General features: G+C 48.4%; 4 protein-coding genes and 1 pseudogene across 18 annotated transcripts in view; 1 reads left to right on the top strand and 4 right to left on the bottom strand.

Annotated features, from left to right (window-relative positions):
* The window catches only part of LOC146010092 (uncharacterized), a 20,774-nt gene extending 3,601 nt beyond the window's left edge, over nt 1-17,173 (top strand). For 2 of the 7 annotated variants that reach the window (XM_083150995.1, XM_083150996.1), the window contains exons 2-3: nt 6,448-6,563; nt 14,692-17,173. In XM_083150995.1, coding sequence (XP_083007121.1) covers nt 14,836-16,338 — 1,503 coding nt within the window. In that variant the 5' untranslated portion in view covers nt 6,448-6,563; nt 14,692-14,835 and the 3' untranslated portion in view covers nt 16,339-17,173. Of the gene's footprint in view, nt 1-6,447; nt 6,702-11,175; nt 11,501-14,242; nt 14,403-14,691 lie in introns of those variants that run through there. The other 5 variants (XM_083151000.1, XM_083150999.1, XM_083151001.1 and 2 more) reach the window with 5 other exon arrangements.
* Nucleotides 17,174-35,209: 18,036 nt separating this feature from the next.
* Nucleotides 35,210-56,223, bottom strand: LOC146010082 (uncharacterized). The gene is made up of 7 exons (XM_083150980.1): nt 56,161-56,223; nt 52,831-52,896; nt 52,628-52,725; nt 52,371-52,485; nt 47,330-47,424; nt 46,716-46,824; nt 35,210-38,662 (listed from the first exon to the last, which is right to left on the bottom strand). The coding sequence occupies exons 2-7, from the start codon at nt 52,862-52,864 to the stop codon at nt 37,434-37,436; spliced, it is 1,680 nt and encodes a 559-aa protein (XP_083007106.1). The 5' UTR covers nt 52,865-52,896; nt 56,161-56,223; the 3' UTR covers nt 35,210-37,433.
* Nucleotides 56,224-101,353: 45,130 nt separating this feature from the next.
* LOC146010010 (uncharacterized) lies at nt 101,354-203,136 on the bottom strand. Of its 5 annotated transcripts, none has more exons than XM_083150770.1 (11): nt 202,946-203,136; nt 199,911-200,067; nt 199,406-199,591; nt 197,924-198,002; nt 197,724-197,821; nt 197,107-197,212; nt 196,112-196,209; nt 195,849-195,957; nt 105,654-105,751; nt 105,420-105,531; nt 101,354-103,722 (listed from the first exon to the last, which is right to left on the bottom strand). In XM_083150770.1, the coding sequence occupies exons 2-11, from the start codon at nt 199,986-199,988 to the stop codon at nt 101,798-101,800; spliced, it is 2,889 nt and encodes a 962-aa protein (XP_083006896.1). In that variant the 5' UTR covers nt 199,989-200,067; nt 202,946-203,136; the 3' UTR covers nt 101,354-101,797. The 5 variants fall into 5 exon arrangements, with proteins under 5 accessions (XP_083006896.1, XP_083006897.1, XP_083006898.1 ...); XM_083150771.1 differs by having other exon boundaries at nt 197,924-197,999; XM_083150772.1 differs by lacking the exon at nt 199,406-199,591.
* Nucleotides 203,137-212,615: 9,479 nt separating this feature from the next.
* On the bottom strand, nt 212,616-212,726 carry LOC146012789 (U2 spliceosomal RNA; annotated as a pseudogene).
* A 12,159-nt stretch (nt 212,727-224,885) lies between these two features.
* On the bottom strand, nt 224,886-248,425 carry LOC146010019 (uncharacterized). 5 transcript variants are annotated; one of them, XM_083150804.1, is made up of 9 exons: nt 248,337-248,425; nt 246,660-246,779; nt 243,901-244,092; nt 240,713-240,791; nt 240,524-240,624; nt 240,056-240,257; nt 232,188-232,285; nt 231,974-232,085; nt 224,886-227,846 (listed from the first exon to the last, which is right to left on the bottom strand). In XM_083150804.1, exons 2-9 carry the CDS (start codon nt 246,735-246,737, stop codon nt 226,087-226,089), a joined length of 2,622 nt encoding a protein of 873 aa, XP_083006930.1. In that variant the 5' UTR covers nt 246,738-246,779; nt 248,337-248,425; the 3' UTR covers nt 224,886-226,086. The 5 variants fall into 5 exon arrangements, with proteins under 5 accessions (XP_083006930.1, XP_083006932.1, XP_083006931.1 ...); XM_083150806.1 differs by having other exon boundaries at nt 240,056-240,233; XM_083150805.1 differs by having other exon boundaries at nt 240,524-240,606.
* Between the last annotated feature and the right edge of the window lie 39,933 nt (nt 248,426-288,358).

Below are 288,358 nucleotides of genomic sequence, written 5' to 3'. Positions count from 1 at the left end.
TTATTATATAGGGGAGAGGGGACGGTACAGCGATATATGATGGGGGATAACACAGCTCCCGGCACACGCTGATATGTGGTATTATTATATAGGGGAGAGGGGACGGTACAGCGATATATGATGGGGGATAACACAGCTCCCGGCACACGCTGATATGTGGTATTATTTTATAGGGGAGAGGGGACGGTACAGCGATATATGATGGGGGATAACACAGCTCCCGGCACACGCTGATATGTGGTATTATTATATAGGGGAGAGGGGACGGTACAGCGATATATGATGGGGGATAACACAGCTCCCGGCACACGCTGATATGTGGTATTATTATATAGGGGAGAGGGGACGGTACAGCGATATATGATGGGGGATAACACAGCTCCCGGCACACGCTGATATGTGGTATTATTATATAGGGGAGAGGGGACGGTACAGCGATATATGATGGGGATAACACAGCTCCCGGCACACGCTGATATGTGGTGTTATTATATAGGGGAGAGGGGACGGTACAGCGATATATGATGGGATAACACAGCTCCCGGCACACGCTGATATGTGGTATTATTATATAGGGGAGAGGGGACGGTACAGTGATATATGATGGGGATAACGCAGCTCCCGGCACACGCTGATATGTGGTATTATTATATAGGGGAGAGGGGACGGTACAGTGATATATGATGGGGATAACGCAGCTCCCGGCACACGCTGATATGTGGTATTATTATATAGGGGAGAGGGGACGGTACAGTGATATATGATGGGATAACACAGCTCCCGGCACATGCTGATATGTGGTGTTATTATATAGGGGAGAGGGGATGGTACAGCGATATATGATGGGGATAACACAGCTCCCGGCACACGCTGATATGTGGTATTATTATATAGGGGAGAGGGGACGGTACAGTGATATATGATGGGATAACACAGCTCCCGGCACACGCTGATATGTGGTAATATTATATAGGGGAGAGGGGACGGTACAGCGATATAGGATGGGGATAACGCAGCTCCCGGCACACGCTGATATGTGGTAATATTATATAGGGGAGAGGGGACGGTACAGCGATATAGGATGGGGATAACGCAGCTCCCGGCACACGCTGATATGTGGTATTATTATATAGGGGAGAGGGGACGGTACAGCGATATAGGATGGGGGATAACACAGCTCCCGGCACACGCTGATATGTGGTATTATTATATAGGGGAGAGGGGACGGTACAGCGATATATGATGGGGAAAACACAGCTCCCGGCACACGCTGATATGTGGTATTATTATATAGGGGAGAGGGGACGGTACAGCGATATATGATGGGGATAACACCGCTCCCGGCACACGCTGATATGTGGTGTTATTATATAGGGGAGAGGGGACGGTACAGCGATATATGATGGGGATAACACAGCTCCCGGCACACGCTGATATGTGGTGTTATTATATAGGGGAGAGGGGACGGTACAGTGATATATGATGGGATAACACAGCTCCCGGCACACGCTGATATGTGGTGTTATTATATAGGGGAGAGGGGATGGTACAGCGATATATGATGGGGATAACACAGCTCCCGGCACACGCTGATATGTGGTATTATTATATAGGGGACGGTGCAGTGATATATGATGGGGATAACACAGCTCCCGGCACACGCTGATATGTGGTATTATTATATAGGGGAGAGGGGACGGTACAGTGATATATGATGGGATAACACAGCTCCCTGCACAGGCTGATATGTGGTGTTATTATATAGGGGAGAGGGGACGGTACAGTGATATATGATGGGGGATAACACAGCTCCCGGCACACGCTGATATGTGGTATTATTATATAGGGGAGAGGGGACGGTACAGTGATATATGATGGGGATAACACAGCTCCCGGCACACGCTGATATGTGGTATTATTATATAGGGGAGAGGGGACGGTACAGCGATATATGATGGGGATAACACAGCTCCCGGCACACGCTGATATGTGGTGTTATTATATAGGGGAGAGGGGACGGTACAGCGATATATGATGGGGATAACACAGCTCCCGGCACACGCTGATATGTGGTGTTATTATATAGGGGAGAGGGGACGGTACAGCGATATATGATGGGGATAACACAGATCCCGGCACACGCTGATATGTGGTATTATTATATAGGGGAGAGGGGACGGTACAGCGATATATGATGGGGATAACACAGCTCCCGGCACACGCTGATATGTGGTATTATTATATAGGGGAGAGGGGACGGTACAGCGATATATGATGGGGATAACACAGCTCCCGGCACACGCTGATATGTGGTATTATTATATAGGGGAGAGGGGACGGTACAGCGATATATGATGGGGATAACACAGCTCCCGGCACACGCTGATATGTGGTATTATTATATAGGGGAGAGGGGACGGTACAGTGATATATGATGGGGATAACGCAGCTCCCGGCACACGCTGATATGTGGTATTATTATATAGGGGAGAGGGGACGGTACAGTGATATATGATGGGGATAACGCAGCTCCCGGCACACGCTGATATGTGGTATTATTATATAGGGGAGAGGGGACGGTACAGCGATATATGATGGGGATAACACAGCTCCCGGCACACGCTGATATGTGGTGTTATTATATAGGGGAGAGGGGACGGTACAGCGATATATGATGGGATAACACAGCTCCCGGCACACGCTGATATGTGGTATTATTATATAGGGGAGAGGGGACGGTACAGCGATATATGATGGGGGATAACACAGCTCCCGGCACACGCTGATATGTGGTATTATTATATAGGGGAGAGGGGACGGTACAGCGATATATGATGGGGGATAACACAGCTCCCGGCACACGCTGATATGTGGTGTTATTATATAGGGGAGAGGGGACGGTACAGCGATATATGATGGGGATAACACAGCTCCCGGCACACGCTGATATGTGGTATTATTATATAGGGGAGAGGGGACGGTACAGCGATATATGATGGGGATAACACAGCTCCCGGCACACGCTGATATGTGGTGTTATTATATAGGGGAGAGGGGACGGTACAGCGATATATGATGGGGATAACACAGCTCCCGGCACACGCTGATATGTGGTATTATTATATAGGGGAGAGGGGACGGTACAGCGATATATGATGGGGATAACACAGCTCCCGGCACACGCTGATATGTGGTGTTATTATATAGGGGAGAGGGGACGGTACAGCGATATATGATGGGGATAACACAGCTCCCGGCACACGCTGATATGTGGTATTATTATATAGGGGAGAGGGGACGGTACAGCGATATATGATGGGGATAACACCGCTCCCGGCACACGCTGATATGTGGTGTTATTATATAGGGGAGAGGGGACGGTACAGCGATATATGATGGGGATAACACAGCTCCCGGCACACGCTGATATGTGGTGTTATTATATAGGGGAGAGGGGACGGTACAGTGATATATGATGGGGATAACACAGCTCCCGGCACACGCTGATATGTGGTGTTATTATATAGGGGAGAGGGGATGGTACAGCGATATATGATGGGGATAACACAGCTCCCGGCACACGCTGATATGTGGTATTATTATATAGGGGAGAGGGGACGGTACAGTGATATATGATGGGATAACACAGCTCCCTGCACAGGCTGATATGTGGTGTTATTATATAGGGGAGAGGGGACGGTACAGCGATATATGATGGGGGATAACACAGCTCCCGGCACACGCTGATATGTGGTATTATTATATAGGGGAGAGGGGACGGTACAGTGATATATGATGGGGATAACACAGCTCCCGGCACACGCTGATATGTGGTGTTATTATATAGGGGAGAGGGGACGGTACAGCGATATATGATGGGATAACGCAGCTCCCGGCACACGCTGATATGTGGTGTTATTATATAGGGGAGAGGGGACGGTACAGCGATATATGATGGGATAACGCAGCTCCCGGCACACGCTGATATGTGGTAATATTATATAGGGGAGAGGGGACGGTACAGCGATATAGGATGGGGATAACACAGCTCCCGGCACACGCTGATATGTGGTATTATTATATAGGGGAGAGGGGACGGTACAGCGATATATGATGGGGAAAACACAGCTCCCGGCACACGCTGATATGTGGTATTATTATATAGGGGACGGTACAGTGATATATGATGGGGATAACACAGCTCCCGGCACACGCTGATATGTGGTATTATTATATAGGGGAGAGGGGACGGTACAGTGATATATGATGGGATAACACAGCTCCCTGCACAGGCTGATATGTGGTGTTATTATATAGGGGAGAGGGGACGGTACAGTGATATATGATGGGGGATAACACAGCTCCCGGCACACGCTGATATGTGGTATTATTATATAGGGGAGAGGGGACGGTACAGCGATATATGATGGGATAACACAGCTCCCGGCACATGCTGATATGTGGTGTTATTATATAGGGGAGAGGGGACGGTACAGCGATATATGATGGGATAACGCAGCTCCCGGCACACGCTGATATGTGGTAATATTATATAGGGGAGAGGGGACGGTACAGTGATATAGGATGGGGATAACACAGCTCCCGGCACACGCTGATATGTGGTATTATTATATAGGGGAGAGGGGACGGTACAGCGATATATGATGGGGGATAACACAGCTCCCCGGCACACGCTGATATGTGGTATTATTATATAGGGGAGAGGGGACGGTACAGTGATATATGATGGGGATAACGCAGCTCCCGGCACACGCTGATATGTGGTGTTATTATATAGGGGAGAGGGGACGGTACAGCGATATATGATGGGGATAACACAGCTCCCGGCACACGCTGATATGTGGTATTATTATATAGGGGAGAGGGGACGGTACAGTGACATATGATGGGGATAACACAGCTCCCGGCACACGCTGATATGTGGTATTATTATATAGGGGAGAGGGGACGGTACAGTGATATATGATGGGGATAACATGGCTCCCGGCACACGCTGATATGTGGTATTATTATATAGGGGAGAGGGGACGGTACAGCGATATATGATGGGGATAACACAGCTCCCGGCACACGCTGATATGTGGTGTTATTATATAGGGGAGAGGGGACGGTACAGCGATATATGATGGGATAACACAGCTCCCTGCACAGGCTGATATGTGGTGTTATTATATAGGGGAGAGGGGACGGTACAGCGATATATGATGGGGGATAACACAGCTCCCGGCACACGCTGATATGTGGTATTATTATATAGGGGAGAGGGGACGGTACAGTGATATATGATGGGGATAACACAGCTCCCGGCACACGCTGATATGTGGTGTTATTATATAGGGGAGAGGGGACGGTACAGCGATATATGATGGGATAACGCAGCTCCCGGCACACGCTGATATGTGGTGTTATTATATAGGGGAGAGGGGACGGTACAGCGATATATGATGGGATAACGCAGCTCCCGGCACACGCTGATATGTGGTAATATTATATAGGGGAGAGGGGACGGTACAGCGATATAGGATGGGGATAACACAGCTCCCGGCACACGCTGATATGTGGTATTATTATATAGGGGAGAGGGGACGGTACAGCGATATATGATGGGGAAAACACAGCTCCCGGCACACGCTGATATGTGGTATTATTATATAGGGGACGGTACAGTGATATATGATGGGGATAACACAGCTCCCGGCACACGCTGATATGTGGTATTATTATATAGGGGAGAGGGGACGGTACAGTGATATATGATGGGATAACACAGCTCCCTGCACAGGCTGATATGTGGTGTTATTATATAGGGGAGAGGGGACGGTACAGTGATATATGATGGGGGATAACACAGCTCCCGGCACACGCTGATATGTGGTATTATTATATAGGGGAGAGGGGACGGTACAGCGATATATAATGGGATAACACAGCTCCCGGCACACACTGATATGTGGTATTATTATATAGGGGAGAGGGGACGGTACAGTGATATATGATGGGGATAACGCAGCTCCCGGCACACGCTGATATGTGGTATTATTATATAGGGGAGAGGGGACGGTACAGTGATATATGATGGGGATAACACAGCTCCCGGCACACGCTGATATGTGGTGTTATTATATAGGGGAGAGGGGACGGTACAGCGATATATGATGGGGGATAAGACAGCTCCCTGCACACGCTGATATGTGGTATTATTATATAGGGGAGAGGGGACGGTACAGTGATATATGATGGGGGATAACACAGCTCCCGGCACACGCTGATATGTGGTATTATTATATAGGGAGAGGGGGCGGTACAGCGATATATGATGGGGATAACACAGCTCCCGGCACACGCTGATTTGTGGTATTATTATATAGGGGAGAGGGGACAGTACAGTGATACTAGATTTATTTTCTTTCACCTTTTCATTGACAGTTTTGTCGACACACGGGGAAGAAGGCATCTACAAAGCAGACAAATGTGTGTTTAACAGGAGCAAGGGACTGAAGATCCTGGTAGTCACCAATGAGATCATCCTGCTTTGTGAAGAGGTGACTTCTGGGAATGGGACATTATACAGTAGCACCGGGGTCTGTGAATGGAGAGGTGACTGCTGGGAATGGGACATTATACAGTAACACCGGGGGATGTGACCAGAGAGGAGACTGATAGAAATGGGTCTTTATACAGTAAGTTTGGGGGATGTGACCGGAAAGGTGCCTGCTAGGAATAGGACGTTATACAGTAACACCGGGGGATGTGTCTGGGTTATGACTGTATAATCATTGTGTTTGTCAGGTTCCTATAAGGTGTCAGGATGTCGCTGTCTATCTCTCATGTAGGAGCCCCTAATCTACTCTTGCTTTCTACCTCACATTATGTCACTATTTGATACCAGCCCAGAGTTTTGGCCAGTCTCCTCCCTACACTCACTGGTATATCTCATACTCTAGTTACTAGCTACAGGAGTAATTTCAAATGACTGGAAAAGCGCAAATGTAGTACCACTGCACAAAAGTGGCGGCAAGGATCTACCGACCAGTGAGCCTTAAATAAGAAGTAGGGAAATTGATGGAAACATTATTAAAATAAAGAGTTTTAGGTTATTTCAGACCCAGCAATTTACAGGATCCTAAACAACATGGATTTACTCAGCGGAGATCATGTCAAATAAACTTTATTGCATTTTCTTGACTTGATGATTAAAGTAATAGATAAATGGGGTGCCCTATATATAGCTTTTGACACCAGGATAGAAAACAGAGTTGCAGTAAATGGAGTGCATTCTGTGGAAGAAAAGGTTACAAGTGAAGTACCCCAGGGATCTATACTTCGACCAGTGCTTTTGATATCTTTATTGGTGACATTGCAAATGGTACTAAAGGCATAGTATGCCTTTTTGCATGGGTAAAACAAATGATAGATAAATTATGTAGGCAATGTAACAAAGCAATGAAGAAGGAAAGTCAGATGCTTGGTTTCGTAGGGAGAGGAATCAGCAGTAGAAAGAAAGAAGTAATAATGCCATTGTATAGGTCATTTGGTGCAACCTCATCTAGAGTACTGTGTCCAGTTCTGTATAGGTCACTGGTGCGGCCTCATCTAGATACTGTGCCCGGTTCTGTATAGGTCACTGGTGCGGCCTCATCTACATACTGTGCCCAGTTCTGTATAGGTCATTGATACGACCTCATCTACATACTGTGCCCAGTTCTGTATAGGTCATTGATACGACCTCATCTAGATACTGTGCCCAGTTCTGTATAGGTCACTGGTGTGGCCTCATCTACATACTGTGCCCAGTTCTGTATAGGTCATTGATACGACCTCATCTACATACTGTGCCCAGTTCTGTATAGGTCATTGATACGACCTCATCTAGATACTGTGCCCAGTTCTGTATGGGTCACTAGTGCAGCCTCATCTACATACTGTGTCTAGTTCTGTATAGGTCACTGGTGCGGCCTCATCTAGATACTGTGTCCAGTTCTGTATAGGTCACTGGTGTGGCCTCATCTACATACTGTGCCCAGTTCTGTATAGGTCACTGGTGTGGCCTCATCTACATACTGTGCCCAGTTCTGTATAGGTCATTGATACGACCTCATCTAGATACTGTGCCCAGTTCTGTATAGGTCACTGGTATGGCCTCATCTAGATACTGTGTCCAGTTCTGTATAGGTCACTGGTGCGGCCTCATCTAGATACTGTGCCCAGTTCTGTATAGGTCATTGGTACGACCTCATCTAGATACTGTGTCCAGTTCTGTATAGGTCATTGATACGACCTCATCTAGAGTACTGTGTCCAGTTCTGTATAGGTCACTGGTGTGGCCTCATCTAGAGTACTGTGCCCAGTTCTGTATAGGTCACTGGTGTGGCCTCATCTAGATACTGTGCCCAATTCTGTATAGGTCATTGGTACGACCTCATCTAGATACTGAGCCCAGTTCTGTATAGGTCATTGGTGCGGCCTCATCTAGAATACTGTGCCCAGTTCTGTATAGGTCATTGGTACAACCTCATCTAGGTACTGTGCCCAGTTCTGTATAGGTCACTGGCACGGCCTCATCTAGATACTGTGCCCAGTTCTGTATAGGTCACTGGTGTGGCCTCATCTAGATACTGTGCCCAGTTCTGTATAGGTCATTGGTACGACCTCATCTAGATACTGAGCCCAGTTCTGTATAGGTCATTGGTGCGGCCTCATCTAGAATACTGTGCCCAGTTCTGTATAGGTCATTGGTACGACCTCATCTAGGTACTGTGCCCAGTTCTGTATAGGTCACTGGTGCAGCCTCATCTAGATACTGTGCCCAGTTCTGTATAGGTCATTGGTACGACCTCATCTAGATACTGTGCCCGGTTCTGTATAGGTCACTGGTACGACCTCATCTAGATACTGAGCCCAGTTCTGTATATGTCACTGGTGCGGCCTCATCTAGAATACTGTGTCCAGTTCTGTATAGGTCATTGGTAAGGCCTCATCTAGAAACTGTGTCCAGTTCTGTATAGGTCATTGGTAAGGCCTCATCTAGAAACTGTGTCCAGTTCTGTATAGGTCACTGGTACGACCTCATCTAGATACTGTGCCCGGTTCTGTATAGGTCATTGGTACGACCTCATCTAGAATACTGTGCCCGGTTCTGTATAGATCATTGGTACGGCCTCATCTAGAATACTGTGCCCGGTTCTGTATAGGCCATTGGTACGGCCTTATCTAGAATACTGTGCCCAGTTCTGTATAGGTCATTGGTACGACCTCATCTAGAATACTGTGCCCAGTTCTGTATAGATCATTGATACGGCCTCATCTAGAATACTGTGCCCAGTTCTGTATGGGTCATTGGTAAGGCCTCATCTAGAAACTGTGTCCAGTTCTGTATAGGTCATTGGTACGACCTCATCTAGATACTGTGCCCGGTTCTGTATAGGTCATTGGTACGACCTCATCTAGATACTGTGCCCGGTTCTGTATAGGTCACTGGTACAACCTCATCTAGATACTGAGCCCAGTTCTGTATATGTCACTGGTGCGGCCTCATCTAGAATACTGTGCCCAGTTCTGTATAGGTCATTGGTACGGCCTCATCTAGAATACTGTGCCCGGTTCTATATAGGTCATTGGTACGGCCTCATCTAGAATACTGTGTCCAGTTCTGTATAGGTCCCTGGTACGGCCTTATCTAGAATACTGTGCCCAGTTCTGTAAAGGTCATTGGTACGACCTCATCTAGATAATGTGCCCGGTTCTGTATAGGTCACTGGTGCAGCCTCATCTAGATACTGTGCCCAGTTCTGTATAGGTCATTGGTACGGCCTCATTTAGATACTGTGTTCAGTTCTGGACTGTGCTATCATCAAGGATCCTCACCATTGTTGTCTGTCGTCAACATGACTTACCCTGAACGGTTCTCCCCCGCTCCCAGATCATATGTGCAGACACTGGATTAAACATTTTATTAGGGTGTTTCCAAGCTTATGGACCACCTTGTATTAGGGCTGATCTCTACCATGGGATGTGGTAATAACACCTGATTGGCTTCCCACCTAACTCACTATCAGACAATCATAATGTAAGAAAAACCAAACTATGGCATAATCTGGTCAGGCACACCCACATTGGGGTTACGATGGGTGTGGGGTGCGGTGCCCCTGGATTGGTGTGGCGGGATGGTTCTGAGGTAGCACAGTATTACGTTCTATTAACACTTATCTTTTACTCCTAATTTCTTCATATATTTTTTTATTCCCTTCATCATTTTTATAGCACTATCTGTCATAGCTTCGGCTTGTTAACATTAACACTATAATTTTCACTGGTGTGCTGCTTTGCTGTTTTTAAGGCTTATGCTGACTTTTGGGGTGTCACACCCTGAACCTAGATATAGCAATAGGGACCCCCAATACTCAGAGAAGCCTTGACGATTGGCTTGGGGGCTTCCCATATATTTGCAAATATACGTTACCAAGATCTCTGAACGTTTCTGTGTGTTGCTGGGGAAACTAAGGCGGTCTTTGAACGACGCTACCGCCTAGCCGCCACCTTGCAAATATCCCCGCCGCACTGCAAATGGAGGTTTTGCACAAACATCCATTGGCAGGGTAGTGTGCGGGGCCGAAATCATTGGATGGCCGCCAACCATACAATGATTTCTACCTTGCTCGCAAATCTGTCAGTCTGAGCTGACTTAGACTAGCAGCGTCCAGGTCCGAGTACTGCGTCGGCGAACACGCCGGGGACCGACTCAACCAGAATGAAGGCCCAAATGTGGCGTGCGCCGGCGATAGGGACTGGGACGCGTGTGCGTGTCACACGCATCCCAGTTACACGGCGGCTGAGCAGCGTCTCCCTGCCCGTCTTCGTTTCAGGGAGACGCTGCCCAGAGTCTCTTACCAGTGCACATCTCCAGAAGGTGAGAATTGCATCCTGAATAATTCCAGATTCTGTAATGAATATGTCCATTTTTTAACTCGGCATAGACAGCGACAATCTGAAACACCTTTGATAAAGCTGCAGTTGGCAGTGAAACGCGTTAGGTGGATTGCTTGCTCTTCACCCACAGGACCCCATTTGTGGACCCTTACACCTGAATTGGTTCCATTGGTTTCATTTGCCCCAAGAATACCACCCACGGACTCAAATCACTTCTTCCTCCCCCAGGAACCCTCTGCCTTTGGTCTGGTGGACACTGCACCTCCCAGAAACATCTATTGGCAATATTCCATCTTGCTAAACAGGAGGACACTGTTTAGTGAGCAGACACCACCACTCCACGTGGCCCTGGTCTAATCGGCGGACACCGCTTTTGGGATCTTCTGGGGATAATCCATCTCTCCCCTACCCCCTCCATCCAACAGACGAGGGGTACCAAACAAAGCGGAAGCTGTTCCTTCTCCAAAGGGTGCCAAAAACTGCACACCACTGTGAGGACCTTGCCACCACCATCTAAGTGGAACCTTTGGACATCCAGACCTCCGATCAATCGGTAAAGTGCACTTACCTGTGATTCCACTTTCCAACCAATCTCCCCATCCCCGCATCTTGCTTCCAGTGCTCCCCCCTGTGGTCCCTACATACTCAACCTATTCATTTCCTGTGTTGTAAAGAGCAGTTTATATACCATTGTTTTTATTGTGAATTTCATTGTGATTTATTATTTGTTGTTTTTATACAGTAAAATTATATATTGTACCAAACTACTGTGTGCCCAACATTTACTTAGCGCTGCTCACACGCCTTGAGCGTGATTGGTGTCGTTGTCTATCTTTTTGGTGGGGACTGACTATCCCCCCTTTTTGAGCAGCTGCTAACTCCTAGAGGGACAACTCTTGTCAAGCGCCTTATCTTTTTCCCTGGAGTTTCTCCTTGGATTACTTCCTTCAAGATCCAGGACAGGAAGTATCTGAGATTCTTTGTACTGAAGGAACATTTCCAATTTACATGCCTGCCCTTCGGGCTAGCCACGTCTCCTCGAGTATTTACGAAAGTACTAGTCACGATCATTGCTGTTCTAAGAAGGAAGAAGATTCATATTTGGCCTTATCTAGACGACTTGCTGATAGCGGCTTTATCAAGGGACAAGGTCCTGAAGGATCTAGAGATAGTGATGAACATGCTTCAGAATCTCGGATGGGTAATAAACTTTCAAAAAAGTCAACTAATTTCAACCAGATCAATCCAGTTCCTAGGGGTCTTGATAGACTCAAGAAAATTCGAGATCCGTCTGTCAGGAGAAAGATGTCAGAAAATCAGGGCTCTGGCAGAGGATATTATGGAGATGGAATCCACACAGTTAAGAATGTGTCTTCAACTTCTGGGTATGATGATGTCTGCCATCGGTACCATTCCGTGGGCCCATTGGAGACTGAGAAAATTTCAGTGGGCGTTGCTTGCCTTTATAAAAAGAAAATGGCCAAAAGTTTCCAGACTGGAAGTATCGGTGAAGAATTCGCTGCTATGGTGGACAGATCAAGAGATGGAGGACAAGGCAGTATCCTTAAATCTCCCTCAGTTTCTTGTAGTTACAACGGACGCAAGTGCTCTAGGATGGGGAGCCCATATGGAAGACCAAACTATCCAGGGGTCATGGACAGAAGTGGAAAGTCGAAGGTCCTCAAACTGGAGAGAGGCGGAGGCAGTTTGGAGAACTATGATGGGTCTGAAACACAGAATCAGAAAGAAACACCTAAGAATCTTCTCAGACAACATGATGGTGGTATCACACTAAGGCGGCACAAGGAGCAGGGCATTGATTTCAGTAATGTCAAACATACTGACGTGGGCAGAAGAGAATATTCAATCTCTCACAGCAGTCCATGTGCCAGGGAAAGAAAATGAAAATAATACAGGAAGAGGTAACGGTCATAATGATACTTCCTTTCTGGCCGAGAATTTCCTGGTTTGCAACAGTTCTGAAACTGGCAATACAAGAGCCATTAACTCTTCCAGTCATTCCAAACCTCCTTTTTTCAAGGGCCGGTGAATCATCCAAATCCAGAGATATTATCTCTAAAGGCTTGGAAATTGAGAGGAAGCTGTTAAAAGAGGAAGGTCATTCAGAGCAAGTTACATCTTTGCTACTACAGGCCAGGAAAGAGGTGTCATCATTGGCATGTGTGTGTGTGTGTATATATATCATATACGGAGAAATTAATTGTGTCTGCTTCAGCCGACTCAATTTCTCCATTTAAAACATCTTTAGCAACACATTATTTCATTTGAGCTGTAGACGTTTAATTATAAATGGACAGCATAAATAAACCCTGCTATACTTACCAATGGACAGGCCTCCTGACGAAGTCCTAGATGACAAAACGCGTTGGGGTGTGGCTTCTCTGATGTGCTGTGTCCGAGTCCCTTCGCCTGGATCGTGGAGACGCTGCTGCCGTGGTTTCATCCGGTTGATACGCCTGTGTTTCCGCCTGTACCCCGTGAGCTGTCCCACGCTGTTAAGTTTTAAACTGTATGTGAGCTTTATCTCTTGAGTAAAAAGAATTGATATATTATCTGCTCATTGTGCGCTCATTCTTCTTTTTGTTTCTACATGTTACTGGTGGGGGTTGGGCATACCCTGTTTGGAGTCGAGCAGCACCAGACTAATCCCAGAAATTCTGGATGAAAAGGGATGGACTTTTAAATTACTAAGGACTTTTGCGCATCAATTTATTATTGAATGTGTATATGTGTATATATATATATATATATATATTTGCCACAAATAAGACCGCACACTCCTCCTTAACTTCACCTGCCGGGGTGTCTCAGTCCAGAAGGCAAACCCAAATGGGAATTCCCACAGATCCAATGTATTCAGAAAATAGACGCACTCACCGGACTTCTTTTTTCATGCTTTGTGGATTTTAATATACATACCACAGCAACAGTTCACATAACAGTGGGTAGGATGGTCAACGTTTCGGCCTTATGCAAGGCCTTTTTCAAGACCCCCTCTCCTGTCTCCACCAGTGTACATGTTACTGGTGGGGGTTGGGCATACCCTGTTTGGAGTCGAGCAGCACCAGACTAATCCCAGAAATTCTGGATGAAAAGGGATGGACTTTTAAATTACTAAGGACTTTTGCGCATCAATTTATTATTGAATGTGTATATGTGTATATGTATATGTATATATATATATATATATATATATATATATATATATATATATACACACACACACACATACAAAGGATAGAGTTGCGCTATAACACCGGTACTTATACTTTTGAACTCAAATGAATCGAAAATTTGTAAAAACAAATTGACATTTATTACATTTTTTCCAAATTCATCAGCGTTTTCACAGGTGTCATGCGAAAGATCAATCCGCAGCCCAACGCGTTTCGTCCCTCAGGACTTCATCAGGGGCAATCAACAAATCTCTAGAGGTACTAAATCCTCTGGTAGAAGTGGAAATGATGATGTCAAAACAAGTTTTTGATACTGTAGTTTTTAAATGCGACAGGTATTTTCTGGGCCGCCGATTTTTACAAATAGTGCACACAAAACTCCAAAAAGATGGTGAAAGGTCATGAATCACTTTTGACACCAGTATATTGGCTGTAAACTTCTGTCTCCAATATAACTCAATTGGGAAATCGCTGTGTAGCACAGGTCCTCAGAGAGCCAGTGTCTTTTTTTCTAATTTTTTGTTTCTTTTATTTTTTGTATTTCCAGCAGATGGATGTAAAAGAAGATTTCTACTGTATCAGAAGAATAGAACAGAAGATCAATTTATTTCCAGAATAAACAGAAGATATCACAAGAGATTCTCCAGGAGAAAAATCCTTTTACCCTAATTTAGTACGTCGCCTTGCAGATATGTCTTCTGGTCGCTCAAAGGTTATTCGCCGCAAGCCAAAGAAACGTGAGAAGCGACTCTCGTGTTCTCAGTGTGAGAAATGTTTTGAACACAAATCAGCTCTGGTTCTACATGAGAGAACTCACACGGGTGAGAAACCATTTCGGTGTCCTAAATGCGGGAAATGTTTTGCACTCAAAGCAAATCTTGTTAAACATGAAACAACTCACTCTGATGTGAAGCCATTTTCATGTGCCGAGTGTGAGAAATGTTTCAAAAGAAAAACAAGTCTTCTTCTGCATGAGAGAATTCACACAGGTGAGAAACCATTTACATGTGCTGAGTGTGGGAAATGTTTTACACAGAAAGCACATCTCGTTCTACATAAGCAACATCACACAGGTGAGAAGCCATTTCCATGTTCGGAGTGTGAAAAATGTTTCCGAGTAAAATCACATCTTTCTGTACATCAGAGAACTCACACAGGCGAGAACAGATATTCATGTTCAGAGTGTGGGAAAAGTTTTATACATAAAACTTCTTTCGTCCAACATGAGCGAATTCACACAGGTGAGAAACCATTTGCATGTTCTGAGTGTAGGAAAAGTTTTTCAAGCAAATCACATCTTGTTAGACACGAGAGAATTCACACAGGTGACAAGACCTTTTCATGTTCTGAGTGTGGCAAATGTCTAAGTGACAAGTCTGCTCTGGCTATTCATCAGAGATCTCACACAGGTGTGAAGCCTTTTTCATGTTCTGAGTGTGGGAAATGTTTTACACAGAAAGCAAGACTTGTTGTACATCAGAGAAGTCACACAGGTGAGAAGCCATTTTCATGTTCTGAGTGTGTAAAATGTTTTACAAATAAGTCAGCACTTGTTGAACATCAGAGTAGTCACACAGGCGAGAAGAAATATATATGTTCTGAGTGTGGGAAATGTTTAACTTCAAAAGCATCTCTCATATTGCATGAGCGAATTCACACTGGTGAGAAACCATTCCCATGCTCAGAGTGTGGGAAATGTTTTTCAGACAAGTCTATTCTTGTTACACATCGGAGAACTCACACAGGGGAGAAGCCATATTCATGCGCCGAGTGCGGGAAATGTTTTTCAGACAAGTCCATTCTTGTCGTACACAAGAGAAGCCACACAGGGGAGAAGCCATTTTCATGTGTTGAGTGTGGGAAATGTTTTATGAATAAATCAGCCCTTATTGAGCACGAGAGAACTCACACAGGGGAGAAACAATTTTCGTGTACTCAGTGTGGGAATTGTTATAGACGGAAATCGGAACTTGCTTTCCACGAGAGATCTCACACAGGTGAGAAACTGTTTTCATGTACTACGTGTGGGAAATGTTTTGCACAGAAACGGTATCTTGTCTCACACGAGAGATCTCACACAGGTGAGAAACCGTTTTCGTGTACCGGGTGTGGGAAAGGTTTTACACGGAAATCATACCTTGTTTCGCACGAGAGATCTCACACATGTGAGAAGCCAATTGCAGGATCTAATTGAGGAAAATGACCATAATAAGATCTTGTGGGACATTGCATTATTAACACCAAGTGGATATTTGTGTCCAGAATAAGAGAATGCTGTCTATTTCTATAGGGTAAGCAAATATGGAGCTATGAAGTTCTTTTTAAAAGTGTAACATGTACTGCATATGTTACTGTCATAAATATTACCTTCCTATATCTAGCGTTCGCATTATATATATATTTTTTGTAACATTGGGGTTCTTCAGATCTGATCGTCCAGCCTGATTTAGTGTAATCCCACCCTCAAGTCTGCGAACCATCACAGCCCGGGGGATAGGTGCAAACCTCACTATGAAATGATTTCCCCCAGTGTGTGCGGTCTGAGCGTTGCCCAAGACGTACTTGGCGGCAACTGAAAATCAGTCCCGGTCCCCTAAATGCTCTGCCCACAAACGCCAGTGATCAGGAACCCACATTGTTGGGGTAAAATTGTTCACGGATTAATGTGTAAGCAGTGATAAAGAATTGGAATATTGCTAGTTGGGATGTATATGACATCACTTGTATATGACATCACTGGAGGAGGTATCTTCACCATAATTGTGCAACGTCTGTTCCATCTTCAACATGCATGCAGAGGGGGGGGAGCCTTGGCAGACCGTAGCAGAGGTTACCTGAGTAACATATACAGTATCGGCCACTGTGTGCGTGACTCTACATGAAAAACATTGCGTATCTTGTGTAATGTGTATTGTATCTGTAATGTGTAAAGTAGTTGTATCTCTTCATGAATATTCATGTGTTGGGGGGGAAAATAGTCTCTTGAAATGAAATATGTAAAAAAAATTTTTGTCTTTAAACCGTTTCATTAAAGTTTTATTGAAATAAAAAAGATTGAATTCCACAAGGTCCCCATGAGTTTGTTTATGGTCTGTCAACTTTTTACTTTTGACCCCCTGTTTAGCACAGATTACCATTACCGTTCGTAGCGGGGTGAATTTGGTCCCGTCCCCAATACCTTCAATGTAGGTGATATACGGAGTGGCTGTCTGCCTGGAATATGAACCTTCTCTAGCCCTCTCAGGAGTTGGGTCCCTAATAGATTTTGGATAATTAAGAAGAACAATCCTAGCTTTCTGTCTTCAGTTACCCAAATCTCCTGTATGAGTGAATATATACCATGCCTTTATATTGTCTTCTGTCCTCTTCTGCTTCCTGTTGGGCTTTGTTAATAAACTGACTCAACCTAGCATGGAGGTGGAGTTATAGGGGAGAGGAGCCAAGCATGATGGGAAGCCTGAAGGTTTCGGAGAGTTGGTGCCCGGTCCTCTGGATCCACCTACAACCCTGATCCCTGTGGGACACAGGAACCCTGAAGAAAAAGAGGTAACCGAAGGTAGGTTTTACCATAACTCCCCTTTTCTTAGTCCATTAAAAAGGCTACAATCCTGAAGAAAGAGCATGGATTCCTGAGAGATTTCTTCATGCACCAGATCTTCCTGTCTACAGCTCTGCTGAGTTACCACATACCAGACCCTGGCTTATTCCTGACTACAGCTCTGCTGAGTTACCACGTACCAGACCCTGGCTTATTCCTGACTACAGCTCTGCTGTGATACCACATACCATACCCTGGCTTATTCCTGACTACAGCTCTTCTGAGTTACCACGTACCATACCCTGGCTTATTCCTGACTACAGCTCTTCTGAGTTACTCCATACCAGACCCTGTCTTATTCCTGACTACAGCTCTGCTGTGATACCATGTACCATACCCTGGCTTATTCCTGACTACAGCTCTTCTGAGTTACTCCATACCAGACCCTGTCTTATTCCTGACTACAGCTCTGCTGTGACACCATATACCATACCCTGGCTTATTCCTGACTACAGCTCTTCTGAGTTACTCCATACCATGCCCTGGCTGATTACAGCTCTGCTGAGTTACCAAATACCATACCCTGGCTTATTCCTGACTACAGCTCTGCTGTACCGGACCCTGGCTTATTCTGTACTACAGCTCTGCTGATTTACCGCATACCAGGCCCTGCCTTATTCCTGACTACAGTTCTGCTGAGTTACCACATAGCAGACCCTGGTTTATTCCTGACTACAACTTTGCCGAGTTGCTGTGTACCAGTCAGATCTCTGGGCTGGCAAAACACAGTGACACGATGTGAGGGGAGAGCAGTATAATAGGGGCTGATGGATCCTGATGTATGAGATACACCAGAGTGTGTGGAGGAGACTGGTCAGATCTCTGGGCTGGTAACACACAGTGACATGATGTGGTGGGGGAGAGCAGGAGTATAATAGGCGCTGATGTATGAGATACACCAGAGAGTGCGGGGAGGAGACTGGTCAGATCTCTGGGTTGGTAACACACAGTGACATGATGTGAGGGGGGAGAGCAGGAGTATAATAGGGGCTGATGGCTCCTGATGTATGAGATACACCAGAGTGTGTGGAGGAGACTGGTCAGATCTCTGGGCTGGTAACACACAGTGACATGATGTGGTGGGGAGGGCAGGAGTATAATAGGCGCTGATGTATGAGATACACCAGAGAGTGCGGGGAGGAGACTGGTCAGATCTCTGGGCTGGTAACACACAGTGACATGATGTGAGGGGGGAGAGCAGGAGTATAATAGGGGCTGATGGCTCCTGATGTATGAGATACACCAGAGAGTGTGGGGAGGAGACTGGTCAGATCTCTGGGCTGGTAACACACAGTGACATGATGTGAGGGGAAGAGCAGGAGTATAATAGGGGCTGATGGCTCCTGATGTATGAGATACACCAGAGAGTGTGGGGAGGAGACTGGTCAGATCTCTGGGCTGGTAACACACAGTGACATGATGTGAGGGGGAGGGCAGGAGTATAATAGGGGCTGATGGCTCCTGATGTATGAGATACACCAGAGAGTGTGGGGAGGAGACTGGTCAGATGTCTGGGCTGGTAACACACAGTGACATGATGCGAGGGGGAGAGCAGGAGTATAATAGGGGCTGATGTATGAGATACACCAGAGAGTGCGGGGAGGAGACTGGTCAGATCTCTGGGCTGGTAACACAGTGACATGATGTGAGGGGGAGAGCAGGAGTATAATAGAGGTTGATGGCTCCTGATGTATGAGATACACCAGTGAGTGTGGGGAGGAGACTGGTCAGATCTCTGGGCTGGTAACACACAGTGACATGATGTGAGGGGAGAGCAGGAGTATAATAGGGGCTGATGGCTCCTGATGTATGAGATACACCAGAGAGTGTGGGGAGGAGACTGGTCAGATCTCTGGGCTGGTAACACACAGTGACATGATGCGAGGGGGAGAGCAGGAGTATAATAGGGGCTGGTGGCTCCTGATGTATGAGATACACTAGAGAGTGCGGGGAGGAGACTGGTCAGATCTCTGAGCTGGTAACACACAGTGACATGATGTGAGGGGAGAGCAGGACTATAATAGGGGCTGATGGCTGCTGATGTATGAGATACACCAGAGAGTGCGGGGAGGAGACTGATCAGATCTATGGGCTGCCAACACACAGTGACATGATGTGAGGGGAGAGCAGAAGTATAATATGGGCTGATGTCTCCTGATGTATGAGATACACCAGAGAGTGTGGGGAGGGGACTGGTCAGATGTCTGGGCTGGTAACACAGTGACATGATGCGAGGGGGAGAGCAGGAGTATAATAGGGGCTGATGGCTCCTGATGTATGAGATACACCAGAGAGTGCGGGGAGGAGACTGGTCAGATCTCTGGGCTGGTAACACACAGTGACATGATGTGAGGGGGAGAGCAGGAGTATAATAGAGGTTGATGGCTCCTGATGTATGAGATACACCAGTGAGTGTGGGGAGGAGACTGGTCAGATCTCTGGGCTGGTAACACACAGTGACATGATGTGAGGGGAGGGCAGAAGTATAATAGCGGCTGATGGCTCCTGATGTATGAGATACACCAGAGAGTGCGGGGAGGAGACTGGTCAGATCTCTGGGCTGGTAACACACAGTGACATGATGTGAGGGGGAGGGCAGGAGTATAATAGGGGCTGATGGCTCCTGATGTATGAGATACACCAGAGAGTGTGGGGAGGATACTGGTCAGATGTCTGGGCTGGTAACACACAGTGACATGATGCGAGGGGGAGAGCAGGAGTATAATAGGGGCTGGTGGCTCCTGATGTATGAGATACACTAGAGAGTGCGGGGAGGAGACTGGTCAGATCTCTGGGCTGGTAACACACAGTGACATGATATGAGGGGGAGACCAGGAGTATAATAGGGGCTGATGGCTCCTGATGTATAAGATACACCAGAGAGTGTGGGGAGGAGACTGGTCAGATCTCTGGGCTGGTAACACACAGTGACATGATGTGAGGGGAGAGCAGAAGTATAATAGGGGCTGATGTATGAGATACACCAGAGAGTGTGGGGAGGGGACTGGTCAGATCTCTGGGCTGGTAACACACAGTGACATGATGCGAGGGGGAGAGCAGGAGTATAATAGGGGCTGATGGCTCCTGATGTATGAGATACACCAGAGAGTGTGGGGAGGAGACTGGTCAGATCTCTGGGCTGGTAACACACAGTGACATGATGTGAGGGGAGAGTAGAAGTATAATAGCGGCTGATGGCTCCTGATGTATGAGATACACCAGAGAGTGCGGGGAGGAACTGGTCAGATCTCTGGGATGGTAACACACAGTGACATGATGTGAGGGGGAGAGCAGGAGTATAATAGGGGCTGATGGCTCCTCATGTATAAGATAAACTAGAGAGTGCGGGGAGGAGACTGGTCAGATCTCTGGGCTGGTAACACACAGTGACATGATGTGAGGGGGAGAGCAGGAGTATAATAGGGGCAGATGGCTACTGATGTATGAGATACACCAGAGAGTGTGGGGAGGAGACTGGTCAGATCTCTGGGCTGGTAACACACAGTGACATGATGTGAGGGGGAGAGCAGGAGTATAATAGGGGCTGATGGCTACTGATGTATGAGATACACCAGAGAGTGTGGGGAGGAGACTGGTCAGATCTCTGGGCTGGTAACACACAGTGACATGATGTGATGAGGAGAGCAGGAGTATAATTGGGGCTGATGGCTACTGATGTATGAGATACACCAGAGAGTGTGGGGAGGAGACTGGTCAGATCTCTGGGCTGGTAACACACAGTGACATGATGTGAGGGGGAGAGCAGGAGTATAATAGGGGTGATGGCTCCTGATGTATGAGATACAACAGAGAGTGCGGGGAGGAGACTGGTCAGATCTCTGAGCTGGTAACACACAGTGACATGATGTGAGGGGAGAGCAGGACTATAATTGGGGCTGATGGCTGCTGATGTATGAGATACACCAGAGAGTGCGGGGAGGAGACTGATCAGATCTCTGGGCTGGTAACACACAGTGACATGATGTGATGGGAAAGCAGGAGTATAGTAGGGGCTGATGTATGAGATACACCAGAGAGTGTGGGGAGGGGACTGGTCAGATCTCTGGGCTGGTAACACACAGTGACATGATGCGAGGGGGAGAGCAGGAGTATAATAGGGGCTGATGGCTCCTGATGTATGAGATACACCAGAGAGTGCGGGGAGGAGACTGGTCAGATCTCTGGGCTGGTAACACACAGTGACATGATGTGAGGGGGAGAGCAGGAGTATAATAGGGGCTGATGGCTACTGATGTATGAGATACACCAGAGAGTGTGGGGAGGAGACTGGTCAGATCTCTGGGCTGGTAACACACAGTGACATGATGTGAGGGGGAGAGCAGGAGTATAATTGGGGCTGATGGCTACTGATGTATGAGATACACCAGAGAGTGTGGGGAGGAGACTGGTCAGATCTCTGGGCTGGTAACACACAGTGACATGATGTGAGGGGGAGAGCAGGAGTATAATAGAGGTTGATGGCTACTGATGTATGAGATACACCAGAGAGTGCGGGGAGGAGACTGGTCAGATCTCTGGGCTGGTACCACACAGTGACATGATGTGAGGGGGAGAGCAGGAGTATAATAGGGGCTGATGGCTCCTGATGTATGAGATACACCAGAGAGTGCGGGGAGGAGACTGGTCAGATCCCTTTGCTTTTAACACACAGTGACATGATGTGAGGGGAGAGCAGGAGTATAATAGGGGTGTCAGCGCAGGCGGGTTCTGTGTTCCCGGCTGTGACCGTGGTGGACCAGTGGAGGGCGCTGGAGAGCCAAAGGCAGAAGGTTTGATGTAGGACATACACGGGGAGATCAGGGCACAGCGAACCAGAGAGTTGACGGAGACCAGGAACAGGGGCGCGGAGTCTAACCTGCCAGCGGTATTCACCAGGGAGCCCCGCAAGGAACTTTGGACTTAGCTGCGTCTGACAGGCAGGTCGCGGCCCCCTGCCGTGGTCCTCTGGACGCAGGCAAGGGAGATGGTACTGGAGGTAATAATGGAGGAGAGGCAATCTGGAGACTGCGGAGGATTGCACAGGATGTCGACAACTGAGGTAGACCGTGGTGCCGACAATGGTGCCGACGGCTGGTAGACGGCTTAGGTATATGCTGGAGCAATAGGACGTAGATGGTAAAGTCTCTATAGAGCACAGCAGAGAAATGTCGACGCTGGAGTCGACGGAGCCTGTCGGTAGTTCAGGACAAGATGGATAATGTCGCTGAAAGGCTTGGAAGCCGAAGGTGGTAATGGCGAGGCACCTGTACTCGACTGCAGAGGTGGAAAGGGCAGGAGTCTTCTGGAGATGGACAGAACCAGGTAAGTATCGCAGGTGCTGGTAACGCTGGAGTGAGACACAGGGGAGCCTGGAGATCTCGGAGTCTTGGGAACTTCTCTGTCACAGGAGAATACTGAGAGCAGGTAAGCAATTGTTCAAGACAAGGAAGGAAGGCCGCAGGCCGGCTTTATCCCCCTTGCTTGTCTGTGATTGGCTGCCGGCTGCAGCACCAATCAATACTGGGAAAAGGAGCACACACCTTGATCCAGGTACAGGTGTGTGGGTCAGAGGTGACGAGAATGGACAGCGGGGATTGGTCTGGGGAATCAGCTGACTGAGAGTGTCATGGCGGCACCCATGCTGCCCGGGAACGGCGTGCACTTGGCAGGGAACTATGGCAACGGACCGCGGGGACACTGGGGACATCACGCCACACATCAGAAGCCATGCGGATGACAGACCTCTCACGCAGCACAGACCATCGAGATGGCAATGACCGATGTTTCCGATGGTGAGATCTGTGGTTTGTGACAAGGGGCTGATGGCACCTGATGTATGAGATACACCAGAGAGTGTGGGGAGGAGACTGGTCAGATCTCTGGGCTGGTAAAACACAGTGACATGATGTGAGGGGGAGAGCAGGAGTATAATAGGGGCTGATGTCTCCTGATGTATGAGATACACCAGAGAGTGTGGGGAGGAGGCTGGTCAGATCTCTGGGCTGGTAACACACAGTGACAGGATGTGAGGGGGAGAGCAGGAGTATAATAGGGGCTGATGTCTCCTGATGTATGAGATACACCAGAGAGTGTGGGGAGGAGGCTGGTCAGATCTCTGGGCTGGTAACACACAGTGACATGATGTGAGGGGAGAGCAGGAGTATAAAAGGGGCTGATGGCTCCTGATGTATGAGACACACCAGAAAGTGTAGGGAGGAGACTGGTCAGATCTCTGGGCTGGTAACACAGTGACATGATGTGAGGGGAGAGCAGGAGTACAATATGGGCTGATGGCTCCTGATGTATGAGATACACCAGAGAGTGTGGGGAGGAGACTGGTCAGATCTCTGGGCTGGTAACACACAGTGACATGATGTGAGGGGGAGAGCAGGAGTATAATAGGGACTGATGGCTCCTGATGTATGATATACACCTGAGAGTGCGGGGAGGAGACTGGTCAGATCTCTGGGCTGGTAACACACAGTGACATGATGTGAGGGGGAGAGCAGGAGTATAATAGGGGCTGATAGCTCCTGATGTATGAGATACACCAGAGAGTGTGGGGAGGAGGCTGGTCAGATCTCTGGGCTGGTAACACACAGTGACATGATGTGAGGGGAGAGCAGGAGTATAAAAGGGGCTGATGGCTCCTGATGTATGAGACACACCAGAAAGTGTAGGGAGGAGACTGGTCAGATCTCTGGGCTGGTAACACAGTGACATGATGTGAGGGGAGAGCAGGAGTACAATATGGGCTGATGGCTCCTGATGTATGAGATACACCAGAGAGTGTGGGGAGGAGACTGGTCAGATCTCTGGGCTGGTAACACACAGTGACATGATGTGAGGGGGTGAGCAGCAGTATAATAGGGGCTGATGGCTCCTGATGTATGAGATACACCAGAGAGTGTGAGGAGGAGACTGGTCAGATCTCTGGGCTGGTAACACAGTGACATGATGTGAGGGGGAGAGCAGGAGTATAATAGGGGCTGATGGCTCCTGATGTATGAGATACACCAGAGAGTGCAGGGAGGACACTGGTCAGATCTCTGGGCTGGTAACACAGTGACATGATGTGAGGGGGAGAGCAGGAGTAGAATAGGGGCTGATGGCTCCTGGTGTATGAGATACACCAGAGAGTGTGGGGAGGAGACTGGTCAAATCTCTGGGCTGGTAACACACAGTGACATGATGTGAGGGGGAGAGCAGGAGTATAATAGGGGCTGATGGCTCCTGATGTATGAGATACACCAGAGAGTGTGGGGAGGAGACTGGTCAGATCTCTGGGCTGGTAACACACAGTGACATGATGTGAGGGGGTGAGCAGCAGTATAATAGGGGCTGATGGCTCCTGATGTATGAGATACACCAGAGAGTGTGAGGAGGAGACTGGTCAGATCTCTGGGCTGGTAACACAGTGACATGATGTGAGGGGGAGAGCAGGAGTATAATAAGGGCTGATGGTTTGTTTTCTTCATCGGTATCACAAAAGACTGCCCGCCCACTTTCCTCAGTAGAGCTCCTAGCCTTTCATAAAGCTTCCACTTAAGACTTATATCGACTTTATATACAATGCTATCATCATCATCATCCCACCGTATTGGAATTAAAGCTTCTCATGACAGGGCGTGGGAATCTGACCTGGGAGAAACACTAGCTACGGAGGACTGCCCTGGAATGTACTGTATGCCAATGTAAACTATGCTATAGATGGTACTATGGGGATAATTCTGGTCCGTTCGCACGGGGGCCGATGTTTGGTGTATGTGCATGTGCACACCCCTAGTGCACGCACCCAACTTTGTGGGCGTGGGGCAGATAGTCGCTCCCATGAGAACGCCCAACATTTCATGGGCGGTCCCATGGTGATTGGGCCGTGACATGGGCAGGCAGCTGACATCACCAGATGGCAGCTTCCCTCCGTATACTCATGCACATCTAAGGTTGCCTCAGAGTAACTTTAGATGTGCGTGTGACTTCCACATCATTCAGTTGTCGTTGATGTGAATATATGTTTATGTAAAACATCCATTCACATCCCCTGCTAACGTGACATGAAAGGGGGGTTGTGCATGTTGGCATTTGCAGGGCGGCATCCAGTGGATTTGCAAGGCTGCGAATACGCAGCCTTGTGAATCAACCAGAATAAGGTCCAATGTTTCCCCTTTATGTTGGCATTATAAAAATGCAGACGGAATGTTTCTCCATATATGATGGAGCTGCCCACTTCTGATTCCCTTATTGAAAGAGGGTATGATGGAACTGCCCACTTCTGATTCCCTTATGGAAAGAGGGTATGATGGAACTGCCCACTTCGGATTCCCTTATGGAAAGAGGGTATGATGGAACTGCCCACTTCTGATTCCCTTATTGAAAGAGGGTATGATGGAACTGCCCACTTCTGATTCCCTTATGGAAAGAGGGTATGATGGAACTGCCCACTTCGGATTCCCTTATGGAAAGAGGGTATGATGGAACTGCCCACTTCTGATTCCCTTATGGAAAGAGGGTATGATGGAACTGCCCACTTCTGATTCCCTTATGGAAAGAGGGTATGATGGAACTGCCCACTTCGGATTCCCTTATGGAAAGAGGGTATGATGGAACTGCCCACTTCTGATTCCCTTATGGAAAGAGGGTATGATGGAACTGCCCACTTCTGATTCCCATATGGAAAGAGGGTATGATGGATCTGCCCACTTCTGATTCCCTTATGGATAGAGGGTATGATGGGACTGCCCACTTCTGATTCCCTTATGGAAAGCGGGTATGATGGGACTGCCCACTTCTGATTCCCTTATGGATAGAGGATATGATGGAACTGCCCACTTCTGATTCCCTTATGGATAGAGGGTATGATGGGACTGCCCACTTCTGATTCCCTTATGGATAGAGGGTATGATGGGACTGCCCACTTCTGATTCCCTTATGGAAAGAGGGTATGATGGGACTGCCCACTTCTGATTCCCTTATGGATAGAGGATATGATGGAACTGCCCACTTCTGATTCCCTTATGGATAGAGGGTATGATGGGACTGCCCACTTCTGATTCCCTTATGGATAGAGGGTATGATGGGACTGCCCACTTCTGATTCCCTTATGGAAAGAGGGTATGATGGAACTGCCCACTTCTGATTCCCTTATGGAAAGCGGGTATGATGGGACTGCCCACTTCTGATTCCCTTATGGAAAGCGGGTATGATGGGACTGCCCACTTCTGATTCCCTTATGGAAAGCGCGTATGATGGAACTGCCCACTGCTGATTTCCTTATGGAAAGCGGGTATGATGGAACTGCCCACTTCTGATTCCCTTATGGAAAGAGGGTATGATGGGACTGCCCACTTCTGATTCCCTTATGGATAGAGGGTATGATGGGACTGCCCACTTCTGATTCCCTTATGGAAAGAGGTTGTGGTCCTAGCTAATCACTGAACATCCCCTTTAAAGCCAACTTCTTCCTATTATCAATAAACACCCCTGAAGCGTCCGTCCACCAGGACAAGCTGTTCACTCACATGGTCCTCGCAACCATCCAATGGAGGTCCCCCGGTGATAGATGAGATTATTGCTAAAATCTTGCACATCCATTCGATGGAATATGGGATTATTCTGATTCACTCGAAAAGGCACAATCACTCTCTAATGGACAAAACCATGTGCACTGCAGGTGGGGCTGATGTGACATGTGCAGAGAGAGTTAGATTTGGTTGTTTTATTGTTTCTGTGCAGGGTAAGTACTGGCTGCTTTATTTTTACACTGCAACACTGCAATATAGATATCAGTTTGAAGTACACCCCCCACCCAAATCTAACTCTCTCTCTCTGCACATGGTTTTGTCCATTAGAGAGTGATTGTGCAAATCCAGAGTGAACCAGAATAACCCCCTATATCTTAAGCACTCCTCCACTACATTTATTGAAGGCGGGGACCCTGGATAGCCGATACCCCTCTATGCTATATATATATATATATATATATATATATATATATTGTTCTGATTTATGAGCAGATCACTTGTCCTGTTTTCTCTATGAATCTGTCATCTCACAAATAAACTTTATTAAAAAAAAAAGAAAAAGAAATTGTGTTAAAAAAATAATAATTATATATATATATATATATATATATATATATATAGGGCAAGGGGGTCCTGGCACTCGTTTCAAAGGTTCAGCTACTTGTGGTGCCTCTCCATTTCTCCAAGGAAAGAATGTAGCAACAAATTTGCAGATGGCACTCACAAGGTTAAACAAAATCTGCACGGCGGCAGCAATAGTAAGAACAAACAGAATCAACACAGGCTTTAGACACAAGCCTGTGTTGATTCTGTTTGTTCTTACTATTGCTGCCGCCGTGCAGATTTTGTTTAACCTTGTGAGTGCCATCTGCAAATTTGTTGCTATATATATATATATATATATATATATATATATATATATATATATATACCTCTAAGGATGTACAAAACATTATTAGTATTTTTTGTAACGCTGTAATACATAATCTAACATGTTAAATAAGCATCAGGTCGCACGTCCCGACTGAGCAGAGACACTGGATCCAGGCTGCAGGTGGTGGTTACACCAGGCAGGGGGAGGTCCCAGAGCCGGTACAGGTGAGTGAATCTCCCACAAGATCCGGGGAGTATACTGTATATGTCGACAAGTAATGAACAGGATACTAAAGACAGCAAGAAATGCCTTTGTGTTGTGCACCTCAGAGGATAAAAATAAACCTTTATTAGTCAAGTTAAAATTTGCACAGTATCAACAGAAAAAAGTGTAGAGAAATAACAGTAAAGTATCTGTGCACCACACTACTGTAATATTGATGTCCTGATCATTACGCCTCTCACCTACCCGATCGGAGGACTGTGTATATGTCCCGAAACGTTGCAGGTCACCACGGATATGCTAAACAATCTTTTGTATGTCTCCCCTTATAACCCTGTGCATGATCTCTATGTAATATTTGGCCTCATGGACCAAACCATGTGCACTGCAGGTGGGGCAGATGTAACATCTGCAGAGAGAATTCGATTTGTGTGGGGTGTGTTCAAACTGAAATCTAAATTGCAGTGTAAGAATAAAGCCGCCAGTATTTCTTCTGCACAGAAACAAAATAACCCACCCAAATCTTGTGTTCATCAGCAAAAATTGCAGCCTTGCCAACAGGCCTGAATGAGGCGATAAGTGTATTGTAGCTGATCAGAGCTAGGGAATAGCATTATGTGGGTAATTCTACTTGGATCGGACAGAGCCGAATTCGGCCTCCATTCTGATGGTTGGGGAGGTCTGCAGGCCAGGGAAGTGTTACATTGCTGCCTTGTAATCAAATGCCCCCCCCCCCCCCCCGTAATAAATGTCAGTCTAAACGGAATTTCATTTCAACCGCAGATCGCCAAAAAGTGGGCGGGGACTGACGTCATGTGACGTCAGCAGCCCGCACGCGTTCCCAGCATTTCATTGGGGCACCCGTATTCTGCCCCTCCTTGAGTGAACGGCTCGGGGATTGTGTAACTCACTGAGGCCATTCGCTCCTGGGGTTTGTGTATGTGCATATTCGCACATGCGCAAACCACCCCACCAGCAGTCATGGGGCTGAATCGGCCCCATAGTGTCAAGGTGTTTAAAAAAGATCATACAGAATCTCCAGCCTGAGGAAGGAGAGCATCATCTCCGAAACGCGTTGCTGTTATCACGCCGGTGCACTTCCCTAACCCTGCACCTTTTTGGCACTTGGACACTTTGAAAGGACGCACTTGCACTTTCCCACCGGGATCCTGACCCTTAAGCCTTTTGCGGTCGTGCCGCAGATCTTATCAATAACTTAAGCCCACCGTAGCCATCATTTTGGGTGAGGTATTTATTTATATCTTACAAAAGAATATAACCCGGTGTTGGATAGAAGTGTCCAAATGTATTTTGTTTGTATACATTTTATGTTTTCTGCAATAAAAGTTGTTTTTACATTTTAAACCACTCACATTTTGTTTTATGAATCTGCGCCAGGCTGTTCCATAACTTTATACCATTCAGATTTCAGTTTGAGGGGGACGGTAAACCCTCCTATGGTAATAAGCAGGCTGCATTTACATAATTTATGCGCATTGATCCCAAGTAACCCCACACAAAATTGTACTCCTAGGTACTAACCATGGCACTTGGTCCATGAATTGGGTTACCATTTCAACTTGGAACGATTGTTGCCAAGACCTGTATTGGTTGAACGGAAGGCATGGGTCTTGGCTGTAGGATCCTAGAGGAACGAAGGGTTCCAACATACCATAATTCAGACTAGAGGTATTTCAGAAACGTTCTGGAATGTCTTCAGACAATTAGTCTGGAAGCGTTATATTGCGTGATGTTATAAGAAATATATGGGGCATACCGTCTTAGGATAGGCAAATGTAGATGTGTGTTTCTTCAGTCGCCAACCTCCGATCCTTACGGGAGGTGGACTTGAAGTGGATCACATGTATACAAGTGTCAGAACTAGAAGATTATCTAGGAAAGTTCTATTCCTTGGGTACGCAGATAGAGGTTTACGTTACCTGTTGTCTATCCTTAATTAGTGTCCTTCTTTTATAGTCAAGAAACTATTAATAACTTGCTCAATCAGTAAAACATCGGATTAGAATCAGTGTTCTTGTTAGTTATGTAACACAGGTATGTACCTGGGAGGTCAAACCATTAAGAGATCTACGTAATATTGCATAGTATGACACAGTAGACATTGTCCCGGCTTCCAGGAGAAAAAAAAAAGACTTGTTCGTTATAGTAATAGAAATACAGTCCGGTCACCAGTATACACTTGGTCACATTCTTATTACTGCAGGAATTATATAGATGTAGACGTACTCAATGCGGTTCTGGTGTAGTGGATCGAGGGGATCTAGTTGGACAATGACGTGGTTGGCCACTCTTGGTGGAATGTGTCTAGTTGTCGATCCATCGACCAGATACGGCTCAACGCACCCACGGCAGGGGAACACATGGCATACCGTGTTGTGGGTGAGACCTAATGCACTGATTTGCGACTAGCCGTAGCCCCATAAATTGTCATCCCAAGGGTCGGATAAAAATATGGACAGGGTAAATGTATTTGTTTCTGAAAGGAGTTGCGTACCCATACTTACACTAGGAAAGATAAGGATAGATTGTTCTTTGTGTGGGTACGCCCTTTAGTTCAATATCCCCACACATTCCCATTGGTGTTTTTAATTATTTTCTCCCACATGTGAGACCTTTTACCGTTGGATAGAGAATCTGCGGCACATGATTATGTGGACCCGCTGGATTGTAAAGAAACCTCTACGTGATTGCTTCTGTGTATGGCCATGTGAGTACGGTACAAATTTCTGCCTGACCCTCACACCACATGGTATTGCCCATTGAATTCCTTTTTTCACACATGATGCCACCAGTTAAAGATGCCTTTATACACGCGCCCATATCTATCGTAGTGCAAGTGTGGGTACTCACCTCCTTTCGGAAATATATACTTACCCTGTCCATATTTTTGATCCGACCCTTGGGATCATTGATTTTTTTTCTCTCACATGTGAGATCTACTATGGTAATTAGAGGTTGTGACGTTGGATCATCTGTAAGGATAAGTTAGTGAAGTCTCCTGGAGCCTCTAGTTCCAACTCTGCTGCCCTCTCTGAAGTTCAGTAAGTATAACACCAATAAATATGTGATGGTCAGTGGCGTAACTAAAGGGCCGCAGCCCCCGCGGTGGCAGGGAGGCGCCGGGGGTCTGTGGGCGCTGTTGTTTCTTCGCCAGCTCCCCACTGCTTGTGGGTGCAGCGGGGAGCTGGCAGGGGGGTCCGTGCGGCGCGGGGGTACCTGTGGTCAGGGACTCGGGAGAGCCTGGAGGTCCCTGCGGCGCTGATTATGAGTTGCCGGGGTCCCTGCAGCGAAGTGGAAATACTGCGCTACCACCGTTGTGGCGCGGGAAACACTTCTAACTTTGAAAACACTGGCCGCAGCCGCACACTGATTGGCTGAGATTCAGCCAATCAGCATGCGCCCAGTGTTTTCAGAGTCAGAAGTGCTTCCTGCGCCGCCGCACGGCGGTAGCGCAGTATTTCCACTTCGCTGCAGGGACCCCGGCAACTCATAATCAGCGCTGCAGGGACCTCCAGGCTCTCCCGAGTCCCTGACCACAGGTACCCCCACGCCGCATGGACCCCCCTGCCAGCTCCCCGGGGGGGGGGGGGTGTCTTGTCTTTTAACGGAGGGGGGGGCAAAATTTTCTGTTACGCCGCTGGTGACGGTGGAAGCCCCGTATCACATGGGAATATAACTCTCAGTACATGAGCTCTTTTGATTTTATAACATTGTGGAACCAGTCTGTAATGGACTCCAAGGTGTAAATGTAATAAAGGTACTAGTTGCCGGAGGTCCAGGATTTTGTCCGAGAATGGTGACATTTTTAATGCGGCCAGCGATTACATGGTTGGTTTTGCTTTGTAAATGATTGCCTCTTTAAATATCCATCCACTCAAAATTCTGGACCGCTGGCAACTGGCACCTTATTACACGTACCCAGTAATCATCTTTAATCCTCTTCTTTGCTGTTTCAGGAGTAAAGGTGCCCATACACGTTAGAAATATTGTATACAATATCGCATCTCATCGCATCTCGGTTTTGCGATGAGATGAGATCTAGTACAAAAAGTGTGTGCAGCACATACTTTGTGTACTAGATCTCATCTCATCGCAAAACCGAGACGCGATGAGATGCGATATTGTATACAATAATTGTAACGTGTATGGGCACCTTATGAAAATCAGGTAATTGTTGTTTTTCTCCTACATGACACCCGCACAATTGGATAGCACATACACTAAGGGGGGCTAAGCTTGATCCTGGTGAACCAATAAGAGTCCATGCTTTCAGAATCTCCAGTGTATACTTTACTAATTGACATCATTTAAGAAGGGGTGGCCAAACCGGTCCTCAAGATCTACCAATAGGCCATGATCTCCAGATCACCTAGAAGGTGCACAGGTGTAGTCATTAATGTCACATTTCCCAGGCCCCCTAGCTGGTGCACAGGTCCAGTCATTACTAACTGTCACATTTCCCAGGCCCCCTAGCTGGTGCACAAGTGCAGTCATTACTAACTGTCACATTTCCCAGACCACCTAGCTGGTGCACAGGTGCAGTCATTACTAACTGTCACATTTCCCAGATCACCAAGCTGGTGCACAGGTGCAGTCATTACTGTTACATTTCCCAGACCACCTAGCTGGTGCACAGCTGTAGTCATTACTAACTGTCACACTTCCCCAGATCACCTAGCTGGTGCACAGGTGCAGTCATTAATGTCATGTTTCCTAGATCACCTAGCTGGTGAACAGGTGCAGTCATTGCAAACTGTCACATTTCCCAAACCACCTAGTAATGACTGCACCTGCGAACCAGCTAGGTGGTCTGGGAAATGTGACATTAATGACTACACCTGTGCACCAGCTAGGGGGTCTGGGAAATGTCAGTTAGTAATAACTACACCTGTGCACCAGCTAGGTGGTCTGGGAAATGTCACAGTTAGTAATAACTACACCTGTGCACCAGCTAGGTGGTCTGGGAAATGCGATAGTTTGTAATGACTTCACCTGTGCATCAGCTAACGCTCACATTTCCCAGACCGCCTAGCTGGTGCACAGGTGAAGTCATTAATGTCACATTTCCCAGACTGCCTAGCTGGTGCACAGGTACATTCATTACTGTCAGGTGTTCAAGCTTGCTGCATTTATTAACCTGACTGACACATTCTGCAGATCCTCAGAGGTGGTCTCGGAAAAAGAACCATTGGTCGCTCTCGAGGACCGCTTTGACCACCCCTAATTCAAGACATCCACAGGTGGGCTGGAGAACATGAACAGTTAAGGTTCTAAGAGGACTGAGTTTTGTGGCCATAAAGCATCGGTGAATATGTCTGAATCATACAGGATCACTCAGCGTCTCAGAATCACACAGCGCATTAGATCCACACTCGTGAGACTCCCATAAGTCACGGTGGTTCTGTGTGATCACATTGTAGCCGCCCAGTTCCCGACCAAAGGTAGCCACCTTGTAGCGTATGTAGAAGGTATTTAAGGATGAAAAACTCACCTCTTCAGGCAGCTTATCATATTCCGGACCCCCACGCCATGGGCCCCAGGTCAACCACCAGAGTAAAGATCAGCTGATTCCAACAGGAAGCCCAAGTAATGGACATAGACAGAAAAAAGTATCTAGGCAAAAGATGCTACTTTTTTTTTTGTCTCTAAGGGATTACTCTTTCCCTGCTAGTAGCTGCTCTGCGATCCATCCCATATTAGCGCCCGGTCAGTTGTCTAGGCAACACCCACCACTTGGTCCAAGTAATGGACCTTCTGAGTTCTGTTGAGCTACAATTGCAAGTGAACCACATGCCTTCCTGGTTGACATCAGAACTGCTCTTGGTCATCCTGAAATACTTCCAATATATGCTAGAATATGACTGCCTATACAATGATAGTCTTTCAGTCAGTTCAGGACATCCCTCTATTTGTGACTCCGTCACACCATCTCTTGGATGCTTTAGGAAGGTGGACAATCAGGAAATCTTGGTGGCATACAGAAAAGGGTCCAAGTCTGCTGTAGGTGCATGATTTCGGCCAATCTCTGGTTGGGTTTGCCTTGTTGAAGATGGACGGTTTATAGAAAATATAAACACCTTTCATTGGAAGGAATGTTGGTGTGTAGAAATTGACTCATCCTCGGGACAAACAAGATACAGAGACTGGTGAGGAAAAAACCACCAGCTTAGCCAGCTACAATAGAACCAGCCTAATTCTGTAACGAGACATGATTGGAGGTGTCCAGTGCTGCTCACACCTCTTCTACAGGCGTCCAATGAAGGCAGCGGGGCTCCTTGGCATGTAAGCATTGATTGGCTGCTTTGAACCATGGCCTAAGCTGAACACATTGTAATCATTTGCATGCATACGTATCCTAAGCTATGGGAGATGGAATTGCAAGGATCTACATTGCATGGTGTATTGGGGCTACATGTATGTATGAGGACACATCTGTATGTTCTAAATGTAACCCACATGGACGGCGGCAGCACACTTGGTCAGGACGATACACCTGGAACAGGCGTATTTCCACCAACTCCGCATGTCCTAAGATGCAGCATCGGATCACTCTGGGAAAACATCTCCCATCTGATTAAGCCTGAGGCTACTCTGATTGGCTGACATGGATCCACAGCTGTGCCTGATGAGGATGATGCAGCCCCGCCCCCAAGCAGCTGCAACCAGTCTGTGGCTTTGGGGAACCGCAAGGCCGTCCCATGCGTAGCACAGATCCTGCGCGTGCTCCAATCAGAGCAGGATACAATCATACCATAGATCACATGGGACCTAATGACCACACATACACACACTTCTTTCCTCTTACTTTATACACACTGTCGCCTTATTGGTTGACTCCTTCCTTTATTTATTTATTTCCCCTCACAAAATAACAACATGGTTGGAAAGGACTGCAGATTTTATTACCCCAGCTGTGTACAGACCATAAGATGCATGCTATCTTCCTATGTGTTTTTTTTATACATATTATAAAAGATGAAAAAAATTAGAGATACAATAACAAAAATAAATAAAAAGAAATCAAACTGCATCTAAAACAACATATACCATTATGCACTGTGCAAGCTACAAAGCACAATATACAAGTCATTATAAAACATAGGACAGGTACTTTCACCCTCATCGAGAGAGCAAGAACTATAGGAAATATAGTAATGTGTAATGTTACGTAGAATTCCAGAAAGTCACATGATCTAAAGCACAACTGTCACTGAGATGCACTGTAGGCAGCCATCTTGGGGTTCTATATGGTACCTCGGTGAGGTCATGCTCATGAGTGGTGTTTCCACCCACAAGAGGGCTGCATCCACTGTGTGTTATGCTGTAACTCTATAAGAACGGTCATATATAGTATTATCAGGTTATATTTATAAAGCAATAATATACTACTCAGCTGTGTGTATTGGGAACATGAAGATACAAATAGCATATAATGATATGAAAAAAGAAGTGTAGAGGACGATATAGCAATTCTTATTGTTGGTGAGGATCCATGTACATGGCTACAACCACTGTGCTTGTTCCTGGCTCCGGGCAGTTGGTGGATAGCTAGTTCCTGGCTCTGGACAGTTGCTGGTGCTAGTTCCTGGCTCTGGACAGTTGGTGGATACAGTTACCGTGCTAGTTCCTGGCCCCGTGCAGTTGGTGGATACAGTTACCGTGCTAGTTCCTGGTTCCGGGCAATTGGTGGATACAGTTACCGTGCTAGTTCCTGGCTCCGGGCAGTTGGCAGATAGTATTACTTTGCTAGATCCTTGTTCTGGGCAGTTGGTGGATACAATTACTGTGCTAGTTCCTGGTTCTGGGCAGTTGGTGGATGCAGTGACTCTGCTGGTTCCGGGCAGTTGGCAGGAAGTATTACTTTGCTAGTTCCTAGTTCTGGGCAGGTGGTGGATACAATAACTGTGCTAGTTCCTGGCTCCGGGCAGTTGGCAGGTAGTATTACTTTGCTAGTTCCTTGTTCTGGGCAGTTGGTGGATACAGTTACTGTGCTAGTTCCTGGTACTGGGCAGTTGGTGGATGCAGTTACTCTGCTGGTTCCGGGCAGTTGGCAGGTAGTATTACTTTGCTAGTTACTGGTTCTGGGCAGTTGGTGGATAGTTACTGTGCTAGTTCCTGGTTCCGAGCAGTTGGTGGATACAGCTACTCTGCTAGTTCCTGGTACCAGGCAGTTGGCAGGTAGTGTTACCTTGCTAGTTCCTTGTCCTGGGCAGTTGATGGATACAGTTACTGTGCTAGTTCCTGGCTCCAGGCAGTTTGCAGGTAGTATTACTTTGCTAGTTCCTTGTTCTGGGCAGTTGGCAGGTAGTATTACTTTGCTAGTTCCTTGTTCTGGGCAGTTGGTGGATACAGTTACTGTGCTAGTTCCTGGTTCCGAGCAGTTGGTGGATACAGTTACTCTGCTAGTTCCTGGTTCTGGGCAGTTGGTGGATACAGTTACTGTGCTAGTTCCTGGTTCCGAGCAGTTGGTGGATACAGTTACTGTGCTAGTTCCTGGTTCCGAGCAGTTGGTGGATACAGTTACTCTGCTAGTTCCTGGTTCTGGGCAGTTGGTGGATACAGTTACTGTGCTAGTTCCTGGTTCCGAGCAGTTGGTGGATACAGTTACTCTGCTAGTTCCTGGTACCAGGCAGTTGGCAGGTAGTGTTACTGTGCTAGTTCCTGCATTTGCACTGTGGTCCCACACTTTTGCCTCTATTTACATAATGTCCACTATCTGTTTAACGAACTAATTAGGTGATTCATATATATTTACAGTGTACAGCACAACATAACATATTAGTGTCCAATATTATTATGTCTCTTACATCTTGCCGGAATCATTTATTACGCAGGACCCTGATCTGTAATAATCACTGAAATATATATATATATATATATATATATATATATATATATATCATTTTCATAAGGGTCATTAATATAAAACAGCTTTTACTATACGTTATGTTGCAATGCTGTTTCGTGTATATACTTAGCATATAGGAATTTCCTTTCCCCGATGGTTTTTTTTTTGTCTTGTAAAACTTTATCAACAAAATATTTTTTTTTTTTCACGTGTGACGTTTCCGGTGTTCAAGGAGATGTGATTTCCGTGTAAAACATTCTCCACACTCGGCGCACGGAAACGACTTTGTGCAAGTGTGCGTTTTCTGATGCGACACAAGATGAGATTTCCGTGTAAAACTTTTCCCACACTCAGCACACAGAAAGGGCCTCTCGCCTTTGTGAGTCCTCTGATGTTCTACAAGATGGGATTTGTATGCAAAACATTTCCCACACTCTTCACATGGAAATGGCTTCTCACCCGTATGAGTCCTCTGATGTGTAACCAGGTGCGAGTTATAGGCAAAACATTTCCCGCACTCGGTGCATGGAAATGATTTCGCACCTCTGTGGTGCCTCTGATGTTCTATAAGATGTGCTTTATAGGTAAACAACAAACCGCACTCAGAGCACGGAAAGGGCTTCTCGCCGCTGTGGGTTTTCCGATGTTCCACCAGATGCGTTTTCCGCGTAAAACATTTCCCGCACACCGCACATGAAAATGGCTTTTCCCCGGAGTGACTTCTTTGGTGTTCCACAAGATGCGATTTATACGTGAACCATTTACCGCATTGAGGGCACTGAAAGGGCTTCTCCCCGGTGTGCGTCCGCTGGTGTGCCACAAGGTGCGACTTCCTGGTAAAATATTTCCCGCACTCCGAGCAGGAAAACATCTTCGCCCCGGTGTGAGTCCGCTGATGCGCCACTAGGTAAGATTTCCTTGTAAAATATTTCCCACACTCGGAACACGGAAACGGCTTATCCCCTGTGTGAGTTCTCTCGTGTTCCACCAGGTGCGATTTCCTAGTACAGTATTTCCCGCACTCGGAGCAGTTAAATGTTTTCTCACCTGTGTGGAGCCTCTGATGCTCGACGAGGCCTGCTTTCCGCGTAAAACATTTCCCACACTCGGAGCATGGAAACGGTTTCTCACCAGTTTGACTAATCTGGTTTGTAGCTAGATGGGAATTATACGCAAAGCATTTACCATAATCAGAATAGGAAAAGGCTGTGTCTCCACTCTGGGCAGCACTATGCGTACCCATATCTGAATTATCAGGAGAATATTCCTCATGGTTAGAAGTATCTGATGACATATCTGCACTGTGAAGTACTGGATGTGTATTTAGGCTCATGGCGTTTTCTCCGCGAGAAACTCTAGTGATGGTATCTTCTACTTCAAAATCTGGAGACCAAATGGGATGTCCCTCCGAGGGATTCGTGCGTTTGCGTCTACCTACTGGAAATAAATGTATGGAGTTACTGAGGACCAAAATGTCATATTAGATTGAGGTCAAGAGGTTCAGTTGTTTCATTTTCAATTTGCTAATTGTGTCCACTCTTTTTACAATGATAAGTGTACGACTGGTAAACGGCATTAGCTTAAGGAGATAAATATATAAATGCTAAATTATTTATAGGGTGCAATCCCAGACAAAAGAACGATAATTCATTACATACAAACAAAGAAAGGGTCTATAAAAAGTGTGCTATTAAAATAGGACTTTTATTAAAAATTAAAAACTGTAATATTCTAGTTTGACCATTAGTATTATCACAGGCATATTACTGCTTCGATGTTAGATTCAATTAGTGAAAGAGGTATCTGTTTAAGCATGTTGTGCTGATTGGTCACTATTGATCATGGGACACTTGCCCCCAGAGCCGTAAAAGGTGGTGCTGCTGGTGCCATGGCAACAGGTGGGTGGGACTATCCATGCATTGCAGGAATGCTTCATGGCACAGTCTCCAGCTCAGATGCAGCAAATGGCAATTATATAAACATTATAACACACACACAAACACACACACACACACACAAACATATATATAAACAATCATATTCACATGTAGAGGTAATGACACACAGTTTAAACACCGACATATAAGGCAACATATAATTAATCCACAAACCTGTGCACTGATGTGTGTGTTAAGGTGGTTTGTGCAAAGTGTTATGATGGTGTGTATGATCTTATGGTATAAATATTCACCTGCAAATCTGCTTAATTAATGCAGTGTATCAAGCCTGCACCACATTACACAATGCAGATAATAGGAGCTGATGGCACCTGATGTATGAGATACACCAGAGAGTGTGGGGAGGAGACTGGTCAGATCTCTGGGCTGGTAACACACATGATGTGAGGGGGAGAGCAGGAGTATAATAGGGGCTGATGGCACCTGATGTATGAGATACACCAGAGTGTGGGGAGGAGACTGGTCAGATCTCTGGGCTGGTAACACACAGTGACATGATGTGAGGGGAGAGCAGGAGTATAATAGGGGCTGATGGCTCCTGATGTATGAGATACACCAGAGAGTGCAGGGAGGAGACTGGTCAGATCTCTGGGCTGGTAACACACAGTGACATGATGTGAGGGGGAGAGCAGGAGTATAATAGGAGCTGATGGCTCCTGATGTATGAGATACACCAGAGAGTGTGGGGAGGAGACTGGTCAGATCTCTGGGCTGGTAACACACAGTGACATGATGTGAGGAGAGAACAGGAGTATAATAGGGGCTGATGGCTCCTGATGTATGAGATACACCAGAGAGTGTGGGGAGGAGACTGGTCAGATCTCTGGACTGATAACACAGTGACATGATGTGAGGGGAGAGCAGGAGTATAATAGGGGCTGATGGCTCCTGATGTATGAGATACACCAGAGAGTGTGGGGAGGAGACTGGTCAGATCTCTGGGCTGGTAACACACAGTGACATGATGTGAGGGGGAGAGCAGGAGTATAATAGGGGCTGATGGCTCCTGATGTATGAGATACACCAGAGAGTGTGGGGAGTAGACTGGTCAGATCTCTGGGCTGGTAACACACAGTGACATGATGTGAGGGGGAGAGCAGGAGTATAATAAGGGCTGATGGCTCCTGATGTATGAGATACACCAGAGAGTGCAGGGAGGAGACTGGTCAGATCTCTGGGCTGGTAACACACAGTGACATGATGTGAGGGGGAGAGCAGGAGTTTAATAGGGGCTGATGGCTCCTGATGTATGAGACACACCAGAGAGTGTGGGGAGGAGACTGGTCAGATCTCTGGGCTGGTAACACACAGTGACATGATGTGAGGGGAGAGAGAGCAGGAGTATAATAGGGGCTGATGGATCCTGATGTATAAGATAAACCAGAGAGTGTATGGAGGAGACTGGTCAGATCTCTGGGCTGGTAACACACAGTGACATGATGTGAGGGGGAGAGCAGGAGTATAATTGGGGCTGATGGCTCCTGATGTATGAGATACACCAGAGAGTGTGGGGAGGAGACTGGTAAACGGCATTAGCTTAAGGAGATAAATATATAAATGCTAAATTATTTATAGGGTGCAATCCCAGACAAAAGAACGATAATTCATTACATACAAACAAAGAAAGGGTCTATAAAAAGTGTGCTATTAAAATAGGACTTTTATTAAAAATTAAAAACTGTAATATTCTAGTTTGACCATTAGTATTATCACAGGCATATTACTGCTTCGATGTTAGATTCAATTAGTGAAAGAGGTATCTGTTTAAGCATGTTGTGCTGATTGGTCACTATTGATCATGGGACACTTGCCCCCAGAGCCGTAAAAGGTGGTGCTGCTGGTGCCATGGCAACAGGTGGGTGGGACTATCCATGCATTGCAGGAATGCTTCATGGCACAGTCTCCAGCTCAGATGCAGCAAATGGCAATTATATAAACATTATAACACACACACAAACACACACACACACACACACACACACAAACATATATATATATAAACAATCATATTCACATGTAGAGGTAATGACACACAGTTTAAACACCGACATATAAGGCAACATATAATTAATCCACAAACCTGTGCACTGATGTGTGTGTTAAGGTGGTTTGTGCAAAGTGTTATGATGGTGTGTATGATCTTATGGTATACATATTCACCTGCAAATCTACTTAATTAATGCAGTGCATCAAGCCTGCACCACATTACACAATGCAGATAATAGGAGCTGATGGCACCTGATGTATGAGATACACCAGAGAGTGCGGGGAGGAGACTGGTCAGATCTCTGGGCTGGTAACACACATGATGTGAGGGGGAGAGCAGGAGTATAATAGGGGCTGATGGCTCCTGATGTATGAGATACACCAGAGAGTGTGGGGAGGAGACTGGTCAGATCTCTGGGCTGGTAACACACAGTGACATGATGTGAGGGGGAGAGCAGGAGTATAATAGGGGCTGATGGCTCCTGATGTATGAGATACACCAGAGAGTACGGGGAGGAGACTGGTCAGATCTCTGGGCTGGTAACACACAGTGACATGATGTGAGGGGGAGAGCAGGAGTATAATAGGGGCTGATGGCTCCTGATGTATGAGATACACCAGAGAGTGTGGGGAGTAGACTGGTCAGATCTCTGGGCTGGTAACACACAGTGACATGATGTGAGGGGGAGAGCAGGAGTATAATAAGGGCTGATGGCTCCTGATGTATGAGATACACCAGATAGTGCAGGGAGGAGACTGGTCAGATCTCTGGGCTGGTAACACACAGTGACATGATGTGAGGGGGAGAGCAGGAGTATAATAGGGGCTGATGGCTCCTGATGTATGAGACACACCAGAGAGTGTGGGGAGGAGACTGGTCAGATCTCTGGGCTGGTAACACACAGTGACATGATGTGAGGGGAGAGAGAGCAGGAGTATAATAGGGGCTGATGGATCCTGATGTATAAGATAAACCAGAGAGTGTATGGAGGAGACTGGTCAGATCTCTGGGCTGGTAACACACAGTGACGTGATGTGAGGAGGAGAGCAGGAGTATAATAGGGGCTGATGGCTCCTGATGTATGAGATACAACAGAGAGTGCGGGGAGGAGACTGGTCAGATCTCTGGGCTGGTAACACACAGTGACGTGATGTGAGGGGGAGAGCAGGAGTATAATAGGGGCTGATGGCTCCTGATGTATGAGATACACCCGAGAGTGTGGGGATTAGACTGGTCAGATATCTGGGCTGGTAACACACAGTGACATGATGTGAGGGGGAGAGCAGGAGTATAATAGGGGCTGATGGCTCCTGATGTATGAGATACACCAGGGAGTGTAGGGAGGAGACTGGTCAGATCTCTGGGCTGGTAACAGACAGTGACGTGATGTGAGGGGGAGAGCAGGAGTATAATAGGGGCTGATGGCACCTGATGTATGAGATAAACCAGAGAGTGCGGGGAGGAGACTGGTCAGATTTCTGGGCTGTAACACACAGTGACGTGATGTGAGGAGGAGAGCAGGAGTATAATAGGGGCTGATGGCTCCTGATGTATGAGATACAACAGAGAGTGCGGGGAGGAGACTGGTCAGATCTCTGGGCTGGTAACACACAGTGACGTGATGTGAGGGGGAGAGCAGGAGTATAATAGGGGCTGATGGCTCCTGATGTATGAGATACACCAGAGAGTGCGGGGAGGAGACTGGTCAGATCTCTGGGCTGGTAACACACAGTGACGTGATGTGAGGGGGAGAGCAGGAGTATAATAGGGGCTGATGGCACCTGATGTATGAGATATACCAGAGAGTGCGGGGAGGAGACTGGTCAGATTTCTGGGCTGGTACCACACAGTGACGTGATGTGAGGAGGAGAGCAGGAGTATAATAGGGGCTGATGGCTCCTGATGTATGAGATACACCAGAGAGTGCGGGGAGGAGACTGGTCAGATCTCTGGGCTGGTAACACACAGTGACATGATGTGAGGGGAGAGCAGGAGTATAATAGGGGCTGATGGCTCCTGATGTATGAGATAAACCAGAGAGTGCAGGGGGGAGACTGGTCAGATCTCTGGGCTGGTAACACACAGTGACATGATGTGAGGGGAGAGTGCAGAAGTATAATAGGAGCTGATGGCTCCTGATGTAGGAGATACACCAGAGAGTGTGGGGAGGAGACTGGTCAGATCTCTGGGCTGGTAACACACAGTGACATGATGTGAGGGGAAGAGCAGGAGTATAATAGGGGCTGATGGCTCCTGATGTATGAGATACACCAGAGAGTGCGGGGAGGAGACTGGACAGATCTCTGGGCTGGTAACACACAGTGACATGATGTGAGGGAAGAGAGCAGGAGTATAATAGGGGCTGATGGCTCCTGATGTAGGAGATACACCAGAGAGTGTGGGGAGGAGACTGGTCAGATCTCTGGGCTAGTAACACACAGTGACATGATGTGAGGGGAGAGCAGGAGTATAATAGGGGCTGATGGCTCCTGATGTAGGAGATACACCCGAGAGTGTGGGGAGGAGACTGGTCAGATCTCTGGGCTGGTAACACACAGTGACATGATGTGAGGTGAGAGCAGGAGTATAATAGGGACTGATGGCTCCTGATGCAGGAGATACACCATAGTGTGTGGGGAGGAGACTGGTCAGATCTCTGGGCTGGTAACACACAGTGACATGATGTGAGGGGGAGAGCAGGAGTATAATAGGGGCTGATGGTTACTGATGTATGAGATACACCAGAGAGTGTGGGGAGGAGACTGGTCAGATCTCTGGGCTGGTAACACACAGTGACATGATGTGAGGGGGAGAGCAGGAGTATAATAGGGGCTGATGGCTCCTGATGTATGAGATACACCAGAGAGTGCGGGGAGGAGACTGGACAGATCTCTGGGCTGGTAACACACAGTGACATGATGTGAGGGAAGAGAGCAGGAGTATAATAGGGGCTGATGGCTCCTGATGTAGGAGATACACCAGAGAGTGTGGGGAGGAGACTGGTCAGATCTCTGGGCTAGTAACACACAGTGACATGATGTGAGGGGAGAGCAGGAGTATAATAGGGGCTGATGGCTCCTGATGTAGGAGATACACCCGAGAGTGTGGGGAGGAGACTGGTCAGATCTCTGGGCTGGTAACACACAGTGACATGATGTGAGGTGAGAGCAGGAGTATAATAGGGACTGATGGCTCCTGATGCAGGAGATACACCATAGTGTGTGGGGAGGAGACTGGTCAGATCTCTGGGCTGGTAACACACAGTGACATGATGTGAGGGGGAGAGCAGGAGTATAATAGGGGCTGATGGTTACTGATGTATGAGATACACCAGAGAGTGTGGGGAGGAGACTGGTCAGATCTCTGGGCTGGTAACACACAGTGACATGATGTGAGGGGGAGAGCAGGAGCATAAGAGGGGCTGGTGGCTCCTGACTCCCCCACTGGGCAGATACATTCCCCTCATTAGTCTGTAGTGACGGGGGAGGGTGCAGAATAAGAGGCCGCTGTAGTGACAGAGGAGGGTATAGGATAAGAGGCCGCTGTAGTGACAGAGGAGGGTGCAGGATAAGAGGCCGCTGTAGTGACAGAGGAGGGTGCAGGATAAGAGGCCGCTGTAGTGACAGAGGAGGGTGCAGGATAAGAGGCTGCTGTAGTGACAGAGGAGGGTGGGGGATAAGAGGCGGCTGTAGTGACAGAGGAGGGTGCAGGATAAGAGGCCGCTGTAGTGACAGAGGAGGGTGCGGGATAAGAGGCCGCTGTAGTGACAGAGGAGGGTGTAGGATAAGAGGCCGCTGTAGTGACAGAGGAGGGTGCAGGATAAGAGGCGGCTGTAGTGACAGAGGAGGGTGCAGGATAAGAGGCCGCTGTAGTGACAGAGGAGGGTGCAGGATAAGAGGCCGCTTTACTGACAGAGGAGGGTGCAGGATAAGAGGCCGCTGTAGTGACAGAGGAGGGTGCAGGATAAGAGGCCACTGTAGTGACAGAGGAGGGTGCGGGATAAGAGGCCGCTGTAGTGACAGAGGAGGGTGCGGGATAAGAGGCCGCTGTAGTGACAGAGGAGGGTGGGGAATAAGAGGCCGCTGTAGTGACAGAGGAGGGTGCGGGATAAGAGGCCGCTGTAGTGACAGAGGAGGGTGCGGGATAAGAGGCCGCTGTAGTGACAGAGGAGGGTGCGGGATATGAGGCCGCTGTAGTGACAGAGGAGGGTGGGGAATAAGAGGCCGCTGTAGTGACAGAGGAGGGTGCGGGATAAGAGGCCGCTGTAGTGACAGAGGAGGGTGCGGGATAAGAGGCCGCTGTAGTGACAGAGGAGGGTGCGGGATAAGAGGCCGCTGTAGTGACAGAGGAGGGTGCGGGATAAGAGGCCGCTGTAGTGACAGAGGAGGGTGCAGGATAAGAGGCCGCTGTAGTGACAGAGGAGGGTGCAGGATAAGAGGTTGCTGTAGTGACAGAGGAGGGTGCAGGATAAGAGGCCGCTGTAGTGACAGAGGAGGGTGCAGGATAAGAGGCCGCTGTAGTGACAGAGGAGGGTGCGGGATAAGAGGCCGCTGTAGTGACAGAGGATGGTGCAGGATAAGAGGCCGCTGTAGTGACAGAGGAGGGTGCAGGATAAGAGGCGGCTGTAGTGACAGAGGAGGGTGCGGGATAAGAGGCCGCTGTAGTGACAGAGGAGGGTGCGGGATAAGAGGCCGCTGTAGTGACAGAGGAGGGTGCGGGATAAGAGGCCGCTGTAGTGACAGAGGAGGGTGCGGGATAAGAGGCCGCTGTAGTGACAGAGGAGGGTGCGGGATAAGAGGCCGCTGTAGTGACAGAGGAGGGTGCGGGATAAGAGGCTGCTGTAGTGACAGAGGAGGGTGCGGGATAAGAGGCTGCTGTAGTGACAGAGGAGGGTGCGGGATAAGAGGCCGCTGTAGTGACAGAGGAGGGTGCGGGATAAGAGGCCGCTGTAGTGACAGAGGAGGGTGCAGGATAAGAGGCCACTGTAGTGACAGAGGAGGGTGCAGGATAAGAGGTTGCTGTAGTGACAGAGGAGGGTGCAGGATAAGAGGCTGCTGTAGTGACAGAGGAGGGTGCGGGATAAGAGGCTGCTGTAGTGACAGAGGAGGGTGCGGGATAAGAGGCTGCTGTAGTGACAGAGGAGGGTGCGGGATAAGAGGTTGCTGTAGTGACAGAGGAGGGTGCGGGATAAGAGGCCGCTGTAGTGACAGAGGAGGGTGCGGGATAAGAGGCCGCTGTACTGACAGAGGAGGGTGCAGGATAAAAGGCTGCTGTAGTGACAGAGGAGGGTGCAGGATAAGAGGCCGCTGTAGAGACAGAGGAGGGTGCAGGATAAGAGGCCGCTGTAGTGACAGAGGAGGGTGCAGGATAAGAGGCCGCTGTAGTGACAGAGGAGGGTGCGGGATAAGAGGCTGCTGTAGTGACAGAGGAGGGTGCCGGATAAGAGGCTGCTGTAGTGACAGAGGAGGGTGCGGGATAAGAGGCTGCTGTAGTGACAGAACAAGGAGAATATGTGACTCTGTAATCAGTGATTGTTACTCACCTGTGCTGGTATCTGTAGTGGTTTCCTCCTCCTTACACTGCTGGTCACTTCTCACATCCGTCTCTTCTTCCTCTATATATTCTACCTTAATTACAGTCAAATCTTCAGCCTACGGAAACCACATAATAACAACATTTTATAAATGTTAGAATTTACTGAGATTTAACTTTGGAATAATGGTATATAATACTGTATCCGGATGATAATCGGCAATCTATAGGTTGGCCCAATATGGTGGACATATATTAGGCAATAGGTCCAAAGGTCACCATGGTCATTAGATCTATATGTAAAAGGTTTTACTGAGCTTATGATTTGGTCAAAACTATTTTCTTTCAACCTTATTGTACTTTATCATCCACGTGGACTATAACCGGAAATAGTAACCGTAACCATAAGTGAGCCCGAGAGCGTACACATTTCCACTAATTTAGCGTTTACAGTTTCAACCGGCAAAGAGACCAAAAATGTGTTTACCTTTTCACTGTGGCAGTTTTTTTAGGGATCTACATTTTAGCAGTCGACCAACAGAACCTGTCAATCAATTGGGTTTGACACAGAGACTATCTGGGTAATTCTGGTCGAAATAATGATCCACAAGACATCCCACCTACCTGGTACTCCTGTGGGGACCTGTAGTTGTCCTCTGTATACTGTGAACACAGAGGACGGGGGCATCTCTCTGGGGTATCTCTGTTACTGGACCCATCTGTAGGAGACACGCAGTGACTGAGTATATTGTGTATATGTGATTATTTAAAACGAGGTCTTTAAATAAGAGGGCTCAATGTCTTCCAATATTGTTTGAGTTTTGGACATTTCTAAAACAATTCTGGAACAACAAGTTAAAAGACTGTCAAAATGTGGGCTTAGTCCCTATCTGCTCCTACCTCCAATTTCTGTCTTCACGGCTCCCATATCCAGGTGTTTCAAGTGTGAAACAGATCATTTTGGTTTCACTTTCTGTTCAGGAGTAATTTGGTGCGTTGAGTGGCCTCTAGTGGTGACTGGCAGTACATCACCTCAAAAAGGTGCGGCAGATTTAGCCTTAAATATATAGTTCTATAGTAAAAACATCTCCTGCAGTGTGGCCAGACAGTATATTACAATTATGGAACCATCTTGGAAAGAAGCATGCGCTGAGCTTCCACAACTTACTACTAATGGAGGCATTATATATTAATAAAGACATATTAGGTCATCATGTATCTGAAAAGGGATGCGGTTAATATCCCGGCGGTCGGGATCCCGGCGGTCAGAATCCCGACACTGGAATCCCGACCGCCGAAATCCCGAAACTTTCTCCCTCCGTGGGTGTCCACGACACCCATAGAGGGAGAATAAAATAGCGTGCCGAGCGTAGCGAGGCACCGGGCCCGCTGCGTGGCGAGCGCAGCGAGCCCGCAAGGGGGGGCGATCCATGTCCCCCCCTTGTCGGGATTTCGGCGGTCGGGATTCCAGTGTCGGGATTCCGACCGCCGGGATCCCGACCGCCGGGAAATCATATCGGATCCTCTGAAAAAAGTCATTACAAAACACATAATCCCATTGACGAACACTATCTGACAATGCAACAACCCCGTACCATAGATAAGGGCAGGAACCCATACATAATACTACACAATGAGTCTGTAGGAGGAGAACATTGTATTGCTCAGGGGAAGACAGAAAACGCTTCAGTTGGTTATATAAAAGGAGAGCCAGTAAAACGCACGTTTCACCCAAATGTGACCTTGTGCGCTGACAGTGAACAAGACTATATCAGGGCGAAACGAACGTCTGACTGTTCCCTCAATAGCCGCTTATGATGCGCATTGGAGACCCGACCTCTGGTATACCGCACAGTTCCACAGTCCCCCCTTATTCTCCAAACATTTCTAATGCCTCTCATCACAAACAATTGCACTCTCTGTCCTGCAATTTCATGGGGCTACCAGCGCTGTGCTTTGGCAGCAGAACTGTCTCTCTTTTCTTGCCCGGCCAGAACAAATCCCCTAGCCTCTCACCCTCCATTTGCGTACGTATCACATGGAAGGGAAGTACAAGTGGGGGGACTATTTGTTTAAGCATCTGTCCTATCAGTTACTCCTCCTAGACAATTAATAAGCTGGGGGATGCATTTAGAAGCATACCGTAACATTATATACGCCTTATAAGGAATTCACACTGACCCCCTAATGCAATCTATTTGTGATGTTACCAGACTGGGAGGAATTCAATTGTTTATCTTTTTATTATTGTATTGAAGCAAAAACATAAACATACAATATAGTTGGCAAATACAGTACACAAATAATATAGTAATGCAGAATAAAGGCAGACATTACAAGGTGCCGATTTGTTTTACATAGTTACCTGAAAATAGATGGAATCGTTGATGAGGAAGAGTTAATTAAATTGAAGGTATAAAATAGAACAATTAACCATCCTATTTTCTCATTTTCCCAATCCAACAAAATCAGACTAGGATTGCGGTCACAGTCCGCATCCAAGGAATAATCTATCTGAATTATATTTTCACATAACGAGCTTTCGACTTTTACAAAGAAGTTGGCTGCAGAGTCCAGTATTTCAAATGGTTTGTATTAACCCTTTCAGGTCCAACAGCCCTAGCGCTAGTAGCAGATCCAGTGGTGAGCCACTTTAAAATAAAGATCATTACCATCGTTCAAGATTCAATGTGGACCATTTTTTTTATAAAAAAAAAATGAAAAAAATTTACAATCAATAAAAAAATTGAAACCAGACTGTTGGAATGTCAAAAAACTATTTGGACTGCAAAGGGTTGAGGGGGAACCCAGAATTGTTCACAGAGAATCAAAACTAGGGAGACTTGTACCTTCAGTCACATCAATGTCATTGATAACATACGGCTTATGGGGACTGGTATCGTAAGGTGAATGACCCCCATTAAGGGAACAAGTCAGACCCAAATAAGTAAAGTAGGCCGATCAACAAAAGTATCACAAAAGCAAACAAACGGGTCTATGTAAATCCTAAACTAACATAACTATTAAGATGACAGCTATAATATTATATGTATTACAGATATGCCTTTCCTAAATAAGTATCTTTTCCTCCTTGTGTATTATACCCCTATAATATCCGTTCAGGAAGACAAAATCTATGATGCAAATGGGACCGCTGAGCCCAACAGGTTTACATAGGAGTTATAAGGGTGTAATTAGCAAGTCAGTTCGTCAAGGAACATTGTGTGACTGTTATAAATAATTATACAGAAGAGCGTAATATAACTGTACCTCCACTAGGTGGCGATATAGTAATGCAGAGTGTACAAAATAAACTGCATTAGTAAATACAGATTGTAAAATGAAGCAGGATTTAATTTATTTCTGCTAGATGTGGAGAAGTAAATTGTCCCAGTGATAATATATAGTTACTGAATCCACATTAAAATACAAAACACAGGAAAAAAAAAAAAAGGGTAGGAAACTTTCCTTTTGGGCTATTTGAGCAAATGGCGATCGTACTGTGGTACCGCGTTCACCACTGAGGAGTAACCCAAGGGCAATAGTAAAGTCCATTCACGGTTGGTAACAGTATATATCAGAGTATAATGCAATGGGTCCCAAACTGGGTGCCTCGGGACACATGCGGGGGTGCCTTGGATTGGCGGTCTAGGACAAATTCATAATAGTTATGGGCAAAGCAATAGGTAAAACCAGAGTTGGTGGCTTCCAATCATGAAATACGTGGGCAAACAAAAGCAACTCCCTACCATACCTGATCCTAAGGATGACCAATAAACACAATTTACTTCATTCAATATTTTTTTTTAAACTTATCAACAAGAAACTTTTGACCTAGGGCTGCCGTAAAAAATATTCTGATTCTCTAGGGCGCCGTGGTTCAAAAAGGTTTGGGAACCATTGGTCTTATGTGAAAAGGGGGGTCTTACCCTCCCGCGATACCTAGAGGCTGGTGTAAAGGCTTCAATAAGCGACCAAGAAATGCGGTTTCATTGGGAGATTTCTATCCCAGTCAGCCCAAACCCGTTGAGGTCTCTGGTGGAGACAGGCCAAAAACAAGGCAGGCCGTCAATGGTGCAATTATCTGGTGCGAGTCCTGCAAGGTAATGGTCTGGAGATGGGGGTGGAAGAAAGAATGAGGGTCTCCACCGTCCGTCTTAACACTTCAGGTGTCCGGCTTCTCCTATCGCTCACGGTACGCTTCCCGCTGCACTGTCCGTCTCCGGCTGTCTTTCCCACCAGATACAGACAGCCTCCGTGCTCCTCTCCGTCTCAGCAGCGTTGTGCGGGCAGTGGCAGCGGTTATATTACCTTTGACAATAACACAGGGACACTCTGTCTCCACCCAGCAGTATGCAAGGCGTCCCAACGTCAGCGGACCCACAAATATCAGGATCTTCCCGTAGCGGGCTCAGTGAATCAGCTGCTTTGTCTCCTCCAACCTGCGCCTTTTCTGTAGCAGCACTAAAAGAACATTTACTATCTCCAACCTTAACACCACCTGCCCCGTGGCTACCCCGCAGGGCCGCGGCCAGTGCACAACGGGACACCAATAGGGGTTTTCCCAAAAGGGTAAGTGCAGCTCGTGCTGCAGTCTTCTCTGCCTCTCTAGTCCCAAAGACAGTCGGACAAGGGGTTGGGGAAGGGTCCGTTTCTGGCACCAGCAGGCATAGGGGAAGAGAGGGGGGTGTCCGAAATACCTACACACAAGTGTCTCCATTCACCACAGGGCTTACCTTGTGATGCTGGCAGTGGTGTTATGTCCCCAGTAAGGCCCTGCCACACCCACTACAGGATGCCCGCCAAAAGCTAAGCGGTCATAAACATAGTTAGCAGCTAGACACCGGTAGAAATTAGAGGTACAAACTTGATTATTCCGCACCTGATGCTTTGACACTTCTCTTAAGCCGGACACATCTGGCACCAGGAGGAGTTATGCTACGAGGGGGAGGAGCTATGCTGTGAGGGGGAGGAGTTATGCTGAAGGAGGGTTGGGTTAGGCTGTGGAGTAGAGTTAGGCTGCGGGAACAAGTTAGGTTGTGGGAGGTTTAGGTGGTAAGGGGTAGGAGTTAATGCGTAGGAGGCAGGCTGGGGGAGGTTGAAGTTTCGGCAGGGTGGGGTTGGAAGGTATGCTGAGGGGATGCCGCTTTATATGGCACCGATAATCCAGCAAGTGTGCCAGATTATCGGTGGTGTACCTGTATAATATCGTAGATTTACTGTGCAATTGGTGAGTGATTCTAACCATCTGGCTGGTGCAGGATCATCTTTCCTGATATGTGTACCATTATGGCTGAGCCTGGCCCACAATGGCGAGGGGAGGCTTTGATCAGATTGCATCTGTTTGAGAAGGATATGAAATATATCCCACTTGTTTTATCAGCCTTCAAGTCTACGCTCAGAGAATGATTCCTCCATGACTACACAGCAATGTTGTAGGAAGATCCCTGAATGTAGATTAAGCCAAGTACCTAACCACCATCATCCTGTAGAAGGAACGCAGCTCAACTGACCAATGAACATGGGGGAAGGGCAGCCCTCGGTGTGAGGGGCGGGGTTTCAGAAGGACATACACCTGCTCTTCAGTCACTCCCAGTCTCTGTAGTGGCCGGCAAGTTCTACAAGGAGAATATGTGACTCTCTGTAATAAGTGATTATTCCTCACCTGTGCTGGTATCTGTAGGGATCTCCTCCTCCTTACACTGCTGGTCATCTTGTCCATACGTCTCCTCCTCTTCTTCCTCTATATATTCTACCTTGATAACAGTCAGATCTTCAGCCTAAGTAACCCACAAAACAATAATACTTTACTAATGTCTGATTTGATTAATGAATTGGGCTTATTAGTAGACGATCCCTATACAAAGCTGCTGTACAGATCATAAAGTGATAAGTCACAATGATAACCTAAAACCCAACTACCTGCTCCTCCTGTGGGGTCCTGCGAGTCTCCTCTGTATGATCCTGGGAATAAAAGGGACGAGGACATCTCCCTGGGGTAACTCTGTTTCTTGAACCATCTGTAGCAGACATACAGTGACTGAATATTTTATTTATATGCAATTAGAGAATATATGAATTTAAGTATCTCTCTCCTTTAACAATAAACAAAAGATTCCTCTTACCCAGTGATGTGAGGGGCCGGTGATTCTCCATCATCAGGTCCTCGTACAGATCTCTATATACTTCTACTGCACGGAGAGATAGACAGTGACATCCTCACATCTTATAGGAACCTGACACACACAATGATACAGTCATCACCCAGACACATCCCCCGGTGTTACTGTATAACGTCCCATTCAAAGCAGTCACCTCTCCTGTCACATCCCCCGGTGTTACTGTATAATGTCCTATTCCCAGCAGTCACCTCTCCGGTCACATCCCCGGTGTTACTGTATAATGCCCCATTCCCAGCAGTCACCTCTCCGGTCACATCCCCCGGTGTTACTGTATAATGTCCCATTCCCAGCAGTCACCTCTCCGGTCACATCCCCGGTGTTACTGTATAATGTCCCATTCCCAGCAGTCACCTCTCCGGTCACATCCCCGGTGTTACTGTATAATGTCCCATTCCCAGCAGCCACCTCTCCGGTCACATCCCCCGGTGTTACTGTATAATGTCCCATTCCCAGCTGTCACCTCTCCGGTCACATCTCCAGGTGTTACTGTATAACGTTCCATTCCAAGCAGTCACCTCTCCGGTCACATCCCCCGGTGTTACTGTATAACGTCCCATTCCCAGCAGTCACCTCTCCGGTCACATCCCCCGGTGTTACTGTATAACGTCCCATTCCCAGCAGCCACCTCTCCGGTCACATCCCCCGGTGTTACTGTATAACGTCCCATTCCCAGCAGTCACCTCTCCGGTCACATCCCCCGGTGTTACTGTATAACGTCCCATTCCCAGCAGTCACCTCTCCGGTCACATCCCCCGGTGTTACTGTATAATGTCCCATTCCCAGCAGCCACCTCTCCGGTCACATCCCCCGGTGTTACTGTATAATGTCCCATTCCCAGCAGTCACCTCTCCGGTCACATCCCCCGGTGTTACTGTATAATGTCCCATTCCCTGCAGTCACCTCTCCGGTCACATCCCCCGGTGTTACTGTATAATGTCCCATTCCCAGCAGTCACCTCTCCGGTCACATCCCCGATGTTACTGTATAACGTCCCATTCCCAGCAGTCACCTCTCCGGTCACATCCCCCGGTGTTACTGTATAACGTACCATTCCCAGCAGTCACCTCTCCGGTCACATCCCCCGGTGTTACTGTATAACGTCCCATTCCCAGCAGTCACCTCTCCGGTCACATCCCCCGGTGTTACTGTATAACGTACCATTCCCAGCAGTCACCTCTCCGGTCACATCCCCGGTGTTACTGTATAACGTCCCATTCCCAGCAGTCACCTCTCCTGTCACATCCCCCGGTGTTACTGTATAACGTCCCATTCCCAGCAGTCACCTCTCCGGTCACATCCCCCGGTGTTACTGTATAATGTCCCATTCCCAGCAGTCACCTCTCCAGTCACATCCCCCGGTGTTACTGTATAATGTACCATTCCCAGCAGTCACCTCTCCGGTCACATCCCCGATGTTACTGTATAATGTCCCATTCCCAGCAGTCACCTCTCCGGTCACATCCCCCGGTGTTACTGTATAATGTCCCATTCCCAGCAGTCACCTCTCCTGTCTATCACCTCTTTTCATTGTTAGAAGCTTTAGAACATGGACCCCTTCAAGTGGGTACATTTACAAAGATGGGAGTTCTGTTGAAGTTAGGATGTTGCTACGGGCAACCAAGCAAATTCTACTTCTTATGTATTTAGCACTTAGAAGATAATAGATAGCATCTGATTGGTTGCCTATAGCAACCATCCCATCTCAGTAAATTTACCCCTGTGTGTCTATTATCTGCGGATCATCAGCGAGTTACTCCCTACACTACAGAATGTGTCCAGAGACTTCAAAGGAATTAATTATGTATGTATCGTACAGGTGGTGGGGCTCTACAAAAAGGAAGTGGTCAGGGGCGTGGAGACACGTCCAATCCCCCTTATGCAATACCCAATTGCAAATATGGGGTGGGGCTACAATATGATGCAAATTGCTTCACACCCCCCCCCCCCCCCCCCCCCCCCCCCCCGGCGGCTGCGATGGTAAGCAGGGGGGACAGGGGTGGTCAAAGGAGCACAAAGAGAAAACTTGCTTAACAGTTAATGCTACATATGACTGAGAGGTCGGGCTGAATGTGCATCCCCAATACATCAGCCTTCAGTAACTGTTCCATATTTCCCACAGGCATCCTATATGGCATTGCAGGAACTCAGATTGCCATCAGTGCCCTACTTTTATTACTTGAAAGGATGCTACACACACATGCCTTCCCCGTGGTCCATCCACATTTCATCATTTCAATTAAAGCATTACGATCATCTGTTTCCCTGACCACTCATCATAAAGTCAGTATCTATTTCACTGGTCAGGGAACTCAGTCCTCATTACCCCACGCAGTGCATGTTTTGCAGGTCTCCTCACAGAATCACAAGTAAAGTAATTAGCTCCACCTGCGGACCTTATAACATGTGTCTGTGAGTAATTAGTACAACTGTGCACCTGCTGGGTTACCAGCAAAACATGCACTGTGTGGGGTAATGAGGACCGAGTTCCCTGACCACTGCTCTATTTGTAGCAGCTGCTAGAGTAGCAAGATACAACAGCCTGCTCAACCAGAATAATGATAGGACACCAGAGTCTGCTCCATCTGCATTATGGCAGCACTACGGAGTCTGGATCATTGAATTATAATAAAGCACTCCACAGCCTGATTTGTGTGTATTGTAATAACACAACAGTAGGGTCTCCTGCATATGTTTCATAGTGACATTGCACCAGAGTCTGCTCCACCTGAGTTAGCGCCCCCATGTTATAATCACAGGACACCCAAGTAAGCAGAGACTGCTCCCCCTGTAGGGTTTTCGGATGGCTGACAGACAATGTATATGGGGGTGGGGTCACGGATTTAAACAACTGCTTAATCTACCTCACTTTTATTATTACAGGACACCAAAGCCCGCTTCACCTGCATTATAACACAACCCTAGAGTCGGCTCCAATTGTGCAATATTAATGCTCCATCTGTATACATGCCTGTATTGTAATAGGACACCACAGTCTGCCCCTCCCCTGTACTTCAACAATACACCACATTCTGCTCCAACTGTATAAAACAGGATATCACAATCTACCCCCCCCCCCCCTTTTTAGTATATCAATGTTACACCAAAGTCTTTTGCATCTGTATAGTAAGTAACCGCAAGCCCCCCCTGTGGTACAGCAGCTTTACACCAGTCTGCTCCAACTGTATAATAACAAGACACCGCATCCTTCCCCCCCGCCTAAAACACTGTACCTGCATTATAAAATCACTATTAATAACACATATGACTACCTACTGCCGCCAGACACCGCACCCCGTCTCCTCTCTGCCTCTCCCCGCAGGACCAGAACACCCCGGAAGTTGATATCGGGAAAATAAATAATATAATAATAACATCTGGTCCGTGGAACGCAGAGGGCGGGGCGTCGGCGAGACGCACGAACAGGAAGTCGTCTGGAACGCACATACTTGAACAAGAATGGATCGCACAAGCAGGAAGTGATGGAACGCACAAGTCGGAAGTGAGGGATGGGACGCACACGCTGGAAATAACTTGGAACGCACACGCGGAAGTGGGAGGAAAATGTGTGTTTTAAACCAATGACTTAAAATTTTAGTGTTTTTCAATCACAACTAGAGGGCTATGCAATGTTTGGGAGCTCAGGCCCATATCCTCCTCTGCCCCAATACTGTATTTTCATTAGCCAACATGGTCACTGGATAGGGGTGTACCGTGTGAGAGGCTTCCTGCTCATTTCAAAGCTACTGCCCTTTGGCTTTGAACTTGAGGGGAAGCCACCTGCCAGAAGGCTCCGCTCCTTTCAAATCCAAACTCCAGATCTATTTGTGGTCAAAAGCTTTGGTGGAAGGGGAGAGAGGGATACATGCAGGGGCTGGCTGGCAACTTTTAGCCCGGGGGGCAAGTCCAGAGCACTGGCCCATAAGTAACAGCGCATTATTAAAATGGAGGTTTTTCGTTAAAAATATAACGACACCACAGGCTTCTCCCCCTGTATAAAAAAACAGGACACCACAGGCTGCGCTCGCCACACTATATAAAGTCAACTCCATGCGTAGTGGATAGTGGAGTTATGATCAGATATACAAATCGGATCGGCCGATATCGCATTTGATATATCGGCCACCGTGAAACTAAACCAGTACCCAATATTTTAATGAAACATTCCTAATTAAATATATAGATGGCTAAGTTCCTAAGTGCCCCTTGTAGGCATACTTAGGAATACTTTTTTTATCCTTAACAGGATCAGTATGCAGGCAGACAGATAGTAAATTATTATGCAAGCCACATGTTCAGGTGACAGTCATAGGGTGACAGTCGGGGCACGGGGGGTGATGGGAGGGAGGAATTCAAGAAAGCAGCCCAGGCATAGTGGGTGGGGGAGAGGTGTTGGTTACACTTACAGTCACTGCCGCACTCGTCCTCCTGCTGCCTGGCTCTCCTGGTCCCGCTGACTGACACTGCTGCTGCTGCTGCACGGCGCCCTCTCTGCTGCCTCTCTCTGCTGCCTCTCTCTGCCTTCAACTCTGGGGCCGGACACTTCCCACTGCCCGGCTCTCCTGGTCCAGGTCCTGCTCACTGACACTGCCGCTCCGCACTTCTGCCTCTCTGCTGCGGCTGCCTCTTCAACTCTGGGCACTCCTGCTCAGGCTGCCGCAGCCAGAGATACTCGTCTCCGCTGCCCCCATGGCCCGGCTGCTTCCCACACAACCCCGCGGTGGCCGGCATTTAGATATCATGACGCCGGACATAAATACGTCATGACGTCGCGCCTGCAACTCTGGGGAACAGGCGGCTGGCCTGGGCTCTCCTCCACGTAGCTGTGGAGGCCGGCGGCCATGTTCCTGTAGCCGCAGCCCACAGATATGTTTAAAAGACTACAGGAACATGGCCGCCGGCAGTGTAAGCATAGGTAAGGCGGCCGCGGCCCGCAGCAGACCAGCCAGAGCGGCCTGGGGGGCACATGGCACTCTGCCCCCCGGCCCAGCCCGCCCCTGGATACATGAGAGCTCCTGAGAGTGGCAGGTGGAGCACGCGGACAAGAAGGGTGGGCGACGGCACAGCACATGTCGGGGTGACAGTGCCACACAGACTTTCCATTCCAGGGATTTTACTATCTGTCTGTCAGCGGAACTGGTACTTGTGTATTATCACGGCGCCCGCTACGCTGTTAGCGTGGCTGACATGACAGGTGTGAATGTGTTCCTGACACACCCCCACTATCCACTCCAGCCCAAAGTGTGGCGAGCGTAGCAAGCCCCGTGAGGGGGCACGTTACGCGTCCTCCCGACCTTTTCATACCCCCACTATCCACGTCGGCATGGAGTTGATTTTATAAAGTGTGGCGAGCGCAGCGAGCCACCGAACCCGAAGCGTGGCAAGCGCAGCGAGCCCCGTGAGGGGACGCGGAATACATGTGAAGTAACCCATGTCCCCGCGCTGGGCCGGCTACGCTCGCCACGCTTTGGGCTCAATGGCTCGCTGTGCTTGCCACAGTTTATAAAGCCAATTCCACGCCGACGTGGATAGTGGGGGTATGAAAAGGTCGGGAGGACGCATAACGCGTCCCCTTGCGGGGCTCGCTGCGCTCACCATGCTGGCATGGATAGTGGAGTTTCAAATGGAGGCATTTGCCAGTATGTAACAATGGCCCTTATTCTGATCGGTGCGGATATTCCCGCATGCGGACGGACCGCCGATGTTGATCGTCTGCGCATGTGCAGAGGTCACTCTGCGCATGTGCAGGCGATTTCGCCGCAAGGATTCTCTATACGCCGCACAGGGGGCGTAGAGGGGCGTGAGGGGCTACTTAGCCTCATTACCCTATGCATACGCCCCCCGTTTCATGGGCGTTCCCATGCAAACGCGGGGCGTATGCATGGTAATGAGGCCGTGACGCGTGGGTACAGGGCGGGCATCTGACATCGCCGGATGTCAGCTGCCCGCCCCCATACATGTTTTCACACGGACAAGTGTCCGTGTGGTCTTGTGTTGCGGGACCTGGTGGAGCGTGCGGCCCTGCATTCGATGTTCGGCGACCATCGAATGCAGGGGCTGCTCCCACCATGGAGGAGGCGTATCCCCGTCCAATTTCATGCGGATCGCCACATATCCGCGTACGGACGGCCGTGGCGATCCGTATGGAAAGCGGGGATTCGCCTGCACGGTCGGAGCCGCATATGCGGCTCCGGCCGCACCAACCAGAATAAGGGCCATGGAGCACTGGCAAATGCCTCCTTTATTGAGCATGAGACGCACTTGTGGCCACACCCCCCCCCCTTTGTGCAGGAGACGCACGCACTATCAAATCCCTAACCCTGACGCACGCGCTACCCAACCCCCACTATCCACGTGAGCCCGAAGTGTGGCGAGCGCAGCAAGTCCCATGAGGGGATGCATTGTGCATCCTCCCGACCTTTTTATACCACCACTATCCACCCCGTACCCTGCCGCAATACTTACTGAGACTCAGACAGATGGAGCGCCTTCCCGCCGGCGTCCGTATGATCCCCTCTCCGCCAGCGGAGAAGGGATCATGTGGGCGCAGGTGCTGTGTGAGAGGCGCTCACTAGGCTTGCCAGGGACGCAGGGGACAGAGCTGCAGCTCCCGGGGACAGTACGGTGACTAGCTGCCTGATGGGGACACTACGCTGACTACGCAGGGCTGCTGCTGAGTCACTACGCTGACTATGATAGGCAGCTGTTGGGCTACGCTGACGACATAGCTTAGCCTACGCTGAAAACGTAGCGTAGCCGGGCGCCATAGTAATACACAAGTACCGCAGAACTCTATGGCTACATATAGCATACCTCCCAACTTTCCTGATTTTAAGCGGGACAGTCCCGTTTCCCATCTAGGGCCAGCAGTGTCCCACGGTGAGCGAGGGCAGTTGGGAGCCCCCCTGCTCATCCCTACTCCAGAAATACACTTATAACGGACACTTGACCTTCCAGTATGCGACATGCTTGGGCTTTCTGCAGACATTCTTGGAGAAAATCTTAGATCTGAGAAATTCGGGCAGAAGGAACCTCTATCTTTTCTGATTCACACCAGCAGGTGAAAGTTCTCCAGATTTATATAATAATCTTCATAATTAATATTACATTCTGGATCCTGTTAGAACTTTAACCACTCTATGTGGTAAGATTTTGTCTTCAATAGTTGCCTTTGAACTTCAATGCTATCAAAGTTCTTCTGGACCCTGATGTCACAGATTAGGACAGGGAGTTGGATATAAACCTGTGGCGAGCGTAGCGAGCCACCGAGCCCGAAGCGCGGCAAACGTAGCGAGCCCCGCGAGGGGACACAGAATACTTTTTAAGAAATCTGCATCCCCTCGCGGGGCTCGCTTCACTCGCCACGCTTCGAGCTCAGGTTTATATCCAACTCCATGCCCACTTGGATAGTAGGGAAAGGAAAAGGACCCCTTTTTCCCATTGAATTCTATGTTAAAATGGACTCAGACCATTTTAACATTGAATCCTATGGAAAAATCGGGTCCATCGCATTGCATCGCATACGATTTGGTCGCATGCAATGCGATAATCGGGCGTCCAGATACTACATAAGTACCGGTAATTGTTTTTCTTGAGTAAAAGAAAAAGCCAGATCCATATTTTAAAAAAAATAAAAAATAAAAAACAGAACCAAATAAAAATAAATATTGGAAGCACAAAATCAACATAACCAAAGTGAAAATGCAACCTCCACATAAGATATTGTAGCAAAGTCGCAGTAAAGACAGGACATAGCAGGCAGTTTTCAGTGTTTGTTTAAAGTATTTAATGTCATACATGCAACAAACCAACGTTACAGCAAACAAAACTTTATATGGAAAAACCAAAGAAACTTTCTTCCACCCAGCGCTCCGTGCGTGCGGTGTCTCAGTGCTTCCGGGCACTGTCAGTCCAAGGCCCTGACGCTACAATACTTGGGCCAACTAACTGGCCACTTTATGGCATCAGCGCAATGAGCAGCAAACTGAACAAGGTTTAAATACCTTCAACTGCAATCGGCCCACATTCCAGCTGTGGCTGTGAAGGTCTGAAAACCCGGACCGGAGCTGTGTGCTTAAGAGCCCACTCTTCTCTCCCTCAAGCACACCGCAGAGACCCATCCCTGGCTTTGCAGTGAACCAGGTTCTCCAACCTGGCTGCAAAGCACTATCTCTTAGGCTGGATGGCTCCTCCTTAACCCTTTACAGGGCAGCTGTGAACAGAGATAGACATCACCCTCTTGTGCAACTAACCCTGCTTCACCACAATACATAACAAATGTCATATCCGCAGACAGTGTGCATTCCAGCCCACCTCATGCATCAGTCCAGTGCCCCCACCCATGTATTGGTCCAGTCCTCCATAATGTGCCACTCCAGCCTCTCCTCATGCGTAATTCCAGATTCCCTCTCATGTAGGTGACTCTTCAACGAAGTTCATGTTCTGCTTGGGGGCTTCTCTGGCATCTAGAACTGTAACCCCCTTGTGGCTGCTGAATGAGTTACAAGTTCCTTGAACTCCTCCTCCCATGTTTGCGATGTGTTGACATCATGTCACCCATATATTTCTCCGGAGTGGAGCAATCTAGGTCAAGCCTCCTGCAAATAGCTACATGCCTGCAGGGCAGCCGAGAGGGGGGGGGGGGGGAGTGGGTACTAATTACCCGGGCCCAGGCGTGCTTGAGGGGCCCCATAGGGGCCCTGGTCCGACCCCTCTCTTCTCTATCCGTCACTCCCGGGTAGCAACAGCAGCACACACTTCTACAGCATGTGCTGTGCTGACAGCAGGCTCAGCATGAGTGTCTCACTGACAGCGTGAGCCTGCTGTCAGCATAACACATGCTGTAGGTGTGTGCTGCTGCTGAGATTACAGTTTTTAGAGTTTTCTTTCACCCTCCTCTAAAGATTTTGGGGGCGTGGCCTAAGTGCGGGAGGTGCCCACACCCCCCCACTTCACGCCTCCAAAAATTTAACGGGGCCCGGCATTCCTCTCGGCTGCCCTGCATGCCTGTCAAGGAAAGGCACTCAGTGTTGGGCAGGGTGTCACATGGCCGCAGGTTGGCCAATGCTGGTCGAGACCTTTAATTGTAGTTATATCTCTGTTTAGAATCACAAATATATATATTTTTTTAATTATGTAATCCTTTTATTACGTTTTTGAGAATACAATACAAAAAAACATACATAAGAAAAGAAAATAAACAACATTTGTCTCTGTAAAATACATTCGGAAGTGCAGTATTAATAAAGATTTGTTACAAATACAGGTGCTTGTTTCCTAGCACGGCCACCACGAGGAAAAAATCGCGTCGGTCGCGTCGGGTGCATACCAAAATGCACACGACGCGACCGATGCGATGTACCCGATTTCTGCATAGGCTTCAATGTTAAAATAATTTAACATTGAAGCCTATGGAGAAATCGGGTCCGCGATGGACCCGATTTGTCCATAGGCTTCAATGTTAAAATATTTTAACATTGAAACTGAGTCCATTTAACATAGTAAAAATTGGGAAATGGCCCAATATGGGCCATTTCTCATTGGGTATGGCCCCGGCATGTGTGTAAAAAATAATGGCCCCCCATTGTGACCGCCACCCCACGATTGACGCGAACCTGAAGCGTGGCGAGCGCAGCGAGCCCGCCAGGGGCGGCTGTTGCGCGTCCTCCGACCTTTTCATTTCCCTACTATCCACGTCGGTGTGGAGTTGAGAATATAAAGTGTGGCGAGCGCAGCGAGCCACCGAGCCCGAAGCGCGGCGAGCGCAGCGAGCACCGCGAGGGGCCGCGGATACCTTCACAGGTATCCGCGTCCCCTCGCGGGCTTCACAGGTGTCCGCGTCCCCTCGCGGGCTTCACAGGTATCAGCGTCCCCTCACGGGCTTCACAGGTGTCCGCGTCCCCTCGCGGGGCTCGCCACGCTTCGGGCTCGGTGTCTCGCTGCGCTCGCCACACTTTATATTCTCAACTCCACGCCGATGTGGATAGTAGGGGAATGAAAAGGTCGGAGGAGGCGCACCGCCGCCCCTCACGGGCTCGCTGCGCTCGCCACGCTTCGGGTTCGCGTCAATCGTGGGGTGGTGGTCACAATGGTGGCCCATTATTTTTTACACACATGCCGGGGCCATACCCAATGAGAAATGGCCCATATTGGGCCATTTCCCATTTTTTCCTATGTAAAATGGACTCAGTTTCAATGTTAAAATATTTTAACATTGCAGCCTATACAGAAATCGGGTCCATCGCATAGGCTTCAATGTTAAAATATTTTAACATTGAAGCCTATGGAGAAATCGCGGGCATCGCGTCGGTCGCGTCGTGTGCCTTATTAAGGCACGCGACCGACGCGATGTACCTGATTTCTCCTTTTTCAAAGGAAATCGCGGGCATCGCGGGCATCGTGTGCCTTAAAGTTAAGGCACACGATGCCCGCGATTGTGGCCGTGCTAGGAAACAAGTACCCAAATACATTTGCAGTGCATAGTTTTCAAAAAGAGGGGTACACATGTTTAACATGACAAGCTTATTTCAGTAATTTGATATCGTACCAAATATAAAAATGAGGTGCATCTGGAGCTACATTCCAGCATTGATACCAAAGGGGGTGAACAACCCAGTGCATTAAGCATATTAAGCAAGCCCCCGAGACCCCTAAGGGGGCAAAATGTCAGCCATAGCAGAGTCATTCCATCTGTCCCATTTTGCATGATACTGGGTCAGGGAAACAACGTGTCTGGTAAACAAAGTTCTCCTGCCCCGAAGTCTTATTAACCAGTGCCTTCCAATGATGGATGTTGGGGGCCGTGGCAGCGAACCAGTTACATGCAATCAGCACTTTAGAGTAGTGAGACACATAACGTATTTATATATCCTGAGGGAGTGAGTCTCCTCAAGGTCGAGGCAAACATACACAGAGCGGGCACCAAGGGTGGGAGAGCAGGCTCCGTGGCAACTATATCCGCCCAAACCGCTTCCCAGAAAATAAGCGCTGTGGGGCACTCCCACAGCATATGCCAGAAACCCGCATCCCCCGCACCACATCTGGGACAGCTTGTGTCTGGTCTCAGTCCTGCCCGATGTAAATACACAGGTGTGCGATATGATCGATGAAAAATATAAAAGAATACTTGTTGGTATTTTATACAAGGGGTAGTGGATCTTATTGATCCTAGTATCTGCAACCACTGATCCCCGTCCAAGGACCCAACATCGACCTCCCACCTGGCTCGCACCTCATCCAAATTACGACCTGGGACATTCAAATTAAGTGTACCGTATATAATGGATATCTGCTTGGTTTGACCCAAGCTTAGGACCAACTGTTTAATCGGGGACGATGATATAGTTGTAGTGGTCCCACTAAATTGTGATTGCACAGCGTGGCACAATTGAAAATACCTGAAAACGGCCTTATTAGAAAAACATGGAACTCTTCACATAGATGTTGAAAGGATTTAAGAGTATTATCCCCGTATAACTGTGCAATTGAGTTAAGCCCGGCTTTTAACCAAATATTCTCCTCTGACAGGGGTAATAATTCCCAAAAATGTGTTGATATTCCATAACGTATGTCTTTCCAAGTGGAATACGAATGAGACTATTTCCACACCAATTTAATCTGTTTAAGCATGAGTGGGAGACCCCCTCCCGCAGCGCCAGCCAGAAGAAAATGAAGAGGTGACACTGAAGGGCCGACATAGAGAAGGTAGGGCTATCCCGTCCCTGCATCCAGTTTGATATATGCATCAGCTGGGAAGCTAAATAGTACAGACGCATGTCTGGGACACCAAGTCCACCATCACTCTTGGCATGCATCAGAGTTCCCAGGGCCACCCTGGGGGTCCTTCCTCCCCAAATAAATGACGAAAATATACTATGTACTGTATATTAGTAAAGACCGATTTCGGGATATAGATAGGGGAATGCTGCAGAAGGTAGAGATACTTGGGCTGTATCACCATTTTAAGGAGATTAATTCTCCCAGTCGCGGTGAGGGGAAGTTTCTTCCAAATATGAATTTTCTTCTGAAGGTTTTTAGTGACCGGTGCAGGTTCTGAGTAACATAATTTTTTTACACTGGTGTAACCCATACTCCCAAATATTTAAAGCGAAGTGTCCACTGAAGTGGGGAAGCAGTGGGCAGATCAGCAGGGATAACACCCCCCAGTGGGAAAACATTAGACTTATCCCAGTTAATAAGTGGACCTGAAAATAGGTTGCCAAATAGGTTGACTGTATCTAGCATGGCTACCATAGAGGGGCCCGCATCCTCCAGGAAGAGCAGCATATCGTCAGCGTATAATGCAATGACACCAGTACAGCCGCCCACAGATATACCCCTGAAATCTGAATTATTTCTAATTATATAGGCCAGAGGTTCGACCGCTAGGGCAAAAAGGGCCGGTGATAGAGGGCACCCCTGTCTAGTACCACGGGCCCAGCGGGAAGTGGGAGGTCACAAATCCATTTACAGATACCCTGGCCCCAGGGGAAGTATACAGCAGCTGGACCCACTTTATAAAATTAGTGCCAAAGGCAAACTTATGCATAACTCCCCAAAGATACAACCACTACACGAGTCGAAGGCCTTAGCGGCGTCTAGGGACACCACCACTGCCCCGACCCGTCTCCATCCCCCCGCTGCAGGTGACAAAACAGTCTACGTAGGTTCTGAACTGTAGATTTGCCCGGCATAAAGCCTGTCTGATCCCCGTGCACCTAGGCAGTTATTCACAATGTGAACAGTGTCACAACCACCATGGCTGTCACCCAAGTCCCCTGTGCTGTGCCCAGCCCTGGGTCCTGCATCAGTGTGTCTCCCGCCCTGGTGCTCACCTCCGCTCTTGTTCCTTGTCCTGGTGGGGTACATGATTCCGCACTGTCACCGCGTGGTGACAGTGGCGCTGTGTGCTCCGGTGCCATGCAAGGCATGAGTGGCGTGAGACATGAACCGCTATGTGTGTTTGTGCCTGGTTAGGCCTCTGTCTTGATTCTGTCGCCTCTGCTGGCGGCCGCCATCTTTCTGGATTCTACAGCCTGTACTGTGCGGCTCCGCCTCTCCCTGTCAAACGGTCATCCAATAGCCGCACAGCTCACTCCTTAAGTACTGACTGGCCGGGCAGACCGGCAGTCAGTACAATGATGTCCATGCCTTAGCATCATTGCTCTCCCCTGGCTCTGTAGTACTCGCTACAATCCCTGTGCCTCCGGTGAAGTGTTCTACTCAGAGCCGGCCCTAGCATAAATGATGCCCTAGGCAAGATTTTGGCTGGTGCCCCCTAGCACCGCCACTAGTTCCGCCTCTGACCCTGCTCCCCTTTCCCAGCACCATCAACCCTCATCATAGCAGTCATCATTTTGGTGCTCCTACCCACAATATTTTAAATAGAAACAGTGCACACATTCGGTGCGCAGCCCAAACAGGGGTGTGTTCTTGCTGGGAAGGGGCATGACCACCCAATAGTAACCCGTATTCAAATTATGCCACACAGTAGTGCAACTTTATTCACATTATATCATGCGATGGTGTCCCTTATTCACGTTACATCACACAGTAGTACCACTTTACCTTATGTACATTATTCACATTATACCCTTAGAAAAAAATCCTGAGCAAATATTGTATTTTAAGCACCTCCATGGCCACACTGCAACCCAGCACAAAGCAGTGTATGCTGGGCAGAGGAGAAGAGCTGCAGCTGCTGCTGTCACTTAAGGGGAGGGGGCCCGGGGCCCCCACTGGGCCCTTCCATCAGACTTTAGCCTGGATAATTTGTACCCCTACCCCTTTCTCTCTGCACCCCTGATAATACCACACAGTAATGCCCCTTACACATAACACACATTATTAATGTCCTTATAACCATAATGCCCCTTACACATTATGCCAACCTTTATTAATGCCCTTCATACACATAATGACACACATAATGCCCCTTACACATATGTTGCACATTATTAACCCCTGGTTTTGCTGGGGCAGGACAAACCTACCAGGGCAGGTTTGTCCTGCCCCAGCAAAACCCACCACAGTAATTTGTAAGCCTTCCCCCCCCTCACCTCTGCTCTGGCGTTAGTACGCCGGAGCTTCCCTGCCGCCGCTGCGCTGTCCGACTCCTGGGCGCCTGTCACTTTCAGCAGTGACGTCGGCGGCAGGCTGGGGGATGATCGTGGCGGCTCGGAAGGACTCGGTGCCTGAGCGCTCCCGAGTCCCCCCGAGCCACGCCGACCATACCCGGGCCTGCCGCCGATGTCACTGTAAAATGAGTGACGGGCGGCGGGCGGCTAGCAGGTGGGCGGCGGGCATCTAGCGGGCGGGCGGAAGGGGATCGCTGCCGCTGGACAAACTCACAAAAGGTGATGGTGGGGACGGGGGGGGGGGGGGGGGACAAGGTTTGTGTATGTTAGTGGTTTGCCCGGAGATTTTCCGGGACAGCCCGCTGCGGCAGCGCAGCTGAGCCCGGAAAATCTCCGGGCATACCACTCTGGTGCACAGTTATTATTCAGGTAGAGCGGACTCTGGTGCACAGTTATTATTCAGGTAGAGCAGACTCTGGTGCACAGTTATTATTCAGGTAGAGCGGACTCTGGTGCACAGTTATTATTCAGGTATAGCAGACTCTGGTGCACAGTTATTATTCAGGTAGAGCAGACTCTGGTGCACAGTTATTATTCAGCTAGAGCAGACTCTAGTGCACAGTTATTATTCAGCTAGAGCAGACTCTAGTGCACAGTTATTATTCAGGTAGAGCAGACTCTGGTGCACAGTTTTTATTATACAGGTAGAGAAGACTCAGGTTGATTTTTATTAATGGTCAGGTAGATCAGACTCAGAGATTTGTGACAGGACAAAGACATAGAGTTGTGAAAAGAAAGATGTGGTCCTGAGTAATACATCATAAGTGAGCTATAATAGGGTGCGATGTTCAGTAATGAGCACTTTTTTGGTCAAAATCAGCCAAAAATGCACGTTTCCTGCAAATCGCACATAAAATACAGTCACACATGAAATACAGTCACACATGAAATACAGTCACACATGAAATACAGTCGCACATGGAATACAGTCGCACATGGAATACAGTCGCACATGAAATACAGTCGCACATGGAATACAGTCGCACATGGAATACAGTCACACATGGAATACAGTCACACATGAAATACAGTCACACATGGAATACAGTCGCACATGGAATACAGTCACACATGAAATACAGTCGCACATGGAATACAGTCGCACATGGAATACAGATGGTTATAAAAGTATAAATTTTACTGTTTAAAATAGCATGGAAATACAATATACATTTACAGGTAAAAAACAATGAATAACATAACTCAATAAAAAATTTTTTGAAGGTGGGGAAGTAAAAGTAAATTGGAATTAATTGCAATAATAAAAAAATGGATATCCCGCCTCAGTGGACATGCATATACTGGGACAAATATATTTGATCACTGGATTGTGGCAATCAGGTAAGTGCACTTTACCGACTTGGGGTTCTGGATCCTTTGTGGAGAAGGAAATTGTGGCTGGAGTATCCTCACAATTTTTTGCAGCCGTGGAATTTGCCGCTGGAGGATTTTGAAGACACAGGAAAAATCAGTCCTCTAATTGAGGTGTGAGACTGATGGTTGATGTCTCAAACACCGGAGGGATGTTTATTGCAACGATAGCCTGTAGTTACCAGCAGTAAATGGAATGTGGCTTCCGTGTCCAAGTAGGAGACCTCGCTCAGTATAGATGTTGTTAACCAGCGATATCCTGGAACACGGTGTCCGCCTTTGCATAGGATCCGGTATTGGGGTATAAATAAATGTCCACAAACAAGTGAAAGTCCACAGCAGCGTCCTGAATATGTCCTGAGGTGGGGATGACCAGGGGGTTCACCTAACGCGTTTCACTGCGTCCTGCAGCTTTATCAAAGGTGTGGGGAACTGTGTACCTGGTTCAGGTATATATACCTTCCCTAATGAGCAATCTATTACACCTGTACGGTGTAACATGGCAGTATTCAAACAATTTAAATTAAATGAAAAAACAGGTAAAGAATAGGTAGGCAGACATATAGTATAATGACATTATAAAACACCAAAGTTACCTTCAGAAATATGTTTTAATTAAGTTTTTATTATTAGCATTATTATACTTAGTTCCGATCACGTGATTTGCGGGGGTCACGTGATCGGAATACTATCACAATTAGAGAACGGGGGTATAAAACCCATAAACCCATATTCAGAGTGATCATTAAACCTATAAGAATCATAATCCGTGATTCAAACATTTGGAGAAAACTTTCATGCAGAATTTGAGATGTTAAACTCGTTTATATATGTAGTTAAAAAACCTGTTAGCCCCAAGTAATTTAAAATGTCCCAAGATTTCTGCCCCAATTCCTTCATTAGACTGGCTCCCAACAAAACCTTCAGGATGCTATAAATGTGGCGGTAACCCTTGCATTACATGCAACTTTATCACCAACAAAATGACCGAGGTTACCACAGCCTCCGATAAAATGAAGATAAAGGGATTCATTAATTGCAATACTTCTTTTGTTATTTATTTACTTACCTGTACGTGCAATTTGAAATATGTGGGGAGAACCACACGATGTTTGAGATCCAGATTTCTCGAACATCGTCGGAACATCATAAAAGGATCTCTCCTCCATAGTGTCTCCAGACATTTTTCTGAATGTCACAAGAACGATCCAAAGGATTTGAAATTAATAGGATTGGAACATGTACCGCCCACCAAGAGGGGCGGAGACAGGTTCCGAATCCTATGCAAACAGGAGATTTTTTGGACATTTAAAATGGACTCACTTTTCCCTAGAGGTTTGAATGAGGCAATGGAGCTGAATATAGTTCTTTAAATTCACATTTATTCATTAGCCTCACAAATAGATTATATATATTTTTATAATTAAAAAACCCATCCCCCCTTCCTCCCCCATTCCCCCCCCCCCCCTCCCCCCCTTTCAAATAGTTAAAACTGAATGGATTTTCCATATATATATAAATATACTAAATAGAGTTCCTATTTGTTATGTAGCACCTTAACATACTAACATTTAATAAAGACACAACACATTCAAATGGATACTTTTTTCTTTTATTCTTCTTTATTGAATATTGTACATGAATAGGAGAATAATAATAATAATTACTGTACTCCGAAGAATTATGCCTAAAAAAGATATTTAGCATGTATAAAATTCTATGTCTGATGCTCACTGCGATTACTATGAACAAATTTTATAATCTATACACTCTCCCCTCTCTTTTCTTTCCTTAATAGTATGTTTTACGATGAATAATTTGTATATACCTTGGCTCTTTCCGGGCCTTCTTGCTTATTTTCAGATGTTTAATATAAGATACATATACACTTCTTTGATCAATCACGTAGTACTATTCTTGTCTGGTTGAATTAAAACTATATCTATTGCTTATTGGTTAGCCCGATCATGTGCCCCTCTTTGGAACGCATGTGCGCTCCACAGACGGGCGGAGGAATCTCCAGAGAATCAACGCCCCCTCCCAAACGTCATGGGATGATGCTGAAATGACGAGCACACTGGGCGTCAACATTGACGCGTATTGCATCCCTCTGTGCCGTCCAAATGAACACCCACTTCTCAGAATATCCCTTCGCTTCCGTGATGGAGGCGGAAGTGATTGGCTACCATGGGATATGGAACGCAATATGCGTTCCATAAAGCGAACTACATATATAAACGAGTTTAACATCTCAAATTCTGCATGAAAGTTTTCTCCAAATGTTTGAATCACGGATTATGATTCTTATAGGTTTAATGATCACTCTGAATATGGGTTTATGGGTTTTATACCCCCGTTCTCTAATTGTGATAGTATTCCGATCACGTGACCCCCGCAAATCACGTGATCGGAACTAAGTATAATAATGCTAATAATAAAAACTTAATTAAAACATATTTCTGAAGGTAACTTTGGTGTTTTATAATGTCATTATACTATATGTCTGCCTACCTATTCTTTACCTGTTTTTTCATTTAATTTAAATTGTTTGAATACTGCCATGTTACACCGTACAGGTGTAATAGATTGCTCATTAGGGAAGGTATATATACCTGAACCAGGTACACAGTTCCCCACACCTTTGATAAAGCTGCAGGACGCAGTGAAACGCGTTAGGTGAACCCCCTGGTCATCCCCACCTCAGGACATATTCAGGACGCTGCTGTGGACTTTCACTTGTTTGTGGACATTTATTTATACCCCAATACCGGATCCTATGCAAAGGCGGACACCGTGTTCCAGGATATCGCTGGTTAACAACATCTATACTGAGCGAGGTCTCCTACTTGGACACGGAAGCCACATTCCATTTACTGCTGGTAACTACAGGCTATCGTTGCAATAAACATCCCTCCGGTGTTTGAGACATCAACCATCAGTCTCACACCTCAATTAGAGGACTGATTTTTCCTGTGTCTTCAAAATCCTCCAGCGGCAAATTCCACGGCTGCAAAAAATTGTGAGGATACTCCAGCCACAATTTCCTTCTCCACAAAGGATCCAGAACCCCAAGTCGGTAAAGTGCACTTACCTGATTGCCACAATCCAGTGATCAAATATATTTGTCCCAGTATATGCATGTCCACTGAGGCGGGATATCCATTTTTTTATTATTGCAATTAATTCCAATTTACTTTTACTTCCCCACCTTCAAAAAATTTTTTATTGAGTTATGTTATTCATTGTTTTTTACCTGTAAATGTATATTGTATTTCCATGCTATTTTAAACAGTAAAATTTATACTTTTATAACCATTTGGTTTATTCATTGAAATAAGCGCTGCCTAAGTTGTTTTATACAAGTATTTTCTTCTTCTCTACCAGTGGGGAGTGACTACCCCCACACCCTGGCAGCAGCTTACATTATAGAACCAGCTCATTTTCATAGCGCTTGATTATTCCTAGTGAATATCTCCTGCACATGGAATACAGTCGCACATGGAATACAGTCGCACATGAAATACAGTCGCACATGGAATACAGTCGCACATGAAATACAGTCGCACATGGAATACAGTCACACATGAAATACAGTCGCACATGAAATACAGTCGCACATGAAATACAGTCACACATGAAATACAGTCGCACATGAAATACAGTCACACATGAAATACAGTCACACATGAAATACAGTCACACATGTAATACAGTCGCACATGGAATACAGTCGCACATGAAATACAGTCGCACATGAAATACAGTCACACATGAAATACAGTCGCACATGAAATACAGTCACACATGAAATACAGTCACACATGAAATACAGTCACACATGAAATACAGTCACACATAAAATACAGTCGCACATGGAATACAGTCGCACATGAAATACAGTCGCACATGGAATACAGTCGCACATGAAATACAGTCGCACATGAAATACAGTCACACATGAAATACAGTCGCACATGAAATACAGTCGCACATGGAATACAGTCGCACATGAAATACAGTCGCACATGGAATACAGTCGCACATGAAATACAGTCGCACATGGAATACAGTCGCACATGAAATACAGTCGCACATGAAATACAGTCGCACATGGAATACAGTCGCACATGAAATACAGTCGCACATGGAATACAGTCACACATGAAATACAGTCGCACATGAAATACAGTCGCACATGAAATACAGTCGCACATGGAATACAGTCGCACATGAAATACAGTCGCACATGAAATACAGTCACACATGAATAACAGTCGCACATGGAATACAGTCGCACATGAAATACAGTCGCACATGGAATACAGTCGCACATGAAATACAGTCGCACATGAAATACAGTCGCACATGGAATACAGTCGCACATGGAATACAGTCACACATGGAATACAGTCGCACATGAAATACAGTCGCACATGAAATACAGTCGCACATGGAATACAGTCGCACATGGAATACAGTCACACATGGAATACAGTCGCACATGAAATACAGTCGCACATGGAATACAGTCGCACATGAAATACAGTCACACATGAAATACAGTCACACATGAAATACAGTCGCACATGAAATACAGTCGCACATGGAATACAGTCGCACATGAAATACAGTCACACATGGAATACAGTCGCACATGAAATACAGTCGCACATGAAATACAGTCGCACATGAAATACAGTCGCACATGGAATACAGTCACACATGGAATACAGTCGCACATGAAATACAGTCGCACATGAAATACAGTCGCACATGAAATACAGTCGCACATGGAATACAGTCGCACATGAAATACAGTCACACATGAAATACAGTCGCACATGAAATACAGTCACACATGAAATACAGTCGCACATGAAATACAGTCGCACATGGAATACAGTCGCACATGAAATACAGTCGCACATGAAATACAGTCGCACATGGAATACAGTCGCACATGAAATACAGTCGCACATGAAATACAGTCACACATGAATAACAGTCGCACATGGAATACAGTCGCACATGAAATACAGTCGCACATGGAATACAGTCGCACATGAAATACAGTCGCACATGAAATACAGTCGCACATGGAATACAGTCGCACATGAAATACAGTCGCACATGAAATACAGTCGCACATGGAATACAGTCGCACATGAAATACAGTCGCACATGGAATACAGTCGCACATGAAATACAGTCGCACATGAAATACAGTCGCACATGAAATACAGTCACACATGAAATACAGTCACACATGAAATACAGTCGCACATGGAATACAGTCGCACATGGAATACAGTCACACATGGAATACAGTCGCACATGAAATACAGTCGCACATGAAATACAGTCGCACATGAAATACAGTCGCACATGGAATACAGTCGCACATGAAATACAGTCACACATGAAATACAGTCGCACATGAAATACAGTCACACATGAAATACAGTCGCACATGAAATACAGTCGCACATGGAATACAGTCGCACATGAAATACAGTCACACATGGAATACAGTCGCACATGAAATACAGTCGCACATGAAATACAGTCGCACATGAAATACAGTCACACATGAAATACAGTCACACATGAAATACAGTCGCACATGAAATACAATCGCACATGGAATACAGTCGCACATGAAATACAGTCGCACATGGAATACAGTCGCACATGAAATACAGTCGCACATGAAATACAGTCGCACATGGAATACAGTCGCACATGAAATACAGTCGCACATGGAATACAGTCGCACATGAAATACAGTCGCACATGAAATACAGTCGCACATGGAATACAGTCGCACATGAAATACAGTCGCACATGAAATACAGTCGCACATGGAATACAGTCGCACATGAAATACAGTCGCACATGGAATACAGTCGCACATGAAATACAGTCGCACATGAAATACAGTCGCACATGAAATACAGTCGCACATGAAATACAGTCACACATGAAATACAGTCGCACATGGAATACAGTCGCACATGAAATACAGTCGCACATGGAATACAGTCGCACATGAAATACAGTCGCACATGAAATACAGTCGCACATGAAATACAGTCACACATGAAATACAGTCACACATGAAATACAGTCACACATGAAATACAGTCGCACATGAAATACAGTCGCACATGAAATACAGTCGCACATGGAATACAGTCGCACATGAAATACAGTCACACATGGAATACAGTCGCACATGAAATACAGTCGCACATGAAATACAGTCGCACATGAAATACAGTCACACATGAAATACAGTCGCACATGGAATACAGTCGCACATGAAATACAGTCGCACATGAAATACAGTCGCACATGGAATACAGTCGCACATGAAATACAGTCGCACATGCAATACAGTCACACATGGAATACAGTCGCACATGAAATACAGTCGCACATGAAATACAGTCGCACATGAAATACAGTCGCACATGAAATACAGTCGCACATGGAATACAGTCGCACATGAAATACAGTCACACATGAAATACAGTCGCACATGAAATACAGTCACACATGAAATACAGTCGCACATGAAATACAGTCGCACATGGAATACAGTCGCACATGAAATACAGTCGCACATGGAATACAGTCGCACATGAAATACAGTCGCACATGAAATACAGTCACACATGAAATACAGTCGCACATGAAATACAGTCGCACATGGAATACAGTCGCACATGAAATACAGTCACACATGGAATACAGTCGCACATGAAATACAGTCGCACATGAAATACAGTCGCACATGGAATACAGTCGCACATGAAATACAGTCACACATGGAATACAGTCGCACATGAAATACAGTCGCACATGAAATACAGTCGCACATGGAATACAGTCGCACATGAAATACAGTCGCACATGAAATACAGTCGCACATGGAATACAGTCGCACATGAAATACAGTCACACATGGAATACAGTCGCACATGAAATACAGTCGCACATGAAATACAGTCGCACATGAAATACAGTCACACATGAAATACAGTCGCACATGGAATACAGTCGCACATGAAATACAGTCGCACATGGAATACAGTCGCACATGGAATACAGTCGCACATGAAATACAGTCGCACATGAAATACAGTCGCACATGGAATACAGTCGCACATGAAATACAGTCACACATGGAATACAGTCGCACATGGAATACAGTCGCACATGAAATACAGTCGCACATGAAATACAGTCGCACATGAAATACAGTCGCACATGGAATACAGTCGCACATGGAATACAGTCGCACATGGAATACAGTCGCACATGGAATACAGTCGCACATGAAATACAGTCGCACATGAAATACAGTCGCACATGAAATACAGTCGCACATGAAATACAGTCGCACATGGAATACAGTCGCACATGGAATACAGTCGCACATGGAATACAGTCGCACATGAAATACAGTCACACATGAAATACAGTCACACATGGAATACAGTCGCACATGAAATACAGTCGCACATGAAATACAGTCACACATGAAATACAGTCGCACATGAAATACAGTCGCACATGAAATACAGTCGCACATGGAATACAGTCGCACATGGAATACAGTCGCACATAAAATACAGTCACACATGAAATACAGTCACACATGAAATACAGTCACACATGGAATACAGTCGCACATGAAATACAGTCGCACATGAAATACAGTCGCACATGAAATACAGTCGCACATGGAATACAGTCGCAAATGGAATACAGTCACACATGGAATACAGTCGCACATGGAATACAGTCGCACATGGAATACAGTCGCACATGAAATACAGTCACACATGGAATACAGTCGCACATGAAATACGGTCGCACATGAAATACAGTCGCACATGGAATACAGTCGCACATGGAATACAGTCGCACATGAAATACAGTCGCACATGAAATACAGTCACACATGAAATACAGTCGCACATGGAATACAGTCGCACATGAAATACAGTCGCACATGAAATACAGTCACACATGAAATACAGTCACACATGGAATACAGTCACACATGGAATACAGTCACACATGAAATACAGTCACACATGGAATACAGTCACACATGGAATACAGTCGCACATGAAATACAGTCGCACATGAAATACAGTCACACATGGAATACAGTCACACATGGAATACAGTCACAAATGGAATACAGTCGCACATGAAATACAGTCACACATGAAATACAGTCACACATGAAATACAGTCACACATGAAATACAGTCGCACATGGAATACAGTCACACATGGAATACAGTCGCACATGAAATACAGTCGCACATGAAATACAGTCACACATGAAATACAGTCACACATGGAATACAGTCACACATGGAATACAGTCACACATGAAATACAGTCACACATGGAATACAGTCGCACATGGAATACAGTCGCACATGAAATACAGTCGCACATGAAATACAGTCACACATGAAATACAGTCACACATGGAATACAGTCACACATGGAATACAGTCACACATGGAATACAGTCGCACATGGAATACAGTCGCACATGAAATACAGTCACACATGAAATACAGTCACACATGAAATACAGTCGCACATGGAATACAGTCGCACATGGAATACAGTCACACATGGAATACAGTCGCACATGAAATACAGTCGCACATGAAATACAGTCGCACATGAAATACAGTCGCACATGGAATACAGTCACACATGAAATACAGTCACACATGGAATACAGTCACACATGGAATACAGTCGCACATGAAATACAGTCGCACATGAAATACAGTCACACATGGAATACAGTCACACATGGAATACAGTCGCACATGAAATACAGTCGCACATGGAATACAGTCACACATGGAATACAGTCGCACATGAAATACAGTCACACATGGAATACAGTCACACATGGAATACAGTCGCACATGAAATACAGTCGCACATGAAATACAGTCGCACATGAAATACAGTCACACATGAAATACAGTCGCACATGAAATACAGTCGCACATGAAATACAGTCGCACATGAAATACAGTCGCACATGGAATACAGTCGCACATGAAATACAGTCGCACATGGAATACAGTCGCACATGAAATACAGTCACACATGGAATACAGTCGCACATGAAATACAGTCGCACATGAAATACAGTCGCACATGAAATACAGTCGCACATGGAATACAGTCGCACATGAAATACAGTCGCACATGAAATACAGTCGCACATGAAATACAGTCGCACATGAAATACAGTCGCACATGGAATACAGTCGCACATGGAATACAGTCGCAAATGGAATACAGTCGCACATGAAATACAGTCGCACATGGAATACAGTCGCACATGGAATACAGTCGCACATGGAATACAGTCGCACATGAAATACAGTCGCACATGGAATACAGTCGCACATGAAATACAGTCGCACATGGAATACAGTCGCACATGAAATACAGTCACACATGAAATACAGTCGCACATGGAATACAGTCGCACATGAAATACAGTCGCACATGGAATACAGTCGCACATGAAATACAGTCGCACATGAAATACAGTCGCACATGGAATACAGTCGCACATGAAATACAGTCGCACATGGAATACAGTCGCACATGGAATACAGTCTCACATGGAATACAGTCGCACATGGAATACAGTCTCACATGGAATACAGTCGCACATGGAATACAGTCGCACATGAAATACAGTCCCACATGGAATACAGTCGCACATGAAATACAGTCGCACATGGAATACAGTCGCACATGAAATACAGTCGCACATGAAATACAGTCGCACATGGAATACAGTCGCACATAAAATACAGTCGCACATGAAATACAGTCGCAAATGGAATACAGTCGCACATGAAATACAGTCGCACATGGAATACAGTCGCACATGAAATACAGTCGCACATGAAATACAGTCGCACATGGAATACAGTCGCACATGAAATACAGTCGCACATGGAATACAGTCGCACATGAATAACAGTCGCACATGAAATACAGTCGCAAATGGAATACAGTCGCACATGAAATACAGTCGCACATGGAATACAGTCGCACATGAAATACAGTCGCACATGAAATACAGTCGCACATGGAATACAGTCGCACATGAAATACAGTCGCACATGGAATACAGTCGCACATGAATAACAGTCGCACATGAAATACAGTCGCACATGAAATACAGTCGCACATGGAATACAGTCACACATGAAATACAGTCACACATGAAATACAGTCACACATGGAATACAGTCACACATGAAATACAGTCGCACATGAAATACAGTCACACATGAAATACAGTCACACATGGAATACTGTCACACATGGAATACAGTCGCACATGAAATACAGTCGCACATGAAATACAGTCGCACATGGAATACAGTCACACATGAAATACAGTCACACATGGAATACAGTCACACATGAAATACAGTCACACATGAAATACAGTCACACATGGAATACAGTCACACATGAAATACAGTCACACATGAAATACAGTCACACATGGAATACAGTCACACATGAAATACAGTAACACATGAAATACAGTCGCACCTGAAATACAGTCGCACCTGAAATACAGTCGCACCTGAAATACAGTCACACATGAAATACAGACACACATGAAATACAGTCGCACATGAAATACAGTCGCACATGAAATACAGTCGCACATAGAATACAGTCGCACATGAAATACAGTCACACATGAAATACAGTCGCACATGGAATACAGTCGCACATGAAATACAGTCACACATGAAATACAGTCGCACATGGAATACAGTCGCACATGAAATACAGTCACACATGGAATACAGTCGCACCTGAAATACAGTCACACATGAAATACAGTCACACATGAAATACAGTCGCACATGAAATACAGTCGCACATGGAATACAGTCACACATGAAATACAGTCGCACATGAAATACAGTCGCACATGGAATACAGTCGCACATGAAATACAGTCACACATGAAATACAATCACACATGAAATACAGTCGCACATGAAATACAGTCGCACATGAAATACAGTCACACATGAAATACAGTCACACATGGAATACAGTCACACATGTAATACAGTCACACATGAAATACAGTCGCACATGGAATACAGTCGCACATGAAATACAGTCGCACATGAAATACAGTCGCTCATGAAATACAGTCACACATGAAATACAGTAACACATGAAATACAGTCGCACATGAAATACAGTCACACATGAAATACAGTCACACATGAAATACAGTCGCACATGGAATACAGTCGCACATGAAATACAGTCGCACATGGAATACAGTCGCACATGAAATACAGTCGCACATGAAATACAGTCGCACATGGAATACAGTCGCACATGAAATACAGTCGCACATGAAATACAGTCCCACATGGAATACAGTCGCACATGGAATACAGTCGCACATGGAATACAGTCGCACATGAAATACAGTCGCACATGGAATACAGTTGCACATGAAATACAGTCGCAAATGGAATACAGTCGCACATGAAATACAGTCGCACATGGAATACAGTCGCACATGAAATACAGTCGCACATGAAATACAGTCGCACATGGAATACAGTCGCACATGGAATACAGTCGCACATGAATAACAGTCGCACATGAAATACAGTCGCACATGAAATACAGTCGCACATGGAATACAGTCACACATGAAATACAGTCACACATGAAATACAGTCACACATGAAATACAGTCACACATGGAATACAGTCGCCCATGAAATACAGTCACACATGAAATACAGTCACACATGAAATACAGTCACACATGGAATACTGTCACACATGGAATACAGTCGCACATGAAATAGTCGCACATGAAATACAGTCACACATGAAATACAGTCACACATGGAATACAGTCACACATGGAATACAGTCACACATGAAATACAGTAACACATGAAATACAGTCACACATGAAATACAGTCACACATGAAATACAGTCACACATGGAATACAGTCACACATGGAATACAGTCACACATGAAATACAGTAACACATGAAATACAGTCACACATGAAATACAGTCACACCTGAAATACAGTCGCACCTGAAATACAGTCAAACATGAAATACAGTCACACATGAAATACAGTCACACATGGAATACAGTCACACATGGAATACAGTCACACATGAAATACAGTAACACATGAAATACAGTCACACCTGAAATACAGTCGCACCTGAAATACAGTCACACATGAAATACAGTCACACATGAAATACAGTCGCACATAGAATACAGTCGCACATGAAATACAGTCACACATGAAATACAGTCGCACCTGAAATACAGTCACACATGAAATACAGTCACACATGAAATACAGTCGCACATAAAATACAGTCACACATGAAATACAGTCACACATGGAATACAGTCACACATGAAATACAGTCACACATGAAATACAGTCGCACATGGAATACAGTCGCACATGAAATACAGTCGCACATGGAATACAGTCGCACCTGAAATACAGTCGCACATGAAATACAGTCACACATGAAATACAGTCACACATGGAATACAGTCACACATGAAATACAGTCACACATGAAATACAGTCGCACATGGAATACAGTCGCACATGAAATACAGTCACACATGAAATACAGTCACACATGGAATACAGTCGCACATGAAATACAGTCACACATGAAATACAGTCACACATGAAATACAGTCGCACCTGAAATACGGTCACACATGAAATACGGTCACACATGAAATACGGTCACACATGAAATACAGTCACACATGGAATACAGTCACACATGAAATACAGTCGCACATGAAATACAGTCGCACCTGAAATACAGTCGCACCTGAAATACAGTCACACATGAAATACAGTCGCACATGGAATACAGTCACACATGGAATACAGTCGCACATGAAATACAGTCGCACATGAATAACAGTCGCACATGAAATACAGTCGCACCTGAAATACAGTCACACATGAAATACAGTCGCACATGAAATACAGTCGCACATGAATAACAGTCGCACATGAAATACAGTCGCACCTGAAATACAGTCACACATGAAATACAGTCACACATGAAATACAGTCACACATGAATAACAGTCGCACATGAAATACAGTTGCACCTGAAATACAGTCACACATGAAATACAGTCGCACATGAAATACAGTCGCACATGGAATACAGTCACACATGGAATACAGTCACACATGAAATACAGTCACACATGAAATACAGTCGCACATGAATAACAGTCGCACCTGAAATACAGTCGCACCTGAAATACAGTCACACATGAAATACAGTCGCACATGAAATACAGTCGCACATGGAATACAGTCACACATGGAATACAGTCACACATGAAATACAGTCACACATGAAATACAGTCGCACATGAAATACAGTCACACATGAAATACAGTCACACATGGAATACAGTCACACGTGAAATACAGTCACACATGGAATACAGTCACACATGGAATACAGTCGCACATGAAATACAGTCGCACATGAAATACAGTCACACATGAAATACAGTCGCACCTGAAATACAGTCACACATGGAATACAGTCGCACATGAAATACAGTCGCACATGGAATACAGTCGCACATGGAATACAGTCACACATGAAATACAGTCACACATGGAATACAGTCACACATGAAATACAGTCGCACATGAAATACAGTCGCACATGAATAACAGTCGTACATGAAATACAGTCGCACCTGAAATACAGTCACACATGAAATACAGTCGCACATGAAATACAGTCGCACATGGAATACAGTCACACATGGAATACAGTCACACATGAAATACAGTCACACATGAAATACAGTCACACATGGAATACAGTCGCACATGAAATACAGTCGCACATGAAATACAGTCGCACATGAAATACAGTCACACATGAAATACAGTCACACATGGAATACAGTCACACATGGAATACAGTCACACATGAAATACAGTCGCACATGAAATACAGTCGCACCTGAAATACAGTCACACATGAAATACAGTCACACATGAAATACAGTCACACATGAAATACAGTCGCACCTGAAATACAGTCACACATGAAATACAGTCACACATGAAATACAGTCGCACATAGAATACAGTCGCACATGAAATACAGTCACACATGAAATACAGTCGCACATAGAATACAGTCGCACATGGAATACAGTCGCACATGGAATACAGTCGCACATAGAATACAGTCGCACATGGAATACAGTCGCACATGGAATACAGTCGCACCTGAAATACAGTCACACATGAAATACAGTCACACATGAAATACAGTCGCACATAGAATACAGTCACACATGAAATACAGTCGCACATGAAATACAGTCGCACATGGAATACAGTCACACATGAAATACAGTCACACATGAAATACAGTCGCACCTGAAATACAGTCGCACCTGAAATACAGTCACACATGGAATACAGTCACACATGAAATACAGTCACACATGGAATACAGTCACAAATGGAATACAGTCGCACATGAAATACAGTCACACATGAAATACAGTCGCACATGAAATACAGTCGCACATGGAATACAGTCGCACATGGAATACAGTCACACATGAAATACAGTCGCACATGAAATACAGTCGCACATGAAATACAGTCACACATGAAATACAGTCGCACCTGAAATACAGTCACACATGGAATACAGTCGCACATGGAATACAGTCGCACATGGAATACAGTCACACATGAAATACAGTCACACATGAAATACAGTCGCACATGGAATACAGTCACACATGAAATACAGTCGCACATGAAATACAGTCGCACATGGAATACAGTCACACATGAAATACAGTCACACATGGAATACAGTAACACATGAAATACAGTCGCACATGAAATACAGTCACACATGAAATACAGTCACAAATGGAATACAGTCGCACATGAAATACAGTCGCACATGAAATACAGTCACACATGAAATACAGTCGCACCTGAAATACAGTCACACATGAAATACAGTCGCACATGGAATACAGTCGCACATGAAATACAGTCACACATGAAATACAGTCACACATGGAATACAGTCGCACATGAAATACAGTCACACATGAAATACAGTCACACATGAAATACAGTCACACATGGAATACAGTCGCACATGAAATACAGTCGCACATGAAATACAGTCGCACATGAAATACAGTCACACATGAAATACAGTCACACATGGAATACAGTCACACATGGAATACAGTCACACATGAAATACAGTCGCACATGAAATACAGTCGCACCTGAAATACAGTCACACATGAAATACAGTCACACATGAAATACAGTCACACATGAAATACAGTCGCACCTGAAATACAGTCACACATGAAATACAGTCACACATGAAATACAGTCGCACATAGAATACAGTCGCACATGAAATACAGTCACACATGAAATACAGTCGCACATAGAATACAGTCGCACATGGAATACAGTCGCACATAGAATACAGTCGCACATGGAATACAGTCGCACATGGAATACAGTCGCACCTGAAATACAGTCACACATGAAATACAGTCACACATGAAATACAGTCGCACATAGAATACAGTCACACATGAAATACAGTCGCACATGAAATACAGTCGCACATGGAATACAGTCACACATGAAATACAGTCACACATGAAATACAGTCGCACCTGAAATACAGTCGCACCTGAAATACAGTCACACATGGAATACAGTCACACATGAAATACAGTCACACATGGAATACAGTCACAAATGGAATACAGTCGCACATGAAATACAGTCACACATGAAATACAGTCGCACATGAAATACAGTCGCACATGGAATACAGTCGCACATGGAATACAGTCACACATGAAATACAGTCGCACATGAAATACAGTCGCACATGAAATACAGTCACACATGAAATACAGTCACACATGAAATACAGTCGCACCTGAAATACAGTCACACATGGAATACAGTCGCACATGGAATACAGTCGCACATGGAATACAGTCACACATGAAATACAGTCACACATGGAATACAGTAACACATGAAATACAGTCGCACATGAAATACAGTCACACATGAAATACAGTCACAAATGGAATACAGTCGCACATGAAATACAGTCGCACATGAAATACAGTCGCACATGAAATACAGTCACACATGAAATACAGTCACACATGAAATACAGTCGCACCTGAAATACAGTCACACATGAAATACAGTCGCACATGGAATACAGTCGCACATGAAATACAGTCGCACATGAAATACAGTCACACATGAAATACAGTCACACATGAAATACAGTCGCACCTGAAATACAGTCACACATGAAATACAGTCGCACATGGAATACAGTCGCACATGAAATACAGTCACACATGAAATACAGTCACACATGGAATACAGTCGCACATGAAATACAGTCACACATGAAATACAGTCACACATGAAATACAGTCACACATGGAATACAGTCGCACATGAAATACAGTCACACATGAAATACAGTCGCACATGAAATACAGTCGCATATGAAATACAGTCGCACATGAATTACTGTACAGTGCAGTTTGCAGTAACAATCGCATCTGTCGCACAAAGGTGTTGCCCACCCCCTGTATTTTAAAAAACAGTCCTGATTCACACAATACGGGGGGGGGGGGGGAGTGGTCCCCCATATTTTGGAGCCTGCACTGGGCTCGAACAGAAGGGAGGGTGATAGCACAGCCAGGGGAAACTTTTAATATCAACTCCCCTGGCCAAAGACTCAACCCCTGGCATGTCAGCCCTGACTGGGGTCCCTGGGAGAGTCCGTAAAAGAGTTCCCCCCCCCTACCCTCCAGGCTTCCCCTATCCAGGGCTGAAGCCTAGGGCTGTACCCTGCACCGATTGGGAGTGGTGGGAGCCAGGTAAAAAAAATAATAACATCTGATTTCCAACATTGGGAAGCAGATGTGGGTGTTTGTCCGCCGACACTCATGTGTAATAACAGGGTAAACCAGCTGTACCTTACCCATAAATGAAAAGTGATGGTCTTTCTGATAGCAGCCAATGACCTTTTAACTATACGTTCTCTTTTGTATCCCAGAAAATGATAGACAGAAGCTGGTTGCTATTGGCAACATCATTACATGACTGTTTCAGGTTTAGTACATGACCCATCAGCATTAATGGTACAGGTTAGAGAGTATGTAACACCTGGATGGAATCCAAGGAAACACAATACAGGAACATGTGGACCAAAACAGGAAAAACTGGCCCATACACTGCCAGGTAACATAGTGCAGGTGACACCACATACCCTCACGTTCCCCTCCATACGTTATACTGGCTCATACACTGCCAGGTAACATAGTGCAGGTGACACCACACACCCTCACGTTCCCCCCCATATGTTATACTGGCTCATACACTATTAGATAACATAGTGCAGGTGACACCACACACCCTCACGTTCCCCTCCATACGTTATACTGGCTCATACACTGCCAGGTAACATAGTGCAGGTGACACCACACACCCTCACGTTCCCCCCCCATATGTTATACTGGCTCATAGACTGCCAGGTAACATAGTGCAGGTGACACCACACTCCCGCACGTCCCCCCCCCCATATGTTATACTGGCTCATACACTGCCAGGTAACATAGTGCAGGTGACACCACACACCCTCACGTTCCCCCCCATATGTTATACTGGCTCATACACTGCCAGGTAACATAGTGCAGGTGACACCACACACCCTCACGTTCCCCCCCCATATGTTATACTGGCTCATACACTGCCAGGTAACATAGTGCAGGTGACACCACACACCCACACGTTCCCCTCCATACGTTATACTTGCTCATACACTTCCAGGTAACATAGTGCAGGTGACACCACACACCCTCACGTTCCCCCCCATATGTTATACTGGCTCATACACTGCCAGGTAACATAGTGCAGGTGACACCACACACCCACACGTTCCCCTCCATACGTTATACTTGCTCATACACTTCCAGGTAACATAGTGCAGGTGACACCACACACCCTCACGTTCCCCCCCATATGTTATACTGGCTCATACACTGCCAGGTAACATAGTGCAGGTGACACCACACACCCTCACGTTCCCCCCCCATATGTTATACTGGCTCATACACTGCCAGGTAACATAGTGCAGGTGACACCACACACCCACACGTTCCCCTCCATACGTTATACTTGCTCATACACTGCCAGGTAACATAGTGCAGGTGACACCACACACCCTCACGTTCCCCCCCATATGTTATACTGGCTCATACACTGCCAGGTAACATAGTGCAGGTGACACCACACTCCCGCACGTCCCCCCCCATATGTTATACTGGCTCATACACTGCCAGGTAACATAGTGCAGGTGACACCACACACCCTCACGTTCCCCCCCCATATGTTATACTGGCTCATATACTGCCAGGTAACATAGTGCAGGTGACACCACACTCCCGCACGTCCCCCCCCCCATATGTTATACTGGCTCATACACTGCCAGGTAACATAGTGCAGGTGACATAACACACCCTCACGTTCCCCCCCCATATGTTATACTGGCTCATACACTGCCAGGTAACATAGTGCAGGTGACACCACACACCCTCACGTTCCCCCCCATACGTTTTTCTGGCTCATACACTGCCAGGTAACATAGTGCATGTGACACCACACACCCACACGTTCCCCTCCATACGTTATACTGGCTCATACACTGCCAGGTAACATAGTGCAGGTGTGACACCACACACCCTCACGTTCCCCTCCATACGTTATACTGGCCCATACACTGCCAGGTAACATAGTGCAGGTGACACCACACACCCTCACGTTCCCCTCCACACGTTATAATGGCCCATACAATGCCAGGTAACATAGCGCAGGTGACACCACACACCCACACGTTCCCCTACATATGTTATAATGGCCATACACTGCCAGATAACATAGTGCAGGTGACACCACACACCGTCACGTTCCCCTCCATACGTTATACTGGCTCATACACTGCCAGGTAACATAGTGCAGGTGACACCACACATCCTCACGTTCCCCCCCATATGTTATACTTGCCCATACACTGCCAGGTAACATAGTGCATGCGACACCACACACCCTAACGTACCCCTCCATACGTTATACTGGCTCATACACTGCCAGGTAACATAGTGCAGGTGATACCACACACCCACACGTTCCCCTCCATATGTTATACTGGCCCATACACTGCCAGGTAACATAGTGCAGGTGACACCACACACCCCCACGTTCCCCTCCATATGTTATACTGGCCCATACACTGCCAGGTAACATAGTGCAGGTGACACCAGACACCCTCACGTTCCCCTCCATGCGTTAAACTGGCCCATACACTGCCAGGTAACATAGTGCAGGTGACACCACACACCGACACATTCCTCTCCATATGATATACTGGCTCATACACTGCCAGGTAACATAGTGCACATGTGACGCCACACACCCTCACGTTCCCCTCCATACATTATACTGGCCCATACACTGCCAGGTAACATAGTGCATGTGACACCACACACCCACACGTTCCCCTCCATACGTTATACTGGCTCATACACTGCCAGGTAACATAGTGCAGGTGTGACACCACACACCCTCACGTTCCCCTCCATACGTTATACTGGCCCATACACTGCCAGGTAACATAGTGCAGGTGACACCACACACCCTCACGTTCCCCTCCACATGTTATAATGGCCCATACAATGCCAGGTAACATAGCGCAGGTGACACCACACACCCACAAGTTCCCCTACATATGTTATAATGGCCATACACTGCCAGATAACATAGTGCAGGTGACACCACACACCGTCACGTTCCCCTCCATACGTTATACTGGCTCATACACTGCCAGGTAACATAGTGCAGGTGACACCACACATCCTCACGTTCCCCCCCATATGTTATACTTGCCCATACACTGCCAGGTAACATAGTGCATGCGACACCACACACCCTAACGTACCCCTCCATACGTTATACTGGCTCATACACTGCCAGGTAACATAGTGAAGGTGATACCACACACCCACACGTTCCCCTCCATATGTTATACTGGCCCATATACTGCCAGGTAACATAGTGCAGGTGACACCACACACCCCCACGTTCTCCTCCATATGTTATACTGGCCCATACACTGCCAGGTAACATAGTGCAGGTGACACCAGACACCCTCACGTTCCCCTCCATGCGTTAAACTGGCCCATACACTGCCAGGTAACATAGTGCAGGTGACACCACACACCGACACATTCCTCTCCATATGTTATACTGGCTCATACACTGCCAGGTAACATAGTGCACATGTGACGCCACACACCCTCACGTTCCCCTCCATACATTATACTGGTCCATACACTGCCAGGTAACATAGTGCTTCTGACACCACACACCCTCACGTTCCCCTCCATATGTTATACTGGCCCATACACTACCAGGTAACATAGTGCACATGTGACACCAAACACCCTCACGTTCCCCTCTATACATTATACTGGCCCATGCACTGCCAGCTAACATAGTGCAGGTGACACCACACACCCTCACATTTCCCTACATATGTTGTAATGGCCCATACACTGCCAGGTAACATAGTGCTGGTGACACCACACACCCACACGTTCCCCTCCATACATGATACTGGCTCATACACAGCCAGGTAACATAGTGCTGCTGACACTACACACCCACACGTTCCCCTCCATACATTATACTGGCTCATACACTACCAGGTAACATAGTGCAAGTGTGACACCACACACCCTCACGTTCCCCTCCATACGTTATACTGGCTCATACACTGCCAGGTAACAGTGCAGGTGACACCACACACCCTCACCTTCCCCTCCATATGTTATACTGGCCCATACACTACCAGGTAACATAGTGCACATGTGACACCACACACCCTCACGTTCCCCTCCATACATTATACTGGCCCATACACTGCCAGCCAACATAGTGCAGGTGACACCACACACCCACACGTTCCCCTCCAAACATTATACTTGCTCATACAGTGCCAGGTAACATAGTGCTGCTGACACCACACACCCACACGTTCCCCTCCAAACGTTATACTTGCTCATACACTTCCAGGTAACATAGTGCTGCTAACACCACACACCCACACATTCCCCTCCATATGTTATACTGGCCCATATACTGCCAGGTAACATATAGCAGGTGACACCAAACACCCTCACGTTCCCCTGCATACGTTATACTGGCCCATACACTGCCAGGTAACATAGTGCTGCTGACACCACACACCCACGTGTTCCCCTCCATATGTTATAGTGGCCCATACACTGCCAGGTAACATAGTGCTTCTGACACCACACACCCTTACGTTCCCCTCCATATGTTATACTGGCCCATACACTACCAGGTAACATAGTGCACATGTGACACCACACACTCTCACGTTCCCCTCCATACATTATACTGGCCCATACACTGCCAGCTAACATAGTGCAGGTGACACCACACACCTACACGTTCCCCTCCATACATTATACTGGCTCATACAGTGCCAGGTAACATAGTGCAGGTGACACCACACACCCTCACGTTCCCCTCCATACGTTATACTGGCTCATACTTTGCCAGGTAACATAGTGCTGCTGACACCACACACCCACACGTTCCCCTCCATACATTATACTGGCTCATACAGTGCCAGGTAACATAGTGCAGGTGACACCACACACCCTCACGTTCCCCTCCATACATTATACTGGCTCATACACTGTTAGATAACATAGTGCAGGTGACACTACACACCCACACCCACACGTTCCCCTCCATACGTTATACTGGCCCATACACTGCCAGGTAACATAGTGCTTCTGACACCACACACCCTCACGTTCCCCTCCATATGTTATACTGGCCCATACACTACCAGGTAACATAGTGCACATGTGACACCACACACCCTCATGTTCCCCTCCATACATTATACTGGCCCATACACTGCCAGCTAACATAGTGCAGGTGACATCACACACCCTCACGTTCCCCTCCATACATTATACTGGCCCATACACTGCCAGCTAACATAGTGCAGGTGACACCACACACCCACACGTTCCCCTCCATACATTATACTGGCTCATACAGTGCCAGGTAACATAGTGCAGGTGACACCACACACCCTCACGTTCCCCTCCATACGTTATACTGGCTCATACACTGCCAGGTAACATAGTGCTGCTGACACCACACACCCACACGTTCCCCTCCATACATTATACTGGCTCATACAGTGCCAGGTAACATAGTGCAGGTGACTAAAGACAGAGGGTGGAAGTTTTCTTGAGGGGGACAATGTAATAGCAGATAATATTAATAATTATTTCTGCTCAGTATTCACTGCTGAAAGAGAGGGGAAAGGGCTACAGTTAAGTTGCAAGTATAGTCAGAAAACTGAGGGAGAGACAAGTACATTTACAGAGGAGAAAGTCCTCACAGAACTCTCAAAACTGAAAGTGGATAAATCAATGGGGCCAGATGGGATACATCCAAGGATACTAAAAGAGCTTAAAGGGGAGCTGGTAAAACCAATAACAGAATTATTCAACCAGTCACTAGCTACTGGAGTAATCCCAGAGGACTGGAAAACAGCGAATGTAGTCCCACTGCACAAAAGTGGAAGCAAGGAAGAGGTAAGCAACTATCGACCAGTGAGCCTTACATCAGTAGTAGGGAAATTGATGGAAACACTCTTAAAACAAAGAGTTGTAGAATATCTTAAAACTAGCAATTTACAGGATCCAAAACAGCATGGGTTTACTGGGGGAAGATCATGTCAAACAAATCTTATTGACTTTTTTGACTGGGTGACTAAAGTAATAGATCAAGGTGGGGCTGTAGATGTAGCTTATCTAGACTTTAGTAAAGCTTTTGACACTGTCCCACATCACAGACTGTTAAATAAACTTGAAAGTTTGGGATTGGATTCTAAGATAGTTGAATGGATAAGAGCGTGGTTGCAGGACAGAAAACAGAGAGTTGTAGTAAACGGAGTACAGTCAAAGGAGGGAAAGGTTACAAGTGGAGTACCCCAGGGATCTGTACTTGGACCGGTGCTTTTTAATATCTTTATTGGTGATATTGCAAATGGAATTGAGGGTAAAATGTGCCTTTTTGCAGATGACACAAAGGTATGCAACAGGGTAGACACACCAGGAGGGGTAAAACAAATGATTGAGGATCTAGGTAGATTAGAGGAATGGTCAAGAGCATGGCAACTACAGTTTAATGCCAAAAAATGCAAAATCATGCACTTGGGTCTCAGAAATCCAAAGACTAAATATAATATAAATGGCACTATAATGGAAACTACTGAGGAAGAGAGGGATCTAGGTGTCACTATTTCAGGGGACTTAAACGCAGGTAGGCAATGTAACAAAGCAATGAAGAAGGCAAGTCAGATGCTTGGTTGCATAGGGAGAGGTATCAGCAGTAGAAAGAAAGAAGTAATAATGCCACTGTATAGGTCATTGGTACGACCTCACCTAGAGTATTGTGTTCAGTTCTGGAGGCCATATCTCCAGAAGGATATAAATACATTAGAGACTGTACAAAGAAGGGCAACTAAAATGGTGCATGGCCTACATCACAAAACGTACCAGGAAAGACTAAAATATCTTAATATGTATACTTTAGAGCAGAGAAGGGAAAGGGGGGACATGATAGAAACTTTCAAATATATCAAGGGTTTTAACAAGGTACAGGTGGGAGACATTCTTCACAGGAAGAGGAGCAACAGAACACGAGGACATGCACTGAAACTAGAGGGAGGAAGATTCAGGGGAAATGTGAGGAAGAATTACTTCACAGAAAGAGTAGTAGATAAGTGGAATAGCCTACCATCAGAGGTGGTAGAGGCAAATACAGTAGTACAATTTAAACATGCTTGGGATAGGCATAGTGATATCCTTACAAAAAAATAAGGATCAAATATGGTTTGAGGTAACATGTTTAAAAAAAGGGGCAGACTAGATGGGCCAAGTGGTTCTTATCTGCCATCAAATTCTATGTTTCTATGTTTCTATGACACCACACACCCTCACGTTCCCCTCCATACGTTATACTGGCTCATACACTGTTAGATAACATAGTGCAGGTGACACCACACACCCACACGTTCCCCTCCATACGTTATACTAGCCCATACACTACCAGGTAACATAGTGCACATGTGACACCACACACCCTCACGTTCCCCTCCATACATTAAACTGGCCCATACACTGCCAGCTAACATAGTGCAGGTGACATCACACACCCTCACGTTCCCCTCCATATGTTATAATGGCCCATACACTGCCAGGTAACATAGTGCAGGTGACACCACACACCCTCACGTTCCCCTCCATACGTTATACTGGCTCATACAGTGCCAGGTAACATAGTGCTGCTGACACCACACACCCACACGTTCCCCTCCATGCATTATAATGGCCCATACACTGCCAGGTAACATAGTGCAGGTGACACCACACACCCTCACGTTCCCCTCCATACGTTATACTGGCTCATACAGTGCCAGGTAACATAGTGCTGCTGACACCACACACCCACACGTTCCCCTCCATACATTATAATGGCCCATACACTGCCAGGTAACATAGTGCAGGTGAGACCACACACCCTCACGTTCCCCTCCATACGTTATACTGGCTCATACAGTGCCAGGTAACATAGTGCTGCTGACAGCGCACACCCACACGTTCCCCTCCATACATTATACTTGCTCATACACTTACAGGTAATATAGTGCTGCTGACACCACACACCCACACGTTCCCTTCCATATGTTATACTGGCCCATACACTGCCAGGTAACAGTGCAGGTGACACCACACACCCACACGTTCCCCTCCATACGTTATACTGGCCCATACACTGCCAGCCAGGTAACATAGTGCAGGTGACACCACACACCCACACGTTCCCCTCCATATGTTATACTGGCCCATACACTGCCAGGTAACATAGTGCTGCTGACACCACACACCCACACGTTCCCCTCCATATGTTATACTGGCCCATACACTGCCAGGAAACATAGTGCTTCTTACACCACACACCCTCACGTTCCCCTCCATATGTTATACTGGCCCATACACTACCAGGTAACATAGTGCACATGTGACACCACACACTCTCACGTTCCCCTCCATACATTATACTGGCCCATACACTGCCAGCTAACAAAGTGCAGGTGACACCACACACCCACACGTTCCCCTCCATACATTATACTGGCTCATACAGTGCCAGGTAACATAGGGCAGGTGACACCACACACCCTCACGTTCCCCTCCATACGTTATACTGGCTCATACACTGCCAGGTAACATAGTGCTGCTGACACCACACACCCACACGTTCCCCTCCATACATTATACTGGCTCATACAGTGCCAGGTAACATAGTGCAGGTGACACCACACACCCTCACGTTCCCCTCCATACGTTATACTGGCTCATACACTGTTAGATAACATAGTGCACATGTGACACCACACACCCACACGTTCCCCTTCATACGTTATACTGGCCCAAACACTGCCAGGTAAAATAGTGCTTCTGACACCACACACCCTCACGTTCCCCTCCATATGTTATACTGGCCCATACACTACCAGGTAACATAGTGCACATGTGACACCACACACCCTCACGTTCCCCTCCATATGTTATACTGGCCCATACACTGCCAGCTAACATAGTGCAGGTGACATCACACACCCTCACGTTCCCCTCCATATGTTATAATGGCCCATACACTGCCAGGTAACATAGTGCAGGTGACACCACACACCCACACGTTCCCCTCCATACGTTATACTGGCCCATACACTGCCAGCCAGGTAACATAGTGCAGGTGACACCACACACCCACACGTTCCCCTCCATATGTTATACTGGCCCATACACTGCCAGGAAACATAGTGCAGGTGACACCACACACCCTCACGTTCCCCTCCATACGTTATACTGGCCCATACACTGCCAGCCAGGTAACATAGTGCAGGTGACACCACACACCCACACGTTCCCCTCCATATGTTATACTGGCCCATACACTGCCAGGTAACATAGTGCAGGTGACACCACACACCCTCTCGTTCCCCTCCATATGTTATACTGGCCCATACACTGCCAGGTAACATAGTGCAGGTGACACCACCCACCCACACGTTCCCCTCCATACGTTATACTTGCTCATACACTTCCAGGTAACATAGTGCTGCTGACACCACACACCCACACCTTCCCCACCATTTGTTCTACTGGCCCATACACTGCCAGGTAACATAGTGCGCATGTGACACCACACACCCTCACGTTCCCCTCCATACATTATACTTGCTCATACACTGCCAGGTAACATAGTGCAGGTGACACCACACACCCACACGTTCCCCTCCATATGTTATACTGGCCCATACACTGCCAGGTAACATAGTGCTGCTGACACCACACACCCACACGTTCCCCTCCATATGTTATACTGGCCCATGCACTGCCAGGAAACACAGTGCTTCTGACACCACACACCCACACGTTCCCCTCCATACATTATACTGGCCCATACACTGCCAGGTAACATAGTGCAGGTGACACCACACACTCTCACGTTCCCCGCCATACATTATACTGGCCCATACACTGCCAGGTAACATAGTGCAGGTGACACCACACACTCTCACGTTCCCCGCCATACATTATACTGGCCCATACACTGCCAGCTAACATAGTGCAGGTGACACCACACACCCTCACGTTCCCCTCCATACATTATACTGGCCCATACACTGCCAGGTAACATAGTGCAGGTGACACCACACACTCTCACGTTCCCCGCCATACATTATACTGGCCCATACACTGCCAGCTAACATAGTGCAGGTGACACCACACACTCTCACGTTCCCCGCCATACATTATACTGGCCCATACACTGCCAGCTAACATAGTGCAGGTGACACCACACACCCTCACGTTCCCCTCCATACATTATACTGGCACATACACTGCCAGCTAACATAGTGCAGGTGACACCACACACCCACACGATCCCCTCCATCATAGGTGTGCGCACATTGAGTCTTATAGGTGCACAGGCACCCCCTAATCAGGGCCGGTGCAAGGGTGTTGGGCGCCCTCCTGCAAACTATACATTTGCTCCCTCCCATACCTTATAATAGAGACAGTGCATGGTTGAGGCTCACACGATAAAAAAAGGGGTACTGTATGTTCTCACAAGGAGTGTTTTTACAAATTACGGCACACAGCAGGATAATCTTATTCAAATTACACTGCATGTAGTGTCACTGATTCACATCACACCACACACTAGTTTCATTTACACACAGTACTGCCCCTAATATATATAATGCCAACAGTAATAGTGCCTTTTACATATAATGCCCACAGTAATGCTGCTTATACATAATGCAGCTTACACATAATGACCAGAGTAGTGCCCATACACATAACACCCCTGTGTCATGCTCCAGTTCAGTTTGTGCTGCACCGACCAAGCAGTGAAGGGAGGGATCGCTAGGCACATATATACATGCATGTAATTATGTATGTAATGTATGTGCTGGATCGATACCTCAGGGATCGCCAGTAATGAGTAGTCTGGGGGTTGGCTTAACAGTGCATAGATGTTTATGGTGATTCCCAGCTGCAGCGCCTGATGCTCTCAGCGCTTGCGATCCCTGGCAATTTGCCCCTCCCCCTTTGTTGGGATACATTTTGTTTATTTTAGAGTACCATATACAGTGCTGCCTCCACTGCTCTCACTTCTCCACACATGTAGTCACAGTGGCACAGCATCACCAGTCCAGCCTGCACACTGTTTCAAACTCGGCACAGCGGCTCCTCAGTCAGGCTGCTTCTGTCAGGCACGCACACAGCACAGTGCAGCCTGCAGAGCGCCGAGCCTAGGACACGGAACACTCTGATGATGTCGGCGCTCCCCCTCTGTGTCCTAGGCTCAGCGCTCTGCAGGCTGCACTGTGTAGTGTGCGTGCCTGACAGAAGCAGCCTGACTGAGGAGCCGCTGAGTTGGAAATAGCGTGCAGACAGGAGGGTGACGCCATGGCCGCTGTCAGTCATGTGGAGGAGGGAGCGCAGCGGTGGACTTAAAGCAGTTGGGTAACAATGACGGAGCCAAGTGCCCCCTACAGCTGCAACACTCGAGACGGCAGGAGTAGTGTCAGCGGAATGTGGAGGGGGAGCGCCTCTCAGGGCCGGCGCCTACCTGCTTTGCAGGATGTGCTGAGCGGGTAGCGCCGGCCCTGCCCCTAATGCTGTGCCCACCCTTATGAAAACCTCGTTACCAATACCTTTTACCAAAGACTTTTGCTTTTTAGAACTGTATTCCATTGAAAGAAGCGCCCATCACTCAATTATGTGTGTTTTGCATTGTTACTTGTACCAGACCATTGTCATATCACTACATATCATCCATATATGTTTTTTACTTTATTTGCATGTATTATTATACTGAGAGCCGTTTTATATTGTAGCGAGTACCAATAGATGATGGTAGACACGCATGATTGGCGCTGTTAGACACACCCAAAGGGCGGTGTTATACATGCCCAATATGTAGTGTTAGGCACACCCCTTTGACGGTGCACCCCCTAATAAAATGTGCTGCGCACGCCTATGCCCTCCATACATTATACTGGCCCATACACTGCCAGGAAACATAGTGCTTCTGACACCACACACCCTCACGTTCCCCTCCATATGTTATACTGGCCCATACACTACCAGGTAACATAGTGCACATGTGACACCACACACTCTCACGTTCCCCTCCATACATTATACTGGCCCATACACTGCCAGCTAACATAGTGCAGGTGACACCACACACCCACACGTTCCCCTCCATACATTATACTGGCTCATACAGTGCCAGGTAACATAGTGCAGGTGACACCACACACCCTCACGTTCCCCTCCATACGTTATACTGGCTCATACACTGTTAGATAACATAGTGCAGGTGACACCACACACCCACACGTTCCCCTTTATACGTTATACTGGCCCATACACTGCCAGTTAACATAGTGCTTCTGACACCACACACTCTCACCTTCCCCTCCATATGTTATACTGGCCCATACACTACCAGGTAACATAGTGCACATGTGACACCACACACCCTCACGTTCCCCTCCATACATTATACTGGCCCATACACTGCCAGCTAACATAGTGCAGGTGACATCACACACCCTCACGTTCCCCTCCATATGTTATAATGGCCCATACACTGCCAGGTAACATAGTGCAGGTGACACCACACACCCACACGTTCCCCTCCATACGTTATACTGGCCCATACACTGCCAGCCAGGTAACATAGTGCAGGTGACACCACACACCCACACGTTCCCCTCCATATGTTATACTGGCCCATACACTGCCAGGTAACATAGTGCTGCTGACACCACACACCCACACGTTCCCCTCCATATGTTATACTGGCCCATACACTGCCAGGAAACATAGTGCAGGTGACACCACACACCCTCACGTTCCCCTCCATACATTATACTGGCCCATACACTGCCAGCCAGGTAACATAGTGCAGGTGACACCACACACCCACACCCACACGTTCCCCTCCATATGTTATACTGGCCCATACACTGCCAGGTAACATAGTGCAGGTGACACCACACACCCTCACGTTCCCCTCCATATGTTACACTGGTCCATACACTGCCAGGTAACATAGTGCTGGTGACACCACACACCCTCACGTTCCCCTCCATATGTTATACTGGCCCATACACTGCCAGGTAACATAGTGCAGGTGACACCACCCACCCACACGTTCCCCTCCATACGTTATTTTTGCTTATACACTTCCAGGTAACATAGTGCTGCTGACACCACACACCCACACGTTTCCCACCATTTGTTCTACTGGTCCATACACTGCCAGGTAACATAGTGCACATGTGACACCACACACCCTCACGTTCCCCTCCATACATTATACTTGCTCATACACTGCCAGGTAACATAGTGCAGGTGACACCACACACCCACACGTTCCCCTCCATATGTTATACTGGCCCATACACTGCCAGGTAACATAGTGCTGCTGACACCACACACCCACACGTTCCCCTCCATATGTTATACTGGCCCATACACTGCCAGGAAACATAGTGCTTCTGACACCACACACCCTCACGTTCCCCTCCATACATTATACTGGCCCATACACTGCCAGCTAACATAGTGCAGGTGACACCACACACCCACACGTTCCCCTCCATACATTATACTGGCTCATACAGTGCCAGGTAACATAGTGCAGGTGACACCACACACCCTCACGTTCCCCTCCATACGTTATACTGGCTCATACACTGCCAGGTAACATGGTGCTGCTGACACCACACACCCACACGTTCCCCTCCATACATTATACTGGCTCATACAGTGCCAGGTAACATAGTGCAGGTGACACCACACACCCTCACGTTCCCCTCCATACGTTATACTGGCTCATACACTGTTGGTTAACATAGTGCAGGTGACACCACACACCCACACGTTCCCCTTTATACGTTATACTGGCCCATACACTGCCAGGTAACATAGTGCTTCTGACACCACACACCCTCACGTTCCCCTCCATATGTTATACTGGCCCATACACTACCAGGTAACATAGTGCACATGTGACACCACACACCCTCACGTTCCCCTCCATACATTATACTGGCCCATACACTGCCAGCTAACATAGTGCAGGTGACATCACACACCCTCACGTTCCCCTCCATATGTTATAATGGCCCATACACTGCCAGGTAACATAGTGCAGGTGACACCACACACCCACACGTTCCCCTCCATACGTTATACTGGCCCATACACTGCCAGCCAGGTAACATAGTGCAGGTGACATCACACACCCTCACGTTCCCCTCCATATGTTATAATGGCCTATACACTGCCAGGTAACATAGTGCAGGTGACACCACACACCCACACGTTCCCCTCCATACGTTATACTGGCCCATACACTGCCAGCCAGGTAACATAGTGCAGGTGACACCACACACCCACACGTTCCCCTCCATATGTTATACTGGCCCATACACTGCCAGGTAACATAGTGCACGTGACACCACACACACCCTCACTTTCCCCTCCATATGTTACACTGGTCCATACACTGCCAGGTAACATAGTGCAGGTGACACCACACACCCTCACGTTCCCCTCCATACATTATACTGGCTCATACACTTCCAGGTAACATAGTGCTGCTGACACCACACACCCACACATTCCCCTCCATTTGTTCTACTGGCCCATACACTGCCAGGTAACATAGTGCACATGTGACACCACACACCCTCACGTTCCCCTCCATACATTATACTGGCCCATACACTGCCAGGTAACATAGTGCAGGTGACACCACACACCCTCACGTTCCCCTCCATATGTTATACTGGCCCATACACTGCCAGGTAACATAGTGCTGCTGACACCACACACCCACACGTTGCCCTCCATACGTTATACTGGCCCATACACTGCCAGGTAACATAGTGCTGCTGACACCACACACCCACACGTTCCCCTCCAAACGTTATACTTGCTAATACACTTCCAGGTAACATAGTGCTGCTGACACCACACACCCACACATTCCCCTCCATATGTTATACTGGCCCATATACTGCCAGGTAACATAGTGCAGGTGACACCAAACACCCTCACGTTCCCCTGCATACGTTATACTGGCCCATACACTGCCAGGTAACATAGTGCTGCTGACACCACACACCCTCACGTTCCCCTCCATTTGTTCTACTGGCCCATACACTGCCAGGTAACATAGTGCACATGTGACACCACACACCCTCACGTTCCCCTCCATACATTATACTGGCCCATACACTGCCAGGTAACATAGTGCACATGTGACACCACACACCCACACGTTCCCCTCCATACATTATACTGCCCCATACACTGCCAGGTAACATAGTGCAGGTGACACCACCCACCCACACGTTCCCCTCCATACGTTATACTGGCCCATACACTGCCAGGTAACATAGTGCAGGTGACACCACACACCCTCACGTTCCCCTCCATACATTATACTGGCCCATACACTGCCAGGTAACATAGTGCACATGTGACACCACACACCCTCGCGTTCCCCTCCATACATTATACTGCCCCATACACTGCCAGGTAACATAGTGCAGGTGACACCACCCACCCACACGTTCCCCTCCATACGTTATACTGGCCCATACACTGCCAGGTAACATAGTGCAGGTGACACCACACACCCACACATTCCCCTCCATACATTATACTGGCCCATACACTGCCAGGTAACATAGGGGTAGATGTATGCAGCAGTGATAAGGGAGGAGAAGTGATAACGTACCTGGTACTTTATCACCGGCCAATCAGCTCCTGTCTGTTATATTACAGACTGGGTTTAAAAAGTGACAGTCAGGAGCTGATTGGCCGGTGATAAAGTACCAGACATGTTATCACTTCTCCTCCCTTATCAATGCTTCATACATCTACCCCATAGTGCAGCTTCCTCAATAATATTGTTTTCTGTATTCTTTTTTTATTTTTACACTTGATAGAATGAAGAGTCATCCTAATTGACAGTCATAGCCTTTATTACATCATTAGCGTGTAGAACATGTCAGGCACATATATGGAATGCACTTTTATTTCATCTGCTTATTCATGGTAAACAGTATACATACAAAATAATACAAACAGCAGTACACAATACAGGAGCCATTATAATACACAGGCCAGCGACCTTACCCAACCGCTGTTTCTGATTCCCTCCTAGTTGGCGCTGGTATTCTGACCGCCGGTCATGTGTACCTGTCCTTGCCCAGGACCTTATAATAATTTTGCACATAAGCCATCTCCTCTAGTCTAATGTCACTACAGATGCCACCTGTGTCTGTGGAAGGTAACAGCAGTATAGCATGATAATATTCTGTGCGACTGAAGATTTTAATGGTCTTCCACAACTTTTGTGATATCAATAAACCTTTGTGCATACATTTGGTAAATGTATACATGTCTTACATGGAAACTGTTTTGCTACTGTCACCGTGTGACTTCTGATGTCGAACAAGATGAGATTTCCGAGCATAGCTTTTCTCGCAATCAGAACATGGAAAAAGTTTCTCACCTGTGTGACTTGTCTGATGCGCAATAAGATAGTGTTTCTGTGTAAAACGTTTCCCACACTCAGAGCATTTAAATGGCTTCTCACCTGTGTGAGTTCTTTCATGGGTAACAAGATATGATCTAGCTGTAAAACATTTCCCACACTCAGAACATGAAAATGGCTTCTCACCTGTGTGTATTCTCTGGTGATTAAGAAAAGATGGTTTGTTCGTAAAACATTTCCCACACTCAGAACATGAAAATGGTGTTTCACCTGTGTGTGTTTTCATATGTGCAGTTAGATTTGATTTCCGCGCACAACATTTTCCACACTCTGAACATGAAAATGGTTTTTCACCTGTGTGAGTTCTTTGATGTCTAGTAAAATCTGTTTTGCTTGTGAAACATTTCTCACATTCAGAACATGAATATACCTTCTCGCCTGTGTGTTGTCGCTGATGTTCTACAAGATTACGTTTCAGTGTAAAACATTTGCCACACTCAGAACATGAAAATGGTTTTACACCTGTGTGAACTGTCTGATGATCAAGAAGTGTTGCCTTCACTTTAAAACATTTTCCACACTCGGAGCAAGAAAATGGCCTTTCACCTGTGTGAAGTCTCTGATGCGTAACAAGATTTGCTTTTCGCATAAAACTTTTCCCACACTCCGAACATGGAAATGGTTTTTCACCTTTGTGTGCTTTAACATGTATATCAAGTTGGGATTTCATGGTAAAACATTTCCCACACTCAGAGCATGGAAATGGTTTCTCACCTGTGTGTATTCTCTCATGTATATTAAGTTGTGATTTTGTATAAAAACTTTTCCCACACTCAGAGCACAGAAATGGTTTCTCACCTGTGTGAATTCTCTGATGCCTAACAAGATAAATCTTATCTGTGAAACCTATCCCACATTCAGCACAACGAAATCTTTTCTCATCTGTATGAATACTCTGATGTTTTTTTAGAGTAGATTTCAGTGCAAAACATTTCCCACACTCAGAACATGAAAATGGCTTCTCACCTGTGTGACTTCTCTGATGTATGACTAAACCTGCTTTTATTGTAAAACATTTCCCACACTCAGAACATGAAAATGGCTTCTCACCTGTGTGAATACTTTGATGTTTGATAAGATTTGATTTCAGAGTAAAGCATTTTCCACATTCTGAGCATGGAAATGGGGTCTCACCTGTGTGATGTTTCTGATGTTCAATAAGATTTCCCTTGGTTGTAAAACATTTCTCACATTCAGAGCATGGAAATGGTTTCACACCTGTATGAAGTCTCTGATGTATCACAAGACATGATTTGGTTGTAAAACATTTCCCACATTCAGAACATGGAAATGGTTTCTCACCTGTGTGAGTTTTTTGATGTTCAATAAGATGTCCTTTGGTTTTAAAACATTTCTCACACCCAGAGCATGGAAATGGCCTTTCACCTGTGTGACATCGCTGATGTACAATAAGACATGATTTTAATGTAAAACATTTCTCACACTCAGAGCAGGAGAATGACTTTTCCTTTGTGTGAGTTCTCTGATGTCTAACCAAGGCTGACTGACATCTAAAACATTTATCACATTTTGAGCAGACAAACGCTGTATCACCTTTATGAGCTGTGCTATTTGTAGTAATATCGGAATCATCAGAACATTCTTCATGCTCAGAGGGGTCAGGTGATATATGTGTACTGTGACGCTCTGGTTTAATATGTATGGAAATTGGGATTTCTTCAGGAGAATCTGGTAGAATGCTTTTATCTTCAATTGTTACACCCGGGGACACACTGAGACCTCCGTCTGAGGTATTCCTGGCGGTGACATCATCTGTTTACAAGAAATGTGAGAAAACAAATGTGCGTTTTCATATGGAGAAGAAAATGTTCATAGCAAGGTCAAGATTTTCAGTTGTTTCATTTCAAAATATAAAATAACTATTCCAATAACAAATGGGTGTACAGCGATTATGGTTTGTGCACAGATTAATAAATGACTTAAATGATAAACTTTTGGTTTTCCAAACACACACATTCCCTGTGCTGTAATATATCTAGTCTTAAGGCCTGTCCGACAGACAGGTGAAAGTTCATGCTTATGCAATTCTTGTTCCACCTTTGCTACCCAACTACAGCAGGGCAGGAGCTGCTGCAGCAGCCACAGCAAGACTCCAACTACTCACATACCCTACCCAACCACAGCAGGCAGGAGCTGCTGCAGCAGCCACAGCAACACTCCAACTACTCACATACCTTACCCAACCACAGCAGTGCAGGAGCTGATACAGCAGGTCTACAACTATCCAACTTCCCTTCCCAACCACAGCAGGGCAGGAGCTGCTGCAGCCAGGGCAAGTCTTCAACTTGCTCTGGCTGCAGCAGCTTGGGAAGGGTAGGTGGATAACCTACCCTTCCCAACCATAGTAGGGCAGGAGCTGCTGCAGCAGCCACAGCAAGTCTCCAACTATTCACATACCCTACCCAACCACAGCAGGGCAGGAGCTGCTGCAGCAGCCAAAGCAGGTCTCCAACTATCCACCTTCCCTACCCAACCACAGCAGGGCAGGAGCTGCTGCAGCAGGCACAGCAGGTCTACAACTATCCAGCTTCCCTTCCCAACCACAGCAGGGCAGAAGCTGCTTCAGCCAGAGCAAGTCTCCAACTATCCACCTTCCCTACCCAACCACAGCAGGGCAGGAGCTGCTGCAGCAGGCACAGCAGGTCTACAACTATCCAGCTTCCCTTCCCAACCACAGCAGGGCAGGAGCTGCTGCAGCAGACAGAGGAAGTCTCCAACTATCCACCTACCCTTCCCAACCACAGCAGGGCAGAAGCTGCTGCAGCATCCAGAGCAAGTCTCCAACTATCCACCTACCCTACCCAACCACAGCAAGGCAGAATCTGATGCATTATTCAAATTAGGGATGTGCAGTTCGGATTTATTCGGATTTTAAAGTGAGATTTTATTGGCTATCCACAACACGCGAATAACAATCTGATTTCAAATCCGAATAAATCTGAACCAAAGCTGCTTTCAAATCCGAACAAATCCCCCAAAATCCAAACCGCACACCACCCTTCGGTGTTTTTTTTTTTTTTAAGGTAGCACTCCCCACTGGGCGAGGTTTTTTGGGGGAGCCCTACATAAGATAAAACCACCACGCTCTCCCCCTGAGCCAGACAGCGCCGCTGAACACTATGTCAGCCACTGCCTGGCCCTGCGCCTGGAGGCTTCAATAGAAAAGCTGGGGGGGGGAAGGGGGCAGGAGGAGGAGTGGCAGAGGAGAGGGAGCTGTCCGGCTCTAAACAGTTGCAATCCAGAGAATTTTACGGGCTTGCCAGACTGGGCACTGAGGCACAGCCCAGAAAATTCTTGGGATTACCACTTAAGGGGTTAAACTTTAAATTAGAGATGCGCAGTTTGGATTTATTCTGATTTAGTCTGAATAAATCCAAACCGAAGCGGATTTCAACAAATCCGAACCGCACATCTCTACTTCAAATAGAATTATGTAGAGTATTCCTCACCTGTGCTGGTATCTGTAAGGATTTCCTCCTCCTTACACTGCTGATCACCCCTCATATACGTCTCTTCTCCCTCTGTATCTTCCTCTACATGGATATCAGTAATGTCATCACCCTACATAAGCCACAAAACAGTATACCAAATAATTAGTCTGATAATAAGCAGAAAACGCTTCTCTACAGATCTTATAATGACTGTCGCGTTGGTATATTGCAGAGACCCCACATCCCACCTACCTGATCCTCCTGTGGGGTCCTGGGAGGCTCATCTGTACAGTGCTGGGAATACAGAGGACGGGGACATCTCTCTGGGGTATTCCTGTTACTGGGCCCATCTGTAGGAGACACACAGTGACTGAGGACATTGTATATATGTGATTATCCTGGGAATACAGAGTACGGGGACATCTCTGTGGGGTATCTCTGTTACTGGGCCCATCTGTAGGAGACACACAGTGACTGAGGACATGGTATATATGTGATTATCCTGGGAATACAGAGGACGGGGACATCTCTCTGGGGTATCTCTGTTACTGGCCCATCTGTAGGAGACACGCAGTGACTGAGGACATGGTATATATGTGATTATCCTGGGAATACAGAGGACGGGGACATCTCTCTGGGGTATCCCTGTTACTGGCCCATCTGTAGTAGACACGCAGTGACTGAGGACATGGTATATATGTGATTATCCTGGGAATACAGAGGACGGGGACATCTCTCTGGGGTATCCCTGTTACTGGCCCATCTGTAGGAGACACGCAGTGACTGAGGACATGGTATTATATGTGATTATCCTGGGAATACAGAGGATGGGGACATCTCTCTGGGGTATCCCTGTTACTGGCCCATCTGTAGGAGACACGCAGTGACTGAGGACATGGTATATATGTGATTATCCTGGGAATACAGAGGACGGGGACATCTCTCTGGGGTATCTCTGTTACTGGGCCCATCTGTAGGAGACACGCAGTGACTGAGTACATGGTAGATATGTGATTATCCTGGAAATACAGAGGACAGGGACATCTCTCTGGGGTATCTCTGTTACTGGCCCCATCTGTAGGAGACACGCAGTGACTGAGGACATGGTATATATGTGATTATCCTGGGAATACAGAGGACGGGGACATCTCTCTGGGGTATCTCTGTTACTGGGCCCATCTGTAGGAGACACGCAGTGACTGAGGACATGGTATATATGTGATTATCCTGGGAATACAGAGGATGGAGACATCTCTCTGGGGTATCTCTGTTACTGGGCCCATCTGTAGGAGACACGCAGTGACTGAGGACATGGTATATATGTGATTACCCTGGGAATACAGAGGACGGGGACATCTCTCTGGGTATCTCTGTTACTGGGCCCATCTGTAGGAGACACGCAGTGACTGAGGACATTGTATATATGTGATTATCCTGGGAATACAGGGACATCTCTCTGGGGTATTCCTGTTACTGGGCCCATCTGTAGGAGACACGCAGTGACTGAGGACATGGTATATATTATTATTATTTATTACCAGTTTCTTATATAGCGCACACATATTCCGCAGCGCTGTACAGAGAATAGTTGAACATTCACATCAGTCCCTGCCCCAGTGGAGCTTACAATCTATATTCCCTACCACATATACACACACACACATTCTAGGGTTAATTTTGTTGGAAGCCAATTAATCTACCAGTATATTTTTGGATTGTGGGAGGAAACCGGAGTACCCGGAGGAAACCAACACAAGTACGGGAAGAATATACAAACTCCACACAGTTAGAGCCATGGTGGGAATCGAACCCATGACCTCAGTGCTGTGAGGCAGTAATGCTAACCATTACACCATCCGTGCTGCCCCAATATATATATGTGATTATCCTGGGAATACAGAGGACGGGGACATCTCTCTGGGGTATCTCTGTTACTGGCCCATCTGTAGGAGACACGCAGTGACTGAGGACATGGTATATATGTGATTATCCTGGGAATACAGAGGACGGGGACATCTCTCTGGGGTATCTCTGTTACTGGCCCCATATGTAGGAGACACGCAGTGACTGAGGACATGGTATATATGTGATTATCCTGGGAATACAGAGGACGGGGACATCTCTCTGGGGTATTCCTGTTACTGGGCCCATCTGTAGGAGACACGCAGTGACTGAGGACATGGTATATATGTGATTATCCTGGGAATACAGAGGACGGGGACATCTCTCTGGGGTATTCCTGTTACTGGGCCCATCTGTAGGAGACACGCAGTGACTGAGGACATGGTATATATGTGATTATCCTGGGAATACAGAGGACGGGGACATCTCTCTGGGGTATCTCTGTTACTGGGCCCATCTGTAGGAGACACGCAGTGACTGAGGACATGGTATATATGTGATTATCCTGGGAATACAGAGGACGGGGACATCTCTCTGGGGTATCTCTGTTACTGGTCCCATCTGTAGGAGACACACAGTGACTGAGGACATGGTATATATGTGATTATCCTGGGAATACAGAGGACAGGGACATCTCTCTGGGGTATCTCTGTTACTGGCCCCATCTGTAGGAGACACGCAGTGACTGAGGACATTGTATATATGTGATTATCCTGGGAATACAGAGGACGGGACATCTCTCTGGGGTATTCCTGTTACTGGGCCCATCTGTAGGAGACACACAGTGACTGAGGACATTGTATATATGTGATTATCCTGGGAATACAGAGGACGGGACATCTCTCTGGGGTATCTCTGTTACTGGGCCCATCTGTAGGAGACACGCAGTGACTGAGGACATGGTATACATGTGATTATCCTGGGAATACAGAGGACGGGGACATCTCTGGGGTATCTCTGTTACTGGGCCCCATCTGTAGGAGACACACAGTGACTGAGGACATGGTATATATGTGATTATCCTGGGAATACAGAGGACGGGGACATCTCTCTGGGGTATCTCTGTTACTGGGCCCATCTGTAGGAGACACACAGTGACTGAGGACATTGTATATATGTGATTATCCTGGGAATACAGAGGACGGGGACATCTCTCTGGGGTATCTCTGTTACTGGGCCCATCTGTAGGAGACACACAGTGACTGAGGACATTGTATATATGTGATTATCCTGGGAATACAGAGGACGCGGACATCTCTCTGGGGTATCTCTGTTACTGGGCCCATCTGCAGGAGACACGCAGTGACTGAGGACATGGTATATATGTGATTATCCTGGGAATACAGAGGACGGGGCATCTCTCTGGGGTATCTCTGTTACTGGGCCCATCTGCAGGAGACACGCAGTGACTGAGGACATGGTATATATGTGATTATCCTGGGAATACAGAGGACAAGGCATCTCTCTGGGGTATCTCTGTTACTGGGCCCATCTGCAGGAGAAACACAGTGACTGAGGACATGGTATATATGTGATTATCCTGGGAATACAGAGGACGGGGACATCTCTCTGGGGTATCTCTGTTACTGGGCCCATCTGCAGGAGACACACAGTGACTGAGGACATTGTATATATGTGATTATCCTGGGAATACAGAGGACGGGGACATCTCTCTGGGGTATCTCTGTTACTGGGCCCATCTGTAGGAGACACACAGTGACTGAGGACATTGTATATATGTGATTATCCTGGGAATACAGAGGACGGGGACATCTCTCTGGGGTATCTCTGTTACTGGGCCCATCTGTAGGAGAAACGCAGTGACTGAGTACATGGTATATATGTGATTATCCTGGGAATACAGAGGACGGGGACATCTCTCTGGGGTATCTCTGTTACTGGGCCCATCTGCAGGAGACACACAGTGACTGAGGACATGGTATATATGTGATTATCCTGGGAATACAGAGGACGGGGACATCTCTCTGGGGTATCTCTGTTACTGGGCCCATCTGTAGGAGACACACAGTGACTGAGGACATTGTATATATGTGATTATCCTGGGAATACAGAGGACGGGGACATCTCTCTGGGGTATCTGTTACTGGGCCCATCTGTCACACAGTGATTAAGGACATGGTATATATGTGATTATCCTGGGAATACAGAGGACGGGGACATCTCTCTGGGGTATCTCTGTTACTGGGCCCATCTGTAGGAGACACGCAGTGACTGAGTACATGGTATATATGTGATTATCCTGGGAATACAGAGGACGGGGACATCTCTCTGGGGTATCTCTGTTACTGGGCCCATCTGTAGGAGACGCACAGTGACTGAGGACATGGTATATATGTGATTATCCTGGGAATACAGAGGACGGGGACATCTCTCTGGGGTATCTCTGTTACTGGCTCCATCTGTAGGAGACACGCAGTGACTGAGGACATGGTATATATGTGATTATCCTGGGAATACAGAGGACGGGGACATCTCTCTGGGGTATCTGTTACTGGGCCCATCTGTCACACAGTGATTAAGGACATGGTATATATGTGATTATCCTGGGAATACAGAGGACGGGGACATCTCTCTGGGGTATCTCTGTTACTGAGCCCATCTGTAGGAGACGCGCAGTGACTGAGTACATGGTATATATGTGATTATCCTGGGAATACAGAGGACGGGGACATCTCTCTGGGGTATCTCTGTTACTGGGCCCATCTGTAGGAGACGCACAGTGACTGAGGACATGGTATATATGTGATTATCCTGGGAATACAGAGGACTGGGACATCTCTCTGGGGTATCTCTGTTACTGGGCCCATCTGTAGGAGACGCACAGTGACTGAGGACATGGTATATATGTGATTATCCTGGGAATACAGAGGACGGGCACATCTCTCTGGGGTATCTCTGTTACTGGGCCCATCTGTAGGAGACACGCAGTGACTGAGGACATGGTATATATGTGATTATCCTGGGAATACACAGGACAGGGACATCTCTCTGGGGTATCTCTGTTACTGGCCCCATCTGTAGGAGACACACAGTGACTGAGGACATTGTATATATGTGATTATCCTGGGAATACAGAGGACGGGGACATCTCTCTGGGGTATCTCTGTTACTGGGCCCATCTGTAGGAGACACGCAGTGACTGAGGACATTGTATATATGTGATTATCCTGGGAATACAGAGGACGGGGGACATCTCTCTGGGGTATCTCTGTTACTGGGCCCATCTGTAGGAGACACACAGTGACTGAGGACATGGTATATATGTGATTATCCTGGGAATACAGAGGACGGGGGACATCTCTCTGGGGTATCTCTGTTACTGGGCCCATCTGTAGGAGACACGCAGTGACTGAGGACATGGTATATATGTGATTATCCTGGGAATACACAGGACAGGGACATCTCTCTGGGGTATCTCTGTTACTGGGCCCCATCTGTAGGAGACACACAGTGACTGAGGACATGGTATATATGTGATTATCCTGGGAATACAGAGGACAGGGACATCTCTCTGGGGTATCTCTGTTACTGGGCCCCATCTGTAGGAGACACACAGTGACTGAGGACATCTCCTATATATTTGGCTACATCTGTCACTCAAAGTGGGTGTCTGTGTCTATAACGCTCTGTTCCTGGACTTTCCTCTTAATGTGTGATTGCCTTCATCTGTGCTGAACACCTTTCTGAGAAATTAACCTGTTTAAAACAGGTGATGGCAATCATACATTAAGGGGAAGTCTAGAAACAGAGCATTGTGTCCCTCCTGGAGAGGGTCATGTTGGGAGGTATGTGACAGACAACCAGCCCAGTGAGCCCACAGACAGTGCCAGACACCCACTGCCTTCCCATGTTGCCCAGCACTGCTACTCCACAGCCACCAGGTGAGCGCCCCCTCCCGCGATTCGCGGCAAAACCTCCCCCCCGCGCGCCCCCCTCCCGCGATTCGCGGCAAAACCTCCCCCCCGCGCGCCCCCCCCCTCCCGTGATTCGCGGCAAAAACACCCGCTCCCCCGCGACCCCCCCTACCGCGATTCACAGCAAAAACACCCCCGCGACCCCCCCTCCCGCGATTCGCTGCAAAAAGAACCCCCCCACGACCCCTCCCGCAATTCGCGGCATAACCACCACCCCGCGACCCCCCCCTCCCGCGAATCGCGGCAAAAACACCCCCCCCGCGACCTCCCTCCCGCGATTCGCGGCAAAAAGAACCCCCCCTCCCGCGATTCGCGGCACCCCCCCCCCCCAATTCGCAGCAGCCCCAGGATTAAATGGCACATGCAAAACACTGACATGGCTATGGTCGACAATGAAAAAGGTTGATATGAGTTTTTGAAGATTTATTTTTAATTTTTTTAATTTTTTCATATTCATTGTCATGTGTCGACATGGACACCAATGAAGTGGCACACTTATGTCAACATTTACATGTGTTGACCTTTCTGTGTTGATTTTTTCTTGTGGCGATTCGCGTCACACCCCCCCGCAACCCCCCCTCCCGCGATTCGCGGCACCCCCCGTGACCCCCCACCTCTTGCAATTCGCGGCAACCCCCCACCGGAACCCCTGTAAACCCCGCCCTCCCGCGATTCGCGGCACCCACCCCCGCGACCCCCCCTCCCGCAATTCGCGGCACCCCCCCGTGATTCGCGGCAGCTCCAGAATTAAATTGCACATGGAAAACACTGACATGGCTATGGTCGACAATGAAAAAGGTTGACATGAGTTTTTGAAGTTTTTTTGTCATTTTTTGAATATTTTCATATTCATTCTCATGTGTCGACATGGACACCAATGAAGTGCCACACTTATGTCAACATTTACATGTGTTGACCTTTCTGTGTTGATTTTTTTCTTGTGGCGATTCGCGTCAACCCCCCCTCCGGCGATTCACGGCACCCCGGCACCCCCCCGCGACCCCCCCCCCCCCTCCCGCAATTCGCGGCAACCCCCCACCGGAACCCCCATGAACCCCACTCTCCCGCGATTCGCGGCACCCACCCCCCGCAACCCCCCCCCCCTCCCGCAAATCGCGGCACCCCCCGCGATTCGCGGCAGCCCCAGGATTAAATGGCACATGCAGAACACTGGCACAGCTATGGTCGACAATGAAAAAGGTTGACATGAGTTTTTGAAGATTTATTTCATTTTTTGAATGTTTTCATATTCATTGTCATGTGTCAACATGGACACCAATGAAGTGCCACACTTATGTCAACATTTACATGTGTTGACCTTTCTGTGTTGATTTTTTCTTGTGGCGATTTGCGTCACACCCCCCCCACCCCACCCCCCCACCCCCCACAACCCCCACTCCCGCGATTCACGGCACACACACACCTCCCCCGCGATTCTCGGCACCCCACCCCGTGACCCCCCCTCCCCTGATTCACGGCACACCCCCGCGACCCCCCTCCCATGATTCGCCGCAACCCCCGCCCCGTAACCCCCCCTCCCGCGATTCGCGGGACCCACCCCCGCGACCCCCCCTCCCGCAATTCGCGGCAGCTCCAGAATTAAATTGCACATGGAAAACACTGACATGGCTATGGTCGACAATGAAAAAGGTTGACATGAGTTTTTGAAGTTTTTTTTTCATTTTTTGAATGTTTTCATATTCATTCTCATGTGTCGACATGGACACCAATGAAGTGCCACACTTATGTCAACATTTACATGTGTTGACCTTTCTGTGTTGATTTTTTTCTTGTGGCGATTCGCGTCACACCCCCCCCCCACCCCCCCCCCCCGCAACCCCCACTCCCGCGATTCACGGCACACACACTCCCCCCCGCGATTCTCGGCACCCCACCCCGTGACCCCCCCTCCCGTGATTCACGGCACACTCCCCGCGACCCCCCCTACCATGATTCGCCGCAACCCCCGTAACCCCCCTCCCGCGATTTGCGGCAACTCACCCCGCGACCCCCCTACCGCGATTCTCTGCAATCCCTCCCCTCCCGCGATTCGCAGCATCCACCCCCCCACAACCCCCCCTCCTGCAATTCGCGGCACCCCCCGCGACCCCCCCTCCTGCAATTCGCGGCACCCTCCGCGACCCCCCCTCCCGCGATTCGCGGACACCTAAGTTGCAATACAGGCATCTTTCATACAATTCTAACCATATTTCTCATATACAAATGTTTACAAATTAAGGGGGCGCAGCCCCTTACGACGGTGTGAAGAGCGCCCGTAGGGCGCGATGAATCACCTAGTTGTATATATGTGATTATCCTGGGAATACAGAGGACGGGGACATCTCTCTGGGGTATCTCTGTTACTGGGCCCATCTGTAGGAGACACACAGTGACTGAGGACATGGTATATATGTGATTATCCTGGGAATACAGAGGACGGGGACATCTCTCTGGGGTATCTCTGTTACTGGTCCCATCTGTAGGAGACACACAGTGACTGAGGACATTGTATATATGTGATTATCCTGGGAATACAGAGGACGGGGACATCTCTCTGGGGTATTCCTGTTACTGGGCCCATCTGTAGGAGACACACAGTGACTGAGGACATTGTATATATCTGATTATCCTGGGAATACAGAGGATGGGGACATCTCTCTGGGGTATCTCTGTTACTGGGCCCATCTGTAGGAGACACACAGTGACTGAGGACATGGTATATATGTGATTATCCTGGGAATACAGAGGACGGGGGACATCTCTCTGGGGTATCTCTGTTACTGGGCCCATCTGTAGGAGACACACAGTGACTGAGGACATTGTATATATGATAGAATTGGCCCTACACGTTCGCCTCCCAACCCCCGCCCACGGGTCACCATCTTAAGAGTGCTGAATTATCTGCACAAGGAGGCCATATGGATGGCATCAAGACGACATCGGAACCTAACCTGGGAGGGGCATAAATTGTATATATTTCAGGATTACTCTGCAAAACTCACTAAGGCGAGAAAAGCTGTGCTCACAATTAGTCCAGAAAGGACAGAAATTCGCCCTGTTATACCCAGCCAGGCTGCGTCTCTATGAAGGAGACACATTCAAAGACTTTAATACCCCTGAAGATGCCATGGGCTATCTCAATGAAGCATCTGAGTGTCAAACCAGAGGGCCCTCTGGTTTTCCTAGATCGCCAAAGCACTCCGTAGACCCATGATCACTGAGCTCGGCGATGAAAACCCCTTCACCTCTCCCGGTTACCTCTGAGAATAAACCCTTTTGACCACTGGACAGTCTAAAGAATGACTTCAAAAACATTTGCCACATTATTTGGAAACTGCTCACCTTTCTGGTAAAACCCCAACCCCCTCCCTCTCTCCCCCCCTCCCCCCTGCTCTCAACAAACATAATCCTCCCATCCCTCTCTATATCGGCCTACAAGGTTACCCATCTCTCAAGATGTTTGGAGCAACAGATACCATTGTCTCAAAGCTGGGGTTACTGTTTTGGCGGTAGCCTCTCCCCCCGTTGTTTTGTGTCCTATCTTATGGACATATACCTTTCCCTGAACCCTTCACATCGGTTAAGATGGATAGGTCTCTCCCGGTTGGTGAGATTCTCCATCAAATTTGTTGCTTTTGTTGTTCTTCGATATTTATTTACTTGAAATGTTTTCAATGTCTTTTGTCTTCTGTCTTCCTTTCTATGTGCCTCCCTCTCCCCTGCTGATAACGAGTAACACTAAGTTTTGTATTCTAGTAAATTCCACATCACTTGTGTCAATAACTACTGTAGATCTGGGAACCTTAGCCATACATATGTCAATAACTGCTTATGAGTGAATTAAGCTTTGGATCATGGAATGTGGGAGGCATTAATTCGCCACAAAAAAGAAAGAAAATTCGGTACTTGTTTCCTAGCACGGCCACCCCGATTTGCATCGGGATGGTCGTGTCGGAAAAATCGGGTCGGTCGCATCGCATGCGATTTGGCCGGCACGCGATGCGACCGACGCGACCGACCCAATTTTTACATAGGATCCAATGTTAAATGGTCCCTGGGACCCGATTTTACATTGGATTTAATGTAAAATTGCCCCCAGACCCCAATTTGACCACCCCTGATGGGTCAAATGCCCCCTCATTGTTAACGCCACCCCACGATTGACACTAACCCAAAGCGTGGCGAGCGGCGGCGGTGCGCATCCTCCGACCTTTTCATACCCCTACTATCCACGTCGGCGTGGAGTTGAGAATATAAAGTGTGGCGAGCCCGAAGCGTGGCGAGCCCCGCGAGGGGACGCGGACACCTGTGAATCCCGCGAGGGGCCGCGGATACCTGTGAAGCCTGCGAGGGGACGTTTCGGGTTGGCGTCAATAGTGGGGTGCCGCTGACAATGGGGGGGCATGACAGGGCCATATACAATGAGAAATGGGCCATATTGGGCCCCCCATAATGGGCCATGTAAAATGGACTTAATCAAGTCCATCTCATCTTGTGCCATTATAATGGCACAAGGCCGATGCGACCGACACGATTTCAATGTTAAAAAAAAATTAACATTGAAGCCTATGGAGAAATCGCGTCCATCGCGTCGGTCGCGTCGTGTGCCATGTTAATGCACACGACCGACGCGATGGACCCGATTTTTCCTTTCACGGTCAAATGGACCTGATTTCAAAGGAAATTGGGTCCATCGCGGGCATCAAGTGCCTTAAAGTTAAGGCACACGATGCCCAAGATTGTGGCCGTGCTAGGAAACAAGTACCGAAAATTCTAATGTATTTAACCCCTTCCCGCCGCAGCCTGTTTTTGCCTTCCTGACAGAGCCCTTTTTTTCAAATCTGACATGTATCACTTAAGTGGGGATAACTTTTTTTTGCTTTTACTTTCCCAGTGATTTTGAGATTGTTTTCTCGTGACACATTGTACTTCAAGTTAGTGGTAAATTTGGGTCGATACAGTCTGTGTTTTTTTGTGAAAAATACCAAAATGTCATAAAAAAATGGAAAATTTAGCAATTTTCAAAATGTTAAATTTTCTGCTTGTGAGACAAATAATCATACCACTCGAAATAGTTAATAACTAACATAGACCATATGTCTACTTTATGTTTCCATCATTATTTCAACCTCCTTTTAATTTTTTTGGACACTAGGAGGCTTAAAATATGAATAGCAAATTCTCAAATTTTCAAGAAAATTTCAAACACTGATTTTTTTAGGGACCAGTTCAGTTCTGATGTGACTTTGAGGGACTTGTATGTGAGACACCCCCATAAATGATGCTATTTCAAAAACTGCACCCCTCACAGTATTCAAAACAGCACCATGTAGGTTTCTAGGCACCATAAGATGCTAAAAGTTAGGAACCCCCCCACAAGTGACCCCATTTTGCAAACTACACCCCTCAGGGAATTAATCTAGGGGTATAGTGTACATTTCAAACCCCCAGGGGTTTCACCAATTGTGGTACAACTGGGCTGTGAAAATGAAAAATTACATTTTTTACACAAAAATGCAGTTCTGGCTCAAAATTTTTCATTTTCACAAGGAATGAAGGAGACAAAGCACCCCAAAATCGTTGCCCCAATTTCTCCCGAGTACGGCAATGCCTCACATGTGACCAAAAAATACCATTTGGGTGCATGGCAGGACTCAGAAGGGAAGGAGTGATATTTGGATTTTGCAGCACAGATTCTGGTGGAATGTTGGTGGGTGCTATGTCGCATTAGCAAGACCCCCGAAGCACCAATACAGTGGAACCCCCCCACAAGTGACCCCATTTTGCAAACTACACCCCTCAGGGAATTCAATTAGGGGTATAGTGTACATTTCAAACCCCCAGGGGTTTCACCAATTGTGGTACAACTGGGCAGTGAAAATGAAAAATTAAATTTTTTACACAAAAATGCAGTTCTGGCTCAAAATTTTTCATTTTCACAAGGAATGAAGGAGACAAAGCACCCCAAAATCTGTGCCCCAATTTCTCCCGAGTACGGCAATGCCTCACATGTGACCAAAAAATACCATTTGGGTGCATGGCAGGACTCAGAAGGGAAGGAGTGATATTTGGATTTTGCAGCACAGATTCTGGTGGAATGTTGGTGGGTGCTATGTCGCATTAGCAAGACCCCTGAAGCACCAATACAGTGGAACCCCTCCACAAGTGACCCCATTTTGCAAACTACACCCCTCAGGGAATTCAACTAGGTGTATAGTGTACATTTCAAACCCCCAGGGGTTTCACCAATTTTGATACAACTGGGCTGTGCAAATGAAAAATTAAATTTTTTACACAAAAATGCAGTTCTGGCTCAAAATTTTTCATTTTCATAAGGTATGAAGGAGAAAAAGCACCCCAAAATCTGTGCCCCAATTTCTCCCGAGTATGGCAATGCCTCATATGTGACCAAAAAATACCAGTTGGGTGCATGGCAGGACTCAGAAGGGAAGGAGTGATTTTTGGATTTTGCAGCTCAGATTCTGGTGGAATGAATGGTGGGTGCTATGTGGCATTAGCAAGACCCCCGAAGCACGGTGAAATGATGAACCTAATAATCCATAGATGTGTGGTATATTTTAAAACACTCCTTTATACATAGGCCGGGTTTGTCGGGGCAAGTGTCACACTGGAAAATAGTATCCTTTCTTATTCCCTTTTTATAGCAAACTTTGCACCTTTTTTGTGTCCTGCCCTTTTTTGCAGTGGAGGGGATTTCGTTAGGAAAATGCTGCCCTGGTACAATACGGGGGCCAGTACTAGAAGTACTGGGGCCCTCTGCCTGCTGGTTCCCAAATATTAGGCCCTTTATGACTTCCTCTTGAAAGTGCATAAATGTCCCCCTCTGGCTGGTAGAACGGAATAGCACGTAAGCGTTATACAGTGCCATCTGGATGATATACACGGCCAGCTTCTTGTACCAGATTTTTGTTTTCCGCATGGCACTGTACGGCTTCAGTACCTGATCTGAAAGATCCACTCCGCCCATGTACTTATTGTAATCTAGGATACAATTAGGTTTTGAGGTGTGGGTACTGGTACCTCGTACAGGGACGGAGGTGGTACTGTCTCCGTGAATTGTTGTCAGTATAAGGACATCCCTCTTGTCCTTATATTTGACCAACAACATATTTTCGGTGGATTGTGCCCTGCTTTCACCCCTTCTCAGTACTTGGGCAATGTGCGTTTTTGGGAGGCCTCTTTGGTTCTTGCGCACAGTACCGCAAGCTGCTGTACCTCTTGAACCAAGGGCCTTAAACAGGGGGATGCTAGTGTAAAAGTTATCCACATAGAGGTGATAACCTTTATCCAGGAAGGGGTGCACTAAATCCCAGACAATTTTTCCACTAACACCTACGAGGGAGGGGGGGCATTCTGGCGGTTCAATTCTTGAATCCTTCCCTTCATATACCCTAAACCTGTGGGTGTACCCTGAGGTGCTTTCACACAGTTTATACATTTTTATGCCATACCTTGCCCTCTTACTGGGAAGGTACTGGCGGAATTTAACCCTTCCTTTAAAATGTATAAGGGACTCGTCGATACAAATAAATTTTTCAGGGATGTACATCTCTGCAAATTTGGCACTGAAATGATCAATGACCGGCCTGACTTTGAATAGCCGGTCAAAGGTGGGATCATCTCTGGGTGGGCACTGTGCATTATCGGTGTAATGTAAAAATTTAAGGATTGTCTCAAAACGAGTCCGAGCCATGGCCATACGGTAAAGTGGGGTGCTGTACAGAACATCTGTACTCCAATATTGCCTAATTTCTGGCTTTTTTACTATGCCCATAAAATAGTAATCAGAAATAATTGGAAAATTCTGAGACAGGATCCAATTTTAACAGAAATTATACCCCCACAACCATCTTTTATTTACCGTAGGGCACCTTCTCTAAAAAATCATTTAGTGAGAAGTAATACTGAGGTAGAAATTAGACACAGTGAGCGCACAAATGGGTTCCACCACTGTGGCTCATGTCTAATGTGCAAGACAGTAAAAAGTAAGGAGAGAAAATTTACTCATTTTAATGTTAATGGCAAAGATTTTAAAATTGGTAATTTTATAACATGCCATTCGAAAAATATTATATATGTATTGGAATGCTCTTGTGGTATGTTTTACGTGGGAAGGACATCCAGACAATTAAAAATACGGATGGCTGAACACATCTATAATATAAGAAAGGGGCTACAAGTTCATACAGTGTCAGCACACTTTAAATCCCACCACGAATCCAAAGAAACAAATATTGTAAACTACTGGGGCATCCAACAAATCACATCAAGGTGGAAGACTAGAGATATTGAAAAAAGACTAGCACAAAATGAAATGCGGTGGATCCACCGGTTGGGTACCCTTGTTCCAAAGGGGCTCAACGGGGATTTCGAACTTAAGCACTTTCTGGTTTAAATTTTCCCTTGGTTTTAAATGTAATTTATCCTCTCCTCACTTTTGCACTTTAATTGGTATGTGGTTGCCAGTGTGTCGACATCATAGTCGACAGCGATGTGTTTTTTAGGCATTACTGTCCACATTGATGTAGACTTTCAGCCTGATACTATGTTTATTGTAAGCATTTTATGGTTCTTGTTTTTAACTTTTTAAAAATAAAACTCCATTTTTTTTTATATATATTTTTATATAAATCCTAAGATTTTATATCAATTTATCTATTATTGCTGCTAAAAGAACCATAACCTGCACCCAGCACCTTATCATGTATGTATTTATAGTGAATGAATACTCACACAACGTATTTTCTATCTAGATTGTGTTGTGCGTTACAATAAAGCACATTCAAAGTGGTGGAACGCAAAAACCCGGAACTTCTGGGTATTTGGAACGCACCGCCATCTTGAAAACGTAAGGTGCATAATTAAATAACGGCAGGTGCCGCTTATGAAGAGGCGCATAAATAGTGCCCTGCAGACATCCTGGGATACGCCATTGATAAAGGTCTATCCAAAACGCGTTTGGCGCTTACCAGGACTTGTGGACCCTAAGCCTAACTGACTGCACGTTCCCTCTGTTTCCGGAGTCTGACCTTTCCGGAGGGTCAGTGAAATTGACATCTTTCTCTCCAGGGACGGATCGGTGACACCCAGTTCCAGTATTTGCCTTTGGGATACCACTTACGCTTTTTTCCTTGTCTTATATGTGAGTGTAATTGTAAAATTAAAAGGTGTTTTGTCAAATTGATCTGCACCATCACTCTCTCTTAATTTTTACATGTGATGACATCCTGCATTGAGAGAATAGCTGATTTGCCAGTGGGATATCTCTGAATGCCTTTATATACAGCTGGCTTGTGAGTGTTTTTGAAATCTTTATAAATACTCCCATTGCCAAACCATCTGCACTAAATTGCGGTTTATTTCCCCTTGGTAATATGCTTGCTGGATGAGCTGCATAAAACCAAGGCTTTTTTTACAGTATCTGTATGTCATTTTGGAGAACTGAAAACCTCCTAAAAAGGGACAGTATTTTTATTGTACTTTTCACATGGTGTGTTTGGGGAGCGCTTTACTGACTTTGTACTTGTTTTTCCTTGACTCTATGTATTGTTGAAGTGGTTGGATGTCACTTTATGTACTGAGTCTTAGGCTGCACTCTAATCACTTGTGCGCACTCTATACTATTTCCTTTATTTCTACTATGCCCATATGTAACACCAGACCCCAAAACGTCATCATCTCTACTGCATCTACAGGGGTCCACCTAGCAAATGATGACGTGGGGTTTTGAGCAATAAACTGCTGGGCATATAAATTACTTTGGTCCACCATTAAATTTATAAAATCATCAGAGAAAAATAATTTGAAAAAGTCAATTTCTCTGAGACCTGTGGAATCAAATTGGATTCCTGGGATGGCCAAAAACTCAGGAACCTGGGGCTCAAAATTGTCTGGTGGTGGGGTCCATACCAGATCAATTATTGGGGGAGGGGGTCTCAGCTGCTCTACGGGGGCGTCTTTGAGGGGGTCCCTCATCACTAGAGGAGGAAGAGGAGCTTAAGATGAATCCTTCAAATTCCCCGCTTGCCTCACTGGCTGTGTCAGAGTCAGAGGCAAGCATGGCATATGCCTCCTCCGCTGAATACATTCTTTGGGATCTTTGGGAAGACATTTGGGATGACATTTGGGATGACATTTGGGATGACATTTTTATTTTTGTGTTTCTGTAAGTGTAATGTTTCAACACGTGTATAGTGTAGGGGGGGGTACAAACTTTATTTCAACACGGGGGGTATGTAGTGTGTAGTGTGTATGTAGTGCAGAAAAAAAAATATTTTATACAGGAATTTGATCCCAATAAAAAAAAAAAAATTATATCAACCCTGTGCCGAAAATGCTGTTCAGTGATGTACGTCACTGATCAGCGCTCAGCGGCCACAGGACACCCACAAAAGCAACGTGGGTGTAAAAACAATTTAAAAAAAATAAACCACAGCACTCTCCAAAAAAAAAAAACAATTTAAAAAAACTGCAGAAAAAAAATTATATCAACCCTGTGCCAAAAATGCTGTTCAGTGATGTACGTCACTGATCAGCGCTCAGCGGCCACAGGACACCCACAAAAGCAACGTGGGTGTAAAAACAAAACCCCACTGCACTCTCCAAAAAAAAAAAACTGCAGATCAGTGATGCAGTGATGCAACACTGCAGATCTGTGATGCAGTGATGCAGTGAGGGGCACACAACTGTGGGTGCAACCTGACAGGGTATATATAAAAAAAAAACCTGCACCCCCAAAAAGTTGCTGATCAGTTAATTTATACTGATCAGCACAAAAGGGGGGGCAGCAGTCAGTTGCACAGGCAGCACAACCTTTGGTGCAACTGACAGGTATATATATAAAAAAAAAAAACCCTGCACCCCCAAAAAGTTGCTGATCAGCACAGATATACTGATCAGCACAAAAGGGGGGGCAGCAGACACAAAATCTATCACTCTCTGTCACTATCTCTCACTCTATGACACTCTATGACACTCTAGCAGCAGCACACAGGAAGTCACAAGATCCAGGAAGCATCCAGCTGCTGGCAGCACGCTACCAGCGGTGATCAGGTAAGTATCAGGCAAGGATAAGGTCAGTATCACGACAGATTGGCACAGTGACCGCTCTGCATGCAATTCCAGACCGGAATGGCGTCTGCAGCGCAGTCACCGTTAGTTTAAATCACGCGCCATGGCTGTGATTGGTCCGTCGGTCCGACGGACCAATCACAGCCTTGGGGGCAGGTGGGGTGAGGTGGGGTGAGGTGTGGTCATCACCGGTGACCCCCTCACGCCCCCTCACACCCGGCGGTGATTGATCCCTGTGTTACCGAGCGTCTGATTCGCCGGTAACACAGGAAAACGCTGCGATTGCCTGTTCACATTGAATAGCCAATCGCAGCGATCGCCGACGGGGGGGAGGCATCGCCACCCCCCCTGGGCATGCTGGGACATGTCTGCTATCAGGGACAGCAGACATCGTCCCTCTGTCACCGCGTCCCTAGACGCGGTGACAGTTTAAAGTCATGACGTATATATACGTCAAATGTCGGGAAGGGGTTAAAGAAAATTGACAATGCCTTTATTCAGGAGACGCATCTGACGCAAGCCGAGACCCTGAAACTTAAAGCTCTCCAATGGAAAGTATTGGCTTCGGCCCCCTATTCCTCTAAAAAGAGAGGCGTTGCAGTCCTGGTCAGGAGCTCGGCGGTGCTGGATGTGATCTCGTCAGTAACGGACCCAGAAGGTAGATATTTACTAGCTAAAGTGAATATAGCCTCTCGTCACTATATCTTATGCAATGTTTATGCTCCAAATGTATATTCGAGCCCCTTCTTTCAATCACTGATAGCCCTGCTACACCCATACACCCACCTTCCCTTGATAGTAGGAGGAGATTTTAACCTGATTACGTCTAATGTGCTAGACAGACAGAAGAGGAAAGCTCTCCCATCACTGGGTATCCCAGCATTTCTTAGGAGACTCCAGATACTGCACTTATGGCGTAGCCTTCACCCCACAGGCAGAACCTATACCGGCTTATCAGCCGCCCACAACACATTTCTCTCTCTCTCTCATATATATATATATATATATATATATATAGCATAGATGGCAAAAAGGCGTCACTCGGAGACTGGATACAAATTCAAGGCTTTATTGTGTGGTGACCAACACCGGTGTTTCGAGCTAAACTGCTCGTCCTCAGGGTACAACTCACAGAATACAAATTACAGTGTTATATACCCTACAAAAATTCCCGCGCCCACCGATGCATGATTATACTTACCTGGATCAGGTGTGCCCTCAGCGTGTGAGGCGTGTAGACGGATCCCTCCCTGGCCGCTGCGTGCTTCCGGGTGACGTCATCTGCAAGCGTCACCTCTCCTGGAACGCACGTCGGCAACAGGAGTACACCCGGCTTCCGCGTCTTTGACACGCAGGAGCTCTCCCGTCCAGGTATAACCTTAAGAGCACAAAAAATGTGCAAACAATGTGTTAAAGATGCCTACACAATATGGCATAAATATAACAGTGTACAATATATGATTTTTACAATATTAAAAAAACGAAAAAAAATGTGTGTATAAAAAAGACAAACATGACGGACATATTAAAAAAGTAACCCATTATAGGTCAGAATACTTTATAATGATTTATGCAAAAAATTATAGTAATAGAGATCCCCTAAACGGGGAGTATTAAAATCACTATACTAACAAATTTATTACTTCATTAACCTGACCTATGCTTTAACAGAAGCCCAGAACTCAATGGGAGCAGTACTGTGCAGATTATTAAATTGATGCAGAAAAAGTTGTAGACATTTGCTAATAAGTACAATAGATTACAGGTATACAGACCGGGTTGTGCTAGAGAAATGGACGTTGAGACAACCATGAACCACCTTTACAAAAAGCTCTGTAACCCATGTTGTTCATTCAACCCCCTAGGCGCGATGGTATCCAACACGTGGATCCATCGTGCCTCAGCCTGAAGAAGTTTTTTTCCCCTATTCCCACCTCTATAATGAATAGGAATGTGATCAATTATTTTTGACCTCACACTCGCTACACTGTGGCCCAATTGCACACAGTGCCGAGCGAAAGGTTGATCACTATTACCAGAAGCAAGAGCTTGCCTAATAGCATGACGGTGATTAGCCATCCTGGTCTTAAACTGGCATTCTGTCTTGCCCACGTAGTAAAGACCACATGGACAAGACAGAACGTAGACCACGAATTTAGTAGAACACGTGACCGCAAATTTGATAGGAATATTGCGGCCCGTGTGCGGATGGCTAATAAATTTACCTGCCAATAAAGAACCACAGGTAGTACAACCCACACATTTATAACAGCCCGCCGGTCGGGTCAAAAAATGTGTGGGTGCAGATTTTTTAGTCAGTCCGCTCACATCCAATTTAACTACGAGATCGCTCAAATTCTTGCCCCGTTTATAAGATGGCATGATCTGCAATTTGTTAAGACCATGCAAATCCTTATCAGTTGTAATCAGGGACCAATGCTGTTTAACTTTTTTAGTGACCACCGGACTATCTGTAGCAAAGTCATTGACCCAGGGAATTTTAGATTTAATGAGATCGAACCTACTTGGAGGAATCAATGCTTCCTCTCTTGAAATGTCTAACACCCTCTTTTTAGCCTTCAAAAGGGTGTGACGTCTATAGCCCCTATCCTCAAATTTCTCTTGCATCAAATCTAACTGTCTACAGGTTTCAACGGGGTCACTAGTAATGCGGCGTACTCGTAGCATTTGGGAATAAGGTAACCCTTCCCGTAGGGGCAAGGGGTGACAGCTTTCATGACGTAAAATAGTGTTTCTGTCAGTTTCTTTAACAAAAATGGAGGTGGAGAGTCTACCACAATTAAACATAATCTTTACATCCAAAAAGTTGACAAAACTATCACTGATGGAAAAAGTGAACTTCACTGGACTATCTGAGTTATTATGGGACTCAGGAAAACATCTCTGTGAGAGATTCAGCCGAACCTTGCCAGAAAATCAACAAATCGTCGATATATCGAAGATAAAGTAATACTTTGTCTTTGTTGGGACCACAACACATTTCTCTCTCTCTCTCATATATATATATATATATATATATATATATATATATATATATATATATATATATATATATATATATAGATACAGAAGTACCAACACACTCGCCATTCCTAAGAATGGGGTGCAAACAGCACCCACTTACCAGGATGGGGTGCATTGGCCTGTGACCACACACTCTAGTAAATACAAACACAGGGGGCCCAGCACTCACTACAACAAACTAACTCACCTTAACATTCAAATAATCAATAAATAAATAATGGGGTTTTAGTTCATGAATTGATCAATGCATTTAAGCTTGCAGCCCATCGCCAAGGGACCCCATTTCACTGCAAGTCCTACACTAGCAACTGTTTTTCTTAGGAACCTGGCACCTGCCTACACATCATAGCTAAAATGAACATGTGTTTTTTTCTGGGTTAATGCTCAACTGCCATGTCCTTATGGCTTTTATAAGGTGAGACAATCCCAAACACAGCACCTGAATTAGTATTAAAGGGGCAGCTGTCACAGGTTTCAGGTAAATGAGCTTATCAAGGGTGCATGAGAAAGCTATGATCACAGTAACAGAGGTTAATTAAAAATCAACCCAAATATATAGATACAGAAGTACCAACACACTCGCCATTCCTAAGAATGGGGTGCAAACAGCACCCACTTACCAGGATGGGGTGCATTGGCCTGTGACCACACACTCTAGTAAATACAAACACAGGGGGCCCAGCACTCACTACAACAAACTAACTCACCTTAACATTCAAATAATCAATAAATAAATAATGGGGTTTTAGTTCATGAATTGATCAATGCATTTAAGCTTGCAGCCCATCGCCAAGGGACCCCATTTCACTGCAAGTCCTACACTAGCAACTGTTTTTCTTAGGAACCTGGCACCTGCTTACACATCATAGCTAAAATGAACATGTGTTTTTTTCTGGGTTAATGCTCAACTGCCAAGTAACATGGCTTTTATAAGGTGAGACAATCCCAAACACAGCACCTGAATTAGTATTAAAGGGGCAGCTGTCACAGGTTTCAGGTAAATGAGCTTATCAAGGGTGCATGAGAAAGCTATGATCACAGTAACAGAGGTTAATTAAAAATCAACCCAAATATATAGATACAGAAGTCCCAACACACTCGCCATTCCTAAGAATGGGGTGCAAACAGCACCCACTTACCAGGATGGGGTGCATTGGCCTGTGACCACACACTCTAGTAAATACAAACACAGGGGGCCCAGCACTCACTACAACAAACTAACTCACCTTAACATTCCAATAATCAATAAATAAATAATGGGGTTTTAGTTCATGAATTGATCAATGCATTTAAGCTTGCAGCCCATCGCCAAGGGACCCCATTTCACTGCAAGTCCTACACTAGCAACTGTTTTTCTTAGGAACCTGGCACCTGCCTACACATCATAGCTAAAATGAACATGTGTTTTTTTCTGGGTTAATGCTCAACTGCCATGTCCTTATGGCTTTTATAAGGTGAGACAATCCCAAACACAGCACCTGAATTAGTATTAAAGGGGCAGCTGCAAGCTTAAATGCATTGATCAATTCATGAACTAAAACCCCATTATTTATTTATTGATTATTTGAATGTTAAGGTGAGTTAGTTTGTTGTAGTGAGTGCTGGGCCCCCTGTGTTTGTATATATATATATATATATATATATATATATATATATATATATATATATCTGCCTGCCTCTCTCTCTCTGCCTGCCTCTCTCTCTCCGCCTGCCTCTCTCTCTCCGCCTGCCTCTCTCTCTCCGCCTGCCTCTCTCTCTGGGCCTTATTCTGTTCGGATCGGTGAAACGTGCATACGGTCCGTCACACAGTGCGTTTCCCGTACGCTCACGGTGAGCGTAAGTCTGCCCACAGAACAGCCGCACATGGACGGTCGCAGACACCGACAATGGGGAGTGGTGTACACGAGCGTACGCCACCGTGTACGGACGGATCTCCCTCTTAGCCACTGATACCTGGCGCAGATCAGAGCGTACGCCAAAGTGCACAGACGGATCTCATCCGTTTTCAAACCGACACCTTGCGTATATCTGAGCGTACGCCACAGTGCAAGTAGAAATTGAGTCCAAAAACATAATTGTTGCTCTTAGACGTGGTTTATGTGTCTTTTTCATAATAAAAAACTGGTATGTTTGTGTTACAGTGAAAAAGTTGACACATGTCGACTCCTGTGAATTGTGTCCTTCTTTTAAAAGTATAAAAAAAAACACTTACTGAATGGGTGTAGATGGTTATAAATAACTACCTTGACATATATAAGCAGGTCTTAGAATGAATCTTACCTAAAATTAAACCAACCTTTACATGTAGAGAAGTGTAGAAAGATAAGCTTCCAAAGTGTTTGAGGGCTGTGTGTGGCTTGCAGGTAGTGAAATAATGGTTGTGACTTAATAGGCTGCAGCATTGCTTATTACATCCAGGTGTATGTGTTTGAGTAATTAGCAGACCCAGGCGTCCGCTCTCATGCGGTATCTCTAGGGGTGGTCATGAGTACTCTTTGGCGTCCGCCTGTTTTTGTGCCAAAATGCACGGCACGTTCGCCGATCGAGGCGGTTGTGGCACCGTGCATTTTGTGTGCACACCCCCCGTGTACGCCCATGTTTACGCCCAGTTTTCCTCATTATTCCGGCCGCTCCCATAAAAACGCCCACATGCCGCCCACAATGACTGTCCATGAGCGGTGTGAGGTCGCCGCACATGCGCATTGTGAAAGCTACGCATGCGCAGATTTAAAAAAAAAACCCCGATCCGACCGCGTATCCCACCGCACCAACCAGAATAACCCTCTCTATCTCTGCCTGCCTCTCTCTCTCTCTCTCTCTGCCTGCCTCTCTCTCTCTGCCTGCCTCTCTCTCACTGCCTGCCTGCCTCTCTCTCACTGCCTGCCTGCCTCTCTCTCACTGCCTGCCTGCCTCTCTCTCTCTCTCTCTCTGCCTGCCTCTCTCTCTCTGCCTGCCTCTCTCTCTGCCTGCCTGCCTCTCTCTCTCTCTCTGCCTGCCTCTCTCTCTGCCTGCCTGCCTCTCTCTCTCTCTCTGCCTGCCTCTCTCTCTGCCTGCCTGCCTCTCTCTCACTGCCTGCCTGCCTCTCTATCTCTGCCTGCCTCTCTATCTCTGCCTGCCTCTCTATCTCTGCCTGCCTCTCTCTCTCTGCCTGCCTCTCTCTCTCTGCCTGCCTCTCTCTCTGCCTGCCTGCCTCTCTCTCACTGCCTGCCTGCCTCTCTCTCTCTCTGCCTGCCTCTCTCTCTCTGCCTGCCTCTCTCTCTCTGCCTGCCTCTCTATCTCTGCCTGCCTCTCTCTCTCTGCCTGCCTCTCTCTCTCTGCCTGCCTCTCTCTCTCTGCCTGCCTCTCTCTCTCTGCCTGCCTCTCTCTCTCTGCCTGCCTCTCTATCTCTGCCTGCCTCTCTATCTCTGCCTGCCTCTCTATCTCTGCCTGCCTCTCTATCTCTGCCTGCCTCTTTATCTCTGCCTGCCTGCCTCTCTCTGCCTGCCTGCCTCTCTCTCCCTCTGCCTGCCTCTCTCTCTCTCTCTGCCTGCCTCTCTCTCTCTCTGCCTGCCTGCCTCTCTCTCTCTGTCTCTCTGCCTCTCTCTCTGCCTCTCTCTCTCTCTGCCTGCCTCTCTCTATCTCTGCCTGCCTCTCTCTCTCTCTGCCTACATCTATCTCTGTCTGTCTGTGAAGGACGCTGCTAAGATATGTCATCTTGAAGTGCACAGTGGCACTTAGGAATTTATGTATACAGCAACAGTGCTATTTAAACTCACCTGTGCCAGGTATGGGTCATGGCACCAAGTGCAGTCAGGTACCATGTGCCTGGGGTTCTAAGCCGTCAGCATAGTCATGGCACCATGTGCACTGGGGCTCAGTGCTCAGGACATGGGTCACTCTGGACTTAAAAGGGTGGAGTAGCAAAGCGCTGTTAAGTATCGCTAGCAGGCGGCGGGGGGTCAGCGGCAACAGCATAATTTGAAGGAAAAAAAACAGTTTAAAACACTGAGTGGCCTCTGATTGGTTGAGCCACTACTTCACAGCGCTGCGCTACGCTACTTCACCACCCGCTCGAAGGAAAGGCGCAAAATTTCAGTTTACATGGGGGGGGGCGCCAGACACCCTAGCACCTGCCCTGTCTCGGTCCGATTTAGGCCTGCTTGCTAGGCTGCGTATATATTACCTGCCTTGCAAGCAAGTCAACGCTGCTTCGCTGAACGTACCCCCCCCCCCCCCCCCCACACACACACACATCAGCCGGATCCCCTCGGTATGGTGTGAGAGACTGTGTCATGTGATGTGAGGGGATGTGTCATGTGATGTGAGTTGATGTGTCATGTGATGTGAGGGGATGTGTCATGTGATGTGAGTGGAGGTGTCATGTGATGTGAGTGGAGGTGTCATGTGATGTGAGGGGAGGTGTCATGTGATGTAAGGGGAGGTGTCATGTGATGTGAGGGGAGGTGTCATGTGATGTGAGGGGAGGTGTCATGTGATGGGATGTGTCATGTGATGGGATGTGTCATGTGATGGGATGTGTCATGTGATGGGATGTGTCATGTGATGTGAGGGGAGGTGTCATGTGATGTGAGGGGAGGTGTCATGTGACGTCAGCCGCCCGCCCAGAACAGGCAGGGGCACGCCTGCATTCCGACAGGTTCGTCCAATGTTTCTATGGGCACACCCATAAAACACCAGGTGATGCCCACCCCAGAACAATCAGGCAGCGAGCCCCCTGGTGAATGAAATATTATGCAGAAGGCGTTTGCTGCGGGGGCATGGACATGGGTATTATCGCGCATGCGCAGTCTCCCACATCGGAACGGGGAGAAATATAATCGGCCCCTCTGTACACACCTAACAATGTATCTATACACATAATGATATCTCCTAGATAGACTAAGACGGGAGTTGTGTTGTCGCCCATAGCAACCAAACAGAATCTATCTATTTTCTTCTAGAAGGTGCTACATAAAGAATAATTAGCATCTGCTTGGTTGCTCTTGGCAACATCCCATCTACAATAGACCTCCCATCAGTAAATGTACCCGTATGATAGGACCGAGGCCTCTTACCCTGTGATGTGCGGCGACGCTGATTCCTCGTCACCATGTTCTGCTCCAGATCCGTCTGTGCTTCTGTATACAGTCACCTGCAAGGAGAGACAGGGAGCCAAGGAAGTTCTGGGCCTTATAATAGTCCAATGGCCGAAAGGCCTGTTCCAACGATCAGTTACTCATACACAGTTGCCTACTTTAAATTTCACCCCTCTGGGAGAAGCTGGTCAGGCAACACGCCAGAGGGGCGGGAGCAAGGCTGACATCACTTGGCCCCGCCCCAATGCCGGAAAACGCTGTGATTCGCGGGCCCTGGAGAGGGGGCGGGGCTTGAATGACGTGTAATGCTGGTATCGCGTTATTTTAGCCCCACCCCCTCTCCGCGGACCCGTGATTTGCAGTAATTAAACCAGCGGGCAAGGGGGGAGCAGGGAGCTATGACCAGAAAGCGGGAGACTTGCCCACCTTCCCGGAGGCGGACCCAATTTTCGGGGAGGCTCCAAGCCATTCCGGGAGGGTAGGCAACCCTGCAGTTACTATAGGTCATCTCCCAGACGTTTGCAATGAATCCCCTTCAGCAGAGATGAATGTGATGTTATCTGATCATCTTGCACTGATACCAGTTCCTAGAAGTCTAGACAAGGGGAATATGCAAAGATCCAAATCCATCCATTGGTTGTCAGGGATCATTCCGTAATCGTTTCAATTGTGAATTCGCACAAAAGATGTCAGCTCTGAATCAGGCCCATGGTGTGGTGCTTAGTACTCCTTACTGATGGATCCCCTATGGAGTATATGGTCATTGTACATTTGCTAAAGTTGTGCTTACCACCTATTACACTGACTTTTCAGGCCGGGGCCCGATTCAGTGCTGATTGACCAGGTCCGAGTACCGACGCTGGGCGATGATTGGGCTACTGTGCATGCGTGTTAGCTACAATCCGCATGCACGAGGCGCAGGTGCGAATGGCTTCAGCAAATATTTTCATTTGCAAGCCAACCGCAATTTGAGTGGCAGGGAGTGGGCGAAGGGGTGTGGTTCCCTGATGTTTTATAAGTGTATCCGCAGAAATGGGGGGGGGGAGGGTGGAGACAGAGCTGCTGGAGGCCATAGTGGGGGAACATGGGAAGCCGGGAGGATGGAGCTGCGGGGCATGGAATGCGGGAATCGGTGAGGGAATGAGCTTCCAGAAGCTGGACCCTCTGCCCGGGAACAGACAGATGAGGCATTATTTAGGTAAAGTAGCTATATAATAGTCTTGGTAGCGATGTGACATCTTATGAATTTCACCTCATGTCACCTAGCCCGCATTACACTGTTACATCATAGTTACCTCCCCTCCTGCATTCTGCAGGGGAATCGGTACATCTGTTAGACCAGACTTAGGTCGACTGTCATAAGGTCGAACCCGGAAGGTCGACTGGCCCCAAGGTCGACAGGGTTAAAGGACGACATGGCTCAAGGTCAACATGACCAAGGTCGACATGGTTTTAGGTCGACAGTCATTAGGTCGACGTGAGTTTTTCACTGTTTTTTGACCCGAATGTCGACACAGTCGACATGGACACAGTTGGAGTTGAACCGCAGCCCCTCGCTTCGCTCGTGATGCTTCGGATACGGTGCCTCGCTACGCTCGGCACACTTTTTTTATTCTCCCACCACGCCCTAGTGGATGGTAGGGCATGAAATACCGCCTGTCGGCACATGTCGGCTCAAAAAACAGTGAAAAACTCATGTCGACCTAATGACTGTCGAACTAAAACCATGTCGACCATGGCCCATGTCGACCTTAAGTCATGTCGACCTTGAGCCATGTCGACCTTGGGGCCAGTCGACCTTCTGGGGTCGACCTAATGACAGTCCACCTAAGTCTGATCTGACAGATGACCGTTTCCCTCTGCAGAAGACTCCCTGACATAGCAGCAATCTCCCTCTCTCCCTCATTAGTCTAGCAATCTCCCTCATGTCACCTAGCCCACATCACACTGTTACATCATAGTTGACTCCCCTCCTGCATTCTGCAGGACACTCCTTGACTTAGCAGCAATCTCCCTCTCTCCCTCATTAGTCTAGCAATCTCCCTCGTCACCTAGCACACATTACACTGTTACACCATAGTTACCTCCCCTCCTGCATTTTGCAGGAGACTCCCTGACATAGCAGCAATCTCCCTCATTAGTCTAGCAATCTCCCCCATGTCACCTAGCCCACATTACACTGTTACACCATAGTTACCTCCCATCCTGCATTCTGCAGGAGACTCCCTGACATAGCAGCAATCTCCCTCTCTCCCTCATTAGTCTAGCAATCTCCCCCATGTCACCTAGCCCACATTACACTGTTACATCATAGTTACCTCCCCTCCTGCCTTCTACAGGACAGTCCCTGACATAGCAGCAATATCCCTCTCTCCCTCATTAGTCTAGCTATCTCCCTCATGTCACCTAGCCCACATTACACTGTTAAATTTTTTTGGGGAAAAAAAAGGAACGAGAGATAGATACATTTACATTGAATCATCAGCAGCATTTCCCAGCACTTTAGCAAGTATAGTAGCTCTTACTAACTGCTTTGAGGCTCATCTACATTTGGATATAAGTCATTTTAAAAGAATCCTCTTAGATATAGCAATACACACCCACGCTTCTAGGGGCCACGTTCACAATCTCTTTTCACAATCTCTCCATATATGGAACTAGACACGCCCTTTGGGTGGAGCATGACACGCCCCCTTAATGGGGCGCTGTGCAAAATTCTACTATCAACTATAATCTCCCTGAAACTAGTTTTCAAAAGTAGGCAAGTATGCATATAATACCTGGTGTCCTAGGTGAGCCATATACTATATATGTAAGCTGCACAGTACTACTTCTCTTACTATGGCCTGTCCCAGTCATGTATTATATATGTAATCTGCACAGTACTACTTCTCTTACTATGGCCTGTCCCAGTCATGTATTATATATGTAATCTGCACAGCACTACTTCTCTTGCTGTGACCTGTCCCAGTCATGTATTATATATGTAATCTGCACAGTACTACTTCTCTTACTATGGCCTGTCCCAGTCATGTATTATATATGTAATCTGCACAGTACTACTTCTCTTGCTGTGACCTGTCCCAATCGTGTATTACATATGTAAGATGCACAGTACTACTTCTCTTTTGTTGTGTCCTGTCCCAGTCATGTATTATATATGTAAGCTGCACAGTACTACTTCTCTTGCTGTGACCTGTCCCAGTCATGTATTATATATGTAATCTGCACAGTACTACTTCTCTTACTATGGCCTGTCCCAGTCATGTATTATATATATAAGCTACACAGTACTACTTCTCTTGCTGTGACCTGTCCCAATCGTGTATTACATATGTAAGATGCACAGTACTACTTCTCTTTTGTTGTGTCCTGTCCCAGTCATGTATTATATATGTAAGCTGCACAGTACTACTTCTCTTGCTGTGACCTGTCCCAGTCATGTATTATATATATAAGCTGCACAGTACTACTTCCCTTGCTGTGACTTGTCCCAGTCATGTATTATATATATAAGCTGCACAGTACTACTTCCCTTGCTGTGTCCTGTCCCAGTCATGTATTATATATATAAGCTGCACAGTACTACTTATCTTGCTGTGTCCTGTCCCAGTCTTGTATTATATATGTAAGCTGCACAGTACTACTTCTCTTGCTGTGTCCTGTCCCAGTCATGTATTATATATATATAAGCTGCACAGTACTACTTCCCTTGCTGAGACCTGTCCCAGTCATGTATTATATATATAAGCTGCACAGTACTACTTCTCTTGCTGTGTCCTGTCCCAGTCATGTATTATATATGTAAGCTGCACAGTACTACTTCTCTTGCTGTGTCCTGGCCCAGTCATGTATTATATATGTAAGCTGCACAGTACTACTTCCCTTGCTGTGTCCTGTCCCAGTCATGTATTATATATATAAGCTGCACAGTACTACTTCCCTTGCTGAGACCTGTCCCAGTCATGTATTATATATATAAGCTGCACAGTACTACTTATCTTGCTGTGTCCTGTCCCAGTCATGTATTATATATGTAAGCTGCACAGTACTACTTCCCTTGCTGTGTCCTGTCCCAGTCATGTATTATATATATAAGCTGCACAGTACTACTTCCCTTGCTGAGACCTGTCCCAGTCATGTATTATATATATAAGCTGCACAGTACTACTTATCTTGCTGTGTCCTGTCCCAGTCATGTATTATATATGTAAGCTGCACAGTACTACTTCCCTTGCTGTGTCCTGTCCCAGTCATGTATTATATATGTAAGCTGCACAGTACTACTTATCTTGCTGTGTCCTGTCCCAGTCATGTATTATATATGTAAGCTGCACAGTACTACTTCCCTTGCTGTGTCCTGTCCCAGTCATGTATTATATATGTAAGCTGCACAGTACTACTTATCTTGCTGTGTCCTGTCCCAGTCATGTATTATATATGTAAGCTGCACAGTACTACTTCTCTTGCTGTGTCCTGTCCCAGTCATGTATTATATATGTAAGCTGCACAGTACTACTTCTCTTGCTGTGTCCTGGCCCAGTCATGTATTATATATGTAAGCTGCACAGTACTACTTCCCTTGCTGTGTCCTGTCCCAGTCATGTATTATATATATAAACTGCACAGTACTACTTCTCTTGCTGTGTCCTGTCCCAGTCATGTATTATATATGTAAGCTGCACAGTACTACTTCCCTTGCTGTGTCCTGTCCCAGTCATGTATTATATATATAAGCTGCACAGTACTACTTCCCTTGCTGAGACCTGTCCCAGTCATGTATTATATATATAAGCTGCACAGTACTACTTATCTTGCTGTGTCCTGTCCCAGTCATGTATTATATATGTAAGCTGCACAGTACTACTTATCTTGCTGTGTCCTGTCCCAGTCATGTATTATATATATAAGCTGCACAGTACTACTTCCCTTGCTGAGACCTGTCCCAGTCATGTATTATATATGTAAGCTGCACAGTACTACTTATCTTGCTGTGTCCTGTCCCAGTCATGTATTATATATGTAAGCTGCACAGTACTACTTCCCTTGCTGTGTCCTGTCCCAGTCATGTATTATATATGTAAGCTGCACAGTACTACTTATCTTGCTGTGTCCTGTCCCAGTCATGTATTATATATGTAAGCTGCACAGTACTACTTCCCTTTCTGCGCCCTGTCCCAGTCATGTATTATATATGTAAGCTGCACAGTACCACTTTGCCTCTCGCCCAGTCCTCTCACACACACATTATTGCTCAGCCCCCACACGGTATAAGATGCTGGTATTGGGGCAGATGTTACAGCATGTGAGCAGGCCGGTGTTGCCCCTGTAAAACCCCCAGATGCTATGACACACGCCCCATAGAGATCATATTGCAGTCTGACGCACGGGGTTAATTGTCCAGCAAAGGAATTCAGGGGGAGATGTATGAAGCAGCGATAAGGGAGCTCTCAGGCCCATGGCCACCAATCAGCACTGAGGTAACATCTAATATTTGCATAATACCGTATACAATTATACAGAGCAGCTGATTGGTTGACATGGGCCACTTCTCCCTTATCACTGCTTCATATTCATACATCTCCCCCATAGTCAGATACGGAGTTAGCTTGCAAACAGGACAAAAGTAATTGTCAGGATAGTTACCTCGCGTTCCATGCAATAATGAGGCAGCAGCAGCAGCAGAGGCTCCCAGCGGGCACAGCAGCAGCAGCAGAGGCTCCCAGCAGGCACAGCAGCAGCTTGTGTGCAATGTGTTATCCAGCCAGTCCAGTATAACACAGTCTATGCACCTCCTGGTCTGTCATGTGACTCTGCCAGCCAGACTGCAGGGAGGGTCCTCCTTGTTGGGAGATGTATTGTTATCCCTCCTTTACCTGATAGACCTCAATGTGATGACTCCTTAGAATTCCGTGAGAGTAAACCCTGTAGAATATTGATCACAAAGGAAGACCAAGTATGCAAGGTTTAACTCTGTTTAATTGAGACTTGTACAACATATTTATAACAATACATAGGATGTAGGCTCGACAAGCTGATAGGCTGACATTTAGGTACAGAGGTGGGGAAAGTACAGTGTCTAGGGAGGGGTGAGTACAAGTTACCATATAGGGACATTGTGTAGCATACAGCAGTTTCGGACAGTTATCTCGAAGTGCATAACACAGAGTTCAAAGGAACAAGTTGGGGAAGTAGCATCACGTGATATGCAGGAAAGGAAACTTACAGAATGTACAAGAGAAACGAAACTCAGAAGTACATTAAGACAAGATGGCTGATTAACCCTTCAGTCCTCACTGTACAGGGATACAGAGCTCAGTGACTCAGCCCCATCTGCTGCTGCTGTAGGGGAGATAAGAGCCCGGTACATCCTCCAATCATACTCCAGGGGGCGTGGCTTAACCAGATTCTTAAGGTGGCCATACACACGCAGATTTATCTTCAGATCTGGTTGGAACAAAAAACATGGTGATGGATGAGTGACAGTTTGTCAGTTTTCCAGCATTTCCAAGCAAATGGTCAACTGTCACTCATCTATAACCATGTTTTTGTTCCAACCAGCCAGATCTGAAGATAAATCTTACTAGTGTATGGGCACCTTTACTGTGCTCAGCATACTGTGATATTCTCCCTTTACGCCAGGGGTGGGGAACCTCCGGCCCGCTGGCCGGATACGGCCCCCGCAGCCAGTTTTCCCCGCCCGCCTACCCGCATACCTGCCTGCAATACATGTTGGAGGCGATGCGCCAGCCTGCCCTCACCACCGGGATAAGGGGGAAATCTCTAAAGGTGATGCGCCCAGTGCCCGCCAATCACTGCGGGCTGTGGAGGTGATGCGCCCGGCGCCCACCAATCAATGCAGGCTGTGGAGGTGACGCTCCCGCCAATCACTGCGGGCTGTGGAGGTGACGCGCCCGGCGCCCACCAATCACTGCAGGCTGTGGAGGTGATGCTCCCACCAATCACTGCAGGCGGTAGGAACTAGGAAGATCTCGCAAGTGTTGTGATGGGCCCACCAATGCACGGTAGAGACTAGTTCCCATGCAGTATTGGTTACAGGAAGTGACGTTCAGTGAGGGCGGAAGTTGTTAGATGCCCTCACAACGTTTTTTAATTTATGTGTAATTCATGTAGGTGTCGGTTATTTTGTTTTATTTTTGCAGCATTGTACGCTCGCACGCTTCAGGCACGGTGGCTCGCTTCGCTCGCCACAGATTTATATTCCCCCTCCAGGTATACTTGGACCCAGGGTATGATGGGAAAATTACCAAAACTGCATGGGATCTAGACACTACCCACCATTTGCACTGCATGGACGAGAGCATTGGGAGAGGTGTCCAGCAGCCGCCATCACGCTGTGCAGCCGGAGCTAATGCCTGTTAAGAAGGTAAATGGTGGACGGCATTAAGGGCCACCTCCTTTCCCTGCTGCTCCCGGCTCATCGCTGTCCCTGGCTGCCGCTTCTCTCACCCAACCACCCAGTGACTGGCTGCCTCACTCATGCCGACCTCCCTTCCCCAGTTCTGCATAATCACATAACCCTGTTTGGGGGTGGCACCCCTCCCCCCTTCCTCCACACTGTCACTTTTAATGAATAAATGACAACCCCCTAGATCTATCTGTCATCCATATCACCCTCACATTGCTGGGCATTAATCAGCCCGCCCTGTGGTGTCTCTGCAGTGGTGGGCAGAACTGTTATGTGAATATCCACATGTATATACTGTTACCTGGGTGTATAATGGCCACATGTATATGCCGCTGCCCATGTGTATAATGCCCACGTGTATATGCTGCTGCCCATGTGTATAATGCCCACACGTATATACCGCTGCCCATGTGTATAATGCCCACATGTATATGCCGGTGCCCTGTGTATAATGCCCACATGTATATGCCGGTGCCCGTGTGTATAATGCCCACATGTATATGCCGGTGCCCGTGTGTATAATGCCCACATGTATATGCCTCTGCCCTGTGTATAATGCCCACATGTATATGCCGCTGTCCTGTGTATAATGCCCACATGTATATGCCGCTGCCCTGTGTATAATGCCCACATGTATATACCCCAATACCTGTAATATAATACAGCATTGATGGTAATTATTAAATGCGGCAAAGTGTATTTAACTGGTGTTCACAGAAAGGACCTTGCAGCGTACACACTGTAAGATCGCTCACACAACAACCCCCCGACGGTGTACCCGCAATTATAATAAGGGATCTGTAACCAGACAGACCACCTACAACCATTTGCGACGAGAATATACGCATGTATACCAAAATGTGTGGGGCGAATTACTAACACAGTAGCAGAAATAGCGTACACACCATGGAAAATGTTTAAAGTGTGGTAAAAACCAATAAGACACGTTGCTCTGATTGTATACACACTGTCAGACTGCCCATACAACCCTTACTTGAATACTGCTAAAACAACCTTGTGACTCCCGCAAATATCATGGACATAACGCACATAATGCGGTTCTATACCTAAGTTGGAGAAGAAAAAATTGTAATCAAATAGAGGGACCTGGTAGCGTACACACCATCAGATTTCCCATACAATTTGTTTCAAACAAACTTGCCCCCTCCACTTTACCTACCCTCCAATTATACGTCAGTCTGTCCAACCCTTATTATTTTTTATTCAAGCTCACACTATATCTTATTGGCGCTTACCAACGCATATTTGCGCACAATCATGCACAGGTAAAACTGCTCATATCCAGCGCATCAATATAAGCACAAATTTTATTGTGTAATATACGGAGATTACACTCTGTCAGAATTAATAATTGCTGGATAAGGATACCCACTTCCCTTGAATAAACGTATTACAACCACGGATGCACTAATTCTACGGTGCATCAAAGCATACCTGTGCACAAACCAGAGCTACCTACCAAAAGGGGACAATAGTGACAACCAGGATTGAAGCATAATACACGACTTGCACAAATTTGTTTGTGCACCCATAACCAATCCCTGACGTATTAGGAGTTACCGCATACAAAGAACTATTATTTGTCCATACATAAGACCAGCGTATCTAACGCTCTGACTACAATTTGTGTGTATAACACGCACAATTGCGGAGCCAAGTGACATATAGACTAATAGAAAGTCTTGCATACACCGATAGAGCCGTGGTAACATAGAGGAGCCAACCACAGCATAGTGGTTGGCCACCCACACGACTCTTTCCAGTAGGGGTAAGGGGACATATACCAAGTACCACACAATATATCTACCACAAATTATTCCTCCAGGAGGACACCTACGATCAATTTAGATCGCACACAGAGCACACACATGCAGCGCGTGCATAATTTTAATTAATTGTTCATTGTATTTTGTGTATGTCTTGTATGTAGCATATATTTCACCTTGGCGGTTTCCTTTTTATTTTTGACATTAATAAAAGTTAATTTTTAATACAACTAAAAATTCTTCAGTGCGCCAGCAAAAGAGACAGTCCTTTTCCTTTTTTTGCTACTGTACCACATGTATATGCCGCTGCCCTGTGTATAATGCCCACATGTATATGCCGCTGCCCATGTGTATAATGCCCAAATGTATATGCCGCTGCCCATGTGTATAATGCCCACATGTATATGCTGCTGCCCATGTGTATAATGCCCACATGTATATGCCGCTGCCCTGTGTATAATGCCCACATGTATATGCCGCTGCCCTGTGTATAATGCCCACATGTATATGCCGCTGCCCTGTGTATAATGCCCACATGTATATGCCGCTGCCCTGTGTATAATGCCCACATGTATATGCCGCTGCCCTGTGTATAATGCCCACATGTATATGCTGCTGCCCATGTGTATAATGCCCACATGTATATGCCGCTGCCCTGTGTATAATGCCCACATGTATATGCCGCTGCCCATGTGTATAATGCCCGCATGTATATGCCGCTGCCCATGTGTATGCTGCCCATGTGTATAATGCCCGCATGTATATGCTGCTGCCCATGTGTATAATGCCCACATGTATATGCCGCTGCCCTGTGTATAATGCCCACATGTATATGCCGCTGCCCATGTGTATAATGCCCACATGTATATGCCGCTGCCCTGTGTATAATGCCCACATGTATATGCCGCTGCCCTGTGTATATTGCCCACATGTATATGCCGCTGCCCTGTGTATAATGCCCACATGTATATGCCGCTGCCCTGTGTATAATGCCCACATGTATATGCCGCTGCCCTGTGTATAATGCCCACATGTATATGCCGCTGCCCTGTGTATAATGCCCACATGTATATGCCGCTGCCCATGTGTATAATGCCCGCATGTATATGCCGCTGCCCATGTGTATGCTGCCCATGTGTATAATGGCCGCATGTATATGCTGCTGCCCATGTGTATAATGCCCACATGTATATGCCGCTGCCCTGTGTATAATGCCCACATGTATATGCTGCTGCCCATGTGTATAATGCCCACATGTATATGCCGCTGCCCTGTGTATAATGCCCACATGTATATGCCACTGCCTGTGTGTATAATGATCACATGTATATGCCGCTGCCCTGTGTATAATGCCCACATGTATATGCCGCTGCCCTGTGTATAATGCCCACATGTATATGCCGCTGCCCTGTGTATAATGCCCACGTGTATATGCCGGTGCCCATGTGTATAATGCCCACATGTATATGCCGCTGCCCATGTGTATAATGCCCACATGTATATGCCGGTGCCCATGTGTATAATGCCCACATGTATATGCCGCTGCCCTGTGTATAATACCCACATGTATATGCCACTGCCTGTGTGTATAATGCCCACATGTATATGCCGCTGCCCGTGTGTATAATGCCCACATGTATATGCCGCTGCCCATGTGTATAATGCCCACATGTATATGCCGCTGCCCATGTGTATAATGCCCACATGTATATACCACTGCCCATGTGTATAATGCCCACATGTATATACCACTGCCCATGTGTATAATGCCCACATGTATATGCCGCTGCCCGTGTAGAATGCCCACATGTATATACAACTGCCCATGTGTATGATGCCCACATGTGTATGCCACTGCCCATGTGTATAATGCTCGCATGTATATGCCGCTGCCCATGTGTATAATGCCCGCATGTATATGCCGCTGCCCATGTGTATAATGCCCGCATGTATATGCCGCTGCCCATGTGTATAATGCCCACATGTGTATGCCGCTGCCCATGTGTATAATGCCCACATGTATATAGTGTTACCTGGGTGTATAATGCCCGCATGTATATGCTGCTGCCCATGTGTATAATGCCCGCATGTATATGCCGCTGCCCATGTGTATAATGCCCGCATGTATATGCCGCTGCCCATGTGTAGAATGCCCGCATGCATATGCCGCTGCCCGTGTGTATAATGCCCGCATGTATATGCCACTGCCCGTGTGTATAATGCCCGCATGTATATGCCGCTGCCCGTGTGTATAATGCCCGCATGTATATGTTGCTGCCCTGTGTATAATGCCCGCATGTATATGCCGCTGCCCGTGTATAATGCCCGCATGTATATGCCGCTGCCGTGTGTATAATGCCCGCATGTATATGCCGCTGCCGTGTGTATAATGCCCGCATGTATATGCCGCTGCCGTGTGTATAATGCCCGCATGTATATGCCGCTGCCCATGTGTATAATGCCCACATGTGTATGCCGCTGCTCAGGTGTATAATGCCCGCATGTATATGCCGCTGCCCTGTGTATAATGCCCGCATGTATATGCCGCTGCTCATGTGTATAATGCCCACATGTATATGCCGCTGCCCGTGTGTACAATGCCCGCATGTATATGCCGCTGCCCGTGTGTATAATGCCCGCATGTATATGCCGCTGCCCGTGTGTATAATGCCCGCATGTATATGCCGCTGCCCGTGTGTGTAATGCCCGCATGTATATGCCACTGCCCGTGTATAATGCCCGCATGTATATGCCGCTGCCCGTGTGTATAATGCCCGCATGTATATGCCACTGCCCGTGTGTATAATGCCCGCATGTATATGCCGCTGCCCGTGTGTATAATGCCCGCATGTATATGCCGCTGCCCGTGTGTGTAATGCCCGCATGTATATGCCACTGCCCGTGTATAATGCCCGCATGTATATGCCGCTGCCCGTGTGTATAATGCCCGCATGTATATGCCGCTGCCCGTGTGTATAATGCCCGCATGTATATGCCGCTGCCCGTGTGTATCATGCCCGCATGTATATGCCGCTGCCCATGTGTATGCTGCCCATGTGTATAATGCCCGCATGTATATGCTGCTCCCTTGTGTATAATGCCCACATGTATATGCCGCTGCCCATGTGTATAATGCCCGCATGTATATGCCGCTGCCCATGTGTAGAATGCCCGCATGCATATGCCGCTGCCCGTGTGTATAATGCCCGCATGCATATGCCGCTGCCCGTGTGTATAATGCCCGCATGTATATGCCGCTGCCCGTGTGTATAATGCCCGCATGTATATGTTGCTGCCCTGTGTATAATGCCCGCATGTATATGCCGCTGCCCGTGTATAATGCCCGCATGTATATGCCGCTGCCGTGTGTATAATGCCCGCATGTATATGCCGCTGCCGTGTGTATAATGCCCGCATGTATATGCCGCTGCCCATGTGTATAATGCCCACATGTGTATGCCGCTGCTCAGGTGTATAATGCCCGCATGTATATGCCGCTGCCCTGTGTATAATGCCCGCATGTATATGCCGCTGCTCATGTGTATAATGCCCACATGTATATGCCGCTGCCCGTGTGTACAATGCCCGCATGTATATGCCGCTGCCCGTGTGTATAATGCCCGCATGTATATGCCGCTGCCCGTGTGTATAATGCCCGCATGTATATGCCGCTGCCCGTGTATAATGCCCGCATGTATATGCCGCTGCCCGTGTGTATAATGCCCGCATGTATATGCCGCTGCCCGTGTGTATAATGCCCGCATGTATATGCCGCTGCCCGTGTGTATAATGCCCGCATGTATATGCCGCTGCCCGTGTGTGTAATGCCCGCATGTATATGCCACTGCCCGTGTATAATGCCCGCATGTATATGCCGCTGCCCGTGTGTATAATGCCCGCATGTATATGCCGCTGCCCGTGTGTATAATGCCCGCATGTATATGCCGCTGCCCGTGTGTATAATGCCCGCATGTATATGCCGCTGCCCGTGTGTATCATGCCCGCATGTATATGCCGCTGCCCATGTGTATGCTGCCCATGTGTATAATGCCCGCATGTATATGCCGCTGCCCATGTGTATAATGCCCGCATGTATATGCCGCTTGAAGGGTTGGGGGTCCATGCTTCTTTCGTAATTGGTGATAGCAAGTGATATTGAATTATTATTCGTTATGCTTATTGATATAGATTTTACTCTGTACTATAAACCTTCAAGTTTCATAAGTATGTATTTTCTGGGACACATTTCTTGTGCTAACCACAAACACTTCCGTAGCCAACCACAAAGCAAGACTGTTTTAACTGCAGGAAGTCACATCTGAAGTGTCACGTACAAATATTATGGGTGACATTCTATGCTTGCACATAAATGCGCATGTTTTTTTAGCGCACCACATCGCCGCAAATCGCACTTTTACAAATCGCACTTTTCAGTCATAATTCGCATATTTAATGTGATGCGTTTTGGAGGCTGAAAAGTGCGAATAGGTGCGATTTGCGGCGAAGTGGTGCGCTTTTAAGTAACAAAATAGTGCGAATTCTTCCGCCGGTCATGTGCGATTTTTGGACCAACCGGAGTGCGATATACAAAACTGTCTCCGCATGAGTAAGAACCCCCCAACCTATTGGCCCACCTGTGTCCCCTCCATTATGCATCACACCCCCTATATAAAGGGGCATTGGCGCCATTTCACTCTTTGATAGGAAGTAAGGAGCATGGAGAGGAGCAGTGGCAGTGTGCGTTCAGGAACAGGTGTTGGTGGCAGAGTGAGGAGTGGCAGAGGGAGCAGTGGCAGAGTGAGGAGTGGCAGAGGAAGCAGTGGCAGAGGGAGCAGTGGCAGAGGGAGCAGTGGCAGAGGGACCAGTGGCAGCAGCCAGACAAGTGTGAGAGGCAGCAGTGTGGCAGGCAGCATGGCCACAGCAAGGGCAGCCCCACACCAGACCCTGGGCGTCCAGCCCCAGCAGGAGGAGGTGGAGGATCCGCTGGCATCCCCATCCTACAGCCAAGACCTTGACCATACCCCACACCAGCTGCAGGAGGGCCACATGTCAGAGGTGGAGGCAGATGGTGGTGAGGAGGAGGAAGACACTGCCATGGAGGAGGAGGGCTACATGGCTGGTGTTGAAAATGAGGAGGAGGAGGAGGTTGAAGCTGGCTGCACCAAAAGTGGCAGAAAGGTGCGTTTTTCCTATGAAGAAAATGCAGCACTTGTCCGGGCTATCCTGCCAGTGTTTGAGCGTTTGCTTGGCAAATCTCACCACAAGACCACTGCACAGCGCAAAAGGGCTATGTGGAAGGACATCACCCAGGCGGTGAACGCTGTGAGTCAGCACAAGCGCCTGGTCCGCAATGTGAAAAAGAGATTCAACGACATCAAAAGGCAGTTGAAGAATAAAATGGCCATGGAGTTGGAGGAGGCCACCAAGACTGGAGGAGGAAGCCCCACCACTGTGTGCTACAATTCGTATGAGGTGAAGCTGAAGCGCATCATCCCCCCTGAGGTCCTGCCTGGCATGCACGTGGCGGATACCGAGAGGCCACAAACGCCATCTAGAGCTGGTAAGTGTGACCACATGCAATCCTAAACATACATGCTAATGTATTATAACTACAATGTTCACTTGTATTGTTATGCTAAGTAAAGTGCTGCTGTGGAACTACATAGCCCAGCAAGTTCATGCACAAGAAATTGCCTGCTACTCCTTTAAAATTGCTGATAATGCTGGGCCTTGTAGTTCCACAACTGCTCACATTGATTAACACTGTAACATTCTTTCTAGCAGCCTAACATGTATGTGGACAAAAACCCAGAGGTGTACTGGTGGTTTAGCTGCCATGCCTACATAGCAAAGATTATACAATAGTTGTCATGTGTACAATAGTGTAATTTTATTAATGTCACAGAAAAATCTGTGGGTTCCAAAACAAAATGGTGCCAAAGAAATAAAGCAGTCCTTGTCCAAAGGGTATTGTCCATTATTGTCATCTCAATGCCTGTTTGCACAAAATGCTTCCCCATTGCAAGGTCCATAATGCCTGCCCATCTTTCCTTCTACAGATTGTCAATCCCGAAGTGCTCACGCATCCAAGACCAGAAGGCCCGTTGCTGCAGAATCTGCGGAAGCAGGTAAATGAACAAAAAACACACCATTACACATACAGTACACACACCCATGTCACCTCAACAATATCTCATACCACATTCAACTCCTGTTGCTACATTGCAACGGAAATGAATGTCATCTGAGCTACGCATGTGACATATTATTAATGTGAATGTTACATGCTGTATCGGGGTACATGTGTAAGTACATAACACCCCTAGGTATTTGCGTCCAGCATCTCAAGCCCTATGTAAAACAGTATAGAGGACAGTGTGGCCTATATATGCATGAGTACTTACCTCTTCTCTGTATCCACAGGTGCTATACAACTAGGGTCAAACCAAACAGATTCTTCAATGATGGTGCTAGACGAAATGGACATCATTCTTGAACCAGTCGACACCTTTGCGGCAGAGGAAGAAATACAGACCTCGTCACAGAGTGATCTTCCCCCAAGTGGGGTGTCTCCCAACCCACCCCCACCCACCAACACACCCCATACAGCCGCTTCGGCTTCCCAAGTAGCTAACTCCTTGGTTAATTTCAAGGAAAAACAGATAGAATACATGGCCTCCCAAAGCCTCCAAATAGGTAATATCCAGGGGTACATGCGTGACACCTTCCTTCAGTTACGGAAAATGGCACGTAGTGTACGGGTAGGTGTAGGCACTCATGTGCGCATTGCTAACAGCATTGACACCCGTCTTGCTGAGCTAACTGCTGCTGTAAGGGAGCAGAATAGGCATATTGCCAGCCTGGCGCAAAGTATTGCTGCACTCACCCAATCATGCACAGCGCAGACTAATGCCTTACTAGCTATGCAGGCACAAATCCAGCAGCTGGAAGCCAATGTGGGAGGTGGCACAGCATCCACCCTCAGCAGTGTATCCAGCACCCCAATAAGTGGCTCCCCCACTTCCCCACCCCGTCGGAGTGTTCGGACCCGTGGTGGGCTTGGTACAGGGTCTAGAAGTGGTGTAGGGGTGCCTGATGCTGGGAGAAGGTAGCTCCTACATATGTTTCATTATTTTTCCCATTCCCAATCATCTTGTAACATGCCCCCAGAGTTGTTATTTTTCACCTGCAAAAATGCAGATTGCGTCTGACAAAGTATACAGAAGTAAAAATGTCTAGCCGTTGTGTTTGTGTATTATTTTTTAAGCAATTATTGTGTGCAGTCTAAAATATTGCAATGGTATATGACAATGGGATTGCACTAAAGTAGTGTGGGGTATCTCCTTGGCTGGCAAAGGTTGTGCATCTACATATTCCAGCAGGCTCTGACACTCATGGTTTGGACTGTAATGCTTAGAGTGTGTCAGGGCATGCTGGCACGTGTAGTTCCACACCACCAGTGAGACATGTTTGACTGCATACATCATTCATACATGTCTGAAAAGTACTTACAAGCTAGATATTAGCAAGGGATAGGTCAGCACCACCATCTGCATCCGTTGGGCTCTGTGTATTAGGCTAAATGTGGGTGGAAGCAGATGGTATTGGTCACACATTAGTTAATGAGTACACTTACAGCACAGGTACATTTTGCAGTACAGGGCACATGTGCTTACCAGAAAAGTATCGGCTGATGATGTGTGTGCGCACCAGATTCCCCCTCTGCGTACCCCTCACTACCGGAGGTGTGGTAGGTTGGGCTTCCTCAACGACTGCTGCATGTTCCTCCTCCACATAGGCAGGTTGAGACAGGGCTATGTTGTGCAGCATGCAGCAAGCCTGGATAATCATGACTACTTTGCCAGGGTGGTAAAGCAGTGTACCCGACGACCTGTCCAAACACCGGAAGCGACTCTTCAAGACGCCAAATGTGCGCTCCACCACATTGCGGGTTGCAATGTGGGCTTCATTATACCGGTGCTGTGCAGGGCCCTCTGGGGTGCGCAAAGGTGTCATGAGCCAGGAAACACAACCATATCCTGAGTCACCTAAAACACAGATAGGAAGTGATTGCCTTATATGGTAATGTATGTGTTGCTTTCAAACAGGACACAATGGTAGAAGAGCAATATGCTTGTGAAAGAGGAAACACACACATTGCAGCAGGTACAATTAGGGACAGACAGGGTATTATGTTAAACAGTACTTACCTAGTAGCCAGCCCTCTGGCATTTGGTGGTTGGTAAATCTGTTCCAGAGGGCTGAGTGTCTCAGAATATAGGCGTCATGGCAGTTTCCCGGAAAGCCTGCAACAACACTCAGGATTTTCAAATTTGCATTGGATACAACCTGCACGTTCAGGGAGTGCCGCCCACGCCTATTGACGTAGACGTGTCCCCGCACGTGCGGTGCCCTAATCCCAATGTGTGTGCAGTCTATAGCTCCCAGCACGCGAGGGAATGCTGAGAGTCTATAGAAAGCCAACTTGTGGTCCTGCCACTCCTGCTCAGAACTGGGGAATCTGATGTATGTCCGCCACAACTTCTTTAAAGCAAGTAACACTTGAGTGAAATGCTTAGAGAAAGTGGCCTGTGATACCCCCAAGGCCCATGAGGTCACAGACTGAGTGGAGCCTGTGGCCAAATAGTAGAGGGCACACATTAATTTGTGCAGCCCAGACACTGCATAGTTGCCTTCCCCAAAAGGGTCCAAATCCTCTCTCACCTGCTCATATAAGTCCAACAGGTTAATGCGGTTCAGCCTAAACATCCCCACAACCTGCTGATCCGAGAGGGAGTCCAGGTAGAGCCGAGCACGATACATACGTGGGGTACGCAGTAGTCGGGGGGCTACCTGGATCTGGCGCGCAGCTTCCTCCCTCCTGCGCAGCTCCTCCAAATGGGCCACATCACAAATCATCAACTCCAAACCACTCTGCAAAATCTCCATCTTTCAAACCCTCACAGGTGTCCTAAATGCTGTTGGGGTTTATGTAGGGGTGTTTGTGAGTGAAAATGAGGGCACCTGTGTTGAAATTAACCATGTGTGCACTTGACCAAAATGAGTTCTGTGCAAATTCGCCAAACAGAACCTGGTCTGAAATAAGTGCGATAATTAGACACCTAAAAAGTGCGATTTGCGAAAACGCATTGCATTAAATAAGCGATTTGTATACTTTCCTATACGAAAACATCTGGATGCGATATAAATGCGAAATAATCTCGCACTTTTGTTCCGCATACCTTAACGCACATATTACGCGATTTCAGCCCCTTAGCGCATGTGACGAACCTTCGGATACCCCACCCCAGTTCGTCAGTGGGTAGCCCCCCTAAAGGCCTACCGTGCTTGCACCCCAACACAGGGGGGCAGGCACCCAGCTATTCCTAAACAGCGCCCAGTGACTACCAGACCTTTGCAGGCCTGAAACTGCCCAGCTGGAGGCAGAACTGTACTATTTCTCTAAGGGTGCTGAATCCAGCAGGAATGCCTTATCTCATCCCCCCCTTTCTCCTACAGGAAGCATCAGCCAGTTGAATAGATTGAGACCTTGCAATCCACAATATGGTCTGTTTTGACTTCACACCTGGGCCACCCCTTATCAGCAATGGTTCCTGGCCTTTTGTTCTCCCCGGGGACTTGTTATAGACTGGCCGGCCACCAGACCAGCAGGGGGCCAGAGAGTCCCAGAGAACAACCAGTTTCCAGGGCTCCGCCTCAGCCAATCCCTACACAGGACTCAGGGGCATTTACATCTCAGGATTCAAGCAACGACCAATCCGGTCGCAGAACTCAAGGATAAAAGGGCTGACACAGCAGCTCTGGGTTCAACTTTCTGCATCCATCCAGGATCCCTGACCCGGCGAGGCAGGATCCCAGGGGAGGAAGCTGAGTTCCCTCCAGACCCCACCAGAACATCAGCAGTGGGCAGTCGGCCCTGGCGCAGTGGACCCCATACCACAGCCAGCGGTTGCATCCAGCGTGCCAGCACCCCGACGGCACCCACAGGCCAAGCGGCTGGGATTCATCATCTGCAGGACCAGCAGTGGGCAGTCGGCCCTGGCGCAGTGGACCCCATACCACAGCCAGCGGTTGCATCCAGCGTGCCAGCACCCCGACGGCACCCACAGGCCAAGCGGCTGGGATTCATCACCTGCAGGACCAGCAGTGGGCAGTCGGCCCTGGCGCAGTGGACCCCATACCACAGCCAGCGGTTGCATCCAGCGTGCCAGCACCCCGACGGCACCCACAGGCCAAGCGGCTGGGATTCATCACCTGCAGGACCAGCAGTGGGCAGTCGGCCCTGGCGCAGTGGAGCCCGTACCTCCGCTGGGGTTCTGCATTCCCCCTCACCAAGGCCCCACCAGCCTTCAGCTCAGAGACTGCCCAAGGTGACTATTGACTGTGGAAGGGAAGGGGAGGTGTTCACCTTTGTGTGGTTCTGATATAGTTAGTGTGTGCTGTGTATATTGTAGGCTACCTGTATTGTGTAGTGTTAGTGGTGTGGTTATGGTTTTCATGTACTGTTAATATGAATAAAGGTGCGTTTGTACCTTGCTTTTGTGGCCTTACTGTGTGATCCGCGAACTGAAGTTCTCCCGGGACTGTGCAAATGCTGTAAACACTGCCTTTCTCAAGGCGGATATGAGCGATAGGCCCCCTCCATGCACCCATGAGCCCGGGAGTCCTTACAATTGGTGGCAAGCAGTGGGGATCACACAGTCCTGTACACCAGGCAGAACCAGGGCCCGTATCGTTATACGGCCAGGTTCTGTTGGCACAATAGCCCATAACCTGATAGTATAGAACCACACAGGGAGGAACACATAAGCCAGACCCTAAGCAGGCTAAAATGCAGGAGAATGAGGAGCAGCGGGCTCACAGGAGCGCGAACATCCCTACCGGAGGGCCCGCAAGCCAGAGCTGCAGGTATTATGCCAGTCCAAAGACATCGCCTTTGTGGATACGGACACCCGTGAAGTCCTCATTGGTCGGCTCGGTGAGTGGGTACGCACCCATCCGGCCGGCCCCGACGACGAGACTGCCACAAGAGTCCTGCGGAGGACTCCGGCTTGGGGACCTCTGCACAGCCGGCGATGGATACCCTCCCGGCCCAACTCCTTGCAGCGTTGGACACGCTGGGACACCGGGGGCCCCGCCTAGGGTTCCGGGATGTGCCTCCATTCCGGAGGGCGAGACGGACATTGACACGCACCTCCAGATGTTTGAGAACCTGATGGGAGTCCACCGGGTAGGTCCGGAGGACTGGCCCAAGTATCTAGGGCCGAGTCTGACCGGGAAGGCCCTGGAAGCCTACCAAGGACTCAGTGTACAGGCCTGTGGGAACTATGCCGAGCTGAAGAAGGCACTACTGGCCCGGTTCCAGATCACTGCTGAAACCTACCGCCAGCGCTTCCGAAGTATTAGGAAGAAGGAAGGTAGTTCCTACGTGGAGTATGGCTCACAGCTGCAGAGCCTCTACCGAAAGTGGACTGAAGGGAAGCAGGCGGCCAGCGCTGGGCAGATTGCGGACCTGATGGTAATGGAACAATTATTGGCCCAATTACCCGTGGACCTCCGGGAGTGGGTGGCGGATCGCGACCCCATCAGCCCGGGGAAGGCCGCCAGCCTAGCCGACGAATTCCTGGCCTAACCGCTTGGGATGGAGGAACACGCTCTCTACCCCCTCCACCGGGCTACGGCGAGCCATTCAGGGCTCCCCGCCAGGGAAGCCCCCTACCAAACCCTTGGTCCCACGGTGGGAGCCCCCGAGAGCCCCGGCAGCCAACTTCCCACCACCCATTCCCAGGTCCCGAACCCCAATTGGACCTCGGGACTGCTTCCGCTGTGGACAGCCGGGGCACCTGCAGAGGAACTGTCCCCGGGGTCAAGACCGCCCCACCCCCGTAGCCCTTGTCTACGGGCAGCCGGCAAAGGGGGCCCGGTGAAGAGGAGGAGGACCTATATACCGATGGGGATGAGGACAATGAGGGGGTCTATGCCGTGGACCTGGTAGGCGACCCGGGGGCACCTGCCCCGAAAAACATGCGGGGACACATGCAGCCAGTATGGGTCGAGGGACGGGAAGTAACTGGACTCAGAGACTCTGGAGCTTCTCTAACCCTGGTGGAGCCCGACCTAATCCCTCCCGGCCTCCTTCTGCAACAACAGCGAGTGACCATCCGCACCGCAGGAGGCCAGGAGCGGGACATTCCTGTAGCCCGGGTTCGAATGGACTGGAAGGCCGGGCAAGGAACCATAGAAGTGGGCGTGCTCAGCGGACTGCCCGCCAAGGTCATTTTAGGTAACGACCTTGGGCAAGGACTCGTGACCCATTTTGTGCAACCAGTTACCAGAAGCCAAACTCGGGGAGTAGGGAGGGGAGACCCGAACCCCCGACTACGGATCCCGACACCAACCCAGGCGCCGTCCTGGCGTGCAACCCTGGAACAGGCCCCGGTCCTGAGAGGGTGAGTGAACCAAGTAACCATGACCTCCCGACTGTTCCTGACTTGGGGGAGGGCGACCGAGAGAAGTTTAGGAAGGCCCAGGCACGGACCCCTCATTGGCCGAGTTGCGCCGGGCCGCCGAACAGGGGGGCCTGGACCGGGGAGGGAATCGTATAGTCTGGGAAAAGGGGCTGCTGTATAGGATAGTCCCCATAAGGCCTGACCTGGGGCCCGGCACCTCACCCAAACAACTGATAGTCCCCGCAGCCTATAGACCCGAGCTCCTAGCCCTGGCCCATGAAATCCCGGCCGCCGGCCACCTGGGCACCCGTAAGACACGGAACCAGGCTAGTGAAGAACTTCTTCTGGCCGGGGGTGTCACGGGCGGTAAAAGAGTACCGCGCCTCTTGTGACACCTGCCAGCGGTTAGCCGGCGCCCCAACCAAAGCCCCCTTGTTGCCCATGCCCATCATAGGGGAGCCATTCAGAAGGGTAGCGATAGACCTTGTAGGCCCCCTTAAGGTGCCCAGTCGGTCCGGCAAAAGTACATCCTCACTCTGGTAGATGTGGCCCACCCGGTACCCTGAGGCAGTGGCTCTCGCCTCCATAGATGCGGAGCACGTGGTACAGGCCCTTGTGGACATCTTCAGCAGAGTGGGGTACCCCCAGGAGGTGCTCACAGACCAGGGATCCCAATTCCAGGGAGAGCTAGTGAAGACCCTGTGGGAGAAGTGGGGGGTGAGGGCTCTCCGGACCACCGCTTACCACCCCCAAACCAATGGGTTGTGCGAACGGTTCAATGGGACCCTCAAGTCCCTGCTCAAAGCATACGTCCACTCAGAGGGGAAGGACTGGGAGAAGGCGCTGCCGCAACTCCTGTTTGCCTACCGAGAGGTGGCACAAGAGTCTACCGGCTACTCCCCCTTTGAGCTGTTGTATGGCCACTCAGTACGGGGACCCCTCGACCTAGTCAAGGAAGGGTGGGAAGGGACCTTCCGAGACCCAGAACAGCCGGTTCTGCAGTACGTTGAACAACTGCAGGCGCGACTGAAGCGGGTGATGGGCTTAGCCAGAGAGAACCTAGTCCAGGCCCAGGACAAACAAAAAGGATGGTATGACCAGCATGCTCGCCTCCGGGAAATGGTCCCGGGCAGAAAGTGATGGTCCTGATACCGGTGAAGCATAACAAGCTCCAGGCCACGTGGGCAGGTCCCTACACCGTCATGGAGAGAAAAGGTCCCGTCTCTTACCTAGTATCCCTAGACAAAGGGGGCCGGCAATGCCGCGTCTTCCACATAAACCGGCTTAAGGGGTACGTGGAGAGGCACATAGGGGCGATGGTGGTGTGCTGCCCACCCATGGGTGAGACCGAGCTAGACCCCCTCCCTGACCTGCTAGAGGTAGCTCGACAAAACCAGGGCATTGAGGCAGTGCAGATAGGTGCCCAGCTGGAACCCCAACAGCAGCAGGAACTGGGGGAGGTGCTCCGGGAGCATGAAGCCCAGTTCACCTGCCGTCCGGGCTGCACCCCACTGGCCACCCACAATGTGGACACCGGGGAGGCCAAACCTTGCCGACAGGCGGCGTACAGAATAACCCCGGAAGTATTGAGACAGGTCTGGGCCGAAATAGAAGAGATGCTGCAACTTGGAGTAATAGTCCCCTCCCGTAGCCCCTGGGCAGCCGGGGTGGTGCTGGTGCCGAAGAAAGATGGTACCACCCGGTTCTGCGTGGATTACCGGAAGCTCAATGAGGTAACGGTGACCGATGCGTATCCCATGCCACGAATGGATGAGCTGTTGGACAGATTAGGTGGGGCCCGCTATGTGTCCACCCTGGATTTGAGCAAAGGGTATTGGCAAATACCCCTATCCAGCGGAGCACAGGAGCGCTCTGCATTCACCACCCCCTGTGGCCTCTTCGAATTCACGATGCTGCCATTTGGGATGAAGAATGCCCCTGCCACCTTCCAGCGCACAGTGGATAACATGCTGGAGGGGTGCCAGGAGTTTGCCCACGCCTACCTGGACGACATAGCTATCTTTAGTGACAGCTGGGAGGAGCATCTGACTCACGTTAGGGAGGTGCTGACCCGGATCCAGCGAGCCGGGTTCACCATCCGTCCCGACAAATGCCACATGGGAATGGCTGAGGTCCAATACCTAGGACACCGAGTGGGAAGCGGGCAGCTGCGCCCGGAGCCCGCTAAAGTAGAGGCCATTCTAAACTGGCCCCGGCCTTCCTCCCAGAAGCAGGTCCGCGCCTTCCTGGGGACTGCGGGGTACTACCGAAAGTTTGTACCCCAATACAGTACCATAGCCCAGCCCCTGACCGACTTGACTAAAAAGAAACACGCCAAACAGATAGCGTGGACAGCCCCCTGTGACCATGCCTTCTCCCAACTCAAATTGGCCTTAGCCAGCTCCCCCGTGCTAGCCACCCCCGACTTTGACAAACGGTTCCTGGTTCAGACTGATGCCTCAGACCATGGGCTGGGGGCCGTCTTAAGCCAAGTAGGGGCAGATGGCCGAGACCACCCCGTAGTGTACCTGTCCCGGAAACTGGTGGAGCGAGAGAAGGCCTATGCCACCATCGAAAAGGAATGCCTGGCCATTGTGTGGGCCCTAAAGAAGCTCCAACCATATCTTTATGGGAAGGAGTTCACTGTCCTGACCGACCATAACCCCCTGAGCTGGCTTCAAAAAACGTCTGGAGAGAACGGGAGGCTACTACGGTGGAGCCTTGCCCTCCAAGCTTATAATTTTTCTATTTCTCACAAAAAGGGGAAGGACCACGCCAATGCGGATGGACTGTCCCGACAGGAGGAGCCGGATCCCGCTCCCAGGAAACCACTGGCCCCGATCCTCCCGACTGGCCCTGATCCAAGAGCCAGCCCCTCCGACCGGGTTTAGGAAGGGGGAGGACTGTGACGAACCTTCGGATACCCCACCCCAGTTCGTCAGTGGGTAGCCCCCCTAAAGGCCTACCGTGCTTGCACCCCAACACAGGAGGGCAGGCACCCAGCTATTCCTAAACAGCGCCCAGTGACTACCAGACCTTTGCAGGCCTGAAACTGCCACGCTGGAGGCAGAACTGTACTATTTCTCTAAGGGTGTCTGAATCCAGCAGGAAATGCCTTATCTCATCCCCCCCTTTCTCCTACAGGAAGCATCAGCCAGTTGAATAGATTGAGACCTTGCAATCCACAATATGGTCTGTTTTGACTTCACACCTGGGCCGCCCCTTATCAGCAATGGTTCCTGGCCTTTTGTTCTCCCCGGGGACTTGGTATAGACTGGCCGGCACCAGACCAGCAGGGGGCCAGAGAGTCCCAGAGAACAACCAGTTTCCAGGGCTCCGGCCTCAGCCAATCCCTACACAGGACTCAGGGGCATTTACATCTCAGGATTCAAGCAACGACCAATCCGGTCGCAGAACTCAAGGATAAAAGGGGCTGACACAGCAGCTCTGGGTTCAACTTTCTGCATCCATCCAGGATCCCTGACCCGGCGAGGCAGGATCCCAGGGGAGGAAGCTGAGTTCCCTCCAGACCCCACCAGAACATCAGCAGTGGGCAGTCGGCCCTGGCGCAGTGGACCCCATACCACAGCCAGCGGTTGCATCCAGCGTGCCAGCACCCCGACGGCACCCACAGGCCAAGCGGCTGGGATTCATCACCTGCAGGACCAGCAGTGGGCAGTCGGCCCTGGCGCAGTGGACCCCATACCACAGCCAGCGGTTGCATCCAGCGTGCCAGCACCCCGACGGCACCCACAGGCCAAGCGGCTGGGATTCATCACCTGCAGGACCAGCAGTGGGCAGTCGGCCCTGGCGCAGTGGACCCCATACCACAGCCAGCGGTTGCATCCAGCGTGCCAGCACCCCGACGGCACCCACAGGCCAAGCGGCTGGGATTCATCACCTGCAGGACCAGCAGTGGGCAGTCGGCCCTGGCGCAGTGGAGCCCGTACCTCCGCTGGGGTTCTGCATTCCCCCCTCACCAAGGCCCCACCAGCCTCAGCTCAGAGACTGCCCAAGGTGACTATTGACTGTGGAAGGGAAGGGGAGGTGTTCACCTTTGTGTGGTTCTGATATAGTTAGTGTGTGCTGTGTATATTGTAGGCTACCTGTATTGTGTAGTGTTAGTGGTGTGGTTATGGTTTTCATGTACTGTTAATCTCCTATATATTTGGCTACATCTGTCACTCAAAGTGGGTGTCTGTGTCTATAACGCTCTGTTCCTGGACTTTCCTCTTAATGTGTGATTGCCTTCATCTGTGCTGAACACCTTTCTGAGAAATTAACCTGTTTAAAACAGGTGATGGCAATCATACATTAAGGGGAAGTCTAGAAACAGAGCATTGGGTCATGTTGGGAGGTATGTGACAGAGAACCAGCCCAGTGAGCCCACAGACAGTGCCAGACACCCACTGACTTCCCATGTTGCCCAGCACTGCTACTCCACAGCCACCAGGTGAGCGCCCCCCTCCCGCGATTTGCGGCAAAACCTCCCCCCCCCCGCGCGCCCACCCCCCTCCCGCGATTCGCTGCAAAAACACCCGCTCCCCCGCGACCCCCCCTACCGCGATTCGCAGCAAAAACACCCCCGCGACTCCCGCGATTTGCTGCAAAAAGAACCCCCCCACACAATTCGCGGCATAACCACCACCCCGCGACCTCCCGCGAATCGCGGCAAACCCCTACCCCGCAACCCCCCCCCGATTCGCGGAAAAAACACCCCCCCCCCCGCGACCTCCCTCCCGCGATTCGCGGCAAAAAGAACCCCCCTGCGACCCCCCCTTGCACGATTGGCGGCACCCCCCCTGCGACCCCCCTCCCGCGATTCGCGGCACCCCCCCCCCCCCCCGCAATTCGCAGCAGCCCCAGGATTAAATGGCACATGCAAAACACTGACATGGCTATGGTCGACAATGAAAAAGGTTGACATGAGTTTTTGAAGATTTATTTTTAATTTAATTTTTTCATATTCATTGTCATGTGTCGACATGGACACCAATGAAGTGGCACACTTATGTCAACATTTACATGTGTTGACCTTTCTGTGTTGATTTTTTCTTGTGGCGATTTGCGTCACACCCCCCCCGCAACCCCCCCCTCCCGCGATTCGCGGCACCCCCCGTGACCCCCCACCTCCCGCAATTCGCGGCAACCCCCCACCGGAACCCCTGTGAACCCCGCCCTCCCGCGATTCACGGCACCCACCCCCGCGACCCCCCCTCGCGCAATTCGCGGCACCCCCCCCCCCCCCCGTGATTCGCGGCAGCTCCAGAATTAAATTGCACATGGAAAACACTGACATGGCTATGGTCGACAATGAAAAAGGTTGACATGAGTTTTTGAAGTTTTTTTGTCATTTTTTGAATATTTTCATATTCATTCTCATGTGTCGACATGGACACCAATGAAGTGCCACACTTATGTCAACATTTACATGTGTTGACCTTTCTGTGTTGATTTTTTTCTTGTGGCGATTCGCGTCACCCCCCCCCGCAACCATCCGTCCGGCGATTCCCGACACCCCCCCGCGACCCCCCTTCCTCCCGCAATTCGCGGCAACCCCCCACCGGAACCCCCATGAACCCCGCTCTCCCGCGATTCACGGCACCCACCCTCCGCAAACCCCCCCCCTCCCGCAAATCGCGGCACCCCCCGCAATTCGCGGCATAACCACCACCCCGCGACCCCTCCTCCCGCGAATCGCGGCAAACCCTCCCCCGTGACCCCCCCCCCGATTCGCGGAAAAAACACACCCCCCCGCGACCTCCCTCCCGCGATTCGCGGCAACCCCCCCCCCCGCGACCCCCCCTTGCACGATTGGCGGCACCCCCCCTGCGACCCCCCTCCCGCGATTCTCGGCACCCCACCCCGTGACCCCCCCTCCCGTGATTCACGGCACACCCCCGCGACCCCCGCTCCCATGATTCGCCGCAACCCCCGCCCCGTAACCCCCCCTCCCGCGATTCGCGGCACCCACCCCTGCGACCCCCCCTCCCGCAATTCGCGGCACCCCCCCGCGATTCGCGGCAGCTCCAGAATTAAATTGCACATGGAAAACACTGACATGGCTATGGTCGACAATGAAAAAGGTTGACATGAGTTTTTGAAGTTTTTTTTTTTCATTTTTTGAATGTTTTCATATTCATTCTCATGTGTCGACATGGACACCAATGAAGTGCCACACTTATGTCAACATTTACATGTGTTGACCTTTCTGTGTTGATTTTTTCTTGTGGCGATTCGCGTCACACCCCCCCCGCAACCCCCACTCCCGCGATTCACGGCACACACACACCCCCCCGCGATTCTCGGCACCCCACCCCGTGACCCCCCCTCCCGTGATTCACGGCACACCCCCCGCGACCCCCCCTACCATGATTCGCCGCAACCCCCCTCCCGCGATTTGCGGCAACCCACCCCGCGACCCCCCTCCCGCGATTCTCTGCAATCCCTCCCCTCCCGCAATTCGCAGCATGTGTGATTGCCTTTATCTGTGCTGAACACCTTTCTGAGAAATTAACCTGTTTAAAACAGGTGATGGCAATCATACATTAAGGGGAAGTCTAGAAACAGAGCATTGTGTCCCTCCTGGAGAGGGTCATGTTGGGAGGTATGTGACAGAGAACCAGCCCAGTGAGCCCACAGACAGTGCCAGACACCCTCTGCCTTCCCATGTTGCCCAGCACTGCTACTCCACAGCCACCAGGTGAGCGCCCCCCTCCCGCGATTTGCAGCAAAACCTCCCCCCCCCCGCGCGCCCCCCCCTCCCGCGATTCGCGGCAAAAACACCCGTGCGACCCCCCCTCCCGCGATTCGCTGCAAAAAGAACCCCCCCACGACCCCTCCCGCAATTCGCGGCATAACCACCACCCCGCGACCCCCCCTCCCGCGAATCGCGGCAAACCCTCCCCCGTGACCCCCCCCCGGTTCGCGGAAAAACACCCCCCCGCGACCTCCCTCCCGCGATTCGCGGCAAAAAGCCCCCCCCCCCCGCGACCCCCCCTTGCACGATTGGCGGCACCCCCCCCCCCCGCGCAATTCGCAGCAGCCCCAGGATTAAATGGCACATGCAAAACACTGACATGGCTATGGTCGACAATGAAAAAGGTTGACATGAGTTTTTGAACATTTATTTTAAATTTTTTTAATTTTTTCATATTCATTGTCATGTGTCGACATGGACACCAATGAAGTTGCACACTTATGTCAACATTTACATGTGTTGACCTTTCTGTGTTGATTTTTTTTTGTGGTGATTCGCGTCACACCCCCCACAACCCCCCCTCCCGCGATTCGCGGCACCCCCCGTGACCCCCCACCTCCCGCAATTCGCGGCAACCCCCCACCGGAACCCCTGTGAACCCCGCCCTCCCGCGATTCGCGGCACCCCCCGTGATTCGCGGCAGCTCCAGAATTAAATTGCACATGGAAAACACTGGCATGGCTATGGTCGACAATGAAAAAGGTTGACATGAGTTTTTGAAGGTTTTTTTTTCATTTTTTAAATATTTTCATATTCATTCTCATGTGTCGACATGGACGCCAATGAAGTGCCACACTTATGTCAACATTTACATGTGTTGACCTTTCTGTGTTGATTTTTTCTTGTGGCGATTTGCGTCACACCCCCCACACCCCCCCCCCCCCCCACAACCCCCACTCCCGCGATTCACGGCACACACACACACACACCTCCCCCGCGATTCTCGGCACCCCACCCCGTGACCCCCCCTCCCGTGATTCACGGCACCCCCCGTGACCCCCCACCTCCCGCAATTCGCGGCAACCCCCCACCGGAACCCCTGTGAACCCCGCCCTCCCGCGATTCGCGGCACCCACCCCCGCGACCCCCCCTCCCGCAATTCGCGGCACCCCCCCGTGATTCGCGGCAGCTCCAGAATTAAATTGCACATGGAAAACACTGACATGGCTATGGTCGACAATGAAAAAGGTTGACATGAGTTTTTGAAGTTTTTTTTTTCATTTTTTGAATATTTTCATATTCATTCTCATGTGTCGACATGGACACCAATGAAGTGCCACACTTATGTCAACATTTACATGTGTTGACCTTTCTGTGTTGATTTTTTCTTGTGGCGATTCGCGTCACACACCCCCACCCCCCCCCCCACAACCCCCACTCCCGCGATTCACGGCACACACACACACACCTCCCCCGCGATTCTCGGCACCCCACCCCGTGACCCCCCCTCCCGTGATTCACGGCACCCCCCGTGACCCCCCACCTCCCACAATTCGCGGCAACCCCCCACCGGAACCCCTGTGAACCCCGCCCTCCCGCGATTCGCGGCACCCACCCCCGCGACCCCCCCTCCCGCAATTCGCGGCACCCCCCGTGATTCGCGGCAGCTCCAGAATTAAATTGCACATGGAAAACACTGACATGGCTATGGTCGACAATGAAAAAGGTTGACATGAGTTTTTTTTTCATTTTTTTAATGTTTTCATATTCATTCTCATGTGTCGACATGGACACCAATGAAGTGCCACACTTATGTCAACATTTACATGTGTTGACCTTTCTGTGTTGATTTTTTCTTGTGGCGATTCGCGTCACACCCCCCGCAACCCCCCCTCCCGCGATTCGCGGCACCCCCCGTGACCCCCCACCTCCCGCAATTCGCGGCAACCCCCACCGGAACCCCTGTGAACCCCGCCCTCCCGCGATTCGCGGCACCCAACCCCGCGACCCCCCCCTCCCGCAATTCGCGGCACCCCCCGTGATTCGCGGCAGCTCCAGAATTAAATTGCACATGGAAAACACTGACATGGCTATGGTCGACAATGAAAAAGGTTGACATGAGTTTTTGAAGTTTTTTTTTTCATTTTTTGAATATTTTCATATTCATTCTCATGTGTCGACATGGACACCAATGAAGTGCCACACTTATGTCAACATTTACATGTGTTGACCTTTCTGTGTTGATTTTTTTCTTGTGGCGATTTGCGTCACACCCCCCCCACAACCCCCACTCCCGCGATTCACGGCACACACACACACACCTCCCCCGCGATTCTCGGCACCCCACCCCGTGACCCCCCCTCCCGTGATTCACGGCACACCCCGCGACCCCCCCTCCCATGATTCGCCACAACCCCCGCTCCGTAACCCCCCCTCCCGCGATTTGCGGCACCCACCCCCGCGACCCCCCCCTCCCGCAATTCGCGGCACCCCCCCGCGATTCGCAGCAGCTCCAGAATTAAATTGCACATGGAAAACACTGACATGGCTATGGTCGACAATGAAAAAGGTTGACATGAGTTTTTTTTTTCATTTTTTGAATGTTTTCATATTCATTCTCATGTGTCGACATGGACACCAATGAAGTGCCACACTTATGTCAACATTTACATGTGTTGACCTTTCTGTGTTGATTTTTTCTTGTGGCGATTCGCGTCACACCCCCCCGCAACCCCCACTCCCACGATTCACGGCACACACACACCCCCCCGCGATTCTGGGCACCCCACCCCGTGACCCCCCCTCCCGTGATTCACGGCACACCCCCCGCGACCACTCCCTACCATGATTCGCCGCAACCCCCGCCCCCGTAACCCCCCTCCCGCGATTTGCGGCAACCCACCCCGCGACCCCCCTCCCACGATTCTCTGCAATCCCTCCCCTCCCGCGATTCGCAGCATCCACCCCCCCACAACCCCCCCTCCTGCAATTCGCGGCACCCCCCGCGACCCCCCCTCCTGTAAATCGCGGCACCCTCCGCGACCCCCCCTCCCGCGATTCGCGGACACCTAAGTTGCAATACAGGGCATCTTTCATACAATTCTAACCATATTTCTCATATACAAACGTTCACAAATTAAGGGGGCGCAGCCCCTTACGATGGTGTGAAGAGCGCCCGTAGGGCGCGATGAATCACCTAGTATGAAATAAAGGTGCGTTTGTACCTTGCTTTTGTGGCCTTACTGTGTGATCCGCGAACTAAAGTTCTCCCGGGACTGTGCAAATGCTGTAAACACTGCCTTTCTCAAGGCGGATACGAGCGATAGGCCCCTCCATGCACCCATGAGCCCGGGAGTCCTTACAGCGCATCCCATTAAATTGGCGATTTCAGGGAAAAATGCGATATCGACATTTTGTGGTCTAATTAACGCAAAAAAAACCAGATCTCATCCCATAGAATGTCACCCTATATTTCTGTCTTATTTTGTCAGTGTTAATATGTCTTAATATTTTACATGTATAAGATGCCCCTATAAGGGCATAATGCTCTCTTTAGCTGAGGCTGTACATCATACTGTATCCTGTACGTTTTTCATCTAACCAATTATGTTACTGCACATGTATATCGCTTTGTATTCTGTCTATATAACCCACTGCACTTCCTTAATTAAATAGAGTGAACCTTGACTGCCTGGTTTTTGTATATTGCATGCAGCGTTAAGATTCTCTCTCACGGACGTCTAAGCAAGCCATCACATTGAGGGGTAAATAAGTAAATAGAGTAAGGACAGGAACCTTACAGCCCGTGTGTATAATGCCCACATGTATATGCCGCTGCCCATGTGTATAATGCCCACATGTACATACTGTTACCTGGGTGTATAATGCCTGCATGTATATGCCGCTGCCCATGTATATAATGCCCGCATGTATATGCCGCTGCCCGTGTGTATAATGCCCACATGTACATACTGTTACCTGGGTGTATAATGCCTGCATGTATATGCCGCTGCCCATGTGTATAATGCCCACATGTATATGCCGCTGCCCATGTGTATAATGCCCGCATGTATATGCCACTGCCCATGTGTATAATGCCCGCATGTATATGCCGCTGCCCATGTGTATGCTGCCCATGTGTATAATGCCCGCATGTATATGCTGCTCCCGTGTATAATGCCCACATGTATATGCTGCTCCCCTGTGTATAATGCCCACATGTATATGCCGCTGCCCATGTGTATAATGCCCACATGTGTATGCCGCTGCCCATGTGTATAATGCCCGCATGTATATGCTGCTGCCCATGTGTATAATGCCCACATGTGTATGCCGCTGCCCATGTGTACAATGCCCGCATGTATATGCCGCTGCCCATGTGTATGCTGCCCATGTGTATAATGCCCGCATGTATATGCTGCTCCCGTGTATAATGCCCACATGTATATGCTGCTCCCCTGTGTATAATGCCCACATGTATATGCCGCTGCCCATGTGTATAATGCCCACATGTGTATGCCGCTGCCCATGTGTATAATGCCCGCATGTATATGCTGCTGCCCATGTGTATAATGCCCACATGTATATGCCGCTGCTCATGTGTATAATGCCCACATGTACATACTGTTACCTGGGTGTATAATGCCTGCATGTATATGCCGCTGCCCATGTATATAATGCCCGCATGTATATGCCGCTGCCCGTGTGTATAATGCCCACATGTACATACTGTTACCTGGGTGTATAATGCCTGCATGTATATGCCGCTGCCCATGTGTATAATGCCCACATGTATATGCCGCTGCCCATGTGTATAATGCCCGCATGTATATGCCACTGCCCATGTGTATAATGCCCACATGTATATGCCACTGCCCATGTGTATAATGCCCGTATGTATATGCCTCTCCCTGTGTGTATAATGCCCGCATGTATATGCCGCTGCCCGTGTGTACAATGCCAACATGTATATGCCACTGCCCATGTGTATAATGCCCGCATATGTATATGCCTCTCCCTGTGTGTATAATGCCCACATGTATATGTCACTGCCCGTGTGTAATAATGCCCGCATGTACTGTATATGCCGTTGCCCATGTGTATAATGCCCGCAGGTATATGCCGCTCACCGTGTGTACAATGACTACATGTCTATGCTGCTGCCCGTGTGTACAATGCCCGCATGTATATGCCGCTGCCCGTGTGTATATGCCCGCATATATATATGCCACTGCCCGTGTGTATATGCCGATGCCCGTGTATAATGCCCGCATGTATATGCCACTGCCCGTGTGTTTAATGCCCGCATATATATATGCCACTGTCCATGTGTATAATGCCCACATGTATATGCCGCTCACTGTGTGTACAATGCCTACATGTTTATGCCGCTGCCCGTGTATAATGCCCGCATGTATATTCCGCTGCCTGTGTGTACAATGCCCACATGTATATGCCGCTCACCGTGTGTACAATGCCTACATGTTTATGCTGCTGCCTGTGTGTACAATGCCCACATGTATATGCCGCTGCCCGTGTACAATGCCCACATGTATATGCCGCTGCCCGTGTACAATGCCCACATGTATATGCCGCTGCCCGTGTATATAATGCCCACATGTATATGCCACTGCCCATGTGTACAATGCCCACATGTATATGCCACTGCCCGTGTGTATATGTCACTGCCCGTGTATAATGCCCGCATATATATGCCGCTGCCCATGTGTATAATGCCCGCATATATATTCCACTGCCCGTGTGTATAATGCCCACATGTATATGCCGCTCACTGTGTGTACAATGCCTACATGTTTATGCCGCTGCCCGTGTGTATATGCCGCTGCCCTTGTATAATGCCCACATGTATATGCCGCTCACCGTGTGTATAATGCCTGCATGTATATGCCACTGCCCGTGTGTATAATGCCCACATGTATATGCCGCTCACCGTGTGTACAATGCCCACATGTATATGCCACTACCCGTGTGTATATGCCGCTGCCCGTGTATATAATGCCCGTATGTATATGCCACTGCCCGTGTATAATGCCCGCATATATATGCCACTGCCCATGTGTATATGCCGCTGCCCGTGTATAATGCCCGCATGTATATGCCACTGCCCATGTGTATAATGCCCACATGTATATGCCACTGCCCGTGTGTATAATGCCCACATGTATATGCCACTGCCCGTGTGTATGCCGCTGCCGGTGTATAATGCCTGCATATATATGCCGCTGCCCGTGTATAATGCCCGCATGTATATGCCACTGCCCGTGTATAATGCCCACATGTATATGCCGCTGTCCATGTGTATAATGCCCGCATGTATATGCCGCTGTCCATGTGTATAATGCCCGCATGTATATGCCACTGCCCGTGTGTATAATGCCCACATGTATATGCCGCTGCTCGTGTATAATGCCCACATGTATATGCCGCTGCCCGTGTGTATATGCCACTGCCCGTGTATAATGCCCGCATATATATGCCACTGCCCATGTGTATATCCCGCTGCCGTGTATAATGCCCGCATGTATATGCCACTGCCCGTGTATAATGCCTACATGTATATGCCGCTGTCCATGTGTATAATGCCCACATGTATATGCCGCTGCCCGTGTATAATGCCCGCATATATATGCCGCTGCCCATGTATAATGCCCGCATGTATATGCCGCTGCCCGTGTGTATAATGCCTGCATGTATATGCCGCTGCCCAGGTGTATAATGCCTGCATGTATATGCCGCTGCCCGTGTGTATAATGCCTGCATGTATATGCCGCTGTCCATGTGTATAATGCCCGCATGTATATGCCGCTGCCCTGTGTATAATGCCCGCATGTATATGCCGCTGTCCATGTGTATAATGCCTGCATATATATGCCACTGCCCATGTGTATATGCCGCTGCCCGTGTATAATGCCCGCATGTATATGCCACTGCCCGTGTATAATGCCCGCATGTATATGCCGCTGCCCGTATATAATGCCCGCATATATATGCCACTGCCCATGTGTATATGCCGCTGCCCGTGTATAATGCCCGCATGTATATGCCACTGCCCGTGTGTATAATGCCCACATGTATATGCCACTGCCCGTGTGTATGCCGCTGCCCGTGTATAATGCCCGCATATATATGCCACTGCCCATGTGTATATGCCGCTGCCCGTGTATAATGCCCGCATGTATATGCCACTGCCCGTGTGTATAATGCCCACATGTATATGCCGCTGCTCGTGTATAATGCCTGCATGTATATGCCACTGCCCGTGTGTATATGCCGCTGCCCGTGTATAATGCCCGCATATATATGCCACTGCCCATGTGTATATGCCGCTGCCCGTGTATAATGCCCGCATGTATATGCCACTGCCCATGTGTATAATGCCCACATGTATATGCCACTGCCCGTGTGTATAATGGCCACATGTATATGCCGCTGCCCGTGTATAATGCCCGCATATATATATGCCACTGCCCGTGTGTATATGCCGCTGCCCGTGTATAATGCCCGCATGTATATGCCGCTGTGCATGTGTATAATGCCCACATGTACATGCCGCTGCCCATGTGTATAATGGCCACATGTATATGCCGCTGCCCGTGTGTGTATAATGTAAATTATTAAGTTGATAATTTTTATATGGCCCCCCGAAGGATTTTATAAATATCCAAATGGCCCTTGGTAGAAAAAAAAGGTCCCCCCCCCCCTGCTCTAAACAAATCCACAGTTTACAAGGGAAGATCATGAAGTTTTACGAGTGTATTTAAATGCGGCCGAGGCAACTAAAAAAATTCCAAATCGAACTTAATTACTGTTATTTTTTTATTAATTGGTACTTGTGTAATATCTGGGCGCCCGATTTTTTCATTGCATCGCATCACATCACATGCCATATAGCGGCATACAATTCATGGGATGCGATTTTTCATTATAAAGACCCGATTTTAAATTGTATAGTCACCCATGGGAGATTTCATACCCCCACTATCCAACTACGCATGAAGTTAATTTTATATAGTGTGGCGAGCGCAACGAGCCCGAAGCGTGGCGAGCGGACGCAGAATACATGTAAAGTAATCTACGTCCCCTCGCCACGCTTTAGGCTCGGTGGCTCGCTGCACTCGCCACACTATATAGAATCAACTCCATGCGTAGTTGGATAGTGGGGGTATGAAATCTCCCATGGGTGACTATACAATTAAAAATCTGGTCTTTACAATGAAAAATCGCATCGCATCACATCGCATGCCTTAAGTAGTGGCATGCGATGAAAAAAATCGGGCGCCCAGAAAATTCACAAGTACCTGTTAATTAAAAAACTCAATTTTTGCTGTTAGCTCATACAGTATGTATATTCTAGCATAACTCTAGAATGGCTGCAGCAATTTACACCAAACTTGGTACACATATGACTTACAATCTGTGAACAAACACTGTGGGGGTAACACACCCCTAGGGGTGGGACAGCAGCACAGAGTATATCAGGACATGCATGATATGTCAGTGAGGACAGGGCTTCATGTGACAGGGACAGTGACATAATGTGAAAAGAGGAATGAAGAGAGCACAAACCCACACACTGGGGTGGCAGTAGCAGCCCCCCAGCAGCACAGAGTATATCAGGAGATGAGGGATGTGTCAGTGAGGACAGGGCTGCTTGTGACAGGGGCAGTGACATGATGTGAGGAGGGGAATGGAGGCAGCAGGAAGTCACAGACTGAGAGTTATATAGTGGGAGGAGCAGGGTCCCCAGCAGCACAGAGTATATCAGAAGATGAGTGATGTGTCAGTGAGGACAGGGCTGCATGTGACAGGGGCAGTGACATGATGTGAGGAGGGGAATGGGGGCAGCAGGAAGCCACAGACTGAGAGTTATATAGTGGGAGGAGCAGGGTCCCCAGCAGCACAGAGCATATCAGGAGATGAATGATACGAGGACAGGGTGTGATATGACATGATGTGAGGAGGGGAATGGAGGCAGGTGAGAGTTATATAGTGGGAGGAGCAGGGTCCCCAGCAGCACAGAGTATATTAGGAGATGAGGGATGTGTCAGTGAGGACAGGGCTGCATGTGACAGGGGCAGTGACATGATGTGAGGAGGGGAATGGAGGCAGCAGGAAGCCACAGACTGCGAGTTATATAGTGGGAGGAGCAGGGTCCCCAGCAGCACAGAGTATATCAGGAGATGAATGATACGAGGACAGGGAGTAATATTACATGATGTGGGGAGGGGAATGGAGGCAGGTGAGAGTTATATAGTGGGAGGAGCAGGGTCCCCAGCAGCACAGAGTATATCAGGAGATGAATGATATGAGGACAGGGTGTGATATTACATGATGTGAGGAGGGGAATGGAGGCAGGTGAGAGTTATATAGTGGGAGGAGCAGGGTCCCCGGCAGCACAGAGTATATCAGGAGATGAATGATATGAGGACGGGGTATGATATTACATGATGTGAGGAGGGGAATGGAGGCAGGTGAGAGTTATATAGTGGGAGGAGCAGGGTCCCTGGCAGCACAGAGTATATCAGGAGATGAATGATATGAGGACAGGGTATGATATTACATGATGTGAGGAGGAGAATGGAGGCAGGTGAGAGTTATATAGTGGGAGGAGCAGGGTCCCCAGCAGCACAGAGTATATCAGGAGATGAATGATACGAGGACAGGGTGTGATATTACATGATGTGAGGAGGGGAATGGAGGCAGGTGAGAGTTATATAGTGGGAGGAGCAGGGTCCCCAGCAGCACAGAGTATATCAGGAGATGAATGATACGAGGACAGGGAGTAATATTACATGATGTGAGGAGGGGAATGGAGGCAGGTGAGAGTTATATAGTGGGAGGAGCAGGGTCCCCAGCAGCACAGAGTATATCAGGAGATGAATGATATGAGGACAGGGTGTGATATTACATGATGTGAGGAGGGGAATGGAGGCAGGTGAGAGTTATATAGTGGGAGGAGCAGGTCCCCAGCAGCACAGAGTATATCAGGAGATTAGTGATGTGTCAGTGAGGACAGGGCTGTTTGTGACAGGGCTGCTTGTGACAGGGACAGGATGTGAGGATGGGAATGGGGGGAACCACAGACTGAGGACAGGGCTGCATGTGACAGGGACAGTGACATGATGTGAGGAGGGGAATGGAGATAGCACGAACCCACACACTGAGGGCGGGATGTATTAATATACATCGCCGCCCAGACGCCGCGATGCTACCGCATATGTACTAACATATGCGGCTAGCATCGGGGTGCGGTGACTGAGGCCCCCTGAGGCCAAGCAGCTGTCAGTGTCCCCCTGGGTCTCCTCCTCCCCCCTGCAGCCGGATGTCCTCCCGGCTGTGACACCTGCTGGGGAAGGAGGAAATCTATGGAGGACAGGAGGGGGGTGGCGTGGGCGGCGGGCGGTGATAGAAGCCCATAGGCTTCTATAGGGTATCGCCACCCAGAGGTGCCCATACACTAGTAAGATTTATCTTCAGATCTGGCTGATTGGAACAAAAACATGGTTATGGATGAGTGACAGTTTGTCAGTTTTCCAGCATTTCCAAGCAAATGGTCAGCTGTCATTTGCTCTCATCCATAACCATGTTTTTGTTCCAACCAGCCAAATCTGAAGATAAATCTGTGTGTGTATGGCCACCTTAACTCTATCTGCACATGATACATCTGCCCCACCTGCAGTGCACATGGTTTTGCCCATTTTGAGAACAAATTTGTACTGCGATCAGATCTGAATAAGGGCCATAGTACGATTAAGCTGGGTACACATTAGGAGATTTTACTCAATGATCTGCACGGTATCATTAATGATGTGCGCTCTTGCAGGCCAGTAACCTCCCCCTCTGCCGCCTGAAGATGCAAATTTTGACTATCGCGTCAATGACAGCATGCTCCCAGACATGGCCGCCAAACAACATCGCTCAGTGTGTATATCGTTTGCCCAGGAGAACCAGGCGGTTCAAGGGAAAATCATTAACGATATCGTTAAGGGACAGTATCTTCTAAATTGTACCCAGCTTAGCTCTGCATTCAGATGGTCTGAACACGTTTGTTGACCTCAAATCAATAATATTACATCTCATTTGGTGCCTATTTATCAAATAATAAAGACTTAGTGGAGGCTGCAGCAAAAGAACCAGGCCCATAATGCTTATCTTGAATCGTGTCGATTTTTGGATTGGTACTTGTGTAGTTTCACGGCTGCACCTTACACTACGGCCCAACGGCAGCCTAGCGCAGCCCTGCGTAGTCAGTGTAGTGTCTCCATCAGGCAGCGTAGTCACCTTACTGTCCCCAGCGTCCCTGGCAAGCCTAGTGAGCGCCTCTCACACAGCCGCTGATAATGGCCAGATCCCCTGCACTGGCGGACGCCGGCTGAGGGGCTCCATCTGCCTGAGACGCAAGAGTGTCTCATACGCTTCTGCGTCTCAGTAATTCTTGCCCATGTCAACTTCAGGGAGATGGGGTTAGGGGTTCGGTCGCGCGTGCGTCTCGTGCACAAAGGGGGGGGGGGCGGGATGCGGTGCACAAGTGCGTCTCATGCACAATCAAGGATGCCAGTGCTCCATGTTACATACTGGCAAATGCCTCCATTTCAAACCCCCACTATCCACGCCAGCCCGAAGTGTGGTGAGCAGACGCGGTACGCGTCCTCCCGGCCAGGTGTGGTATAGGGTACTGATAGTCAGGATCCCGACAGTCATTAGCCCGACTGCCCGAACTCAGACAGCATGGTGAGTGCAACAAAGCACCTTGCGGGCATGGTGGCTCACTACGCTACGCGAGCCACCTATTCTCCCTCTATGGGGGTCGTGGACCCCCAGGAGGGAGAATAGCTGGTGGCCGCCGGGCACCTGTCTGTCGGAGTTTTGAGTTGGGATCCCGATGTTGGGTAAATGACTGTCGGGACCGCGTCCGGCACCCCTCCCGGCTTGTTCATACCTCCCCTATCCACGTCGGCGTGGAGTTGATTTTATAAAGTGTGGTGAGCGCAGCAAGCCACCGATCCCAAAGCGTGGCAAGCGCAGCGAGCCCCGCAAGGGGATGCAGAATACACGTCAAGTAATACGTGTACTCTCGCCACGCTTCGGGCTCATTTTACGCGTCCGCTCGCCTCGCTGCGCTTGCCACACTTTATAGAATCAACTCAACGCCGACGTGGATAGTGGGGGTATGAACAGGTCGGGAAGATGCATACCACGTGTGCTCACCACGCTTCGGGCTCATTTTACGCGTCCGCTCGCCTCGCTGCGCTCGCCACACTTTATAGAATCAACTCAACGCCGATGTGGATAGTGGGGGTATGAACAGGTCGGGAAGATGCATACCACGTGTGCTCGCCAAGCTTCGGCGTGGATAGTGTGGGTATTTCAGGAACACATTCACACCTGTCATATCATACATCTGAGACAGTAATGATGACACGTATTAACTGTCAAATGGATTTTACGGTACTTGTTTCCTAGCACGGCCACACCGATTTGCATCAGGATGGTCGTATCGGAAAAATCGGGTTGGTCGCATCGCATGGCTGCGCTCGCCACACTTTATATTCTCAACTCCACGCCGACGTGGATAGTAGGGGTATGAAAAGGTCGGAGGACGGGCACCGGCGCCGCTCGCCACGCTTCGGGTTGGCGTCAATAGTGGGGTGCCACTGACAATGGGGGGGCATGACGGGGCCATATACAATGAGAAATGGGCCATATTGGCCCATTTCCCATTGTTTTGTATGTAAAATGGACTTAATTAAGTCCATCTTATCTTGTGCCATTATAATGGCACAAGACCGACGCGACCGACACTATTTCAATGTTAAAATTTTTTTAACATTGAAACCTATGGAAAAATCGGGTCCATCGCATCGTGTGCCATGTTAATGCACACGACGCGACGCGATGGACGCGATTTCTTCATAGGCTTCAATGTTAAAAATATTTTAACATTGAAGCCTATAGAGAAATCGCGTCCATCGCGTCGGTCGCGTCGTGTGCCTTGTTAAAGCACACGACCGACGCGATGGACCCGGGCATCGTGTGCCTTAAAGTTAAGGCACACGATGCCTGCGATTGTGGCCGTGCTAGGAAACAAGTACCGATTTTACTGACAAATAATAAATAAGAAAAACAATGAGCAATGTTAAATAATACCGTTGAACAACAAGTCTCAGAAAGGTCAAAAACACTAATTCCTCTGGCACTGCAGCCCCTCCAGATGCAGCTGATGTCAGTGTCGGCTGCTTTATCTGAAGTTGGGACAAGAGTTAGTGCATGTAATATGCGCAGGAAAGTGTCCTCCGCCCCTAAGGTTTTGCACCATATAAATTCCTGCAAGTATGAGTCCAGGTATTGGCGTGCAGGGCCCCTCTGCCTCTTATTCCGCCACTTGCAGGAGCCCCAGATCCTCTCAAAATCCTGCATATGGACTCCAGTGTCTGGGTCCACAAAGTTATAACAGTGGTTGACGCGCATGTGGTGGTACCCTGCCTGCTCCAATTCTTGCGTTTTGTACCCACGCCAACAGTCTGAGTAGATGGTGGTACCTGGCTCAATGTGTGCTCCGATGGCAGACATCAGGGTCCTGGCATCACGGCTGGCCGCTGGTGTGATAGGACGCATCCAACGTGGCTCTTACACTGGACAAACAGACTTTCGTCCACCTCAACGATTTTGCCAGTTCCACCAATTCGGCATTGGGGCTGGGACATCAGATCGAGGGTACACGCCTCCCGCATCAGATTGTTATATAACATCGGTCTTGTTAGAAATCTTGAGGTGGCGCTCACAAAACTGAATGCTTGTCAGCTCCTCCGCCCACGAATATAGGAACTGCAGAAGGGTCAGAAAAGTCAGGTGACATCCGCGAAGCCATTGTGCGGCCCGGAGACTGACCACCTTCCCACAGCTTCTTATGTGGCAGCGCCACATCCGCTCCTTTACATTGAGCCTCATAGGATGCCCACAGGTCTGCGTCTCCGGCAACAAGTGGTGGCATTGGAAAAACTCCATCGACTCCTCCTCCGTCTGCGGCAGGTTGAAAATGGTTAATGGTTCGGCAGCCATTACCCACACCATGTAATAAGTGGTGACACAATGCTGACTGACTGCGTAACGCTGACTGACTAGGCTAACTGCGTAACGCTGACCGACTACGCTAACTGCGTAACGCTGACCGACTACGCTAAATGTGTAACGCTGACTGACTACGCTGACCGACTACGTTAACTGCGTTACGCTGTGTGTAAATGTGTAACGCTGACTAACTACGCTGACTGCGTAACGCTGACTGACTACGGTAACTGCGTAACGCTGACTGACTACGCTAACTGCATAACGCTGAGCGACTACGCTGACTGACTGCGCTAACTGCATAACGCTGAGCGACTACGCTGACTGACTACGCTAACTGCGTAACGCTGACCGACTACGCTAACTGCGTAACGCTGACCGACTACGCTAACTGCGTAACGCTGACCGACTACGCTAACTGCGTAACGCTGACCGACTACGCTAACTGCGTAACGCTGACCGACTACGCTAACTGCGTAACGCTGACCGACTACGCTAACTGCGTAACGCTGACTGACTACGCTAACTGCGTAAGCTCCGGTTAGCCACGAACATACACACAGAGACGCTGGCTGTGGGAACAGGACGCTGACTGCGATGCTGACAGGGACACTGACTACGTAAGTGCCGCCGTGAAACTACACACGTACCGAAAAACATTGTCATAAGCAGCATTCATTCAAAAGGTCACCCCATCCTTCTGATTTATCAGCTGGATCAGTCAGGAGCGAAAATCTTGGCCACCATCTCCCAATATACGGCATTTCTCCTGGATTATGTCGTCCTCAAGGGCATGGGTCATAGACAAACGGAAGGTCGACGTGTATGAAGGTCGATATCGGGTTTTTCGCTTATTTTTGTCCCAAATGCCGACACAATTGACGTGGACATCGTAGCGTTGCACCGCATCTGCTCGCTGCGCTCGGCACACTATTTTATTCTCCCACCATGACCTAGTGGATGGTAGAAATACCTCATGTAAACCTTTCCCATTTAGACCTTCATGCATGTGGACTAAGTGACCATATACTGTCCTCATTGTAGGAGGACATTCGCAAACATAACCGATATGGATTATTGAATTTATCAAAAGCTGAATAATTCAAGTGATTTTTTTAATATGCTTCTAGGAATAGAAGAAAAAGTTGCTTTAAGAATGGATTTATAAGCATTTAATGATACTATGTCTTTATACAGATTAAGCGAGGTAGAGCCAGCTGCCAGTGACTCATAGCCTGTGGTCAGCTGGTGTCCTGAAATATAGTAAAAGTTAAACTCAGGGGCGTAACTATAGCACCGCAGCCCCTGCGGTCATGGGGGGGTGGGGGGTGCTGTGCATGTGGGGGCTGCGGTGCTATAGTTAGCCCCCACCCGTCCGCCGCTTGCCCCCCCCGCCCCCCAACCTGTCTTCAGTGGTGGTCATTCTTCTGCTAGTGAGAAGGACCACAATAAAATGTCCGCCCCATATAGCAGACATTTCTCTGACACCGTCTGCTGTATGGGGGCGGACATTTTGTGTTGGTCCATCTCCATAGCAGAAGAATGAAGCCAGCAAGGGAGCCGGGACCAGCAAGACAGGTAAGGCTGCGGACGGGGGAGGGGGGTGGGGCGGGGTTTGTCCATTAGAGAGAGAGTTTGCTTTCGCGAGTGAACCAGGATCACAAGATAAGTCAGAAGATGCTGAGACAATATAAAATCACCACAAGGGCGTATAACTATTATAAAGTACAGTATGCTCTGTGTATGCCACACAACTTAGAATGAAGAATCTTCAAAGAGACTTCGTTCTTATTAATTATTTCTGCCATAACATAACTTCTAATAAAACCTCATCACAAAATATATATGTGTGTGTGTGTGTGTGTGTAAATCTTTCCAATGATTGTCTAGTGCAACGGTGGCTAAAACGGTCCTTGAGATCTACCAACAGGTCATGTTCACCAGGCCACCTGTGGATCTGTAGAATGCGGCAGTTAGGAATGAATGCGGCACGTATTTGAAAATGTGACGGTTAGTAATGACTACACATGTGCACCAGCTAGGTGGTCTGGGCAATGTGACTGTTAGTAATGACTGCACCTGATAGGTGATCTGGGGAATGTGACATTAATGACTGCACCTGTGCACCAGCTAGGTCGCCTGGGAAATGTGTGTTAGTAATGACTGCACCTGTGCTCCAGCTAGGTGGCCTGGGAAATGTGTGTTAGTAATGACTGCACCTGTGCTCCAGCTAGGTGGCCTGGGAAATGTGTGTTAGTAATGACTGCACCTGTGCACAGCTAAGTGGTCTGGGAAATGTGACAGTTCGTAATGACTGCACCAGCAGTTTTTCACGGTCAGGGCAGCCAAACTATGGAACTCTCTTCCCGGTGGAAGGTAGTGTCGGCAGACACATTAAATACGTTTAAGATAAGGTTGGACAAACATTTATTGGTTAAAACATCCAGGAATACAAATAAATAAATATATCTCTTTAAAATAAAATATCAGTATACACTACATGAAACAAGGGTTAAGCTAACAAACCAAAGTTGAACTAGATGGACGCAAATTTTTTCAGCCCTAACTACTATGTAACATTATGTAACTATGTAGTTAGGTGGTCTGGGAAATGTGACCGTTCGTAATGACTGCACCTGTGCACCAGCTAGGTGATCTGGGACATGTGGCAGTTAGTAATGACTATAAATGTCCACCAGTTGGTGGCCTGGGAAAAGGAGAGTTATGGTAGACCTACCTTTGTTAACTCCCTTTCCTTGAAGTCCATGGGGACCACAGGGGACATCGGGGTTGTAGGTGGATCCAGGGGGTCCGAGGCACCAATCAGCGCAGCTTTTAAAGATTTCCCAGGATGCCCGGGCCCTCTCCCCTACAGCCCCGCCTCCAGGCTCATCTAGCCAGTTTTAGTTACAAGCCGTAAGCAGGAAGCGGAGAGGAGAGAAGGATAGGACACATACCCATAGACACAGACATACATGATCAAACATGGTCAGTACAGGTCACATAATACCACTTCAAGGAATCCCTCAGAAACAAATTAAAAGGGGGGGCGCCCTGTGGTCCCCATGGACTTCAAGGAAAGGGAGTTAACAAAGGTAGGTCTACCATAACTCTCCTTTTCCTTTTCAGGGTCCATGGGTCCCACAGGGGACATCGGGGATGTCACAAGCAGTATACTCACGGGTGGGAATTTGCCTGAGGGGTCAGAAGAACCCGACGCCCAAAGGAAGCATCCTGGGAGGCGAACGTGTCAAAAGCATAATATCGGGTGAAAGTATGGACAGATGACCACGTTGCAGCCCTGCACAGTTGTTCGGCAGAAGCGCCTCTGCTTGCTGCCCAAGACGGACCTACCGCCCTGGTAGAATGTGCTTTTAAAGACACAGGAATAGGTAACTTTGCCTGCTGATAGACCTGATGGATAACCATCCGAATCCAACGGGCAACGGTCTGCTTAGAAGCCGGCCAGCCCTTTTTGTGGAAACCGTACAACACGAACAGAGCGTCAGACTTCCTGACTGCCCTAGTGCGTTCCACATATATAGTCAGAGCCCTGACTACATCCAAAAGGCGTTCCTGTCGTGATAGGTTTTCTGATGCGAAGGCCGGAACCACAATTTCCTGGTTCATATGAAACCTAGAGACGACTTTAGGCAGGTGTGAAGGTTTCGTTCTCAGGACTGCCCTATCTGCATGTAGGATGAGGAAGGGAGGTTTCCAGCACAGAGCGGAAAGATCGGAAACCCTCCTGGCTGATGATATTGCCAGGAGAAACACTGTCTTAAGTGTCAGCCACTTAAGGTCAACTGAACTTAACGGCTCAAAGGGAGGCTTAGCCAATGCCTGTAACACAAGGGTAAGGTCCCAAGGCATAGTAGGAGGGGTATACGGTGGTTGCACATGGAGTACCCCCTGAAAGAAAGTGTGTACATCTGGTAGAAGTGCGATCTTCCTCTGGAACCAAACAGACAGGGCTGACACCTGGACTTTTAGCGACGCCAGCCTTAGTCCCATATCTAGCCCTCTCTGCAGGAAAGCCAGGATCCTGGCTATTTTGAACACTTTGGGGTTATACTTGTTGGAAGTACACCAAGAGAAGAACGTGTGCCAAATCCGGTAATAAATTCTAGACGATGATGGTTTACGTGCCTGAATCATTGTCCTAGCCACGCTGGAAGAGAAACCCTTTTTCCTTAGTAAGGCAGTTTCAAGTGCCACGCCGTTAAAGACAGGCGGTGGGGATCTGGATGCAGACAGGGGCCCTGTGCCAACAGATCCTTCCGAGGTGGCAACGGAATGTGAGGCTGGTACGACATTTGTAGCAGGTCCACAAACCAGGGTCTGCGTGGCCAGAATGGGGCTATCAGAATGAGGTTCCCGCGTTCCACCTTGAATTTCCGGATGATCCGTGGGATCATATTGATGGGAGGGAACGCGTACGGGAGATGGAATTTCCAAGGGACCGTGAGAACGTCTGTGAAGTCGGCTAGAGGATCCTTTGTCCTGGAGCCGAACCTCTGCACTTTGCGGTTGTGCCTGGACGCCATGAGATCCACGTCCGGCACGCCCCATTCCTCTGTCAGAGAGGCAAAGACCTCCGGGTGGAGAGACCACTCCCCTGGATGGATGTCCTGACGGCTCAGGAAGTCCGCTTCCCAGTTCAGGACACCCGGGATAAAGACTGCTGAGAGTGCCAGGAGATTTTGCTCCGCCCACTGAAGAATCCTTGAAACTTCCCGTAGGGCCGCCATGCTGCGGGTGCCCCCTTGGCGGTTTATGTACGCCACCGTCGTGGCGTTGTCTGACCTGATCTGTACTGGCCTGCCCTGGACCAGGTCCTTTGCTCCGAGCAGTGCATTGTATGCTGCCCTCAATTCCAGGACGTTTATGGACAACCTGGACTCCTGGGTTGACCAAACGCCTTGCAAGGACTGGGATTCTACTACCGCTCCCCAGCCCCGCAAGCTGGCGTCGGTTGTAAGGACTAACCATTCTGTGAACCAGAACGGTCGACCCGTCAACAGGTGCTGCGGAAGTAGCCACCACTGGAGGGACTCCCGAACTTCCTGAGACAGTTGGAAGAAGGTGGTCCTGATATGTTGGGTCTGACCGTCCCACTTCTTCAAAATGAGACTCTGAAGGGGGCGAGAGTGGAACTGGGCCCACTCGACCATGTCGAAAGTGGACACCATTCGACCGAGGATTTTCATCGCCCAATGAACCGAGACCCGAGGGCTGGAGAGGAATTTGAGAATGTGCTGGTGTAAGGCAGCACTCTTGTCTGCTGGGAGAAGGAGCCGGAGGGCCTTGGTATCCAGCAGAGCTCCCAGGTGCAGCATGCGCTGCGAGGGAAGCAGGGTGGACTTCTCCCAATTTAGGAGCCAACCGTGGTCCTGCAAGGTTGTGACTGTCGTTTGCAGGTGTGCCAGGAGGATGTCTGGCGACTTTGCGACTAGCAAGAGGTCGTCCAGGTAAGGGAACACTCGAATGCCCTGCTGGTGTAAGAGCGAGGCCATTACTGCCATAATCTTCGTGAAGATTCTTGGGGCAGTGGCCAGTCCAAAAGGCAGAGCCCTGAATTGAAAGTGCCTGTGTAGGATGGCAAATCTCAGGTACTTTTTGGTGCGCTGGGAGGATGGGGACATGCAGGTACGCATCTCGGATGTCCAGGGACACCATGTAATCCCCCTCCTCCAGCGCCAGGATTATGGATCTTAACGTCTCCATTCTGAACTTGGACACCTTGACTGACTTGTTTAGCGCCTTTAAGTTCAGAATGGGTCTGAATGTCCCGTTGGGTTTTGGGACAAGAAAGAGAGTTGAATAAAACCCTTGTCCTCTCTGGTGTTGGGGTACGGGGACAATGACCAGAGACTTTAACAGGGACTGCAAGATCCTTTGCAGATGGTCTGCTTTTACCGGATCGTGTGGGAGGCCGGTGCAGAAGAATTTTTTGGGAGGTGTTCTTTTGAACGCAATGGAGTAGCCCCGAGAGACTACTTCCCTCACCCAGGCATCCTTTGTGGAGGACAGCCACTGGCTTGAGAAGAGGAGAAGCCTGCCCCCCACCTGAGGCTCCCCCGGCGGGGGTGCCGGCCCGTCATGCGGAAGGCTTGTCAGGCTTGTTTGGGGCCTGTCTTGCGGCCCATGCCTGCTTAGGTTTGGCTTTGGCGGGTTTACGGGAGGGGGAAGGTTTGGTGAAAGGTTGGCCTCTGGCCTTGCCCTGGGGACGAAAGGACCGAAAGGCAGGCCTAGACTTCTGAGGGAGAGCCGTTGGAAGGCACGCAGTCTTAGCTGCTGCCAAGGAGGCTACTATTTTATCTAGTTCGTCCCCGAAGAGAGTCTCACCCTTGAATGGTAGCAACTCCAGGGTCTTTTTGGACTCTAAGTCGACCTTCCAAGGTCGGAGCCAGATGATGCGGCGTGCTAGCACTGCACTGGCCGATGCCTTGGCTGCTAGAGTGCCAGCATCCGACATGGCGTCCATTATAAAGGCAGCTGCCTGTTTAATATGGAGAATGCACAGTTTAGCATCCTCTGATGCATCCTGTGCAAGTTCCTCCTCCAAGGTTTGAACCCACGGGAGAATGGCTTTGGCTGCCCAAGTGGCTGCTATTGTAGGCCTTTGAACAGCGCCTGAGTAAGAAAAGGTGGCCTTAAGAGCCTGTTCTAGGCGCCTGTCAGTCTGGTCCCCTAGGATTGACCCAGATGCGACGGGCAATACCGAGGGCTTTACCAGTCTTGCAACATGTGGGTCCACTGAAGGTGGTATCTCCCACGGCTTGCAATCCTCCGGTGGGAGGGGGTATTTGTTTAGAACCCTCCGTGGGATGCTGGTTTTCTTGCCCAGCTCCTGCCACTGATTTTTTCTAATTTCCGTGAGGTAATCGGAATGAGGGAACTGGGCCTTAAGGACCTTTTGTTTTTTAAAACACATCCTTTGTCTTAGCGACAGGTTCAGGGTCATATAATAGGACCTCTTTAATAGCGTGTATCAAGGCAGCCACATCAGTCTGAGCCGCAGGAATATCCAGTGGCATGGGGTCATCCTGATCATCATTTAGATTGATATCATCAGGTGCATTATCAGCGTCATCATCTCCCCCATCATCAGTATCAGTGTCATCCCGTGTATCTGCCAGTAATGGCGGTAAAAAGGAACTACTGGGCTGTACAGCCTGGGGCAGCAGCTTTTGCATAGTAGCCGTAGTCTGCTGCAGGGTCTGCACCGTGGTCGACAGGGCATCCACCCAGGGTGGAGGGGACTGGGCTATGGGGGGAGCCACGGCAGCGGGCAGGCGATCCACCAGGGTACCTAGTAACTGTTGGAACGCCGCCCATGGGGGTTGTTGAACTGTGGCAGAGGACTGCTCAGGGGACATGCAGTTGACACACAGGCCATCCCGAACAACATCCATATCAGACAGGCCTGCAGCACAGCCCTTGCAGGACAAGAGCTGAGGAGATTCTGTCTGCTGACGCCCTCTCTTAGACATGGTGACAACCACACTGGCAAGGAGAGCTGACAGTGCGCAATAGGATAGATCCCTATAGGAAATCACTGGACAGAAGTAATGAAAACTAGCACAAGTCACACACACTCTATAGCCAGAAAAAGACTACCTCACCCTGTGTCAACCGCTTGACTCTATGGAGAAAAGTGGGAATAAGGGTGGCTGTGAAAGAGGCTACTGAACCTGTAGGCGATTTCACAGGGGAGAAAGGTGCCCGCTCTCTGGAGGTGCTGATGAGAAATGGCTGCCGGCCGAGAGAGAGGGGGCGGGCACCATTTATACAGCCAATGGAACGGCAGATCTCGAGGAGAAATGGCGCCAAGGCTGGGGGAGGAGGTTGCAGACCAACGCCTCCCCCCCTTGCTGGACTTCCCCCACCGGGATGTGAGATGTAATGTGGGCCCCCCCCCCCAGTCTGCACTCGTCCCCGGTGGTCTAGTGGGGTCACGGGCCGTAGCCGGCACCCACGCCAGCTGCCGCGAGCGTCTCCCCCGCCAGCGCGGCATGACAGCGGTTTGTGCTCCAGGTGGAGCCTTACCTGTCCCTTTGATCCGGCCACGCCGTCCGGGGGAAAACGCTGACGGTGCTAGGCGCCGCGTTCTCACCCCCGCTGAGGTCCTCCATGCCGCGTCAGAAGAAGGAGCCGGCGCCGGAAGGGTGATGCGGCTGTTCGCTCCGCCGTCAGTGACTGACAGCGGGTAACAGCCTCAGCCGCAAGGCGGCTTCTGCCGCTGAAGCGGCAGATTCAAAAAGTAAAAAAAAAAAAATAAAAAAAAAAATAAAAGCTTAGTGGGGTTACCTCAGTGAGGTAACCCCCGCTGAAATAAGGTGCTCCTGCTTCCTGCAGGCACCAAACAAAAACTGGCTAGATGAGCCTGGAGGCGGGGCTGTAGGGGAGAGGGCCCGGGCATCCTGGGAAATCTTTAAAAGCTGCGCTGATTGGTGCCTCGGACCCCCTGGATCCACCTACAACCCCGATGTCCCCTGTGGGACCCATGGACCCTGAAAAGGAAACATGAGTTAGTAATGACACCTGAGCACCAGCTAGGTGATCTGACATCAGCCTAACCCTCGCCCCTACTCCTTCCTTGTAGCAACCCAACCCTTCCCGCTAGTGCCTAACCCCTGCAACCCACTGCCTAAAACTAACAGCCTGACCCTAACACCCCCCCATCTCGGTCACCCGCTCCCTTACGGAACAGGATCCCAGCGGTCAGTATTCTGGTGTCGAGATCCTGAACTATTCAAGGTTCCGTCCTCTCAAGGCATCGGTATAGTTACCAATAGTATCCAAACTGCATCTCTTATCGAGAAGGCAAAATAAAATCTATACGCCACAATTAAACACACTCGCAGGAGATTTCTTTTGCAGAGATTTATTCAAAGAAAAAAAAATATTAACAGAATAAAGAGAATTCAGTGAATCGTTACAGCAGCTAAGAGGGAACTAGAGAGTCTGCAAATCATGAGCCTCTTACAGGAGATCACAGCTGCTATGGAACAAATGGGCTCTACCATTAGGAATCATACGTAGAGGAACAGGTCATCAGCATTGACCACAAAGCTGTCCTCATTCCATTGCAGTTGGATTATCCGGTATAGGCAGCTTTTACCCCGTCCCAGGTCAGATCAGTAAAGGAGAGTCCGGTTGGTGGTCATCATTAACGTTAGAGGAAGAGAAGCCTTGGCTGCAACAAGTGTGACCAAGTGACGGGAACGTGACGCGTTTCAGTATAACCTGCAGGTTCCTCGGAAGGATAAACAGCCCTGTTCTAATCCTAGTATATAAAAGGATCAGCTTCTTCAAATCATTACATCCGCTGCAAAAATGAAGCAATGTTCCGGCAGAAATGACTGTACAATGCACTTAAATACATTTCCCACTTTCTGTTCCTAGTATCTCATTATTCATTTGTATTCCCTTCTGTTCATTGCAAGCTGGTTTCCTTTCTCAATAATGAGAATTAATTGGGCTTTATTAGGACCCTGGCTTGTCATACAGCGACCCAAACTAAGTATATAGCATGTGCACAGCACACTACGCGTTTCATTGCTTTCAGTAGGCCCTCCCCTTTGCAGTTGGCCCTCCCCCTTTACCTTGTTCCTTCAAGCAATATTCAGTCATAGGACTTAAAAGGTACATTTTCGAAAGCTTCTAGAAACCAGCCAATCACATTTGGTCTTTCATCTCTCTACTGCATCGTAGAAAATCATAAACAGAATCTGGTTGGTTGCTAGGGGCAATATCACCTTGTAGCATTTTTAGAAGGGTTCGTAAATGTACCCCTTAGTGACCCACACACTAACCTATTGCTCCAGTCTTCACCTTACATCCAATGCATTGTAACCCATATAGAGGTTTCTAAATAATCATGTGTACCCCCCTAGCTTCCAATCTTGTATCCACTTCTCCTTTCAATTTTAATTATTTGTATAATTTTAAACATTTCACAATAAGTCCAAAATATATATATATTATATATTCCTTACACGATTCCAATTAAATTACATTTCTTATCTCTTTCTCAATCATTACCTTTCTTCAAATTGACACGGATAGGAAATCTGATATTCTTCTGATCTACTACTGCATGTGTGGCCCTCCAACCTTATCAAGGGCCACAATTAACCAGGATTTACATCATCTGAAACCACTGCCTGAAAATTACCTCAGCATACTCACATAAAAAAGGTGATACAATGGAGAGTGATAAACAGCCAGCCAATCAGCTCCTACGTGTCATGTTACAGGCTGGGTTTGAAACATGAGCGGTAGGAGCTGATTGGCTGGCTATTTATCACTCTCCACTTTATGCTCATTGGCCTTAGACCTCCAGCTGGCATAAACTGCATCCAGAAGACCTCAGATGCCACATGTACAGCAAAAACTTCCCAGCATGCCAATCAGTCCTCACAACACGCCAATAGGAACTCTTTCACAATGCCCAGGAGCCCTTCTGTTCGCGTCACTTAGATGTAAACGGTCTCTCAACTGTGCAAGTTCTCTGATGTGAAACCATAGCTGATCTATATGTGAAACTGGTCCCACACTCAGAACACGAGAACGGCTTCTCACCTGTGTGCGTTCTCTGATGCTCCATGAGACTCGCCTTATATGTAAAACATTTCCCACACTCGGCGCACGGGAACGGTTTCTCACCTGTGTGAAGTCTCAGATGCTTAACAAGAGATGACTTGCGTGTAAAACATTGGGTGCACTCGGAACACGGAAACGGTTTCTCACCCGTGTGAGTAATCCGATGTTCAGTGAGATGGGATTTGTGGGCAAAACATCGGCCGCACACCGGACATGAAAACGGCTTCTCGCCCGTGTGACGTCTCCGATGAACAATCAGAGCTAATTTATGCGCAAAACATTTCCCGCACTCGGTACATGGGAACGGCTTCTCTCCCGTGTGAAGTCTCTGATGCTCAACAAGATTTGATTTCCACGTGAAACATTTGTCACACTCTGAACACGCATACGGTTTCTCACCTGTGTGAGTTCTGTGATGTTCAATAAGACTTGAGTTATATGTAAAACATTTCCCACACTCCGTACACAGGAAGGGTTTCTCACCTGTGTGAACTCTTTGGTGTTCGACGAGATCCGTTTTTTGGGTAAATTTCTTTCCACACTCAGAACATGGAAATTGTTTCTCAGGTGCATGAATGCCCTGATGTAGAATTAGACGCGATTCATATGTAAAGCATTTCCCACACTCAGAGCATGCAAACGGTTTCTCACCCGTGTGGAGTCTCTGATGTTTAGCAAGATCCGAATCCTGTGTGAAACCTTTTCCACACTCCGTACATGGAAATTGGTTCCCCGCTGCGTGACTTCTTTGATGTATAGCAAGAGCTGATCTATATGTAAAACATTTCCCACACTCAGAGCACGGAAACGGTTTCTCACCCGTGTGCGTTCTCTGATGTTCCACAAGACTTGATTTATAAGTAAAACATTTCCCACACTCCGAGCATGGAAATGGTTTCTCACCTGTGTGAAGTCTCTGATGTTCAACGAGATTGGACTTCCTTGTGAAATATTTCCCGCACTCGGAGCATGGAAATGGTGTCACACCTGTGTGAAGTGTCTGATGTTCGATGAGATTTGATTTGCGAGCAAAACATTTCCCACAATCAGAGCACGGAAACGGTTTCTCGCCTGTGTGAAATTTCTGATGAGTCATCAAAATAGATTTACTCGTAAAACATTTTCCACACTGAGAGCATGAAAACAGCTTCTCGCCTGTGTGAAGCCTCTGATGTCTAACAAGAATGTATCTCTTTGTAAAACATTTCCCACATTCAGGACATGGAAACGGTTTCCCGGCTGTGTGCGTTTTCTGATGTCTAGCCAAGGCTGACTGATGTATAAAGCCCTTGCTACATACAGAACAAGAAAATAATTGAACATCGCTATGAGCTGTACTATGTCCAGCAAAATCTGAATTACTGGGAAAACATTTCTCATGATTGGAGGGGTCAGATATATTTAGTATAATTGGATTTTCTCCTGCAGTAACTTGAGTGTTATTTTGATCTTCTTCTTTAACATCTAAAGATAAAATTAGAATTCCATCATAGATATTTCTGTTCGTCTGTCCATCTGTTGGAAAGAAATGCACGGAAATAGATAAATGTTACTACACATAGGAGCCCATTCTCATAGTATTAGCGAGTTGTAGATGCTTTAGTACAATTTGCAAGCTACAAATACGTCATTATGATTTTAAATGTATATGTATAGAACTGGAATATCGATATGAGTTCACCAATGGTCACAATTTCCAGAGGACAATGGTGATGCACAGTAAATGGCACATAACGCCAAAACAAAGCAACCAAATTACTTCATATTTTTCTGCAAATCTATGGACCAAGACCTTTAATTTGCTACCTTGTTCAGGCAACAGGTATCTCATAAAGTAATTATTCTGCTAGTAATATATACAGTAGATTACTCACCTGTGCTGGTATCTGTAGGGATTTCCTCCTCCTCCTTACACGGCTGGTCACCCCAAACATAGGTCTCTTCTTCTCTCTTTATATATTTTATATTAAGACCAGTCAGGTCATCACCCTTTATAAACCATAAGACAAAAAAAAAAAAAAAAATGACATAGTAATGTAAGGTTTCATTAGTATAATATAATTTTATGACGCACAGCTTCTCTACACATCATTTAGTGATAAATACTTGGCGATACCCTAAATCCCACCTACCTGATCCTCCTGTAGGGTCCTGTGAGACTCCTCTGTACAGTCCTGGGAATACAGAGGACGGGGACATCTCTCTGGGGTATCTTTATTACTGGACCCATCTGTAGGAGACACACAGTGACTGAGGACATGGTATATATGTGATTATCCTGGGAATACAGAGGACGGGGACATCTCTCTGGGGTATCTCTGTTACTGGGCCCATCTGTAGGAGACACGCAGTGACTGAGGACATGGTATATATGTGATTATCCTGGGAATACAGAGGACGGGGACATCTCTCTGGAGTATTCCTGTTACTGGGCCCATCTGTAGGAGACACGCAGTGACTGAGGACATGGTATATATGTGATTATCCTGGGAATACAGAGGACGGGGACATCTCTCTGGGGTATCTCTGTTACTGGGCCCATCTGTAGGAGACACGCAGTGACTGAGGACATGGTATATATGTGATTATCCTGGGAATACAGAGGACGGGGACATCTCTCTGGGGTATTCCTGTTACTGGGCCCATCTGTAGGAGACACACAGTGACTGAGGACATGGTATATATGTGATTATCCTGGGAATACAGAGGACGGGGACATCTCTCTGGGGTATTCCTGTTACTGGGCCCATCTGTAGGAGACATGCAGTGACTGAGGACATGGTATATATGTGATTATCCTGGGAATACAGAGGATGGGGACATCTCTCTGGGGTATTCCTGTTACTGGGCCCATCTGTAGGAGACACACAGTGACTGAGGACATTGTATATATGTGATTATCCTGGGAATACAGAGGGCGGGGACATCTCTCTGGGGTATTCCTGTTACTGGGCCCATCTGTAGGAGACACACAGTGACTGAGGACATCTCTTATATATTTGGCTACATCTGTCACTCAAAGTGTGTGTGACCCTCTAACACTGGGTGGAGCCTCTGACTCACATGACAGAGAACCAACCAGTCATAGGAGGGACACATTGCTTTAATTTCACACTAATGTGATGCCATGGGGTGGTTCTGCTGGGCAGGCCTGGGGGGCCCTGTCCCAGAGTAGTGTTAGGGACTTGTCCTATTGAGGTAACCTGGATGCGGTGGACAAGCCCATACTAATGGCCATTACTATGCTAATAACCTCAAATGCAATATAGCAAGATATTAAAAGGTCTAGCATATATATTTAGTGTGCACCTGCAAACTCCTCCTCCTACTTTCCTTTTAATGTATGATTGCCATCACCTGTGTTGAAGCACCTTTCCTATCAATTAACCTGTTCAACACAGATGGAGGTAATCATACATTAGGAAGAAAGTCCAGCGGCAGAGCATTGTGTCCCTCCTGCCATGGGTCATGTTGGGAGGTATGCACAGTGCCAGACACCCTCTGCCTCCCCATGTTACCCAGCAAAGACACAGCTACTCACCAGACACACCAGGTGAGCGCCCCCCACGCCCCCCCTCCCGCGATTCGCGGGGCCCCTCCCACGATTCGCGCGTGCCCCCGCAAACCCCCCCCTACCGCAATTTGCGGCACCCACCCCCCCACGATTTGCGGCAACCCCAGCCCCCACGACCCCCCCTCCGGCGATTTGGGGCACCCCACCCCCCGCGTCCCCCCCTTCTGCGATTCGCTGCAACCCCCCTCGCCCATCCCCCCTGCACCCCCCGTGATTCGCGGCACGCCCCCTGACCCCCCCTCCCGTGATTCGCGGCAAACCCCCCGCCCCCCCCCACCGCAATTCGCAGCACCCACCCCCGTGACCCCCCTCCCCCAATTTGAGACCCCCCCCCCCCCCCAGCCGCCGCGATTCACAGCAACCCCAGGATCAAATGGCACATGCAAAACACTGACACGGCTATGGTCGACGATGAAAAAGGTTGACATGAGTTTTTGAGGATTTATTTTTCATTTTAAGAATGTTTTCATATTCATTCTCATGTGTCGACATGGTCACCAATGAAGTGCCACACTTATGTCACCATTTAATTTGTTGACCTTTCTGTGTTGATTTTTTCTTGTGGCGATTTGCGGCACCCCAGCGACCCCCTCTCGTGATTCGTGGTACCCCCCACACGACCCCCCTCCCGCGATTCGCGTCACCCACCCCCCACAACCCCCCTTCCGCAATTCGCGGCACCCCCGCGACCTCCCCCCCCCATTCACGGCAACACCACGATTAAATGGCACATGCAAAACACTGACATGGCTATGGTCGACAATGAAAAAGGTTGACATGAGCTTTTGAAGATTTATTTTTCACTTTTTGAATGTTTTCATATTCATTCTCATGTGTCGACATGGACACCAATGAGGTGTCACACTTATGTCAACATTTACATGTGTTGACCTTTCTGTGTTGATTTTTTCTTGTGGCAAGTTTTTTCCAGTGACAACTATGTGCACGTCAACCTACACATCATCAACCAATTCTTTGTATAATATATAACACCTGTTCTGTTTTACTGTAGGTGTTTTAAGTCAGACCTTTTACTGCTACTATTACTGTTTATGTAAATGCATTCTGAATGACCGCAACATCCTACCATCCTTCTACAAGAATATATAACCAACTAGGTGATTCATCGCGCCTCGTGCCCCCCCCCCCTCCCACAATTCACGGACCCCCCGCGCACCCCCCCTCCCGCGATTCACAACCCCCCCTCGCGCAATTCACGCCCCCTCCCACGCTTTGCGGACCCCCGCCCTCTCCCGCGATTCGCAGACACCTGCGCCCCCTCCATCCCTTGATTCACGGCACCCCTCGTGCCCCTCCCGCAATTCACGGCACCCCTAAGCCCCTCTTTAGTCCCCCGTATACTCACACACCCATATCACTACCCAGCTTCCTGCTCTCCTGAACCGTAACTTCCATCACTGGGGAGTCGCTGACGCTGTTTTGCCCACATGCCCCTATCATGCCTCATAGCCCAGCCTCCTGCTCTCATGCACCCGAACTCCCACCCAGTAGGAGGAGACACTGACTCAGGGCCACCATCCTGTACTGCCACGCTGGACCCTCACCCACTGGCAGAAGCTGCACAGTATCTCCCCACCCTCCTCTTTAGTCCCCCTTATTCCCACACACCCCTATCACTACCCAGCCTCCTGTTTTCCTGTGTCGTGACCTCCGCCAGTGGGGAGAAGCTGACTCAGAAACACCCTACTATACTATTGCGCACACACACACCTAAACAACATGCACACACAGCCCCACACCCACAAATGTCACTGTACATCTTTCTCTGTAAACGCTTTTTAATTAAACAAAACAATACACACCCCCTTCCAAATCATATGCTTTCTTTTTAACACATTTCACCTATAACTGAAGTTGCAATATAGGCATCTTTCATACAATTCTAACCATATTTCTCACAATACAAATGTTCACAAATTAAGGCAGCGCAGCCCCTTACGACGGTGTGAAGAGCGCCCGTAGGGCGCGATGAATCACCTAGTGGTATATATGTGATTATCCTGGGAATACAGAGGATGGGGACATCTCTCTGGGGTATTCCTGTTACTGGACCCATCTGTAGGAGACACGCAGTGACTGAGGACACTGTATATATGTGATTATCCTGGGAATACAGAGGACGGGGACATCTCTCTGGGGTATCTCTGTTACTGGGCCCATCTGTAGGAGACACACAGTGACTGAGGACATTGTATATATGTGATTATCCTGGGAATACAGAGGACGGGGATATCTCTCTGGGGTATCTCTGTTACTGGCTGCATCTGTAGGAGACACGCAGTGACTGAGGACATTGTATATATGTGATTATCCTGGGAATACAGAGGACGGGGACATCTCTCTGGGGTATCTCTGTTACTGGCTGCATCTGTAGGAGACACGCAGTGACTGAGGACATGGTACATATGTGATTATCCTGGGAATACAGAGGACGGGGACATCTCTCTGGGGTATTCCTGTTACTGGCCCATCTGTAGGAGACACACAGTGACTGAGGACATGGTATATATGTGATTATCCTGGGAATACAGAGGACAGGGACATCTCTCTGGGGTATCTCTGTTACTGGGCCCATCTGTAGGAGACACGCAGTGACTGAGGACATGGTATATATGTGATTATCCTGGAAATACAGAGGACGGGGACATCTCTCTAGGGTATCTCTGTTACTGGGCCCATCTGTAGGAGACACGCAGTGACTGAGGACATGGCATATATGTGATTATCCTGGGAATACAGAGGACGGGGACATCTCTCTGGGGTATCTCTGTTACTAGTCCCATCTGTAGGAGACACGCAGTGACTGAGGACATTGTATAAATGTGATTATCCTGGGAATACAGAGGACGGGGACATCTCTCTGGGGTATTTCTGTTACTGTGCCCATCTGTAGCCGCTGTAGATGTTGAATACTTTTGCCATCGATGTGGGAGGACCAGATGGTTTCCCTACATCGATGACAAAGGAGAACCGATCAAGTTTCACATTTTTTTAAGGTGCCGGCACACGGAGCATAGCGCCGCCCCCCACACCCAGAAGTCCCTCCACCGAGTTCTGATTGACCCACGGCCTATTCAGTCAGATATAATGGATGAGCATCGATAGCTACAACAATCGATGGTTATCCAAGTAATATGTTACTACTATCGATGGCAGGGTGCAAAACGCCAACCATGGATGGCGTCTGCACCAGTGCCTATACCTACTCAGCAACAGGCAAAAACCTTTACTACCCCTCATGCCCACACACCTCTATCACTGCCCTGCCTCCTGTTCTCCTGCCCCGTAACTTCCGCCAGTGGGGACCCGCTCACCCTGTGTTGCCCACATTCCCCTATCATGCTTTACCACCCAGCCTCCTGCTCTCATGCACCCTAACTCCCACCCAGTAGGAGGAGACACTGGCTCAGGGGCACCGTCCTGTACTCCTGTGCTGCCACGCTGGACCCTCACCCACTGACAGTGTCCGCCACCCTCCTCTTTAGTCCCCCGTATGCCCACACACCCCTATCACTACCCAGCTTCCTGTTCTCCTGCCCCGTAACTTCCACCACTGGGGAGTCGCTGACGCTGTTTTGCCCACATGCCCCTATCATGCCTCATAGCCCAGCCTCCTGCTCTCATGCACCCGAACTCTCACCCAGTAGGAGGAGACACTGACTCAGGGCCACCATCCTGTACTCCTGTACTGCCACGCTGGACCCTCACCCACTGGCAGAAGCTGCACAGTGTCTCCCACCCTCCTCTTTAGTCCCCCTTATGCCCACACACACCCCTATCACTACCCAGCCTCCTGTTTTCCTGTGTCGTGACCTCCGCCAGTGGGGAGTTGACTCAAAAAACCCCTACTATACTATTGCACACACACACCTTAACAACATGCACACACAGCCGCCCCACACCCACAAATGTCACTGTACCCTCCACACTATCAATGTACATCTTACTCTGTAACCGCTTTTTAATTAAACAAAACAATACACACCCCCTTCCACATCATATGCTCTCTATTTAACACATTGCACCTATAACTCAAGTTGCAATACAGGCCATCTTTCATACAATTCTAACCATCTTTCTCATATACAAATGTTCACAAATTAAGGGGGCGCAGGCCCTTACACCGGTGTGAAGAGCGCCCGTAGGGTGCGATGAATCACCTAGTGTGTATATAAAGACCAATACTCTTTGTAATATCTGTCTACCTGTAATGATTTTAGGACATCCAAAAAACATTAAGAACAATCTACGTCAAGTACTGAAGAAGGAGTCTCCACCTAATCAGTGTTACAGTTCAAGGGTAGAATACAATGTCCATGTGCGTATCGGTGATAATTCCAGATCCAGGCGGCTGCAGGGAGTCCCCACCAGTAAGCTAGTCAGATGACTGGTGGGAATCAGTTATTCCTGTTTTATGAAGCCATAGTGGATACTGGGATTATGGGTATGATGGGGTCTAAAGGACCTGGGCACCAAGGAGTTAACTCCTTTAGAGATGTGCAGCCCGTGGCTCCTCCTCCCCTGTCCTCAGGTTCCAGTTACTGTAACAAGCCGATGGGATGGGACATCACAAAATGGCCCCTGAGCTCACAAAGGAAGGAGATTTGTCCCCAAGGTGGGAAACCTGAGTCATGATGTGGCCAAGGGGATGGGGGACGGGCTGCAGAGTCCAAACCACCCCCTCCTGGGACCCCACCATAATGGCTCAGTAAGCGGCCTGAAAATGCCCAGTAATGTTGTGGATGCTCAGAAACAACTGAGTGCCATTGCTAGTTCTGCTGGTGCAGACTCAAGCACCGGCGGTGTGAGCTGCATTATCGGGTCTCCGCTTACCTGCTCCTCTGTCCCAGGTGCGGCTCCCGCCAAGTGCCGGGAGGTGGTCGGTGAGAGCGGCCGGCAGGTATGTCGAAAGGCCGATGGGAGAGGGCAAGGGAACAGTCAGTAGCTGTGCAGCATGCTGATGGCTCCTGATGTATGAGATACACCAGAGAGTGTGGGGAGGAGACTGGTCAGATCTCTGGGCTGGTAACACACAGTGACATGATGTGAGGGGAGAGCAGGAGTATAATAGGGGCTGATGGCTCCTGATGTATGAGATACACCAGAGAGTGTGGGGAGGAGACTGGTTAGATCTCTGGGCTGGTAACACACAGTGACATGATGTGAGGGGGAGAGCAGGAGTATAATAGGGGCTGATGGCTCCTGATGTATGAGATACACCAGAGAGTGTGGGGAGGGGACTGGTCAGATCTCTGGGCTGGTAACACACAGTGACATGATGTGAGGGGAGAGCAGGAGTATAATAGGGGCTGATGGCTCCTGATGTATGAGATACACCAGAGAGTGTGGGGAGGAGACTGGTGAGATCTCTGGGCTGGTAACACACAGTGGCATGATGTGAGAGGGGAGGTCAGGAGTATAACAAGGGCTGATGGCTCCTGATGTATGAGATACACCAGAGAGTGTGGGGAGGAGACTGGTCAGATCTCTGGGCTGGTAACACAGTGACATGATGTGAGGGGGAGAGCAGGAGTATAATAGGGGCTGATGGCTCCTGATGTAGGAGATACACCAGAGAGTGCGGGGAGGAGACTGGTCTGATCTCTGGGCTGGTAACAAAGTGACATGATGTTAGGAGGAGAGCAGGAGTATAATAGGGGCTGATGGCTGCTGATGTATGAGATACACCAGAGAGTGTGGGGAGGAGACTGGTCAGATCTCTGGGCTGGTAACACACAGTGACATGATGTGAGGGGAGAGCAGGAGTATAATAGGGGCTGATGGCTCCTGATGTATGAGATACACCAGAGAGTGTGGGGAGGAGACTGGTCAGATCTCTGGGCTGGTAACACACAGTGACATGATGTGAGGGGGAGAGCAGGAGTATAATAGGGGCTGATGGCTCCTGATGTATGAGATACACCAGAGAGTGCGGGGAGGAGACTGGTCAGATCTCTGGGCTGGTAACACACAGTGACATGATGTGAGGGGGAGAGCAGGAGCATAATAGGGGCTGATGGCTCCTGATGTAGGAGATACACCAGAGAGTGCGGGGAGGAGACTGGTCAGATCTCTGGGCTGGTAACACACAGTGACATGATGTGAGGGGGAGAGCAGGAGTATAATAGGGGCTGATGGCTCCTGATGTATGAGATACACCAGAGAGTGCGGGGAGGAGACTGGTCAGATCTCTGGGCTGGTAACACACAGTGACATGATGTGACGGGGAGAGCAGGAGTATAATAGGGGCTGATGGCTCCTGATGTATGAGATACACCAGAGAGTGCGGGGAGGAGACTGGTCAGATCTCTGGGCTGGTAACACACAGTGACATGATATAAAGGGGGAGAGCAGGAGTATAATAGGGGCTGATGGCTTCTGATGTATCAGATACACCAGAGAGTGCGGGGAGGAGACTGGTCAGATCTCTGGGCTGGTAAGACACAGTGACATGATGTGAGGGGAGAGCAGGAGTATAATAGGGGCTGATGGCTCCTGATGTATGAGATACACCAGAGAGTGCGGGGAGGAGACTGGTCAGATCTCTGGGCTGGTAACACACAGTGACATGATGTGAGGGGAGAGCAGGAGTATAATAGGGGCTGATGGCTCCTGATGTATGAGATACACCAGAGAGTGTGGGGAGGAGACTGGTCAGATCTCTGGGCTGGTAACACACAGTGACATGATGTGAGGGGGAGAGCAGGAGTATAATAGGGGCTGATGGCACCTGATGTATGAGATACACCAGAGAGTGCGGGGAGGAGACTGGTCAGATCTCTGGGCTGGTAAGACACAGTGACATGATGTGAGGGGAGAGCAGGAGTATAATAGGGGCTGATGGTACCTAATGTATGAGATACACCAGAGAGTGCGGGGAGGAGACTGGTCAGATCTCTGGTCTGGTAACACACAGTAACATGATGTAAGAGGAGAGCAGGAGTATAATAGGGGCTGATGGCTCCTGATGTATGAGATACACCAGAGAGTGCGGGGAGGAGACTGGTCAGATCTCTGGGCTGGTAAGACACAGTGACATGATGTGAGGGGAGAGCAGGAGTATAATAGGGGCTGATGGCTCCTGATGAATGAGATACACCAGAGAGTGTGGGGAGGAGACTGGTCAGATCTCTGGGCTGGTAACACACAGTGACATGATGTGAGGGGGAGAGCAGGAGTATAATAGGGGCTGATGGCTCCTGATGTATGAGATACACCAGAGAGTGTGGGGAGTAGACTGGTCAGATCTCTGGGCTGGAAACACACAGTGACATGATATGAGGGGGAGAGCAGGAGTATAATAGGGGCTGATGGCTCCTGATGTATGAGATACACCAGAGAGTGCAGGGAGGAGACTGGTCAGATCTCTGGGCTGGTAACACACAGTGACATGATGTGAGGGGAGAGCAGGAGTATAATAGGGGCTGATGGCTCCTGATGTATGAGATACACCAGAGAGTGTGGGGAGGAGACTGGTCAGATCTCTGGGCTGGTAACACACAGTGACATGATGTGAGGGGGAGAGCAGGAGTATAATAGGGGCTGATGGCTCCTGATGTATGAGATACACCAGAGAGTGTGGGGAGGAGACTGGTCAGATCTCTGGGCTGGTAACACACAGTGACATGATGTGAGGGGCAAGCAGGAGTATAATAGGGGCTGATGGCTCCTGATGTATGAGATACACCAGAGAGTGCAGGGAGGAGACTGGTCAGATCTCTGGGATGGTAACACACAGTGACATGATGTGAGGGGGAGAGCAGGGGTATAATAAGGGCTGATGGCTCCTGATGTATGAGATACACCAGAGAGTGTGAGGAGGAGACTGGTCAGATCTCTGGTAACACAGTGACAGGATGTTAGGAGGAGAGCGGGAGTATAATGGGGCTGATGGCACCTGATGTATGAGATACACCAGAGAGTGTGGGGAGGAGACTGGTCAGATCTCTGGGCTGGTAACACACAGTGACATGATGTGAGGGGGAGAGCAGGAGTATAATAGGGGCTGATGGCTCCTGATGTATGAGATACACCAGAGAGTGTGGGGAGGAGACTGGTCAGATCCCTGGTAACACAGTGACAGGATGTTAGGAGGAGAGCGGGAGTATAATAGGGGCTGATGGCACCTGATGTATGAGATACACCAGAGAGTGTGGGGAGGAGACTGGTCAGATCTCTGGGCTGGTAACACACAGTGACATGATGTGAGGGGGAGAGCAGGAGTATAATAGGGGCTGATGGCTCCTGATGTATGAGATACACCAGAGAGTGTGAGGAGGAGACTGGTCAGATCTCTGGTAACACAGTGACAGGATGTTAGGAGGAGAGCGGGAGTATAATAGGGGCTGATGGCACCTGATGTATGAGATACACCAGAGAGTGTGGGGAGGAGACTGGTCAGATCTCTGGGCTGGTAACACACAGTGACATGATGTGAGGGGAGAGCAAGAGTATAATGGGGGACTGATGGCTCCTGATGTATGCGATACACCAGAGAGTATGGGGAGGAGACTGGTCAGATCTCTGGGATGGTAACACACAGTGACATGATGTGAGGGGGGAGAGCAGGAGTATAATAAGGGCTGATGTCTCCTGACTCCCCCCATGGCAGATACATTCCCCTCATTAATCTGTACTGACAGAGGAGGGTGCAGGATAAGAGGCTGCTGTAGTGACAGAAAAAGGAGAATGTGACTCTCTGTAATAAGTGATTATTACTCACCTGAGCTGATATCTGTAGGGATTTCCTCCTCCTTACACTGCCAATAACCCCTCACATCCGTCTCCTCTTCTTCTAGATCTTCTACCTTAACATTGGTCAGATATTCACCCTAAATCGCCCCAAACAATAAGATAACACCTTTAGCCATGTATGATTTCATAACTTGAAAGTAAACAGAATATCACACACAGCTTCTCTACAGATCTTATTTTTTCCACTATAAGTTTTCAGTATCTGGAAAAAATGTGGTAAATCCCACCTACCTGATCCTCCTGTGGGGTCCTGTGAGTCTCCTCTGTGCAATCCTGGGAATACAGAGGACGGGGACATCTCTCTGGGGAATCTCTGTTACAGGGCCCATCTGTATGAGACACACAGTGACTGAGTACATGGTATATATGTGATTATCCTGGGAATACAGAGGACGGTGACATCTCTCTGGGGTATTCCTGTTACTGGCCCCATCTGTAGGACACATAGTGACTGAGGACATGGTATATATGTGATTATCCTGGGAATACAGAGGACAGGGACATCTCTCTGGGGTATCTCTGTTACTGGACCCATCTGTAGGAGACAAACAGTGACTGAGGACATGGTATATATGTGATTATCCTGGGAATACAGAGTACGGGGACATCTCTCTGGGGTATCTCTGTTACTGGCCCATCTGTAGGAGACACGCAGTGACTGAGGACATGGTATATATGTGATTATCCTGGGAATACAGAGGACGGGGACATCTCTCTGGGGTATCTCTGTTACTGGGCCCATCTGTAGGAGACACACAGTGACTGAGGACATTGTATATATGCGATTATCCTGGGAATACAGAGGACGGGGACATCTCTCTGGGGTATCTCTGTTACTGGGCCCATCTGTAGGAGACACACAGTGACTGAGGACATGGTATATATGTGAGTATCCTGGGAATACAGAGGACGGGGACATCTCTCTGGGGTATCTGTGTTACTGAGTCCATCTGTAGGAGACACGCAGTCACTGAGGACATGGTATATATCATGTTAAGTCTCTATGAGGCGGACCAGAGACATCTGTACCTACAGCTTCTGGGACGTCTGGAAGGAGAACATTACAGCAAGACGCAGCAATTCTGAGATCTGATCAATGTCTGTATCTCTGTCCTTATTTCACCATCCACTAGTACAGTCCCCAGCAGTACAGTACATTTCCATCTCTATCCTTACCAGCGTTTCCAAGTCACATGTGTGTTCTGTACTTAGTGATTATTACTCACCTGTGCTGGTGTCTGTAGGGATTTCCTCCTCCTTACACTGCTGGTCACCTCTCATATACGTCTCTTCTTCTCCCTCTTCTACCTTTACACCAGTTATTACATGAGCCTAATTAACCAAGAAAGCAATACAAATAACCTGTTCATTAAGTATATCATTAATGGAAATGAAATTGTACAAGATGTACACAGCTGCTGTACAGATCAAAGTGAAAAATCAATTTGGTGTTTAGAATTTGCTCCTATGACCTATCAGCCATCAAAGAGGGCGGGACCCACGGGAGATGCTTTGTGCTCAACCCATAATACAGGCTAGCGGTGCTGGCTATCCAATCAGCAGAGGAGGAGACTTTGCAGACATCACATCTGCTAACAGGCTCCAGTGTGGATCCCTGCAGTAGTAATCAGCGGGTGGATTTAAGGAGGACTGAGGAACATGTTAAGGGCACGTGAGGAGGTCTGAATGGTATTTAAAGGGGCTTGCGGGGAGGTCAGATAGCATGTTGATATATCTGAGGGAATGTAGAGACGTGAGGGAAGTATAAGTCACAAACCGTTGAAATATAATAGGACAAATACAATGTATTCGTAATAACTGGGAGTCTGTACATTGTACCTACCTGATGCTCTTGTGGGATAATGGAAGCCATAGTCGCACAGTCCTGGGAATACAGAGGACGGGGACATCTCTCAGGGGTATCTCTGTTACTGGGCCCATCTGTAGGAGACACGCAGTGACTGAGGACATTGGTATGCGTGATCATATGATATCAATGCATACAACACTGATCATCACTTTAGTAAATGAAAGTCTTCTTACCCAGCGAGGTCATATGCCAGTGATTGTCCATCATCACGTCCTTGTAAAGATCCTCGTTTTCTTTTAAATACTCCCCCTCCTGCATAAAGAAAAGGTAATGACATCCAGACACCTGATAGGTACCTGACACACACAATGATACAGTCATCACCCAGACACATCCCCCCGTGTTACTGTATAACGTCCCATTCCCAGCAGTCACCTCTCCTGTCACATCCCCCCGGTGTTACTGTATAATGCCCCATTCCCAGCAGTCACCTATCCTGTCACATCCCCCCGGTGTTACTGTATAATGCCCCATTCCCAGCAGTCACCTCTCCGGTCACATCCCCCCGGTGTTACTGTATAATGCCCCATTCCCAGCAGTCACCTCTCCGGTCACATCCCCGGTGTTACTGTATAACGCCCCATTCCCAGCAGTCACCTCTCCTGTCACATCCCCCCGGTGTTACTGTATAATGCCCCATTCCCAGCAGTCACCTATCCTGTCACATCCCCCCGGTGTTACTGTATAATGCCCCATTCCCAGCAGTCACCTCTCCGGTCACATCCCCCGGTGTTACTGTATAACGTCCCATTCCCAGCAGTCACCTCCCCGGTCACATCCCCCCGTGTTACTGTATAACGTCCCATTCCCAGCAGTCACCTCTCCTGTCACATCCCCCCGTGTTACTGTATAACGTCCCATTCCCAGCAGTCACCTATCCTGTCACATCCCCCCGGTGTTACTGTATAATGTCCCATTCCCAGCAGTCACCTCTCCTGTCACATCCCCCGGTGTTACTGTATAACGTCCCATTCCCAGCAGTCACCTTTCCGGTCACATCCCCCGGTGTTACTGTATAACGTCCCATTCCCAGCAGTCACCTCTCCTGTCACATCCCCCCGGTGTTACTGTATAATGTCCCATTCCCAGCAGTCACCTCTCCAGTCACATCCCCCCGGTGTTACTGTATAACGTCCCATTCCCAGCAGTCACCTCTCCGGTCACATCCCCCGGTGTTACTGTATAATGTCCCATTCCCAGCAGTCACCTCTCCGATCACATCCCCCGGTGTTACTGTATAACGCCCCATTCCCAGCAGTCACCTCTCCGGTCACATCCCCCCCCGGTGTTACTCTATAACGTCCCATTCCCAGCAGTCACCTCTCCGGTCACATCCCCGGTGTTACTGTATAATGTCCCATTCCCAGCAGTCACCTCTCCGGTCACATCCCCCCGGTGTTACTGTATAACGTCCCATTCCCAGCAGTCACCTCTCCGGTCACATCCCCCGCTGTTATTGTATAATGTCCCATTCCCAGCAGTCACCTCTCCGGTCACATCCCCCGGTGTTACTGTATAATGCTCCATTCCATTCCCAGCAGTCACCTCTCCGGTCACATCCCCCGGTGTTACTGTATAACGTCCCATTCCCAGCAGTCACCTCTCCTGTCACATCCCCCGGTGTTACTGTATAACGTCCCATTCCCAGCAGTCACCTCTCCAGTCAGCAGCTGGATGATCTTGTTGGTGAGTTCCAAGATCTTCTGGTCACTGTCTTTCTCATGTATCAGTGAGTGAGATGGAGGCACCAGGATGGGACACTGGGTCCTGCTCTGTCCTTCTGACACACGGCTACTGGATGTTAGATTCTTAACAGATGTCTTCTTCACTACTGTGTAGTCCTGGGTATTGAAAGAGACATCAATAGAAAGCTACAAAACTGCATTTTTGCAAGTAGTTGTTCTACATGTATAACGTATAACTTTCAGCTGTAGCAGACACTGACACTTCACTGACCTCCCTGGTCAGGTCCCTGTGTCAGTAATAGAGATGAGTGATGTCACTGTGATGCTCCCAGACCCCCTCACCTCCCCGGTCAGGTCCCTGTGTCAGTAAGAGAGATAAGAGTGATGTCACTGTGACGCTCCCAGACCCCCTCACCTCCCCAGTCAGGTCCTTGTGTCAGTAATAGAGATAAGAGTGATGTCACTGTGACCTCACCTCCCCAGTCAGCAGGCAGATGATCTCCAGGGTAAGGTTCAGTATCCTCTCATTTACATGACTCCTGTCCTTTTCCATCTTCAGTGATCAGTAATTTACACAGAAGCAATCCCATTCTTACTTGATTTCTAGAAAAGACTCCACGCAGCTCTTATACCTAAGAAAACATATAGTCCTCATTACAAAGTACACATGTAACATTCAAATATGAAGCATTGAGACTCCTTAGGGGCAATCACACAATGTCATATTGGTATTACATATCACTGTACCATCCCCTCTCCCCTATATAATAATACCACATATCAGCGTGTGCCGGGAGCTGCGTTATCCCCATCATATATCGCTGTACCGTCCCCTCTCCCCTATATAATAATACCACATATCAGCGTGTGCCGGGAGCTGTATAATCCCCCATCATATATCGCTGTACCGTCCCCTCTCCCCTATATAATAATACCACATATCAGCGTGTGCCGGGAGCTGTGTTATCCCCATCATATATCACTGTACCGTCCCCTCTCCCCTATATAATAACACCACATATCAGCGTGTGCCGGGAGCTGTGTTATCCCCATCATATATCGCTGTACCGTCCCCTCTCCCCTATATAATAACACCACATATCAGCGTGTGCCGGGAGCTGTGTTATCCCCCATCATATATCACTGTACCGTCCCCTCTCCCCTATATAATAACACCACATATCAGCGTGTGCCGGGAGCTGTGTTATCCCCCATCATATATCGCTGTACCGTCCCCTCTCCCCTATATAATAACACCACATATCAGCGTGTGCCGGGAGCTGTGTTATCCCCATCATATATCACTGTACCGTCCCCTCTCCCCTATATAATAACACCACATATCAGCGTGTTCCGGGAGCTGTGTTATCCCCCATCATATATCGCTGTACCGTCCCCTCTCCCCTATATAATAACACCACATATCAGCGTGTGCCGGGAGCTGTGTTATCCCCATCATATATCACTGTACCGTCCCCTCTCCCCTATATAATAACACCACATATCAGAGTGTGCCGGGAGCTGTGTTATCCCCATCATATATCACTGTACCGTCCCCTCTCCCCTATATAATAACACCACATATCAGCGTGTGCCGGGAGCTGTGTTATCCCCATCATATATCACTGTACCGTCCCCTCTCCCCTATATAATAACACCACATATCAGCGTGTGCCGGGAGCTGCGTTATCCCCCATCATATATCACTGTACCGTCCCCTCTCCCCTATATAATAACACCACATATCAGCGTGTGCCGGGAGCTGCGTTATCCCCCATCATATATCACTGTACCGTCCCCTCTCCCCTATATAATAATACCACATATCAGCGTGTGCCGGGAGCTGCGTTATCCCCCATCATATATCGCTGTACCGTCCCCTCTCCCCTATATAATAATACCACATATCAGCGTGTGCCGGGAGCTGTGTTATCCCATCATATATCACTGTACCGTCCCCTCTCCCCTATATAATAATACCACATATCACCGTGTGGCGGGAGCTGTGTTATCCCCATCATATATCACTGTACCGTCCCCTCTCCCCTATATAATAACACCACATATCAGCGTGTGCCGGGAGCTGTGTTATCCCCATCATATATCACTGTACCGTCCCCTCTCCCCTATATAATAATACCACATATCAGCCTGTGCCGGGAGCTGTGTTATCCCCATCATATATCACTGTACCGTCCCCTCTCCCCTATATAATAATACCACATATCAGCGTGTGCCGGGAGCGGTGTTATCCCATCATATATCACTGTACCGTCCCCTCTCCCCTATATAATAATACCACATATCAGCGTGTGCGGGGAGCTGTGTTATCCCATCATATATCACTGTACCGTCCCCTCTCCCCTATATAATAACACCACATATCAGCGTGTGCCGGGAGCTGTGTTATCCCCATCATATATCGCTGTACCGTCCCCTCTCCCCTATATAATAATACCACATATCAGCGTGTGCCGGGAGCTGCGTTATCCCCCATCATATATCACTGTACCGTCCCCTCTCCCCTATATAATAATACCACATATCAGCGTGTGCCGGGAGCTGTGTTATCCCCATCATATATCGCTGTACCGTCCCCTCTCCCTATATAATAATACCACATATCAGCGTGTGCCGGGAGCTGTGTTATCCCATCATATATCACTGTACCGTCCCCTCTCCCCTATATAATAACACCACATATCAGCGTGTGCCGGGAGCTGTGTTATCCCCCATCATATATCACTGTACCGTCCCCTCTCCCCTATATAATAACACCACATATCAGCGTGTGCCGGGAGCTGTGTTATCCCCATCATATATCGCTGTACCGCCCCCTCTCCCCTATATAATAATACCACATATCAGCGTGTGCCGGGAGCTGTGTTATCCCATCATATATCACTGTACCGTCCCCTCTCCCCTATATAATAACACCACATATCAGCGTGTGCCGGGAGCTGTGTTATCCCATCATATATCACTGTACCGTCCCCTCTCCCCTATATAATAACACCACATATCAGCGTGTGCCGGGAGCTGTGTTATCCCCCATCATATATCGCTGTACCGTCCCCTCTCCCCTATATAATAATACCACATATCAGCGTGTGCCGGGAGCTGCGTTATCCCCCATCATATATCGCTGTACCGTCCCCTCTCCCCTATATAATAATACCACATATCAGCGTGTGCCGGGAGCTGTGTTATCCCCATCATATATCGCTGTACCGTCCCCTCTCCCCTATATAATAATACCACATATCAGCGTGTGCCGGGAGCTGTGTTATCCCCATCATATATCACTGTACCGTCCCCTCTCCCCTATATAATAATACCACATATCAGCGTGTGCCGGGAGCTGTGTTATCCCATCATATATCGCTGTACCGTCCCCTCTCCCTATATAATAATATCACATATCAGCGTGTGCCGGGAGCTGTGTTATCCCCATCATATATCACTGTACCGTCCCCTCTCCCCTATAGGATACAGTATAGAACACGTTACCTGTGCTGCTGCTGCTGCTGCAGGACGTGTCTCCCTAATGGCGGCTGGACCCTGTACTCACGCCCCCTCTATAGCGTCAGTCGCTAATAGCCAAGGAAATGATGATACTTATGTCTAGGGAACACAAGAATATGGCCGCCGTCTATACCATCGACACTAATAAAAGCACACCCTTCTCCCCTAGTGGTGAAGCTGGGACCAATCAGAGGCAGCTTTAGCTATTTTTTATTGGTTCTTTATATATCACGCCTGCTGATTGGCTAGTCCCAGCGTCAATTATTAACTAGTCCGAGGATGAGGCGACAGCAGAAACACAACTGACAGTGGGTGGGAGGAGCCGCCTCTGAAACTGGGCCAACTGATTGGATAAAGCGGAATGTGGGGGAGGAGACAGGTGAGGGCAGGGTCATTGACAGGAGAGGCAGTAACTATAGCTACAGGGAGAGACAGCCAGAGCCAATGAGGAGACATCTCCCTATAGTCACTGACTGTCACCCAGTGTCCAGCAGCTCAGCCGACCTCACGCCCCTGGCCCTGTCAGAGGCAGCAGTGATGGAAGCTGAGCTGGGATTGGGGTAGATGTGACCAAAGGATTGGGAGTGAGGGTCAGTCACATAGCTAAATTAGGCATTGCCAGATGCAGCAGGGTATTATGGGTATAGACAGCCTGCACAGAGAAGGAAGGAACTGAGGGGGACACTGGCATATTTATAATGGATGCAGTGTGGGTACACTGTAACACCCTGCACCCATTTTTTGTATACTTACCGCTTCGGTGTCCTGAGTCGATGGCAGCAGCGCTGCAGCAATCACAGGGAAAATGGCTCCACGGCCACTTGTGCATGCGCAGCTAAGAAACTGGCGTGAAGTTGGCGGCCGCGCCATTTTCTCTTTCAATGGTCCTGGTGACACAGCTCAACACTGGATGTAGGAGGGTCCGAAGGAGCCAGGCACCTATCCTAAAGTTTTAGAGGGTAGGCTCCTCCCCTACTGCATCCCTGGACTCTCCAGTTCGTGTTAGGTGCCCACTGGAGTGGGTGCTATTCTAAAGGGCTGCAGGAGCAGCCGAAGAATTAGAGTAGTTAGGGGATTTTTATTATTTTATTAACTTTTACCCTAGCTAGGTAGGCACAGTGTGAGGATTCTCATAGTGAATCCTCACACTGCTTGCGCAGCAGGAGCTGACAGAAGCGCGTCCTGTCAGCTCACTGTGCACAGGGGAGACACTGTCTGGTCTCCCTGTGCAGCGCTTATAGCCTTTTCTAAAAGGCTGCCTGGGCTCCGGAGTACCCTGAAACCGGCTCCACGTTTAGGTGGGGATCATGGGGGACAGGCGCTCCGTGATGGCGGCGGCCATTTTATGCGGAGCTTACACGCTGAGCTCCTAGATGAGAGGACAGCAGCGTTGTGACAGGCATGTTCCAAGTGATCCCCATTTGAGGGGGAGACACTGGAACTAGGAAATCCTACCTAAGCAGCGGCTTGCTGGGGGTGGTTGGCGCCAAAAGGTCACGGACCCCGCAGCAGCAGGGACCTGTGGTCTCTTCCTTCACTCTGACTTTGGCGCCTTTCAGAACGCTTGCAGCGGAGCTGAGCTGGCTTACTGATCCTGGCAGAGTGACTTGGATTTCCTGGGCATCGCTTCCCCGCAGTTGAAACCAACAGACAGATAAGTGACTGGGTGCATTGCTCTGTATAAACGCTTGTACATTGTTTGCACTGTGTATACTGATAGATATACATTTATCACTTGCATCATGTCTGAGCATCAGGCTGTGGTTTTGGGGGAGGGAGCCCTTAATGCACTGAGCGCGTGCAATGTTTGCACACAAAAATTTGTCCCTGAGCAGATGGCCAAGGGGGGCTTATGTATTACTTGCGCTGATGTGAGACCCATGGGCAGTGATCCCCATAGGGCAGAGCATATGGAACCTGCGTGGGCCAGGGCCCTAGGCAGGTCAGTAAACGCTTTGGTGCAGCTTTTGGACAGGCAGAGTGATGGGCTGGTAGAATCACAGAGACCTATGCCATCATCTCAGCAGTCGTCTGGCTCCTTGCCTCTTACCCAGGCAGATCCTGCACTTATCCAGGTGATGCAGGATACTGCAAAAGGCATTAACAGGTTCAGTGAAATGCTGGACAAAATGGATGATGTGGCAGGGACCCCTAGAAGGTCTTATGCTTTAACTACTGTGGTAGATGAAGAGGAAGGAGAGTATACTGACATCCCCTGGGATCAGGGTGATGATTTGGAAGAGAACTCTGCTGCTGGTATAGAGGATCTCATTGTAGCTGTGAAGCAGGCTTTAAAGCTGACTGTGGAGGATAAGACTCCTGTTAAAGGTGTTTTTAAGCGACAGCGGAAGGAGGCTGTTACTTTTCCTTCAGATGAGGGGTTACAGGAATTGTTAGAAGGGGCTTGGAAAACTGATAAGAGGCTTCAGATGCCAAAACGATTCCTTAATCTGTACCCCATGCCAGAGTCTCATGCGGAGCTCTGGGAAAGGGTCCCAGTTGTGGACGCTTCAGTGGCACGTTTGTCCAAGGCTACTGTATTACCAGTACAAGGCGGTGCAGCTTTTAAAGATTCTGTGGATAAAAAGCTGGAGGGAAACCTCAAGGCTATCTTTGAAGGGGTGGGGTTTACCTTACGACCCCTTATTGCTTCAGCCTGGGTTTCTAAGGCCATGATAGAGTGGGCTGGTGAATTATGCACCATGCTGCAGGCTGACCCGGGTGCATTACTGCTTGCAGAAAAGATTAAGGCAGCAGCAGAATATGCAGTTGAAGCAGAGGAGGAAGCTATTAAAATGGCAACCAGAGTGTCCACAGTCTCCATTAATGCCAGGAGAGTGCTTTGGCTTAAAGCCTGGGAAGCAGACAATGAGTCCAAGAAGGCTCTGGAAACATTAGCCTTCAAAGGAAAGGTACTCTTTGGTACCGAATTAGAGGAGATTATAAAACAGGCCACAGGCGGCAAAAGTACATTCCTGCCGGCCTCCTCAGCAAAGCAGACATCCAGATTTTCTGCTTTTAAGCCGTCCTTTCGGCCCTCCCCTAGAGGTGGTGCGTCCTTTCGAGGACAGTCTTTCAGGGGAAGGTTTCAGCCCTCTAGAGGCAAGACACAAAAGTCAAAATTTGGCTCTTTTCACAAGAAGCCTGCCAATAAAGGAGAGGATAAACCCTCTGCATGACTGTCAGGGGCTTTGCCCGACAGTGACAAAAGTGGGCGGGCGTCTCACACACTTCAGGGACGCTTGGGCTTCTCTAGGCCAGGATGCCTGGGTGCTAGACATCATAACACAGGGTTACAAAATCCCTTTCAGAGGGCCACCTCCGAAGAGGTTCATTCCCACATCCTTACCAAAGGAGGCACGGCTGCGTACAGCTCTTGTGAGAGCAGCGCACTCCCTTTTGGAAAAAGGGGTGGTTACACTAGTCCCCAAGACAGAGTGGAAGAAAGGCTTTTACTCCACGCTGTTCCTGGTGCCCAAACCAGACGGGTCTTTCAGACCAATACTAAATTTGAAGTCTCTAAATGTTCATTTATGGGTAGACCATTTCAAAATGGAGTCTCTACGGTCAGTACTCCTGAGTCTGGACCAGGGAGAATTTTTGGCGTCCATGGATGTCCAGGACGCATATTTGCACGTTCCTATACACCCGGAGCATCAGACCTTGTTGAGGTTTGCCATAGGAGACCTGCATTTACAATTCCGGGCGTTACCCTTTGGGCTAGCAACCGCGCCAAGGGTATTCACAAAGATAATGTCAGTAATGGCAGCGGTGCTGAGGCTCAGGGGAATCACAGTAATACCCTATTTGGACGATCTCCTGTTCAAAGCAGAGTCAGCAGCCATGCTGCAGAGTCACTTGGCAGAGGCCATCAGTTTTTTGCAGGCTCACGGCTGGATTTTAAATTTGCAAAAATCTCAGTTGGTACCGTCACAAAGGCTCCAATTCTTGGGAGTCATACTGGACACCCATCTTCATCGGGTATTCCTCCCGGAGGTAAAGACCAGGGATCTGGTCACCCTAGTCCAGGAGATTCTCAGGGCTCAGAGCATTTCAGTATGGAGGTGCCTCAAGCTCCTGGGGAAGATGGTGGCGTCATTCGAGACGCTTCAGTTTGCCAGGTTCCACTCTCGGAGGTTCCAATGGAACATTTTGTCAGCCTGGTCAGGAAACACTTTGACCATGAAATCCGAGATGATAGTGCTGTCTTCGGACACCCGAGAATCCTTGAAATGGTGGACAGAAGTAGATTCCCTTCAGTGGGGTCGGTCATTACAGACCTGGGACTGGTTGATAGTAACTACCGACGCCAGTCTCAGGGGCTGGGGGGCAATAGCCCTGGATCTCAGGCTTCAGGGCCTGTGGACGGCAGAGGAATCAGCGTTACCAATCAACATCTTGGAGCTGTCTGGAAAGTGATTTCCTTGGCGGGAGACAGGTTACAGAACCTCCCTTTGAGGATTCAGACCGACAATGCCACAGCTGTGGCGTATCTGAATCACCAGGGAGGTACACGCAGCAGATTGGCCATGTGGGAGGTATCCAGAATCTTCCTATGGGCGGAACAGAATGTTCCAGCTGTATCGGCTATATTCATCCCAGGAATAGAGAATATAGAAGCCGACTTCCTGAGCAGGGAGGAGCTCAAGGAAGGGGAATGGAGCTTACACCCTCAGGTGTTTCAACAAATCACCTCGATGTGGGGGAACTCCGGATGTGGACCTGATGGCATCCAGGATCAACCGTCAAGTGCCCAGGTTCTATGCCAGAACAAGGGATCCACTAGCGGAGGCAGTGGATGCCATGACTATTCACTGGCAGGGAGATCTCCTTTATGCATTCCCACCAGTACCAATGTTACCGAGACTTCTGAAGAAAATACAGGGGCAGAAGGTTCCAGTGATCTTAGTGGCCCCAGATTGGCCAAGGAGATCCTGGTACTCGAGGCTTCAGAGGTTGTCTGTGGACTCATGGCGTCTACCTCTGAGACCAGACCTTCTAAGACAAGGCCCGTTCAATCACCTGGATTCAGATCGATTGATTTTGACGGCCTGGCTATTGAAACCACCATTTTGAAAAGAAAAGGGTTTTCTGAGGCAGTAGTACAGACGATGATAAAAGCCAGAAAAGCTGTATCTTCGGCAAATTATTGTAGAGTCTGGAAGACTTACATTCGATGGTGTGAGAGAAGAAAGGCTCATACATCTCATTTTAAGCTATCAAGAATGATGGAATTTTTACAAGATGGTTTTTCATCGGGCCTAAGCCTTCAGTCACTGAAGGTACAGATTTCGGCCTTGTCCATCTATTTCCAGAAAAAGATAGCCATTTTGCCGGAAATTCAAACCTTTTTACAAGGAGTATCCAGGTTGAAACCTCCATACAAGCAACCAGTAGCACCTTGGGATCTATCACTGGTTTTGGAATGCCTTCAAAAGGCACCTTTTGAACCTTTAAGGTCGGCTGACTTTAAGTTTCTCACGTGGAAGCTAGTGTTTTTGTTAGCAGTAGCATCTGCTAAAAGAGTTTCAGAATTGGGAGCTTTGTCATGTAAATCTCCCTTCTTAATTTTTCATGATGACAGGGCTGTTTTAAGAACAGTGCCTCAGTTTTTACCGAAGGTGGTATCTACCTTCCATTTAAATCAGGAGATAGTTCTACCTGTGTTTCAACCCCCAGAGGGGTCTAAGAAAAGGGACAAGTTGAGAACTTTGGATGTTGTGCGTGCCTTACGCATATATGTGGACAGAGTGAAGAGTGTCAGGAAGACTGACACATTGTTGGTATTGTACGACGTACACAAAATTGGTTGGCCTGCATCTAAGCAGACTATTGCTAGGTGGTTGCGGTCTGTGATAGCCTTTGCATACACCAAAGTGGGTAGACCAGTACCGGCCAAAATAAATGCGCATACCACCAGGTCAGTTGCCACCTCTTGGGCGGTTCGACATGGGGCCACAGCTGAGCAGGTTTGCAGAGCTGCCACTTGGTCATCTGTTCACACATTTGCCAAATTCTATAGATTCCACGAGTTCGCGTCGGAGGACGCATCATTCGGGCGAGCAGTGCTGAGAGCTGCAGACCTGAGCGTACCCTCCCAAAGGACCGGCTCTGGAACGTCCCAGTGTTGAGCTGTGTCACCAGGACCATTGAAAGAGAAAAAGGGATTTTTGTAAGAACTTACCGTTCGAATCCCTTTCTCTGATATGGTCCTGGTGACACAGCGATCCCTCCCTTACGCTCAGTAAGTATGCCAGAAGTTTCATGATGTTCATGTTAAAATGGTTAAAAGTTAACAGTTTTCTGTTATAAAATGTGCATATAATATGTGCAGGCGTTTGTACTGAGTTATGTATTCCAGTGGCTTTGAAAGATTGAACTGAAGAGTCCAGGGATGCAGTAGGGGAGGAGCCTACCCTCTAAAGCTTTAGGATAGGTGCCTGGCTCCTTCGGACCCTCCTACATCCAGTGTTGAGCTGTGTCACCAGGACCATATCAGAGAAAGGGATTAGAACGGTAAGTTCTTACAAAAATCCCTTTTTCCCAGAGATCGGCGCTCGTGCACATCAGAGTCTGAGACATGGCTGCAGAATAGAGAGGAGGGGGCTGGGAGCAATTAAAAGATCAACAGTGGCTAGTAGTTAATAGGTCAAAACAGGGGATACGGTCATTGGGTCCCACCAAGTAGGTCGACAAGCATTAGGTCGACACCACTAGTCGACATGGGTTAGGTCATTATGTTGACATGTTGTTTTTTCTATGGCAAAAAAGTGCAACTACCATCTATAGTGTAAAACTGTAATGCTTGACCATCGATAGTTTTACATATCGATGGTCATCTATCATGTTTCAGTGATTGGCCGGTGGGCCAATCAAAGCACATGGATGGGGCTTCGCGGGTGCCGGGGGCGGAGCTATGCTCCGTTTCCCGGCACTGATAAAAAAAAAAAAAGAGAAGAAAAACCTCGGGTTTGCTGTGCCATCGATGTAGGGAAACCATCAGGTTCTCCCCCATCGTTGGTAAAAGTATTCGACATCGGCCATCAACCATCGATGATTTTGAATCATCGATGGTCGATGGCCATCCCTAATGTCGACTTAATGACTGTCTAACAACTTGCTGGTGACCAACTGATCCACACCCACACACAGAATGTCGACATTGACAAAACATTGATGTGGAAACTGTCGACACAGGAAAAGGTTTTTGCATTTTTGTCTGTGTCGACATGGACATTATTGACCAAAAACAAATAGAAAAATGTGAAAAGTGACAAACGTGAGAGGGAAAAGAAATAAATAATAAAGAGACCTCAGCCAGAAGGCCGGGGTGGGGGTGGGAAACATTGTCCTACCCCAGCCAAAAGGCCCGGGGTAAGGACATACATTTATTTATTACCAGTTTCTTATATAGCGCACACATATTCCGCAGCGCTGTACAGAGGATATTTGTACAATCACATCAGTCGCTGCCCCAGTGGAGCTTACAATCTATATTCCCTACCACATGTACATGCACACACAGACATTCTAGGGTTCATTTGTTGGGAGCCAATTAACCTACCAGTATATTTTTGGATTGTGGGAGGAAACCGGAGTACCCAGAGGAAACCCATGCAAGTACGGGGAGAATATACAAACATGAAGCGCTAACCTAAAGGGAGAGTGCGCGGTGCAGGTGCCATACTAGTGCATAGTGACATGGGGATCACCAGTGCAGGGTTCAGGCAGTGGCAAACGCAGGATTTTCAGAAGGGGGTTTCCAGAGGGGTGGAGCAAAGCACGGAGATGGACACTTAGGTGACCCAGTATATGCCGGGTCAGTTAAAGTATTATAGGTAGACCAAATGTATATAAATAATAATAATAATAATAATAATAATAAATATATATATTATACACACACACACACACACACACGGGCATCAACAGCAGTGTAGACCCCTGGGCATAGCAATGTATTGGGGCCCCTACCGATCCTCCAGCGGTAGGGGTGGGGGAAGCTTTGATGTCCCGCGGGTGGTAGGGGGTAATATATCAACCGCTCAGCATCTAGGGCCTGGATCAGTAAATTCCACTAATTACACCTTTACTGCAGAGATGGTGGGAGATGGGGTGGGAGAAGGGGGCATTGGGCTGAATGAAGGGGCCCTGATACATAACTTCCAAGGTGGTAGAGGATGTTTAATATGCAGAGGAGGGGTGTATAGTGGAGTGGGCTTATTATTCATAATTTTCTGGTGGGAGGACAGCTTGCTTGACTGCAGATATCTTCAGTTCCCAGAAATAGATTTCTTAGATTTTAATGGAATTAAAAACTAGATAATCCCACCTACCAAATGTTATTGGGGACTAGGGGATCAGAGTTCAGGAGGCAGAGCAATCTGCCAAGGAGTATATAAAACTACATACCAGGTGTGTGGAGCTGGAGCAGTAACCAGCTGCTGGAAGGCTGGGTACTTCTTTACTTTCACGGCGCCACTCTAGATAGGACAGATAGGATACTAGATAGGATACGATTTGTATGCGATTTGACATAAGATATCGCATAAGATATAGGATAGGACAGATAGGACAGATAGGATACTAGATAGGATATGATTTTGTATGCTATTTGACATAAGATATCGCATAAGATATAGGATAAGATTTACTATCCATTTCATTACCCCACTATCCACTAGGGCGTGGAGTTGATTTTATATAGCGTGGTGAGCGCAGCGAGCCACCGAGCCCGAAGCGTGGCGAGCGCAGCGAGCCCCGCGAGGGGACACGGATGTTGTTTGAAAGCAAGTCCCCAATATCGCATGCCATTTGCATGCAATTCCATAAAATACATTCCGTGTCCCCTCGCGGGGCTCGCTGCGCTCGCCACGCTTCGGGCTCGGTGGCTCGCTGCGCTCACCACGCTATATAAAATCAACTCCACGCCCTAGTGGATAGTGGGGTAATGAAATGGATAGTAAATCTTATCCTATATCTTATGCGATATCTTATGTCAAATAGCATACAAATCGTATCCTATCTAGTATCCTATCTGTCCTATCTGTCCTATCTAGTGGCGCCGTGAAAGTAAAGAAGTACCGAAGGCTGATATCTCTGGTTCTGGGCACAGTAGAGACAAGCTACTAGTATCCCTCAAATGGGGGAGAGTCCCAGCTTTTGGAATATATCCTCAGAAAAACTCTACGTCAGACAGAAACTGAAATATCTGACTGGGAAGAGCAATTAACAGGCTTGGATGGGGACCACTGCTTTGAAGTCAGATATCTCCGGTTCCCAAGGGCCGATTTTTAAAATTCTTATACCCATGGAAAGAGGGGACCCTCAGCTTTCAGCCTAGACTCCTGGAGGGGTTTCTGGGTACTCAGAAACCCCCCCTGCGTGCGCTACTGTTCAGGCACCCCCGAGTTTCCCCGGGGGCACAGTGCAGCCTCGGGCTCCAGGCAGCCGGCAAGTCAGCTTCCAACCAAGTGTTTCTCTGCTCCCATCTAGGGCACTTTCCCGTCCCCAGCATGGGATGGATACTCCACCGGGCTTTTCCATAGACTCCCTGGAGGGTTGAGGCCCCCTCGGAAGAGCAATCTACTCAATCCCAGTGTTCTCGCATCCCAAGGTTAAGGTACTAAGCTGGGCGTTTCACTGACTCCCCATCAGAGGCTATTAACCTCTGGAATGGGAGCAATCTACTCAGTGTCAGCATTTCTGCACTCCTTGATAAGAACAGATATTACACTTGATCTTAGCCAAAAGGTAGAGAAGGAAAACTGTTGAGCCACCTACTCACTTAACCACTTGAGTGGTATGCTTCCGGAATTCGGGATTGAAAAATGCTCAATCCCGGGATCCCGGGATTGGCTACCCTAGTTCCACGATAATTGCAGAACAGATCCTCTGTCCCAGTGCAAGCAATGAAGTAACCAGCCCACTATACATTATAGAAATGTCCATTATTTTTGCAGCTCTTCGAATTGGCAGGACAAAATGTGTATGAGGGTTATTTTAAGATACATCCCTTAGTAAATTCTATGCTTGGTCCTTGGCGTGTGGGTGTGTGTATTACAGGGTCAGAGTGCAACACAGTGTAACATCACCATGCCAGCAGTAGGTCTCTCTCTCTCCCCCAGGGGCAAACGCAGGATTTTCAGAAGGGGGTTTCCAGAGGGGCAGAGCAAAGCACGGAGATGGACACTTAGGTGACCCAGTATATGCCGGGTCAGTTAAAGTATTATAGATAGACCAAATGTATATAACTAATAATAATAATAATAATAATATATATATATATATATATATATATATATATATACACATAACAGCAGAGTAGACCCCTGGGCATAGCAATGTATTGGGGCCCCTACCTATCCTCCAGCGGTTAGGGTGGGCGGTGCTTTGAGCGGAAGCTTTGATGTCCTGCGGATGGTAGGGGGTATTATATCAACCGCTCAGCATGTAGGGCTCAGTAATTTCCACTAATTACCCCTTTACTGCACAGATGGTGGGAGATGAGGTGGGAGATGAGGTGGGAGAAGGGGGCATTGGGCTGAATGAAGGGGTCCCAATACATAACTTCCAGGGTGGTAGAGGATGTTTAATACGCAGAGGAGGGTTGTATAGTGGAGTGGGCTTATTATTCATAATTTTCTGGTGGGAGGACAACTTGCTTGACTGCAGACATCTCCAGTTCCCGGAAATAGATTTCTTAGCTTTTAATGGAATTAAAAACTAGAGAATCCCACCTACCAAATGGTATTGGGGACTAGGGGATCAGAGTTCAGGAGGCAGAGCAATCTGCCAACGAGAATATAAAATTACATACCAGGTGTGTGGAGCTGGAGCAGTAACCAGCTGCTGGAAGGCTGATATTTCTGGTTCTGGGCACAGTAGAGACCGGCTTCTAGTGTTTCTCAAAGGGGGAGAGTCCCAGCTTTTGGAATATACCCTCAGAAAAACTCTAAGGGTGCATACACACTGTACAATTTTTTTGACCAATTTGGTTGAAACACATTTCCATTGAACCCAGTGTCCTGGACTAAAGATGTTGACTAAAGATATTGACGACAGACGAAAGAAGAAAGATCTAGCTACAGTTTATAGGTTCTTTTTGAAAGATATTCAAATTGAGCTGCATGCACAGTTGACGAACAATCTTGATAAACAACTGGCGGGTATGCGCATCATCATTCATCGTTTGTTTGTTGACAATATCTTTTGTCAACATCTTTCATCCAGGACACTGGGTTCAATGGAAATGTCTTTCAACCAAATTGGTCAAAAAAATTGTACAGTGTGTATGCACCTTAAGTCAGACAGAACCTGAAATATCTGACTGGGAAGTGCAATTAACAGGCTTGGATGGGGACCACTGCTTTAAAGTCGGATATCTCCGGTTCCCCATGGCCGATTTTAAAAATTCTTGTACCTATGGAAAGAGAGGACCCTTAGCTTTCAGACTAGGGTCCTCAGATTCCTGGGGGGGTTTCTGGGTACTCAGAAACCCCCCCTGCGTGCGCTACTGCTCTCCCCGGCTGCAGCAGTGACAGGGCTGGATGTGTGCACTGTATAATACATACATACTCAGGCTGCACATTGTACACATCACTACTGGCAGGAGTCTCTTGCCCCTCTTGCCCCTCAACTCCGGGCGGAGTTGTGGAGGCTTGTATGGCAGGCGGTGGCTGGAGCAGGGTCGAGGAGCGATGATGCGAGACTATGGGAGGGCGGTCAAAGCGACTGGGAGGCCTGCGCAGCGTGACCTCTGACCATCACGCTGTGCAGAGAGAGCAGGCCGGGCACAGGGAACAGTCGGGCAGTGCCTGAGTGAGCGCTCAGACGCTGCCGACATTATCCCGGAATCCCGGGATTGGAAACTCCAATCCCGGGATTGAAATCCCAGTGTTTTTGGGGCCAAATTCCGGGATCCCACCAATCTCTATCACAGGATTGGCCACTCTATCCCCCACCACCACCTCCTTTCAGCATCCCCTCAACTCCGGTGATCGTACGCCGGAACTCGGGATGTTCGGGGTGGCATGGGGGGGACTCGGGAGCGCTCAGGAGTTCAGGAGCTCAAGTCCTCCTGAGCCGCCGCGAACATCCCCGAGCCTGCCACGTACGTCACTGCTGACTGTGACAGGCGGCTGGGGCAGCGGCGGCAGGGAAGCTCCGGCGTACAAACACCGGAGTGGAGGTGAGGGGGGCCTTCCTGCGTCCTGTGTTGGGTTTTGCTGGGGCAGGACAAACCTGTGTATCCTGCCCCAGCAAGACCCACCACTCAAGGGATTAAAGCGCCCCCTGGAGGGGAAGACACATCGTAAACCCTGTATCTCCTACTATATGGCAGGGCCTGCTTTGCCTGTCCAGTGCGGAGAGGCACATCCGCATCCCTGCGGCAGCAGCAGAATGTATTCATGCCAAATTTGAAGAGGAAGAGCGTTAATAAGTGTAGAATATGGGTGGGTTATTTATTATATAACTGAAACATCTGTCCACACCTGGCAATTTATCCATCCAATCAGGAACTGGTAACTATTGGTTACACCTTATGCAAATGCAGTGAAATGGCTTTTTTATAATCTTTTTATTGAAGTATTGCATGCATGCAAACTATTGTTTTTTTATTATAATTTTGTGTGTTTATACTGTGTTTTTTCGTGGTATTTGTGTAATAAACTGTTTTAGCGTACAGAAGGCGCCCACTGGTTCTTTTTTCTTTGTTCCTGTACTACAACACATTACAGCGCGTGGTGCTGAAGCTGCCCCCGGTCATCTCCTGTAGTGTCTTCCAAGACTGGGACACACGTCATGTGATCTCGCTCAATCTAGCCCCACAGTGCTCCTAGCGGAGGCGGCGTTCCGTCAGCATTGGCGGAGATGGAAACTGCGCCGTCTCCCAGCTCCCATGGTGCCATTCAAAAGGTCGACTTTTTCATGTTTTGACCGTGTCGTCCTTTTGGGGTAGTCTCTAGTCACCGTAGATCTATCAACCTAGTCACTGTAGATCTATCAACCGGAACCATTCTATATTGTGTATTTCTACATGGTATAATGTATATCCCCACATGATACATGACATTTACCACACGCCTACAGGATACATGACACGCGTTGTCGACATGCATTGGGTCGACAGCATAAGGTTGACCTGAATTTTTCACGTTTTTTGTTTTGCCGACATGTGCCGACAGGCGGAATTTCATGCCCTGCCATCCACTTTAGAATGGTGGGACAATAAAATAGTGCTTAAAGCATGGCAAGCGTAGTGAGCCATGCCAGGGGACGTGGTACACTTTTACTGTGTCCATGTTGACTGTGTCGACATTTGGGACAAAAACACATGCTTACATTATACCACATCTCTGCAGGTAATGTGACACAGGTTACAGTACCACATGGGGGTGGGGGGGTGGCTGTGTCACACTCTGCCCTAAGGGCGTGTCTAGAATCACATGTGGGTGTGTCTATGCTAATATGTTTGTTTTTGCCAGTTATTTCTATATTACATATACAGTAACAATCTATTTTGGGAAGTTTTGAAAGTATTGGGTTTCTTAGTTGCATGTGATATTTCGCTATGATTTTTATTTTTTTCTCCTCCAGCGCAGCAACGCACTCATACATGATGTCTATGCAATAAATTCCAAATGCAATTGGACCTTGTGTGAATTCATCCCTAAGCATATAAGTATATGTTTTGGTGTATTAAATGTCATTTTATTGTTACCACTAGGCTGTCTGCAACTTGTGGGCACTACCTATATTGATTGGATGTGCTATTTCCCATACCATTATAGTATTAGCCATATCAGTACAGGGCCGGATTAACAATGGGCCTGATGGAGCTGTAGCTACAGGCCCACTCTCTAAATAGGTAGATTTTGTAGCTGAGGGCCAGGGCTTTCCAAGGAGCCCAGCCCCGCATCGCTAGCCTGCCGGGAACCGGAGACACAGCTGGACAATCATAGTATTACATGGGACCCGCTAAGTCCGACCCCCACCCGGTTCCAACGGTAGGTGGTTCCCCCTCTGGCATCACAGAAGCTTGAGGTTGATCTGAATTTGATATCAGACTGGTCAATCACAGAAGCACGAGGTTGATCTGAATCTTATACCTGGTCCATATGGGTTCATTGGTTCCAGAGATATTGCGGGTAACCCGATTTTTTTCATTTCTGAAATGTAATTTCATGGCTGTTCATGTTCTTTGAGGAGAGATTTCTCTGGAACCAAACGGCCCAGATTCATGGGACCAAAATCATTTCAATATTATACTAGTCTCATGTAAATGGGTCAGTTGGTTCCGAAGATATAGCCGGTTGGTTAAAGGGGGGGGGGGGGGGGGGTGTTCTCCCCCCCTCACACCAGAAAATGCTCATTGCCAAGGGGGAATACATGCTCGCACTAACTGGGGGACAGCCGCTGCCAGGCTGAAGTGACAGCCATTGACAGCCGGGCAGAGAGCAGGGGGCTGCCTGGCTGTATTCAGAGCACTGCAGGTCCCGGCAATTTGAAATAATACCCCTTTCACACCAGAAAATGCAGGATCTTACCCGGGAATATGGTCCCAGGATCATGCAGGGACATTCCCGGGATGGCCCCTTTAACACCAACCTAGTCCCTGCATGATCCTGGGACCATATTCCCGGGTAAGTCCCTACATTTTCTGGTGAAAGGGGTATTATTTCAAATAGCTGAGACCTGCGGTGCTCTGAATACAGCCGGACAGCCCCCTGCTCTCTGCCCAGCTGTCAATGGATGGTCATTAATAATATAACCCATACATCATACCATGCATTAAGCACACGGACTGAGACTGAAGTCCCGGCGGAATGATCTGTCTGCTGGTGGGTCTGTATTTCCATGGACTAGACATTTCTGGGCGGTTGCCATGCAGACGCACATAACAGACTCATCTTGTACATGTATCAATGGCATGTAGGCCAACTTCCTGTCCTTATATGTGTATAGAGATGGGACTTCTTTCTGATGGATCTTTTGCCCCAGCATGATGATCCACCTGATGTAGTAAACTCACCTCCTTGTGTTATCTCATTGACGCTCGACCTTCATTCAGTTGCCTCTCATCAGTCCTGAATCCTGGATTCTTTACCCTATAAGTAAGGTAAGCTCTTTTGTGAAGATCTCCTTCTGGCACCTTCTCCTGTTTCTGGAACATGTTCCAAATTCCCTCCAGTGGTGGTGCTGCCTCTTCTCCCTAGTGGAAGCTCTTCACTGCTTCTTTTCAGCCAATGAACTCTCTTTTTGCTGCCTGTGGTTGTTAATATTAGAGGTGGGGCTACGACATGGCTCACCGCAATTGGCTCCTTGCAAGTCTCAAATAGTTTGTACGCAGACCCTCTTACACCCCACACGTCTGATTTACTAGCTGGCATGTTTCCACTGTTCTGTCTTCTAATGAAGCCCCTTTGTTGCGGCTATTTACAGTGGCTATAGTTCTCACATGATTCCAGTATCCAATCCTGTTCCAGAGTGTCCTATTTAAAGCATTCTCATGCACCTGCTAATTGCCAGTACAACTTGTCTCCAAGGAGTTCCTGGTTCCTGTGTCAGTACCTCCGACTGCTCTGTCTCCAGGGAGGACATCCCATTGTGCACCACTCTGCCAGTGCTCTCTGGCTCAGCAGTGTGCCCCACCTCCAGTTACTGCTGTCTGTCCTGTGTGCATACCTCCCATCTGTCCCGCTAAACACGGGAACGTCACGGTTTTTGGGGACGTTCCTGCATCCCGTGAGGGGCTGCCATTGTCCCGCGGTGGGGGGGGGGCAGTTGGGAGTCCCCTACTGTCTGAAGAGAATAGACGCTGTGTGCACAGCGTCTATTCGGTGTTGCAGAGCAGCGAAAAACGGTTGAGCAGCCTTGGGACGCGTCAGCCCGTGCGGCCACGCCCCTGTTCATATTGCAAATACTTTTGCAATCGATGGGGGAGAACCAGATAGTTTCCCGATATCGATGGCACAGCAGAAACTATGTTTCTTTTTTCAAGGTGCCGGGACACAGAGCATAGCCCCACCCCCTAACAACCCTGAAGCCCTGCCCCCATGTTCTGATTGGCCTATGGGCCAGTCAGTCAAAGAGAATGGATGACCATCGATAGTTAGAACTATTGATGGTTGTCCATCACATAGTTTGCAACTATTGATGACTGGTTGCAGAATCACCATCGATGGCAGCCATTGATGGCGACTGCACTGATGCCAGGGCAGATCACACGGCTGCGAATTTTCAGGCCGAGCGATTGCTGATGGATAGCGCAGCATGAGGCCATCCTGCGATAAAGTCCAGCGTCTTTTTTTTATCGATGGAAAGCAAACACTGGAACTGTGGCGTTTATTTCCACCCGATCACTGGGTGTCAGTTTGCAACTGTGCATGCGGATGCAAAACCACCCAGCTATAAAAACCCAGTGGCTTTCTTTTCTGGTCCACATGCAATGCTGCGAAATTCGCAGCGTTGCGAGTGGATATAACGCCGCTCCGCCCCCCACCTCACTTGCCATTTGCCCACCCCCAGCAGCCACGTCATGGCCTTATTTCCATGGGAACTATGCCTAGGCCTTATCACCCAGCACAGAAATACAGAAGGAAAGGGGGAGGGTATGAATCAGGATAAGGCCCTAAGTTGATTTCTGTGACTAGTTTTAAGAGGTTTCTGGGGGTCCCAAGACTTATAGCACTGCACTGATTTTTGACTACAGAATACCTCCCAATGGGCCGGAAATTTGGGGGCGTGGCCTCACGACGAGGGGGCGGTGCCTTCAAATCCCATCACACCTGCGAGACCATGCCCCCATTTTGCCGCTGCTGCCCTCTGCCTGCGGTGAATAGACAGGTGGCAGCGGGGACTCCCAACTGCCCCCCCCACCACCGCGGGACACTGCTGGTCCCGGGCTGGATGCGGGAACGTCCCCCAAAAACCGTGGCATTCCGACGGAAAGCAGGACAGTTGGGAGATATGCCTCCTTACAACCTGAGCTCATTACAATTAAGGGCACAGTGGCACAAGAAGCGTTGCGATGACAACATTAAGGACTGCTGTAGTGGCATGGGGAAGGCTGGAATGACACGTGAGGTTGGTCTGGTGCTGGAACAGACATTTATTATGTGAATCTGCCTTTTTCAGTGTATTTTATGTTGGATCTGGCCTTTTCAGTGTATTTTATGTTGGATCTGGCCTTTTCAGTGTATTTTATGTTGGATCTGGCCTTTTCAGTGTATTTTATGTTGGATCTGGCCTTTTCAGTGTATTTTATGTTGGATCTGGCCTTTTCAGTGTATTTTATACCAGAGGCGCGACAAAGTGGAGAAAAGGCCATGCCCAATTTGTGGCACACGAATGATGTTTGCTCTTGAGCATCCCTCAAAATATTTTTTGGCTCCGACTGGTTGGCCACCCCTCGTTTAGAATCTAAAATAAAATAATCCGAAATAGATATAAGATATAACAATTAAAAAATTACATAAAAAATAAATAAAATAAACATGAAAAGAATAATACAAAAAAATTAAATAGAAATAGAGGTACTTATGTAGTAACTGGGCTGCCGATTTTGAAATCGGGTCCATCGCATCGCATCGCACCCGACCATATCGCATGCGATGCGATGCGATGCGATGCGATGCGATGGACCCGATTTTTCCATAGGATTCAATGTTAAAATGGACTCTGTCCATTTTAACATAGAATTCAATGGGAAAAGGGGTCCTTTTCATACCCCTACTATCCAAGTGGGCATGGAGTTGGATATAAACCTGTGGCGAGCGTAGCGAGCCACCGAGCCCGAAGCGTGGCGAGCGTAGCGAGCCCCGCGAGGGGACACAGAATACTGTATCCTCGCGGGGCTCGCTTCGCTCGCCACGCTTCGGGCTCGGTGGCTCGCTACGCTCGCCACAGGTTTATATCCAACTCCATGCCCACTTGGATAGTAGGGGTATGAAAAGGACCCCTTTTTCCCATTGAATTCCATGTTAAAATGGACTCAGTCCATTTTAACATTGAATCCTATGGAAAAATCGGGTCATCGCATCGCATCGCATCGTATGGTCGTATGCGATGCGATATCGCATCGCATCGCATCTGATTGTATGCCTTAACTTAAGGCATACAATCAAAAAATCGGCAGCCCAGATACTACATAAGTACCGAAATAGATATAAACAAAAAAAATGTATATCTGTTCTCCTTGAGGCCCTTATTCTGGTTCACTCCTTCTGGCAAATTCCTTCTTAGATGGACAAAACCATGTGCACTGCAGGGGGGGGTAGATGTAACATGTGCAGAGAGAATTAGATTGCCAGGACACAGATCGATGTGTTGTTACACATTGTATATTACACCAGCCCTGTGCAGGTCCAGTGTCTCCACTGTGGCCTCTTATGCTCGTGACTGCGTTTCTGTTTCTGGTAATGCTGCCACTTTCACTGACATGTCCCATTAGTGATCCGTGCTGCATCCTAAGGTGCAGTATCACATCACCTACAACATGATTGGCTGGCTGCTTGGCTGATAAGGTCGTTCATGTTGGCTGCCACACTTCCTACCAAGAGGCCAGGAGATCTTCTTCAGATGAGACTGCACTGGGACTGGCAGCGACTTCCTATTAGAAGTCCTACTTGTCAGTCACAGACTCCACGGGCAGTCCCATTAGAAGGTGTTCCCTCCCTCCAGGACTGCCAGTTCGGGCTGCAATAGGCAGAGAGCTGGCTTCCTGTATGAAGCCACCCATTGGCTTACCGTGCAGCCCAATTCGTTTTCAATGGGCTGCAGTTGGTGCAGTCCCTAGAAGCTGAATGTTTGCGCGTATGCAGTCGCACGTCATTGACCTGGGCAGCGGCTGAGGCAGCAACGGCTCTCCTTCGGCAGACCAGCCAGCGGCCGACCCCCTGCTGATTACAAACCCTGAAGTATTACATTGATTATATTCCAGCCCAGGGTTTCATTCGTCCATCTGCCTCTCCTTCTATACCTCCAGCATCCTTTGTAAGCAGGAAAGATGGTGGTTTAAGGTTGTGCAGCCATCACAAATATCTGGACACCGTAAACTTTAGGATTACATATCTACTGCCTCTTAGTCCTGAATGTTATTGGGGAGCCAGAAAATTCCCTAAACTTGTATTAATATACTTCCGAAGTCCTGTGGCTTATGTATATCTTCGATGCTTGTTGAATTGCGCATGGGCATGACCAGTCCTGCACCAAGTTCAGATCCGGTCCTGTGTCATCACATGCAGAGCGGCTGCAAACTTAAAGTGAGGAGTGGTGGTGGTGGTGGTGCTGTGACAGCGCACACTCGTCAGTGCTCTGGATGCCCCTACTTTGTGGATGCCGCTACTTTGTGCAGGTAGCTAGCTCAGCATGGCCGAGGTGCTGGGCGCGGCATACTGGGGGCGTGTCAGAGGAGGTGCTGTTGGGAAGGAGAGATGACAGGCACCGCGAGGCAGGTTCTGGTTTCACATCCCGGCTGCGGAGAGTTGTACACAGCTGCGGTGGGCTACAGAGTCTCTGAGGTAAATGTACTAAGATGGGAGTTCTATTGAAGATGGGATGTTGCTATGGGTAACAAGATTCTACTGCTTATTTATTTAGCACCTTCTAGAAGACAATAGATAGAATCTGGCTGGTTGCTATGGATAATATGCAATCCGATCTTCAGATCTCCCATCTTAGTAAATGTACCCATCTGACTCTCTGGCTATGGCCTTCTAATCTTATCTGAACCCCAACTCCAGACATCATATGATCCAACTTAGCCATGGCCTCACATTTACGCTCATTAACTTGTGAATAAACCCTACAAAATGGTGGTGTCATGCTCCCATCTCAGCTGATATATACTCCCTAGCTACCTGGTCCCACCTAGGGCCTGAGGGCCAGATGCACTAAGCTTCAATTAGCCAATCAGTTCCTGCCTGACATTTTCCAAACACAGTCTGTGACATGGCAGGAAGGAGCTGATTGGCTGGCTGTTTATCTCTCCCCATTTTATCACTTTTGAGACGTAGTGCATCTGGCCCTGAAGGAGGGGAATGTACTAAGATGGAAGTACTGGTTCACATGGGATGTTGCTATGAAAGTCCCGTCTTACTAAATCCCAAATCCCCCCCCCCCCCCCCCCAAAAAAAACCCATTGCTGCAATAAGGTTTCCTGACCCCTCCCAAGTGGGGTAACTAGAAATTTTGCACGCCCCTGCCAAAAACAATTTCTGGAACCCTCCCCATACATTTATCTATTTATCTTTATACCTAAATGCTCATGATCAGGGGTTTCAGTAGGTCCTCCAGCATCTACCTATCTGTCCAGTAGGACCTCTTGCATCTGTCTCCTCCAGGGATGCAGCCATCTTTGGAGAGACATTTTCAGCAGATTCCATACGAACACCAGACCCATTAGAATCTGCAGAGAACATGCGCCCCCACAGCTCCGCCTCCCCCAAGCCACCGCATGGGCTGTAGTGCCATTGTTACGTCACTGCCCCTCCCAGTACATATTAAGTGGCAAAGAGATAAAAGGTGACAAAGAATGTCCATTACTAACCCCTATGAATCCGGCTACCATAAACCCTGGTTATTATGTGCCTGGGCAGCATCACTGACACTAATGTGGGGTACACACCAGGACAATTTGGCCCAAAATGAGCCAATTTAGATAGAATCTCGACAGATTGTATGTAAATTGCACAACATTGTTTATTTGAATTGATAGAACAAATGTGAGCGACGCTGGGATTGTTAACGGATATTGTGCACATCTCTCAAAGACCATGTTGATACTCAAAGGGTTAAACTCCACTTTAAGACCCTTCATTTTACCGTTCTAACCTCTGTGCTATATTTGAAAACTTTAAAAGCCCATCAAAATGACGGCTTATTTCACTGTGAGCTGTGACAGTTTTTAGCCCACAAACTCTCCACCCCCACCGCCAGTCTGCTCCACCTTGGACAAGAGCCAATACTGAGGCTCCTCTTCCTGCTATCTCTGGTTGTAGCTTTGGGATTTTCGTAAAGCACATAAATGACCCCTTAGTAAACTCTTTCCCATCATAAATTTCTCTGCCAAGATCTCGGAGGCCCAAAAGCACCATCATCTCCCTACACCCCTCACCCCCTATCTATTGCACCTCTTTAGGGCAATCCTGATTTCCTTCCTGTTTTTCTCCAACACATTTTCTCTTTTCACCCGATTCTGGAGGATCGAGCCAAGAAATCCGGAGAAATTGCCCAAAATGCGTAGTGTATGACATTTTTTATTTTCTCCAGCTTGCCGCTACCCAAGACCCTATTCTCTGTTCCCCATGGTGAGCGTGAGAATAGAAAAAAAAATCCTATTCAAAAGACTGGGCAGCTGCTGATTGGCTGAGAGCTCAGCCAATCAGAGGCCGCCCAGTCTTTTGAATTTGTTTTGAGGACACGTTTCTTCAGATATGGATCTCTTGGTTACCAGTGCCTTAGGGTGCCAATACATCAGGCTGCCCAGTCCGCCGGCCAACCAGAAGCACAGATCCACCCACCGGATAAGCCAACAGCGGCCACTGATGATCTGCGATTCGGTAAGAGATCGGGGGAAATTTACCAATTCCTTATCCCATGTGAAATGTTGGATCGGGAGATCAGGCCTATTTCCGAAAATGGCACTTGTTGGGATGTTGCTATCTTTATTTAGAAATGTATATAGATAGAATTGGATTGGTTGCCCATTGCAACTGAAATAGAACTCCCATCTAAGTAAATCCCCCCTCTATGTCTTGGCGCACTGTCATATAATACATACCGTTAACATAAACAAAGTAAAAAAAAAAAAATAGGTAAGGGGCAGGTGCGAGAGGTGTAGTCACCACCAATAACACAATAGAATGACTATACACACAATTGTTGGTTACACTCCAATAAGACACACTGGACCACCCACAGCTTTGCTTTAACACCGATTTATTAAGTGAAACACACAACTTCAACACATCTATATAATTAACACACTTCAGGGAATGACCTTAGGTGATCAGTCAAGAAATAAGGAGGCTCCTATGAAATTCAATTGCATCATAATGACCGGTACAGAACACGTACAGATAGAGTCTCTGGTGCGTTTCAGTGCTGACTTACACGATCCTCAGGTGGATAAACAGACCTGCCCTAATTCCAATATACAGTACAAGGAAGAGAACTCTATAAACCTATTCAATTACAAATCGAATAGCTCGATATCGCGGCCAGGATAGCCTGTACACAGCGCCCGGTAACCGATACATTTCTGTTTCCCGTCTCTTCCTAGATACAAGAACTCATTGCTCTGTTGTAGTAACCTTAGCAGACTTGCCACAGCCAGATCCATACGATGTATACAGGACTGCTTGTATCACACTACACCTTTACTACTTGTAGTTGGCCCTCCTCTCCCCTTCTCCCTTCTCACACAGTATGATCTTCCTCTCATTCTGCTTACTAGCTCAAACACGAATATATTGCTGTCCGTCACCTTACACCGCGGTATATTTTTGATTCAGTAACATAATCCTGGACCTACATCTTTGTTTGGAACGGACTCTCCGGGATATTACAATTACAATTATATGCTTTATAATGTATTTTAAATAATGTTAAGTTTATTCTATAGTAAATTTTATGTACAAGATCATTTAATCCATTTATTCATTTTTACTCATTTCAAAACATCTTTGTGCGCTGCTCAACCTCCCCTTTTCCTTTGTTTACGATACACTGGACTAACTAACCCATTTTTTGTGTGGCTGCGGGAGATCCCACTCATAGTGAGCGCCCCCCAGTTCTGCCCCTTTTTGGGTCATTCCTACCCATTTCTTCTTTTTGTGCTAGAAAATACAACCATACATGCACTCAGAAGACAAGTAGCCTTCAGCCCCCCCCCCCATGTACTACTTAAACTCCCCCATATGCCACTCAAACCTCACCACATGACCAAGTCCCTTACATGCCCACCACTTCTTCCTCAAAACATTTCCCACACGCAAAACATAGATACATTTCACCAATGTGATATATACAATATTTAACACGTTCTTCTTTTCCGTATAAATCATTTGCACACTCCACTATATGTGTGTGTGTGTGTGTGTTCTCTGAAGTATGACAATTTTTTAATTTCCACATTCATCATATAGACACGCTTTTTCATCTGCATGACGTTTCTGATGTTTAGTAAAAGATGATTTGTGTGTAAAACGTTGCCCACAATCAGAGCATGAAAATGGCTTCTCGCCCGTGTGTATTCGCCGATGATCAACAAGATGCGACTTTTGTGTAAAACATTTCCCACATTCTGGACATGCATACGGTTTCTCACCTGTGTGAGTTCGCAGATGTTCAGAAAGGTGTGATTTATGTACAAAAGTCTTACCACACTCAGGACATTTAAATGGCCTCTCCCCTGTGTGATGTCTCCGATGTACAACAAGAGCCAATTTGTGTGCAAAACCTTTCCCACACTCAGGACATGAAAACGGCTTCTCACCTGTGTGAAGTCTTTGATGTTCAGAAAGATTTGTTTTCCGTCTAAAAAATTTCCCACACTCAAAACATTGAAATGGTTTCTCCCCTGTGTGTGTTCTCTTATGTTCCATAAGACTTGAATTATATGTAAAGCATTTCCCACACTCTGAGCATGGAAATGGTTTCTCACCTGTGTGAAGTCTCTGATGTGAGACAAGAAGTGATTTCCATGTAAAACATTTCCCACACTCAGAACATGTAAATGGTTTCTCACCTGTGTGACTTCTCTGATGGTCTGTAAGACTCGATTTATATGTAAAGCATTTCCCACACTCCGAGCATTGAAATGGTTTCTCGCCTGTGGGAGTTCTCAGATGTGTAACCGAATCTGATTTCTGTATTAATCCATCCCCACAATCAGAAGATGGAAATTGTTTGTCAGCTATGTGAGTTCGCTGATGTATTTTAAGACGTGATTTATATGCAAAACATTTCCCACACTCAGAACATGGAAATGGTTTTTCGCCTGTATGAAGTCTATGATGTTTAACAAGATCTGATTTCTGTGTGAAACTTTTCTCACACTCAGAACATGAAAATTGATACTCAACTGAATGAGTTCTCTGATGTACAACAAGAGCTGATCTATATGTAAAACATCTTTCACACGCAAAACAGGAGAACGGTTTCTCACCTGTGTGTGTTCTCTGATGTTCCATAAGACTTGATTTATAAGTAAAACATTTCCCACACTCGGAGCATGCAAATGGTTTCTCACCTGTGTGAAGTCTCTGATGTTCAACAAGGTTTGACTTCCGTGTAAAATATTTGCCACACTCAGAACATGGAAAAGGTGTCACACCTGTGTGAATTATCTGATGCTCAAGGAGATTGTGTTTCCGTGAAAAACATTTTCCACAATCAGAGCAGGGAAAGGGTTTCTCACCTCTATGAAATTTCTGGTGTGTGATCAAAGCGGATTTAATTGTAAAACTTTTGCCACACTGAGGGCATGAATACAGCTTCTCGCCTGTGTGAAGTCTCTCATGTCTATCGAGAATATATTTGTTTGTAAAACATTTCCCACATCTAGGACATGGAAATGATTTCTCCATGGTATGAGTTTGCTGATGTTCTACAAAGGCTGACTGATGTATAAAACTCTTATGACATTGAGAACAGAAAAATATACCCCTATAATCTGTGCTATGTGTAGCAATTGCTGAGTTATCAGAAGAACATTTCTCATAATAAGAGAGATCGGATGAAACATCTGCACTGTACAGTAATGGTTGTATATATGGTTGTTGCGCTCCTGGAGACTCTTGTGTGATGTCTAGAACTTCTATTTTAAAGTCGGATGACAAAATGACATATTCCCCGGTGGAATTCCTGCTTGTACAGCCATCTGTTGGAGATAAAAGCATGGAAATTAACATCATTCTCTGAATATACACAAAGAGGGCAATTCAATTGTTTTTAGGTTCTGGCCACTAGATGGCGCCGAAGCAAATCAATTGTTCTGCTCACAGCCTCAAGAGATGGAGATCAGAAATGTGTAAAAAAAAAAAAAAGTGTCCCGTTTGGGCACCCTGCAGGCACTTTGCGTGGATAAACCCAATGCTTTCAGGCGCTAAAAAAACTGAATTGCTCTAAAGGGTGCGTAAAAAAAATTCAGTTTTTAAATGAGAATTTAATTAATTGAAGGAAAGAAGAAAAAAACATTAGAGAGAGATTACGAGATTTAGGTCTTAGCTGTTAAATCTCTTTCTTCGAGGACATCAGGGGGCACAGGGCTTACAGTGGGTAGAGAGCGGGTGAGCGACCATTCCAGCACTAGAAAGGTTAAACTTCTTGGCTGCTCCCAGACAGCCAGGCTCCTCCCCTCCTTTGCCCCGCCTCCAGGCCAAGCTACATTTTTAGTTTGTATCAAGTCAGGCAGGAGACAAGTAAGAGAAACACCATACAGAAACACATTCAAACATATGTGAGGTTCCTCAACAGAGAAAACCATAACTCAACAGAGGAACTATTAACAGAGTTCACTCAATAGAGGAACTATGAACTTCGCTATAAATGAAGCAGGCGCGGCAGGGAGGGATCCCTGTGGCCCCTGACGTCCTAGAAGAAAAATATTTAACAGGTAAGACAAATCTCGTTTTATTCTTCGGGAGACATCAGGGGCCACAGGGCTTAACAGTGGAACGTTCCTAAAGCAACTGTGCCCGTGCCACGGCCAGTACACTGGCCAAATGCCGAGTCCTGGGATCGAATGCATAGAAGCGTTAAAAAGTATTAGCGGACGACTAAGTCGCCACCTTGCAAATTTGTTCTGCTGTTGCACCGCCCCTAACAGCCCAAGACGCACCCACAGACCTTGTGGAATGAGCCCGGACCTCCGCAGGAACAGAGAGGGAGGCGCCAAAGACAGCCTGCTTGATAACAGACCTCAGCCATCGGGCAATAGTCTGCTTAGTAGCAGGCCAACCCCTCTTTTGAAATCCATACAGGACTAAGAGAGAATCCAATTTCCTAAGAGCCTTAGTGCGGCGCACATAGATCCGTAAAGCACAGACCTTATCTAGGGAATGCTGCTCAGGAGAGGCATTCGGCCTCCGAAAGGCCGGAACTACAATCTCCTGGTTGACATGAAACTTAGACACCACCTTAGGGAGGTGTGAAGGATCGGTCCGAAGAACCGCCCTGTCAGGATTGATGACCAGGAAAGGAGACAGGACAGAGCCGACAGGTCAGAGAACCATCTGGCCGAAGCAATCGCCAACAGGAAAAAACCTGTTTTCCAGGTAAGCCAGCAAAGGTCCACCGACTGCAATGGTTCAAATGGGACACCCTGAAGAGCCCTTAGAACCAAAGAAAGATCCTACGGCGCAACCGAGGGAACAAACAGAGGTTAGATACACAGGTCCCCCTACAAGAAAGTGCAGACATTCTGCAACAAAGCCAAACTCCTGCGGTATAGGATGGAGAGAGCCGAGACCGCCACCTTCAAAGAAGACAAGCGCAGGCCAGCCTCCGAACCCTTCTGTAAAAAGGACAGAATCCTAGACAAACGGTAAGTCCTGGGATTGAAACGACAAGTGCGACACTAGGAAAAATAAGCCTGCCAGATGCAATGATAAGCACCAGACGAAGAAGGCTTAGTTGATATCACCCTTCAATTAAAGCCTTTGGTTCCCAACAAGGAGGTCTTAACAGCCACTCCATCAAAGCCAGACGCTGCAGGTTCGGATGTAGGCACGGATCTTGAGTGAGCAGGTCTGGCCATAGAGGTAGACGGATCAGAAGGGCCACTGACAGGACCTGCAGATCCAAGAACCAGATCCTCCGGGGCCAATGTGGGTCCACCAAGATCAATGTGCCGCCTTCAACTTGCAAAGGACACTAAGGAGTGAGATGGGGGAAAGGCGTAAATTAGAGCAAATGGCCACAGGGCATCTACCATGCAGGCCCCTGGGTCCTGAGACCTGGACTCATACAGGATGACCTGGTGATTGTGGCGTGAGGCCATCAAGTCCACCTCGGGTCTGCCCCAACGGTTGACCAACATCTGGAACACCTCCAGATGGAGGGTCCATTTGCCGACATCCAGAGTCTGACGGCTGAAAGTCCGATTCCCAATTGAGGAATGAAGATTGCCAATAATGCCAGAATCTTCTCCTCTGCCCATCGAAAGATGCAGAAGGCCTCTGCCATGGCCCTCGACTCAGAATGCTCCCCTGGTGGTTTATATAAGCCACCGTTGTTGCTTTGTCCTACTGTACCTGCACAGGGTGACCGCGAATCCAAAGCTCTGACTGGTGGAGAGCCTGCAGGACTGCCCTCAGTTTGAGGACATTGATTGACAGCAGGGATTCCTGTGAATTTGGATAACCCCTGAAAAGACACATAACCGCTCCCCAGCCACGGAGACTGGCATCTGTGGTGAGGAGAGTCCACCGGTGGATCCAAAACTGTCTTCCCACCACGAGGTTCTGAAGCCAAGAGGATAGGGAGATCCGTACTGTCGGTGATAAGACAATCTGATGTGTTCGAAGATTGGTGAGGATCTCACGTTGGAGAGGGCAAGAGTGGAATTGTCATACTCCGCCATGTCGAAGGCTGACACCATGGAACCCAGGACCCTCATGCAGGCATGGATGGACACTCAGCTGTGTGAGTGGAGACGCTGAACATGGGGCTGCAGAGTCCTGCGGCATTCCTTTGGCAAGTAGATACGGTGATGAACAATGTCTAACTGGGCCCCCAGATGAATCATGGACTGAGTTGGAATCTGAGTTGGAGTCTCCCTGCAGACCTTGTCCTCCTGAGGGAGGGGATAAAGGGTGGCAAACCGCTTAGGGAGCGCAAACTTCCAATTAGGTATCTGCCAGGCCTCTGAGAGGGTATCCTCAAATTCTGTATATTTAGGAAAGCAGAGCAGTCAGAGCAGTTTGCGACGCTTAACAGATGGTCCTGAGGACAGAGGGGGTTCAGCAGTGTCCTGAAAAATTAAGACCTCTTTGACTGCTGTTACCAAGGCCCCTACATCGATGCGCGAGGAGGTGTCGCCCTTTGGGGCATCATTATTGTCAACATCCCTGTACGTACGCAGGGAATGCACAGAGGTGAGGCCTGGGTGTGAGGTGGTAGGTCATGGCTGTCATACCACACCACAAAGCACAACGTGGTGCCCTATCCGCAGCCATCTTTAGGAAATACCCAGAATGATGAGAGCAGAAAGTGTAAGCCAGGGGTGGCCAACCGGTTAGAGGTAAAGAGCCGAAAAATACCGGTAGTCAAGCTAAAGAGCCGACATCATGCACGCGCCAAAGGCGCATGCGCCAAAAAAGGGGCGTAGTCGATTTTGACCCCTTGGGTGGGTGTGATACAAATATGCCTCCAATAGTGCAGTTCCATATATACATATGCCCCCAATAGTGCCAGATACACATATGCCCCCCACGGTGCCAGGTATGCACCACACGGTGCCGGGTATGCCCCCACAGTGCCAAAAAGCTGGTATGCCCCCACAGTGCCACAAACTGCTATGCCCCCACAGTGCCACAAACTGCTATGCCCCCACAGTGCAAATTTCCCAGCAGCAGCACTCACCGTTGTTGCTGACAGTCTGGCGTCCCCCTGCAGTCCTCCTGTCATGTCACCGATGGGAGGAGAGCACAGGCACCGCACGTCTCCTTCCCCCTCACTTTCCTGTGACTGGGCCGCCCACCAATCAAAGCTCGCTGGCCGGCTCCTGATTGGCTGCTGGCCCACGAGCTCTGATTGGCGGACGGCCCAGTCACAAGGATGCACAGTAAGGGGTAAGAAAGATACGCGATGCATGCTCTCCTCCCCTCAGAAGGAGAAGGGATTCAGGGAACCGGCAGCAGGAGGGACTGGGACAGATGGTGGGCGGCGGGCAGGAGCCGCACTTTACAAGGGGGAGAGCCACATGAGGCTCAAGAGCCACAGGTTGGCCACCACTGGTGTAAGCGGTATAGAGACAGATGAGAAGACAGAGAGATTATTCCTCACCTGTGCTGGTATCTGTAAGGATTTCCTCCTCCTTACACTGCTTGTCACCTCTCATATATATATCCTCATCTCCCTCCACATCTTCCACCTTAATAGTAGTCAGACCTTCACCCTAAATAACCCACAGACCAATAAGCAACATATTAGTGTATAAGACACACACACAGCTTCCCTACAGAAATCCATATGTGCTGAAACCCTAAATCCCACCTACCTGATCCTCCTGTGGGGTCCTGTGAGTCTCCATTGTACAGTGCTGGGAATACAGAGGACGGGGACATCTCTCTGGGGTATCTCTGTTACTGGGCCCATCTGTAGGAGACACGCAGTGACTGAGGACATGGTATATATGTGATTATCCTGGGAATACAGAGGACGGGGACATCTCTCTGGGGTATCTCTGTTACTGGGCCCATCTGTAGGAGACATGCAGTGACTGAGGACATTGTATATATGTGATTATCCTGGGAATACAGAGGACGGGGACATCTCTCTGGGGTATCTCTGTTACTGGGCCCATCTGTAGGAGACATGCAGTGACTGAGGACATGGTATATATGTGATTATCCTGGGAATACAGAGGACGGGGACATCTCTCTGTGGTATCTCTGTTACTGGGCCCATCTGTAGGAGACACACAGTGACTGAGGACATTGTATATATGTGATTATCCTGGGAATACAGAGGACGGGGACATCTCTCTGGGGTATCTCTGTTACTGGGCCCATCTGTAGGAGACACGCAGTGACTGAGGACATGGTATATATGTGATTATCCTGGGAATACAGAGGACGGGGACATCTCTCTGGGGTATCTCTGTTACTGGGCCCATCTGTAGGAGACATGCAGTGACTGAGGACATGGTATATATGTGATTATCCTGGGAATACAGAGGACGGGGACATCTCTCTGGGGTATCTCTGTTACTGGGCCCATCTGTAGGAGACACACAGTGACTGAGGACATTGTATATATGTGATTATCCTGGGAATACAGAGGACGGGGACATCTCTCTGGGGTATCTCTGTTACTGGGCCCATCTGTAGGAGACACGCAGTGACTGAGGACATTGTTGTGAGGAGCGCATTGCATGATGGGTAAAAGCAGCAATGACTCCTATAACTGCAATTACTACATATATAATAACAGTAATAATAATAATAATAATAATAATAGTGATAAAGAAGATATAATAATGAGATTTATGTCTTACCTGGTAAATCTCGTTCTTCGAGGACATCAGGGGCCACAGCGTTACAGTGGGTAGTAAGGAGATGGGAGAGCACCAGCACCCTAGAGGTTAAACTTGAACTGCCTCCCAGGCAGCCAGGCTCCTCCCCTCCTCTACCCCGCCTCCAGGCCATGAAGCTCAGTTTTTTTAACAAGCCAAGGCAGGAGACAAGATAGAAGGAAGAGAAGCACCGCACAGAAACACATTCTGAACACGTTAGTACCCTCAACCGAGGGATAATATAACATAATCATAATCATTCCGTAACGGAAGTAAAGCAGGCGCAGCAGGGAGGGATCCCTGTGGCCCCTGATGTCCTTGAAGAAAGAGATTTACCAGGTAAGACATAAATCTAATTTTCTCCTTCGGGAGACATCAGGGGCCACAGCATTACAGTGGGACGTCCTAAAGCAGCCACCTATGGGTGGGGACACGCCTGTGCCGCAGCCAAGACACTCTGGCCGAAGGCCGAGTCCTGGGAGGCAGTGTCAAAAGTGCAAAAACGCAAGACAGTAACCTGCAAATTTGCTCAACTTTAGCACCGCCTCTTACAGCCCAGGACACCTCCACAGACCTAACGGAATGTGCCCGAATCCCCGCCGGAACCGGGAGGGAGGTGTCCAAATACGCCTGCCAGAGCAACTCCAGCGGGCAGTAGTTTGCGTAGAGGCGGGCCACCCTCTCATCCAAACACCATATAGTACAAAGAGAGAGAGAGAGTCTGACTAGTGCAACAGCCTAGAACGGTGCACATAGATGCGCCCCGGCCGGACAACGTCCAAGGAGGACCAAGCCGTAGTAACAACAGACTGTCTAAATGCCGGAACAATAATGTCCTGGTTGACCTGAAAGCCGGACACCACCTAAGGTAGGTGAGAAGGGACGGTAGGAAAAACCGCCCGGTTATAATCAAGAACAAAGGACTTACAGGACAGAGCTGACAGGTCAGAGACTCCCCTGGCCAAAGCTATCGCCAACAAGGAAACGATCTTACAGGCGAGTCAACACAGGTCCATCAACCGCAAGGGCACAAAAGGTGGGCCCTGAAGAAGACAGGATTAGAGAGATCCCAGGGGGTAACTAAGGGAGGCTGGATATGCAAGACATCCTGCAGGAATGTACAGACATCCGTCGACAGGGCCACCCGTCGACAGAACAAGATGTGCAAGGCTGAAATTTGAACCTTTAAAGATGATCAACGCAACCCAGCCTCCAGACCCTTCTGCAAGAAGGACAGAACCCTAGCCAGGTAGTAAGTCCCGGAATCTGAAGCGTAGAGTTCGCAGCAGGAAAAGTAAGCCCTCCATATGCGATGGTACACCCCAATCTAGGAAGGTTTCCTCGCCCTGAGCATGGTGGAGTGAAACCCACTGGGTCCTACCCGGGAGGTCTCAACAGCCACCCCGTTAAAGCCAAGTGCCTCAAAGCCGAGAGAGAGAGGCGGACCCTGAGAGCATGCCGGTGCCCAGGGGTAAGCGAATAGGAGGGGCTACTGACTGCAGATCCGAAACCAAGATCAGTCTGTGCCAAGGTTGAGCAACCAGAATCAACGTGCCGCCCTCCGGCTTTAGCTTGCGAGACATTCGCAAAAGGAGGAAAAGTGGTGGAAAGGCACCATCAGTGTGGACGGCCACAGAGTGGACAGGGCGTCTACCAGGCAAGCCCCCCTCCGGGTCGCAAGACCTGGACCCGCACAGTGGTGGTTTGAGGGTATGGCGAGAGGCCGTCAAGGCCACCTCGGTTGGGCCCCACCGTTGTACCAGCATCTGAAACATCACCCTAAGGAGGGTCAAGTCGTCGGCATCACGGGTCTGACGGCCAAGGAAGACCGCCACCCAATTCTGGACTACCAGGATAAAAATTTCTGAAAGAGCAGGGATCATCTCTGAAAGATGCCGGATGCTTCAGTCATAGTGGGCTGACAACTAGTGCCACCCTGGTGGTTAACGTATGCCACCCTTGTCGCAATGTCCGACTGGACTTGCACCGGCCAACCCCTAAGTTAGGGTTCCGCCAGGCGGACTGCCCGGAAGATTGTCTTTAGTTCGAGAACGATGATGGAGGGCTGGGCCACTAGAGTGGTCCAGATACCCTGGAACGACCTTTGAGAAGTGACCACCCCCCAAACACGGGATGCTAGCATGCATGGCTAGGAGTGTCTACTAGTGGATCCAGTAGCGAGGTCCCGTCCAGAAGCCCCCAGGAAAGGGGGGCCCTGCTGGAGACCAGGCGAACTTCTGGGCATGGATATTGTGGGAGGAAACCGGAGTACCAGGAGTAAACCCATGCAAGTCTGGGGAGAATATACAAACTCCGCACAGTTAGGGCCATGGTGGGAATCGAACCCATGACCTCAGCGCAGTGAAGCAGTAATGCTAACCACCACACCATCCGTGCTGCTCCTGTGATAGGGTTCCACCTGGACAGTAATGTAGAGGGTTGGCATGGAACTGAGCCTATTCTGCCAATGCGAAGGCCGATCCACCAACCCCAGGGACCCCATGCAGGCATGCACAGACACCTGCCAGGGGGACAAGAGATGTCTGATCCTGGACTGTAGAACCAGATGGCAATCCCCCAGAAGGGATATCCTCTGCCGAATAGGATCTAAACCGGCCCCCATATCTGGCGCTGGCCCAAATAAAAAGGAAGCCTCAAAAGGGACTTTGAGTTCAGGCCTTCCAAGAGCACAGACACCGGTATGTGTGTGCAGCTATGGCTGAAGGTGACCCTCTGGAGGCGATTGGTGTAATTTCCAGAGCCGTCACCCCCAGGTAAAGTGTCACGTGATGCTCAATAGAGGCAGCAGGGTTTCCTCCGACACCCCTTATGCAGCGTCTGCTGTGAGAGAAGTTGCTCATGCAACTAAGGCCTTAGCCACCCAAGCAGATGCCTGGGGCAGGAGTGCGTCCACTTTAGGGACAGTCTCCCAGGGGACTATGTCCTCCTGTGGAAGGGGGTAAAAGGAAGGGAAACCGCCGATGGCAAGCTAAACTTCCTGTTAGGAATCTCCCAACTGATGACCTTAGTCGAGTTCACTGATTTACGGAATAACCCCAGAATACACCTAGGGAGACACCCAAAGGTGTAGGCGGCTCAGCGGGTCGTTTAAGGTAAGGACCTATTTGACAGCTGAGACCAAGGTCGGCACCTCAAGACGAGGTGGGGGGGGGGGGATTCACCTTATCACAGGCCCCCCATCTTCCATACTGTCGTCGACGGTCCCCTCTAGACAATGCTAATCCCAGGTGTCCTCCTCTCTGTGTCTGCTGATGGAGGAGTCTGGATGACGGGGGTATCTGCGTCTACCTGCAGGTACAAAGCGCTTCCACTGTGCGGGGAGCTACATCCACCAAGGATGTGGACGGCATTTCTGGGGACCTTGTCCGGAGGCAGATAAGCACTCACCCAAGGGATGATGCCGATCCAAGGCTGCTACTAGCTGCACCGGCAACGGAGTAAAGAACGTGGCCCAAGCAGGCTCCTGTTTTCTAGAGGAGGCTGTACATGTGGGCATCGCCCAGGCATTGTAGCAGCCTGCGCATAAGCCGCCCTGTACTAGTCATGGGGGCATAGGCCAGCATTACAGGATGTACAAGACATCCGCTCCGGAGCCCCAGAGTCACTGGGACTGGTACCCCTGGAAGACGTTGCAGTATTATAGCACTGTGAACCGGCTGCTAAAGCACAGGTAAGACAATATACTACAAGTATAGAAGGCATACAATGGCATAAAAATAGGCAGGTAGCCTATACGGTACCACTACACAGTATTCTCCTGACCAGCAGAGATAGTGTTCAAGCCATACACCGTAAGCTGGTACTACGTATACCTTGCGGTGGCGTAGACATTTAGCCCATATGTACGGCTAACACAGCATACTTCTGTTTTATATTTTGCATTGTGGGAAGAAACCGGAGTGCCCGGAGTAACCCCACTAAAACACGGAGAGAACGTACAAACTCCGCACAGTTAGGGTCATAGTGGGAACTGAACCCACGACCCGAGCTGTGAAGAAGTAATGCCAACCATCACACCATCCGTGCTGCCCCCACAGTACGCAGTAAGCTAGTACTAGGCACATATAGCAATGCCATAGGCAGGCAGCCTTTCTGACAGGCAGTGATAGTGTTACACAGTACACTTGTAATAGACATACAATGCAGTGATATAGACAGGTGCAGTGTACAAAGCAGTGATACTGTATAGACATGCACTTATGGTACAGACAACACACCATTACACCATCCGTTCTGTCCTTTATGCTTCTGACAGGCAGTGATGGTGTTAATCCACAGTATACAATGTTGCAGTCAGAGTTCACACTCTGGTCAGCTATTTCAGCAGAGCTGTCTGTAACCTGACTCCTGTTTCAGGAGAGTTACAGGGGAGCCCAGGTGGCCTGGCAGTGAAGGAGTGGAACCCCAGACTGGCTGATAAGCTCTCTGTGTCCCTCCATGTTAAGTCAGCATGACATAACCAGCAATTATACAAGGGCAACAATAATGGCACAAGGCTCCTGCTCGGAGCACAGTACTGTACAGTGTCCCAAAGGAGGGGTACAGGGGGACTTGCCCAAGTGACCTGGCAGTGAAGGAGTGGAACTCCGGATGGCTGTGAGCTCCCCCGTGTCCCTCCTCACATGCAGCAGGCAGGCAGGAAGGGATGTCAGTGGCGAGAAGTCTCTGTGTGTTAAACACAGTTCCCTGCCTACTGTCCCCGGGTGGAGAGGCTGATGTAGGGGGAGCCTTCTCCCCCTGCTGACAAATGGCCCCCAGGAAGGTGTCCACATGCGGCGTCGGTAAAAATGGCGGGGATCCGGCGCGCACCGGGTGGCCCCACATACCTGGCGCTGCTGCCCACAAACCGTTTCCCTGGTGGTCCAGCGGGAGCGAGTGGCAGACCAGTCGCCCGCTGTCAGCGCAGGCGGCAGCCCCCCCGCCGAACTGCTGCAGCCGCAATGCCCAGCAAGCGCAATCGCGCGCGCTCCCAGCGGGGAGCGCGTTACCTTTGTCAGGTCCCCGGCGTCCGGTGGCGGCTGTGGCTCCCCAGTGCCCGGGGGCCGCTGCAGGTCCCCACCCTCGAGTGGCGATGCAGCTCCGGACCCGGGTGATGGAGCAGCAGCGCAGGTGTCTGTGCAGACCCCCAGTGCTGTTGCTCTGTCACTGACAGAAGTCAGTGTAAAAGAAAAATGAAAAATAAAATATAAAAATCAAGTTAGGCTGCTAAATAGCAGCCCCTCTATTAGGTGCATCTGGCTCCTGCCAGCACCCGAAAAAACTGAGCTTCCTGGCCTGGAGGCGGGGTAGAGGAGGGGAGGAGCCCGGCTGCCTGGGAGGCAGTTCAAGTTTAACCTCTAGGGTGCTGGTGCTCTCCCATCTCCTACTACCCACTGTAACACTGTGGCCCCTGATGTCTCCCGAAGGAGAAATACGCTTAGACATCCATAGAAGATCAGTCATTCGATGGTTACTCCCTATCAAAGATTTTTCCTCTCTTCACAGATAAAAGTAACCCTGGACTTACTTATATACTGCACGATGATGGCCAAATTGGGGGGCGTCATCCGCCTGCCCCAAGCAGCAATGGGAACGCCTGCAGTCGCAGGGGTACACACAACTTTTCTATGGACACACCCACTATTTTCCACGCCCATGGAAATGCTGCCAATCAGTTTGCAAACTAGCCGAAGGCGGTCTCTCTGGGGGTTTGCACTGCCCATACGCACACCCCTCCACCATCGGAGGTAGGGTGGAAGTCGGGTATGAATCGGCCCCATAGTGTAATAGGCTGCGCACACATTCCCATATAAGCCAGATGATGTCTGTGGATTTGAATATAGGTAAAATGTGCTGATCTGTAAACACCAATTCTCACAGTTTCCTGGAGACCAGGGTGTCCGGTAACCTAGCAACCCTCAGCCCTTGACCCCTACACAGGTCAGATGTATGCAGGGACCCTAGTACTTTTGGCTGGTGCACAATCCTGTACAGTGATAGTGGTCTCTTATGGCTTCACATACATGCAGATGACGCAGCTGATGGTTGGGTGCACAGTCCCTTGTGAAGGTGGGCACCCCCCCCCCGAGTCACAGCCGCACAGTCTGTCAGGACCGGAGTCCCCAGCACCGCGAGCTGCATGCAGTGATCTGGAGCAGGTCCTCCATTATAGTAATTAGTGTCTGCTCCTTCTGTAACCCCGTGCTCACCCCTTCCCTCCCCATCTAGACCGCTGCACCCATCTCACTGCCCCCCACCCCGATCCAGTCACAGTGACTCATTCAGCCCAGTGTTCCCACCTCTCACCCCTTTCTCACTGCCCCCTTCCCATCCTGCCCAGTGTCCACAGCTCACCAAGTGTCCTCCCCCCTCCCCAGACCCCTCCATCATCTCACTGACCCACTGTTGTAGTGTCTATCAATTTCCTCTCCAATCAGCCCATCGCATTGCTATAAGTACCTCAAAAAGTAATACCCCGAGCCACTCCAGTAACAGTGCCCTCCCCTCATTCAGTGAAATGTTCCTGCCTCCCACCCTTATCTCACTGCCCCCTTCCCGTCCAGTGCCCCTCTATAGATCACCCTCTGCCAGGCGTCACTCACTGTCTCTCCTTTGTGGAGTAACCCACAAAGGCCTAGATACGCCCCAGCTTACGTCTCCCTTTTTCTCTGACACAGAGAGTATCATCCAGTTTCCACAATCTGACATTTATCACTGGGATATCCAAACACCTGGGAAATATTTTGCAGCCTTCTGCTAATTATGTTACCATAATGATATTTACTTGGGGTGGAATTTCCATGTGTTATAGTTTAGTGCAAATATTCCTGTAATCAGTGATTATTGCTCACCTGTGCTGGTATCTGTAGGGATTTCCTCCTCCTTACACTGCTGGTCACCCCTCACATCCGTCCCTTCTTCTCCCTCTGTATCTTCCACCTCATCAGTGACATATGTCTCTTCTCCTCCCTCTGTATCTTCTGCCTTATTGGCTGTTGCATACGTCTCTCCTCCCTCTATATCTTCTGACTTAAAACAAATTATATCTTGCTCCTAAATAACCCAAACATCAAATGAAATATCACTTTCATTCAGAATACACAGAAAGTCTAAAGCACAGTAACCAGGTGCTTCGGAGAAGAGGAGCACCTGGTTACAACTAGGGAGGAGTGAGGACACATGGCATCTGGGGGATCTGAGGAACATGTTGGGAGATCTGATGACATTTGGGGAGGTCCGATGGCATTTTTCATTTAATATAAAAATGTTCAAAAGGTAGAAGTTAAATGCAATATTTGAAGACCCAAAGTTATAACTACCTGATCCTTCTTTGGGATCCTGTGATTCCACTCTGTACACTCATATGCATATCTCTGCGGGGTATCTCTGTTACTGGATCCATCTGTAAGACACACAGTGACTGAGGACATGGTGCATATGACAGATGATGAGTTTATCTAGTTGGCCCTAAACCTGCTCTCTGCTTTACAATAAATTAATGTTCTTACCCAGTGATGTGAAAGTCCACCGATTCTCCATCATCATGTCATCATAAAGATCCTTGTGTTCTCCTAAATATTCCTCCTCCTGCATATAGAGACAGACAGTGACATCCTGACACCTTATAGGAGCCTGACACACACAGTGACACAGTCATCACCCAGACACTCCCCCCCCCCCCCCCCCCCTAACCCCCGGTGTTACTGTTTAACGCCCCATTCCCAGCAGTCACCTCTCCGGTCACATCCCCCGGTGTTACTGTATAACGCCCCATTCCCAGCAGTCACCTCTCCGGTCACATCCCCCGATGTCACGGTATAACGTCCCATTCCCAGCAGTCACCTCTCCGGTCACATCCCCCGGTGTTACTGTATAACGCCCCATTCCCAGCAGTCACCTCTCCGGTCACATCCCCTGGTGTTACTGTATAACGTCCCATTCCTAGCAGTCACCTCTCCGGTCACATCCCCCGGTGTTACTGTATAACGCCCCATTCCCAGCAGTCACCTCTCCAGCCACATCCCCCGGTGTTACTGTATAACGTCCCATTCCCAGCAGTCACCTCTCCGGTCACATCCCCCTGTGTCACTGTATAACGTCCCATTCCCAGCAGTCACCTGTCCTGTCACATCCCCCGGTGTTACTGTATAATGCCCCATTTCCAGCAGTCACCTCTCCGGTCACATCCCCCGGTGTTACTGTATAACGTCCCATTCCCAGCAGTCACCTCTCCGGTCACATCCCCCGGTGTTACTGTATAACGTCCCATTCCCAGCAGTCACCTGTCCTGTCACATCCCCCGGTGTTACTGTATAACGGCCCATTCCCAGCAGTCACCTCTCCGGTCACATCCCCCCGGTGTTACTGTATAACGCCCCATTCCCAGCAGTCACCTCTCCGGTCACATCCCCTGATGTCACGGTATAACGTCCCATTCCCAGCAGTCACCTCTCCGGTCACATCCCCCGATGTTACTGTATAACGTCCCATTCCCAGCAGTCACCTGTCCTGTCACATCCCCCGGTGTTACTGTATAACATCCCATTCCCAGCGGTCACCTGTCCTGTCACATCCCCCAGTGTTACTGTATAACGTCCCATTCCCAGCAGTCACCTCTCCGGTCACATCCCCCGGTGTTACTGTATAACGTCCCATTCCCAGCAGTCACCTCTCCGGTCACATCCCCCGGTGTTACTGCATAACGTCCCATTCCCAGCAGTCACCTGCTCGAGTCACATCCCCCGGTGTTACTGTATAACGTCCCATTCCCAGCAGTCACCTGTCCTGTCACATCCCCCAGTGTTACTGTATAACGTCCCATTCCCAGCAGTCACCTCTCCGGTCACATCCCCCGGTGTTACTGTATAACGTCCCATTCCCAGCAGTCACCTCTCCGGTCACATCCCCCCGGTGTTACTGTATAACGTCCCATTCCCAGCAGTCACCACTCCGGTCACATCTCCCAGTGTTACTGTATAATGTACTATTCCCAGCAGTCACCTCTCCGGTCACATCCCCCGGTGTTACTGCATAACGTCCCATTCCCAGCAGTCACCTCTCCGGTCAAATGCCCCAGTGTTACTGCATAAATTCCCATTCCCAGCAGTCACCTCTCCTGTCACATCCCCCGGTGTTACTGTATAACGTCCCATTCCCAGCAGTCACCTGCTCCAGTCACATCCCCCGGTGTTACTGTATAACGTCCCATTCCCAGCAGTCACCTCTCCGGTCACATCCCCCGGTGTTACTGCATAACGTCCCATTCCCAGCAGTCACCTGCTCGAGTCACATCCCCCGGTGTTACTGTATAACGTCCCATTCCCAGCAGTCACCTGTCCTGTCACATCCCCCAGTGTTACTGTATAACGTCCCATTCCCAGCAGTCACCTCTCCGGTCACATCCCCCGGTGTTACTGTATAACGTCCCATTCCCAGCAGTCACCTCTCCGGTCACATCCCCCCGGTGTTACTGTATAACGTCCCATTCCCAGCAGTCACCACTCCGGTCACATCTCCCAGTGTTACTGTATAATGTACTATTCCCAGCAGTCACCTCTCCGGTCACATCCCCCGGTGTTACTGCATAACGTCCCATTCCCAGCAGTCACCTCTCCGGTCAAATGCCCCAGTGTTACTGCATAAATTCCCATTCCCAGCAGTCACCTCTCCTGTCACATCCCCCGGTGTTACTGTATAACGTCCCATTCCCAGCAGTCACCTGCTCCAGTCACATCCCCCGGTGTTACTGTATAACGTCCCATTCCCAGCAGTCACCTGTCCTGTCACATACCCCGGTGTTACTGTATAACGTCCCATTCCCAGCAGTCACCTCTCCGGTCACATCCCCCGGTGTTACTGTATAACGTCCCATTCCCAGCAGTCACCTCTCCGGTCACATCCCCCCGGTGTTACTGTATAACGTCCCATTCCCAGCAGTCACCACTCCGGTCACATCCCCCAGTGTTACTGTATAATGTACTATTCCCAGCAGTCACCTCCCCGGTCACATCCCCCGGTGTTACTGCATAATGCCCCATTCCCAGCAGTCACCTCTCCGGTCACATCCCCCGGTGTTACTGCATAACGTCCCATTCCCAGCAGTCACCTCTCCGGTCAAATGCCCCAGTGTTACTGCATAAATTCCCATTCCCAGCAGTCACCTCTCCGGTCACATCCCCCGGTGTTACTGTATAACGTCCCATTCCCAGCAGTCACCTCTCCGGTCACATCCCCGGTGTTACTGTATAATGTCCCATTCCCAGCAGTCACCTCTCCGGTCACATCCCCCGGTGTTACTGTATAACGTCCCATTCCCAGCAGTCACCTCTCCGGTCACATCCCCCGGTGTTACTGTATAATGTCCCATTCCCAGCAGTCACCTCTCCGGTCACATCCCCCGGTGTTACTGTATAATGTCCCATTCCCAGCAGTCACCTCTCCGGTCACATCCCCCGGTGTTACTGTATAATGTCCCATTCCCAGCAGTCACCTCTCCGGTGTTACTGTATAACGTCCCATTCCCAGCAGCAACCTCTCCGGTCACATCCCCCGGTGTTACTTAATGACATCCCATTCCCAGCAGTCACCTCTCCGGTCACATCCCCCGGTATTACTGTATAACGTCCCATTCCCAGCAGTCACCTCTCCGGTCACACACCCCGGTGTTACTGTATAATGTCCCATTCCCAGCAGTCACCTCTGCAGTCAGCAGCTGGATGATCCTGTTGGTGAGCTCCAGGATCTTCTGCTCATTGTCTCTATCGTGGACCAGTGAGTGAGGTGGAGGCTCTATGATGGTGCTCTGGGTCCTGCTCCATCCTCCTGGCACACCGGGATGGCTGGTGGGCGTCACATGATCACTGGATGTCTTCTTTACTACTGTGTAATCCTGTGTAATGAGAGACCTCAATAAATATCTAAATTAAACTGTAAGGCATTCTCTAATCTCAGTGGATTCGTCCGTTTGCCGATAGATGGTGTGGAGTTTTGCCAGTGGCGCATGTCTAGTGAGCGGCTTCGTTCTTCATACCTGGAAAGTTGTTTGGCGCGGTCGGATAAATGATGGTTTCCCCCCGATCAGCGCAAAGAGCGATTATCCAATTTCTTTGCGCAGGAGGTGAGTGAGCTTCAGAAATGTATAGCAAGATGTAGGTAATGTATAGAGGGCAACGATTCGCACGGTGAGCCATATCCCGCTTGCGTCAGAGTTATGTGGCGGGGTTGCAAAAGGATCAAGGACTTGCCACGGCCTGGGCAGGTGCACATTGTCACCAACCCTGACGCACTTTTGGCTGTGTATCTCCCCACGTGACTCCAATATCTTCGACCCTTTAAAAAGATCACTGAAAGGTCAGTGGTTCACCTGTGGCAAGGACGTGCGGGACACCGGGGAAAACTGAATCCGTAACAACCCGGGAGTGTCTACACTGAAGCCATTGCTCCCTTCCTACACGCTGGGATCAGTGCATCATTGGCAATTATGTGCGGTTGTAATGTGACACATGAACTGTAATTATACATTCTTTCATTAAAATTTTCTTTACATACAACCATAGTCTCCTATTCATTTGGGCACAGCTTATACATAGTACTGCCGACTGCGCCAAATGTACAATCCTCATGTACAGAATAAGTTAGGTATACGTCTTGTAGGTGTGAGATCCCTGAGACCATCACAGGAGATATATCAGATACCTGAACCCTTCTATTCTGTAATCAGTTCCCTTAATAATATAAGTAAAATTGATGTCACTGTGACAATCCCAGACCCCCTCACCTCCCCGGTCAGGTCCCTGTGTCAGTAATAGAGATAAGAGTGATGTCACTGTGACGCTCCCATACCCCCTCACCTCCCCAGTCAGGTCCCTGTGTCAGTAATAGAGATAAGAGTGATGTCACTGTGACGCTCCCAGACCCCCTCACCTCCCCAGTCAGATTCCTGTGTCAGTAATAGAGATAAGAGTGATGTCACTGTGACGCTCCCATACCCCCTCACCTCCCCAGTCAGGTCCCTGTGTCAGTAATAGAGGTATGAGTGATGTCACTGTGACGCTCCCAGACCCCCTCACCTCCCCGGTCAGATCCCTGTGTCAGTGATAAAGATATGAGTGATGTCACTGTGATGCTCCCAGACCCCCTCACCTTCCCGGTCAGGTCCCTGTGTCAGTAATAGAGATAAGAGTGATGTCACTGTGACGCTCCCAGACCCCGTCACCTCCCCAGTCAGGTCCCTGTGTCAGTAATAGAGATAAGAGTGATGTCACTGTGACGCTCCCAGACCCCCTCACCTCCCCGGTCAGATCCCTGTGTTAGTAATAGAGATAAGAGTGATGTCACTGTGATGCTCCCAGACCCCCTCACCTTCCCGGTCAGGTCCCTGTGTCAGTAATAGAGATAAGAGTGATGTCACTGTGACGCTCCCAGACCCCCTCACCTCCCCAGTCAGGTCCCTGTGTCAGTAATAGAGATAAGAGTGATGTCACTGTGACACTCCCAGACCCCCTCACCTCCCCGGTCAGGTCCCTGTGTCAGTAATAGAGATAAGAGTGATGTCACTGTGCTGCTCCCAGACCCCCTCACCTCCCCGGTCAGGTCCCTGTGTCAATAATAGAGATAAGAGTGATGTCACTGTGACGCTCCCAGACCCCCTCACCTCCCCAGTCAGGTTCCTGTGTTAGTAATAGAGATAAGAGGGATGTCACTGTGATGCTCCCAGACCCCCTCACCTCCCCAGTCAGGTCCCTGTGTCAGTAATAGAGATAAGAGTGATGTCACTGTGACGCTCCCAGACCCCCTCACCTCCCCAGTCAGCTCCCTGTGTCAGTAATAGAGATAAGAGTGACATCACTGTGACGCTCCCAGACCCCCTCACCTCCCCGGTCAGGACCCTGTGTCAGTAATAGAGATAAGAGTGACATCACTGTGACGCTCCCAGACCCCCTCACCTCCCCAGTCAGGTCCCTGTGTCAGTAATAGAGATAAGAGTGATGTCACTGTGACGCTCCCAGACCCCCTCACCTCCTCGGTCTGGTTCCTGTGTCAGTAATAGAGATAAGAGTGATGTCACTGTGACGCTCCCAGACCCCCTCACCTCCCCGGTCAGGTCCCAGTGTCAGTAATAGAGATAAGAGTGATGTCACTGTGACGCTCCCAGACCCCCTCACCTCCCCAGTCAGGTCCCTGTGTTAGTACTAGAGATAAGAGTGATGTCACTGTGACGCTCCCAGACCCCCTCACCTCCCCGGTCAGGTCCCAGTGTCAGTAATAGAGATAAGAGTGATGTCACTGTGACGCTCCCAGACCCCCTCACCTCCCCAGTCAGGTCCCTGTGTTAGTACTAGAGATAAGAGTGATGTCACTGTGACGCTCCCAGACCCCCTCACCTCCCCGGTCAGGTCCCTGTGTCAGTAATAGAGATAAGAGTGATGTCACTGTGATGCTCCCAGACCCCCTCACCTCCCCAGTCAGCAGGTGAATGATCTCCAGTGTCAGACTTATTATCCTCTCGGTCACGTGACTCCTGTACTTCTCCATCCTGGAATTATTGTAGACTCTGGTTGAACTCAGCTCATCTGCCTAGAAATAAGAAGAACATAATAAACATCCCAGAGTGCACATGTAACACATTCATATTGGGGTGTTTCCAGTACTTTGATTATTGCTGCTTGGGTTGCCATACCAGCCTGGCATCCTAACCTTTACCGGTACCACTATCACTACACACAGGTCACCCCAATTAGACACAATGGGGCAGATGTATTAAGCTTTAACAAGAGATAAATGCAAGGGTTGCTTGAGACGCGTTCCACCAGCTTCACCAGATAATTTCTTCATACCTAACTTTCTGATCAGTAGACAAAAGCAAGCAGGATTCTTCCCCAATATTGGTTGATTGGCGCTCGCATGCGCCCACATAGAGGAAGAATCATGTCATGGCTACTGAAAGGTTGCCCAGGAATTACTGTTTGGCTGCACGTTATTGTACGAATTGAGGGCAGAGCAGTGGTTTTGTTGGCACACCCCTGAAATGCCTGGTGTCTACCCTGGAAAGCCCCCTGCCTGTCAATCAGGGAACAAGGGGTTACGTTACGACTGTGACCATGCCGACGGCCATCGTGTCTACAAAACCATCCATGGTGGTCTAGTGGCTTCTTCCGGCAGCAGAAGCTGCTCCTTAGGCCGGTTTCACACACTCCGGCTCCTGTCGGACGGTGAAATCCCGCACGGCCAGGAAGCCATGCCGCACACACTAGTTTATCATGGAAGGGATGGCCACAGCCCGGCAGCTGTCCCTTCCAGTGGCGGGATCCGGCTGCAGCCGTGCGGCGGGGCCGTGGCCGTCCCGTGTGAATGGACACAATAGTGTCCATTCACAACTAATGTGTGCGGCACGGCTCCCTGGCCGTGCAGGATTTCACCGTCCGGCAGGAGCCGGAGTGTGTGAAACCGGCCTTACGGTTTTGTCAGGACACCAGAGGCTGCTCCACCTGCCTTACATTATAATAACAGGCCGTCAGACTAATCAATTTGTATAATAATAACAGGACACCAAAAGCTGCTCCATCTGCCTTACATTATAATAGGATGTCAGACTTATCCACTTGTATAATAATAACAACAGGACACCAAATTCTGCACTGTCAGCATTACAACAGCAGGCCAGAGTCTGCTCCACCAGCAATTTAACTGCGAGACACCACATTATACTCCACCTGCGTAATGGTAACTCTGTACCAGAGCCAGCTCCACATGCATTATAATCACAGGGCATCAGGGTCTGCTCCACCTGTACTATATAATAACAATAACAACAACAACAACAACAACAACAGCAGCAGCAGCAGCATATTATAGCTGGGACACTCATATGATAACTGTAGAACACAACAGTCTGCTCCATCTGTATTACAACAAGGCAGCACGGTGTCCTTCATATGAATAATTATCTGAGACCAGAGTCTGCTCCACCTGTGTTATGGTAACATGGCAGCAGTCAGCTAAACTGTATCCAAACAGCAGGACACCATAGTCCCCTTCACCAGCTGCACGTTACCAGGGCACCGGGGGATAATAACAATCTTAGTACCCCAAAGGCTGCTCCTCCTGCATAGTAATAGCAATAAACCTCATTACCTGCTGTCAGGCACAGCGGTCGCCTCTTCTCCGCTTCCACCGAGAGTACTCCGCTGTAACCCGGATGTAGTTCTGATCCTTGGAACGCATAGGGCGGTAGTCAGGTGGAACGCAAAGGGAGGAAATTGGGTACGCAAAGGGCGGAGGTGGTGTGGAACGCAAAAGGCGGAAGTAGTGTGGATTGGAACGCACAGGACTGATGTTGAGCGTTGAATACAAGCTATAGATTTATAGAGATGACCATTTCACATATAGATAGAAGTAATTAGCATGTTATAGTGTAGGTGTCGCTGATTTTGTACTGGATGCACTGAGAAATGGGCAACCCTTGAGTGGCCAGCACACTCTCCTACTGTGGTCACCTCTCCTTATGAAACTGACTGCATATATACAGACTAATAATATCTGTGTGCTGCAGATCATGGCTGCTCCACTAAGCCCCAAATCTCTATTTTTCCAAGAATTATGACCCACTGGCCTGGCCCCCTACCTGATGCTCTGGCATTGCTGGAGACTACTGCACCAGCAGATGATGCACTGGGATCCAGATATGGGTGTGGTATATAGGGGTCCGACAGTCGGGATCCTGACAGTCATTATCCCGACGTCGGGATCCCAACTGGCAGGACCCAGACAGCATGGTGAGCGCAACTAAGCCCCTTGCGGGCTCGCTGCGCTTGCCACGCTGCAGGGACGGTGGCTCGCTATGCGAGCCGCCTATTCTATTCTCCCTCTATCTGGGTCGTGGACCCGGCTGTCGGTGTTTTGGCAGCCAGGATCTCGGCGACGGGTGAATGCTTGTCGGGATCCCGACTGTTGGGACTCCGTCCGGCACCCCCAGATATGATGGCTTAACACCTAAGGACTGTTGGTGCATCTGAATCCATGGTATGTACCTATAATGCACACTCTGTCCCTACTCTGTTACCTGTACCCTCACTCCTGCCATATACTGTTCTCACATCCCCCCCATATCCTGTCCTCAGTGTACCATTACCCCCATACCCTGTCCTCAGTGTCCCATTACCCCCCCATATCCTATCTTCACTGTTCCATGACCCCCCATGTCCTGCCCTCACTGTCCCATTACCCCAATACCCTGTTCTCACTGTCCCATTACCCCCATATCCTGTCCTCACTGTCCCATTACCCCATATCCTGTCCTCACTGTCCCATTCCCCCCGTATCCTGCCCTCACTATTCCGTTACCCCCATACCCTGTCCTCACTGTCCCATTACCCCCATACCCTGTCCTCACTGTCCCATTACCCCCATACCCTGTCCTCACTGTCCCATTACCCCCATACCCTGTCCTCACTGTCCCATTACCCCCATACCCTGTCCTCACTGTCCCATTACCCCCATATCCTGTCCTCACTGTCCCATTACCCCATATCCTGTCCTCACTGTCCCGTTACCCCCGTATCCTGCCCTCACTATCCCATTACCCCGTATCCTGTCCTCACTGTCCCATTACCCCCATACCCTGTCCTCACTGTCCCATTACCCCCATATCCTGTCCTCACTGTCCCGTTACCCCCGTATCCTGCCCTCACTATCCCATTACCCCGTATCCTGTCCTCACTGTCCCATTACCCCCATACCCTGTCCTCACTGTCCCATTACCCCCATATCCTGTCCTCACTGTCCCATTACCCCATATCCTGTCCTCAGTGTCCCATTACCCCCCCATATCCTATCTTCACTGTTCCATGACCCCCCATGTCCTGCCCTCACTGTCCCATTACCCCAATACCCTGTCCTTACTGTCCCATTCCCCCCGTATCCTGCCCTCACTATCCCGTTACCCCCATACCCTGTCCTCACTGTCCCGTTACCCCCATACCCTGTCCTCACTGTCCCATTACCCCATATCCTGTCCTCACTGTCCCATTACCCCATATCCTGTCCTCACTGTCCCATTACCCCCATACCCTGTCCTCACTGTTCCATGACCCCCCATGTCCTGCCCTCACTGTCCAATTACCCCCATACCCTGTCCTCACTGTACCATTACCCCAATACCCTGTCCTAACTGTTCCATGACCCCCCTTATCCTGCCCCCACTATCCCATTACCCCCATACCCTGTCCTCCCTGTCCCATTACCCCATATCCTGTCCTCACTGTCCCATTACCCCCATATCCTGTCCTCACTGTCCCATTCCCCCCGTATCCTGCCCTCACTATCCTGTTACCCCCATACCCTGTCCTCACTGTCCCATTGCCCCCATATCCTGTCCTCACTGTCCCATTACCCCATATCCTGTCCTCACTGTCCCAATCCCCCCCGTATCCTGCCCTCACTATCCCGTTACCCCCATACCCTGTCCTCACTGTCCCATTACCCCCATATCCTGTCCTCACTGTCCCATTACCCCATACCCTGTCCTCACTGTCCCATTACCCCCATACCCTGTCCTCACTGTTCCATTACCCCCATATCCTGTCCTCACTGTCCCATTACCCCATATCCTGTCCTCACTGTCCCATTCCCCCCATATCCTGTCCTCACTGTCCCATTCCCCCCGTATCCTGTCCTTACTGTCCCATTACCCCCGTAGGTTTAATTACTATAAGAAAGGGATTAATGACATACATAATTCTAGCCTGGCACCCTGACTGGTTCTAGACACCCCCCATGCAGAAAAAGAAACGTTTTCCTGGTGGTCTACAGCCTAATGTCATGTGCTGCGCACACCTATGATGCTAAATTACTGAACTAATGATTACTTTCCTATTCCCAGGAGATTATATGTATTTTCTATATTTTTATAATTATTGTTTCAAGTGTGTAATTAAGCACCAATTACATAGGCAAACACAAGGGGGGGGGGGGGTTTTCCAGTTGCCCGTAAACCCCAATTCCCCACATCCTGGCCAGTTGCTGCTGCATGCAGTATATAGCATAGATTGGAGCTGCTGCAAATACCCTGTCGTGTGTGTCTGTGGATCTGAGCGCTCAATCATCGCAGCAGAGGGAGAACCTCGTAAGTGGCTTTCCGTGATCACTGGGCCTGCATGTGCGCTTGCCCCTGAATTAGATCTATAAGCAGTAAAAAGGGGGACAGAAATCGTATTTAAAACATAAAAATGTATGTTGGTTCTCCTCAGCTGGAGAGCTACGCGTTTCATCATACTCGGACCACTTCCTCATCTGACCACCTCCACTTCCTCTTCTCTTCACACCACACACCAGGGATGAGTACAGAGGCCAGTAAGGTCGTGCTTACATTTCCTTGCCTGGTCCCTCTTCCGGACCAGCAACCAATAAGCTGCATTGTTGCCCTAAACCCAGCGGCCCACTTCCCTGTCCATCGCTCTCCTTGTCTTCAGTCACGGACTATGCTGCAGCTGGGAGTGTGAGTCTGCCACCGTTACGCTTATGCAGGTATTACCACCATTTGTAGTGTAGGTGAGTAATAGCTGAGGTGCCCAGCTCTCCTGTCCGAGCCCAGACTGTGCAAGGTCCTAATGGTTCCGGCCATGTCAGCCCGTGTAACTGCCCCGGGGGATCTGGTCAGTGAGGGGACCGGTACATTACATGTGATGGTGTAATAGTCAGTAACACATATATAACAGTGTCTGCTCCATCTCAGTGACCCTGTATATGTGCTGGGCACAAGAGGGACATGTGACCCTGACCTGCCAGTACTTCTCAATGAGACTCAGGACCCAAACAGTAATGTGTATATGTATAATGTGTATATACAAACATTAGGAAATTTTTTTAAATAACGCAAAAACCCTTATTCTGGTTGATTTGCATGGGTGCGAATTCGCACCCTTGCGAGTCAACCAGAACCAGCCCTGCCAATGGTGGTTCTCCCCCCCCCCCCCTTCGCACGCCAGATTTGTTCGCCCACCATGCCAATGGATGCATACCTCACAACTTTTCCTGAGCTGGGGGCGGGACGTAGCCGTGCGCGCCGCAGGCGCGCATGAAATTTCGAGGGGGCGTGGCCTAATTTCAGGGGCGTGGTCTATACTTGCGGCTCCCCCGTGAGGCCACGCCCCCATTTTGCCGCTATGGGGGCATGACCCAGAGGCTCCGTGAGCCTCTAGCCATGCCCCCAGCCCCCTGGCTGCGGGAATAGATGCTGTGCGCATGCGCACAGCGTTTATTCCCCGCTGCTTAGCAGCCGACAGGGGGGATTCCCAACAGCCCCCCCACACCGCGGGACACTGCCGCCCGCGGGTGGGACAGCGGGACAGGCCCTGATAATCGGGACTGTCCCTCTGTAATCGGGACTGTTGGGAGGTATGTGGATGTTTTACATAAACATCCATTCACATGCCAGTGGGAACCTCCCCCATCTTTCCATGGTCATCACGAACAAATTAGCCCACGCCCCTCTCCATCCCCCGCTCGAAAGACAGGGAGCGTGCACCCAGCAAACCAATTTTTTTGCCGGATTCGCATGCTCCCAGCATTCACACATGCGCAGAAATGCAAACATTGGTCCCCTGTGTGAATTCGCGCCCGAGCGAGTCAACCAGAATAAGGGCCATTGTACTCAATCTAAGCAGGAATCCTTAAGTAAATGCGGACATGGCGTTAAGGAATAGGTGCCACATAACACATGTAAATGACTGACCTCTGCAATACCAATACACCTCAGAGAGAACTATTTCAGCTAAGGAACAATATACAGACAAAAAGTCTAGAGAACATACACAGGTCCCCTGATCGTATACCATGATGGTAATGAAATAGAGGGGGCATACATTGGCAACTCCTATTCAGGAGAGAACGTCAATTATAAAAAAAGAGGTCATTTTTATAAAAAACAATATAATCCTAATTGTTTGTTCAGAGCCCTTCGGCATAGGCAAATCTAGAATTATGGTAATATTTGGTGGTGCCAGATCTAGACACAACAGCAGGGGGACCTTTGTGCGGCGCAGCCGCATGCCAAAAAGGGGCGTGGCCTCATCACAAAAAGGGGTGTGGTATTACACTTAAGACCATACACAGTAATGCCCATTACACATTACCGCACACCATAGTACCCATTACACATGATGCCGCACACCATAGTACCCATTACACATGATGCTGCACACCATAGTACCCATTACACATGATGCCGCACACCATAGTACCCATTACACATGATGCTGCACACCATAGTACCCATTACACATAATGTCGCACACCATAGTACCCATTACACGTGATGCCGCGCACCATAGTACCCATTACACATGATGCCGTGCACCATAGTACCCATTACACATGATGCCGCGCACCATAGTACCCATTACACATGATGCCGTGCACCATAGTACCCATTACACATGATGCCGCGCACCATAGTACCCATTACACATGATGCCGCACACCATAGTAGCCATTACACATGATGCTGCACACATAATGTCCCTTACACATGATGCTGCACACATAATGCCCCTTACACATGATGCTGCACACCATAGTACCCATTACACATGATGCCGCGCACCATAGTACCCATTACACATGATGCAGCACACTATAGTACCCATTACACATGATGCCGCACACCATAGTACCCGTTACACATGATGCCGCACACCATAGTACCCATTACACATGATGCTGCACACATAATGGCCCTTATTCTGGTTGGTGCGGTCGAGCCGCATATGCGGCTCCGACCGCACCAGACGAATCCCCGCCTACAAGACGGATCGGCACGGCCGTCCGTACACGGACGGCTGCCGATCCGCATGAAAATGGCGGGGCGTACGCCTCCACCATGTTGGGAGCTGCCCCCTGCATTCGATGGTCGATGACCATCGAAGGCAGGGCCGCACGCTCCCCCCGCTCACGCAAGCTTAGAGCACACGGACAATCGTCCGTGTGAAAGCTTGTATTGGGGCGGGCAGCTGACATCCGGCGATGTCAGCTTTCCGCCCCCATCACTGGCGTCATAGCCTCATTACCATGCATACGCCCCGCGTTTGCATGGGAACGCCCATGAAACGCTGGGCGTATACATAGGGTAATGAGGCTATTAAGCCCCTCACACCCCTATACGCCCCCTTTGCGGCGTCTAAATTTTTTACACGGCGAATTCCCCTGCACATGCGCAGAGTGACCTCTGCGCATGTGCAGACGGAAAACATCGGCGGTACGGCCGCACGCGGGCCGTACCGCTCGAATCTGAATAAGGGCCAATGTCCCTTACACATGATTCTGCACACATAATGTCCCTTACACATGATGCTGCACACATAATGCCCCTTACACATGATGCTTGTCACGAAATGGGTGTGTGGAATCAGTTGTGACTGGAGTGGTCAGATGGTGGATTGATGGAGTGGTGCGGATCTCAGGAAGAGAGGCGTGACCAGCCGGAGATGGGTTAACACAAACAGGTTTATTGAAGGAACTCATATAACAGATAATGTAACCAGGATCAATACTACTTGATTGGACAAATAATAACTAGATGCAAGTCTCTGATAAATAACAAGTAACAAAAGATAGCAGTCCTTTGCAAAAATAAACAAGATGGCAGTCCATTCAAAATAAACAAGATATGTGCCGGTAGTTCTGGGAGGATAAGGCAATGTTCAGGATTTGAGTTTAGAGAAAAGGATACCTGAAGATTGGACGATTGGCTGACTGAAGATTGGATGACTGAAGATTTGATGGCTGGATGACTGAAGATTGGATGGCTGGATGACTGAAGATTGGATGGCTGGATGACTGAAGATTGGATGGCTGGAGATTGGATGGTTGAATGATTGAAGATTGGATGATTGGATGACTGAAGATTGGATGGCTGGATGACTGAAGATTGGATGACTGAAGATTGGATGGCTGGGATCAGGATACAGCTGACAGGATTACTGGAAGCTTACAGCAGAGACGTAGCACACAATAGCTGGATGCAGCTTGTAGCAGGCAGGTCAGGAATCTGGTATCAGGACAGGGTAGCGACTTGGCGTTGACACAGGAACAGGTGACGGAGATAACAGAACTGAAATGGCTGACTTGGCATATAACAAATAACTGACGAAAACCGAGTATAAACACAGGAACTAGATGAGCAGGAACTGGAGCAGGAATTGGACAATTTGTGGACCAGACCGGGAGCGCTGGACAAGCAGAGCCTCTAGGAGCTGAACGCTGAAGACTCACGCAGGGATTCAGGAAGCAGGCTAGAACTGCATAGAGCATCCAGCACATGCAGCAGGAAGACAAGTTGCTGAAGTCAGTTCTGCCTCTGTGAGCAAGATATTTATCCCCCCTGCCTTGTATTGATTGGAGGAAATGACAGAGGGTAATCTGCAATCTGAGGCAGGAATCCAGAATACTTCAGTCTGAACTAAACAGGTGAGCCACATGGAACAGGAGAGCAAAGGGTTACAGGTGATTCCAGCTTCTGTCTGGATTTCCATCAGGTGCACCAATCAATGAACCAGCAATGCACAGACTGTCTGGCAGCATGAATGGAGACAGGACTGAGTCAGACTGAGACACAGAGCAGAATCACCATTCAGGTAAGCTTGACTAAGCAGATCTGTGACATTACCCCCTCCTTCAGGGTGGACTCCGGACACCTATGCCAGAACCTTCTTTGGAAGGGAGCTCAAGGTCAACGACGATGCTTCTTCTTTTTCTTAGATGAATGCTTTGATTTTTTTGAGGAAGGTGAAGCTTTAGGTTCTGCAAAACAGGCATCAGAGAGCACAGGACCTCCCAGGAAGGGAGTGGCATCATAATCAGAATCATACTCTGAATTTGAGTCTTGGTCTAAGGTCAGGATTGAAGACCTCTCAGTAGAATTGAAACTCCATGAAGGACCACTGAGGTAGCATGAAGCGGAAGATCCAATACATATGGTGGGTATTGACGGGGCAGATTGCTTTTCAGAAGATGATCCTGGAGAATTGGACAGTCCAGAGGAACCAACACAATGGGTGGACATGGATGTGTACCCAATTCTAACGTCCATAGATTTGGGCATCAATAGACAATTTTTTGAAACCTTGGAGGTTCTAAGGCATTGTTGAGATGGCGCACAATCTTGGATGGATGGCAAAGCATGGTCGGTTTTGTCCACCGGATGACTTTTAACTGTAGTGGTGGAGGAATTCTTACAGGGAGTCTTTGAACCGAACCTTTCCACTACAGCCTTGGAGAAGGATGTCAGATCTCGAAGTCTGGAGTCGTTAGATTCATAAAGCAGACAAGCCCACTCCAAAGCTTATCCTTTAAATGACAAAAACAGGTAACTGACGATGTTGGCTAGCGTGAGACCAGATGAAGGTTCGGTTTCCAATACAGACAAATATTGGTTCACCAGGGCTTCATAATGGACAAGATCCCCATCAAAATAGATGGGCGAATATTCTCTGCTTGAATCTTGAAATGGTTTTGATGGAATTGGGGCTTTGGAAGGCTTCAGCTGATCAAGAATCTTGGACTTTTTAGGAAAAACTGGAACCACGGAAGCCTCAGACACGGCGGGCACATTGAGTGTTTTGTGCATGGCAGACCCCTCGGATGCCTTGGGCAAGGCAGTCTGCACTGGAATAACTGGAACAACCTCAGGCCCGGAGGCCAGGGCAGGTGTGTCCTCAGGCCCGGAGGCCAGGGCAGGTGTGTCCTCAGGCCCGGAGGCCAGGGCAGGTGTGTCCTCAGGCCCGGAGGCCAGGGCAGGTGTGTCCTCAGGCCCGGAGGCCAGTGCAGGTGTGTCCTCAGGCCCGGAGGCCAGTGCAGGTGTGTCCTCAGGCCCGGAGGCCAGGGCAGAAGTGTCCTCAGGCCCGGAGGCTAGGGCCAACATATCAGACTCTTCTCCTAGGTCCTTGGTACACAAGACCCCCTCCAGGAGCAGGACACTTTGATTCACCGCCACTTGGGACTGGACACAGAAAACCTCCTCTTGGGGCTGGAGACTGAGAGCCCCCTCCTGGGGCTGGAGACTGAGAGCCCCCTCCTGGGGCTGGAGACTGAGAGCCCCCTCCTGGGGCTGGAGACTGAGAGCCCCCTCCTGGGGCTGGAGACTGAGAGCCCCCTCCTGGGGCTGGAGACTGAGAGCCCCCTCCTGGGGCTGGAGACTGAGAGCCCCCTCCTGGGGCTGGAGACAGAGAGCCCCTCCTGGGGCTGGAGACAGAGAGCCCCCTCCTGGGGCTGGAGACAGAGAGCCCCCTCCTGGGGCTGGAGACAGAGAGCCCCCTCCTGGGGCTGGAGACAGAGAGCCCCCTCCTGGGGCTGGAGACAACGAACCTCTTCTTGAGGCTGGAGAGGCTGAACCCTCTTTTGGGGCTGAAGATTCTGGACCCCCTTCTGGGGCTGGAAAGGCTGAACCCCCTCTTGGGGCTGGAGACGGAATACTCGTTCTGAATCTTTAGCACAAGATACCTCTGCTGGGGCTGCGGTATTGGACAACCCTCCTGACGTTGATGAGATGGACACATGCTTTTGGGCAGAAAATCCTGAGACACCACCTCCAGTAATGGATACAGGAACCTTCCCAGGAGCTCTGTGGACAGCAGTAAAACCGTGTTTGGCCAAGATGATCTTTGTTCTAGGGCCCCAAGTATTAACTCGGGTTTCTTTCTGAGCTGTAACGGGAGGAATCTCCCCATTTCTGGGCTGACGGAGAGAGCAATCTTCTATGAAATGGTCTGAACCACCACAATAGAAGCACAGGTCTAGCTGCCTGCGCCGCTGACGTTCCTCCTCAGACAGCTGGGCTCGTGGTCTGCTTTGTGGTATGTCCTTACAAGGCTTATGAGAGGACTTCTCAGGAGTACTTGGAAGTGTAGTGGAAGTTCCTTTGAGCACAGTTCCACTGGAAAGGGGTACCAAAGAACTGTCCAATATGGCGGAGACTACAGAAAAATTTTTAGATGGTAATTCCTGTAGTTGATTCAGTAACTGGTGTAAAACCTTTAATGTCTCTGATTCTGGCTCTTTAAAGGTCCAAGCAGAACCAGATTCCAGATGGCAAAGTAACGGACTTATGACAGACCCACTGTCTGCAGAAGCCTCATCGTCCTCCTTTGGAGTAGCCAGGTAGTCAGGGGGTAGAGGTGAAGAGGCCAAATGACATGCGGCTGCAGATGTGACACGTGAGGATTCATTAGCCGGCAAGGATTGCTGCAGCTTGCAAGAACAACCAGATAAGTCTTGCCAGAACTTTGTGAGTAAGAACTGAAGATCAATCTGTCTCTCCATGCTGGTACTGTGATCTAGACAACCCACACTTCTCACACTCGGATCACTGACCAAGTCCATGTGACTTCAGCAAACTGTCACGAAATGGGTGTGTGGAATCAGTTGTGACTGGAGTAGTCAGATGGTGGATTGATGGAGTGGTGCGGATCTCAGGAAGAGAGGCGTGACCAGCCGGAGATGGGTTAACACAAACAGGTTTATTGAAGGAACTCATATAACAGATAATGTAACCAGGATCAATACTACTTGATTGGACAAATAATAACTAGATGCAAGTCTCTGATAAATAACAAGTAACAAAAGATAGCAGTCCTTTGCAAAAATAAACAAGATGGCAGTCCATTCAAAATAAACAAGATATGTGCCGGTAGTTCTGGGAGGATAAGGCAATGTTCAGGATTTGAGTTTAGAGAAAAGGATACCTGAAGATTGGACGATTGGCTGACTGAAGATTGGATGACTGAAGATTGGACGATTGGATGACTGAAGATTGGATGGCTGGATGACTGAAGATTGGATGGCTGGATGACTGAAGATTGGATGGCTGGATGACTGAAGATTGGATGGCTGAAGATTGGATGGTTGAATGATTGAAGATTGGATGATTGGATGACTGAAGATTGGATGGCTGGATGACTGAAGATTGGATGACTGAAGATTGGATGGCTGGGATCAGGATACAGCTGACAGGATTACTGGAAGCTTACAGCAGAGACGTAGCACACAATAGCTGGATGCAGCTTGTAGCAGGCAGGTCAGGAATCTGGTATCAGGACAGGGTAGCGACTTGGCGTTGACACAGGAACAGGTGACGGAGATAACAGAACTGAAATGGCTGACTTGGCATATAACAAATAACTGAAGAAAACCGAGTATAAACACAGGAACTAGATGAGCAGGAACTGGAGCAGTAATTGGACAATTTGTGTACCAGACCAGGAGCGCTGGACCAGCCGGACAAGCAGAGCCTCTGGGAGCTGAACGCTGAAGACTCACGCAGGGATTCAGGAAGCAGGCTTGAACTGCACAGAGCATCCAGCACATGCAGCAGGAAGACAAGTTGCTGAAGTCAGTTTCTGCCTCTGTGAGCAAGATATTTATCCCCCCTGCCTTGTATTGATTGGAGGAAATGACAGAGGGTAATCTGCAATCTGAGGCAGGAATCCAGAATACTTCAGTCTGAACTAAACAGGTGAGCCCCATGGAACAGGAGAGCAAAGGGTTACAGGTGATTCCAGCTTCTGTCTGGATTTCCATCAGGTGCACCAATCAATGAACCAGCAATGCACAGACTGTCTGGCAGCATGAATGGAGACAGGACTGAGTCAGACTGAGACACAGAGCAGAATCACCATTCAGGTAAGCTTGACTAAGCAGATCTGTGACAATGCTGCACACATAATCCCCCTTACACATGATGCTGCACACCATAGTACCCATTACACATGATGCCGCACACCATAGTACCCATTACACATGATGCCACGCACCATAGTACCCATTACACATGATGCCGCACACCATAGTACCCATTACACATGATGCCGCACACCATAGTACCCATTACACATGATGCCGCACACCATAGTACCCATTACACATGATGCCACGCACCATAGTACCCATTACACATGATGTCGCACACCATAGTACCCATTACACATGATGCCGCACACCATAGTACCCATTACACATGATACTGCACACATAATGTCCCTTACACATGATGCTGCACACATAATGCCCCTTACACATTATGCTGCACACCATAGTACCCATTACACATGATGCCGCACACCATAGTACCCATTACACATGATGCTGCACACCATAGTACCCATTACACATGATGCCGCGCACCATAGTACCCATTACACATGATGTTGCACACCATAGTACCCATTACACATGATGCTACACACATAATGTCCCTTACACATGATGCTGCACACATAATGTCCCTTACACATGATGCTGCACACATAATGCCCCTTCCACATGATGCTGCACACATAATGTCCCTTACACATGATGCTGCACACATAATGCCCCTTACACATGATGCTGCACACATAATGCCCCTTCCACATGATGCTGCACACATAATGCCCCTTACACATGATGCTGCACACATAATGCCCCTTACACATGATGCTGCACACATAATGCCCCTTACACATGATGCTGCACACATAATGCCCCTTACACATGATGCTGCACACCATAGCACCCATTACACATGATGCCGCACACTATAGTACCCATTACACATGATGCCGCACACCATAGTACCCATTACACATAATGCTGCACACATAATGCCCCTTACACATGATGCTGCACACCGTAATGCCCCTTACACATTAAGCCACACATTATGCGTAATGCCCCCACATACCGCCACCTGTAGCGTCCCTTAAGCAATGCCCCCAAAAGTGCCACTTACTGTAAATTTTTATATGAGCCTTCGCTGCTGCTGCAGGGAGAGATGGAGAGCGGTGCAGCTGCTTCTATGGGGAGAGGAGCAGAGCGCAGCGCAGAGTATGCTCCCACTCCCCTCCTGGTGTCCCCTCTAGCCGAGTGGACATTTGAAATATTGTGCGCTCTGTTGTTGTGCGTGATGTCGGGGGAGCGCGCCGGGCGCCAGCACCACATGATTAAAGGAGGGGTGGGCTGAGGTGAAAGCGGGGAGAAGAATTGGAGCGGAAGCTGCAGGGGTGACAGTCATTGACAGCTGGGCAGAGAGCAGGGGGCTGCCCGGCTGTATTCAGAGCACTGCAGGTCACGGCTGTTTGAAATAATACCCCTTTCACAACAGAAAATGCAGGGATTTACCTGGGAATATGGTCCCAGGATCATGGAGGGACATTCCCAGGCTGACCCTTTATACACCAGCCTAGTCCCTGCATTTTCTGGTGTGAGGGAGACAGACAACCACTCCCCTCTCCCTACCCCCCTTTAACCAACCAGCTATATCTTCGGAACCAACTGACCCATTTACATGAGACCAGTATCATATTGAAGAACTTTTGAGTTGGCTTCAAATGATTTTGGTCCCGTGAAACTGGGCTGTTTGGTTCCAGAGAAATCTGCCCTCAAAGAACATAAACTGTCATGAAATTACATTTAAGAAATGAAAAAACGATTTAACCTCAATATCCCTGGAACCAATTAACCCATATAGATCCAGCCTGTATCAGATTAAAGGCCCAGCAATTTGGGTTCGACTGAGATCAACCTCGAGCTTCAGTGATGCCGAAGGGGGAACTGGCAGCCGTTGAGCTGGGCGGGGGTCGGAATTAGCGGGTCCCATGTTATCCTATAGGGAAAACGTTCCAGCTTTGCCTGGCAGTATCTCCGGTTCCCAGGGGGCTAGAGACACGGGCAGGGGCGGATTGGCCATTGAAGTCACCGGGAGGTTTCCCGGGAGGCCGGCCGCCCCTGAGGCCGAAAGCTGTACTGCAGGTAACTGCCCCTCTTCCTGCTTCACGCATATGCACAGCGTGAGCAGGAGGAGGCCAGCCGGAACGAACATCAGCAGCAGCTCATCAGGTAGTGGAGCTGCTGCTGGGAAGACAGCGGGGATGCCACAGGGGGATTGGGCAAAGTATCAAAGTAGCCCTCCCCTCTCCCCCCGTGACACACAGGACCCCCTTGCCTTGCCCCCTGCTGCTGCTGCACTCCGTGGCTGCCGCTGTCTGTCACAGTACAGGCAGCGAGGCCAGCAACATCAAGCAGAGACTGAGCTGAGAGCTAATTCCCAGCTCTCAAGTCACAAGTCCCTTCCAACCCCCCTCACCTACATTAGTGTCACAGTCAGAGAAAAGACTGGACAGGGGGCGGAGCTACATGGGGCGCGAGGGGGCGGGGCTACACGGTCGAGGGGGCGGAGCTACATGGGAGAACACCAGCAGGGCTGATGAAAGGAGAGGGTGAGCTGCCTGCCACACAAATTACAAGGTAAAAAAAAGTTTGTGAGAGAGAGAGAGTGTACTGTCATAGTAGTGTGGGCATTATGTCCAGAAGGAGCCATTCTCATTGTACCTGTCCCCAGCGTGCCAATCGCCGCGGTGCGCTGTGGACTCTGACATGTGTGCATCTCCAATGCCCGCCCCATTCCTGGCAATGGACATGCGAGTGTCCGAGACGCTGGCATGTCCATGTATGCTGGTGGGCCACCTGCTTTTCTCTTTCAATGGTCCTGGTGACACAGCTCAACACTGGGATGTAGGAGGGTCCGAAGGAGCCAGGCACCTATCCTAAAGCTTTAGAGGGTAGGCTCCTCCCCTACTGCATCCCTGGACTCTTCAGTTCGTGTTAGGTGCCCACTGGAGTGGGTGCTATTCTAAAGGGCTGCAGGAGCAGCCGAAGAATTAGAGTAGTTAGGGGATTTTTATTATTTTATTAACTTTTACCCTAGCTAGGTAGGCACAGTGTGAGGATTCTCATAGTGAATCCTCACACTGCTTGCGCAGCAGGAGCTGACAGAAGCACGTCCTGTCAGCTCACTGTGCACAGGGGAGACACTGTCTGGTCTCCCTGTGCAGCGCTTATAGCCTTTTCTAAAAGGCTGCCTGGGCTCCGGAGTACCCTGAAACCGGCTCCACGTTTAGGTGGGGATCATGGGGGACAGGCGCTCCGTGATGGCGGCGGCCATTTTATGCGGAGCTTACACGCTGAGCTCCTAGATGAGAGGACAGCAGCGTTGTGACAGGCATGTTCCAAGTGATCCCCATTTGAGGGGGAGACACTGGAACTAGGAAATCCTACCTAAGGAGCGGCTTGCTGGGGGTGGTTGGCGCCAAAAGGTCACGGACCCCGCAGCAGCAGGGACCTGTGGTCTCTTCCTTCACTCTGACTTTGGCGCCTTTCAGAACGCTTGCAGCGGAGCTGAGCTGGCTTACTGATCCTGGCAGAGTGACTTGGATTTCCTGGGCATCGCTTCCCCGCAGTTGAAACCAACAGACAGATAAGTGACTGGGTGCATTGCTCTGTATAAACGCTTGTACATTGTTTGCACTGTGTATACTGATAGATATACATTTATCACTTGCATCATGTCTGAGCATCAGGCTGTGGTTTTGGGGGAGGGAGCCCTTAGTGCACTGAGCGCGTGCAATGTTTGCACACAAAAGTTTGTCCCTGAGCAGATGGCCAAGGGGGGCTTATGTATTACTTGCGCTGATGTGAGACCCATGGGCAGTGATCCCCATAGGGCAGAGCAGATGGAACCTGCGTGGGCCAGGGCCCTAGGCAGGTCAGTAAACGCTTTGGTGCAGCTTTTGGACAGGCAGAGTGATGGGCTGGTAGAATCACAGAGACCTATGCCATCATCTCAGCAGTCGTCTGGCTCCTTGCCTCTTACCCAGGCAGATCCTGCACTGATCCAGGTGATGCAGGATACTGCAAAAGGGATTAACAGGTTCAGTGAAATGCTGGACAAAATGGATGATGTGGCAGGGACCCCTAGAAGGTCTTATGCTTTAACTACTGTGGTAGATGAAGAGGAAGGAGAGTATACTGACACCCCCTGGGATCAGGGTGATGATTTGGAAGAGAACTCTGCTGCTGGTATAGAGGATCTCATTGTAGCTGTGAAGCAGGCTTTAAAGCTGACTGTGGAGGATAAGACTCCTGTTAAAGGTGTTTTTAAGCGACAGCGGAAGGAGGCTGTTACTTTTCCTTCAGATGAGGGGTTACAGGAATTGTTAGAAGGGGCTTGGAAAACTCCTGATAAGAGGCTTCAGATGCCTAAACGATTCCTTAGTCTGTACCCCATGCCAGAGTCTCATGCGGAGCTCTGGGAAAAGGTCCCAGTTGTGGACGCTTCAGTGGCACGTTTGTCCAAGGCTACTGTATTACCAGTACAAGGCGGTGCAGCTTTTAAAGATTCTGTGGATAAAAAGCTGGAGGGAAACCTCAAAGCTATCTTTGAAGGGGTGGGGTTTACCTTACGACCCCTTATTGCTTCAGCCTGGGTTTCTAAGGCCATGATAGAGTGGGCTGGTGAATTATGCACCATGCTGCAGGCTGACCCTGGTGCATTACTGCTTGCAGAAAAGATTAAGGCAGCGGCAGAATATGCAGTTGAAGCAGAGGAGGAAGCTATTAAAATGGCAACCAGAGTGTCCACAGTCTCCATTAATGCCAGGAGAGTGCTTTGGCTTAAAGCCTGGGAAGCAGACAATGAGTCCAAGAAGGCTCTGGAAACATTAGCCTTCAAAGGAAAGGTACTCTTTGGTACCGAATTAGAGGAGATTATAAAACAGGCCACAGGCGGCAAAAGTACATTCCTGCCGGCCTCCTCAGCAAAGCAGACGTCCAGATTTTCTGCTTTCAAGCCGTCCTTTCGGCCCTCCCCTAGAGGTGGTGCGTCCTTTCGAGGACAGTCTTTCAGGGGAAGGTTTCAGTCCTCTAGAGGCAAGACACAAAAGTCAAAATTTGGCTCTTTTCACAAGAAGCCTGCCAATAAAGGAGAGGACAAACCCTCTGCATGACTGTCAGGGGCTTCGCCCGACAGTGACAAAAGTGGGCGGGCGTCTCACACTCTTCAGGGACGCTTGGGCTTCTCTAGGCCAGGATGCCTGGGTGTTAGATATTATAACACAGGGTTACAAAATCCCTTTCAGAGGGCCACCTCCGAAGAGGTTCATTCCCACATCCTTACCAAAGGAGGCACGGCTGCGTACAGCTCTTGTGAAAGCAGCAAACTCCCTTTTGGAAAAAGGGGTGGTTACACTAGTCCCCAAGACAGAGTGGAAGAAAGGCTTTTACTCCACGCTGTTCCTGGTGCCCAAACCAGACGGGTCTTTCAGACCAATACTAAATTTGAAGTCTCTAAATGTTCATTTATGGGTAGACCATTTCAAAATGGAGTCCCTACGGTCAGTACTCCTGAGTCTGGACCAGGGAGAATTTTTGGCGTCCATGGATGTCCAGGACGCATATCTGCACGTCCCTATACACCCGGAGCATCAGACCTTGTTGAGGTTTGCCATAGGAGACCTGCATTTACAATTCCGGGCGTTACCCTTTGGGCTAGCAACCGCGCCAAGGGTATTCACAAAGATAATGTCAGTGATGGCGGCGGTGCTGAGGCTCAGGGGAATCACAGTAATACCCTATTTGGACGATCTCCTGTTCAAAGCGGAGTCAGCAGCCATGCTGCAGAGTCACTTGGCAGAGGCCATCAGTTTTTTGCAGGCTCACGGCTGGATTTTAAATTTGCAAAAATCTCAGTTGGTACCGTCACAAAGACTCCAATTCTTGGGAGTCATACTGGACACCCATCTTCATCGGGTTTTCCTCCCGGAGATAAAGGCCAGGGATCTGGTCACCCTAGTCCAGGAGATTCTCAGGGCTCAGAGCATTTCAGTATGGAGGTGCCTCAAGCTCCTGGGGAAAATGGTGGCGTCATTCGAGACGCTTCAATTTGCCAGGTTCCACTCTCGGAGGTTCCAATGGAACATTTTGTCAGCCTGGTCAGGAAACACTTTGACCATGAAATCCGAGATGATAGTGCTGTCTTCGGACACTCAGGAATCCTTGAAATGGTGGACAGAAGTAGATTCCCTTCAGTGGGGTCGGTCATTACAGACCTGGGACTGGTTGGTAGTAACTACCGACGCCAGTCTCAGGGGCTGGGGGGCAGTAGTCCTGGATCTCAGGCTTCAGGGCCTGTGGACGGCAGAGGAATCAGCGTTACCAATCAACATCTTGGAGCTGAGAGCTGTCTGGAAAGTGATTTCCTTGGCGGGAGACAGGTTACAGAACCTCCCTTTGAGGATTCAGACCGACAATGCCACAGCTGTGGCGTATCTGAATCACCAGGGAGGTACACGCAGCAAATTGGCCATGTGGGAGGTGTCCAGAATCTTCCTATGGGCGGAACAGAATGTTCCAGCTGTATCGGCTATATTCATTCCAGGAATAGAGAACATAGAAGCCGACTTCCTGAGCAGGGAGGAGCTCAAGGAAGGGGAATGGAGCTTACACCCTCAGGTGTTTCACCAGATCACCTCGATGTGGGGAATCCCGGATGTGGACCTGATGGCATCCAGGGTCAACCGTCAAGTGCCCAGGTTCTATGCCAGAACGAGGGATCCACTAGCGGAGGCAGTGGATGCCATGACTATTCACTGGCAGGGAGATCTCCTTTATGCATTCCCACCAGTACCAATGTTACCGAGACTTCTGAAGAAAATACAGGGGCAGAAGGTTCCAGTGATCTTAGTGGCTCCAGATTGGCCAAGGAGGTCCTGGTACTCGAGGCTTCAGAGGTTGTCTGTGGACTCATGGCGTCTACCTCTGAGACCAGACCTTCTAAGACAAGGCCCATTCAATCACCTGGATTCCGATCGATTGATTTTGACGGCTTGGCTATTGAAACCACCATTTTGAAAAGGAAAGGGTTTTCTGAGGCAGTAGTACAGACGATGATAAAAGCCAGAAAAGCTGTATCTTCGGCAAATTATTATAGAGTCTGGAAGACTTACATTCGATGGTGTGAGAGAAGAAAGGCTCATACATCTCATTTTAAGCTATCAAGAATGATGGAATTTTTACAAGATGGTTTTTCATCGGGGCTAAGCCTTCAGTCACTGAAGGTGCAGATTTCGGCCTTGTCCATCTATTTCCAGAAAAAGATAGCCATTTTGCCGGAAATTCAAACCTTTTTACAAGGAGTATCCAGGTTGAAACCTCCATACAAGCAACCAGTAGCACCTTGGGATCTATCACTGGTTTTGGAATGCCTTCAGAAGGCACCATTTGAACCTTTAAGGTCGGCTGACTTTAAGTTTCTCACGTGGAAGCTAGTGTTTTTGTTAGCAGTAGCATCTGCTAAAAGAGTTTCAGAGTTGGGAGCCTTGTCATGTAAATCTCCCTTCTTAATTTTTCATGATGACAGGGCTGTTTTGAGAACAGTGCCTCAGTTTTTACCGAAGGTGGTATCTACCTTCCATTTAAATCAGGAGATAGTTCTACCTGTGTTTCAACCCCCAGAGGGTTCTAAGAAAAGGGACAAGTTGAGAACTTTGGATGTTGTGCGTACTTTACGCATATATGTGGACAGAATGAAGAGTGTCAGGAAAACTGACACATTGTTGGTATTGTATGACGTACACAAAATTGGTTGGCCTGCATCTAAGCAGACTATTGCTAGGTGGTTGCGGTCTGTGATAGCCTTTGCATACACCAAGGTGGGTAGACCGGTACCGGCCAAAATAAATGCGCATACCACCAGGTCAGTCGCCACCTCTTGGGCGGTTCGACATGGGGCCACAGCTGAGCAGGTTTGCAGAGCTGCTACTTGGTCATCTGTTCACACATTTGCCAAATTCTATAGATTCCATGAGTTCGCGTCGGAGGACGCATCATTCGGGCGAGCAGTGCTGAGAGCTGCAGACCTGAGCGTACCCTCCCAAAGGACCGGCTCTGGAACGTCCCAGTGTTGAGCTGTGTCACCAGGACCATTGAAAGAGAAAAAGGGATTTTTGTAAGAACTTACCGTTCGAATCCCTTTCTCTGATATGGTCCTGGTGACACAGCGATCCCTCCCTTACGCTCAGTAAGTATGCCAGAAGTTTCATGATGTTCATGTTAAAATGGTTAAAAGTTAACAGTTTCTGTTATAAAATGTGCATATAATATGTGCAGGCGTTTGTACTGAGTTAATGTATTCCAGTGGCTTTGAAAGATGAACTGAAGAGTCCAGGGATGCAGTAGGGGAGGAGCCTACCCTCTAAAACTTTAGGATAGGTGCCTGGCTCCTTCAGACCCTCCTACATCCCAGTGTTGAGCTGTGTCACCAGGACCATATCAGAGAAAGGGATTCGAACGGTAAGTTCTTACAAAAATCCCTTTTTTTGGAGCATCTGGCGCACCAGCAGCAACAATGAAGCTACTACTGTCATCAACTGTTGTGGGCATAACATATAGGCAGCACTACTACTGTCATCAACTGGTGTGGGCACTACGTATAGGCAGGACTACTACTGTCGGCAACTGGTGTGGGCACTACGTATAGGCAGCACTACTACTGTCGGCAACTGGTGCGGGCACTATGTATAGGCAGCACTACTACTGTCGGCAAGTGGTGCGGGCACTACATATCGGCAGCACTACTACTGTTGGCAACTGGTGCAGGCACTACGTATAGGCAGCACTACTACTGTCGGCAACTGGTGCGGGTACTACATATAGGCAGCACTACTACTGTCGGCAACTGGTGTGGGCACTACGTATAGGCAGCACTACTACTGTCGGCAACTGGTGTGGGCACTACGTATAGGCAGCACTACTACTGTCGGCAACTGGTGCGGGCACTATGTATAGGCAGCACTACTACTGTCGGCAAGTGGTGCGGGCACTACATATCGGCAGCACTACTACTGTTGGCAACTGGTGCAGGCACTACGTATAGGCAGCACTACTACTGTCGGCAACTGGTGCGGGTACTACATATAGGCAGCACTACTACTGTCGGCAACTGGTGTGGGCACTACGTATAGGCAGCACTACTACTGTCGGCAACTGGTGTGGGCACTACGTATAGGCAGCACTACTACTGTCATCAACTGGTGTGGGCACTACGTATAGGCAGGACTACTACTGTCGGCAACTGGTGTGGGCACTACGTATAGGCAGCACTACTACTGTCGGCAACTGGTGCAGGCACTATGTATAGGCAGCACTACTACTGTCGGCAACTGGTGCGGGCACTACATATAGGCAGCACTACTACTGTCGGCAACTGGTGCGGGCACTACGTATAGGCAGCACTACTACTGTCGGCAACTGGTGTGGGCACTACGTATAGGCAGCACTACTACTGTCGGCAGCTGGTGTGGGCACTACATATAGGCAGCACTACTACTGTCGGCAACTGGTGCGGGCACTACGTATAGGCAGCACTACTACTGTCGGCAACTGGTGCGGGCACTATGTATAGGCAGCACTACTACTGTCGGCAGCTGGTGTGGGCACTACGTATAGGCAGCACTACTACTGTCGGCAACTGGTGTGGGCACTACGTATAGGCAGCACTACTACTGTCGGCAGCTGGTGTGGGCACTACGTATAGGCAGCACTACTACTGTCGGCAGCTGGTGTGGGCACTACTTATAGGCAGCACTACTACTGTCGGCAACTGGTGTGGGCACTACGTATAGGCAGCACTACTACTGTCGGCAGCTGGTGTGGGCACTACGTATAGGCAGCACTACTACTGTCGGCAGCTGGTGTGGGCACTACGTATAGGCAGCACTACTACTGTCGGCAGCTGGTGTGGGCACTACGTATAGGCAGCACTACTACTGTCGGCAGCTGGTGTGGGCACTACGTATAGGCAGCACTACTACTGTCGGCAGCTGGTGTGGGCACTACGTATAGGCAGCATTACTACTGTCGGCAGCTGGTGTGGGCACTACGTATAGGCAGCACTACTACTGTTGGCAGCAGGTGTGGGAGTTAGGTATAAGAAGCGCTACTACTGTATGCATTCGGTGTGGGTGTTACGCATCACTACTTCTATCCGCAACTGGTGTGGGCATAACATATAGGCAGCGATACTACTGTCAGCAACTGGTGTGGGCATAACATATAGGCAGCGCTACTACTGTCAGCAACTGATGTGGGCATAACATATAGGCAGCGCTACTACTGTCAGCAACTCGTGTGGGCATAACATATAGGCAGCGCTACTACTGTCAGCAACTCGTGTGGGCATAACATATAGGCAGCGCTACTACTGTCGGCATTACGTATAGGCAGCGCTACTATACTTCTTTCACTGGTGTTGGCATTAGGTATAAGCAGCGCTACTACTTTCGGCAACTAGTGTGGGCATTAGGTATAAGCAGCGCTACTACTGTCAGCAACTGGTGTAGGCATTAGGTATAGGCAGCGCTACTACTGTCAGCAACTGGTGTGGACATTTGGTATAAGCAGCGCTACTACTGTCGGCAACTAGTGTGGGCATTAGGTAAATGCAGCGCTACTACTGTCGGCAACTAGTGTGGGCATTAGGTAAAAGCAGCGCTACTACTGTCGGCAACTAGTGTGGGCATTACTTATAGGCAGCGCGACTACTGTCAGCAACTGGTGTGGGCATTAGGTATAAGCAGCACTATTACTGTCAGCAACTGGTGTGGGTGCATGTATAGTCAGCGCTAAGACTTTTGGCAACTGGTGTGGGTGTTACGTATAGTTAGTGCTACTACTAAGGGGAACAGTGGACATTATATATAAGTAGGGATGTGCAGGCTCGGATTGCCCAAATCCGAGCCTGCACGAACGCCGGGGATCCGAGCGGCGTTCAGAGTTTACCGCCTGCCTCATATCTGGGCACGCGGGTAAAACGTCATCACCCGGAGTCAGGATTCTCGCTAGATCCGGATCTCTATATAAGTCCCGGTTACCATATCAGTCCAGCTGTGCTACCCAGTGTCCCGTATCAGTCCAGGGGAGCTGTCCCCATTTTTTTATTTAAATAAAAAAGGTATTTATTTATTTTTACCTGCAAGGGGTGTTAAGTGTCCCATATCAGTCCCATATCCCATATCAGTCCAGCTGTGCTGCCCAGTGTCCTGTATCAGTCCAGGGGTACCCACATGTGTGACGTATAATTCCATGGGTGCCCCCATGTGTCCCGTATCAGTCCAGGGGTGCCCGCATGTGTGCCGTATAATTCCATGTCTGCCGCTATGTGTGCCTTATCAGACATGGGGTGCCGCCATCTATGCCGTATAATTCCAAGTGTGCTCTATCAGATCAGGGGTGCCCACATGTGTGACGCATAATTCCTGGGGTGAGCAAAGTGTGTCATATAATTCATGGGTTGCTGCCAAGTCGGTTGTATAATTCATGGGGTGCTGCTAAGTGTGTCGTACCAGTCCAGGGGTGAGCCAAGTCTGAAGTATAATTCATGGTGTGATGCTAAGTGTGCCATATCAGTCCAGGGGTAAGCCAAGTGTGCTGTATAATTCATGGGGTGCTGCAATTTTTCATTAATATAATAAAACAGTTTTTTCTTTTTACTGCAGGAGTGTCACCATGTGTGCTGTATAATTCCATGTGTGCTGTATCAGTCCACGGGTTCCGCCATATGTGCCGTATAATACCATGCGGGCCGCCATGTGTGCTGTATCAGGTCAGGGGCAATGTTCCCTCTAATTTTACAAAGGCTGTGTGCGGCAAAAGATTTTGGCTGTGCAACTTTGGAAGGAAATTTAAATTTTTGTGCGTCACTTATATATAACTGGAAAATAACGCTCAGCATTTGTGTTAACTTTACTTTAACATTATATTAAACATTTAAACATTCAAAACACAGCACACAATGTAGTTAATGGGTGAAACACACATTAATGGAGTCCACAACTGCAAAAAGGGACCACTGCTGCTTTGTGCGCTCTGTTTTAATGTCTGTGCGCACCCATATCGAGTTGTGTGCGCGCGCCCGCGCGCACAGCTTAGAGGGAACACTGGTCAGGGGTGCCACCATCTTTGCCGTATTATTCCTGGGATAAGGCAAGTCTGCCATATAATTCATGGGGTGCTGCCAAGTGTGCTGTATTAGTCCAGGGGTGATGCTAAGTGTGCCATATCAGTCCAGGGGTGTGTGTCATAATGTGAAATAGGCAGTACTGTGTGGCATTACCTTGTGTGTCATAATGTGTAATGGGCATTACGGTGTTATTGGTACTGTTATGTTGCCACGCCCCTTCCCCATGAAGCCTAGGTGGAAAAGCATGCATTATTCAGCTTCAAGTTTGGCAGCCATACTAATGTAGTAACCCCGCCTACTGCTGTACTGGCCCCGCCCATTTTGTTTTGGTGCCACCCACATGAGGCCGCTTCCTGAGATTTTCCAGGGCCACTTTTGGTCCCCAATCCGCCCCTGGACACGGGGCTGGGTTAGTTGGAAAGCCCACCCCTCAGCTACAAAATGGGCTAATGGATGGTCCGGTGCACCTCCGGACCACCCCCTAGATTCTCCTATGCCCTTCGGTGATAAAGTACCTAGGACCAGATGCACTAAGCTACAAAAGTGATACAATGGAGAGTGATAAAAACCAACCAATCAGCTCCAGCCTGACATTTTTCAAACACAGCCTGTGACATGACAGGTAGGAGCTGATTGGCTGGCTGTATATCACTCTCCATTTTATCACATTTGAAGCTTAGTGCATCTGGTCCAGTATCTGTATATCCAGCACAACTCCTCTGTCGCCCCCTCTGTGCAGTGCTGCCGCTTGGTCAGTGATCCCTATCAGATAGGGGATGCCATGTTTTGTTTGGGCATTAGGAATTCCGAGTGTCTGTTCTGTTAGTCTGTGTGTCTGATTTATGGCGCTGAAATAGTGGATTTAATGGATTGTAACTGACTCACAACCGATAGTGCGCCGGTATTATCCTGTATTACACATGCTCCCATCATTAATATAGGAGAATAGATTGAGCCAAGGCATGGCACGTAGACACTTTATATCGGGCTGCCAGGATTATAGCACATAAAGGCAACCTCTAAAATTACGATTGACACCTGAAATAGGGCTGATGTAACGTGTGCGGAGAGAGTTAGATTTGGGTGGGGTTTGTACTTCACACTGAAGTCTATATTGCTGTGTAAAAATAATGCAGCCAGTACTTACCCTGCACAGAAATAAAATAACTCACCCAAATCTAACTCTCTGCATATGTTGCATCTGCCCCACCTGCAGTGCACACAAAATCGTCCATTAGATCAGTGGTCAGAAAACAGGGGTAAATTACCCCAAATGGGGTAAAAATGAAATTCCTGGGAGTAATGAACGGTCGCGTGGCCAAGACACAGCCGTCCATGCATATGAATCTGTATATCTATATGACTGTCCATTTCCCCAAGGAATTTCATTTAATTGCATATTATTATTCGGTATTTGTGTAGTTTCATGGCGCCAGTATGGGAATGGGACGTTATACAGTAACACCGGGGGCGCTTCGCTCGCCCACGCTGCGGGCTCGGTGGCTCGCTACGCTCGCCACGCTACTTAAAATCAACTCCATGCCAACATGGATAGTGGGGGTACGAACTATCCATGTTGGCATGGAGTTAAGTTACTTTTTTTAACATAGTTTGTGGCGAGCGTAGAAACCGGAAGTAGCACAGGTGTGTGTGTATATATAAATAAATAGAGAAATAACCCTTTCACTGCGCTGAAGTATGTAAGTTACGGCAGCACCTCTATAAGTCCCCCCTGGGGGAGACAGAGTAGTACAAGCAGAAAATATATAGAGTGTGCCTCTATTGTATCACCAGAGCCGAATTTCCCATTAGGCACGTGAGGCACCGGCCTAGGGGCGGCACATGTTTGGGGGCGGCACTTGGATGCCTGTGATAGTACTGTCAGCCCAAAATGTACCAATAACTGCAAAATATCCACTGTACTGTACTATATTCCATCTTAAATAGAGTGTAAATGGATAGGACATGCAGATACTGCCCCTATAAACTGTCCTACTTAGTAAACATTATTTTTGTGCCTAGGGGCGCCCTCATCCCGAAATCCGCCCCTGTGTATCACCACCACCACCTTGAAATTCAGATGGAGATAAACACTTTCATAAAACAGTTGTACAATTTATTAAAAATCAACACGACATTATCCAATGTTGTTGCAAATGTCACCACACAGGTTGTTGCAAATGGAGTCTAGATCTTTTCGGTCACAATATCCCGACGCGTTTCATCACTTGGACTTCATCAGGGGTGTAAAAAGCATGACTCTAGGTCAGTGTTTTTCAACCACTGTGCCGTGGCACACTAGTGTGCCTTGAGCTGTTCTCTAGTGTGCCCCCAGATCTAGAGATGCCCAAACCAATTTAAGACCACCACCAGTTCAACTGTTATTTACTGGTCTCTTCTTTTCATGTAAAAGGCCAATGTATTTTATTTGTGTTACCTGTGGGGACCAGTGTGATTTAGGGGCAATATGTTTGTTTTTTTCCTGTGGGGACCAATGTGTTTTGCCCTGTGGGGACCTCATGGTGTGCCTTGGCAATTTTAAAATCTTATTTAGTGTGCCGCAAGGTAAAAAGGTTGAAAATCACTGCTCTAGGTGGTGAAGAACAAAATTGGCTTTAAAAACTTAAAGCGAAGTAATTATATATATATATATATATATATATATATATATATATATATATATATATATGCACATACATTGGTGGCCAGGGCCAGGCTGGCAGTGGGCAGCGGTGGCAGGAGGATGATTGTTTCTAGGTCCAGAGAGTGGACATGCAGCCGGACAGGGACAGCAGGTCAGACGCGGAGCGGAGGTGATGGTGGGAGGCGGAGCAAAGGTCACAGTCAGTGACTATTACGCTGCCTGTCTCGCGCTGCACGCACCGCACGTCATCTGACCAGCGGTGGGCGGGGACCGGGGTCCGGCACGCTGTGCACTAATGGGGGGTGAGGGCAAAGACGGCAGCAGGGAGCTGGAGGAAAGCCCGGAGGCTTTTTTAGACAACCGGATTCCGGGAGAATCCCGGAATCCGGGAGACTGGAAAAGCCTCCGGGAGGGTTGCCACCCAAAAAGATAGATTCCCGGAAATCTGGGAGAGGTGGCAACCCTAGTAACAGGTGATGGTGCACATAGATAGCACATAGTACAGGTGCTGGGCTTCCTGTGTGGTGACATTGGGGTGGAGCTTCCTGTGTTGTGCTATAGGGGCAGAGCTTCCTGTGTGGTGATATGGGGGTGGGGCTTTTTGTGTGGTGGTGACATAGGAGTCGTACTTACTGTGTGGTGACATAGGGGTGAGTGTGTGGTGACATAGGGGTGGAGCTTCCTGTGTGGTGCTATAGGGGCAGGGGCTTCCTGTGTGGTGACATGCAGGTGGAGCTTCCTGTGTGATGCTATAGGGGTGGGGCTTCCTGTGTGGTGACATAGGGGTGGAGCTTCCTGTGTGGTGCTATAGGGGTGGGGCTTCCTGTGTGGTGACATGGGGTGGAGCTTCCTGTGTGGTGATATGGGGATGGGGCTTTTTGTGTGGTGGTGACATAGGAGTGGTACTTACTGTGTGGTGACATAGGGGTGAGTGTGTGGTGACAGAGGATTGGGGCTTCCTGTATGGTGACATAGGGGCATACTTGCCTACCTGACCCTCTCCATGCTGGAGAAAATGCTCTGTTCCTGGACTTCCCTGGTAATGTAGGATTGCCAGCCCCTGTGGTGACACGTTTCTTAACAATTACCTAGCTCACCACAGGTGCTGGCAATCCTACATTACCAGAGAAGTCCAGGAACAGAGCATTTTCTCCCTCATGGAGAGGGTCAGGTAGGCAAGTATGCATATGGGTGGTGCTTCATACTTACTTACTTAGAGAGAGAAAGAAAAAAACTGCGCAATGGGAAACACTAATATTAAATAGATTTTATTCTATACAATAATAATGATACATGAGGTATGTGGCCACAACCGATATAAAATCAGGACATAATATACATCCACAAAAGGATAAAAAATGAATATATAAAATATATATAAAATATATAGATGGATAGCACCAATCACATACAATAATATGAATTAGTAAGTGCCTCTGCTCGTTAGTAATGCAGGTTAGTGGATTAGTTTAAAGATTTGTATGGTTAGATCCAGACAGTCCATATAATCAAACTGATGTGATTTTACTTAGATGTTATTAGTAGAATTATATCATGCAAAAGTTGTTATCAGCATGCCATCAGGATGAATTGTATACGTTGCCTGGCCAGACAAAAAAAAGGATTGGTACAAAAATTGGGTATATACCTTTAGAGACCTATGGCAGGTTAGCAGTCTCTGATGCCTCCCAGTTGCTAGAACTGAATTTCCATGGTAAATGCAACTATATCCGGAGTTCGTGACACCAGTGGCTGTAGAAATAAAACTGCAGGTCTCCTCAGTGCAGAGTGCCAAAGTCCTCAGTAATCAGGAGAGATGGAGGTAAGTCTCTTAACACCTTTCTTAACAATTACCTAGCTCACCACAGGTGCTGGCAATCCTACATTACCAGAGAAGTCCAGGAACAGAGCATTTTCTCCCTCATGGAGAGGGTCAGGTAGGCAAGTATGCATATGGGTGGTGCTTCATACTTACTTACTTACTTTCTGGCTGCCCTTTCCGGCGATGGGGGGGGGGGCGTTCAGGGAGGGTAGACAACCCTGTGAGACTTACTGTGTGGTGACACAGGGGTGGGCTTCCCGTGTGGTGACAGGGACTTCCTGTGTGGTGACATAGGGGTGGTACCTACTTTATGGTGACATAGGGGCAGGGCTTCCTGTGTGGTGACATATGGGTGGGCTTCATGTGTAATGACATAGGGGTGGAGTTGGTGTGTGGTGACATAGGAGTGGGGCTTCCTGTGTGGTGACATAGGGGTGGAGTTGCTGTGTGGTGACATAGGGGTGGTACTTACTGTGTGGTGACATAGGGGTGGGCTTCCTGTGTGGTGACATAGGGGTGGGCTTCCTGTGTGGTGACACAGGGGTGGAGTTGCTGTGTGGTGACATAGGGGTGGGCTTCCTGTGTGGTGACATAGGGGTGGAGTTGCTGTGTGGTGACATAGGAGTGGGGCTTCCTGTGTAATGACATAGGGGTGGGCTTCCTGTGTAATGACATAGGGGTGGAGTTACTGTGTGGTGACATAGGGGTGGGCTTCCTGTGTGGTGACATAGGGGTGGGCTTCCTGTGTGGTGACATATGGGTGGGCTTCCTGTGTAATGACATAGAGGTTTAGTTGCTGTGTGGTGACATAGTAAGGTGGTACTTACTGTGTGGTGACATAGGGGTGTAGTTACTGTGTGGTGACATAGGGGTGTAGTTACTGTGTGGTGACATAGGGGTTTAGTTGCTGTGTGGTGACATAGGGGTGGGGCTTCCTGTGTAATGACATAGGGGTGGGGCTTCCTGTGTAATGACATAGGGGTTTAGTTGCTGTGTGGTACTTACTGGGGGATACGGTCGTATTGTCGACCCCACTTAGGTCGACAGTCATTAGGTCGACACCGTTGCGTCAATAGGTGGCTAGGTTGAAAGGAATCTAGGTCGACATGGATGAAGGGCGACAGGTGTCAAGGTCGACTCAGCATTAGGTCGTCATGGGTTAGGTCGGAAGGTCGACATTTTTTTTTTTTTACTGTTTTTTTGAGCCGAAATGTGCGTGGTGGGAGAATAAAATAGTGTGCCCGAAGCATTGCGAGTGATGCGAGTCCGAATGTTGACTGTGTCGACATTCGGGTCGAAAAACAGTGAAAGAAAACCATGTCGACCTTGACACCTGTCTACCTTCACCCATGTCGACCTAGACACCTGTCGACCCAACGGTGTCGACCTAAGTGGGGTGGACAATACGATCCACACCCCTTACTGTGTGGTGAAATAAAGGCGGGGTTTCTGTGTGGTTAAAAGGATATGGCAGAGAGTGTAATGGAGGATGGCAGAGGGTGGCACTGGGTGACTAGGGGGAGGTATAAGGAGTTTTCCCTTTTCCAACTCCACATCCTACACTGTGTGCTCCGCTATGTCACCCCATCCACAGACACATCCCATAAAGTCTGTGTTTTGTGCACCCCTCCTGCTCTTCCTGAAAACCCCCCAAATGTGTGGCATCTATGGATTACACCCCCCATGCTGGCTGAACTTACTTACAAGAGATCGTTCAGGGACTCAGAGTCCTAGGCTGCTCGTGGCCTGCTTCACCTGCAAGTTTGCGACCATTCTGAAGCCCCAGGACCTGGGTGCACCTTTGCTGCCAGCCATGTGCAACTATGGTGGCAGTGGTGTCAACAGAGCCTGCTGGGTCAGGCAGGAGAGGCAGAGCTGCTGCTGGGCAGGACAGGAGAGGTGGAGCACTGTGGTGGGGGTGGAGCTGACTGATGACTCCTCAGATCAAGCCATTGATGCGAGGAGTCTGAAGTTTCAGGTGGTTCAACTGACTTCTGACGCCTTGGATCACTGGCTGAGAGATCAGAGGTGTAATCAGCCTGATGGTCAGTAAAATGGAGTCGTGACCTAAGGCTGAGAAGGGTGCACCCAGTGTTGAGGTCAGGACCCACAGTTTGAGAACCGTTGGCTTAGACATAATATTGCCATGTATCTGCATTATTTTTTGTTCCTATACAGGAATCCACTATGGTGGCGTGTTTGGTCATCATTTCTCCTTATAGCAATTATATGCAATTCAAAATCGTTTGTTTATGGGAAAACTAAGTCCTGCTGTTGTCACACATTCTGTACGTGTGACACGAATAAGGCTTTTTTTAAATGTTTTTTTATTTAAAGAAACAGGAAAAAGCAAAGGGTTAATAGGATTTCCCTGTTTAAGCTCACTACAGTTGTTAATTGGGATCCACTCCAGGTTTTTGTTGCAGCTCAGGAATCAACGGCAGCTAAGCTGATGAGTCGCACCAGTGAGCTGCCTTTAAAAATGGGGTCCGTGGACAGGTCAAATGCTCCCAACGGTGGTCTAGCTGCCCAGGTGATAGGTGTGGGGTCTGGGATTACGATAGGAGCCACTGGATTGTGACCTTGATTATGAAAGAGAAAACTGTAACCTGCGATTACTGCAAAACCTGACGATGTCCAAACCGCTGCTGGAAAATAAAGTGCGTTTTTGAATTTTTTTACCCAAACATCTCAAAATATCATTATTTACAGAGAAAATATAATCCCAGACACTGGCCGTTTCGTGGGAGTGCCAAGAAAAATGCAGGGTGTGTTTAAAAAAAAAAAAAACTCTGGTAGTGAAATGGAAAACGCAGGCATACCTGAGCCATATGGGGGATGGTCAGTGATGTCATTAGCAGCCTGGATGTAGCTATTTTCTGAATAAGAAGACGATACCAATTGCTTACTGAGCGTCATACAGGCATTAAAGACTGATTGCAATTGTTTTTTTTTTTTTAAATAGTTTTTATTAAGTCAGTAAAAATTTAAACATGAGGTACCTCACATACGACATCAACAAGGAACAGAAAAATGGCAAAATGGCAATGTTAGGTACAAGTGAGTCAAGTTAACACAGGCAAATAAAGTACCGACTTATTATCCAAAATAAAAGGAACGGAATCTGGACAAAATGGACATGGGGGAATCGGCAATTGTTTTTTGCAAATAATTTTTATTATTATTATTACAATATAGTTACCAATCATAGATAATGCAGAAGATGCAACGTGTCATAATCGTAAACAAGATATCCCAGCTAATTCGAGCCATTGTGTAGGAATCTGTTGCGATCAAAGAAAAATATTTGACACATTAAAAATAAACGAAAGATAAAAGGGGATAAGGAAAAGAAAAATGTATGTACAACAAGGAAATAAAAAAGTAGGGCAGAAAGATCTATACTAGGGTTCATCAGATTATTACGGCAAGTTATCTCCCCAAAATACACAATACCGCCTGTTACAAAGATATGCAATGGAAACCAACCAGGTGTACGGGATAGAGGTAAAAGCCGGAGTTGTGATTGCTAAGCTTCCAACGAATTTATGGGGGTCACCTCACACGTGCATATGCGAAATAGTGCTCACATGTATGCTTACATATGCCCAACTCTGTGTACTCCCATAAAGGTATCTTTTTGAAATATGACTTCAGATAGCCGGAATAAAATCACAGTACTTTATTCTTTAGAAACACAGCGGAGCAGGAACACTGTAATGACAGCCTTCATACCACATCAGATGTTACCCAGGTGCTTAATAATGGTACCAAACACTGCAACCACTATGCTCCACACTCTGCAGACTTTAACATTTTCAGACACTTGAATCTACGCGTTTCGGCCCGCTGTGGTGCCTTTTTCAAGAATGTGTGTCAAAGTGTTCAAAGACTCTCAACCAAAAGAAAGCAAGGACCTGCTCTCACCAGGATCCTCCACGTGTAAGATCGGGTCAAGGCCTTAAAAAAGCTGTAGCGAAGCGCGCGCCGGCTAGCGGTGACGCTCCGTGATTCGCACACTGACTAGGATGCATTTTGATCTGTATTTTTTATTTCACAGGAGCCCCACAAGTGTGTTTCTGTGCATGACCTGATAGAGTTAGGAGATCCTCAACAGTGTGGTGGGCGCAATTGGTGATACTTTCAAGCCACAGATTATCAGCTTGCAGGGGGGCATGTTGGAGTGCATTGCTTTAATCCAGCAATACTGCTCCATTTTGGGCACATGATATTAAGCCCAGAGCATTCCAAAATAGGCATAATAACTGCACCTGCCGCACTTATATATTAAAAACCTTTATACTCTAATATTGTGTGGATAATTACACAATATTACTATTATTTGCGGTTAGTAAACCTAACATTAATTCCAACCCTGCTGTTTGTTTGTTTTTTGGATAGATAACCACATATAATATGCGGGTCATATATTGATACCCTGATTTGTTGTGACAAATCACCTTAAGGGCCACCCTACAGTTCCTGTGCCAACATACTAGTCGACATGACAAGTTGACTCTTGACCAATGTCTACCACGGATACACCAGTTGACATTGAAATCTGATCCATAATCAACACCTGCCATATTGATGCTGCTTTTGCTAGGTGCAATCCCAGCTACATATATCAGCATATACGGACAATATTGTGTTTGACACAATTGTTTCCACTCTGCATGACACTTGCATTTGTAGATATGTGTTACATTTAGAGAAGTCACGCACATTGCCGTAGAGTTATTTAGCAATGGTGCGGGATTAAATGACTCTCTAAAGTCAAATGAAAGAAACAGAGTGTGTAATTTTCACAGTGGGGAAGTAACTAATATCAGTCGACATCTGTGTTGATATTTTTCAAAAATCTTACACCAGCATATGAATCATTGGTGACCTACATACACGCATTTGAGTTCACTATTAGGGGTAGTCACCAATAAATTTCCCCGGTGGGAAACTATTGATATTGGTCGACACTAGTGTTAACCGATCCAAAGAGAGTCTTTTCCCTATCTGCAAAAATAAGCAGCAGCCTAGGTAGACATCCAGGCAACTATTGGGACACCACTCCCGAGCTAAAGGAATCATTTGTGGCTTGCGCCAAAATATTGTGTCAACCCTATGGATATCTAACCACCACACCACTAACAGTTCTATGCACCTCTACACAGGGGAATCCAGCCAATAAGACACTACGATATTGAATTTAATACATAATACTACAAGAAGTGTCGGCTACCTATACCTATATACAAATATACATTAATAGTCAAAATTTGTGTGGATTTTAAACACATTGCGTTTATGTTTTGTCTGTGTGTTTTTATATTTCTCTATCTTAAAAATTGTTAATAAAAGTTAACTTTTATTCGTGTGAGTCCCAGCAGGTGCACCACATTAGGACATACTTTTCTCTTTCCGTTATATGTGCAAATTTTCATGTCCAGTGGTAGCACACCCCCTATAGAACCTGTATCAGGAATATATCCAGTGTACATAGCCCATTGGGGGTCCACCTATTATCCTCAAAAGTAACGAGGGTCCTGTGCGAATAGCAATCCTGTTTGTGTCTCCGTACTTGAAAGTCCGCAAAAAGTGGAAACTCTAACTGTGGATACTTCTCTCTGAGGTGAGACTTGGTGACTATAGACCAAAGGTCTGTGTTTAATAATTGATATATTAATCTAAAAGCCCCCCTACACTTGTCCAACTTATTGTCCAACAAGTTGGACCTGATTGACTCGAGATTTATCCTATGTGCAGGAGGATCAATCTCTTGGTTATACTCAATGGCACGGGATTGTGCATTGGATCCTACATGTCAGACACCTAAGATTTTGTCAGACAATCACATCAGATTTTGTCAGATAAATTGGCCCAATCCATCTGAATTGGGTCAAATCTGACAAAATCTCACAAGGGGCCCTTAAGTCCCTGGAGATGCCAAGGTTTGATCACCATCGCTGTTCCCAACATTGAAATTCTATTAGAGATGTGCAGATCCGGATTTAACGGGATCTTATTGGCTATCCAGCTGTCACATGTTTTGGAGCAAAATCATGTGACAGCATATAGCCAATAAGATCCCGTTTTGAGATACGGGTAAATCCGGATCTGCACATCTCTAATACCGGCCCCTATGAATCTATTCAATGCTGTTTTGATAGTTTGAATGTCCATTTTGGACACCTGGATCATGAGAGACACCATTTTGTGTGACACCGTCACGGAAAGAATACTGAGAGATGTTTCCATCTTTCAAAGTCTCCCAGCATCTGTTGGATATATTGCGACACATTGTAGTAGTCCTAAATACGTGAGATGATCAGTAGTCCAATGGAATGGGAAACTGTCCCCAACCACCCATCGCCTCTGGGTATAGTGCCAGCACCTCAGTTTTATTACAGGTTACAGGAAATCCTGAGACTGTATGCAAGGGAAGTGCTGACAGAGGGAAAAGCTGATGGGAGTCACTGAAATACAATAATAAGTCAGAAGTTCTAATTAAAGGGACCAAGGCATGGGGGAAAGTTAGCAGCCCTGGAATGAACCACATTGTAATGTAAAGAGGGGTTTAGACCATCAATGATGAGTGTTAGTCACCACAGTAGGATGGTGGGGAAGTTCCCGGCTCTGGTTCTCTCCTCCAGCAGCATTGCAGATCCTGCTGTTAGTAGCGCTATTGGTTCCCAGTTATTCACCATACAGTCACACCAGTGATTGTCTGTTAGTGCGTACACTCTGCATTCTCTCTGGTCCTGTCGTCTGATTTTCAGTGGATACTCTGTGTATTGGATATTGCCTGGATAGACTCCCCGCCTGATCTGCTACCAGAAAAGCTGGCCTGCAATCTCTCAGCACCTGCACAGTGAATACAGGATTTGAAATCCTTTGCTACTGCTAGCCTGAAGAGCTGGCCTGCAATCTCTCAGCATCTGCAGGGAATTTACTGTTCAACAATTCCCTGCTTCTGCTACCAGAAGAGCTTGCCTGCAGTCTCTCAGCATCCGCACAGATATATCGGGCTTTCAATCCTCTGCATTGTTATACCAGAAGGGTTGGCCTGCAATCTCCCAACCTCTGCTCATCAGTATTATCGTACTGCTCCTTTAAGACTGCTTGCCAGCAACTTCCCTGCAGTTCTTCAGCTTCTGACATTCCACAGGTCAGTCTCGTCTTCCTGATTCCCTCACTCTTGTTGTGTCCTAGTGACTCTAGTCAGATCAGTAATGGGGGAACCCGGGCAGAGGGCCACGACATGCACGTTGGTTGCAGAGAAGTCCTCTGGTGAATACCCCAGGTGTGTTAACCTAAGGCAGAAGCACAGAGTCTGAATCGACTATGTGCCGGAACACACAGTAAGCATAATAGCAAGGTACAATGTCACTTTTTATTACATAAAGATGGGCATTGTTTATCTGGCACTGCTGGGGGGCATTGTTTATGGCATTAATGCGGGTATTGGTGGCATTGTGTAACTGCCACTGCTGGTGGCATGTGTATATATGACACAGCATCTATTCAGAGAGGCTGGGGGCATGGCCAGCAGCTCTCGGAGCACTGGCAATGCCACCATAGTGGAAAAAATGGGGGATGTGGCCTCCCAGGAGTACCACAATAGTAGGTCATGCCCTCTCATTTTGGCCACGTAGATGTCCTTTCTCCTCTGTCTCCAGTGTTGGGAGGTATGTATGCGGCGTATAAGACATTGCATTGTGTGACATAATGTGTCAGGGGCATTACAATGCGTGGCATAATGTGTAAAGGGCGTTTTTTTGATTATTTTTTAAAGTTTTATTTTATTAGCTATTCAAGCGGTTTATTTTGTCTCGAGTTGCTCACACACTAAAAAAGGTTGGAGACCACTGGCATAAATCCTCAAGCTGGGGTACGCATGTCTTCCAATATAGGACCCCCTGTGTCTCTTTTGCCCTCTGACATTGTACAAGAGGCAGCTGAAACTGGTACAGATAACACAATATACTTCTGACAGGCAGTGAAAGTGTTAAAACAGTATGTGAGACACACACAGGCATACAATGCAAATAAAAATCTGGCACTGAGCTCCGCAAAGCAGCTATGGCTGGAGCATAAATTACTGTAACCTGTGGTCCTTGTAGGAGTGGTACAGGGGGGACTTGGCCAAGTGGCCCGGCAGTGAAGAAGTGGAAACCCGGAATGGCTGAGAGCTCTCCGCGTCCCTCTTTGCATTGGCAGCAGGCAGGAAGAGACCAGAGGAGGAGACTCATGTGGGTATATCCTTCCTCCTGTCCCCAGGGGAGGGGCTGTGTGAGGAGAGCCCCCTCCCCCTACTAGCAAATGGCCCCAGGCAATAATGACCTCATGCGACACCGGTAAATGGCGGGGATCTGGTGCACGCACTGCTACCCACACACACAGTCTCCCTGGTGGACCAGCGGGACAGAAGGCTGACCAGTCCGACCTCTTGCTAGCACAGCTTGGCGGTTCCCCCACCAAGCTGTAACAGCCGCTAGTCACTGGGAGCGAGTTATCACACTCCTTTCAGTGCACGCTAACGGCTGCAATCCTCCAAGTGCCCGAGGATAGCCACGGTCACGCACCCGGGAGTAGTGTGCGGCTGCCGGACCCGGGTTATGAGGCGGCAGCGCAGGTGTCTGAAAGACCCCCCAAGTGCTGCTGCCCTGTCACTGACTCCAAGTCAGTGTAAATGAAGAAAAAATAAAGTTTAAAAAATCAGAAGTAAGGCTGCATAAGGCAGCCCCTCTATATGTGCATGTTGGCTCCTGCCAGCACAACTAAAACAGAGTAGCTGGGCCTGGAGGCGGGGTAGAGGAGGGGAGGGGCCTAGCTGTCTATGAGCAGCCAATAAGTTTAACCTTTCTCTTGCTGGAATTGGTCGTTCTCCCTCTCTCTACCCAGTGTTAGCCCTGTGACCCCTGACATCACCCGAAGAATAAAGTGATAAAATGGAGAGTGATAGCCAGCCAATCAACTCCTACCTGCCACGTTACAGGCTGGGTTTGGAAAATGACAGGTAGGAGCCGATTGGATGGTTGTTTATCACGTTTGATACATCTGGCCCCCAGTCTTACAGCCCATGTCTTGCTTCGCTTGGCCACATATTCTACTATCTGCCCTCTTGTTACAGGCTTAGAAGCTGCCCAAAACACATCGGCGTCCTCTACATGTTCTATATCAGGAATCTTCAGGCCTCCAGCCATTGTTAAACTACATATCCCAGCATGCCCTGCTACAGTTTGCTGTTTGGCCATGTTAAAACTGTAGCAGGGCATGCTGGGATGTGTAGTTCAACAACAGCTGGAGGGCCAAAGGTTCCCCATCCCTGTCCTATATTGTCATCAACAATAAGTCTCATTGTTAGCACAACATATATCATTCGAGATCTCCGCAGTTACAGCTGCAGGGACAAAACACGGATCTCTACCCATCATGCAACCTGCTCTAGCTATGAGACAAAATGGCTGCTGCACCAGACACATCCCTGCCTATGTGTGGACAAAAGGGAGGGGCTTATACTCTCTAGGCCTAGGGCCTTCTGCACTGCGCCTGGCTGTATAGACCTCCCCCATGATTTAGTACAGTGCAGAAAGGAAACATAAGCATGGAGATACATAGGAGCTGTATGACCACATATTACTGCTGTATCAATGAGAACTTGCAGACATAGAGGATGCTGGGCTGGAAGCTTACATGGTCTGGTGGAAACATAAGGAGGGATAGATGGGGTTGTGGATTCTGCACTCAAAGGTTAAATTTTACCCTGTATTGTCGGGTCTTTGCCGCTATTTGTATTTTGTGTAGCAGGGGTGCTATCCTGACCAACTGGAGGTCAGAGATAAAAAAGTTATGGAAGGGAAAGGGCAGAGGTAGGGGAAAGCCAGTTATTGATGGATGCACTCCTTATTTTGGAAATTAATACTGTATTTTTATTTAATTATTAGTTTTTCTGTAAAACCGTGGGGACTCCTACCGTCTTTATTGATTGGGTCTTTAACAAGGAGTTGCCCACAGATGTGCGAAAAAATGAGAGGTTAAAAATATCCCAACATACATATATACCTGGTGATAGAAAATAAAGAATAGTGTTGAAAGAAAGTTATTTAAAAAGACGTGTAGGCAGACTTTATAGGAAGTTTTTAATTGACAATATTCTGGTAGTATTCCTTTGTCACTTGTGTTATTTTATGTCATATTGTTCGTGGTTTGTGGTTAATTTCGACTCTAGAAATTTAATATGGGCCTATTGGCAGTTCAGCAGGTTTATCCAATACCGTTTGGGCAGATGTATTTCAACTTCTGTCAGTAGAGAGATTCAGTTGATATGTGCTTTGGCCTTATTTTGTGGCTCTATATCCCACAGTCTGGGGTTGGTCTTTTGCCTGTTTCGCAATATATACAACAACATAGGTGAATTTATGGAGCTTTTATACCCGTCTACTGGTTATAGCTAGATTCCTGTCATTGGAATGAGGCAGGTGATTTGGCCATAAAATTGGCTCTATACCCCGTGGAGGTTATTAACGTGAATTGTAGATTCTATGCCTATTCAGCTGTGAGTCAGTATTTGGCAATTTTGATCGTATTAGTGATTTGGCCTTCGTTCAGGCTCTATGTCACTTGTATCACGTGTATTCTAATTCAGGCTATATTCCAGTAATTTATTATGTAATCAGGCCATAAAATTGGCTTAATGTCACAAAGATGTTCTGGGCATGATTTATAGCTCCTATTGTGTGTGCCTATTTAGCTGTTTAAGTCAGTATTTGGCACTTAATAAGGTTTGTGATTTGGCCTCAATTCTGGCTCTATCTCACATTCACCTGTAATAACCTAAGTTTCAGTATCAGTACTGTACGTAATTCAGCCTTCTCTCCGTTCTGTATTACACATCTATAGATAAGAAAAGATGCTCTGTGTGATTCTAGCAACTTAAATACAATTTCTGCCTTTTGGTATTGGCAAGGTTGGATAGTGTGGTTACTTAAATCAGGATACTCTTTATCCTCTTATTGTAGCTTTCAGTGGATACTTTATTTTGTTACACTCTTGTTTCTATTATTGGCAACTTGCCTAGAGTTTTTCAAAAGGGTAAGCTTCAATACATATGATTTGTTTCCCACTGTTGACTGCTGACCTCTACTGGTGGTTTTTTATTTATGCAGGGTTAAGTGCTGTTTTATCGGCTGGCTTGCCATGAATTATTATATTTTTTCTGCATGTACAGCTTTTATAATAATAATTTTTGGTATATTGATAACTCGACTTATATGTGCACTTGTAAATCCCACCTGCTATCACCTCTACCAGCTGCTCTGGTGTTAGGTGATTGGTCAGGTATATGGATATTGCCTTGAATTGACAGTGCACTATAGTCAGGTTATTTTAGCATATGCTATGAGCCTTGCAGATTGCCCTGTGTGGTGGGACTGCTTAGGCAGCAATTGCTATGGTTCCACCAGTGTAGGGTCACAGACAGCTACGCTAGAGTTCTACCACATGAAACATTATTGACATAGATAGTATTATAACACAATTACATCCTATACAGCCTGCCTAACACGGGTCTAGGACACGTGTTTCGCACTTGGTGCTTCCTCAAGCAAGGAATACTACCAGAATATTGTCAATTAAAAACTTCCTATAAAGTCTGCCTACACGTCTTTTTAAATAACTTTCTTTCAACACTATTCTTTATTTTCTATCACCAGGTATATATGTATGTTGGGATATTTTTAACCTCTCATTTTTTCGCACATCTGTGGGCAACTCCTTGTTAAATACCCAATCAATAAAGACGGTAGGAGTCCCCACGGTTTTACAGAAAAACTAATAATTAAATAAAAATACAGTATTAATTTCCAAAATAAGGA

This window comes from Crinia signifera, chromosome 6 (genome assembly GCF_055691185.1).
Source record: "Crinia signifera chromosome 6, ASM5569118v1, whole genome shotgun sequence".
NCBI lineage: Eukaryota > Metazoa > Chordata > Amphibia > Anura > Myobatrachidae > Crinia > Crinia signifera.
Note: the sequence above shows the minus strand (reverse complement) of the source record. Positions and strands in the feature narration are given on the sequence as shown.

What these genes read in the sequence shown, in the direction of transcription:
- LOC146010082 (XM_083150980.1), bottom strand. Translation starts at nt 52,864, where the DNA reads ATGATGGAGAATCACCGGCCCCTCACATCACTGG. An exon ending in GGACCCCACAGGAGGAGCAG is followed by an intron (nt 52,486 to 52,627) that starts GTAGTTGGGTTT and finishes TGGGTTACTTAG; the next exon opens with GCTGAAGATCTGACTGTTAT. An exon ending in CCCTACAGATACCAGCACAG is followed by an intron (nt 47,425 to 52,370) that starts GTGAGGAATAAT and finishes TGTCTCCTACAG; the next exon opens with ATGGGTCCAGTAACAGAGAT.
- LOC146010019 (XM_083150804.1), bottom strand. Translation starts at nt 246,737, where the DNA reads ATGGAGAAGTACAGGAGTCACGTGACCGAGAGGATAATAAGTCTGACA. An exon ending in GTGGACTTTCACATCACTGG is followed by an intron (nt 240,625 to 240,712) that starts GTAAGAACATTA and finishes CCATGTCCTCAG; the next exon opens with TCACTGTGTGTCTTACAGAT. An exon ending in CCTTACAGATACCAGCACAG is followed by an intron (nt 227,847 to 231,973) that starts GTGAGGAATAAT and finishes TATCTCCAACAG; the next exon opens with ATGGCTGTACAAGCAGGAAT.
- LOC146010010 (XM_083150770.1), bottom strand. Translation starts at nt 199,988, where the DNA reads ATGGAAAAGGACAGGAGTCATGTAAATGAGAGGATACTGAACCTTACC. An exon ending in TTATCCCACAAGAGCATCAG is followed by an intron (nt 197,213 to 197,723) that starts GTAGGTACAATG and finishes TTGGTTAATTAG; the next exon opens with GCTCATGTAATAACTGGTGT. An exon ending in GGACCCCACAGGAGGATCAG is followed by an intron (nt 195,958 to 196,111) that starts GTAGGTGGGATT and finishes GGGGCGATTTAG; the next exon opens with GGTGAATATCTGACCAATGT.